Genomic DNA, 288,358 nt, shown 5'->3' on the forward strand with positions numbered 1-288,358 from the left:
GGGTGAACTTAAACATCAAATACTGAGAGGGGATCTAATTAGAGCAGTAATTCGCAAGCAGAGAAGAAAATGGAAGAAACCATGCACCATTTCACTGGAAATGGATGCGAAGAGGCGGCTGGGTGTGCCGGGCCTGTAACTTGTGCTTCTCACAAGACTCCCTCCCAGCAAGGCCTGCGGCTTCCCTGGGGCTGTAAGGAGGTGGTGGCGTCCCCGTCCCTGGGGGCGTTCAAGGCGAGGCTGCGCGCGGTGCTTGTGGACACGGTGCGGGGTGACCCTGCTGGCGGGGGGCGGCTGCGCCACACGACCTCGGAGCGCCCCCCCCCGTCCCCAGCCCTAACGGCCCCGGGCCGGCCTCCGCCCCGCCCCTCGCGCCTGTGACGACAGCGGCGCGCGCCGCGGTGGCGGGAGTTGGCGCGAAGCTTGGCGGGGTTCCGGGGTGCGGGGGGGGCGGCGGCGGCCATGGAGGCGGAGGCGTCCCGCTGAGGAGGCAGCGCGCCGCCAGCAGCATGGTGAGGCGGGCCGGGGGCTGACCGGCCATGGCCGCGGCCACGGGCACGGCCCGGCCCGGCCCGGCGCCGGTTGGGTTTGGGTGCGGGAGCGTTGCGCAGATGGCGCGCGGCGGCCGGTGGGCGCCTGCCCGGGCGCGCGCGGCTGCAGCCGTTGCGGCCGTTGGAGCCGTTGGAGCCGTTGGCAAGCGCCGTCCCCCCCCCCCCCCCCCCTCTCCTGAGGGGAGCAGCTCGTCCCCGGGTGTCCGTGGCCGTCCTGCTGCCCCCATCCCAAAACATGGAGGGGAAGCGAGGCGCAGGCCGTGCGCTCAGCCCCGGGGGGAGGCAGCTGCCCCTGCTGCAGCCCCGGCCCCGCTCAGTCAGCGGACAGGGCAGTGGTTGTGCAGAAAGGGGGCAGAAATAACTTGGAGGTTGGAACTCGATGATAAACAGCGGAGGGTGCAGCCCTGCACAGGGCGTGGAGGGATTGTAAAATATAAACTTCTGTGTGCGTGTCTGCTTTCCAAAACGTGCGTGCTTTGCACAGTGCTGCTCACGAACGCGGCCATTACAGGATGGTATCCCCCTCGTCGCCTCTCACTCTGACACGTTTGCCTCTGCTCTGGTGGAGTCTGTGCAGATGTGGTGCTGCCTTACCGAAAAATGCAGTTCAAAGCCAGTTTACTTTACCTTTGGTTTTGGCCCCTACACAAAGAGTTTAACTTATTATAAACATCGCACACTCAACGTTCAGCCATGATGGGCAGGACCATATCAGCCTGCCAGCACTAAGAGTCCTAAAGCTAACAAGCGGTGGTATTTTAGTCATCAGCCACAAACCACCCAAGTTCTGTGGGAGGGTGAGGCATTTGCTGACTCCCCTGCTCCCCTGCCAACACCTTGTTAGAGAACAGCTTGCTGGAAGACTTGTTTCCTCCTTCCTGACCCCCGGGTATAAAGGCACCCTCTCCCTGTGCAGTATCTTTTTGGATGTTAACCATCTCTCAATGTCTGGCACTTTCCTAGAAGAGAGGAAGGTAGCAATCATTTTGGAAACGTATGAGTTGCCTCAGTCCATTCCCCCTTTTTTTTAATTAGTGCTGAAAAGAGGCAGCACAACTATCACTGCTGCTGCTGTGGAGACAGAGGCAAAAATACAGAGATGGCAGTAGCCTCGTCCCCAGCTTGGTGACGTGCAGTGACAGCCCAGGCTTCCTGGGATTTACTATCGGACTCTTTAAAACAGGCTTTTTTCATGTACTGCCAAACACAAGTGGCCTTTGTCGGGTTGGTTCTGCAGCATCTTCTCAGCTGTGCTGAGCGGATGCGTGCGGAATTACACAACAAACTGATCTGTGTTTGAGTGGATTTATTTTTTACCCAGATTAGTTGCGTGACCCAGTTCCCATGCAAAGATCTATACTGGTACAGCTGAGGGGAACGAGTGACTGGGAGCAGGGGCTCCTTGAGCTGCCTTTAGCTGAGAAAAGCAGTCATATGGAGGGCTCTAGCATCAGCTGGAATGTACTCAGAACTGTGATACTGCTCTGAAAATACTGCATGGTACCTGTGCTTCAGCAGCGTGGTTTAGTGGGAGGTGTCCCTGCCCATAGAACTAGGTGATCTTTAAGGTCCCTTCCAACCCAAACCATTCTCTGATTCAGTTACTACTCTTATCTTTAATTTAGTATGATTAAACAAGCAGGTATTACTTGTTTAACTCAAGTGATACTGCAAATTTGATTTCAGCCAGAGCAATTTTTCTGGATGTGCCAGGTATCAGAGGTGGTATTTGCACAAAACTTGTACTGAAATATGAAATAGGCAGACAGTAAATACATCCGAATGACTCTTTAGATGGAAGGCTCTTACAGACACCCTTTGGAGTAGCTGAAGTTGTGCTACTTCCTATAGAGCTAGGTAGGTTGATAAAATTCAATTTTCTATCTCATAGTGTAGTTTTGAGATGCAAACTTAGTTATGGTATTTTGGAAAATATTCTGCTTTACTGGACACTTGTCTTCTAAAAACACTGCCTATTATGGTTAATGGGTTTTACGGTCTTCAGATTGTTCCATCATCTAGGTGTTGGTCTTGGGTCTAAGGTGCTTTTGAAATGCAGGAAAAAAATGTGACTGAAAGCCAATATGGAATGCTTATGACTTTTATAAACCATTTTTTTTTTTTAATTAGGTACTTACTGAAGTCTGAAAGGTCACCCTGACAAGCTCTTTGAGCCTTTCTACTACCTAACAAATAGGTTTCATTCTACTAGCCTTATTTCTCCTCAGTAAAACTGATGTATAACAATCTTCCAAGAGAAAACTTGCAGCCTACCATGATTAATTTCTGTTGTCTACTGTTACTGCATAAGATTGAGGATTTGAAACAATAGTCAGAGCTGGCAAGACCTAGCCTGCATAGCCGTTACTGAGGTCATACCGCTGTGCAGATAGCTTGGCAGGAAGCAGTGCACCTGAACACAGCTTTTCAGGCTGTTCAGACGCTATGCATGAGCTCCCTCCCTAATTTAGTGAGAGTGATCAGAAATAGCGCCTTATCTGGGGCTGTGGCTAGGTCTCTGCGACATTTGGTGTCAAAATGTGGATTGGAATCCCTGATTCATTAGCCATGGTTTAAAAGATGCCTCTAAACTGAAGTGCTTGGTAGTAATTTCATCATGTTTATTTTCAGATCTGACTGGTACAGACCAGAGTAAAAAACTCTTGACCCTCCCTCTTACTTGGGTACAACTGCTCAAAGTTACACTTAGCGTTGCTGTTACTGGAGCTTCTGTGAGGAGCCAGACCAATACAGCCCCAGCTCTTTAATTCCAGTCCCATGGGCAAAGGGGATCGCCTGGGACAGCCACGCTGGTGTATGTGTCTCCACAGATACATACATTGCTTCGTTTCTGCAATTGGTTGTGCAATTAATTGATTATTCATCTGGAATCACTTAATAAATAGCACAAAAAAATCTTTTTTTTTTGAATCTCACATAAAAGCATCTGTGAAAGATAACTTTCATGTTGTACTGTGACGTACTTGTCTCCCAAGCAATTCTGAATTCACAATCTGTTACCGTCCAGCAGTGTCTAACAAGGTTACCTTTTCTTCTGAAGAGTAGGCTGGCCGAAGAAGATTGGAGAATATATAACTCTGAAGATTGAAGAAGATTGTCCATAGTTGCTGAATTTCCTTTGTAGCTCAGGGCTGTGTAGTTTAGTCACTCCTAAGTAGATTGTCACCAGAGGAAATGAAAATTTATTACCCATACAGAATCTTTTACTCAAAAATGGTGGTTTCTGTGCTGTTATATTTACTGTATTTTTGAAAAAAACAACAATAACTAAACACAAACACATAACGATAAAAAAAGTGTTGCAATTTCTTGAGAACTGGGGTGTAATTTGCAGCAAGAGAATAGACTCTGCAGTGTTAGCACAGGGGGGCGATTGTGGAGTCTAGATGCTGTATCACAACAGTATTTTCAAGGAATAAGTAGCACTTTGACGGTGATTTCTTGGTGGTTAGAAGATACTGTTTGAGTAAAACAAAAAAACAATGAGATTTGATGAGGCAGAAAAGAATAATCTACATGGTATAATTTGGGCTTCAGCAGTTGAGGAACTGGGATTAAAATAATGGAAGTAGCTGGGTCTTTGGCCAATTGACAGGGCAATTTCATATATTTTTTTTATTAAATCTGTGTTTCATAACCCAAGATACAGTGCTATATAACCCAAGATTTCAGTGCATAAAATAAAAATCTACTATTACTGCATATAATGCTAGCAGAGCAGCTCACTTACTAGCTCAGAGATTTTAGTTAAATGACTGGAATGAATAGTTACTGTTGATTTAAAATTAATTGTTCTCCAAATATTTTAAGCTTAAAGTAACATTATCATAAAAAAAATGGAAATAAAACTATTTTAAGATCAGTTTAATTTGCAGTGTTGCAGTAAGTATTTAAATTATGTTACTATGTAAAAGATCTAATGAGAATTGTTGCCTGTGTAACCTTATGACTAGGAAGTCAGTAATGATGATTGAGTGATCTAGTCCATGAGTCTATTTTGTAACTTTTTACATAGGTGCTTTCGTCAGACATTTTGAATACAGGTATCTGCAGTTACAATTTCAGAGATGTATAATGCTGCGTTTATTTTGTAGGAGTACATGTAAAATAGCTAAGTGATGAAAATTTATACCTCCAGGCATGAATTTCATAGACAGAAGCGTGTGTAGTCTTACTGCTTCTCAGTCTGCCAGTTTTCAGTTGCTGAATCAATAAGATTTTATGCAGGTAAAATGTAAACAGACCATTTTTTTCCCAGGAAATAATACTTCTGAGTCTAGAATATTGTTTTAAGCTAAATATACTAAATAAATTAATGTGTCCCATACTTTGTTCATGCTTTCAAGTCATGTATTCCATCGGTTTTAACCCTATAAGCTTTGATAATCCAAATCCAAACCATTACAGGCCTGATAAGAGAAAAGGAGCCTGATACACACATAATCATCAGTCATGGTGTTATGGAGATTTTATATAACATTTTCTTAACAATTTACTGCTTTACCCCTAGATCCTATAAGGAAGCACGACCTCCCTGTGTGATAGCTCTCACTCTGATGGGGAGTAGCTGCCAGCTGGGTAGAGTATGGCCCTGAGCCACTCCCCTTACCTGCCATATATTTAGGCCATACCAGATACTTTCAGTCTTTCTTTACAATGGCAGCTACCCCTGGAGGTAGTGGTACTACAAAGGTACCATTTTTGTATCTGTTTTTTAATGGAACTGTAATGTGAGGTTTTTAAACAGATAACAGATTGGTGTTTGTGTGTAGGCTAGTGCATGATGTAATTGAAGCTTCAGGTACTAATCTTACTTATTTAGGAAGTTTTTTATAGTTGTACTCTGGTAAGATAAAATAAAATTACAAAACTGACCTTTCTGGAGCTCTTTGTATTATATTCTTAATGTATTTTTTCTCAATTTATTTCTTGTTAGCTAAGTCTAGTGAGACCAGATGTACTGACCTAAATTTATCAAAAGCTGGAGGATACAGTGTGTCCAACTAATTGACTGCTTTCTAGATCTTGGTGCTTTTTTCTGCTTTACATTGTATGCTGCTTCCTACCTGAGTTGGTCAATTCAACAATAAAAATGCTTTGGGCTAGGTTTGTGATAACTAATTAAGAAAAAAAATCTAGTTAGAAATCTGTTTAAAGTTACTTTATGCCATTGCTAATGGAAGTTTTCAATTGTGTATTGCTGAAGAATTTGGTAGAAAGGGAAAACAAACTTTTTTCGTGATTCAGACACAGGAGAAAGGTTGTGCAGTGCCTGAGCAGCTGTTCTTGACAAGTTGGTATTCGTTTTCTTAATTTTAAACAAAACTTGTGGATCAACAAATGTTGTAACAGGAGTTGCTGAGAGAGTATCTTTCTTTTAAATGCACCGCTGTTTTGCGGTGAAACTTCTAAGAGTTAGTTGTATTTAAAAACTTAATGAAGTAATTTTCTTTTTAATAGGATATCCGGAAATTCTTTGGCGTTGTACCCCCTGGGAAGCGACAAGAATGCGAGAATGTGAAAAAGAGTGACAAAATAAAAAATGGGGAAGGAGACTCGAGTGGGAAAAAGAGGGGAAAAGAGACTAAGGTTAGTTTTTTGCTTTTCTTATTTGTAAAGTGCTTGGTTTCTCTGATATGCAATTGTTTGTATCTTGTTTTTAAAGTCACGATTCTTCTCAGGTACTTAAAAAACAATATGCTATGTCAGTTTTTTATTGGTATGGCTATAAACTGTCACTTAATGCTTGCTTCTAGCAGCAAAACTTTGTAGGTGATGAAGAGAATGACTGATCTTCAAAATATCTGGGTTGTAGGAAAAAGGAAAGGTAGGTAGAAGCTAAACTGGTTACGTGCTAATATAGGAACAATCTGATGCATTTGAAGTTATCTTAGCTATGGTCCATAGTTCTCTAAGCAGCTCTTTTATTTTTTGATTAAGATTGATGCTTATGCACAGTAGATATATCACGAAGTCAGGTAAATGTCTGTGGGAAGGTGCTCTCTTTTTTTTTTTTTTTTAATGTCTGTGAGAGAGGCATTAACATTACCTTTCTTGGAGGGGGCACTTATGCAAACTTGTTGCAAAGACCAAATATTGTAAAATGACAAGTTAAATGAGGAAATGAGAATGGGCTCTAGATTCACTGTACTTTTCATGTTAGTCACCTGAACTGTTATAAAACAGAAAGGAGTGGTTATAGAGGGCTTTCAAATCACTTAGAGGGAGGAAAGATTGCTAATAGGATTGTTTAATCTGAAGTATCTAAATTAAGAAGTAAGGTGGTGTTCTAAAAAATAAAGAAGTATAGCGTGTGTGCATGTAATTTCAGTGTTTCAATGTCAATATAGAGGACCTTTCAATGGAATGGAAAGACATAGCAATTACACGGTGATCTATTATTTTTACTTTGCACTTTTCCAATTATATCAAGAATTTAACAAGCTTCAGGTTAGAATTGGATGCAAATTATGAAGCATATACAGTTATGTTTATCTAGGATTAAATATTTCAAAGCATTGACAGCCGTGACTACCAAAACAGCATGACCAATATATATATATATTTTTTTTACTTTGCCAAGCACAAACCTTCCTTTCTGTGCAGCTTGTGATTTTTCAAAATACCTAAAACTATTTTTTTTTAAATAATAAAAATAAATCCCTAAGATGGATTAATAGCAACTACTGTCAGATAAAACATGTTTGTCCACTGTGACAATTGGTGCAGTGTGTTTGGTAGTTGCACTGTGTAACCTGTGAGAGAAGGTGCAAGCAACTAGGACGCTGAATAGGAAGTCAGTCTAGCTTCAACTGTTGTGTATGGTGCTTTTTTTCCCCCTTCTCTTTTTCAATCAGCTATTACCCTGAAGTTTTGTCAAATTCTGGTTGTTATGGCTGAGCTGTATCCAGAATAGAACCAAGAGTGTACTGGCTGAATTCCTTAGAAGTAACATATTGACCTGTACTACCTTTGTTTCTGGTGGGACTGTGCAATTTCTCTTTTGTATTAAGACTCGGAACTGTTTGAAAATCTGTTTGATTTACTTTAATTGGCGTTAAACCTGATTTCAAAATAATCTACTGTTTACTTTGATCACATTGAGCTTTGCTAGTGAAGTTTGTTCATTGTTTCTTCTCCCTGGCACCACTTATCCCATCTGTGAGTTAGAAAGAGGCTGCTCATAAGTGTAATAAAATAATTTCTACTAGGATTTGTTTGAAACTTATAAATTTAACTGAGTAAAAGTTGGAAGGACTCATTTACTGGTTGAACTAATGGACTGTTACTCTTAGGTGAAGAATTCACCCAGTGAAGATGTTCCCAAACAAAAGCAGACAAACAAGAAAAAAAGAATAATCTATGATTCAGGTAATGTTCATAGTGGTTTCAGAATGTTCCTTTGTGTCTTTGCATAAATGTTCAAGGTGGATTAGGTAAATTTTACATCTGAAAGAAAGCCATGCTTGATTTATTTGTTGTTGTCTTTGGTAAATACAGTTAAAAACACTTTATATGCTACTCTTCTAGGAGAGGAGGAGATCTTTGAATGCACTGGTGACTTTTATTACTTCATAGTAATTATTGTTGGATAGTTAAAATGGTTCTTAATAGTGCAGTGTGCGCCATATGCGTAATATACAGTGCACACTATATACCAGATAACAGTTACTTTTTTAAACAGAAGCTTCGTTAAAAGTTAAATAAAAACTAGTCCAGACAGCCAATTCTATCAAAATTCCAAAACATTTTTGATTACAAAGATGTATATAAAATGTGAAGAGTTTTAGGGTTGCAGCTGTGTTAGGGATAAATAACATCAACTTTGGGAGGATGATTGTGTACTGTACTGTCACAATTACAGAGAATGCATGAGCAGCATAATATAGGAGACTATTTTAAAAGAGTAACATTTCGATATGTGCCTTTCTCTATTAGAAACCTTGTAAATGTTAATACTATAGTTGTAAATTCACCATGTGGAACACCCAGAATATTGTTTAGAGCATATATCAAACGTTCTAAAACACTGTTTGGAATATAATACTAAGGAAAACACTTTTTATAGTGCTTGTATTTAAAAAACAAACAAACAAAAAGACCACTTACCTGTCAAGTTAGTTAAAATAATCTAGGCATTTGAAGCTTTTAAATTATTCTCAGTTGTTCGGTGATTTAGTTTTTCTTTGCTTGGATTCTAAGTTTTGAATAGCTGTGAAGCTGAAAAGATAGCAGGAGTTTGTACAATTCTTGACTTCTGCTGAAGCCTTTAGCTTGAATTTTTAGTGACTTAACAGAAGATTGCTTCTTTTCTATAAGAAAAAGAATGACAGACATCTGTCAGATTGATGCTATTATAAACAGGAGAAATTGTTCAAATCTTCAGATAAACTGTTTTTAAAACAGTTCATTTTGCTATGGGGAATTGTAGGAGAAATATTTCTGCATTTAGAGCTGGAGTACAAAAGTAATAGATAATTCAACTGCTACCTTTGAAATATGTGTACACCTTCACTTTAGTGCTGTTATCGTCTGGAGATTTTGTTACTTCTAGCCCATTAGCAGTTGGAAAAGAAAAAGAGAAATGCTGCTCTAAGTAGATAATGATGGAGAAGCCCTTTAGGGACTGAAGTCAACTGATGACATATATAAATATATATGTGTATAAATTTTGTATTGTATATTGTAATTACAATATATATTAGGGTTTAGCATTGAAAAAGGTAGACACTGAAGAATAGCCATCCGTTAAACATGGTATTTTTCTCAGCTTCTTCAGCTAGTCCTGCATACTCATTTGGATGTTGGCATATATAATCTTCAGTGAGATAAGTTTGTCCTCTTGACAGCTTTTGGGATGTAGAGAATGTTGAGGAGAGTGGCAGTCTACCAGTGTTCTCCTGAAAAATCAGGGAGTAGAACCTCAATGATACACTCCCCCCATGGCAGCAGGGTTGGAATTCGATGATCTTTAAGGTCCCTTTCAACCCAAACCATTCAATGATTCTGCTCTAGCCTGATGTTAGCTTTTGCAATAGATGTTGTGGAATACACCAACATAATATACTGCCATATAAGTTTAATCATGCTAATGAATCTGTATTGAAAGTTTGTTGTTGTGGGTGTGGGTTTTTTTTCTTTTTAAAATAATCTGATGTGGTAATCTGCTAATTGTACAAATTTTTGGAAAGGCTTTTGCATAGATGTAGCAGTTCTTAAACGTGTAACTGTATTTCATTTTACTTAAAACAAACAAACAAAAAACCCAACAAAACTACTGGCTAGACTGAGTTCTCTACAAATTTTGATTTAGCGATGTACATGCTAGAATAAATGATGGCTTGAATATTAGCTGATGGAGAAAAATGAAGCTGTGCTTTGACCTTCTACATAATATTTTTTTTTTCTCAGCTGATTGTATGTAAACACGTTAACTGATGTTATAAGATTTGTTACTTAAAGTATGTATTGTATGTGGAGGAAATCTACATTTGTGTTGTGGTCAAAATACAGATTCAGAAGAGGAGGTGCAGTCAGTGAAAAAGTCCAAGAAGCCATCAGAGAAAAAAGCAGCCACTTCAAAACTTGGTAAAGTTCTAAAGCAGCATCCTGTTGTTTATGTTTCAGAGACAGGTAATGGAAGTGCGTCATATGTTCAGCTGTAGTGGGGTGGATTGTGTTACGGATGGGATGCATTGTTTGACTGATGTACTTTTAAATACATCTGTAAGACCTAATATGGAGGACAAAATTAGATTCTCCCTAAGCTAAAGCACTTTAGAAGTTAGCCTCCAATATTGTAAAGAGCAGGGTAAAACTGAGGTGATGCTGGGTAGTGGCTTAGTTGATTTAATTAGGCATATAACTTCTCTGTTTGAGTATTTCATAGATCTAGGGGAAGCAGTTAAGTACAGGATATCTTTTTAATATAATTAAGCTACTCACTAGCACATCTTGTGAAGTGGTTACCATATGTAGGTCTGAAAACCTGGATTTTTTTTAACTTGGTATATGATTTTTCCATATCTTTAACCTTTGCCTTTAACCAATATATTGGTGACCGAAAAAAAATAAATCTTTTTTTTTGTGTTTTATTCCCTTAACAACATAAGACTTTTTTAACATTATTTGCCTATTAGCCTTTTAGGAAGAACAGTAATTGGGAGAAACAACGGTAATGAACTTGTATGTACCATACTTTTCAGTCTTGCATTTCAGCTTCCTAAATTATGATTTTTGCTTTTTGTGGAAAGGAGTGGATATAATTAATCATTCTTGATCATTTTTGGGTCTTCTGTAGTCTTATGAAAAGAATTATGAAAGTGATTAACTGCTGTATTCTAAGCAGTTTTGCCTAGAATTAGTCTCGTCTTTAGAAGCCGTGTAGTTCAACCAAAACCACAATCTTAATTCAAGCCATAAACACACTTCAATGGAACAGATGAGATCAAATTCTATCAGTTTGAATATTATTGTGCATTAATTTGTTGTGGTGATTATTTGCATGGTTGTTCTTAGTATCACTTTTCACTGTTGCTTTTTGTGCAATCCCTTATATGTGTGCTCTTGAGGAGAATCTTGTTAGATTGCAAACTTGAAGGAGACAGTCATCTGCTGTTAAGGAAGATTTATCCTGCAGAATCCTCATTGAAGAGGTTTCCAAAACAAAGTACTGATAGTGATTTTTTTTTTCCTTCAGGTTTTCCTGGTTCTATCATGAAGCAGTTTTGCTTATAATTTTTTACTTCATATCATGCATTTTCCTCTATTAAATTGGAGATGTTATGAAAAGTTTTATTGGTATTAGTACTGGTTGACCAGTAAACATCAGTTTATGCAGACTTGTGTCTCACGTGTGAATTGAGCATTTTTAGGTTAACACTATATGCAGGCAGAAAGAATTCACTTAACTAAGATTCTGACAGTGGGATGAATTATATTCATGGCTTACTGAATAGCATAGATTGGAAACATCTCAAATTTGACTTAAGTTCACTTTATAAGATAGAAAACAGTTTTCTGCTTTTTTGTTTCGCTGTTTTGAGCTGAGAGCTACCCGAGTAAAATGTTGTCTTGTTAGGTTTGTTCTTTTCAGACAGATTTGCTTTTAAAAAATTATAATTTATTATATTTTTGTTTTTTTTTTTTGAACTGGGTCTATTGTAACTTCATGTTAATGTGTTGTATTGCAGATAAACTTAGGTATTGTGATACCAAACACCAGTTACTGTATTCAGCCTGTGTAACACCAGCTGTAGAATCTCCTCAGAGTTGCCCACTGGGTGGGCACATTTTGGTCACAGAGATGTTTCTTACATTTGTGATGCATCTGTCCACTTCTTACTGCTTTACTTTACTTTCTTACTTTATCCAGACTGAGTTTAGCTGAGGCTTTAACTATCAGGTCTTACATATTTGTCTCATAGTGTAGTTCTTTACTAGCTGCAGTACTTGGCTGGTATATATTCTTAGAAACTGTGATCAGATTTAAGGCCTATGCAGACATGAAACTAAACCTTGTATAAAACAAGTTTCTATAAGTGTTTGATTGCCAATTCTTCTGTTATCACTCTGAGTTTTAGAACACGTAACTTGGAAAATCGGACACTGTCCCTGGGTTTGGTATCTCTTTTAGTAAGAGAATTGCTGAATGTAAACATTGCCTCCCTAATCCTTCCTTTCATTTTTAAAACAAAAAAAGTACTGTTTGCTGCTGTGACCAATTAGAGGCATGACTCAGCTGGCTTCCTCCCCAGCCTTTTTGTTCCTCCAGGCTCTCTTCAGAATCATGGTTTCTAAGACGGATTGTAATGATTTTATTTGTCCTAGATATTTAACCTGGCACTTAACTGTAGCATGTCACATATTGGGATGAGCCCAATTTGCTAAACTATCCTGAACACTTTATCTATCTTATATGTCCACATCTGTTTCTCAGAACTTAATTTCTTCTAACAGTTTTGCCAACAACTCTTTCCTAATTAATTATAAATGATATTTAATAGCACTGACGCCAGACTAGATGAAAGATCAGATTCCTGAGGAATAAACGGTACCTATTTTAGCTTTATTATGCAATTCTAGGTGGTGTAATCAAGCTTTTCTTCATAAGGATACCATGGGAATGCTGGTCAAGGTTATTAGTAAAATCCCTGAAAACCACTGCTCAAGGTTACTGTTATCTAAAGTGTCTTAAGTACACACAACTGACTTACAGTCTGTGACTAAAACAATGTCTTTATGATCTTGAGATTTAACACTTGACTTTCGTTTATATTTAATCTGTATAAATTGTTTCTACAGCATAGTGGAGTTGGGGAGTGAGCGTGACACTACTATTAACTTGGGATAAACACATTTTATAAGAATAGGAATATAGATAAGATACTAATGACACTGTAGAAATCTGTCCTCTTCTTGTTTTTAGTGTTACGCAGCTGAAAACTGACATCAAGTATAGTGTTGTTGGACTTGCCCCAAAGTCAATATCATTCTCCAGGGCTACGTCCTCAGAAGCGTTTGGAAAAGTCTTTTGACATCTAGTAGTCAGTCAGAGCTTGGTAGTCAATTGTTACAACCTATTTTTGAGTCTTGTTTGAAAACTTCTGTGATTACTTGAACTTTTTTCAGCTCTCCTGTGTGGCTTTGTGGGATACAGTTTTCTTGAAGATTGTTGTGCTAATTACTTTTTGGTTTGTTTAAGAGTGGATTCATTAGTTTGTAAAGTATGTGGTTTTTATACAAAAAAAGACAAAGTAAAGCAAGAGTAGTTTCTCTCCGTGGTTCTGTAAGAAATACTTTGTTATTGAAACATTTAATTTAAAGACTTATCTTTACTGATGTCCAGAGTAGAGGCTGTTTTAACAGGTAACAAGGGAAAAAGAAAAGCCTGCCTTGTGATAGAACAGTCTGTCAGGTTGGGAAAAATCCAAATGTTTGTTGTACTTGTTAAACAGTCAAACAAAGTGTTATTTTAATAAAGAATGGAACCTTGAGTTTTGTTTGTGGAAGATGACCTGCTGTTGTGATGCATTGAGCCTCATCTGGTTTCATCATAAGTGACTATTTGGCAGGAACTGGGACTTGAATTGCTTTTAGTGAACACTTGGTCTTTCATGTATGTTGTGTCACAGTGATTGTCTATGTAGGAATTGCCTTAACAGTCTGCATATTGCAAAATATAACTTCAAAAGAAATTGGCCTTGTTCTAGGTGGTAGGCTAACTTATTTATAAAGCTAGGAGAAGTGAAGGTGGTAGAAAGTGTGTAGGATTGTAGGTTATTGGAAAGTTGTTCCTTGAGGGTTTAGAATACAAGGCAGGAAGAATAGCTTCTGAATGTGCAGGCTGAATATCACCACTTACAATATAGAGAATATCAAAAGGAAAAATCAGGAAGAGTTGGATAAGTGCTAGTGACCAAAACAGCCCTCAAATCCAAAAACTGGTTCAAGTTAGCAGCAGATTGTCAGTGAATGAACACGTCTCGCATTGAACCATCTAATAGGGGTCATTGTCACTTTTACTTTCTGATCAATATTAGCATAGTTTATGCTTACAGAATCTGCTATGCTCGTGGAAAACAGCTCTTCATGCAGAAGCTTTCCTTTAAAATGCTTAATGAAAGGTCAGTTGAGAGTATGCAGTTGAACCTCGAGGGAGCTTGTCTTAAAATGCACTTTGAGGAAGGAGAGTTTTCAGTTCTGGCAGAAATGCTATGAAGAAGCAATGACTGGCGTTGCAGAGGGCAATGTTAGAGGGTACTTAAGAGCAAGCCCTATAGAAACTTAATTCATTAGGTGCCTAGGCGCTCTCTTTACTCCTGATAACTTGTCTCTGTGCCTCATTTCTCTTTGCATAAATTTAGGAATACCAGCAGTACATTGTAAGGATCCTGTAATAACTGCACTCAGAAGTCGTGAAAACATCATCTATTCAACCAATTCATGTCTATTTTCCTTTTCACCTCTAGCATGACTCATGAATCCAGTTGCAGATTAGGCAGGTTATTTTTCACTTAATAGAATACTTCAGATTGCAATGGTTTTAGACCTGTAAGTAAAAACAAATCGTTTTTCTTCAGGCTGTGTGTCATGTACGGGACAGCACACTTTTAAGCTAGAACCTAGGATCATAATACAGGTAGTATTTGGGAGTAAAATTTCATATATATGGACTCTTGCAGGTTATCTCTGTTTATAAAGTACCTATGCCATTTAAAAAAAAAAACTTTTTTTACTACATCACTGATTAGTACACTGTTACTGTAGGTGCTGAAGTGGCATGGATGCAGGTAACTTGTTTGCAGGTACCTTTGCTTTTTATTTTCCACTTTGAGCGGTTATGGTACAGAGTTTACTTTTTTTTTTTTGGTATAGATATCACATGGCACACCTATCGTGTTAAAACTTTCCTTTGGATCTTCTGGTAGAACAATTTAATAGGGGTTTTTTTCAGTTTCTTTGTAGTGGATATGTATTTGTTGTTCCTTTGCAGCGATTATTAGTGTGCTGAGTGCTAATAAGGTTTTCTGGAGTTATGCTGTTAGGCATTAAAGTTGCAGTTTTTCTGTGGATAAAGTTATTTTTAAGGACTATTGTTTTTTAAAAAGGCAAACTAGCAGAATTCCTTTCAGAATTCATAGTATCTCTTAGAATGGGTGTACAGATCTATGCTTTACTTATTCCCATTGGATTGGAATAAGTTCAACATGAAATCAGTTGAAATCAGAAAACAACCGAGCCTGTTTTATTCAGACTAGTAATAAAAGGGAACTTTCTTGACCTCAAATGCAGATCCTTTAAAAAAAAAAAAATAAAAAAATCCACATAGTTCTTAAGATGTAGTTATTGTTAAAAACAGTCTGGACTTGCAATTTAGAATAGAAGAACGCTTCTTACACAGTGACCTTTTACCTTTCCTAAGCTGTGATTTCACATGAAATAGGTTTTTAAAATAAAATTTTAATAACACTGTCATGTTTTTGAAGAAGCTTTCTAGTGAAAGCTTAGTTTTGCGTTTAAAATATAGTATTATAGTTCAATTTTCTTATATTATCTTAAAAATCTCAGTATAAAGGTTTCTGATGACTTGTTCATTTTTGAGTTAAAGCCTTTGACATTTTTCTGAAAGCTCTTTTAAAGAGGAATGATGCTCTGTCATGACTGCGCTTATCAAGCAGCCAGTTAGCGATCTGCTCAACAGATCATGTGTAAAGACTTAAATCTCTGAAATAGTGCATCAGTAGCCCATTACATTTGCAAATAGATCTTTTTTTTCAAAACAAAACAAAACAAAAACATACAACTCTATCCACTTGAGTAACCCTCAACCAAAGTAAAAATACTGTATTTGTTGGTTTGTGTTCTCTGTTAAAACTGGTACCAGCATATGAGCTGCCTTGTTTTGCTTATTACTCATAAGTTGCCTGAAGCTTTTTCTATAGTTCATATTGACTGCCCTATTTTAAATAAATTAACTTAAATATGAATGTAATGTTTTGATGTCACTTAACAAGTTCATTTTTCAGAGTAGGGGCTTGTCAATAGTGGCTTCAGAATGGCGGCTTTATTAGTACCTTTATTAGCTGCAGATATTGCTGCTTTGCTCTGACTATTCCTTTCTTCTTGGTGGAGATGTCCCTTTTCTTCCTTTCAGGTATTTTTACTGAGCTACTTAAGTAGTGAGTTTGACTTTACTCAATTATTTTGCTGGATTAGTTTAAAAGTGTTTAGTGTTTTTTTGCTAGACTGTTTAATTTTGTCTAAAGTAGATCAGTCTGACCTGAGTGGCTAAGTATGTCGAGCTGCCCGAGCTGCATCTGGGAGAAAAATAAAAAATAATAATAATAATAAAAAAAAAAATCAACAAACATTTATACTTGCCAGGATTTTTTCAAGGTTCCTTTCCCACTTTTTTTTTTTTTTTTTTTTGACAGTGCTGAATATTCCTGTCACGCAGCTAACTTTGGACAATGAAGCAGAAGAGGAAGTTTTGTTGCGTGGTGGGGACTTGTATCTGCTTTTGGGGAATAAAGCTGCTATTATGCTAAAACTAACCAGTTCAAGTGAATGAACTGGAATAAACTCTGTAATAAACTGGAATTTTATATGGCAGGTGTGATCACTTAATTTGAAAACTTGCAATAATTGGTGATTTTGCAGATCATTTATGATGATTGTTTATTTCAGCTTAAATACATTCAGCCTTCTGATATATTGTAGTGCCAAGTGTCTTTCTAAAGATTTAAAAAAAAAAACACACACACACACAAAATAAACATGCATATTTGACTAAGAATTTGATTTGGCACATGCTAGACGAAAGACTTCATATAGCTATGTTGTTTGGCACTGAAGGCCCTATGGTGTTCAGTTACAATTAGACATGGAAGTTACTGTATTAAAGTTTGGGGATCCCAAACCTCTTTCCCGTAGTGAAAAATGTGACAGACAAATTCTTGAAGTTATCTCTGATAATTGGAAAAGCCAAAGAGGTGTAAGCTGATCTCAGAGGAGTAAAACTTGTATGGTTCTAGTAGGCTTTGTATTTTTATAACAGGATACGACCTTGACATGTGGATATAGGCAGAGTGCTAACAATTGTGGTTTAAAGTGCATGTTTGTAGTACATCTAAAATCAATGAGCTTGTTGAGAAATGACATTGAAAACCTAAATGACTGCACAGGCCAGTTTTTAAAAGGTAGGTTGCAACTACTGTGTTTTTAGAGCAGGAAGACAATAGGGAAAAACCACGCTTAACCAGTTTTACATAGCATCTGTTTAATTAATTTTGGGAAGAGTTACGCTTGATGAGCTTGAATACAGTTGTTGGCTTTTCTCTTTAGGAGGGGTGGTGATTATCTTGCAGTTCTTTAAGACTTACTTTAACCAAAAGATGAATACAAAACATGTAGAACTTACAAGTATTGGGACTGTTAAGTACTGATAAATGCATACTGACATAATGAAAGCCTGATGCAATGACTTCTCTTTGTACAAACTATTTCCTCCACCTTAATTCCAGTTTGGGCAGTAGTACCTACTGCAAATTAGGGCAGGAGCTGCCTGAAATACTTATGTAAATGTATGACACTAAAAATTATCAATGTCCGGGATGTTGTTGTCTTGTGCAAGTAGTATAGGGTTAATAACTTTTGAATAGGATACAGTCCTCTAGCTCCATGTAGAAGTCCTTTATATGGTGGTCTGCAAACATTTACTGGTTTAGTATATATTTATCCTGATAAGTACTAGTTACTGTTAACATCTGGGTGCACTGCTTATGTTTGCAGGTGGTTGTAGAACATCCTGGTGAGAGGTTGTCTCTGCCTGGAAATATTTTGCATTCTAAACAGGATAGGAACCAGGGAATTATACACTATACTGATGAAGAGCTCAAGAGTACAGCAGGATCAAATGCAAATGAATAAACACACAGTTCAGAAGGCCATAGGGTACCATCCTATGCTGCTTGTTTCCGTTGTCACTATCTTTTCAGATTGGCTGAGTCCATTCTTGCATCTGAGTCTTCTTAAGTGAGCTGAATTTAATGAAATGTGTAGAACATCCTAGATAATTTTTGCTGGAGTAGGGTTAGGGATCAGTCGCATGTGTTGCTCTGTAATCAACAGCTGAGAGCCAGTTGAGGAAGTACAGGGATAGGAAAGAGGAAGAGCAGAAGAGCAATAACAAACAGTTGCAGGTGGGCTGCAGGCATTAGTTTATTAACCTAGTTGTGCTGCTACTAGAGCAGCCTATAAAACAGAACCAGATGTGCTCTAGTGTTACAGAATAGTTCTCAAACCCGTCAGGATTTAACAGTTGTATGTTGCTAGGGAAGCTTGTTCTTGGAAATTACCTGGCGTAATGGGGCCCTGCTTCATGTGTAATGCTTGCATCCAAAATAATTGAAAGCAATCTCCTGGCTGTCACGCCTGTCTGTTCCATTAATCACAGGAATATCGTGCTCTTTTGTCACATCTACTTAATTTCCAGAAACCTTGACTAGAAGACGTGCTGTTGGCTTGCATTAGCAAGTCTTCAGAGCTGGTTGGGCGAGGGTGGGGGGAATGACAACACCCTGGGTGTGTATTTTCTGGGTACTTGTTCTTTGTATAGCGCACACAGAATACGTGGATGTAAACAGCAAATAGTATTCTGAGAATAGTCGTGTTCTGTTATACAAAGGTTTTGTAAAGTAAAAGTTGTCTAGTTGATGATAAAACTGATTCTCATTCCTTAACCTTGTATGGAGGCAGGGACTTGACAACAACAACCCACCACCACCCTATCTCAACTGTTCATTTAGCAATTGCTCTTTACCATGGTTATAAAAGTGCAGTTGAACTACAATTGACTTTTTTATAAGCCAAAATCTAAACTTTTGTCCTTGCTTTCCCACAAATTGTGTAGGAGGGGAATGTCTTTCTCCCCCTTTTGCAGGCCGCAAGTGGTTTACAGGTGCTGTGTTGCAAAACATAGATCTGAACAGACCAGTAGCTGTTCTGGGACTCCCCTGCTATTTTCAAAGCTGCAGATTAAGTCATCTTCATCCTTGTAGTGGAACCAAAGAGTGTACAACTGATTGATCAAGCGTGCTACTCACTTCTGGGGCAGTAGGCATGTGTGAGCAGTTTGCTTCAAGGAAGAAGTGTTAAGGTAAAGGGTTACTGTAAGAGTTGAATTTCTTATGTATTTGAAGTAGGGGGGAATGCCTGGAGATCATGCAAACTTGCGGTGTGCCTTGTGGATTTCATGAACCTGGGATGAAACTAGCCTGAGCATCTGTCTGCTAAAGCATCTGTTGAAACCCACTTAACAGGATCAGGATGAATTTTGTTTCCTAATGACCACTTCTGTGTTTTCATCCTGTCTTTCAGTATTTACATTTGTAGATGACTGTCCCAAAGTGCTCTTGTTCTTCTTGAGCTACTACTTGCAGACCATAAATGCTTCTAATTCTGTTGTTTCTAGGAAGGACGTAATTAAAGCAAATATCTAACCATTGATAATATTTAGTACTGGCATCATAAATGACTCAAATCCACATCCTTTTTAATTAAAAACTTAATTATATTTACTCTACATCTCTCTACTTGAGAGAAAGCAATATCCTGGTTTTTTATTATTTAAATGGTTACAAGTGAATAAGGAAAAAAAATCAATATTGCGTGCAGACCATGTGATAACAATGATAAATAGAGATTCTTTCCTAGCATCGTAGCAGTCCTTCATTTAAGAAAATTGCATGAGTGGTCAACAGAACAGAATCTCTCTTTTTTTCCCCAGACAAATATAATTATCTCTGCATTAACTATTGATTTTTAGCAATAGGTGCATTTTACTCCTGCAAACGTATTTTCTCATTTAAATGGGAAAAAGCAAAAGAAGCAGAATATTCTGAAATTAGGTTTGAGATAAGCAGTCTTATATTCAGATCTCAAACTATTACAAATTAGGAGCCTAAAGCATCTAGTGTCTAAATCTCCCAGATATGTAACAGTTAAATTAAGCTAAATGGCAGTAAAAGATTTACCTCTGCCTAAGGAAAGTACATAATTTGCCTAAGAATCGTAAAGCTTTTAGCTTCTTGGTAAAATTTGCTGCTGCTTCTGCCATTTGAGGGACCTGGGCTTGAGTTTTATCTTTCACATGTCTTTGTGAATCAAATTGGCTAAAATGCCTTTTTCTGGTAGATAACTTTTTTTTTTTTTTTTGGGGAGGGTGGGGTGGGGGGAGGGGGGAGTGTGTGTGTGTCTTGATTTCAAATGCTGAGAGAATTTCTTCCCTTACAATCATATCTCTGCTTTATTTTTCCTTGTCTGAACTTCCTCTCACAGGAATTGTCAGGATCCCCATTTATATTAGCTGCTGCTTAGTAAGTGATGAGTAGCAGACAGTTCCAGCTGATGCCTAAAATGCCCTTGTTGCTGCTATCTACTGAGAAAAGATTACACAAGAAAAAATTCCCTCTATTGCTTGTCTAATATATTAAGAAATTATAGATCCAATAGACATACAACATAAGCTAAACTTAGGGAAGTGATTAAGAAAAATGTATGTATGAAAAAGGAAATATGGGGGCTTAAGTTAGTGACTGGAAAATGAACGTATGTTTGTGATAGTAATGTGAATTGAAGTTTAATTATAAAACGTGTTCAAAACATTCTTTGTGTCTGATATGTTGAGGGGGTTGGTCAAAACATCCACATTTTGAGAAATGTAAAACCAGACTTCAGTTAGAAGCATGCAAATAAGACTGCCTCTGCTTCTGTTCCTTCCAAGTCTTTGTGCTTTATTCCTTTTGTATCTTCTGCTAATTTTAGGACTTCTCTTGCAGTTTGCTTCTTAGCCCTTTCACACTTTTGAAATCTGGAGATTTCACGAAGAAAGTGCTTTTATTACTGATCATAAAGTTTGTCCAGCAATGTTTCATTTTTTTGTGTGTTCAGTGATCTGTGGGCTCACACTACACATTGTGTAAGCCATTTCCCCCATCTAGTGTGTTTAATGGTGGTTATTTGGTGTTTTAATTTTTTGTTTTTCTTAATTGAAAAATCTGTTCTGTATGCTGAACTCTTGTCTGATTCTACTTTCCTGTGAAATGGCTGCATTTCTTTGAGATGCTTCTGACTGTACTGGAAGGAGGGTGTGTTTTAGTACAGAGGCGTAGAGGATAGAAAATGTCTTGCAGAATCTTACTAAAAGGGGCAAAGCAGAAACATTTTGACGCCGTTATTTTACTAACACGTTCATAAGGTATGAGCAGTACTTTACGAATAACTGAGTAACTGCTGTCCTGTAAACGGATGCAAGAAGCTACCATGTGGGCTCTTTGTAAATACAATGTTGTAATATTTTTTCCCTGCTTGATAGTACAATGTTGAGGGATTAAGAGTATGTAAGTGTACAAAGCATGCATTATCTGTTCTATTAATGAATACTACAAAGTAATAAAATATATGTGAAATGCAAAACTATACTTTTTATTTGAAGGTTGTGCTATGCATTTGGATGCTGTGTTGGTAAAGGAGAGAGTTCAAATTTCAGTGATGTAGATTTCTGTTACATCCTTACATAAGGATGCCCTTTCTTACATAAGAAGGGAAGGCATTCTTTGCAAACCTTTCTAAATGAGAGGTAGTGCATTTATACAAGTAGCAGACTTCTGTCTCTCTATTTTAGCACTCAATTTATTCAGACCTAGCTGTGCTATTAAGATGCTAAATATTATGTTATGGAACTTTACTTTTTTTTTTTTTCTTATTCTTTCTTTCTCCAAATCAACTTCTAAACACCTGTACTGTTTTATTAAGGTCTATGTTAATGGAATCTGCCCAAAATATTTCTCTTGACATAAGAAGACATAAGAACTAAGAATAATAAGAACCATCTACTGGAATTAATAAAATATTATTCATGTTTAGATGATGATGATGACTTTGTCAATAAGAGAATTTCCCTGAAACCAAAGGAGAATGGGGCATCAGCCATCAGTTGCCCAGGATCAACGACAGTGAAAAAGGAAGATGTAAAACCACGAGCTAAACCCAAGCCATTATCTCCAGTGAAGCTGACTCCCACCTCAGCTCTCGATTACTTTGGGACAAGTAGTGTCCAGCGATCAGAAAAGAAACTGGTAGCAAGTAAAAGGAAGGAAGTGAGTACTGATGAGGTTCCTTTAGGTTACTTGTGTGTTTGATAGCAGAACAATAGCCAACTTAATAACTTTAAGAAGTTTCTTAGCTGCTTGTCCTATTGAATGTTACTTTTTCATAACCCTCAGGTGTAAGGTCAGTTTTGAGCGTATGTAACGAGCATATTAAATCCTCAAAGACTATTGCAGAGTAAAACTTCCATGTTTGAGAAGGAAGTACAAAATCAAAAGTAGTATTTTCTTTATTACTTTTTCCCATATGATTTTCCTTAGAATTTTTACACAGTCTTTTGGGAGGAGTGAGTGGATGGGGTAGCTTATAGCTCGGGGGGAGGAGTTGTGCAGAGGGTAGAGGTAGCATGTTGTTTTCCAAAGCTTTATGGCATATATATTCATGGAATAACAGAGCACCAAATAAAGCATGGAGGAAGTTCAAAATTCACAGTGTAGCTTTTGTCTCTGTCAAGCTGGCCAGCTGTGGTAGCATCAGAGGTGTGGAGCATTTTTTGAAAAAACATCTAGATGATGTGGCTTTGTTTTGAATAGTAAAATCTCTTGAAAATAACCCTGGTTAATAGTGTATAGGTTAAAGAGCTAGGAATAAAATGCTGCATGTCTAATTACCTGTCCTTTTCTAGAAGTACACAAAATGAGTTGCACAGGTTAAATTATTACAGTTTACACAGTATTGGAGAAACTGAACTGATGCTTTTTTTTCTTTCCCCTCTTAAATATAGCCCTCACAAAGCAGGGACAGCACAGTGGACGATGAAGCCATTGCTAGGCAACTGCAGCTTGAAGAAGATTCAGAGGTAACAGCTGTATACATTTGTTGCTGCATTCCAGAAGCAATTTGTTTAACTTAAAATTGTTTTTAAGAAATAAAGATGGACTTTCCATTTATGCTATATATAAATAAATATGCTCATGTAATCTGTATACGTGAACTCTTCCACATGTGTGCAAACACAGTCGCACAGTTATTTTTACGGACGTTATTTCAGCAAGGTAAATAGAACCATGTCTCACCTAACTTATTTTCCATCTGTGCAGACTATCTCTACCTATGCAGTTGATGTTATTGAGAATAGTTTTGCTTTTCACTTTTTGCTTCTTCATGTTTTTTTCCTATTCCCTCAGATTAAAAACTAAAAACTATTATCACCTGTTGTCATCTAAGTTTTAGTTGAGAAAAATGTGAATGACCCATACCTCATTTGTGGTGAGGCACTATCAGATTGCCCAGAGAATCTGTGGATGCCTCATCCGTCGCTGGGGGTGTTTGAGGCCAGGCTGGATGAGGCCCTGGGCAACCTGATCTGGTGGGAGGTGTTCCTGCCCAGGGCAGGGGGTTGGAACTGGGTGATCTTTAAGGTCCCTTCCAACCCAAGCCACTGTAATTCTGTGATATGTGTGCATCTCACGTACCTGTTTGAATAGGTGCTAATGTGGGAGACAGGTATACTTGTCATACATGTTTCCTTCACTCTGGGAAAATCGATTCATTTCCAATTGGTAATATTGAGCATCCTTTGAAATAAACATCACAGGTGCAAAATATGGTCTTATCCTTGACCTCCCCAGAGGTCAATGTTTATTGACAACAATGCATGTTGTATTAAGGAAGAGAAAAGGTTTTCCCCCAAAAGGCTGTGTTGGGTAGAAGAGTTTACTTGAACATCAGTCGTCACTGTATATGCTGCAGCATTATGTTAGGTGAAACACACATGAAAACAAACCTGACTTTGTTTTGTACAATTTAATAAGTAACTTTCTTAGACTCTATATGCAGTATTTGTTCTTGATGGCTCTTTCTGTCAAAGAAAATCAATTAAGTAAATATCAATATTAAAAGCTTACAATGTATTTTAATTAAATTCCATGAAGTGAGCAAAATAAGAACAGAGCTAAGGGCAGTAGTTAACTTCTCCAAAATTGCCGCATTATTTTTTTAATATAATTTTAGTAGTAAACAAAGAGGAAAACTCATTATTGAGACATCATAATACTTAACAGCCTTTGTTCCTACTTTTCTATTGGGACCATTGTCAAAAGTTATTTGGAAGCTAACAGGTTGCCTTTCAATGCAAGCTGGTGGTTGTGAGATGCTGTCTTCAAGTTTTGATCACTCTTTTTAAAATGGAAAGGATGCACAGCAATAAAATTATGAAGGGACAGAAATTGTCTTTAAAAACAGATTGTTTAGGCCTATTAATGTTTCTAGTGCAACAGAGCCAAACTCTGCTCTTTGCATGAGTTCTCTGTCATTTTTGGAGAGAAAAAGTCATTCTGCAGTGTTGCCTTCAGAAGTTTATTTGCATCTGGTAAGATTTTTTTTTTTCCAGATATGTGCTGTCTTATTTTAGATAACTGGTTTGTCTTGAACAGTAAATAGTTTTAAAATATAGTAGTGTTAAAACTTGTCAGACATGAATCTAAAACTTTTTATTTTCCCTTATTACAGCTGGAGAGACAGTTGCATGAAGATGAAGAATTTGCGAAGACTTTGGCCATGTTGGATGAAACACCACAGAAGAAAAAGGTTGAATTCTTTATTTTCTAGAAACTGCATTGGCAATTGTGTTATGTAGACACCTGATCTGTGTCTAAAGTCACGAGACTTCCATACAGATGCCTTAAAAACAGCAAGAAGGTGTTTTCATGAAAAGAACATGCTCAATTTTTTATAGTTTCCTCTTGGATTTTTCTCACACAGTAAATTGTTTCATTTCTAATAATACTACAGACATTACTTTATTTCTGTGCAATTTATCTTGAAATGTAAATATAAGTTATAGTTCTAATTACCCACTGACAATTATGTTGAAGTTATATCGAAGCTGTTTTGTTGTCTTTGTTTTCACCGTTGCTCATCATCTTATCAAATATGTACTTGAATACAAATACTTAGGTAAATCAGTTATGAAAAGATTTTTAAATTTTACAAGGCTCTAGATCATAATATTATAGTTTCTAAGAATGCAGCTTTTGTGATGATGGCATTTATATAACCAGAATCCACTATACTGGGTCAAATGTCCCCCATTATTTAGTTGCAGTAAATGAAAGCATATACCTAAAGACGCATAAGAATGGTTTGAGTACTAGAATGCTTCTCCTTTAAACTTCCACATTCTCCAGCCATTCCCAGGTCACTAACTTAATCCAGGCTTGATTTTTATGTATTTAGGAGCTCACAAGATTCTTTTTACAGTGGGCAGTCACCCACAATATACTGAGATTTGCTGTTGAACCAATTGCAAATCTGAGGGAATGTATGTACAACAGAGCATCAGAGGAATTGGCAGTTGGAACAGTGTGGCTGTGGTGGAATGGAGCATATCCTGTAGGTTACTTTTTGCTTGAAGTTCCACATTCATCTTGACTCATCTCAAATGAGTGGACTGCCTGTCTCTGTAATACCTGAAGTGAGGTGCTGCAGACTGATGCCTTAGATCAGTTATGGCTCCTCTGTTTCAGGAGGACCAGATCAAGTGAAGTTAGTCAAAGGCACAAGTTGGTGAAAAATGAAGGAGAATACTTTCTTTTGTCAGAGCAAGCAGGGGTTTTAGGTTTTTAACTCTAACCTCAGTGGTGTGAGTTCCCCCAGTTTCCATAGCTTGTGCTGTAAGGCACAAGACTACGTCTGGCACAGTGAAATATTTGTTAGGTTGTACATCAAAGCTTTTATAATTTAGGATTGCTAATTTGAATAGAGCAAACATTAGTACTTCTAGATTATTCAGTAAACTGGTTAGAATTGATCCTTAATGTAACCTGGAAGTTTGTCTGGTGTTTGAAATTATGTGCATGGCTGAGCGTAGGATTTGCTCACCTGCCCACCTTTGATAGAGTTTGTATTCTGACTTGTGGTAGGGATCAGTGTGTGTCTCTTTTTTTTGTGGGTGTATCATTGAGCCTGATGTACTTATTTATGGACTGGAATACTTAACAGAAGGGAAACCTAACAGATCTGGACTTAAGGGTAACATGGGACATGGCATGTCTGACTTTGGCATTGTTTGTTCACTTAGGCTCGGAGGGATTCAGAAGAGCAGACAGTACTGAGCATCAAGAGCAGTCCTAACATGACAGAGGGATGCAAGCAATCTCAGAGAGGTAGGACACTAATATTACAGATCTGATGAAATGTTCTCAATTTTCAATTAGATACATTCTTATGTGTGTGCTCTTCTCTACTGTTTAAAGTGAAAGCAACAAACTCTGCAGGTGAAGCAAAACAAACTAAATCTGAAAACTCAAAAGGGTCCCATTTACCCCCACAATCAACTGATAGTAAACTAGCAGAAAAGTCAACTGATAAGACCTTGCCTTTGAAGCCTACCTCTAAGCTTGTGGCTCTGAAACGAAAAGAAGAGATTGCTGAAAAGGAAAGAGGCACTCAAAGTTCAGTATCAAAAGAAAAACCTCAGGGAAAAGAAGAGAAGAAAACACCAAAGAAGGAGAAAATTTCTCCCAAGAAGGCTGAGGTAGGAGCTATTCATAGATATTTAGTTAGCTTGGTAGAGTTCACAGGAAAATGGTTTTCAGTTGTTACTGTTTATGTATCACTGTTGTCACTTGGTACTTTGTTCTAGGTACTTCTAAGTGACTTTCAGATCTTACCAGAATTCAAGTTCCTAGCAATTGTAGAAATGTAGGAAAGAAATTAGCTGGAAAAATATAAATTGAATACATCAAGGAACTGAGAGTTCATTAATGCTCACTAAGGTGTGCATGTGTACTGAAAAATGAATTCACTAGCCTTTCACATTTAACTTCTCTGAAAATTTGCAGAATGCAGGAATTCTGCTACTTGACTAGCGAGTAAAACTTCTTATGTGAGCTTAGGTGACCTTGTGAATGCTATACTACTGTTAAAAATCAATACCACTATCATTCTTTTTTTCCTCTCCCATTTCCAATTTCATGTTTCTGAAGTATATTTATTATATTCCTACATAATACATTAACAATAACTTAGTGTATTCTTAACTGTCTGATTCAGTCACTATAATTAGTGAACGTATTCTAGCTGTTACTGGCCACTTAAAAATGTACTTTTAAATTTTAAATGCAAAATAGCACATTTATTTGACATTTAAATAACAGTTGTAATTGGGAGGGAGTGCCTGCAACTGTTCCTGATGAGCTTTAAACAGATTTTTACAAATAAAAAGCTTAGATTTCTTAAGTAGAAATACTAAAAGGAGATTTTACGGAAATGTAGATCTTACCAATACCTGATCATCATTCAGGAATCAAATAGGATGTGAATTTAAAGCAACAATTTTATTAATAAAGTGACTGTGTATATGCAGAATGCAGATAAATGTACTGAGGATATGTACCATATATATGGTACATTGGTACATATATACCACTACATATGTATATGTACAATATATATACCACGTATTTATCTATTTTTCCTTTTGCCCAAGTCTGTAAGTCCTGAGGACTCTGAAAAGAAGCGAAACAATTATCAAGCCTACCGAAGCTTCCTTAATCGCGAGGGTCCAAAAGCTCTGGGTTCCAAAGAGATACCTCAAGTAAGTTTGGCTACAGCAGAATTTCTGCGTGTAGCAGTGGTGTACATCATAGACTTCCCTCCAGTTCTTAAAAGTGATCTAGCAAGTATTAACTAAACTATTTAAAAACTGGCGTGTATATATATCTTTTTTTTTTTTTTTTTTTTTTTTTTTTTTTTTTTTTTTTTTTCAAATAGAAAGTATATATTGGGGAAAAAAGCTAAACTGGAGTGCAGAACAGTGACTATATGAAAGGAAATATACTGAGAAATGAAACTCTGTACCTGGTTTATAAAGCCATTATGATGGAAAATAGTTACTGGTCTTTAAGTTTGAAGTCAGTAAGTTTGTCAGTCCTTTAACGCTGTGCTTTAAGCACAGCATGTTAGTCATAGGTACGATAGGGACAGGTAAACTGTGAAGTTTCATTGGCAGCTACTCCTTTTAATAGTTTTTGAACTTCTACTGCTACTATCTACATTCAGGCAGGTTAGGCTCATTTTTAAAGTTGCATTGAGCACTTGACATGGTAGAAGTTTAAAAAGGTTTGTGGTGAAAGGAGTAGGTGTAGAATTGCATCAGTTAATGGCATTTTCTACAATGTTATCGTTCTCAGGGAGCTGAAAACTGCTTGGAAGGCCTGACATTCGTAATTACAGGAGTTCTGGAGTCTATTGAAAGAGATGAGGCCAAATCTCTGATTGAACGTTATGGAGGAAAAGTAACTGGGAATGTCAGCAAGAAGACAAACTACCTGGTTATGGGACGAGACTGTGGCCAATCTAAATGTGAAAAGGTGAGTAGTGTTGTGCCTGAGCTAAGCAGAAGTGAAAATGTGAATCTTGTATGTTACTGTATTGATTTCCAGTTTCTCCTCTTAAAGGGAGTGCTGTCAGACATGGGATCTGATTTTTGGGTGGTTCTAAGGGGGACAGAAGTTGGACTCAATGATTCTTGTGGGTCCCTTCCAAGTTGGGATTTTCTGTGATTCTATATATACATACAGAGATTAACAGCAACACAACCAAAACAGCTTTTTGTTGCTCTTATTTTGTGTTCCTAAACATAACCTTCACTGGAAAGGACTTTGAAGTGAATTATGTAGATCTCATTTACCTCTTAATTCTTATTTCCCTAGGCATCTGCTTTAGGGACAAAAATTATTGATGAAGATGGCCTATTTGATCTTGTTCGAACAATGCCAGGCAAGAAGTCCAAATACGAGCTGGCAGCTGAATCAGAGGTTTGTGCGTTTGTTATAAACTTAGTTGTGTGTCACGTGTTGTTCCCCAAATTGCAGGGAGCTTTGATCCCTTTTGTTCCGTGGACAGCAATCCTATGATTGTCAGTTTGACCTACTAGGTTAAAAGTATTGGAAATGAAAAAATTTACTCAGGCTTTAAGGGTTCTGCTTTAGAGAGGTAAGGTTTAATCTAATCAGACATTTTACATTTTTAGGTATCTGACTGAGGGGGTAATCGTATCTTCTTAGATTAGGCTTCAGTTTTAAACACTGAGCCTTTGTTTATTCTTTGATATGTGGTACCTGGAAAGGCCAATTAAAAACTCCTACTGTAAATATGGGACAGCTACTTGTAAACCATGTATATAGATAATGGATTTAATCTTTATGTGGTACTTACTGTAAAAAAACAATAATAAAGTTTTTATGCACAATTAAATCTAGCCTGTAATGGCTGATAAAATGTTATTAAAAATTCAGTTAGCTCTAGCATGCTTGATGTTCAGTATAGATACTGCTTTGTTGTTTCTGATGCTGCTGTGGTTTGTGTGTAGATATGGTTGGTACCTTCAGGAAAAGCAACTCAGCCTGTACTAGCTAATTACTTAATTCCCTTTTGAATCGCTTTGGGTTGAATACTTTCAGCTTATTTTTAAATGACAACTGTGATTCTCTTTAGCCAGTGTGTGTTTGGAGAGCACTTTATGGAACATGGGTTGTTCTGTTCCTGTTCCCTTCAACCTGTCACTGGGATTAAGTTGTGTTGTTTTCTTTTTTTGGTGCTCAAGCTTGGAAGTGTTGCTTTGAGAGCTGCACTTCTGCTTCATGCGTGTCTGATGGCCCATTCTTTACACCTTGTCAGTCATCTGTTTTGGATTAGTTTGTTTAATGACATGTCAGGCTCAGTGAGTAAGGAGATGGCTGGAACTTTTATTCTTCTTGGACTGCTCAGAATGTTTCCTGCCTCTTCTGTGGGCTGTGCTACAGAACCAGGTGACATCATGTTTAACAGTGGCTTATTTTTCAAAGAACACTCTTTGATCTCCTCTTGGAAGTTTTTTTTTTTTTTTTTTTTTTTTTTAAATCAATACAGAAGATTTGTTACTTTTTTAAGCACTCTTGTGCATATGTGCAAACATAGCATGTTTGTTTAATGTATTTTTTTTTTTTCTGGAAATTTTTCTTTTAATTTTCTTATCTTTTGTTTTCCTAAGGCAAAGAAAACAGAGTCGAGACATAAAAAGACACCACAGAAAACTGAAGCTGGCAGAAAGAGTTTTAGCCCCCTCAAAAGGGAAGCTGATACTAAAAGAAGAAATTCTACTCCTGAGAAGGGAGCTACCTTCAAATCTGCTAAGAAAGAAACTGCTGCTGTTCGAAAGCTTACAGACTTTAAACAGCAAGCAGTGGAGAAGAAAGAAGTCCCAGAACCTAAGGGGAACTTGGTCTCTGAGATTAATGAAAACGGAACCGAGAGATTGCTATGGGTGGATAAATACAAGCCCACATCTCTCAAGGCAATCATTGGACAGCAGGGTGAGCAAAGCTGTGCCAACAAACTTCTCCGATGGCTCCGAAACTGGCACAAGAACACCTCAGAAGATGGACAAGGTGACCAGCGCGGTTAACTTCTCTGCTCTTCCATGCCAGTCACGTTGCTTGGTTCTGTGTGCTGACACAGGTCCTTTGAGAGAGGGGAGCAACTCCAGAAATCAGGAATGAGTCTAAAGTCAAGTGCATTTTTTAGCAGCAGTTGAACCAGAGGGTTTTGTTGAAGCAGTTGTTCACTTATCCCCTCCATTTTCCCCCCAAAAACAGAACAGCAAACTGAAGATAGTTTTTTCAGAATCGTGATGTTTTCTTAAATGTGACTATTACCAAAATAGACTAAAAGAAGCTGGCAGTGTGTATACATATATATACACGTACACGCACTATGTGTGTGTATAAATGTAAAATACATATAATATGCCCTCACTCTGAATTATTTTTCACCATGAGAAGTGCTGGCCAGTGCTGACCTGTGTACACATGGTGAAAAAGTGGGACAGCAGTACGTCTGCAGGGCTGTCCTCATACGTGGGGGAAGAGATGAATTGTTAAGGCCCTGGTTCTTTGTCAAGTAGCCACTGTCATGCATAGTGCATAATCCTGTAGACAGTTTTTTGTGATAAAATAGCATATAAGCTTCACTGCAACCATAATAGGTAGTGGTTTTTTTTTGTTCTTTTATGATGTGGGTGTGAGGAAATGGCTGGAATAGTTGTATTCCAGTAATATTTCTCAGTTTAGAATCTCTGCAAGTTTTACCTAATAGGGCTTGAACTGCTTTTCCCCATATGCTTAGGATGCAGATGTGCATGTATTTTTTTTTGACACTCATATCAATCCGTAAATGCGGAACTCCAGTAATAGTTGATGTCCCTAAAGATTTACATGACATGTGCAGATTATTTGGTAATATATATGTAGATAAAAGCTGGAATCTTCTTTTATAGCAAAGGCCAGCAAACTTGGAGGCAAAGATGATGGTATTAGCTCTAAGGCAGCATTACTTTCTGGTCCACCTGGAGTTGGTAAAACCACTACAGCTGCTTTAGTTTGTAAGGTAAGTCCACATTCAGAGTTGTTCCCGAGAGTATTTGTTTTGATTCTGATTTGTGTTGATTCCTTAGCTGGATATGTGCAGGTGGCTATCCCCTAAATTACCGAGTTCTGCTCCCAGCCTAGCTCTACCTGGTCATGAGGGCCACGAGAGTGAGCAGGGGGCTGGAGCACCTCTCCTCTGAGGGCAGGCTGAGGGAGTTAGGGTTCTTCAGACTGGAGAAGACAAGGCTCCGGGGAGACCTTACAGCTGCCTTCCACTACCAAAAGTGCACCTACAGGAAAGTTCTGGAAGGACTGTCTCTGAGGGGGTGTGTGTAGGGATAAGATACAGAGTAATGGCCTTAAACTAAAAAGGGGTAGGCTTAGAGTAGATAAAAGGAAGACATTCTTTACTTTGAGTTTCCTTAATTGTGTTTTTTTTTAATATATCTAACAAAGAGATATTTCCCAGACTGATTCAAATTCAAATGTCTCTTTAGGATGACAGAAGTTGACCGGGCTGGTGTCTGTTGCTAAATCTGAATTTAGGAATTTGTGAACTTAGTGTTACACTGTGCTCAACTGTTTCATGAGAGTCAGCAGGGGGTTCCATACTGTAAAAACACTCTTAAAGCTAAGCACTACTACTGACTTTGTAGATCATTTTGTTCTTAAGTGACTCGCAAGAACTCTCGTAAAATATGGTATTAAGAATTTCTCTGGCTAATGCTGCACCTGGAGCTGGGTGTGCTGACTTGGGCTCATTTCTACACTAGCATGGTATTTTTTGCCTTTAGTTTGCAACTTAGCATGCTCACAGCTGCCTTGGGTCTCCCTGCAGAGCATTTCACTGTGCTCCCCAGACACAACTGACAAAACTGGGTTATCCAGGCCCCAGGAACAAAGCTGTGTGCAGCATGCTGCTGCGGCACGGCGTGCCCCTGGCAGGAGAGTTTGCTGATAAAGGAGCAGCTGGGTTGAGGTCTTGAAGGGAGTGACAGCCAGCCCAGCCCTGCTGTGCAGTGATCGGGCTGCTGGGGGAGCCATGTATTTTCTAGCTGTTAAATAGTTAAGTTTTTATTTCCATCAGCTTTGAGGCATGCAGCATGTTTCTTCTCCTGACTCTGAACACAAGATCTCAGTATGTATCTGGAGATAGTACAGAGCTTAGTCAGCCTCTGCTCATAGTTCTGTTAATCTTTCACAGCTAAATCTGTGCCTCTGACTTCTTTATGCAAAAAAAAAATAAATTAAAAAATCGTGTTCTTTTGGGCACATCTCTTCCCTGTCCTGTTGTAAGTATTTTTGGAGTGTGAGAGAATAGTAGTACAAAGGGAGAAAGAAATCAAAGCCACAAATTAGATCTGGAAATGCTGTTAGAAGAGCTTTCTTCTTCGACTCTCAAAATACTGTTTCTAATTGAGTATGCTTACACTCTTCTCACTGATCTGTGTTCTCATTTTTGTGTGTCTGAACTAGGAACTGGGGTATAGCTACGTGGAGCTGAATGCCAGTGACACTCGGAGTAAGAACAGTCTAAAGGAAGTAGTTGCTGAATCACTTAATAACACCAGCATCAAAGACTTCTGTTCTGGTATGTCTGTTTGAAGGAGGATTCTTGTGCTAAGTGTCTGGTTACGGGAGGGACAGAGCTTCCTTCCTGCACAGCAGTGTTAGGAAGAGCATCAGAGAATCAGTTATTAACAGTAGCCCAAACTACTAAGGAGCTCTGCAGTTGCTCTTGTGATGCATGGGGTTTAATTCTTGGAAGATACGCAATGCCAGCTCTGTTCTGTGAACATAAATTCTGTATCAGCAAGTGGTAGAACAAGAACAAAAGGTTCATCAACACTTCCGTTGTGTGGGTTGGGCTCACATCAGTATAAAGTGTGGGGTAAAACTCTGAGCAAGCCCCTATTTTATTCCCGTGGGAATAAAATATTGCAATCTTATTCTTTTGTCCATGTTCATTTTCAGGCACATCCTCATCAGTTAGCGGGAAACACGTATTGATCATGGATGAAGTGGATGGTATGGCAGGCAATGAAGACAGAGGAGGGATTCAGGTGAAACTGCTACAGTTACTGGCTATGCCATTGCTGAGAGTGCACACTGTATTTCATGCAAATCTACTGTCCTTAGCCTGTGGTCTGTAGAGTCTCCAGAGTACAGTTCTCCAGAGTACCTATTTTAGAAGTCTGTCCTTCAGACTTTAGAAGTCTGAAAGAACTATGGAGTGGTAGAGGTGGAGAAAAGACATGGTTTGGTTTGCTTTTAAAAACAGAAGGGGGGAAAAACCCACCCTCTATTAACAAACTCAAGAGTGTGCACTGCAGATGTTTATTTCTGGACAGGTGAATTTGTCCCATGGGCTCTGCAACTGGTACTTGTTCTCTTCAGCAACTCAGTTTTAGCTTCTGAAGATTTCCTGTGGTCACATGCAGTACTTTGACAATAAAGGGCATACAGACCTTTAGCTCAAATACAGGTATTTATGTTGCAAGAATCTGAAATTGATTTTCACCTTCATTAGAGCAAACAAAGTTTGCTTTGGTCAGTCTACTAATGCTTAAGCCTTAGGGCTGAGCTCTTTGGGCTTCCTTATTGTTTGTGGCAAGGTGTGTTTGAAAAGCAGAGTCCTCCCTCTGGGCATGCACAGGCTGGGTCAAACTGATCTTTGGATGAACTGATCTGGTCCTTCTGGTGGACAGCTGTACTCTGGACTATTTATCTTTGTTGCTTCTTGAAAAATGGTCAAAACATGATTGCTGGTAGTGGAAGCAGATTGATGCACCAGTACTGCTGCAGCTGAATAGAATAACAAGCAGATAAAGTAGGAAAAAGGGGGCAAAGTTTTCAGTGTGGAAATCACAGTAGCAAGTATTTTATAGGCTTGAACGTGACAAGGATTTGATTTAAGGCAGGGACTGATGCTGCTTGGTATGACACCTTAATCATTCTTCTGAGGTACCTGATGCGATTGTTGTGTTTAAATTGCAGGAGTTGATTGGTTTGATTAAACACACAAAAATACCCATCATCTGCATGTGTAATGATCGAAACCATCCTAAAATTCGTTCCTTGGTCCACTACTGTTTTGATCTTCGTTTTCAGAGACCTCGTCTAGAGCAGATTAAGGTAAGAAGGCTCTGTGGGCTACACTGAATTACCATCAGCAACTTCTGTCTCCATGTGGCAGAAGTCTTACAGAATTGAAAACATTGCTTGAAACTTAATGGATTACCTCACTGAGTATCTGCTTTACCAGCAGAGTTGTCTCTTTCTTTGGGAAGAAAGGCTCAAGGATTCCAAAGCCTTTCAGATTTAGAAGCCTATCTTAAATATATCCAAAGACTCTTTTTAGATATCTTTTTTTTTTTTTTTTTTTTTAACATTTTATGGTTTTTATACCAATGAGAAGGGCTGACTTATGTTTTAGAAGAAAATTACTTAAATTATACTTGGTTCAAAAAGGGAAAAAAAATGCAACTCTCTGTGTCAATGTGTTCTGTAGTGGAAAGGAATTAATGGGAATTTTCTGGTGACAATTTCTCAGAGAACTGTATGTGTTACAGGGTGCCATGATGTCTATTGCATTTAAAGAAGGCTTAAAAATTCCACCACCTGCTATGCATGAGATAATCCTGGCAGCAAATCAAGACATCAGACAGGTCAGTGCCAGTTCAGCATTAGCATCAGTTCAGAGAAGTATGAAGTCCGTGACTTCAGTGTGGTATTTGAATGGTGCTATTATTTTCAGGTATAGGGATCCTGTTGTTTTTTTTTCTGCTCAAGTCTTAGTCTTTCCTTTAAGTGCTTCTATGCTACCAAATTATCACTCTTGTTCTCTAGGTTTTACATAATCTTAATATGTGGTGTGCGAAAGATAAATCATTGACTTATGATGAGGCCAAAACAGATGCCAGCAGAGCTAAGAAGGATATCAAACTGGTAAGTGTAAAATACTGGACTGGCTTTTATTGTGACATTTTGATACAAATACTGGGCTTTATAAGCATCTTCTGAAATAAAGCACTAATAGCCTAGATGCAAGGAGCTGAGTAATGTTTTTGAGAAAATGTCAAGCTTGCCACAGATAGTCAAAGAGCAGTAAATCCAGGACAGAGTATGTTTTTTGATATACTGGTCTTCTAAGAAAGATGCAGTTACAAAGCTCATACTTTGCACTTTGATTCTTTTATTTAGGAGAAAATTCTCATAATGTCAGAAGTAAAACTCACTTCTCCAAACTAGCAAAGTGCTATTCATAAAGTACATTTAAAAGTAGAATAAAGAATATTGAGCTTGTGCTGCTGAGTCCAGATATTGTTGGGTGCAATCACTGTAGTAATTCTGTGCTGTGTCTTGGTGTTTGTTTGACTTGCAACCCAGTGACTTCTTGAAATATTTACTTAGGGTCCTTTTGACGTTGTCCGGAAGGTTTTTGCTGCTGGAGAGGAGGCTTCCCGTATGTCTCTCATAGACAAATCTGACCTTTTCTTCCATGACTATTCCCTAGCACCTCTTTTTGTCCAAGAGAACTATGTACATGTGAAACCAGCAGCTGCTGGGTGAGTTACTCTATACCTTCAATTGACAGTTTCATGCTGGGGTGTGAAATTAGACTAAAACCTATATGGATGTTTCTGCTATGTTATAAAATCAACTATTTTTTCTCTTCAGGGGAGATCTGAAAAAGCACTTGATGCTCTTGAGTAGGGCAGCTGATAGTATATGTGACGGTGATCTAGTGGACAGACAGATTCGTAGCAAGCAAAACTGGAACCTTCTACCAACACAGGTGAGTGTTCAACGCTCATTTTATGTGGTTTACAGTATGGGTGTGCAATATAGAAGGCTGATCCCTCAAAACTGAGGTCTCAGTGTAATTTTGAAGTTCATGCTTCATGTAGTATTCTTCTGTTCTGCTGGGCAGTAGAGCAGCTTCCACATAAGTACGAGGTTGAACCCATGCTGTCTCATGAAATGAAGTCTCTGAAACACTGAAACTCGAACCTTCTTTATCAAGTGTGAGGATGTGTGGCATGTGTGAGTTCTGACATGCTGTTACAAGCCTACTGGGTTTTGTTTCCTATTCCAGCCTTTTACCAGGCCAGTATTTCTCCTATAGCACAGAGGACTGAAGTTTCTTCGCTGTACCTCTTCCAGTGATCACAGAAACGTTGACAAGATTTGTGTTAAAGGATCATGTCTGGCACCAAAGAATGTACCATAGATAAGCTGGCAGGGACCTCGGGAGGTCACTGAGTGCGTGCCCACCCTGCTTAGTGCAGGTCCAAGTGACAAGTTGCTTATGTAGCCTTGTACTAGGGATCTCTAAGTAGCTGTGTTCTTTTGAAATGTCTCCTTCACCATGTCTGTCTGCTGGAGATGATAATACTTATTTCACTTATTTGTGTGAGGTCAGCTGTCTGCGTGACTGTACTTGGAACTGGACAGGAGAAACGAGCCATTTTAAATAAAAGCTTTTAAAAACCCAGACCACTTCGCAGCTATTTTAGAACATAACAAATAGGGTGGTACAAGAGATGAAGCTGTAACCTGAAAGTGGTAGAATGTAGATGAGAAACAAGGAAAGTTCTCTTAAAACACGCTATTTAGAGTGAGGAGCTTTCTGTGTTCGCTTACTTACTTCCAATGAAACAAGTGGAGCAGTATGTCTTGGTGTCAGCGAGACTAAATTCATTGTGGTTTAAGTTTGGCACATATTACATTTTTTTTCCCAGGCTATTTATTCGAGTGTTCTCCCCGGGGAGCTGATGAGAGGTTACATGTCCCAGTTTCCTGTCTTTCCCAGCTGGCTGGGGAAATTTTCATCAACAGGCAAACATGAGCGTATTGTCCAAGAACTGGCAATGCACATGAGTCTCAGGTAGTACTGACTCTTCTGGTTTATATCAGTAGGGATATCTGGGGGCACTTTTAATATAGTTAACTGACTTTGTTGGAGGCTGTTTTTTTTCCCTTCTTTTGTTTTAAGTTGGGTTGTGTTATCCCTGCCCATGGCAGGGGGGTTAGAAGTAGATAATCTTTAAGATCTTTCTCAACCTGAGCCATTTTGTGATTCCCCAGACTTTCTTGGGGGCTGAGTTCCTTGTATCAGGTTATTCCTAATCCAGGTATGACAAAAGAAATGGTACAACTCAGCTTGCAGTTAACTCTTAAGGCAGCTGATTCACCATTTGGTGAGAGCCCACCTACAGGTTGGTTGTGTTTAGAAGCGAGCTGTGAGCTGCTGTAGAGATTGACTTCTCTTTCAATTTGACCAAGAACGCAGATGTGCAAGAGGACAGTAAACATGGAGTACCTGTCTTATCTGCGGGATGCACTTGTCCAGCCTTTGAAAGACTTTGGAGCAGATGGCGTACAACAAGCTATAACCTTCATGGACTCTTACTGCCTGATGAAAGAAGATGTTGAAAATATCATGGAAATAAGCATGTGGGGAGGCAAACCCAGTCCTTTTTCAAAGCTGGATTCCAAGGTAAAAAAAATTACTAGTAAATTGTTTTCTTTATCTTAAGTATTTTAAAAGGAAACTTTACGATGATAGTCATGGTATGGTATGCTGTTGAAAGGCTGACGCTGGGGAAGATTTAAAAAAAAAAAAAAAAACAAACATCTTAGTAACTATAATTTGAGACTGTGGAAGCCCTTTGCAGCTCAGCTGTCAAACATGCTACTAAGGGTTCAGGGACGTGTCCTAAAAGATAAAGGCTGTGCTTCATTCAGCAGTCCTTCATGTTGCCTCTGAGGTAGAGGATCACTGGGAGTCTGCTGTGTCAGAGGCATGGTGGAGTGGAACAGAGAAGGGAAAGGGAAAGCAGGATCATGCCGGAGCTTTCTACATGCAGGCTCTGGACTGCTAGCTCTGTCAGCTTCTCGCACTGCTCTTGAATGCTTTCCTGTTTCCTTTTGAGACTTTTTGTTTGTATCCTTTTGTAAAAACAATCAACAAATGAACCAAAAACCACAACCTTCTGGTCACATCACCCCCAAAGGAAAGGCGAGGTAGACTCTTGGCTAGAGTTGGTTAGCTAAGCTGATGCTCAGTGTCTCCTTCCCACCACCTTTCACAGGTCAAAGCCGCTTTTACGCGTGCCTACAACAAAGAGGCACATCTGACTCCGTATTCCCTGAATTCTGTGAAGGCATCTAAAAGGCAGTCAACATCCATGGCAACCTCTGAACTGAGTGAGGACCTGAATGTGGATGAGACCCAGTCTGATGAGGATGAGCAAGACAGTGTTGAAAGCGATGCAATGATTAAGGTGACTTAGTATCCTCTGCTAAACTGCATGCTAAACTTTTTCTTAGTTAACTAAAATGTCTATAATGTGATTCCTGGAAGGGGAGGGGGGAGATGGGCAAACCTCCGCCCTATTTTCCCCCATTGATTGCGTTTTTGACACATGCTTTTTGTCAGGTTACAGTTGAATTTTAAACTGCCCGCTTATTCTGTTTGTAGCAAAAGAAGGCGAAGTCTTCCAAGCCTCCAAAAAGAGAGAAAAACGAAGAACCAACAAAAAAAGAAGGGAAAAGGAAGGAGAAAACAAGACATTAAACACAGTCTTGCTCTGGATGTGGCTTTGCTTATCTAACTTCTGTCAGGAACACGAACGCTCCACTGATGTAGCTGGGAAGGTAGAACCAGCGCGTTGAAAATGCTCCTCTTATAGAGGTGATGTAGCTACTTATTCTCACACTATGCAGTGCTGTACTTACTCTTAACGTGCTACGTTACAAGCTATAAATATTCCTGTAAAAGAAGCACCAGGGTGCCTGAACGTGATACAGATGCGATGCTTAGTTACCTGGTGGTTTTGCTACGTCTTCGTAGGACTCCCATTTTTTTTTTATAAATCCCCTGTTATTATGTGGTGAAATCTTGTAAATAGTACATGATGCAAAAAATCTGATTTGCATATTTGTACATTATAGGAATTAAGCAGTATATAAGATTACAATAAAAGGTGTTTCACGCAAGTTTTTTAAATTTTGCTTAAGTTCCTGGAATGTTTGTCTCTTTCCTTTCCTTTTGAGGTTCTGGCTTCTCTACGTATGTCAGGATGTGGTTGTTTTTTTTTCCTTAGCTTTACTTTTGCTCAGTTAGAGACGCAGAAAAGCAGTGAGGGATTTAAGCACTGCCTCTTCAAAGTTTGGAACTAAATGTTATATCTTTAATCAAAGCTAGAACAGAATACCTAACTACTAAGACCTGTTTAATAGACACCATTAAATAGAAATTAGTGATTAAAAACTCACTTGATCTTGGATAAGAGAACACTTAAGTTGTCTGCCTCTCCCATCACAAGGTGCCCCTTGCCTTTGGTGCAGACGAAATTTAAGTTTTGCTTGGTAAGATTTTAATTTAATCAATGGGGTTTATTACTATAATAAATCAAAGTACAAAATTTATCAAAAGCTAAATATTTACAGATTATCACAAAATAGAAGTGATACGGTTGTTGTTAAATCCCAGTGGAGAAAACATGTGATGCAGTGATAGAGTTCCTTGCAGCTTGCTGAGCAAGACAGGCTGTTCTGAAAACAAACAAACAGTTAGTCAGACCCCACAGTGAAGACTCTGATAGCAAACTACATGATTTTCTGTGAGCAAATAGTATAAAAATAAGGTCAGTATTGTGAATTTATATATATACAGGCACCATAGCACTTCCCATTACTTTGTCTTTTATAAGTTTTCATATAAGGCATCTGCACCAATGCATCAGCCTTCAACTGTTCGAGTTAAATGAGGAACTTTGTTCATACATCTTCAGTTACCAGTTCAAAACCGAACTGCTGGATCCAGGTGTGAGGTACAGACACTGGGTCTCAGTCTTTGAAATAAGCGTGTCAAGCCAATACTATGTTGCTGTTATCCTGTGATAGCTTCTGTGTTAAATACGTTTGGAACTTACTGTGCAGATTGTTTCTCTATTATGGAAACCCTACAGCATAAGATCACGTAACCTGCATTTCAGCTCTGTTCCTTCTAGTTAGCTCTTCCCTGTTCCCATCCTCCTAAAATCTGCTGGCTGATCAGTAGAAGGATTTGCTGAGATCTCCAAATTGCTCCCTGTGCCACTAAAACACAGCTGGGGTCCAGGAACGCATCAAACCGGACTGCTGCAGATGATAACTTGGTCATAAAGGTAAACCAGTTCCAAAGCCTCACGGGGGAATGATGTAGCAGCTAGGTTACTTGCAGTCCCAAAAACTACTGGGCTGTGTGCACTTGAGTGCAAATATGTGATAAATCTGCACTTGAGTGATCTGAGGGATAGAGGCCTAGGCTTTAAGTTAAATTCTTGGAATCCTGAGCTTTCCTTGCTGGGAGAGACTTGAAATGTCTTCTAGAATAAGCCCCATTAAACAAAAACAAGCAAGCAAAAGAACCCAAACACAATACACCATGAACACAGTCTCTTGTACATACCTGAACTTACTGGTCCGTGTCTTCTTGTTTGAGGTACTGTGTGCAGTCACTGATTTTCTTAAGATGAACAATGTTAATTCTTTCAGAACACATTGGACATATATTTTCACTCTGTAACATGCTGTTTTAAAAGAAGGGTGACAGATCAAATGGTAGGTCTAACGCTAGAGAACCTGTAACCTTCAGTATGTAAAAATAAAGGCTAGAGCAACACGTGCTTCTGTCTAGGTGGAGAAAAGTATTTTGTTTTTGAACATTTGAGGAAGGTTGCTGTTTACAGGGGCATGAGGAAAATGTGGCCGTTAAGAGCACAAAGAAAGCATTGGGGCTAGAACGTAGTTTCTGGAGAAGCAGTTCCTGACTGCAGAACAAGCTACCCAAGCCCATTCCCACACAGGTGGGTGTTAGGGACCAGTGGTGGGAGCAGTGTTAGCATGTGCAGATTCTTGTTTTGGTGGCTGCTGCTGTGCCTGGTTCACTTGAAAGTAATGTTCTGGCAGTATGTTTGATGAAATGCTCAGGTAAGGGTTTTTACCACCCTCAGAGGCTTACTTGTTTTTAAGTACCAAAGGAAACTTTGCTGCTAAACTATGAACAAACTAAGCTTGGAATCCACCAACAGAAAAAATGAAATAAGAAATCCCAACTTACTTCTTGAATTCTGAATAGAGGGCAGGGAAGTCACAGTGGGGGCAGACTGTCCAGTCATCTTGTACCATGTGCCGGCCCTGCACACAAAGGCAATGAGTTATTAAAGGGTGTGTACTGTCCTAGCAGGCTGGGGGCTGAGGCAGTGATCTATTACTGCAAGAAAGTCTCAGCAACAGCATCCTAAAGGTCTTGAATTTAAAAACACCACCACCACCCCACCATAATGCTGTTACTTATTGCATAAATTCTGTGACTAGAAAAAGAGCTCTGAAGGAGACAGCTTTTTCATTACTATTTGTATTTCCTTTTTTTTTTTTTTCCAAAAAATAAGTACTAAATTACCTCTTTAAAATTATTTTAGTTTGGCAATTTTGTAATGCTATTTACAAATCTGTGTGGAGAGGGCTGTTTATACATTTACTGAGGTGTTTTTTTGGTGTTACATGATATTCAAAAAATGTCCCCAAGCCCCATCACCTGAGCCTGAGGGATGCATTTGACCTGAAGCAGGGATTATTTCCTTTTTTTGGTATGGTTTCCAATTTGCTCTTGATGCAGAGAATTCTTATATAGGTTGGTCAACATTATAACATGCAACAGTGCCTTGAACTGTATTCAGCAATTTATGCTCTAATACAATATGCGACAGTAAACTCTGATGCTTTCAAAAGATACTAGAAAATTCTGCAGTCCTCATGATGCTACAACTAGCTGTGATGTAATTGAGCTATAGCGAAGAGACAGCCTAATTACGTGAAATGTACATGAACGGGTACTTTGTTTTTTGGCTTACAAAGATGTATTTAAAAACTTTTTTTTTCCCTTAAGATAGTACTTCTGAAATATTCTGGTAATCCAATAGTTTTTAAAAAAGCTATTATTAATATCTTTTGTAAGACTGATTCTTTAGTTTTAATAAAGAATGTTTACTTAAGCAGGCATGGAATGCTGGAGTTAATCTGTGATTGCTCTGTAAATCTAGTATGACAAATCACTTCAACCTTGTAAAAACAGTGTTTGTAATGATGCTGGTAACAGTGAGAGGCATAGCGCTGCCGCTGCGAAATGCGCTCCATGCCTCTTCAATGTACTGTAAAGAATTCTGAAACAAAAATATTAGGGCTTCTCATTCTTGTAATCAGTAGTACTGAAAAACCAAACCAATAATAAAGTTTGGGGCACTTGCAGGGTTTTGTTTAAATTCTGGGTGGTCCTAACAATAGAGTTCTGAGGAGCCTGTCCCTTTCCCTTTTATAAAAGCAGTCCTGGCAGCTTGAAGTTCAGGGGAGGAGAGCTTCACAAGCACTTGCCCAAAGACCAAAGGGGAACTTTCACATCCACCAGTAATGCTCTGCCACACATGAGCTGCACCCAACTCTGCAGGTGATGGGTGTTCAGGGCAGTCCTGGCACACAAGCTGCTGTCTCAGGGAGGTGAAGCCTCCCAGAACCACTCTAATATTAACTGTCAGCCCCTAGGGGCCAGCACCAGGTAGGTGGTAGCCAAGGCCGCTGCTGGGTGTTCCTTCAGTGACAGCTGAAGGCAAGCATGAGCTTCACTTGTTAACAGCTTGGAAAACAAACAAACAAACAAACCTTATGTTGAAACTACAAACACAGTGAAGGTTCTATTTTTAAGTACTAGAAGAATTTAAAAAAGCTTTGCGCTCAGCATCGCAGCCAGCACTCACGGTGGCAATGCAGTAAGGCAGGCTGTTCTTGCACCCGGGACACAGGAGTTCACACTCAGGGAGCTGGAAGGCGCAGTGCGGACAGGCTGTCGTTGGCTCTTCTGCCTCGGTTGTGTCAGGACGCCTAGAAGTAAGGCACCAGTGGGAATAAAAATGCAAGCTCTGAACTCAAATAAAGATGTTTTACAATGCTTTTGATACTTAGCAAGTGTTTTTCCTTTTAGCTAGCTGCATGGCTTCCAGTTGCTATTTTGTGTTCTACCAGATAATTTCCTGCAATTATCGCCTGAGGTTCATCACCATTATATAAAGTCATAATTGGGTCTCTTTTTTGTCTTTTTTGTCTAATTGTAAACAAGGTAGCTTTTTTTTTTTTTTTTCTTTTAAAGCCCTAGCCTATCTTGATACTTTGATAGCTTTCTTTCAGAATTCCTTGTCACAAAGTAACAAGAATTAAAACTGCCATCCTGCTGGGCGAATACCGCATCACAAGCTTATTTTCATCAACTGCTTGGCCAGACATCCTGCACCTCATTAAGGGGAGGTGGAAGAAAAGGGTGTGTTTTTTTTTTTTGTTTTTTTTTCCAGGGCTTTTACATGGCCTATTAATGTTTAATGTTCTTGGGCATATTTATAGATAAATAATTTAGATTTACTTTCAGCATTTTTTTCATTTTACCAATGAATGGGGTACATTTTTCTAATGCTTAGCCTAGCAATTTTTGAGACGAGGTGGCTTCCCATGCTATCCTGACAGTTTGTAGGAAGACTGATTTCACATATACTTAACATGAGCATGTACGTGCCTTGCAGTGGCCTATTCTTCTGTTTCCGTTTATACCTGAGGCATGGATAAGCATGATAGACTAAGGACAAGTCAACACAACTTTTAAAATCGATGTCCTATTTTTAGAAGCTTCCTGGAATTTTCTAGAAATATCAAAGAAATATCAACCAGCAGTAGGGATGGACCTTGCGTGAATTTAAAACAAAATGGTTAAAAGACACTAAGCAGGATAGGATAAATGGTTCTCACAGGACACTGCTCTGTTCAGCATGCTCATAAAATATGATGTTGATGCCAGCTCATAAATAATATTGAGACTTAATATCAGCCAGCATCAAAGAATTCCAGAAGAACTTTGAGACCAAATGACAAGAGAATATAAGGGGTGGGGGGAGCCAGGGCAACCCTTTAGACCATAGGCTTTAGGAAAAAAAATAACATTGCAAATAAAACCTTGATATTAGGTACATCTGAAAACACATATTAACACTGCTCACCTGACCATTGCTTCAATTTTCTTTTTGTATTTCGGATCTATTTTATTTCGATACTCAGGTCTCATCAACATGGCAGCAAAATTGAAGGCTGAGTTCTTCAGTCCTGCTCTGTGACACTCAATTACTGTTGAAGTCAAAATTGGTACGATGTCTGCAACAGAATGAAATAATACCAAATATTTATTTACCAATATTAATGTTGAAAGCCTTTGAGCTACTAGGGCTTAACATGTATTGATGAAAAATGACAGTGTTTATCTCCTGCCTCACAGTGCAGTTGCACAAATCTGCAATTCCCATAACCAAAAATGTTTTCACCTCTCACTGCCTTGCACTTCTGAAGCCTAGCCTGGCAGCAGGACGGTTTTGATTAGAAGAATTTCTCACAAATCTGGTCAATGCTATTTAAAGACATAATTTTTAATGAAGTATTTGGAAATGGTGGCTGTAGAAAGATAAAACAAACTGGGATTACAGCTGACCTGTGACACAGCGAAGGGCCTGTGTGCACATGCAAAGACATGTACTCACTGTCAGTACTGTGGGCATATGTGACAGGAGTCTGCACACAGCAGTTTCAGAGAAAATTTGTCTTTAAGAAAGCTCGAGATAACAAAAACTGGTATTTTACAAAAACAAGGCTGATTAAAACCTTGTGATAAAGTCACAGAATGGATCAGTTCATTACATACGATCCTGAGACTTGTACATTACTCAGTTAACTTGGTGTTGCAGTCACAGTGGTTTCAGGAGGCTGTCAATGAGGGGTGAGGAAGCCGTGTGTTGAAGGGCTGTGCTGTGGAGGAGGGCAGGGCACACTGACTGCTCTTTGTCGCCTGTGCAGTAAGATTGCAGGAGGACGATGCAGCTCTGACACAGTGGCTAACGAACTCCTCTACGCTGCCAGTACTTACGTGACGGGAACTTGCTGATGTTGTTGGCTACACGTATGAGCATGCGCGCTCCCTTCATGTGATCTCCGCGTTTCACATGAGCCTGGAACACAACAAACAGCAAATTAACTGCAGCCTCCAGAGAGCATGCATCCATACCTACACTTCAATAAAGCAGACACTGTGCAACAGATGTGCAAACTCAGTTTTTAAGTTCAGTACCTTTACTAAAATATAGCTGTGTAGAATCATAAGGTTTGTAGCCATCTCAGAAGGAATTTTAATCTTCTGGGTCTTTAATTCTGAATACATACTGAAAAGAACATCATGTGCATTTCGGTAGTTTCCTTAAAAACAAACAATACCAAACAGTAAATTTAACTTTTCATAACAATTTCTTTACTAATATCATAAAAAGAAGCTAGGCAGAAAGCTATATTGACTCTTAGAGCAAAACCTTTGCATGACAATTTCTTTGGAAAGTCAGAAGCAGCTGCTTGTCACAGTATCCTAAACGGTATCAGCCAGGGAGTTAAATAACAAAAACATTACTCTTGCAGAAGATGTCTAACAGCAGCAAAATACACGTGTAAATGACAATTTTGCATAATAAAACTTAAAAAATGGAAGATGCTGTATCCCATACATTGCTCCCACAATAGAGAAAAGGTTCTATGAGGGTATCAGAGCACTGAGACCTGTTACCTTTTTCTGTTCTTCAGTGTCAGGTATTTAAAATTTGTTGCTTAAATTTTAATGTAAAGAACTTCTACTTTATCATTTCCTCTGACATCTCCTTCCCTCTGCAACCAAACAAGCCCCAAACCTTTCAGAAATGATTTACATTGAGTGTTACTTCACTAGATTACACTGCTTCAAGGTTACTGCCCCAGATTTTCCAGAAACCACAGGATTCCATTGACTTATCAACACAGCTGAATTAGTTGTTTCAGCAATGGTTTTTCTCTACATCTCTACAAAGCAATTTGTTTTGTTTCGTTACAGACTGCCACTGAATCAAGCTGCTGTATTGATGTGACAGCTGAGTATCACTCCCGAATTGGTTGCTGGAAAACAGCATTAATTTTTCACGCTGTGTTACTGACTCTCAGTATAGCATGGCCAGTCTTAAAACCAGGTGAACATAAAATGGCACACCCAAAGGGAAACACCCAACAGTACAGGCTTATGTTTAAGTCTTAATGGATTTTTAAGGAAAAGAATAAACGACATTAGTGAAAATTTCAAAACCAAACTCGCTGAAATCTCCTGAAGGAAGAGGGGAAAATCTAAACCTGTGCTTCTGCAGAGGAAGCAGTTACTGCAAGACAGGTAACTTTACTGAGAAAAATGCACTGCTTATGTACACACTGCTGCAGAACACATCGATACTGGCAGGGAATATGCCATACAACACAGGGTACTGCATTTTAGGAATATATTTTCAGATTCAAAGCAGCTAGTGAATTGAATAATTAACCCCCTGAGCCTTTACATTTCTTGCTTACATAATTAGCACAAATGAATTATTTACTGCTATGATGAATTGGAAAATTGTGCTTTTCAAGGGCATAAGAGATTTCCCCCCCAGCTTAGCCCCATGCTAAGGAGCAGTCCATAAATGTTAATTTCCATGGGCATAACTGTCCTCTTGTTCCTGAGGCTGCTACTTTTCCTTTAGAGATATCTTTCTTAACTTATATGAAATGAAAAGTGAGCAGTGTTACGGTAGGGCTGTCGCCATGGTTACAGAGAAACGCAGCTAATGGAGGAGACAGAAATAAAGGCTAGAAACAAAATTAGCTAGTTTATTTTTTTCTGTTTCTAACTTCAGGGGAAAACATGGCTTAAGTAAACAGGTATCTGATCCTTCAGCAGAAAACATCTCCTGTACACATCTCCCACTGAAAAAAATCAAGAGCTTAAACGTACAAAGACTAAAGGATCAGTAAACTGCTTGCATGTAGTTTAACTGCAGTTCTAACGTCTGTGCTATACAGATAAGCAGAGTTGCAGCTAGACTCCATTAATAAATTTACTTGAATATAAGGAATGCAGCTATCTTCCATAATTTTCTGTTTTCCAAGCATGTAATATGCAGTTACGAGTCCCAGTCTTTTCACAAAGGCTACTTCAAAATCAAAACTAAACTTGAATATAATTAAAACCTTGTATTTACGGAACAGATTTGTTCTAAGGCTATGCAGGATATATTATACAGTGCAATCCTGTATCAATAATGGTACCTGCAGTACTGGAAGGCTGTAGCATCAGATACGTTGTGAAATCAGGAAGAGAAAGGCTTACCTGAGCACTGCTCCTCCCTGGCAATTATGATAGCAGTCCTGGCAGCTTCTCGGTACTGCTTCAGTGCCATGTACAGGCGGAATAGGTACTTGGCATCCTTAAGTAAATGATACAAAAGCAATTAATACTGACTAAACACATACTGTGGTGTTGCCCTTCTTGACCTGCCTATCCCACCACCACGCTTTCCAAAGGCCGTGGACAAGCTGCCCTGTTTGTGAAGTGCTGTCCACACCACCAGGCTTTAGCCATGCTGCATTCTTTCCCCCGGGAGCTCTGGCTGCTTGGCCAGGGCCAGATGAACGCCCTCTGAGGGCCCCGGGGTTAGCTGCCCCCCCTGTGGGTGGAAAGCTAACAACTTCCGACCCAAAGTCATCTACGGCAATAGAAGAGAACCAAAGGACTCCAAAATCTTCCTCGAGATGCTTCAAGTTGTGTTGTGGCTCTAGATGCAGATAGTGCTTAGCGTGAATAAGGATGACTACAGCTGGTCATTAAAGTGTGTATTGCACCAGGACAATAGGGCAGACACCCAAGACAGATAGAAGAGTTGAAAATTACGGGGACAATCAGCTAACGAAGTGCATAAACCTTCTGATTTGCTACACTACATACTGTTAATATAACAGGACTCAAGAATGGCAAATGCATCAAAGGATTCAACCAAGAACTGGCAATCCAACATCAAAAAAAGTAGTGAAATCTTTTCAAACCAAAACTTTAAAAAACAAGATGGCAGTATGGGTATCCAAAGTTCTAGCACACTCATCAAGAGAACTGCACTTCCATGAGTACTTTGAGAAAACCCTCAAAACCCTTTTGTTATTCCTAAAAATACGGCCAAGATACAAACTGCAAGGTAACATAGCCTTGCTTATGATGAAAAGGAACAATTATTAAAAAAAATAATAATAAACTGGCCTAGGACCACTATTTTATATCAGTGATTTCAAAAATGGAATAAAAAAAAAAGTGCATAACACTCTTTGAAATAGTCAAGATTAATTGAATCTGCAGTACTGTACATAATGGTATGTTCCCAATTTAAATATAGGCAAATCAGAAAAAAAAAACAAGACACTGGTAGCTTTATGGACAGCTTAGCAAAACCAAACCAAACAAACAAACAAAAAAAAAGAAGCCAAACACAACTAATTCTGTGATATTATTAGTAAAAACCAAACACTTTCAAAGTATATATTTATGTTAAAATAATACAAAAAAATCTTTAGAAATAATTGGATTAATCAACATTGTGCTGTTCTCTGAAACACTGTGTAGCTTTTGTATGCAAGCCTCAAACACACAAAAAAGAAGAAATTCAAAGGAAGAGAAATACGAAAGGTATAAATAAATTTCCTGATAAAGAAGACAACTGCAAAGGTTAACTTCTTACTTGAGAGTCAGGGAAAAAAAAAAGAAAAAAAAAAAAAAACAAGAAAAAAATCACTGAAATAAAAGCAAGAGAGAAAGACTAGTATACAGGAAGAAAAAGGGAAAATCAAAATTTTTTTTAACTCTCCATATGAGGCAAAATGTTAAGTGACTGAAAGTAAACTAATGATGGAATGGAATTTTAAGTAACACTCAATCCAAAGTTAGAACATTAGAAGTACCTTAATTTAACAATTTTGAAACAGTTGTTTGGACAATAAAGTAAACACAACTCTGTCTATTAGTGAATATTATTTATCCTGAGTTCCCTGAGTTGAGCCAAAAGAAAAATATTAAGAGTGGTAGATCAGGATGTAATTTTCCCCAGCTCCTGACACCTCCTAATGCTGACACAGACAGCTGCTACACCAAGGGTAGCAGAAGGCTGCACTTCCCTGTCCAGGTTGCACCTCTCCCTGTTCTCCTGCCCAGGAAGAAGGATCCTGTCCCAGGGAAGACCAGCCACCCAATGGTATTTGCCATACCCCTATCTGTCTTTTCATTAAATAAAATATTTCAATAACTCACACAGCAGCTGTATGTAGAAGAAAATATAAAAGTAGAAGGTGTTTAAGAAGAAGTGAGTCTTACATTCTACTTTCATATCATAACCTTAGTCGTTTTAAAAGCAATAAATAGAGGAAGGAATAATCACTTGTCAACACATTTCCTAAAATCTTCAGAAAAAAAGAATTATTGCAATCTATCTGATCTTAATTTTAGATAGGTAAAATTTTAATTTAGTTTTGCTTTTCAAACCACTTGTACTTAGAAAATATGCACACATAAAACAGCAGAAGCTTGCTAGTTAATGTTTCCTGAAAAAGACAACAGGGGACACACGAAAAATTAAGAATTTCTGCAAGTTAATAAATACAACAGTCAACATAATAACACATTAAAAGAAAGAGTTCATTATTAGACAGTAGTGTAGCAAAATTATGCTAGCTATAACAATTTTGCTAATATGGTACTTCATTAAAATCCCATAAGGTTGTTGGGTGAGAAAAGCAACCAGGCTGCTCTGAGCCATTACCTGGTTTGAAGATGAATGCCGAAAGGATTAGCAAGTTTCTGCTGCATGGCTATTTTAAATTCACTCTCACTTTCAGCTTTACAAAAATACTACCACATAAAAGCTGCTATTCTCTAAAACCAACCCCAAGTGCTTGGTAGGGCTCCGTAGCATAATAAGGATAAGGGTGAATTGCTTTCTAAGTCGATTTTTTAAACAAATAGGTATGAGTCAATAAAGTAAAATTATGTTACTCACTGAGAGAGACTATGGCAGATTGGATTATAGCATTCAGAAGAACAAGAAAGAGCTTTTAAACACAGAAAAGAAAGCTCTACATTGAATTTTAAAACAATGTTAAATATGGCAATTACAGCATTCACACGACTGCTGGATGTCTTGTAAAATCTTAAAAACCTCTTCACTATGGAGATTATGCTTTAGCTCGCTTCCTTTACCCCATCCTAGGCACTACGTGTTTCAGCCAGATGGCTGGGCTGCTGCTCACAGAAGACAGACAGGATGCTACAGTTTCTATCCACCCTACTTTCAGCATAAATATGAAGTTACTTCTGCTTACACAGATGCTGCTCAGATTTTTCACACTTTTTTTCTAATGGCTTCATTCTCTTCTGGTCTCTTGCAGTTGGATTCCATTTGCTTCATTACGTTTTGCTTCTCTCAAAACTATATTATTGTTCAACTTTCAAACCATAGATGAATAATAAAAGGTAAATAAAAATAGATCCTATAGACACAGGATTTTTTTCCTTAATTTTAATTTTATCAAAGCCAGGTTGACTCAGCCATCAACCATCTAGTTGTGTCTAAAAATCTAACATATCAAATCCCCAGTCTCTTGACACTACACGGAGAGCAGAGAGACAGAATTTTTAATCTCACTAAAGAATCAAAAACCACATCTGTAACAGTAGGGGTGAAACAGACTTACTGCCAAGACCACATCATCTCCATCATTACCAAACCTTACCCCTCAGTAAGGCAGAATTCACTTTCTTCTATAATTTTGTATCTGACTATATTTACTGTGAGTTTGAGCTCGAGAGCTTAAGTTCCTTGACAGAGGAATAAATTGCAGACTGCAGTGCCTGCACCTGAGGTCTGGCTTTCACAGCAGAAAACCTTGGGTGCAGTGCCATTTGGCTCACTGATTACACACCAGCAGTCACCCTGCGAAAGAGCTGTTTGTCATTGTAACCTCAATGCTGATGTTCTGATGTCTAACACTGTATTTACAGTGGATGTTTTAATCTTCCTTGAAAAAAAAAATCACAAACTGAGTATGGTCAAAGTTTACTTCTTGCGTTTCAAGCATAAATCTAACATACGTTCTGCTTACGCTGTGAATTATCCTTTTCTATTATTACCAAAGCAATATTGGCTACTAATACACAAAAATCTGTCAGCAAATACCTTTCAACTCCCACATGACTATCTACACATAAGAGATGTGAATGCTTTGCAATTAACAAAGGAGCAGGAATACTGGAAGTAAGGGCAATGGTCATTTCTAAATTTTATCGCGTGACTTTAAAAGAAGCCTCATAGCTGCCTCTTAGCACACAGAGCACCTCCTAAACTGTATACAAGAAAAAAAAAGTGGTTCTAAGGATCCAAGGAAGATTTCCTATGAATGACAACATAAAAATCAACATCCACAGTATTTTATTTTCCTGTTGTTAATCAAATTTCCACACTAGTAAGGTCTGACACCAAAAACCTTCAAATGTACTTCCTGTTATTTCATTTTCCTTTTTATCATAACTATGTATTCCCCAACACAGAGCAGAAACTCCGTTTTAGTTCACAGAACTGCAGCCTCTATTTGAAGATAAAATTAACTTGATGAATAATCAATCTGAACTTTAACCTAAATCCTCCTACATAATAAGAAATCCAATGAGATTTTTTTCAAAAAAGGGTTTCATTGTCATATGGGCATTCACACAAAGCAGGCACATTTTCAGGTGATCTCAGTGGCACATCTTCCCTTCGATTCCCACTTTAAAACTGAACTGCTTTGCGTTAAGCTCTTTTTGAGAACACGGTCATTGATCACTTAAGAAACAACAGAGAGCTGAATAATTCTGAAAATCTATCCACAACTTTTGTCTTAAGTTGATGTGTAAATGGTTTTTGTCCTTCATTCACTAACTACTACCTTACTTTCTTCCACTGCAACAGCAGTAGGACCAGTCCCCCATTCTGCTAGAAAATAACACAATGCCATAGCTTGTTGAGACACACATGCTGACTGACCATCTGGGAAAGGCAGCTGCCAGTTGGCTAGCTGCTATGACCAAGCAGCTAAGTTTGTCTCTTTTCCTCAGTGTGAGCATTAATTTGGACCTATTCTGCGAAGCTTAGAGAAAGATGCTTGTACCTAAGATAGTTACTTGCTTTCTTATCTTTCTGAAGATGGAGTTACTGGGTGAAATGGATCAAAGAATGATCGTATGTGTATTGCTCCTTAATAAGAGTAAGCTGAAAAGCAATCTGTAGCTACCAAAAAAATAGGACAAAATAAACTCAAAAGACCTTACATTACAGCAACAGGATGCAACAGCAGTGATAGAAATCCAATACCTTAGGCATGCCATCACTCTCTCCCATAAGATAATCTATCAGCTGATTTGTTAGGGCTTCATCTTTTGCCTGTCCCACCTATTAAATAAAGACAGAAGAAATTATCATGAAATATAATTATGACATATCATGAAATATTATTATGACATGAAAGAGAAAGGAAAAAATACTTATACACAAGGAGACTTTTCATTAAAAACTGAAACTAGATATATTGACACTAAGAAAATGCAACAACACTGAAAGTAAACCTCTTGAAAATACGATTTTTTTGTTGTTGTTGTAACAAAGTTACTTACTGTTTCAATTGCCATTTCTATAGACAAGTTATCTTCTGTATTTGGACTTTTTATAAAGTGCTTTAATGCCTAGAATGAAATAGAAAAAAAGAGTTAAAACTGAGATACATGAAGTTAACATTTTCCTCACTTTTATTAAGTTGCTTCTTTCTGTCTTTTGACAGAAAAGTGGCACACTGGATGCTTATCTTGATTGTATTTTACAGCCATCAGGATAACCACATATGCTATATAGGTAGTACCAGCTCATACTCCTGCAAGTAAGAGTACTTACATGTAGTAAGCATTATCTGACAGACCTGTGTGTCAGGAGTATCAATTGAAATACTTCCTTCTTTTAAAATAATGGTTTAAGTTTGGATATGCAACACTCTTTGATAACCTATTTTTTCAGTGACCAAATCTTCACTGATTAAGCAAATAAACTAAGTAAATTCTACTTATACATTCACGCCATTTAGAGATTCACAGAGAATAGTGTGTTGCTGATTCACCTGGAGCCTCTGCTGTTTGAAAAATGTATGTGCATGACACTGTATAATTCATAGAATCCAATAATAAATATAGAGAGCTTACTCTGATACAAAAAGGTGTAAAAAAATCTAAGTCGTTAAGGCAGATAAAAAGTCTACCATGAACTTCTCTAATCTGGAAGTCCTGTACTTTGGACAGTTTCTATGACCATTTAACTCTCATTGGCTTATCTTTTAAGTACTGACCCGCGCATACTGGCCACAAAGCAAGAAAAATTTTCCTGCTTGAAAATGTTTCTTTTCTCCTTCAAAATACAGTGCAATGCTCTGATAATCTTCATTGCTAGTATTCTCAGAACCTGCAACACAAAGAAAGCAAGGATAGCAGAGCATTTTTATTAAGTAAGACAAAAGCCTACCAAAGAATTAAATTCCTATTTTACAAAGAAAAACAATGCCAACTAGACTCAAATTCTTACACATTTGTTTTTCTACTTAATCAAAGACTAAATATCAGACACCAGGAGCTAATAACGCAGTGTAACAATTGTTTCCATAGGTTTTACGCTGTAATGGGATTTCTGTTTTTTATTTAATGAACATAATAAAATGGCATTACTATGACCCAGGAATTATTATTTTTTTTCATCATGTCTTGGCAACAATAAAACAGAACAAGTAATTATGAGATTATCACTCGGATTATTTTCACAGTTTAAGAATATGAGGGTTTATCTGTATTGCAGAGTAAAAGACTATCAGGAGCAATCTAACCATGCAGTACCAGGGAATACTACCAAGTCCTCTAACCAAATTTCCATTTTATTGTACACATCTGAAACAGAGACAGACACTTCTTCAGAGTAAGTTTTAAAGAGTTTTTCCACCCACTTAAATTAAAATTTGGAAAACCCTATTCTGGATAGGAGAGAAGGAAGAAAGAATAAGGAATAATAGGACAATACTGTCTACCTTGAAAGCCAAACTCACTGTAGTCAATCTTTTATAGTTACCATAGCAAGAATAGATTTTTAAAGGAAGAGATTAATCAATAACATGAGATAATTTCATAGAAACTTAAGTATTTATGTGAAACTGTGTCCACAAAGAAGCCTGCCTGACAGTGGAGAAAAACAGAAAATGTGTTGCAAATCAACAAGCTAGCCACTAACTGACTTGATAACCTGAGGTAACAATGAGCTTCTCAGCAAGTCCTCCTTTTGCCTCCCACTGAGACAACAGCAGGCCAAGAAGGGCCTTAAGGGGAAACAAAAAAAGGACAAGTAACATAAACGTGTTAAAAAAAAAAAAAAAAGAAGAACCATGACAAAAGGAAAAGAGGGGATAAAAATCAATTTTACTAGTAAAAATCTAAGTTTCAGACTAATAGTACTAAATACATCAAGGTCAAAGAAAACGATTCCACGACTGACACAGGAAAACAGTCTAGACAAATGCTTTACCTCTGTAGATAAACAGAAAAAGCTCTAACACAGTCAAGAATTTAAGAACAACCTATGCTGGGGATCATGGGAGACACCCAAGCTGAAAGTGAACCCTAGCTTATAGGTCTGGATTAGACACAGGGTGACAAATCCGAACATGGTGACTGAAAATAGACCAGAAATGGAAACCAGATTTCACAGCCCTTGTCTTATCATTTCAAATTGGTCTAAAGCAAGGAAAAGAATAGCACAACACATTGCAAGCAAACAATTGAACTGGAATACTTACTGATGATATCAGCATAAATCTCCATCTTGTTGTGCTGTTGAGCTAATGTGAAAGCCTCATTATTGCACTTGGACATGACCAGGAACTGGATGGCAGAGCCATAGTCACCAAGCTTCAGGAAGAATCTAGTCAAAACGAACAAACGAATACTTCAGTTAAGTAACATAACGAATAATACTCCAAATGTTTTAAGAAACATACTGTATTTTGTGGAATGTATATGGGTGGAATGTATATACTGAGAACAGTTTTAGTCTCAGACAACAACATGGAAGAAAGAAACATTGTTAATAGCTCTCAAAGGGGACTGATTTTTTAATCTATATCATGTATTATTACCTGGCCACCATCTTTGCTCCATCAAGAGACTGTGTTTCTCTCACAATATTAACGGCCTTTTCAGGATTATTAAGGTGATCCAAGTACAGTCGGATTACGCTGTCCCACTGTTTTGCATTTTCATAAGCCATCACAGCTTCCTTGTAACTGTAAAAGCAACGGTTTCAGTTTTTCTAACTTTAAGTAACTCTTTACAGCACGGTATGAAAGAAAGAGTATTTTACTTCTAAGAGGTTATTCTATGTCATCTTCTTTTCAGTTTGCATTTAATAGTCTTGTTCTGCATTTACCAATATTTTTTTTCTTTATTTATTTTCTTCTTTCTCTCTTACTTTATTTTCTCTTGGGAGATGGAAGGTTGAGACAACAGAAGAATTTCTGCCACAACAGTATTTTTGACCTATTCTGCCAGCATCCCTTTGGGTATATCTTAGAAGTAGTTAATCTGTTCCATCAGTGAACATTATATGTTTCATCGGTTCCATATTAAATCACTTGGGACTGAGCGAACAATAAAATCCAAACAGATAGCTAACTGCAGAATTTCAAAAATCATACTTTATTCCGCTCTGTAAACAAGTTCAAGAAATTTCTCATTCTCACACTATGCAATTGACATAAATAGTATTTTCTAGTCTTATCGATCCAAGCATTTAGTTTTGGTGGTCTCACATTATAAGCTGTCATTATTCTGAAGCACATTTACTTAGAAACAATGACAAGCAGAAAACTACTTTTTGTGATTAAATATAACCTATTTGGGGCTTTATCATTCAGCCAATAGTTTCACTTTATTCAGTATTTTGCAAGGGCAGTTAAGATGTAACAGTAATTTGTTTCTAGAATGAATTTTTTTTCATGATCACTCACACTTTGAATGACCTTAAAAATCACAGCTTTATGAAAGGAGCTGTTAGAAACAAATTAGACTTCAATGCTCTACTAACTGAAATGCTGCATTAGGTGCAGTACCTTAAAACCTTTAATAATTTTTGGTAAAAAGACAGTAATGCTTGGATGGGAGAAAAGAACAAAACAACAATTAAAATACATCTTTGATACTAGTGGTAGGTCCTTAGAATATGGTAAAATTTTAATGTAACAGTTAAACTTACAGATTTCAGAATCCCTTTTCACAAGGATGTTTTATGCAAAGTTTGAAGTCTTTTATAGAAAGAGCAATGTATTCCATAAACACTAATAATATATTTTATAAATGCAGATAAGCATGCAGACACACCTGCCATCAGCTTCTTTGGCCTTTGCATATTGTAGATGAATCTTTGGAGATGAAACATAAGAAAGAAGCTCACCAACCTTTGCCCTAGATAGACAAGAGAGTAGTCATTTAAGAAATATTTTTGATTTCAAATTTTCTCCAGTAAAACACGAATATTTATATTGATATTGAAAAGGAGTTAGAAAAAGCAGTAATTGAACATAATGTATAAGCTTTGAAGGCACTTTAATATTTTCAGAAGTCTGCACTTGATAGAAATGGAACTGGAAATTACAGACTGCTTCATAGGCATACAGGCCTTAAGTAGCACAGTATCTTCTTTGTTTGAGATGTTTGAGCATAAGAAGTGCCAGACTGACCATTTTTGTCTCTGTTATTCTCCAACTCATCTACAGAAGCAGAACAGTTTTAAAACTGTACCTACAGGAGGGGTATTTCTGATCTTTTAATGTGCTCTTGATATTAAAAATGCATAAAACTTAATTTGGTAAAAACTAAGGCCTTAAGTCTCTCCAAAAATTGTGCTTATCCACTGTAGGTTTGACGATAACTCAATTCATTTAAGACGTTAATATTATTGAACATTATGTTAGCTCCTACAGTTCATGATACTGACTACATTTGAACCACAAACTTAGAATTGTTTCCAACCATCTGAATATTCAGTCTCAGCTATGTATTTTACAACCAAAGAAATTTAATGAACTGAACAGTAACTACAAGAATAAAATGATTAAATCCAGAGTGCACACGCGTGCACACACACACACACACACACACAAACGACTTAAAACCACACGTAACTAATTTAAACATATCACACAACCAGAAGAAACAGGAAGACTACCCTTCTTTTCCATTAAGACTATAATTAAACCAGCATAAGCTTTTGAGAAGATCTGGTGAACACTGTTCTTGTTCAAGCTTGGAGGAGGGAACCATAAAAATCAATGAAATATAAGACATTATGCAGTATTAACGTATTTGTTCTTTCCTAAAGAGCACACAGCACTTCCTCTGTCTCAAGAAATGTAACACTTCCCTGGAACCTGTACGTACCAGTTTTTACACCGGATGTATACTGATGCTGCCTTGTCATAATATTGTCCCTTTTCATACAGCTGAGCAGCTTCTGAAAATTGCTGTAATATTGAAAATCATTATAATATCATTTGTAAGTTCTGATTACAGGTAAATATCTTAATGTATTCACAAATTCAACCTTAGCTTTATTAGTTCATCTGCATACCTTCATACTCTCCAGAATAGTTCCACAGTCTCTTTTTAGTAACCTACTGGGATGCTTGATGGCCTGGTTTACCCCTCGACGGATATCTCCCGTTCGAATGGACATTTGAGCTATTCCAGCGAGGCAAGCTTCATCATGTTCCTGGTACTAGCAATCAAATAAAAAGCAGTAACTATATGTTATACATCAGAAACCTCAGCTCACAAAAGCCATAGCAACAAAGCACCGAATCAAATTAACAAAATATTACATGGCCTCAGTTAAATCAACTTTTGTCTAGCAATTCTTGCTTAATTTCAACTACTATTTACTTATTAAGAAGAATTCCACTTAGTTTTCTTCTTAACCTTTGGTCTTAAATTTTTACATTTTACTTAAAAAATCTGTCCAGGCCAAGCCTATAGAGAATGTTTTTACAGTTGGCTCAGCACCACTCCCCTCTTTCCCCAAAACCAACAGTAAAAACAGAAAAAGAAAGAAATATTACACTTGCAGTATCTCTTCATTTTTTTTAAAGGTGGTAATTTCATGTCTTGAATTCAGAAAACAATTGCTATTTTCCCTATTACATTTCCCTATTATCACTTGATCTGTTTCATAACAGACATTTTGTAAATATCAGGGAAAATAATGCCAGAATAAGGGATAATCTATTGAACATGATGTTTATTTTCTAATGCAATCCTTGTCTTCCTTTATGCAGATAACAACTCAGTAAAGAAGAACAGAAGGAATAATTAGGACTTTTGTTTTACCAATGAAAATCCTGGCAATATTACTCATGGCATTTGCATGTCTATTATGAAACTGCTCAGATGATAAAAACCTAAGTCTAGTTGTGCCATGTTAATACAATGGCAGTATTAAAGTAGAGAAAGCATCATTCTGTGTATTAAAAATAACAGAAGTGCAAAGACTAGTATCCCAAAGCGGTAGTTGTACAGATTTAGAGCTGAATACAAAAACCTAGTAAATCTGAAACACGACAACTAAATGTTTAGTATGATAGTACACATGCTATCATTACTGAAAAGGAATTACCTTATTGTCTCTAGTAATTCCCTTCTCATAATGCACCAGAGCGTTAATATAATCACCCCTAAAAGAAAATTGAAAGTTATATGGAACAACAGTTTTAACAGGAAGTGATAATTCCCTTCCCACTGTAACAGATCTTTGAGACAGGTTATGCATCAATCTGCCTTGCTTTAGACACAAAGATCACATACAAGGATGCAAGGCATACAAAAGATGGAAGGCACACAGTATGTGATTGTGTTTTCCTCACACTTTATTAAGCAATTAGTCAAAAGGGCCATCCGTTTCTCAATTCCTTTACACTGAGACCAATAAAATTCCCCAAAAGACAGGCAAAGAGTACCCAAGTGTGCAATATACCTCAATAATTTAATCTCTACTTCCACACATTTTGCTGGAAAATAAACCAATCTTCTAAAATTATTTAGTATTTTTTCATCATAAAAATTAAAGCTTTTTTTTCTTTCTTCAGTATATTCAGTTTTCTTAAGTACAACACAAGTTACAGATGGTCACATAGCTTCAGCTGCCCATTCCCTCCTTTCTGTGACCAGCAAGCGTCCTCCCACAGTTCTAGGGGCATTATAGAGATGCCTATATATTAGTAGAGTTCCAGAAACTCTACTAATATATAGGAATTTTCCCCTTGGTTTTGATGTTAAACCAAGTGTTTAATCTGCAAAGAATTAGCTATAAAATAGACTTAAATATCTGGCAAATGGATGATACATTCTCTCTTCCAGAGACTGTCAGGCTTGAAATTTGACACTCCTCTATCTAAAATGTGTGAGAAGATGAAGGTTCTTAGGTCTTGAAGGAAAGACAGACTAAAGTTTTAAATGCAAGGCTTTCACCCAACATAAGAAGTGTCAAATGCTGTGAATTTTCTCTATTTCCAAACACTGACCTGCAACAAAGAACTACTAGCAGATTATATAATACAGTTGACCTACCAGTTGAAAAGAACGCAGATATACTGTAATTAATCAACAATAATTTGCTAACCTACATCTCTATCATGATGTATTCACACAAAAGCAGTCTTCCAGGTACTATAGCTGTGAGAACTGACAGGCTCCCTTTTCAGCAATAACGTAAGCTAAAATATCTCAATTCCATTGTTTTTCTAATTAGCACGAGCACTGGTTTAATATTTTTATACAGCAGCATTTTAGGAGAACTTACGTGAATTCAAGCTGCATTGCATACTCCTTTGATATGAATGGGATTTGGTCTGGGGCCAACCGCTTAGCCAGCTGAAGCGCGCTGTCCCAGTGTTGCAAGTCTTTTCGCATCTATTAAAAAGAGCAACATTTTCTGATGCAGATATCAAATTCTGAATTGTAATATGAAATTTATACTTGTACAATTATAAGACCATAATATTTATAATACTTACAATATTATATAAATACAATTATAGAGCTAGTGTTCTAGAAGGAAGCAGACAATGTGAGAGAGCTACATACATCCTAAAAGAATGTCAGGTGGCCACACAAGAGCAAGAAGAAAACTATAAAAGGGAAAAATTATCAGAAAGTAAAATATTCCAACATTAAGGTGAACATTGCAGAAAAAAAAAATCACACATCTTGAATACCTCAAGTGCAGCAGTAGGACGGGAGGATGCCAGATATAAATCCTGAGCCAGATTAAAATGACCAGTAAACATGGCAAGGTGTCCTGCTAAAAGGTTGTGGTCTTCTATTCCCTGTAAAAAGACACAATAGGTGCTACAGTATGTGAAAAGACAAAAAAAAAAAAAAAAAAAAAGGTCATAAGCAACATAATCTATTATACACAGTAAAACAATACATCTGGACATTCGACAATTATACGTATCAGATTCTACAAATCAGAAAAAGCCCTCACTTTCTTTTTGTAGCTCAAGGCCAGTATTGCAATCACTGTCTAAAATCAGCATTTTGCAGAAGCATATTCTTAAGGTACAATTTCACGTACACTTTTAGAAATCTAACTTCAATCTGCCTAGGAAATATTAGTGGCCTTAAACATTTTCTCACAAATAACAAAGGGAAAGAGTTTGTCTGACACATGGACATATCCTGCTGCTCTCACGCAAATGTGGGAAAGAATGTTGTGCATCCCAGTAGAATGCTGCAACCACTTGAAGAGCAAACTGGCAACAGTTCTGCAGTTTGAATGTTTTTTTTCCTCTTTGACTACTAACTCCCTTGAAAATAATTCACCTTTTATTTAAAAAGAAACAAAATTTCCACAAAAAGAATAAGAATTCAGCAATTCTTAAGAATTAATGCATAATGTTTCCCATTAAAAGTGACTTTACATTTTACCTTTATCTGTTCTAGTGACATCACCATCCCAGCATTACCAAATGTCCGATAAACACGTATTGCAAAATCCACCTCCATATGATGTAAGCAGGCTTTGGCCAGTTCATTCCAACCAGATGGGTCATTCAGAAGCCTGCATATCTCCCAGGCTTCAGAAAACCTTCAGAAAACAAAAGTAACTTAAAACTAATATTACTTGTATCTAAAATTCCTTCTCAACACATTTTATTCCTAATACTATGGCAGGGAAAAACCAAGAAGTCTCTACTTCATGGAGAGACAATTACCAGAAATAAAGGAGAACTACAAATATATAACTTACTGCACTGTATTCTCCTATTTCTACCACACTTTTTCAGGAAATCACTTGCTTTTCCTATTCTGGCATTCTTTCCATTATACTGATTTTTCTTTGTTTCATTACATCGTGAGGTGAGTGGGCAAGAATCACTTTTAGCTGGTGTTGGAAGAGCCACTGTCATACAACCACAGATCAGTTTTGAAAAAATTACTTTTACTTGACAGTGGAAAAACAAATAAAGCAGCAGTTTGTCACTTACTTCGGTCTGCATAGACAACTACAAGGCCTGAGGGATCAATATAATTTATCAATACTCAGTATGACATTTTTAGATCACTAGGATACATTGTATAGAGCTATAAGCACAGAAGAAAACATTTTACACAATATAATTAAAACACAGATGTACCTTTTCAACATTAACGTTTGAGTAAGCATTTCTGCCAGCTCATTAGGTCCAAAGTCTTTCAAATTTCCAAGGAAACTGTGAGTACTGAGATAGATATTGTTTGTTTTCCCACTCTGAGTCTGACAAGTTAGTTCTCCATTATACAGCAGCAAAGGTTTATGGGAAAAGGGGACATCAGTGCCACCTGCCAATATAACCTTGGATCCTAGATTTTAGGATCAGGAAGAAAAGAAGATTTCATTTTAAAAAATCCCTACTTGGTGAAAAACATGATAAGCAGTCAGTGTAGATATGCTGTGTATTAACTCAAGATCTCTAATTCTCAAAGTCATGATCTACTGTACAAGTGTATGCTTTTTCAGCATAGTAAAAATACATAATTTAATCTTCTAAATTATTACAGTAATTTTCCAAATGTTTGTTGATAAATTTATTGGTGTTTGTCAAAAATACAGGAACTGCTATGATTACAGTAAGTGAATACGAGTTTTGTCATCTCGATCCAAAGAGTTTCTCATGAATATTTCAAAATTCAGTTAAAGCACAACATGTACATTTCAGACAAAAGATTATAGTAGCATAAAGCCTGAAGGGTTAAGACCAACTTTACAGAGAAACCTACACAGCAACTATTTTTCTGTTAATCAGTTCCACTTCAAAACTTGTGTAATACTGTTCATTTTCATATGCAGTTATGAAAATATTTAACAGAAAAGAAAAAAATAGAACTTGCTTTGCTTTATTAACTGAAATAGTTAGTAAGATTTTAAAAGAATTTACAGTACCTTGAATGGCATCTTTATGAAAGACGTAAGTATACGCTTTATCATCATCATAAGCAACAAAAACACCTTTATCCATTGGCCAGTTTTCCCACAGGATTCCTTTAATAGTCGGTGAGAAATTTGGAATCTCATATAATCTATCACTTACCTACAAATAATGCAAAAGTCAAATTACTAGGAAGCAAGACTAATGACACAAGGTAAATTTTCATCATAATAATGAATAAAAATAAAGAAATAAAAGTAGTGCAGAAATATGAAACTCATATTACAAAGAAGTTTTCTTATGAGCAGCGACTCTGAATAACAAATAAAAATTGTTTAATTCATAAAGGAAGTAAATGGAGAAAATACATGTTATAAGCATGATATTTATTTTCCTTAGAAGAAGGGTATTAAGACAGGCAGTGAAACTGAAAGGTAGTACTTGTTACCTGGCTAAATTATCTGTATTTGAATACACAAATGCATTCATTTCTGATAACTACTGACAAGGAAATTAGTATAATTAAATTGTCCTGATCTACTGTGACATTTGTATTTCCTTACATTACCATTAGGTTATCTTCAAGCCTTTCTGGCAATTTCTTCTTCCAACATACAGTGTGTGTAATAGAGAACAAAAAAACTTAAGTCACTCCAGCATGTAAGAGCTTACTTGTAAATACAATGGCATGGGTATCCCACACTAACTTACTGGGCAGTAGACAAAGCCATCACTTTTTTCATCTATGAAAGCCAGTCTGGTTCCATTGGGATCAGGAAAAATTTTTCTCACACCAACAGGATGACGATATTCATTCACATATTGCCAGTCTTCAATGTAGAAATAATGAATAACTCCAGTCTAGTAAGCAATAACAGAAACAGCTAATAATGACACTAATAAATAGCAAGTAGATTATTAACTTGATTGTAGTTTTTCCCTTCCTAGAATTCTGAGCATGGAGAGTGTTTAAATAAAAGTATTTCCACCTTTTTTTTTTTTTTTTTTTTGTTTTTTTGGCTTTCTCCTTCACAGATGTTATTGGGCAGGATAGGAAAACTTGAGGCTTTTTAGGAGGCAGGAAGGACAAAAAAAAAAAAAAAAGGAGGCGACGACCTTATTAAAAAGCAGCCCTTTGCACCAAACACTAGTAAAAGCAAGACTTAACCCTCCTGCCAAAGTATCTCATATAAATTCAATAGTAAAGGAAGTTGGATGCAATTTTGACTGCTTTTGCATAGAAGATAATCCACATTAAATTTCTCAGAAGCATAATTTCTTGCTAAAAATATAATGAGTAATAATCCAAATCATTTGGTAGAAACATATTCTGTTTTAAAAGACACTTAAAAACAGAAATAATACTCACATCTGTGCCATATATGAGGAAGTCACCAGTTAAAGCATGGCATAGAATTCGGCATTTATCATCATCTGCTGGGAAGAGACGAGTTTCCCGTTCTTCCTGAGCATCCAAGCCTTCACTTTCTATCTAAATGTAAAGAATAAAATGAACTTAAACACTACACTGTTAACAACAATGTATCAAAGTTTTACCTGTATCAAACTGTATGCAAATGAGATGAAAACAACTTTTCCTGTCCACGGGAAATAATTCAAAAGAAAACATTTTCTCTCACATGTTCTAGAGTAGTTTATATTTCTAAAGTCTCTAGAAACTCAGTTTTATATTTTAATTAGCCAGAAAAAAAATATCTGAAGAGTTTTTATTTTTATTTTCTTTAACAGAAGATTACACCATTTTCTCTCAAGTTTAAAACTTGTTTAACTTAAATCTAGTCATTAGTTCAGCACTCCAAATTGCCAGAGCTCTTACCATATGCAATTGGACTTTACCCTCAAAGAGAGCAGCAGCATAATCAGAATTAAGATGCATGTTTGCAACTGTACCCAGGTACTCCACATCTTTAAGCTTTTTCACATCTACAGATTTCAAACAGAAAAGAAACAGATATAAGCATTTTGATTTTAATAATGTAAATTATAATGTAAATTTGCAGCTGAGTAACCACATGTGAAGAACTCACAAATAAGCAGAGGGACAAGTCATACATACAGAGACTTTCTTCCTAGCAGTCAGAAAACTAGTTAGAAAGTACAAGAGAATCTCTTCCTATGCAACTGTGACTAATATTGTTACAGTCTTGATTAATCTGTTGTTATTCAAAAAAGGTTCTGGTTAGAGAGGCATGAAAACTATAGACACCACTGTCCAAAATCTGATTATAGCGTAACAAATTTCACCTTACACCATACAAACAACACGAACATTTACCAATTACACAATACTGCACTTACAAAAAAAAAAAAAAAAAAAAAAAAGACACACAATGCAGTAGCTTAAAATAAGAGAATGAAATCTATGCTTACTGTTCTCTCCAAGTGCATAAAACCAAGCCCGATTGTTCATTCCTACAGCCAAATGATAGACACCAATAGCAACAAAACTGGGCTCTACTTCAACAGAGACAGTGACTGGTAGCTCCTGTAAGAAAAAGAGTATCAATTTCCATCCGCTATTAATTCTTACTTTACTTTTACCTAAAAAAAGTTTAAAAGGAAGAGGCTAGCATACTCCCTCCACGTGGTTGGCTATAGTAACTTCAAGAAGAGAAGTGAGGTATGCGATCCGTGTACTGCAAGCATCTCCCAGGATTGGAAGCTTTGTCAAGAAAACATGAAGGGATGCTCTTCGTGTAGATACTGCCAACAACTGTCCATCATCTGTCCAAGCCAGCTGTTCTACACCTAAAATATTTACAAGTTTTTGCAAAAAATCATTTATTGGACTACCGAAATGAAACCAAGAAACAATTACTTCACTTTAAAATGTGACAATGACAGGAATTCCTACCTACGAATATGTGTACTAATGTATTACAACCTAACCAATTAATATAATTCCAAGATTAACTAGAATCACTCAAACCAAAACCACAATTTACTAATTTAGCATCTTCCTAAGAGTGAGTGAGTGAGTATATATAATAATAACTGCAATATCTGCTGATACTTCAACAGGAGATGATAGCAGTAACTTGTTACTCAAGAACTTATAACATTCTGGAAGCTACTTGCACAAATCAGGATGAGAACACATTAGGCATCATCCCTTAGTCCAAGAGATGCAGAAAAGCACCAAAAAACTCAATCATCCCAAAAATATGGAAATAAGCAGAAAACGGTTAAGTATATTATTTTAGTAATCTGAATAGAACATAATATTCAAAAACAACAACAACAACAAAAAAAAACAACCACAACCAAACCTGAAAAACTGACAGCCTGTAATTAATCAAGTATTCTTAGAGCTGTACTTCTCTATACTGTAAAACTTGTTAGTAATAACTGCATTTTCCCATTTTGCCATGAGTCTCCAAATGTATACTAATTGAGAAAGAAGGACTTTATGGTAATTTCTATATTTATACAGTTTTTCAGCAACAATACTTTTTATTAATGCATGAATGTAAACAGAGTCACCATCAAAATTCTGTTTTACCCGACTGTAAAAATTTAATTCCTCAAGCAGAGGACTATTGAACATACCTTTGTTTTCATCATCCAAGTTTATTATAGCATACATCTCTCTCAGGTCTGACAGATCATGGATTTTAATGCTGAAACAAAAATAAACAGTCATTCTCACTACTACAATTTTCAGTCATCATAAACTGGAATAAACACAATCCAGCCCTATCAAGACAGTCTAATTGAGAAAAATTAGAGCATGAATGTAAAGTGCCTTCTATTTCCTAAAGAGCAATACACACAGTCTCTTCCTTTCTCTCTCGTTATCCAACACTCTAAATAGATATTGCTGCAACTGTACAAAATGATTTGTTCACAGAACTAAAATCTGAGGAAAAGGCACAACTCATCCAGTTTGGAAGGCCTCCAGGGTGGGAAAGAAACAGATGAAGTTACAAGAGATGAACCCTATTTGTTATGTATAAAACCATCCCTTACCAATTGTCTCCACATGATGCAGCTTTGTTCAATGACTGTGATATAGCAATGCTGGTTAGATTATCCTTATGATTATGAGCTTGAAAGATTTCTTGACCTATTTCACGAATGTGTGTAGAAATGACTACAAAACACCCTCGTGAGAAACCAATCATAATGTAGCCATCACCATACCTGTTAAAAAATTACCAGAAGAGACATATTTATGTAGCATGAAAAGCTGTCAATGCCTCTCTTTAATGGGAAAAATAATAAAAGTATGGGAATTTATATATATAGTGTAGTACAATACAGTATAGTACAGATTAAGGTGAAAAAAAAAACCACAAATATCTTAAAGGAGAAAAACAAAATTTTCATGCAAGCGTGCTCAGCATTTAATCTTAAATCTTCTTTATTCTCTCTTCTAAATTCTTTAATGCCCTTCTACTTTCAGCAAGCAGAATACATGACAATGATGTGAGGAGAAGCAATTTGAGTATCATCATTTGAATAAGCATGCCAGAAGATGGAAAATTCCATTTCAAGGTTATGGCTGACTCTGTCACTTCAAAGCTATGCTAAAAACAATAATGGCAGTCATTTTGCCCTTAAGGCATGCTGCTACAAACACGGTGAAAGTACCAAAGCTACAGTGTGTATCTGTGAATAGATGGCTTGTTTACTTTTTATAGTGGCAAGTACCAATAATCAGGTTAAACCAGAAATAGTTACTTGTTTGAATTAACCCTGACATGCTGTATCTGATCTGCTTAATTGAAAAAAAAAAAAAAAAATCACAAAGGAAACCGTCTGCCTCCTAGCAGACCGTTAGATCTATCTTGTTAGATACGTGGCCATAAATTAAGAAATGTGCAGATACAAATTTTCTTACAGAGTTTAAGTGTTAGCAGTAAGTGTCAATAACACATTGACTGAACAAAGACTGTGTCAAAGATATAGAAACAAGATGGCTACTTCTGGGTACAGAAGGGAAACTTCTAGTTAGGGGTTTCTTCAAATGAATATTAACCAATTAGATTACCGAGCAAGGAGGCTACAAGAACTTTACTTAAGTTTGTAAACCCAGAAAAAAAGCCAAAAGATTCAACTCCACTCCCAGCTCTTTCATCACTTACTTACCCAAATGGAGAGCAACCTATAAAGCCCTCAATTTTATCTACTGTCAGGACAGCAACAGTATTATTGTTCTAAAACAGAGCATACCAATGACGAATACATTTTGACAACACTGCTTTCGTAGCCAGTGAACTGTTAAACAAAAGGATTACAAAATGTAGATTCATACATCCAAGAGAAGTCCAGTGTAAGCAAGGGATATACACTTTCATTTCCAGCATTTATCAGAACTACTGGGAAAATCTTCAACTTGCTAATATGAGAATGCTGCATTAAGGAAGTCTGCTCACCATCTGTAGGTTACAATACTGCCATAAGACTGCTGAAATTTCAGATCAATCGGGTTATCAGGATCATTCAAATTAAAAAGAAAGAGAGTCTTCTTGCCGACCACTACACTTACCTGCCAATGAATGAAAAGAAAAAATTAACTCAGCAAGAATGGCATCACTTTAAAATAAAGCCCTACATTCTCCCTAAAAGATGAGATTCAGCACTTAAGGGAATCCATAAGAGCCCCATGGATTTGAATCCTGAGCCTTAATCAACAATGGAAGAGATTTTCAGGATATTCCCCTTCTGAGACAGCAGTTCACAGATCTAAATAAAAGCCCAGCAGAGCACACATCTCAAATTCAACATTTGTCCCTGCAGAAGCATTATGCGAACCCATTTCCTCAGGGGAAAAGGCAGCAGGCCACACGGATCCTGTTGGACTACTCTCAGTTGAACAACAACGTGTTTTTCAATCTACAGAGTTTCTATCTGGAAGGTTGTAGTGATGGCTATCACAACACTGCTATTTCAAGTAACTTGCTGAGATTTCAAACACAAGAACACCAATTCGAACACACACACACACACAAAAAACACAAACCAAAACAAACCAAAAACACAAGAAACAGCCTGATCAGTTTGTATTAAACATGCATATTTACAGTTTGATATCAGTCTAGGTAAGCACATTTATTTTGATGAAAAACACAAGAGTTGTTAGACTTCATAGTCAAAAGCAGGATGATGGAACTTTTTTTCTTTTAATACTTTTGTTACCATAACGTGTGTGATTGTCAGGCAAGAGTAAAGCACTCATTTTATAAAAAGAAAGGAGGAGGAGATTGTTTCACCTTTTTCTTTAACAAAGATACTTTGAAGGGCTGTTTACAAGTTCATTTTACATTTCCTTCTGTTCCAGCCCTCCTTGTCTAAAAAGAAGAGGATGGTTTATTTGTAATATAAGTGCTGAAAGACTGAAATACAAACCTGTACTTTGACATAGCAGGTATTTTAAAGCTGAGCATGTGCTGACCTAGAAATCTATCAATTCAGAAATACAACTCAAATTCAGACCTGCATTTCCTAAATTTATCTCGAATTTTCAAGTATGTTTTGTGTCTCTTAAGACAATTTGCTTATAATTCCATTGCAGCTGAATGACGAACTATTTAAGAAATACTATTTCTTAAACTTTTCTAAGAAATTATAGGAATTATTTAATTACAGAATCACAGAATCATCTAGGTTGGAAGAGACCTCCAAGATCACCTAGTCCAACCTCTGACCTAATACTAACAAATCCTCCACTAAACCACATCACTAATTAACATTTCAATGCATGTTAACACACTACTTATTTTGATCCAACTTGCTTTTTTTTTTTCCAGGGTGATTAAGCAACAGACTGGAATTGATCATTATCAAGCCATGCCCCTGCAAGAACAGACACCTAGACAATAAATGGTATGTGGTTTAAACTGCTGCACACCATTCAAGCACAAACCAAGAACTACAGAATTACAGAACGTTCTCTGATGTTTTACAGCAAATTTGAGTGCTGAAACAAACAAACAAAAAAGAGAAGCCTAGCCTACTGCACATCCTGAGAAGCAGCAGAGGAAATCAATGGTGCCAAAGCCCTCAGTTCCTGCATTTTCAAAACATCTGTTAATTAAAATTACCCTAGGAAGCAGAGAACACTGCAGTGCATGCAAAGAGAAAAAAAAAAACTACAGACCCTTGTCAATGTAATACAGGGGAAATTCTTTCCTGACCCTTATACTGCATAGACTATATCTGATTTTGAAAATTGAATTATCTGCCTATAGTTAAGTGTATGGATCTGGACTAACTGTAACACAGTACCACTTTGCTATCCACAGATTTTGGTTTTAGTACGTAACTGCTGATCATTTACTAGCATGCTCTGCTAACCCTTATCATTACCCCATTTTTCGGTACTTCACCACTGACTGATCTAATGGACCTTGATTCACTTCAAGGAAGACAACGAAGACAAAAAAATAAATGCAGCCATCTAGACAGAAGCAGAATCATGCTCACAAGGAAGATTGATACCAGGCTTCTAGTCTCACCAATGCTGAGGTTTGCACAAGACAAAAGCTCAAAGAGCACTGGGTCTGTTCCCAAGACAGATCTGCCGTCTGCTGAAAAACTGGCCTCTTAAAGGAGGCATTCTCTGCAGGTTTGACATTCTTGTACTGTTTCCATCTACATTTTGCATATACTGGTGTGTATATTGTGTTTCTTTAAGTCCCTGCACACATCTCCATCTATTATATTTACTACTACTGCAAAACTGCTGTCTGTCTTTTTTATGAACACATCCTTAGTGAACAAAGGGGTATAGCTTTACTTTAATGGAAGGAGGTTTTGGGGGGAAGAAAAAAAATAATAGCTAAAAACAAAATGAAAGCTTTAACATCAAATTATCAAATTTTAAGTCAAGGAAAAAAAAATCCTGGCCCACACTTATTGCCAGCAGATCAACACTTTTTGCAGGATTTTGTATTAGCTTCTTACTGTGCTTTCCCTGGTTGATACTCTTTCATCAGTCTTCATAACTGAGAACTGCATATCACTGGGTTCTGAGTTCACTGAGGTCTGCAAGAAAGAAGTTCAGAGTGAAAAATCAGTACTAAATGCAGCAAATACCAATGATAAACAATTGCATTATTCCTGCCCCGTACATTTTAGTGTTAAGGATAGATAGAGCTGTCATTGCATTTAGTAACACAAAAAAAAAGAAAAAAGTTGGAAAAAAAACGAAGTCAGTTTGGATTATAATGACGTTAGAATTTCTGCAGAGATTCTAATATCATAAATCATGCTGCATAACACAGAGGCTCAAATAATCCTCATATAGGATGAGGGCTTTAGATAAGCCCTCATCCTATATGAGTTTTCCCAAAGCCTCTATCCTTGCAAACAGAGGGACTGAAAAGGCATAGACTCCCATAGGTCCTAGTTCCTTTATGCCGTAGCTCTCCCAAGAACCAGGAGTATCAATGTATGTCGTAAAATCAAATGTGGGTTATAAATACTACCTGTCTGATAGTATCCCCTTCCTGATTGCTTATAGTAATCATTTTATCTTCACCGCCTAGAGCCAGAAGGTTTTCAGTGCTCCAACAACCACAAGTAATCCGCTTAGTGTGCTTACCTGAAAAAGAAAGAAACCTACACTATACAAATGGACACAAGCACAGAAAACATCTGGAACGGAAATACATTCTATTTGGCCACTCAAATTATCAGAATGTGAAGCAACTTAGCAAAGAAATTACAAACTCAATACACAATTTTTTATGTACTTTCTAAGCCCAGATGGAAGTCTTTTGGCCTAATAGGAACTTGCACAGTCCCCATTCTTCCATTTCTTTGCATCAAGTTTCTATCCTTAATTTTATTGTCCACAGGTGTCCTAAGCAGATAAGAAAAGTAACTTAGCAACAACAATAACCACATAAATCCCTTGCAAGTTGTAAAGGAAGAAAGACAGCACAGGTTTCTCATGAGGCAGCATCACATATGTGTATACTTTTTTTTAATGTACTGAACTATAAAACCACCAATATAAAAAATGGAAGGTGCACGTTGAGTATAAGCACATTTTTGTTTTGCATACTCACAAACAGAACAAAAAATAAAAGCAAGCACAGTGGCAAAATTCCACCATTTCAAATGTGCAAGCCTAATTTCAAAACAATGCATACCAAGAACAGGAATCTTGCGAGAAGTCTGGCGGTTATATATAAGCAAGTTTCCCTTCGTGGTTCCAATGGCAAGTAAAGTTCCAACTCGAGACCATAATAAGAAAGACATTGCATCCCTAAAATAAACAAAATAATCACTTTGTGTAGCAGCTTCCTTTCACATGCTTACATACAAAAGCATTTTGCATACTTGGTTTGAAGTTTTATGAAACCATACAGACCAAAGCAGAACTTCTAAATGAAGCAAATGTTCTCTACAACAAGTATCAGAGTTATTTAAGTGTCCAAAAATAGTGAAAGTAATAAAAAGTGTTATTAAGTAATGGAATAAGACCTGTACAAGTGAAACTGTGCCTGCAAACCCAGTGGTTTTGATGGATTCATGGGTAATTTGACCAAATAATCAGCTTTAAGAAGCACTCTAAGATATAATGTAGGTAAGTGCTATTTTCCAGTTGCTTTCTGCATTGTTTTTTTTTGTACTTAATTCAATTCCAGTGAATTCAGTCAATTCCAAATGAGTAGATCTATTTCTCTGATTACTAGTCAATGTAATATAAAAGCTTTGAAAGAGCTTTTTTAACTTCAATTTTCTGATAAAGCAGAGATAGCTTTAGTGTATATTTATGGGCCCACAGAAAAGTACTACATAGGACATTTTAAAAACGCAAAACAATTTTAATCAGAATTTTCTAATTAGTACAGCTATTTCCATCAATGCCTCTCACATCATCTTCACTCTTACTGCAAGAACACGATACCAATTTCAAACAAATTTCTTTTATTAATGACATTTGAATACATACTTGTCTTGCATGTGAGGGGTTTTGCTTGTGATTTTTTAATTTCAAAAAGAGGAAGATACCAAAAAAGCCCAACTACCACATGGTTTATATGACTTAGTGCTTGTTCTGCTTACATCCTTTTTTAATATACTCATATATGGTACCAGATTTTAATATGTAGAAGTATCTCTTAATCCAATATTCCTTTTGAAATTTCAAACTCCAAGTTTGAAAGTAAATACCAGTGGAAAGATGGGATGTTTCCATATTCTACACTCAGAGTTTTCAACCTAAATCTGAAGAAAAAAATAGCCTCTAAAAACCCAACATCTTCCCCCATCTCCATTTTTCCAGCTGACCTTTTTTTTTTTTTATTTAGTGGATGAAACACTCACATTTTAATATCTTTGACTATTTTTTACAGTAAAAGAAAATACAAAAAAAAGGGTTAAGTCAGAAGATTTTGTCTCCATTTAGATTAATAAAACAGAGGCAGTTCCCAATCAGCTGTTTCTCTGCTCAGGTGAGTGCCCTAATAACCACAAGACAGATTCATTTCCACTCTCTTTCCTACGCACAGTGAATGTTTATGTAGAGTAGAACAGTTTAGTGGAATAGATTCAAAAATCTACAAGTTTAATTGTTAAACCAAACTTATTTGTTAACCTAATGCTTGATTGTTATATAAGCCTCAGAACTGTTTTAAGTCAGTGACCCTATTCAAAAAGAGAGGGATCTGAACCTGTACCTTCAGTACCCCTCTCATCCTGACACAGTCTCTTTTGTGAATGCCCTTTCAGTCCCCTCAAAACTTCAAGGGAAACAAATACCAACAGCACTAAAAATCACCTCTCTTTTAAGTTCCTGTTTACTTGGGTGAAGTACTTTGGAGAATGCTTGTGCAGATACCAAAAGATGTCACCCATCTTTGCTGCTACAAAACAGTGGAAACACTGAAGAGAAACTCTCTTGGGACTTTGGCCTTGTTGACAACTAAAAAAAGAAATGAACGCCACCAACCGATAACCACTTCAAAACCATGAAATCATACCAGAAAGAATCCAGCAACAAACTGTAGGATATTAGCTTAAGAGTAAACATGCTATGAGGATTCCAGTAAAAAGATGATCTTTGCAATATATCCTCCAAATCAACAAGCCTTTTAAAGAAGCTCTTTAAAAAGAATAGAAAAAAGAAATTCCAAAGCTGAGAAATGGGACAGGATGGTAACTCCTATTTTCCAACTGTACATGTCTAACTTAGTTATCTCCTAGCCCTTCTGTACTCTTAGCCTACAAACAGTAAGGTTCCCTTCAGAGGGTAACTCAAGCACCTGGGTACCCAATTTCCAAGGTTATCTTTTTTCTCTCTACTGGAAGCCTGAAGTTGGACTTCAAAGCTAGAGAATGTAAGTGCTTTCACACCAAATGAATGGGCCCATGGTTCACATGTCAGTATGCATTCCAGTTTCCAGAAAAACACACATTAATTAACAGGCTTCTCAAATAGCTGCATAACTATAAGATTTTACAAGTTAAATGCAACACATACTCAACACTTAGGCAAAAAACAAAGATTACAAAGCATGAGTATGATGTCTTGATGGCAATTCAACCAAGTTAGAGACCAAACTCCTTTATTCTACCTTCACATCAGTTTCTTAGCTGACATAAAAGAGAGCATAAAGAGCAGCAGCACACAGTGGTCTGTCTTTAAATACACTTTAAAAACAAAACAAAACAAGACTTTCTTACCTCATGCCACTGTCTAATTGGCTTGTTTTGTTTGTGTTGGCATCCCAGAGATAAATGGCACTAGATTTGTCTGTAATTATTGCTAAAGTATCTCCATCTTTATCCCAGTCCAGAGTAACACAGTTACTGAAGAAAAATAAAGTAGAGTTTCACTAATAACATTAAAATATGTTTGAAAATATACAGAAAGAGCCAGAATTAACCAGTTGAAGTCCCTGTCCTTCCCTTTCCCTCCCTGTAAAAACTCATGAAAAGCTGTGGATTTATCTGGAAAATTTATTTTTATAGCAACCGTGCTCTTACCCAAACCTCATCAAAATGACAGAGGCTGAAAGGAAGGTCAGTAACTAAAAGAACTGCTACTTACATTATAATACTTGAAATACTGACATCTAAATCTTCAAGTGACAATTAAAACCTCCTGTATGGTTCTATTTTTCCAGAGGCTATTCAGGGTTTGAATTGTTTTTCTCCTAGATCAACAAGTATAATGATCTTGGATAAGAAAGCTATGCAGAAGCATACATTTCTTTTGGCATTTTTTGGACAGAATGAGCATTTATCACAATTGCTGGGCAATGCTGTGCAGAATGAGTACAAGCAAAAATACACTGAAACATACGACATCTTTCCTCAGTAAGACTATGATACAAAGTACCACAAAATGCTCAGTAGTATAGTCACAATTAGCATAACATGAATGTTCTGTTTATGACCTTACTATATTCTTTCTTACTGTCATGATACATATTTTCTAACATTTGTAATGAATTAGATTGAGTTTCCTATTAATAAGAAGTGTTTGGGGTTTGAAGATGTATTTTTCTGACTAACCGTGACAGCTTACTATGAATTCAGCTTTTACTGGCTCATGTTCCATACATGCTCATCAGTTTGTCTTCTTTTCCAGGCACAAACACCAGAGCCAGTATCTATGCCTATACATCTCTTACCGTATAAGCACCTCACCAGAAGAATAGCACTTCTAAAGAAAACAATTTGAAGAAAACAATTTCAATCCATTTTAGTACCTACCCTGGTAAGGTAATTTCATTTATCTTCTGACCGTGACGATCAAAAATGCTCACCGTGCGATCACCTCTAAAAAATATTAACACATGGAATAATTCCCTTTCTTCATCTGCAAATAATGGGTTAAAACTTTCTCCACATTGAGGTTTTATAATTGCAGTAACAGGAGTATCATGTATTTACATTTGTAAGGAGTTGACAGATACCTTGCTTTGGTTTAGAACTATTTAACAGTGTTTTTTCCTCTACTCTCAATGATTTCTATGCAATAAATGCAACAAATATTTATAATCTTACCCTGTTACAGCAAGGAAATTTCCCAAAGTTTTCTGCCAAGCAAACTGCACAGAGGAACCAGACCATGATTTTTCTATTAGACTGAAGACTTGCTGGGGAACAAAGAGAGGGAAATTGCACATCTTATCACCACAAGCATAAAACAACATCAGAACTTTCTACGTGAAGAAAATCAACAACAACTTCTGGATGATTCTATTGTACTATTCTATTGTACCAAAACACCAAAGAAAAGTATTTTGGTTTGTGCTGGAAAAGTTGAAGTTTCTGGTGCTGGGTGTTTGCATGGAGAGCTATTGGGACTCTCACCACAATTACCATTTTTTCCACTTGGTGTTACTGGAATCAAAAGATTGCTTGAGACTCCCCCCTTCACATCTGCAGACTGGAATATCTAATTCTTTAAATTTCATGCATAAGTGCTGGACCAAATAGCGTCTTCAGTGCTTAAAACAGAGCTCAACATCAACTCTTTTGAAAGATGTGTAAGTATCTTGATCTCCCTAAATCGTTGGGTCTTAAAAGTTGGGGCTATGAAGTAAAAACTTTAAAAACTGTAAAAACTTTATTTCTCACTGAGTTTATTAACTTTCTTTTAACTCTCACACTACGCTCATACTTTTTCCATAACTAGGGTGTAGGATAAACCCAACAACTTTAAAGACTTTTTCCCCTCCCACATCATCAGCTAAACACCACTGTCTGGCGTCCCACAAAGGGCAGGAAAGCTTTTTTTTTTTTTTTTTTTTTTTTTTTCCCAAAAGGTCTCTACACATTCTTCTGAGGCATTCCTTACACAGAATTTGCGTTTGAGCGAACAAAACGAGCAACACCACAAGCGCCGCGCGCCACGAGCACAGAGACCACCCGACAACAGCGTTCAGCTTTGAGGAGAGTTTAATGAAAGACGCACATTTTTAACCAACATTTAACCAACGACGACTAACGCGGGAGCACAGACGGGCTCCAGCGGGAGGCCCCAGGGCCGCCGGTAACGGCTCGGAGCCGCCGGGGGCTGCCATGAGGGGCGCGGCGCCCGCCCGCTCCCTCCCCCCCCCGCCTCCCGCCTCCCGCCTCAGGCCCCAGCCGAGCGCGCTCCCCCTCCCCGCCTCACCTTCATCGCGCCCACCGCTCGCCGCGCAGCGGCACCGTGCGCATGCGCCGCCCCCCCCCCCCAGCCGAGCAGGGAGCCGGACCCCCCTCACCCCGCCCGGCGTCCGCGTTGCCGTGGAGACGGGGAAGGCGGGAGAAGGCCGGAGCCAATCAAGGGCGGCGGGCGGGGCCACGTGCCGCCCCGGAGCCAATGGGAAAGCGAGGCCTGCGGAGGCGGTGGCTGCCATAGAGTCGTGCGTTACGCACAGTGCGTTACGGGGCGGCGTAGGGGGCGCAGACTGCGCAAGTGCTGGCAGGCCACGACGGCCGTTTGTAAAATCACAATTATTAACATAATAGTTACCCTCCAAAAATACAGAAAAAAAGGCACTGCCCGCCCAAACTGAGTTTAAGTTCAGCTGTATTCAGTTTCAAACAGTGCAGGTTTCGTCACAAAGTTTGGCGATTTCCTTTAAACCAATAAATAGTTGGTCGAGAGCACTGACACACGTCGACTTATAATTACAAACGTACAAAGACTTTGGGTGTCGGGCGCTTCGATTTGGGAAACATTCAGCGAGCTCACATCTCCACATCCTCCATTACAAGCGACCGCCTACTGGTGTCAAAACGGGGGGAGCAAGGCACAGAAAAGCAAATACAGAAAGACTGTCAGAAACATTCAGCCCCTCCAAAGCAACTGTGCGACATAGCAGAGGAGACAGAAAAGGCAAATCATAAAGCCTCTGAAAAAAGTTAACTGTTAAATAAGGTGGCTGATATGATATAATCCCGCCAGGAGCACACAGCTCTCCTCTAAGATGCTGAACATGCTTAAGTGGTGCTCGTCGAGCATCTTGTAGGACTGGGCTGTTTACATTTTGAAATCATCTTATTGGGAAGAAAAAAAAAAAGACAGACAACAGTTTCATTTCATCTTATAAAATCGTACTTCTCAAATTAGTGCAAAGCCTCATGTAAAATACAATTAAAGAGAATCAAAGTAGACTCTTAGTCTAGATGCAATGGAATGCTTTGAAAATTCCAAAGTGCTCTTATTAAACTGGTTAACTTCTAATTACACTTTAGAATTTTTTCAACTAATAACTCATGCTTACAGCTTTTTCCTTAAAAACAATAACAATGTAAATATAAGAACCAAAGTAGAGAAAAAGGTATGATGTTCTCCATCTTACGGAAAACCTTTAAAAAAAAGTACACTGGATACCAAAAATCTGCAGATATTATTAAATAGCAGATTTCTGTTAGCATAATAAGACAATATTTAAAATAAGGCTTTGGTTAAATAAAAAGTTTTCTAAACTAGGAATGATGATAAAAGTGCAAAAGATTCACCAAATACACAACTTCATTTTTAAGGCAAGCATTACACCTGCCATTTACAATGGTTTGCATTGGTTTGTCAGCCTGCATTGTAATAGTTCAGATACCTATAGCAAAACATGTTTATTATAGGCAAATTAAATATATGGGGCCCAATCCTGGAACTTGTTTCACCCAGAGATAGACTCAATGATATCAGTGGAGCCATATCCATTAATAGCATCACTCCTCTGAATTTTAGAGGGATCAAGGCCCTAAATAACATTTCATTATCCCAGTGAGTTCACAATGAGTTTGCTCATTTCTTAGTATTTCCTCAATGCAAGTCCTCCTCTGGCAACATCTTGGTTGCAGCTGATTTCCTTGCAGCTCTTCTAATGTACAGGTAACAAAGACGATTCTTTAAAAGTGCTTAATATTGGTCCATAAGAACAGCAGGTAGGTGTACATCAGCTGGAGCCCGAACATTGCTCTTGTAGATATCCTGCACCTGGTGTTTACTGGTGCACTTTTAGTTGGCTAGAGGAAATACGAAATTCTCCTACAGAGGAGACTGTCACCTTCACAGAGAAAATAATTTATAGCTTTACAGTCACAACACATGCTCCAGCTCTTCCTAAGCACAATGGTGCAACCTGTAAACAAAAACAAAACAAAACAAAACAAACAAAAAAAAACATCCATGAGAGAAATGTAGTCAGGTTTAAGTATTTAAAGCAGTCAGCATTAAGTATTTATTTCCAGCTGCCTCAATACTGGTGTCTAATGCTGTTCTAGATGATCTAGAACATTCATCCTGTAACTGGACTCCAGAAGGGCCTCTGTCTCCTACAGATTCCCTGTTGTATCCTCCAGCCTTCTGTGGATGTCTCAGACACTCCTGGTATCTTAAATGCCAGAAAATACCTAATGACAGCTTGCCTAGGCTCCTCTCACAGTAAGGCAAATTCCTGGAGCTATAAAAAAAGTAAAAGTAACCAAGCTTTGAATTGACAGTAATGGTTTCTGATCATGAATTGAAGATATCTTTTTTTAAGATATGTAAAAAGATATGGGAAAAGGCTTTCTGGAAGTTGCACACACTGTACATAGCATTCATATCAGGAAGGGAGTATTTATGAAAAGACGACTTGAAGAAACTGATAAGCTTCTGAGAGATGTTAGAGCTAAAACTAATCTACATTTATCATTTATCCTCAGCATAAACAGAATCCTTTATGACAATTTCGGGAACATGTCAATACATTTTCTTACAGTAGCTGAAGTTGTCAAAGAAAATAGCTATATTATTCCCAAAGAAACAAGGGTGGTTTATTAAATTTTAACAATTTTCTGTTCAAAGAAAACCAACTTGAACTTGCAGATGAGAGAGAGAGACTGACTTAAAACAGACTAACAAGAAAGTGCTTTTTAGAAAAGGAGTATTTGTTTTCTCCTTGCAAAACAAAGCATGGTTGAAATAACAGCAAAGTAATTAGTAGTGTCAGACCTAACCAGAAACTATACCTGTGTCCATTCATTTGTCTGGGGATCATAAGATTCCACTGTATTAAGGTACGTCTGACCATCATATCCTCCAACAGCATACAACTTGTCACCAAGAAGACATACTCCCACTGCATCTCTGCTAATGCTCATAGAGGCCACGGCAGTCCACACATCTGTTTTTGGATCATACCTAAAAGATAATTGGTGTAATGTCTAAAACTGTTGCCAAAATTTAATGAAAAAAGTACTGGAATCGACACACTTAACATACTAGACAACGGGTATTATTAGGAGATCACAGACTTGGGTGTTAATATTTCAAAGGCCTTTTTTTTCCCCAGACACTCTCTTTTAAGGTGTTTCCTTAGTCATCCGTTAACAGTCAGTACTAGCTACCTACTAGTACTATCTAGATTCTTATATAGTGCTGCTTTCTGTACAGTAATATACACATACGCATACAGACGCTCTTACTATATTTTTTATTACACTGATAAATATACCACTCTGGAAACAGTTCTGCTGCTGTACTACAGTACAGCAAGTGCTTGCATTATGTAGTAACTACTAAATTTCAAAGCACAGGCTGTTTGAATTGAACATGGTTCTAAAGAGAGTTAACTTGGCAAGGAAGATTACCATTCCAAAGAGCAAAGCTGTATAAAAATGCAAAATTCTTAAGACAATTTACAGTACTGATTGAATAATAACTCCATATCATCAGAATCATCAGTAAAAACAGATAGCTTAATGAAAAAAACGTCATTCTAGAATAATATCAATATTCTTTAGAAGTTAGTAATTAGATAGGAGGGTCCATGCTATTCTTATATCAAAAAACACATTGTAACCGGACTGAAGGAGATGTTGTAATATTACAGATGCTTACAGCATAACTGATCCCAGGCTCTGAAGGGCTCTAAGGAACTACACAAGGAAAATACTTATTTGCAAGAACACCATCTTAAGACCATACTTATTAGAAGCAAGTGGTCTCGATTTGTTTGCATGAAGAACATGGATGTAATGAGTGGTAACAATTTCATCTTTTGTTCCATATTCAAAGTATTGCAGACATGCATGTTTTATGTGAGCATAATTGTAACACAAAAACACCACCCAAAGCGTATGCTGCAAATAGAAGTTTAACATAGCGAAAGAAGGTGATTCATGAGCTACATATATAATTTATTTTTTAATTTAAGCTAGTTTATAATTCGTCTATAAATCAATGTATTTCTCTAGGAAAAGTGACTTTTATTGCAGAATGTAGTGGTAAACAACTATTTGGAAGCTTAATGCCATTTTTTGAAACAAGAATTTCTTAGAGGAGCTATTCCCATGAGGTTCATTTTCCTCCATCTTCACCTCACTGTTAAAAAACAAGGACAACATGCATTACAAGATTATTCCTAATTATTAAAGTAATATGTTATGTAACTGTTTCAGAGAATACTGATGCAGAAGAATACATGAACCTATTGCTTTCTCTTGGGCCAATTAATTATTTATACTCCTCTAAAAATTTGGTATTAGCTAAGAGATAGTTTCCAATCTGCAAACCTTTCTGGAGCCTTTTTCAACAACTTTCACATTTCAAGTGGTATGGACCATATTGTGTGTTTTGGGGTCTATTGGAACACAACGTTTGAAAATTACTGTATTTTCTTTTTCTCTAAGAGGGCAAATCAGATAAGGAAATCTATTAAATGGAGATGAGTAACAAAGAATCATTCTTGTTAAGTGCTGGGAGATAACAAGGAAAAAGAAATAAAATTTGAAGAAAAGAGGATTAAAGCATATTTCAGAAATATTTGAAATGACAGTGAAGACTTAATGCATTGCATTATGAAGAATTTACTGTCATTTTTACTTTTTTTTTTTTTTTTTTTTTTAATGGATCACACGTGATTCTGCCACTTGTAATACAGCAATTCCACAATAACTTTACATAAGGACATACCAACTTTGGAATAACTGAATTACAAGCATTCCAGTGTCACCAGGGGATACAAGGAAGAATATATTTAAGGATACACAAACTTGGATTAATTATTCATTTTCAAGTTCTAATATGAAGTGGTACAGGTTTCTTTTGTGAAAGAGCAACTATGCCATTTTAAAACATCTTCAATTGCAAATTGTTCTCAATAATCAATCATCATCCATTTACTTTAAATAATCTGTCCTGGCAACATTTTGAATCAGATTATGACTACACAGTATGTTTTCATATACAGGCTTTCCTCTGCTCACCTTAAAAATATGGCTATTTTATTGGGTTTCTACTTACAGCTCTTTCTCTAAACCTTTCTATAGACTGGCATTTTTAGGACTACTAGCAGGACACACCTTCATCAGGTTATTACCTTTCTACGCAGTCTGACAGCCTGGATGTTAAATTTGATGCTGGGGCATCATGACCACCTATTGCGTACAAGAACCCATTCCAAGTGGTTACACCTACACCACCTCTTCTTTTTGACATTTGAGCACAGAGAGTCCATTTGTTTGTATGAGGATCAAAACATTCTACCGACTTAAGACAAGAACTTCCATCTCGACCACCAACTGCATAAAGCCTAAAAAGTAAAAAGAAAAATAAACGGTATTAATAAGTATCGTCTGAACAAGACACAAATTACACAAGCTTCCAGTGATGTATGAAGGCCTTCCAAATTTATTAAAAAGTTTAGAAGGAGACTTTGAACTTTCATTAGAACATTCTAACACAGATTGTACGTTTTTCACTCCAATCTTTTAGTATTGTGATTAGTATACAATAATGATCATTTACAGAAAATGGATTATATCTATAACGCAGCATTTGTTTTCCAACCTGTACCCATAGCTAAGATTTTCAAAATGTGTGACTTGACAAAGGTGCATTTTTAGCAGGGTCACAGGGAAAATCCAGTAATAGATGCATGCATGTGAGAACTGCCTCTCGAAGTATTTTTCTCAATCTGAACTTTAGTTTATGAATGGCAGCACTATGTTAAGTCCCTTATACCCACTAGGTGGCCTATTTTGCTCAGTTCTTACATAAGGGTTTCTAGCATTTGATATAAAACAAAGGATTTTTTTTTTTTTTTTTGAAAATAACGATGGAAGGAAAAGTTGGGTTTTAGGAGTAATGCATCACTAATGAATCTTTAAAACTAATCAAATGCATTTAAAGAGTTTATGCAACATTTATGAGCAACATAGGCTTAAAAGCAGAAATGCCAAGCAATGCTATTTTGAAAGGTAAGAATGCAGAAGATTGCAGAATGCAATCTAAAAAGGAAGCAACACATCAGAAGTGAATTCTGGTTTGAGAGATCAGCTGAAGCATCATTAATGAAATCCCTTCATGGTCTAAGGCAGATTAATACAGCTCAATAATCATATAAACATTAAGTACTGTGCTTAGTGGTGGACTTGGCAGTGTTAGGTGATGGCTGGACTAGATGATCTTAAAGGTCTTTTCCAACCTAAACGATTCTAAGGCTTCACATGATGATAGTCTTACAGTTACTATGAAGCACTACTTAAGATGTCCTCAGTTTGGGAAACACTTTGTGTTTGTTTGTTTCGAGTAGATTGACCAACAAACTTAAATATAAACCTCTTGTAAATATGGTTGACCTACTAGTTCTCCATAAAAAAGTTAATACTCTTTAAATAATGTATTTCCATGGAAGGGCTCGTGTTTAATAACACAAATTGTTTAACATAAGGAATGTACTGAAGTATATTTAAAAAATCATATTGCAGTTCCAAAAAACTTGTGACTAAAAATCAATCAGCTATGCAACACAGCATTTAAATGAAGCCCCCTGCTCTCTCTCCCCCAAAAACATAAAACATGACAGAATTTTGATCACTTCTGCAGTGATTTCACAATCAGAATATGGAGAATAAATTAATTTCTCTTCATGAAGATTTCGAGCAAGTCATCTGAAATATATCAAGTTACAGACACATATTACTGGAATATGTAGAAGTTACTGCTCCCTCAGCTCAAGGCAAATAAATTTGCATGTGCTTTCAAGCCGTTTAGCTATAGGCATCTAGTGTTGCTGCCTATGTTAAGAGTCTAGGCTATGTTCTAAAATAATAGAGAAATGTGAGACTAATTCTGGTGTTGTTTACCACACCTGGGACTCTCTGCTGAATATATAGGAAGCTTCAGACCTAACTTAGGCATCTGAGACTGCAGTTCCAAGGCAGCCCAAGGCACTTTGCTTGCTGGTTGTTCAAGTTCTTCCCTCCTTCCTGCACCCAGGTGAGCATTTCCACTCATTTCTGGACTTGTTCCAGATCTCACAGGACCCTTTGCAGGTTCATTTCAGCTGTACTAATTTAGCAGGTGACTAACCTTCCAAAAAAAAAAAAAATAGTGAAAAGCTTTTTGCTAGCTCACGATACTCAAACAGCTCAAGGGAGACGTGTCAGATAGGACATAAGCAGGAAGTCAAAATTTCTTGTCAAGAGTGTAAATATTCTGATATAACCACAGTAAGTAAGCTAGGTTGACTTGGTATTCTGTAGCCACACTGGCAAATACGTGATTTAGATAAACCGTCTAAAAGGCTGGTGGAAAACTGGATGGACTGCTCGGCACAAGGGGCTGTGATCAGCAGCATGAAGTAACCAGCTGGCAGCTGGTTACCAGTGTTGTTCCTCCCAGGCTGATATTGTGGCTTGATACTGCTTAATGTCTTCATTAATTATCTGTAAGATGTAACGGAAATCAGCCTTGGGAAGTTTGCTGATAATATCAAATTAAGGGGAGTAGCTGATATGCTGGAGGGCCTGGCTATTATTCAGAGCGACTTATACAGGCTTGAAAACTGGGCTGACTGAATTTGCCTTCGTTGAACTTTGTAAGAGTGCAAAGTCCCGTACCTGGAATGGCCTATTTCCATGCAATAGTACGGGCTGGGAGCTGACTGGAGAGAGACCAGCGTAGCAAAAATAGACTTGGAGGTCTTGGCAGACAACAAATTGAACTGAAATTAACAGTATGCCCTTGAAGTAATTACAGTTGATTTCCTTTACTCAGTACATATAAGACTGCTTCTGAATACTGTGTCCATCTTTGGGCTCTTGGTAAGAGAAAGATCTTGCCATACTGGAGCAAGTCCAGCTGATGCTCACTAAGATGATAAGGGAGCTGGAACACATGACGTATGAGAATCGGGCAGTCTTAAAAAGAGACAGCTAAGGAGGTGTCTTCAAACACCTAATGGGAGGTTATATAGAAAGCAGTTATCAGAGATACACAGTGAAAGAAGAGAAAAGTCAAAACACAGGAAATTCCAATGATATCATAGAAGATGTTCAGTGCAACGGCGGTCAAGTATTGGAACAGGCTGCCAAGAGCGTGTTATAGTCATTTAGGATGTCCTGTAATTACATTAAAATAATGAGATAGAAATTGGAAGTTGCCTTCACATACTTTCCATTTAATATTGCTACACCAACAGTACTCCTTGGAGTTGACATACTAGCTACAAAGTTCCACTGACGAGCCTGTGGATCCCATCTTTCTACTGTGTTCAGGTAGCTCCAGCCATCGTGTCCTCCTACAGCGTACATGGGACCTTCCAACACAGCTACTCCTGAAAAGACAAATATGAAAAGCTGGAGAAAAATACCTCATTTTCCTAGCAACAGCCCAGCATGCACCAAAAAAATATTTTAAAACAAACAAACAAACAAAAATATTCCTTTTGGAAGACAATGCTGGATATAATTTGAAGAAGAAAGGAAGCTCAATAACAAGTTGGCATGAAACAGACAGCCCTCCCCCCTTCAACTTTAATTTCTGAATGATTTTCAATCAATACTGAAGAAACAGATAACCTTTTTAAAAAAAAGCCTTCGGTCTTTACAGAAAGCTACATACCAAGACCATGACGATGAGTGGACATTGGTGGCATTACACTCCAAGTTTTCGTTCTAGGGTTGTAGCACTCCACAGTATTCAATGTTTTCAGTCCGTCTCTGCCACCAACAACATACAATTTATCATCTAAGACTGCAACTCCAAACTGTAGTCTTCGGCCGTTCATGTTTGCAACAGGAGTCCACATGTTGGTACGAAGTTCATACTTTTCAATGCTTGTAGCTCCTAAATGACAACATCCTCAAGTTATAAAAAAGCTTAATCTGAGTTAAGGTAGCTTTTATTCTAGCTGATCCTACAAGAAAGCAAAAAATCCTACAGCATGTTTTTAATTCTATGTATATGAATAGTCTTTTTTGACTTCCTCAAGAAGTCCTTCCTTCTGACTACAATTACAGAGTACTGGAGGTTATATAAGAAAAAAAAAATCAAGTAGCTTTTGACGGAGGTATCTATTAGTCAATTATTATTATTAGTCAAAATTATTATTAGTCAATAAGCCTATTTTTTTTTTGTTTTTATTCAAGTGCAAGTCATCTTTGTGCATTTTCTGTCATTTTATCCCTTTTCCAAATTACTTCCCACACAAGTAAATAAGGATATAGTTTATACTCAATTCAACATTTAACTACTCTGGAATCCAATATTCTCCTGACAATTTCAATTCAATCATAACTCTAGCTTCCATAATGTTTACAGTATCTTCAATGCTACCTGTTTTTCTAAGCCAATAGTGGTTTTTATGATGTTTGTGCTCTATACTGCAAAATCTTTGATTTTTAGAATTAACACGTTATAAAAACATCTAACAAACATTTCTTAAAAACAAAACAAACTCCCCAGCTCATCAACTAATCATTATATAAACCAAGACCTTTTGTTGCATCCATTCCTCCAACTGCAAACAACACTCCCACTGTAGATTTTCTAGGTTTGGTGCGAGGACTTTGCAACATAGGTCGTCTCTCTGGCAACAGATGGTACTTCATTGCTTCCATAATGAGTTTTTGACACTCTATGTCATCCCTAAAGAGTGCATTATTTTCCATATCTGCCAGAAACTGCAAATATGAAAGAAAATTAAACAAGCTGAATTGTTATAAACTACATGGAGAATAAAAACAAGATTAGAAGAAAACATTTTATCCAAAAATGTCCATTGCTGGATTTAAAATAAATGTATATTCAAAAAGGTCGTATAAATAGGACTAGGGTAAAGATAAACAAAATAGTCACATTTGATGCTAAAACACTGGGTATGAAAAACAGGAAAACCATCTGATCTTAATGGATGACTTAAGCTTAATGGTCCAAAGAAGAAAACAAAATCTCCCCATGTTTCAGTGCCGCTGAAAGTATGTTCAAAGAAATGGATCAGACTCCAAGTATGCATGTCAGTTTAACCTCACTCTGATTTCCAAACCCACCCATTCGAGATGCCAATAAAAGCTATTTCAGGAGCAGGCTGAATATTTTAATATATATAATCTATTAGTAACTCTCTAAGTGACCTACAGTATGATATCAATTATTATAAACCTTTTATAGCTCTAACCTAAATAAAAACTAATAGAAGTTCTGAACTTTGAAGATTCTGGAGCCTTTGGTATTCCACGTTTGTCAGGCTGCAGGAAAAGTGTATCAGTAAGTTATAAGTCCCAGCTGTAATTATTAGAAGTCTAGACAACTGGTGTTCTTCTGAGCTGCAAGACATGAGTAACAGAAGAAAAAAAACAGGGAAAACACCCCTCTGGGACTCTGGCAGTTGTCAGAACAGCAAGATAAATGCCTCTCACTCCCCATCACAAAATCCAAACACTGTAAATACGAGAAATACAAAGTCCACAAGCCACGATGAAATGTTGTTGTTGAGCTGTTGACAGGTATAAAAATGCTGTGAAAGCAGGAATCATGAGCACTAAAGGAACTCATGATGAAATAGTTGTGCATACAGTGGTGTGCGTATCCCTGGCTTAAAACTGCCTTAGGACTGTCAGGTGGCAAATGACATCCATGGTTCCAAGAAGAGATACAGACAGTTACAGGCTGGTAAACCTGACATTTCTCTGTCAGGCAAATCAACAGAAACTATGACAGAAAGCAGGATTTACATACACAGAATAAAAACAAAACTAAACTAAACTTTCAAAGTCACTAGAGACTTTTAAGGAAACTAAGCCCAACTTTTTCAATATTTCTCTAATTAGCTAATGCTCTATTTGTAATAGCAAATTAAAATTTCTCATATAAATTATCCAAAGGAACTTAATTTTCATTCCTTAATTTCAGTCCTTCCCTCTCTTGGTTCTTCCCTTGACACAAAGCACTACTTACCACTTCTATCACTTCAGAGGGCCACTTTGTGACTATAAAATAGTGCTCCAAAATCCATTTTTACTTGTCAGTATGCAATGCCATGGAATTTTATGTAGTTTAAAATATACATATATTATCAGTGAATTAATACTGTCCTAAATTGAACACTGTCATATTTGCATGCACTGAAAATTATGGCTTGTACACATCATTGCCAATTCAGATCCCTGATAAATTTATCTGATGGACAAAGAGCATTTAATATTTAAAGCAACACTATGTCTGTATGCATGAGTTTTGTGCACAGCCTACCTTTCCCCCAGTTTTCACACCTCCTCCAACCTACAGAGAAGTTTTCTCATAGCACAAAGTCTCACTCTCTGAAAGCTGCTTCATCTCAGTTTAAAATAAAAAAAAAAAAAAAAAAAAAACAATCTAACATTGTTTTGGTACCCAGAAAATCTGCACACTCTTTAAACCAAACTTACTATACTAGAATTTTCTATAAACATTCTTCACTTAAAAGTACTCGCAGTTGTCTTACTTAAGTGCTAAGTAAGTTGTCTTACTTAAGTGAAATCTTCTTATTATTTCCAAGCTTTATGTAGCTCCTTGTACTAAAAGCATTTATAACTGAGCATGTGTTAGCATGAACCTCTAGTAACTGGAAACCTGATGATGAGAAGTGTAGCACAGCTACTTGAGTACTACGAGTTCCTGAATGAAAGGAAGCTGAACTCATCTTGTAGCTCAGCAACTGGTAAATCATCTTTTTCATGTATTTATCAGAGATGAAACACTTGCTACCTTACAACTTACGAAAATGACACATATTCATCTTTAGCCTCCTACAAGTATTTAGGACGCTGCATTAACCAAAGAAATAACAATGTTATATACAAAGAGATGCATAAAAACATGAATGAAAAAAAAAAAAAGACAATTTTTTTGGCTTACATTGCTGCAGTTTCAAAGTATTTCCTGTAGCTTTTTTTTGTCGTTAAGTATACAAATCTAGTATTCTTCACATCTCTCCTTGCAACATTATTGATTTCAGCAAGTTGTTCAATTTCCTAATTTAATTTCTTTCAAACAGCTTTAACTCTTCAACCGTAACACTGGAAACCTTTTCATTATGTTAGGCTCGCTGTCAGATTGCCTAACGTCATGTGATCATGAAGCAAAACATGATCCTGAAAACTCATTAAGACTCTTTTGTGCACTTCAACCCAATTTATTCAACACACTAATTGTTGCCTTATTAAAATCACAGCTGTAGCACTTTACCTTGTTAAAGTAATAAATAAAAAGGCAATGGGGAAATATTATATTAAAAATATAAGTATGTATTTGGATAACACATGAATAATTAAGGATAAAATAATTAATGAAATATGATATTGGCTTTTGTGTTTCATTCTGCTATTTTTCTAATCACTTATTGACTGGACATAATTTGATTTCAGTACATACCTCTGGGGTAAAATGCTTTACTTTCAATTTGTAAAGATGTTTCAATTGCAGTTAATTAAACGAAAGGAACACAGAAGTGGTTACAGACTTTATACATAATAATCAATTAATTAAATGCGCAAAAATAGAATGATTTCCTCCAGGTCAACTGGCTTGCACTGTATTATGTTTCTAGAAGAAGTGAGTTGCAAGGTCAAGGCTGCACTTGAGAAAATCCTGCCAATGCATATATAATAATCAGTACGGAAACACTAATACTAAAATGCTTCCTTGTGAATCTTACCAGTCAGCAAGATACTGAATTAGGGACAACACAAAATGTTTTGTATCTATCACTGTGAATCAAGTAATCTCATTTTTTGTTGTATTAATGACTTTACTTATAAACATTTCATAAAAAATGATCTCTTCTTATTTAAGAGATAATTCCCAGGAAAAATGCACAGCAAAGTCCTTTGACTTATTTATAAGAAGCGTTAAATATTACTAAAGAAAGGACAGCAAGGAGGGCTAACAAAAGGAAAAAAATCAATTTATGTGCCTGCTAACAGATAACAACTACAGTGCTACACATGACACTAACAAGAGGAGTCATTCCCACGAGACTAGGAAAACTGTCATTTACAACTGTTCAAACAAACCAAACTCAAGACTTCCTCAACAGTATGTGTAAATGTTCAAGAAAAATAAAAAGTACCATCTGGGAAAAAAAAATGTACCCAAAGATGTATTACCAAGGGTAAATAGAAAAAATAGTTTATTCAAATTGTATCTCCTGTATCTCAAGGCCAATTATAACTATCATGCCTATACAACATATTAAGTCCTTATACGCAGCTCTAAAAAAAATAAATCACTAAAGAATTTAGAAGTTTTTGTGTTTTGTCACTATCACTATACAGATGCTGTAGGCATGCCACATCATACTCTAGGAAGGATATAAGCTAGGCAGAAATTGAGCAATTTACTTGTGGAGCAAGCAGAGGCAGTCTAATGTAAGCCAGGAGTTTACTGAGATCCTTCCTTCTCTGGTCCAAATCATGTCGAACCCATGTAAGTAGTGCATTCAATATAGTTTCTTCATTAGGAATATTCATGTCATCACTTGCTAAAAGCTTTGCAATTTCAGTGGCTGGCAATAGCAGAAATTCCTGGTTTCTAATTACTTCCATGAAATTTTCCTGAAAAATAAAAAGAAAAGTATTTTGAATACAGCTGACAGCTTCCTTTGAAGGCAGTTTTTTTTTTTTTATTATTATTTAATTAATTATTGTTTATTTTTATAATTTATTAAGGAGTTTATTTAACTCCTACTATATCTTCCTCACTTGACCGTCCTTCATGCTACCTCTCAGCTGTGCCAGTAAATGCCACTGGAGGTGCTCTGGGAGAAAAAAATATGCACGGAGTTATTTTGACTAATGATCATTTCCCAGGCTCTACCACCTGGTCCCACAAACAAATGTGCTGAAACAACTGAGGGCAAAGTGCACGGACAGAAATAAGCACTGGTTGTAGAGGTAATTATCATGACACTGCACACTGATGAAATACTTTCTGAAGTACATGGTAAAAAAATAAAAGGTGTAGTTTGTTTCTGTTGTCTGTGTAGAACACAACGTGAGATGCTCTGTGAAGCAAAGAGCATAACATGCTGCAACACCTACTGGGTATGCTTTTACCTGTTTTCATTATTGCTAGATTAAACTATGGTGATTCAAGTTTTCAGAGGAAATAAAGAACACTGACAATTTCATTGTTCATTTTCAATTGGACATTTGAAGTTTATTCAACTATTTTTCAGGTTTTATACAGCTGATCTGATAGACTGAGGGGGAGAAAAACATACAAAGAATCCACAATATTGTACAGTCTGATTTATTAACAATATTTACTTTGATAGGAGTATTCAATTTTTTAAACTTATGTCATTTCCAGCAACAGATTCTTACTTCAAAGGAAGAAAGTTCACAATATAGAGCACTTCTCGTAGTGATATCCCATTACCACAGAACAAAAGGACTTGCAGAATATTCTATATGGATTCTCACAGGCTTAGACAGACACAGCAGAAAAATATAGAAATACAATCAACATTAAGAGCATACAGTGAGAAACCTGAATGTTTTTTTGGAATGCAAGAGAAAAGGGTGAGATGATCTATATTCTTTCCCTGTACACCTTTACAAGGCAGAACAGGAAAGGAAAGTAGAAGCAGTTTATAAATCACAACATGTTCTTATACTTTGATAGCTCAAAACCCAATTAACTCATACTCCAAACTGAGAGTAGATTCATTACAATAAAACAGCATTACAATCAATTTAGTGAATGGGTTGTTAATTGCTAGATAGCTAAACAACTGCATTCTGGTTTTGCTACCTATGCTTATAAAATATGAGGAGGATAAAACGCGTTAGATCCACAGATGGGGAAGTCTAACTGGACCAAATACCAAAATCACCCTTCTTTAGTGTCTTGTTTATTGACTTAGAAAGAAATGCACACTAATGAAAAACCTCTGCATTAGAAGCTGGGAAAAAAATAGCATCTTTAGGGTGAAAAATTGGGATCAAGTTGTGAACATAAGCAGGACCAGCACTGCAAAACAGGTATAAATTTAGCAACAAAATGGAAAAAAAAAACAACACACAGCACAGTTTGGCATTGCATATGCCAAAGGACACCATGACAACAAAGCAAAAAAAGGTTATTGCTTAATCTAATCATTAAATTCAAAGTGGAGTGCCTCAGTATTCCAAAAATACTAATGAGCTGAACAATATTGAGCAAAAGGAAAAAAATAGTAAGGATTAAAACAATCCATCTTATTTGAAAGCTACACACATAATTACGCTAGAAGATAGAAGAGGAAAGATTAAAGTGGCTCCACTACATGGGTAACTCTGGAGTTGATTTAAGAATAGGAAACATTAGAAAAATAACTGGAAGTGTTAATCTGTGCACATAATAACTGTGTATTCCTGGACAGAATTTGGAAAGGAAACTTTGAGATTTAGTATCTGAAAAGCTTTCCTAGTAGAGAGATCCAACTGGCTATGCAAACAAAATGCTTCTGTATGAAAATTGTTAACAGGTTACAAGGGAGACAGAATTCTGTTTTCCTTTTCAATTAACTCCGTGTATTACAAAATTGAAGTTAAAAAAATGAATAAATACAGATATTAAAAATGGTGAAAGGAGCATACAAATACTCTGTAGCACTACCCACACACACTTTTATTTATTTTACTCTGGGAGTAAATTGAAGCTGAAAAATCATCAAATTTTTTTCCGGTTTAGACACGCCATTCACAGAAATTCAGATTCCACTGAGGTCATTTCTTTCATGGCTGCTTTTTGGTTGAATCTGAGTAGAGCGTATGCAAGCTGGAGCTGTCCTTCCAGTTTTGCTGAATTTACTGCAAAATCTACAGCAGTATACATGCTGAATGTAAAGCAGTGCCAAAAAGAAAAGCCAACACTTACTACCTTAAACTTCCCATATTGTCTATCCGGGTCACAGGAAGAGGAAGGGGAAAGCACCTGCATGGAAAGTTTCCTTTGTCTCTGAAGGCAATGACAAGCTGATCTTGTATAAGACAGTTAACAATCTTCTTTAGAAAGCTTTTTTCCAACTGGATTTTATCACTTCAACAGCTGTTGTGTGTAAAAAGCCTGTTTTTCCTTCTTGTTGCTTGTAGACAATTGCTTTCTGATGGGAACAAATTCAACTTCCTCTTGCTCCCATTCTATTTTTAAAGCAGACTCCTTGTGAGCACAGTATCAAAGCATTCCACTGGGAATACAGCCACAATCTTTGGCCTATGTCTGTTTTGCTTTTTTTTTTTTTTTTTTTTTTAAAGGATCAAAATCTGACAATTCCTCTTCTTCTACAGACAGAGATTCTGAAGACAAAAAGGAGGAGCCAGTGTGTCATCTCCTAGCATTCTTAACCTCCTCATTAGCCTTTGCTTTCCTTCTTCTTATGGGAACTCTCTGTGGAAGAAGAGGATATTTCAGAGAACAAATGGTCTGCAGTGTTGGTTGGAAACTTTATCAAATGAGTAGCCTGAATTTTATGTACTGGCTAAAACAGGGACACAGTGGCACTGTTCATCCAGACCATAACCTTAAATTCACCCTTCAGCAGCTGCAGAGTGAATAATACTGATATTCTTAACCAGAGGTCTGTCTTGGTACAGAGCAAAAAAATATTAGGAGCACATGAAGGAGGTCATGGTATTTATTTTAAAGTGATACTTAATCCCCACAGTTGAATCCAGTTAGATAGTTAGGCTCCCTCTGTACTGTATCAGAAGGATTAAAATCTCAGAGTGCATCAAAGTACCCCACAGGCTGAGACGAACTGTACACAGGAGTCCCACAGGAAGCTCTAACCACAGGGATCTGTTTGAACTCCAAACTTGGGCAAAACTGAAAAACAAGAGGTGCTTGACTCACAGGATCTGAAGGAGAATCTAATTTTGTCATCTAATGGCTGCTTTGGTCAGCTGAGGTATGCATTAACCAAGAACTGAGCTATCTGACCTCCTGGTAAAGTGTTAGAGGCAGACACAGAGAGGATGGCAGCTACTTTTCTTTTAGACAGCTTTGACTGCTCTGTTTAGCAATAAACCAACCTAACTGTTCTTGGCATGCCCTTGGTTTGTTTAGAGTACAACTATTGCAGCTTTGCACCTCTCTCAGTTTTGGGATTCTGAAACAGGCTGGGCAGCATGCAGAAAACTATTTAGTCTCACCAAGGCAATACTGATCTTTTGTGCTAGTCAGAACTGTACTCAGGGAACTTAAAAGACAGAAATACCCCAAGTTTTCACAGGTGAAAACAAGTGTACAACTATTTGCAAAATCACTGAGCAGGGTACTACAATTTCAGGTGCAAGAATATAAAATCCTCGTTTTAGGCATTGACACAAATTTTGGGTCTGGCCTTCAGTAGACAAAAAAGTGTTGAAATTTCTTGCCTTTTCATATCCAGGAGATTTCTGATTAAATGCAACATGATTTTTCACTATGCTTTAATGTGTGGAGAGGTGAGAAACAAAGATTACAAAGCTGTCTACGGATGGATTGTCTTAAGCACTATCACATTTAATGTTTAAAGTATTTTTTTTTTTTTTAATTTGTAATTAAGAAAGTACAAATTTGGCTACCGATGAAATTACTGACACTTACCTAAGAACAGCTCTCTCTCTACTCACCACAGATATTTCATGTTATGAAAATAACATTGGCTATCGTTTTCTCATCTGAAAATATTAACTTCCCTTTTGTGTGAAAGAGGAGTGAATGGTTTTCATCCAAGGTACATTATCAACTATTTCAAACAAATTCAAACAAATAAGAAGACAAAACAGCTGTTTCTCTGACCTGAGGACAGCTAAAATTCATCAGCAGGCATTATGCTAGAGGGCATGAAAAATGCACAGAAGGCACTCTGTTTGAAAAGGCATTATGAATTAATGTGAACAGATATACTACTGCCTAGCCTAATAAAATTTCTAGATTTATAACTGTATGACCCCAATGCTATGTAAAAACTATAACAAAACAGGATAATCTTTGTACAAAAGATACCTTGATCTAAACACATCTCATGATCCCATCAACTGTATTTTAAACCTGATGCATAAAAATCAAATACAGAATTGCTCTTTAAAGAGCATTACACCCACAACTGATCACTTCAGTTTATTTCATATTTCACTTAATGCACCCTGAGGATTTTTCAAGCTTTGCTTAGCTTGCAGTGTCAAAAAAATGACCTGTTTTGGTGATAACCTTGAAAAGTTCTCTCTTCTGAATAAACAGCTTAACTGTCTACAGAGTACCCAATAAAATAACGCAACACTGAAACCCTTTTAGCGTAACATACATCTATACCCTCTGATATGAAGAGATGCAGCATTCAAATCCATCTTACTCGTTTATATTTTTAATCACATTGTAGGGTGCAATTAAAAACATGCCACAAAATCATGCTAATGTTTTCCAGTGACACTAATGAATATTATTTAGACAGAGCAGGTCTATTAACAGAGGGAAGCCTACTGGGATAACTCACTGATTGGTCCTTCAGTTTAACCAAATGCTCATCTCATCTGAATTTCTGGTCTTCATGTAAAGAAATATTTTAATTAAGCTGGTGAGATGCTAATCAAAATAATGCATGTGTCATCAAAACTGTTAAAACTGAGAAGTTGCTTTAATTGAAGAAAAACGGGTATATGACAATTTCATTTTGTAAAAGGGAAAGAAAATCTCACCAAATAAAACATATATAAATTAAAATACAACCATTTTGTATTATTCATTACCTCCTACTTCAAAAAGGAGCACAATTACATGGAAAAGCCAGAAGTATATAACTACTCAGTATAATCCCTCATTATTGCAGCATATAATTATTTCACTGTTTTAACAAGCAGAATTTACAGGTACTACCAGTGTGCTTAACCCTTATGCTCTAACACTTCTTAATGGAAAGAGCACTGAGTGGCCAACACTTAGTACTGCTGAACATTTGCTTCTTTCAAACAGCTTTTAAACAAATGAAATTACTTGGGGATTTATTTTAATTGACAATTCAATTGGACTATATATTTCTATGCAGTTTCCATAGCAACATTCATTTCAAGCTAAAGAAGCTGCTTCTCTATTACTCATTATTACAAAAATTCAATTTCATGTCTCCATTGGAACTAAACAACATTAAAAGAGGACTTGGGAAGAATCCATCTAGCACAACTAATTAGTTTTGAAAATGGCTTTTTAAAATCCACCTAATTTAAATTTCATCCACATCAAAGCCTTAAAAGCAACAATTTTGCCACTGAAGTAAACAACGGCCAGAAAGCATAGAACTATTTTCCTGGAGTCTGAGCAAAAGAAAGATGCTGTAAGAGAGAAGTTCATAGACTCTTCTCCCATAAAAAGCCAAAAAAATGCCAAAGTAGTATAACTACAATCCCTAATAGTGATCTTAACGATACAGTAGTCTAACATTTATTAACTTTCTGAGCTTTGCAGTTGACTAATAAAGGTTGTGAGGGCCATCGAAATAACACAGACTTATTCTGAAAAAGAACAAACAGGTCAAAGGAGGAACTCTCTCTTTGTGCTTTTCGTGTCACTGTTTCTCTCTATGTTAACCCTAATAGTCCTCAAAGCCATAAAACACATTTATCTTTGCTGTTTCATCTAACTATCTAATTGAAGTCTTCTCGTTTTCATTTGAGCAATAATCAAGGTCAAGAATGGAACCATGTAAGTTACAATCTGTGCAATATTTATTGACTTCTTTTCGTAAATTTCTATGTGCACATAATTTTAAAAGATTAGAGATCCACTTACTGAGGAAGAACAATGATATCATTGGAAAAGGGATGGCTACTTTAAACTGTAATAAATACTAAACTAAATTTACTTTAAGACAAAAAGAAACAAAAAAGGCAACAGCACTTTCTAAAACTGCACAAATTCAGAAAGCAGAAGGAAAGCCGTGGGCTTCTAATAGTAATTGCTGGACAAAAAATTAAACCTCTTGGTTTATCTAAACATAATGACACTGCAACCCCAAACTACACAGGCAAATTAAGTGCTATCTCCATTCCCACATCACTAATGCATTATCTCCATGACCTCATTCAGGTCCCAGGAGCTTACACAGGCAAAATTTCATCAAGAAGAGAGAAAAATACCTCACAAAACTCTGCAAATATCAGATGACTCTCTGGCTTAACTCAGAGATAAGTATCCTGCCTTCTGCTGATAACATTACTAAAATATGCTATGTGAGAAGGAAAAGAACATTTACATTAAAATAAAAGCATGATTATTGAAAAGATGAAATTTAATTAAGTTGGCAGGTCATTCTCTCTCTAAATGAACTCTGCAAATATCACTGGCAAATTTGCATTTGGCCACATATAGCCTAAGATCAAATTGTTTGATGTCATGCTGATATTCTATTACTAAGAAATCAAGTATAATACAGAATCTATTTTGGTGAATACTTACATTTATACCCCAGGTGTAACCTAGAACCTGACTACTCCAGCTCATTATGAATTTTTTTTGATTTATTGATCTGTTATTTTGGACTAGATGACGGTAGCTAGCCCCCTGTTTAAGGGTGTAGTTTTTGACTGACAGAAATACGAACTAGCCTTTGAATGATTTTATTGAACATGTATCACACAATTCCACTGCCATTACAAGGAAACATTATGCATGCCTGCTTTCTTCCAACTCTAAACCAGCAACTTTACAGTTATTCTGTCATTTCTCATCATGGTAACATATGTGCATTCTTGTTTGGAAAATGGTCAAGGCTTTCTGTAGGAAAAACATTGCTATTTTACTCAGACAAACATTTTGTATTTTCCTTATTAAAATAACTGGATGATTCTTAAAAGAACAACATACCATAGTGTAATTGTGAGCCACTTTGTGCAAGTCAGTGCAACCCTGTGCATCAGCAAACGACCGGATTCCAAGGCAATTGGATGGGTGAAGCTGCTTCATGAGGAATTTACAGCATGCTTCCACAACCTGAGAGAGCTGAAGAAGGCAAGCTGTAGACAACAGGCACTCAATATTATCTTCTTTTAATTCAAGGCGACCTATCAACATTAAAAAGCAGATGATACAATTTTGCTTTTATGATTTGTAAAATTCCCCCAAACTCAGATGCAACAGAATTATTTACAGATTGTGTAACAGAACATAAGGCTTGGCAAATATCACCTTCAACTTTAGATAACCAGCTTTTCCAAATCAGCACCTATAATGATACAAGTAAAGGGAATCCTAATGAAATCAGGATTTCATTTTTTCATCATTCATAATACATTTGAAATATTGAATTAATCTTTTAACTATCTGCATATAGTATTATCAGAAAAACTACATCTAACCAGGTTGCCTCAGGTAACAGCAATGGGTTTTTTAATGTAAATGCGGAATTAAATTATGTGAATGATAATTCCAAAGAGCATTTGAAATCTAGTAATGGAATATAATGCTCACAGGAGGACAATTCATTACATCAAATTGCCATTTTCGTTCTAATTACCTGTATATGCATATTGAACCAGAGCCCACAATGCATTTGGCTCCACACCTTCCATCTTGATTTCCTCCTGTCTTGCTTCCCGTACATCATTGGTAAACATTGCTGCAAAGTAGTCCGAAACAGATGAGAGAACCAATCTGAGCACATCATGCGGGAGAAAAGGAGAAAGACAAAGAGAGGAAAAGAAAAAAGCTTAGTCAACCTGATGTTTGTTAATTTAAGAGTCATTACTTCACAACTTGAAAAAATGTTGTACTGAGAAAAACATTTTTAAATTGACAAACTGCTCCACACTCCAGTTCCCCTCTATGAATAACGAAGTACTGTGACTGAGTCTATATTTGCTGCTGAAGTAAACAAATTACTCTTTCAAAGCTCAGTGACTTTTGATAGTCTACGTGGCAACAACCCACAAAACCACATAAAATTGGAAATCGAATATAAACAAACATAATGGAAATTGAAAAAAAGTTGAGATCCATTTGTATTATGTCGGTTAAGTTTTCAAATGTGAAAGAATGACTTGCTAGTCCTTTTTCAAAGTGCTTTAAAACACTTTTACTCTTGGTGCACACATACACATTCATCTACTAATGCTGATGACAGGACTACACCGTCAACATGGAGATGGTACAGCCAACAAAACCCCATATAAGGAGGAAAATATGCTGTGCAGAACAAACTAATTAACAAAGTAATCTCTTTTGTGGATATGTACTGAGCATTTTATTAATTCTGATTATTTAAAGATACAGAGTAAGTAAATGTGGTAATCTGCTCAACTGTTTTTATTATTATTATTATTTTATATATATATATATATATTTCATGTTTTATTCTCAGTGCCACTCCATGCGTGTAAGAATGAAGATGTCTCAGTATGTGTTCACAGGGCTAGGGTTAAAGAACGAGATCCACTGAAGACAGAATATTCAATCCATGGTTCTGCTGTATGAAACCTACCAGAACTATTGAGGAAGCCTGCTGTTCTTGTTCCCAAAATACCTCCAGGAACAGCCTTGTAGGTTGGATCAATGTTTGTGCTGCAGCAGCACGCTATTGTCTCGCTCACGTAGAATTCAAATCTAAATACACTTGCATAGTTACTCAGCCACAGAAACATCAAACTCAAGAATCAAGCCTAAAGCAAATATGCTACACAGCTCATCTGCATATATTCAATAAATCCGATACTTCAGGAAACATCAGTTTATCCTGAGTCATTACATTGGCTTGTTAAGATGATAGAGATCTGGGACCTCAAAAGAAAATAAAATTCACTTAAAATTTTAGCACCAGAGGAATAAACCTCAAATGTATTAACAGCAAGGATTTGCAGGTATACTTACGAAGTCATGAATTATAAAAAAACAAAACCTGCCTCTTAATTAACTACAAAATTAACTGCAAAGAACTGTCTCTTAGTTAATTAACTGCATAGTAATAAATACTGACTGCTCTCAACTACTTTTTTCCCCTGCACGTCTTTTGAACAATAACCATTTGGACAGGTCTACAGTCAGGTAATTGTTTTTTTCTACTTGCTAAGTCAGTAGTGTTCTGCAAGAGTGTACATGGAAAAAAGTCTTTTTAAAATCTTGTATATTTGAAAAAGTTCTGTAATGAGAAATAAGGTTCTGTTATTTTAAAGAATACACGGTTCTTGAAATACAACATTTATTCTGTATCTCATTTGTGGAGAAAAATTAGAACAGAATCTCTAAACGCATCACTTCTAAGCGTTTTAACCTCACGTTTAATGACATCTACAAATAAATGGGAATATTGCCTCCTAACGATCTGCAGAAGTTCAGTGAAATTAGAGTAAATTCATACAAACAACATGGGAGAGTTTCTACAACCGCCTTTTGATTTAACAAGATTAGATCTGTGTGTGCAAAATAGAAGTTCTTACCACAAAGGAAAGTGTGTAGATGGACAGATTTAAATAATCCAAGTATCCCTGCAATTCCAATTAAAAAAAAGGAAAGAAAAAATAAAAAAGCAAACAAAATATTCAAACTCTGGCAATATCGTCTTGAACTTCTATGTAGAATAGAACATGAAAAAGAAAGGTCTGTGCCATGGGAAACAGAACCCAACACCAAATATTGAATTATTTTTTTTTAAACTAACAGTGCAACTGTTTTAGTTAGCTGCACCATTATATACAAAATGGTTGGACTGTACTTATCTTAGCAACAGCTGTCGAAGAAATGCCAAGCAATAACCCAAAGCTCTGGACAAACACCTCCTACTAGCTGCGGTGGTATCAGCAAAATTCTCCCTGTCATTTCCAGTCTTGAAGTCCTCCAGAATAAATTATTTAAAATTCAAAATGTAATCCATTTCATATTTTTGCTAACTTTGTTCAGATTGACCAGAAGGTATATATGCTTCACAGTGTCATGTGCTTTCCAGAGAGTGACATGTATATGCCAAAACACCAGGTCCAGTGCAGGAGTAGATTAAAACAAGCAATGTGCCGAAGCATATATTACATGGATAAGTTTCAATTTTAGCCAACAAGCATGATCACAATAAAAAGTCTTAGAAGAGGTACCCACATAGTTCTCTAAATATAACTTTTTCAAAAAAGAAAGAGGATTGAAAGATACAGTGACAACACATCAAGGTGACACTGCGCTAGCATAAAAGGAAACACTGGCAGACTCCCAGTCATCTGGCATTATTTTGCCCCATGTTTTTCTCAGAAGTCAATAAAAATCAATTACTACTTTACTCATGTCATTTGACACCCACTTGTTCATTGATTTCTTAATCTTATTACTAGTAACTGATTTTTCTTTCAATTTTTTGGATTGTCTGAAGATAAACCACATTCCTACACACAGATCATACCATGTGAAGCAGTTATACCTTCATGTATAACTGAACCGTCCACAGAAGGGTTTCCTCACTCTCATTTGCTAAAAAAGCTCTGAAATAGCTACGTGACAAGTACAATTTTTCAGAAGGAAATCTGTGCAATGACTATAGAAATGGCACTTATAAATAATACCCACAGTCTCCCTGACAGCTTGAGCCATCATCTGCAAATGTGAACTTCGTAAGTACGTAACACAGAGAGATTCTCTATTATTTATAAATCATTACATTTGAAATATTTGACCAAATCAAGCATTCACTGGGAACTACTGACGGTACAAAATGCTGCCTTTCCTCATTTAGAAACCAAAGTTATGTTTTTTGTATTCTTAGTTTGCAGTCTTTTTTCTATCAGTAAGATTTCTTTCCTAAGTGGCCCAACTATAATAACAGAGAGCAGTTGTGGTGGTGTTCAGCTGCCCACCTGGGTAAAACCACGACACCCACAAGGATCCCTGAGCCCTACTGATCAGTCTCTCATGCAGAGAAAAAAATACGCTAATGCCAAAATTTTTCATCTGGAAAATCAAAGGTGTGTGAAGAGTTAATCTCTCTGGAGAAACATTCAGTGGCTACGCACTAAACACTGGCAAAATCTGCATGTTTTAGTATGTTCTCCTGTTCTTATGGGAGGTTCTAGCGTTACTGATTTCTTCAATTTCTGTGGTTTGTACTGATCCAAAACCAGGAAGAGGCACCATGACAGCTTAATTCACTTTGAAGAGCTAGGCTAACTTCATTGTTATTTACTAAGAGCCAATAAAATGTGTGTACTTCTTGCTGCAATGGCCATAAGGTGCCTCATCTAGACAGTTTTCTAGGCCTTCAAAGCAATTATTAGGTAAAATGCTGACAAGCTGCCAAACCTGGCACTTGATAGATTCAGTATCTCCCAACCTGATTCACCTGTCGGAATTAAATGAAGCTTCCTAACATCTTCAAGATAAAAGGGCCAGTTCCGAGGCGCCTCCTGGTTTCTGGCTGCCTAGCGGCTGAGAATAGGCCTAGGGAACTCGACAGCTCGACCTCCTGCAAGGAAGCCCCACGTTGCTTCAGCTACTCGATAACAAAACAAGTCAGTAATAAAAGGTTTACGTGAAAGTGGTACCATCCCATACAACCATTGTGTATATTGAAATTAAATTTGTTTAAAATACCTAAATACATACGTAGCATGCAGAATTTGATGTTGAAATGACATCCAATTATACCTTTCTTCCAGGGAAATCAAACCTTTCAAAATTATTTTGCCACTTCTGACATAAAGCAACGGTTACAATAACTCCTTTTGTAAAATCTTTCAGAATAATCACAGTTAGTAGCAACAGATACCTTTTTGGCATAAAGCTAGCACAGAAGAGCTGCTTTTAGATATATTTTGATTTTTCAGAAACACACCGTGCGTTCAACTTTTATAAACATTCAATTACAACAATAATAAAACTGCAGTGAAGAATTTAGGAAGTAAGGTAATACGGTGTGTGAAATTAAGGAAGTATTATTAAGCCATATGGAAAAGAAGTACAAAGATAAATAAACCTCAAGATACAAAAATGTCTGCAGACCAGGATTTGTACTCTTCCAAACAAGTTTACTAGCCACTAGAGTATATAAGCTTCCATTTCCCTTCCTTCCTTCAGTCCCATGCCTTTTATATTTTCATCTGTCAGTGTCAACAGGAAGGAAAAAAATAAAAAGGCTCTGACAGATTTTCAGCCTGCTGGTTAAAGAATGTGATGCAGTGCAGGCTTTAAATCCCCTCCGGCCAGAGATCTCCCATTCCTTAAGTGAGTTCTGACCATCAAGTTATTACTAAACTTTTACTGTGGGTATTGCAGTTAGATGAATGTAATAAACAGAAACGTAGTAAATGACCTTGATGTCTGAAATCACTGTGGACACATGAAAACCATCTGATACAAAAAACTAGACTCCATTTCTCACATTTAGAAGAGTCCAGCAACAGTTCTATACAGAAGTTAAGGGAGGTTAGGGAGTAGAAGTATAATGTATTTTTTGCCTTGTAGAGAACTGTTCCCTTTTCTACCTACTTTTTGATCTCTTAAATAAGTTCTGAGCTATAATTTCAGCACAGAACGAGAAGATAAACAGCCTTACAAGAACAGGAAATGCCATATTCAGAAAGATTATAGCTATGTGTGATACTCTTACCTGTAGCAGACTCAGAGCCCTAATTTTTTGAATAGACTCAAATGAAAACATCTCAGAATTTACAGCAATGTACTACCTGTGCTTTTTACTATTGCAGACACCAAACTCACTGCTCTTTTCTCTAAGCATATACTTACTTCATATAATTCAGAACATTCAGGTATCATCAAATGTAGAAACAGAGAACTAAGAAAAAAGATACAACTATTCAAAATAGCAGGTTCAAAACAGAAAATCTGCAAACTGCTCTATACATGAGTGATTAATAATAATGAAAAATATTCTTCATAATTCTATGTGAGCACATACTGAGAAAAACTTTTTTTTTTAATTAAAAAGCTGTTCAGTGTAAACAAACTTTGTTTTCTTACATGCCTTAGTGTGCTAAGCCTTTAATCTAGTATCTATTTAATAAATAGTTAGTTATTAAATCATAAGATAAAATAATCACGACTGTTCTGAAATATAGTGAGAATTCCAGCCTGCAGACAATGTTAAAGAAGTCAGAACTTGGACAGGTTGATGCAGGCAGTACAAATCCTACAGATTTTTTTTCTTACAACACAGGCTACCACAAACACATCAAGCCAATCTTCTCACTGATTTTTTTTTTTTTTGTAAATTTTTGAACCAAATGTGACATTTCCATCTTTATATTTTGTGCTATGGAAAAATGTACCAAGATGAAGACTGTAGTTATTGCTGTTTCCCTGGGAAAACAACTCAAAAGAGTCAGAGAAAGAACTTACTGTTGCAAAAGGCAAAGCTTCTTTGTAGGCTGCTCCAACATTAAGAAAGTGAACTAAGGATAAACATAAGCCTCCCACCTCCTGCTACAAGCACACAGTGTGCTTCTTTGGCCTTAACTTTTGTGCATATTTAAAACACAATACTCCAACTACAGCAAGATGCTTTTCCTCCTGAAGAGGAGAACAGAGCAAGTAACAGGTGGCAGCATGAGCCTAATGCACTACAGAAATAGATGCAGTAGCAGAAACCGAGGGAGCAAAGTCAGTTCTATAAATAAATGAGGAACAGGTAAAAAAACATATTAAAGAACTTTTTAGCATACAGAATGTCGTGTTTATCTTGTTGAATCAAAATCTTCCAGTCCTTACAAGATAGTTGCAGCTGTCCTCTGCACCCTTTCCACACTTTTTAATCATTAAATAAACCCAACCCCAGAACTACATACTGCAAAGGTGCCATAAGGAAGTAAAATTATTTCTGTACTATTATCATCACTATTTTTTCTGTTTACAGCAGTTTACAGCAAGCAGTAAAAAAGCTCTTTGACTTCTCAATTACTTCAGTGGGTGCAAGTCCAGTGGGGGTACGTGCATTCCCTGTTTTCATCTGATTTACTCTTTGCATAGGAACCGTGAAGTTTTGTGATTAATTTGATCAAGCTGAGCACTGATCTTATGCAACTCTGTAGCCATAGGGAAAGTCAAATCAGCTTGCTCAACCACACTTCCCTTGTCTCTCCAAAAATACTCATCATTCGAAGAAGTGTTTACAAAGGAATTGAGGTCAGGGGTTGGGTGGAGAGCAGGACCACCCATTTTAACAGTAATTGCAGTAAGATTTGCTTTACCCCTGATTTTCCCATGTTGATTACAGTCTTGACTGTTTAAAAATGAGGTTTCATAAAACGAAGGCTCACTCTGAGAGCTACAGCAAGTTATACTGTAACTACCTCCCTGCTCCCCGAGTTGGTTCCCATCTCCATGCTGTCCTTCCTTCGGTTGCATCAGCACAACAGTGTGGCTGATTTCTGAATAAAAGCAAAAATCCGGCTTTTTAAAGAAAAATACCAAACCCAAACCAGAAACCTCTCCCAGACTTTATTAACAGCATTAAACTGTGGTTTCACTGCAGGGGTAGAAATCAGCAATGGAAAACAGGAATGCTTTAGGCTACTATTTCTGCTACAGAACTAATCTTACGAAAACACAGCTTAATTACACCTAGGTTCCTACTCAAACTATTAATCCTGTGCATTAAATATTGTAACATGCTTCAGTTATTCATACTTCTGTTTCATAATCTTTGGTATTCTCCTAGCATTTAAATGGCATTCTGTATTATCTGTTAATTACGCAGATGACAGATAAGGGAATGTTTGATCAAATTCAGCCTTTTAACACTTACTGTCAGTGCTCAGTAATCTGCTATCAAAGGACTTGTTACTACAGGAGACAAAAAACTTCACATGGACAAGGGACTGTCCTTGTTGCTAATTATGACTCCAACAGCTTATAATTAAGTTGAAAGAAAAACTTAAGTCTAAGAATATGTATTTACTCCATTCAATGGTACAAAAACTACTGCTGCTGTTAATGGTCTTAGGGTGCAATTGGGACTTTTTTGGGGGTCTTACTTTGTTATGCAAATACCTTACTACATGCTTGGAGACAGAAAGCGTAACATGAAAATATCCCAAACATTTTTGGTGCTCTATCACATACAACAGACAGAAAATAACTTTTAGTTTCCAAATAAATGTTAAAAAAACATAAGCATGTCAAAAGTATTCCAAACTGTTTAGGATGTTTGGAAGTTTTATAAATAAAGAACAAAACACACACTTTGACACCACATTTGTAAACTGATAAAAGGTTACTCCAAATTATAACAAACTTACCTGTGAGCAGGAATTCTCCGATCACCAGCAACTAACACCACATCACATAGCTGTTTGTGTCTAAGATAATTCTCCATCTTTTTAAAAGTTTGTTCAGCGTGATTGAGAGCCTGAAAAAATTCATCTGATGTACAGGGCTCCATAGTTTGACAAGATGATAAGGTATGGCTGCTGTTGGAGGTTCTGCCAAAGACAATAAGAGAAATCTTAGTCCACACAACATTCAGGTGCATCAATTCTCCATGCAGATGATAAAATGAAAACTACATCCATGCTCCCTTCCAATTTTATTTCTGTTCATATTCATACTTTCTTTCTCCAAACCCTTATGAAAACAGATACAATAATTTGGTGCTGTACTTTGCAACTACCGGGCATGTAGCGATCAGTCCAGTAATCACATCTATCATTGTCAGACAGGAGGAAGAACAGGCATCTACCAAGACCCCGCAAAGTGAAAAAATGATGGAAAAGTATTCAATAAGGAATCACACCTCTCCCTGCCACCCCATCATGCACATATGTTAAGATCTTACTTCACACTTAGCTTAGGATGCCTAGAGCAAAACTTGGCATATATGGAGCCAGAAAAGGAGTGTGGATGCAAGGGGAAAAAAAAAAAAACACATGAAGAAACACATCAATATACTACCACTCCTGCTGCATGAAGCCTTAAGTATTTGAAATGAGATTCAGCAGAAAGAAGACAGTGGAGGGGGAGGGGGAGAAATCAAGGGTGGATGGGGAGAAAAATCATTCCTGTCCATACACACAGCAGTTCGCAAGAAAAGAGGAAGGAAAATGTAAATAGAATGCATGGGTCTAGGACGTAAAGGAACTGGATCCTAACTATGCAGACTGAGGGAAGCATGCCTTTTCTTGATCACAGTTCTTTCACTGACTGCTTCTCACTTTGCACTGTGAAGGCAACTTAAAAAAAATACTCTAGACCTACTATAATATTTAGAAAGACATGAACTCGTGAGAGTTCATCCCTACATCCCGAGCCCTGTTCTCACAAAGCTCAATGCTTAGCTTGGGATACTCATTTGAAGAGGGGTCCTCACATACCAAAGCCTAAATTTTCAGCAGAAAGATGTTCTGTAAATTTTCAGGGGTGTGCGTATGTGTGCAGATAGCTAAATAGGCCAAGTAATCTGACACTGAGACTCAGATCTAGTAATGGATCAGAAATGAGATACCTGCCTACCTACTTCCCTTGAAGGACTTTATCTTAAACATGCTCTGAAGTTGTGGTTAGGCATTTATTGCAGCTGTGTCAAGTTCTCCTCACCCCCCATGAGTCACTTGTTCTGCTCCACCACCGGCCCTCTGACATGCTGGAACAAGTCTTCTTTGTGGCCATGTGTGAAACTGAATCAAGGAACTCATAGACCTGAAAAATTAATGAGGGTAGGAAAAAACCCTACCTTTCTCCCATATCAGTTCCTTGACCTGACTCACTCTGTAACCACGCAAAACATGATGTTGTCAAACTGGGTGGTGTTTCACAGTGAAGGAGCCAGTACTCAGGGAAAGCAACTCTTTTGTTGCACTGTATTTTAAATCTGATTCCTCAACTTACCCCATTAAAAACGATCTCAAAGGAAAAAGAAAATCTACCAGGTATCAGGGATCTGACTTATATTACACCCTCATAAAAGAGCTGTGCAGATACGACTGAAGAAACCGGTGTGGAGAAGGAAAAAACGTTCTCAGCCAGCACTGTCCTGGCTGATACCCTCAGCAGAGCTACTGCCAGTGCCCAAGGCACACGCATGCACCCTCTGTGCAAGGCTCACTGACAGTGCTGCTTTTGGTCAACATGGAAAAGGAACCACAACAGTGTCTGTTTAATACGAGCCCAAGATAAAGCACATAGGACACAGCAGAGCCAGGCCCAGTTTGTTCCCCTACCTGAAGAAGTTCAGCACCACACCTGCCCTCTCTTCTAGCCAGTAACTTATAGAACACTTTCCATAGGGAAATGAAAAGGAAAGGGAAAGAAAGATTAAGTTTAATGCTCTATAAAGAGAACACGGAAGAGACACCTGAATAGTTGAGGTGCTTGCACAAAAGGGGGGATATGAGCTATTTATGCCTATTGCCCAATCGCCGCCTATGAAAAATTCAAATCTCCCCCTCTTTTCCCCAAACTCTCTTACAAATCTGTGTCCCAGCTCAGTTCACCACAGCCTCAGCCAGGACAGCTGCAAGAAGAGACACATGGCAGGCCCTGTTTTTCTCCCTCCCAGCACCGAAATGCCTCTCCAAATTCTTGCCTGACACCCTTCGTTCCTAGAAAGGAAACCTGGGTACCTAACACTGACTGTGGTCTCCGTGCTCTGAGCAAACATCCAGCCGAAGAGGACCTGCACCTCAGAGCATCACGGCAGTCCTGCTCCTTTTGGATTTGGATCCCCCCCCCCTTTTTTTTTTTTTTGGAACCTTTTGGATCTCTCAACTCAGATTCATCTTTAAGTACAGCACAACAAACTTCCCCATGTAAGATAGTTACATGTATCGAAGAACACTTTGTACACAGTCCTCCAAGATTTAAAATATATTTCTACCACATTAAAGTGAAATTATCATTATTTCTGTATTTTTATTATGGGTATTTCAATGTTAGAGTGGTTTTCTTTTTGTAGTTTTCAACTTCAATTCCACTTTTTTAGTGTTTCTTTTCATTCCCTATTTATGCCAAATGATCCTACCTGACACTAACCAACTGATAACTTTATTAAGTATTTAAATATAATAATTCATTAGGATGATCATAAAAACTTAAGTTACTCTAAGGGCAAGCTCTTTCCCTTGCTAGCTACACATTTTAATATCTTGGTGACAAACATTATTATTATTATAAAAATTAATATGCTAAAGATGCTGGGTTTCTTTGACTTCTCTGTCTCACAAAGGATTTGTGTATGAGCATGCCTCTTTACAATCAAAGCTATGTACAAACCATGCTACAAAACCATTCACTTTCAAAGGATTTTATTTCTTGAAGTAGGATGTTTGGAACAAGGAGCTGTGCCCAGTAAAACAGCTCATCGCAAAGCAACGAAGCAATTAACTGAGCTGGTAGCAAAACAGGCACAAATGAGTTTCAGAAGTAAGAGCATAGATGATGATGGCTGGAGAGCTGAATTCACACCTCTCCTTCTGCTGTTTTTTGAGGTTTCATCGCTGTAGCTTACACAAAGCCACAGCACAGTTTGCAATGTAAAAAAAACAAAACAAAACACATAGCAGCCTTCTTCTTTCCTCCCACTTTTACTAAATCTCTCTTCTACACAAGACTTGTGTATCTCAGTTTCTGGAGGAGAAGCACAATCTGCTCCTATTAAGAGGATTTGCATCTTTCTTTTGAAGTATTATTATTTTAAAGGAAGAGTTACAGTAGTTATTGCATACCAGTTACGTGTTAGTTAAAACTTAAGAATTCCAGTAAGCATTAACCTTGGTTACAACAAAGTTTCCAAAACTTTTTTTGCCAAGCATGTTACCTCCTGCTCTACATTCTAAATTATTTTTCTGATGGTATCTTTTAGGTTTGGTATCTCCACATTTGTTTTTGAAATCAAAACCAAACAAGAAAGACTTCGATATGACCGGGAAAAAATAAATACACATCTCAAACTATTCATTTTGGAACATAGGGGCAGGAGTGAACTATGAATTTGAGATTAATTTTAAAATCTTTTTCTGAAAAATGTGTAAAATGGTCTGAAAAACACTGTCTGAAAATTATATGCAAATTTAGTTTTCTCATCACTAAGATGCTTCCAGTGAACACCTCTTTGTGTTTCAGAGAATAAGGCAACAGCCCTCAACATTTTAAATCTTAATACACAAAGAACATAACCTTTCAATTATGACATTTAAACAAACAGAACATTGACAAGCCAATATGGATACCTCAAAGTGCAGACGCATTGAGAAAAGGAAGCTTAATGACATTTCAAAGAAGACTAACAATAATAATTTTGTTTACACACCTCAAAATGGTTCAAATCATAAAAGAGGTGTAGAGATAAGTAATCTTTACCGTTGCATTAAGATGGTTTCCTGGAGTTTTTACATAAAACTTGTCAAAATATTGTTAACATTTACATTTTTTAATCAGTTCTGTTACTTACACTGCTTCCTCCAGGCTAGCTGACATTTTATTGCATGTGGAGACACAAAATAATAATCTGCCAGCTTCCATTATTTACTATGATGCTTTACAGAGTCAAATATTTCCTTCTTCAAAGTTAGGAGGACAAGAATCTCGGCTGATGACATTTCTGTGCTTGTATCTACAGCAAACCAATTCCAATGCTTTAATGTGTGCCTGGGTGAAATGAGCCAAACACCACATTGCAGACTAGGTTTGCTCTCGGTGTTCTCAGCTTGTTACCCATGGTGCCTTCAGGGGCTGAGGACTGCTTCTAAGGCACCCACTAAAAGCAGAGAAAAACAAATCTATTGCTAATAGGCTTTAGGTTGCTATACAGCGATCTGCACCCCATGGGAGAATTTTACAACGTCTACAAATCCAAAACGATGACCCTCACCTCAGGAATGCAGGAGAGCTACAAACAGCAGCAAGAGAGGAAATCAGAGAGATGAAATGCAGCAAACTATCCTTGAAGATCATACTGGTCACGACACGTAAGAGCATGATGTGAACAGCTTTACAGCCAGCTAGCCCTGATCCCTGAACGTGAATGATCTGTTTGCATCCCAGATAACTGTGATTTCAGCCTTTGTCAGAAATTGGGAACCAAACTGGAATTCACTTACCCTTACGCCATCAAGCTCTGTACTAATGACTACAAAGTTCTACATCCTCTCTCCTCAAAACGAATCCTATAATGATCCAAAGCTTGCAGAATGCCACAGACCTGATCAAAATGCTCTTCTACCTGTGCCGTATGACACAGCAAAGAAAGGTACGCACAGAGCAGCGAAGCTGCAGCTGTCACCGCAGGCTTTCACGGCTCAGAACTGGGCAAGAAGTTCAGAGGAGTGAAGCAGCAAGATAACTCCGTAGCTTCCACAAGAAGTTTTTAGTCTCTTTTTTAAAGGATTTTTTTTCATGCATGCAATTTGTTTCTAATGGAGGAAACACGGGGCTTTCACAAAGGAATAAAAAACCCTCTGAAAACTACATACATGGGAGAGTTCTGTCTTCTTTACTCAAGAACAGCAGGCAAGCAGCTGTATTTGATAATAATGGAAAAGAAGACCACCTTATCATGTTCTTAGCAGAGGAAAACAACAGTTGTTGGGCAGACGTATGTAGGTTATACATTCTTAATGAAGGGAATGAATAAGATATGCTGTCAGTACGATCTCCCCTGGAGAACAAAAACACAGACAACAATACCAAGTCCTTATATTACCATTAGTAACATATTAGATTGTACCAACACTGAACTCAAAAATTACCTACAATACTTATTTTAAATCACGTAAGTAAAACCCTAGCAAGAATTACAAGACAAAGAAATTCCAAACAACTCCAGATCCTGTATGTGACTAGATACATAATTAAAAGCCACTTCACATTGACTAATTTCAAATCCTAAATGCATTGAAGTCTGCTGCTCTGTCTGCAAAAAAAACAACCCAAACCCATAAATAAAATAGTAGTACTATAAAGACTTCTCCCACCCCCTCAATATGTATCTGCAGTTTTTCAATTCTACAAAGTGACAAGTTACTTTTGTCATATGTAAATTCTTCTCCTACAATTATAACCAAATCTGTACTAATTTCGAGCTACACGTTTCTCTCTTTGAATTACATGTTTTTTGCTGCATTGATTACTTTGCTACGGTGAGAACATCCTATTTGGTGTAACACAGTACATAAAAATTTCACACCACTAACAGATGTGATACAGAGATGTTACATCTATATCGTATATATTATCTAGTCACACAGCTATTTAAAAATACATACCTGAATATCACCTAAACTAAGAACTCTTCAGAGGCACGTTATTTATAGCTCTGTAGTTGTTGCAGCACGATGAGGCTGCTGTTACGAAGAATCAGTAGGCATTACCTCCTTTCCCTGTAATTTTAGTACTTTTGCAGTAAGTGCCAAAAACAAATACGCTGCGTTGACTCCTAAGCATTTTTACCCTTCTTCTTTTCCTCCAGTCTTTAAAGGTTGCATAAACCACAAATAGTTAGTGTTTATGTTCTGCACTGCTTTGCCCTTGCACTAAATGAATTCTTCTCCTGGGGAATGGAAAACAGTAAAACTGCTTTAACTAGATTGATCTGTCCCTAACATGCTTTATTAAACACTGTACCCTTTAAACAGACATGCTTTCCAAAACGCTTTATCATTGCACAGTTATCTTATAATCAAGAAAGCAAATACCATAAAATTTACTCGAAATGATAAGCTAACTACTATGCACTACATGCAGGATAAAAGAGGAAAAATACTTTCTGTGAAGAATGGCTGACTTAAGCACCAAAAGGAGGTAAAAGAAATAAACTAATACTTAACAAGAAAGATGTTACCTTACCTAATTTTCCACCAGCTGTTAAACACCTTTCACATTTAATAACAAACTGTAAGGTTTCATCTTTAGCAACAATATACAAGAGAAGAACGCCAAAACATCTTTATAGACACAATAAAACCATTATTTTTTCTTTTAAGCTAGGTACAGTTTAAGGCACCTGAGCAGACAACTGCAATCGTTTTAAAGCAACCTTCTGGTATTACTTTACAGCACAACCCGTCTGACTTTCAATAGATTATTTCTTTCTTCAAGTTGTACATGCACAAGCAAAAATTACATTTTTTGTCTTACAACCTAAATATTCTTTACTGTTTCATCTCCCTCATCTATAGAAATACATGGAAACATCAGATAGGAGTGACAAGTAGCTTTAATTTTCATGGTTTTCTCCAAACTGAGACTGATTCTCAGCATAGCTAGACAGTCAGTATCACTTCAAAACAATTTTAAAAGCATCCTGTAACATCATCATCGGACATCACCTTATTCATAGCAGCAAGTTTTAGGCATAACATTTAAACCAGCGGTGAGTGCATGCACATCTTCGCACTTTATTTATCTACATTGACTAAATAAGATTACCTTCTAAAAAGGTCAGAGTAAACACACCAAGACCTGTTTATAAATCATTTTCTGTTTCGGATGCACAGCAACTGCTAGGTTTCTGAAGCATTTCAATCTAGGATAAAGGCTAGCCTACACATGCATGCCATCTGTAAACACGAAATGAAAACACATTGCTCACAATAGGAAAGTAATAATTAACCTGCACGAACTGCTGTCCGATTCATTTTCTTCTTCACTTGCTCTATCATCTGTTTCTTGTCTGTCAAGCCAACGCGCACCTCCACAATCTTCTGCAGAGAATTCAAATGCAGGGATTTCTGAGGTGGATGCCATTGGCCAAGGAGGTGAATTCTGGAAATCCTGTTGGCTAGACCTTCTGTAACCAACTGCTGTTAAAGGTAGGTTACCCGCATCTAAAAACTTTGTGCCACCAGTTGTTACATTTGGTCCTCTGCTCCAGAAGTCTCCCTGGTGGCTTTCAATTGCGGGATTAGGGGCTGACGCCTGATGACCAAACCACCTCCATCTGATTTTTAAAATCTGCTTCACGTCAAACTCTTTACGAGAGCCAGACATCCTTAGTGAGAGCCAGTGATCGTCTAGGCAACAGGGTAAGAAGCAGCACACATAAAAGAAGATTTGTGCACCCAACCAAGACAAGAGAAACACATGCTCTGCCCGTCTGTGGCAGGCAGAGATCCTACAGGAGAAGGAGGGGGAAAGGATTGCATTCACACCGAAGCGGCTTCCTTAACCGTCTGTCATTTCAGTACCAACAAAAGGCAACGGAGAATGAAAAATCTCATGGTAAAAAGAGAAGGTGAAACAGTCATCTCAATCAGGAAAAATGCTAATCAGTTTACCCTAAAAGCTCCGAGGCTGTTTCTGTTGCTCTCCTCTGACCATTAGCTTTCAAACACACCAAACAGTGTTCATTAAAGCCCTTTCAAGAGCTGAATACCACCCCCTCCTCCTAAACCACAAATGCACGTAATTCCTGTACTGCATCTTACAATCTCTGCTTCTCACGCTGTTAACTCTTGCTACTACAGGGAGCTGGGGGGGAAATGCACAAAGCAATCAAAATTCTTCCTGCACTGCTGAAGAATAAATGCACAGAAAAGACTAAGACCAGCCCAAAATAACTGACTGTACTGAGGAGAAACTGAACTGGGTGTTGAATGGGAAGAAACTGAATAATTTTCTCCTGTTACGGGACATGCACTAACTTAAAATACAAAATAAATACAAAAAATACTGTATAAGAACAGCCTGGAAGGCTCAAGGGACTGGTACTGGGTTATAGAGCCTTTCATCTTGCTGTGCTTTGATTCAAATTTACGTTTGCAGTAACCAAAAATTTCTCACATTCTGCATTTGAAGTGAGCGAATGGTTGCCATTCACTTGCACATCACTGAAAGCAGAAGCAACCAAAGCCAACTGGTCACTGTCCAAGACACCAGAAACACCCCCTGCAAAATGGCCAGCAGAAGGCTTTTGCTTCTTTCTCATCACATGGAGTCAGCTGCTTCAGATCAGGGTAAAGATGCTGTGACAGGAGGGAAAAAGGCATACGTGTACTTCTGGGACAGAATTCCCACTAGATGGGCTGAGTATGTAACGTATCAAACTATCCAAATGTGTCTTTATTTGAACGAGGAAATACCAAGTCAAAGGGACAAAATACACAGTGACCAATTTGTATTTTCTCTGAAAAACCAGCCTGTTCCTCTATGACATATGGAGCCAGATAGGTCTAAAATGCTGGGACTTGTTGCAATCACACGCTAACAATTTCAGAATGCCAAAGACACTGGATTTCATCAGCCCTTAATGAACAGAACTACATTGTTGATCTTCACAGTTCAGCTAGTCTGTTCAGCTCTCCAGGGTACAAATTCAACAAGTTTATAGGACCTGCTTCTTTTCCACCTACTCTTACCATCAGAAGTGGAAGTTACTACCTCTCAGATGGGCATTACCAGCTACAATATATGCTTCTCTCATCTTGTGATTAGGATTTGTGTAGGGTTCTTTAGGCCAGCCTATATGCAGAGCCCATGTGAATGTAAATAGTGCCCAATTTCACCACCCAAAAAGCAAATGCTCTGCTTCGTCAGGAGAAAAACATGCTATTTTCTTGGGAGCAGCTATGCTGAAAGGGCTAGTTTTAACCTCAAAAGCTCACCCACCATTACTCAGAACATAGTTATTTATGAAACTGCTGCTCACAAAAGCTATCAAAGCTCATTTCTATAGAAACAGCGTTCCAGCTGTTCTCTACAAGAGATGCTGAATTTCAAAGTTTCTACCTTGCTAACATCTTGGTCTACCAGAAGATATGTACCGTGGCCTTTGTAGCATGCCCAGAAAACAGTTAAGGGTAACCTGCGAGGTGAGATGAGAAAGCACATAAATATATGATGTTGTAGTCATCTTTGCTGGGGATTTCATTTAAGCACAGCCAAGTGTGGAAATATTTTAGAAGGATAATGATTTAACATATTAGCATAAATCTGCACACATGTTGAACTGAAAAGACATGAAATGCAGTCCCTATCCATCCTGTACAGCTATGCAATTTTCAAAAGCTTAAGTACAGTGTTCAAACACCATCTTTTGTGCCAGTTAAAGTTGGGTGAAACCACAGCATCCTTCAAGAAGCATTAACAAAATGGCATTTTTTTTTTTAATTTATCCTCTCCTTACGGTTTGTGTTGGTGTTTGGTGTTCCCCAAAGGTGGATAAGCAGGGTAAGCGACTGGTGTATTTATTAATGTTCACCACAGTTGTAGGCTTTTAATTATCTGTTTGACTATAAAAAGTGAATTTTAAATACCTTTACTTCTGCTGGTATGGTAAATCCATTATACATAAGGACTGACCTGAATTTTCTTTCTTGTATAACAGACTCATTTGGAATTCAAACTGTCCCAGTAAAAGTCTACTACAGCAATGGCAGATTTGCCAATTCTGGTGCTTTTTCAGCACTTTCTTATGACTCACTGGGAAATGCAGCCTAATTATTGTTTTTTTCCAGCTGTGCAGCTATGGGCTCAAACAGGGAATAGAAAAAACAGAATGTGCAGTAGTTTTAAAAAATGAAAAAAGACCTTTTCTATTTTCTTTCATTTTTCTAGATTATACAAACTCCCGTTCCTCTATAAACTCTCTCAATTTACAGTTTCAAAGTACATTTTTATATATATATAAATATTTTTCTGTTTCATATAAATTAGATACAAGCTTGTATACAAAGAAGGACAAAATGAGGCAAGTGGCACTTAATTTTTCAGGGTGAATTGGTAAGATTGCTCAGAAATAACTGAGGTCCTCTTCTTGTTCTCCAACAATTTTTCTTATTGTGACTAACACGATAGATTTTATAAGGTCCCCCTGCTGGCAGTTAACAGACTTCTGAGGAGATCTCAAATGAGCTGGTAGGACCGCTGCTTACTTGGACCACTCAAACCTCACCTCTGAAATCTTTTCTGGTTATGGGTGCTCACAGATCCGAACACTCACACCCAGCCTTTGTCCCCCCCATCATAAATCTTTCTAACGCACTCAAGCATTACGTAGAAAACTGCTAAAAAAAAAAAAACAAACTTGTATGGTAGCATCTTAATTCAACACAGCATACACAGACTTTGCAAAGATTCTAAAACATTTTTTTCATTTACTAAGGCAAAATATGTTAAAATATGTTAAACTCCCAATAGTGCCAATAAGTAACACCAAGAACATGGCATGGCAGCTTTATGAATTGCTCATTTCAATATTTCCAGAACAGTTTATCTACACAGAGATAGAGAAAGCAGAAAAAAAAAATCAGCAAAATTAGCTTTACTGACATTCTTTGATTTGCATATGATCTGTTTATTCCCACAAATGTTAAAGGAAAATTGCAACCCAGCAAACAGTTAAAATTTATGCAACATTTTTATTCCTAATGTACTTCTGTACCTTCTGTATAATTTCCAAATATTCAGACACACCTAAGTGCATCACTGGGCTATGCAGAAAAATCATTGTTTAACTTATTAGATCTAAAAACTTTTATTCATTACAAGTTTTCCTTTTTTTTACTAGGAAGTCAGATAAATTCTCAAATAAGCAAATACGTCTACTGAATACATTTTTGAGGTAGTTTTAAGATTTGAAGTTCAACATTGCTTTTCATGGCACCATTTTTACTGTCACTGCTACAGTGTGGCTTCAAAAACCTATTGCCATCCAACTTCAAGGCAACTCAGATACAATATTTTTCAAGGTATTTATTCTGTCAAATTAATTTAAAACTACCAATTTTTAAATTGGAGATCTATGGAAATAAAGGTTAAGTTAGTCTTTATACTAAAGGTCTAGATATTAATGATCCTTTTAAGTGCCAATTAAGAACGAATATGTCAAAATAATTAAGTCCTTGTTTTGACTGCAGGAGAGTTGTTTCTCTCCTGAAAAAAACACTTCTTAACAAAAGCATTACACAGAAAAAGATAAATTTGAGACATAACTAGACTCATTAAGAGGTAATGAGGTACTATATTATTGCCAATGTTTAAGATCCTAGATACTTGTTCTGAAGCATAAGAATGGTTCGTTGACTATAAGATGTTCATCAATTAATCAAATGCATACTTACAGCATTAAAAGACATTCAAAATGTAACACATTTTAAAAAGGGATTTTAAACTTTAGAATATCTGGAGGCATTAAAATAACTGTCCAAAGAAAACTGCCATAGACAAACCATGGATTTGCAATTCCACTTGTAAGTATAATTATGTTAAAAGAGGTGTTAAATGTTTCCTTTTTCTGTGTTGCAGTCCAAAAATTATAGAAATTGCTCAACAAAGACTTCAGAAAGATAGCTACACTTACGCTCTGTGATTCTATAAAGCACTAATTACTTCCTATACCAAAGTTTTTGTAAGTGCAAACACTTCTGATTTATGTTTACATGAAAAGTCCCTTTAAAGCAGCAACAGTGTAATTCTTACAGGAAAAAAAGAGAAAACTACTACAGCTACTGACTGGATGTATGTAAAGCCATTGTTCTGACTTGCAGAAATGAGCTGCTGCCAAATTCAGGGCACTGCGTGGCAACTTTCTGCCACTTAGCACTACACATCCCCCTCGAGAGGTACAAGCCATATGTTTAGAAACACTGCCTTCACAGCACACAGCTTCACATGAGCATGAAAAGACCTGCACAGAGCAACAGCTTGTTTTGCAGTTTTATTGAATTAGAAATGTTGTGACCCAAGACGTTTATATTTCTTTAACCTTAAAACATTAAGCATGGGTTTCTGTCTAAGTGATACCCAAGCACTATCAAGAACTGCACCATTTGCAAGTAACACTAATGCAGAGCTATTCCTGAGTAACACCACAGCAAGCACCCTGAAGTTTACTCACTCTCGAGTTTGCACTCCAAGTACATCAGGTGTTTTTTTCAGTTAAAATTCAGCTATAACACAAGGTGGACAACACTAGGATATGTCAATCCCCAAGCTCATAAAAGTTTTCTCAACCAAAAGATACAAAGTCACACAAAGATTAAGAGAAGCAAAGGAGTTGGTATGCTCCAGGAATACTGATACAGCTGATTGTAATGAAAACAAGGTAAAATCTGTCTGGAAACAGTAACACTCCAGCACAAATCATCTCCTCTAGAAACCTCACTGCTATGGACAAGTTCTGCAAAATGCTTTTCTCCAGCTATTTCATACAATCATAGAATATCCCAAGCTGGAAGGGACCCACAAGGATCATTGAGTCCTACTCCTGCCTCCACAGAGGATGACCCAAAAATCAAACCAATATTTCTGATAGCACTGTCCAAGCACTTAAAACTCCGGCAGGCTCGGTGCTGTGCCCACTGCCCTGGGGAGCCTGTCCCAGTGCCCGGCCACCTCTGGGTGCAGAACCTTTCCCTAACCCCCAGCCTGACCCTCCCCTGTCCCAGCTCCATGCCGTTCCCTCGGGTCCTGTCGCTGTCCCCAGAGAGCAGAGCTCAGCACCTGCCCCTCCGCTCCCCTCGTGAGGGAGCTGCAGGCCGCCATGAGGCCTCCCCTCAGCCTGCTCTGCTCGGGGCTGAGCACACCAAGGGACCACAGCTGCTCCTCATACGTCTTGCCCTCCAGGCCCTTCAGTACCGTGTTTTGTAGTGAAGTTACAAAATATTGTAACTACTAGCTTCCCTTGGTCAGCCAGGTGGGCAACCTTGTCATAAAGGAAATCAAGTCAGTTAAGCAGGATTTTCCCCTCACAAAATTGCTAACAAGTCCTGCCAAAAGGAAAGCCTATCTTTAGCACCAGGTTAGGAAGGTATTGCCTAAAAAAGCTACAAAAGGCCATATACTACACATTAAAAGAACAAGGGATACCCAAACAAAATCACATGGTGATAGTTTCCTGTTATCAAGATAATACAAACACAGCCAAGGTCACCTGTGACAATAAATCTGCAGGCCAACTGAAGGTAGGGAAACTAATTTGCAGGCAAACTGAGGAAGGTATTTTTACATTTTTTCCAAGACATCAGCAGCTTTATTTCACCACAAAATCTTGAGTTTCCCTCAGAAACCCACAGACAAATCAGTAAAGAACACCACTACCAGTGTTGTCAATAACGGAGTGGATGCTTGTTCAGCAAAATATTACAGGTGCTCCCAGTTTGGCGTTAGGCCCCATGTAGTGAACTACCAGATTTTAACACAGTAAGAAGAAAGTATGTTTGCATGTCATCAGGTAATAGAAGATAACACTCCGTGACAGACTATATAAACTTCAAGAAGTACTACATAGATGTCTGTGGGCAAAAAGTGTATTTAAATGTCAAGGTACACAATGCCACAGTTGCTGAAGTGAGGCATTTCAAGACAGAGATGTAAACATCCTAAACAAATGATTTAACACCAAAAGACACCTCAGGAGATTCACTGGATCTTTCTCAGTGAGGACTTCTGCTTAATTAGTAGCTTCAGTTAACAAGCCCCTACTCCCCCATGAGACGACAGGCTGCAAAAGGGATATAAGGTATATTCTTCTGAAATAAACAGTGTGACCTCATTTGGATTTTTTTTTGTGTACAACTGTAACTCAAAAATAGTATGGCAGAGTACGAGGTTCACAGAATGCCAGCACAAATTATCAAAGTATAAAAGAAACATCTTACTAAAAGATAGAATGCCTATGGGAATCTTATAAGTGGCTATAAGAATCATATTAATGTCTCACTAACACAAAAAACAGAACTCTTATTTAATTTTAAGAATTAGTGTTACATTTGTTATGTATTGGTACACAAGACGTGAAATTTTAGGAACCTAATTGTGCCTAACATTACAGATGTCAAACAGAACCTTGCAATGTGTCTTACCTCTGTATTAAAAGCTGTAGTACTCAAAAGTCAATTAATCTGCAGTTTTTCTACATTATAAAAGTTGAACTACATTTAAAAATGGGATAAAACTCTCCTAAGGAAAAGAAAGCCTTTGAAATTCCACCACTGTCTAATTCTAGTATTTTCTTAAGCACTCTGAATTTACTTTTCCAATGTAGGCAAAGCCAAACGGTAGCCAACTGTTTGTTGGGGATACGAAGGTCAAAGGCAGCCTTGGCTGCAGTGACCGTGAGATGGTAGAGTTCAGGGTGGTATCAGTTCCTGAGAGGAGGGAGTAGGGCAAAACCCAAGATCATAAACATGGACTTCAGGACAGCAGAGAGCCTACTCAGGGATCTGCTGGAAAAAGTCCCAGGGCCTTTATCCTGTGGAGGTAAGAGGGAGCCCCCCTCCTCATACTGACTTTACAGGACCAGCTGCTGTGACAATTAAAGACTTGTTTCTATTAACAACACCTTGAATGTAATCACAGAAGTAACATGAAAGCGACAATCTATCAAATGAGCATCCTAATTCTGTTTGTGTACTCCCATGGAAAAGTGCCTTTATGGCATAAGAGCCTTAAAAATAACAGCTGGATAGAAATAAATCATTTTGGTAAGCTCAAGGCTGGGTAGATAGAAAAAAAAACATTTTGATCTACTGCCACTTTGTGGTTATGATCCTTACAAGTACAGAAGATGTGTGCCAAGCATAGTAACTAGGTGTACAGGAAGTGAGGAATTCAACCCATGAATTCCACAAAACTCACGGCGTACAAGTGTTGTTCCAGAACAGGATGTTCTCATCTCTGCTGATGAATGAAGTATTCATTCATCTCTTATACAATAGAAACAAATGTAACAAATGCCTTACTTCTTAAACAAATACTTTAGGAGTATTCTTTCTTAGAACATTACCATGAGGATACCGTTTGTGCACGCGTTCTCCCCCTTCCAGTATGGTATGAGACTTCCTAGGCTAACTCCAAATATATGAGATTTAACTCAATACAGCAGCACAGTGCAAAACAGCAGCTCTCCAATTCAGCTTGTGAATGATGATTGCTCTTTATACAATTCACTGAGCACGGATGAAGAGATGACTACACAAGAAATGCCGCAGAAAGAAATTATCTCAATTCCTTATGAAATATGTGTATTACAGCGAAGATTTTTAAAAGAGCATTTAAATGTTATTCCAATTAAGGGCTAGTGAGGTGCATCAACACCAATCACTACTAAAAAACCTGTTTAGCTGCAGTAGACACACTAGTAGCTGGCAGATGTATGTTACTAGAAAGCATTATTTTGGAGAATAGAAAACCCAACCCTTTAATCTTATTTTGCCATAATGAGTGAGATTTACAACAGTAACTGCACATTTGAAATAAAGCAGCAAAATGTGAAATCAATACCAGAGTGCAGTATTCTTAATCAAATAGTCCTAGACTTTTAAATTGGATCATATATGCATTTGTTTATAAATACACAATAAAATGCCTTGTATTACTTGCTTTAATTACAAGCATCATATCTTGACAATAGGGTTTTCACGTTACAATAAGCTTCACAAAGTCATAAAATCAGCATGATTAAATTAGAGATGCTAATTAAAGGTTTCCATTGATTTTACCAGTGATTTGGCTCAAGGAAGTATTATTAGGAAAAAAAATGCAGAACAAATCGTGGTACACTTAATTATCCCCTTCACTCTAAAACAAAACTAGTCTTCCGCCTTGAGTCAAAGTTGCTTAAAATAATATGTATCTGAGGCACATAAGGGTAAATATCCTTTAATTCTCTATTTGGATGCTATTTAATTTCAGATTAAATCATTATGTCAAATCACCACATATTCCTAAATATAACCACTGATCCTACATCCAATTGAAGGAAGACACATTTGAAGAACAACAGTGGAATTTAACATCAATAGAAGTAATTCTTTTATTCTGATCTGAAAGAAACCCCACTTTTTTAATTTTGTGGCCAGAAAGCAAATCCTATACTATAAGTAAATACAGTAAGTAAAGAGAAAACGTTAATTGCTGGATAGTGTTTATCAAATATACATTTACTTGAATCAATGGCAGTAAATTAATTGATCTGAGAATTTTAAAACTAGCCCAGACTGATTTCTTTTGCTCTTCATTCTCTTTCTGCAGTTTTGTGCAAAAGTACCTCCACTTATATTTATTTTACAGTTTTATTTAGTTAGGTTCCCCACTTTTATTTATTTTACAAGCTCTTCTAACATTAACTCCTGCTTCTCCTAACTTGGTCTCCTCACCCACAGGCACACAGATCGCTCCCAACCCGACACCAGACAGGCAGGACGAGCAAATCCTTTGCCATATCAGACCCAGATGCAGACAGGCTTATCAGCTGGCAAGTCAGGTAGTATTACTTACTTAGACTTCCCTACCTACCCAATATTTTCAATACCTTTCAGAAATTTAAGCATGTGAAAAGCTCGGTTCTGTCAGAGTTTGCCTGAAACTGGCAAATAGACACCGAAGGTATTAGGGAGGAATTGATAAACCAAAAGCCATAAATCCAGCTTGTCTCGGGAACTTGCAGACTCACAACCTTCCTTTTTACCTTGGAATGGCTACATATCACCTAAGCCTAAGATTTAGAAGCAGAGTGGAACAGAAATCACTGTGTCTGACATTGTTGAAACACAACAATGAGCTCCTACCTTTCCACAGCTGCATAAAACTAAAATGACCTTGAGAAAGAAAGCAACGATGGTAGAAGTCTAGGCCATCCATTAAACCTTTTAATCATTAAAGCACTTGCCGAGTCAACTGTTCAGCTATCCCAAGAGGCACACTGACCCATCATCTTAGCTGCCTCACCCCTGCTTTACAGAATTCCTAATATATTTCCTATTCTGCACAGAAAATGAGAACAAGGCAAGAGCAACATAAATTAACTGTGAGGAGGAACACAGGATACTAATCCAAACTGCAGGAGTACAAGAACCTTTGGTATTCCTAGAGACATTAATCCACTATCTAGGTGGTGTGGTCAAAAAAGTGACAACTCTTGAACTCAGTAGGCTAAACTGTCAGTAGGAAAAGGCATAATTGACAGAAAGCTTTCATTATTTGCATACTGGATGTTTTTTTCTTTATCAGCTCCACCTAAATCTTAAGAAAAATATGAAACTAACATATTGTACTACTGCATGTAGCTGTTATTAGCTTGAGATAGTTTGCAATCATTTGCCCATCTATCGTCCCCATTAGCTCAAAGTTCTAAAAATTCCTTATCTAGCTTACAGTATTTACATATAAAGTGTTCTCACTTACTGAGTTTATACGTTTCCAGAAAATAATGTTTGAATATTTACAGAAATTATCACAGTCTGTTTTAAGTGCACTTGGTCTTCAGTCTAAAAGCCAATTTATTATGCAAAGGTGCAACTTAGATTTTTTTTCATTAACAAATACAAATTTATCAGGAAGTGAGAGCAGTGAAGTTGTTACTTATCACTTGATCTGCCTACATTTTTATGAATGCATAGATTAATTTCAGTTAATTACTTTTATTTGTTTGGAAAATACTTCCAAGCCTAAAATGCTAGTTCTCGGCGAAGAGCATGCCAAGCCTTATCAAGTTATGATAACATCATTAACTGCTCTACTTTCATAATGTTTTAATTATAGTCTGCATACATAAGCTCGTGATTATATTTACATCCAAAATAGCATTTCTCTCACTGCATGTAGAAAAGCAAGCTTTAAAACTTGGTTTTATCTTTGGCAATGGCTGAGTGATCATTTAATATTCAAAAGCAGTTGTTTTTAGACTATCAGAATATATTTTAGAATATCTACCCGCCAAATGCATTTTACTTACATTGTATGCAATGAATACTCACTGCAGAATATTTCTCTGGAATGGCAACCATCAGGCTAATAGCTTATTTGCACAAACACCAATGTAAATTGTCTACTCTGACAACAAATAAGAACTTGCATGCAAACAAACCAATCACCAGAACCACTGAAAAAAGTTGACGTTCACATGAGCTTCTCTCATTTCTCCTCACTGCATACATGCTACTTGTTACTTCGGTAATTCAGCCATGTTTCTACCTGTATTCTTTACAGCTCAGGTTAGTAAACCTCTCTGAACTCTATTTTTCTCTTACTGTACATTGTACCTAGCCCGCAGACTATGAATATTTCATCTGTTCTATTGGTACTCTTTACCTTTTGACAAGTTCTGTTGGCTCTGAAATTGAGGCTACAATGGTGTGCATTTAAAAAAAAAAAAAAAAAAAAAAAAAGAATGATATTGTTTCCCCTCAAGTCAACTCAAATCTATACTAGACAGATTATGTTATCATCTTCATCATGCCCATATAACCCATACCAAAACGTCATCAGCATTTTCTCTTAGAACTTCTTAAGATAGGAGAGAAAGAAGGGGAGGCAGAAGATACAAAACAGAAGATATGCCAGAAAAAATACACCAGAAAATAATCTAGGAGAGACAAGGTAGCTCCCTTTTTACAATTTTATTTTGAATAACTGATTGCTTGACAGCTTAGCATACTTTGAAATAAGATTTTGATAGCAGGACAATACAAAGAATGAAGGAGGTGTTCTGATTCTTCTTTTCTCTCCTTCTCTTTCTTCATTGCTCTTTCCTTTTTATGAACATTACATATACAGCAAGTGGGTTCAAGAATGCCAGGAGAAAACAGGAGTCCTTAGAAACTGAAACAGCTAATAGTTTGATGGGCTGCAAGATCTCCATATTCCAAGCCATTATAGAAAAGCATTTCCTGGAGCTGAGAACATAGCTGCCAATAAGCAACATAGAGCATAAAAGGGTTACCAAACCATAAGCAGATTACAGTACAATGCCCTTTCATTTATTCTGAAAACACCGTGTGAAACATATGGAAGCAAGAATAGGAAATCCATTTTGCTCCATCTAAGTCCAGCTTTTAAAATATATCACCTATTAATTAAACTGATGAAAAGAGAAAAATGAAAAGAGGTAACTTCAGGGAAACTAGCAGGAAGCAAATAGAGCAGAAATAGTTTTAAAATCAAAACATTTCACTCAACTGAAAATGTACAGCTATAAATTTGAACTATTTTTTTTATATTTCATGCCTGGATTGTCATGGCCCTTTTCTATTATTTTTTTTTACTAACTGCTATTAATATGATATTTCAGAAGAAGAAATATGTACCTCAGGTATTAAAGAAAGTTTGTCCTGTAGAGCCCTTTGTCTTAAAGGTTTAAATGCTAATCAGAACTGAGGTTGGTCCTTCTCCCCAGTAAAACCAAGTATGTGTAAGAATGAGAAACACCTTACACAATTTCAAGGTATTTCTCACAGGCTCAAAAGGCTGTAATCACACAAAACACTTCGACAAATTGCAGCTTTTTGAAACTGTAAGGGGTGACACTTCTCCAAGTTAAAAACGTATGTACCCCTTAAATAGGAAAGCACTTAGAATATAGCTAAAAGGATGTCCAGAAAAATCAATACACTCTGCAGAAACAAAAAAATCCACCACTACAGCACAGAATGTTTCACAAACTAAAAGTAGAATGGTGATTTAAGTGACAATTTCTTGAATTGTAAACCATTGAAAATTTCAAGCAAGTTTGTTAATTTCTTATTAAAGTTTTCAATATTGAGTCAATACAAAGTACACTGATTATTTTGACAGAGTATTACCTAAGGCAGTAAGACAAGTCTATTGGGATGTATTTTAGAAGAGAAGGAGACATTCTTGTGCCTTAAATTTCTGTTTTACAAGTACTTCCTGTACTTATTATGTACTTATATATGTACTCATACTGTATTTCATGAACAGTTTTCCACTAATTTTGAAAGTCTTATGGATGTTCCTGGAAGAATCCAAGTTACTGTTCAAAAATTCTTCAAAATGAATCCTGTTGTCAAGTAAGACATCGAAATTTCAACATCGATTGTACTTACAGCTGAAGAGGTAATTAATTGGCAAAGTGTCAATCTCTGAACAGATTGAAATCAATTCCTTTATCAGCTTTATAGAAATTAGTCCTCTGGGAAAATGCCAGCATAGTCCATAAAACAATTATTCTTCAGCATCCCTGCTTGACAGTTATTCTACCTTGCAGTAAGACAGGAAGGTGTATTTCTTCCTTCTTCTTCCCTCTTTTTGAGTACATTTTGGCATTTCCTTTGAATTCTTTTCAACTTCCACAATCACTAAAGAAAAAGGTGCAGGTCAAGTCTAAAAATTCTGAAAATCTGGATGAGGCTGGCTATTTTTGATAAGTGAAGCTGCCATATTTTGAACTACTGCAAAATAGTGAAAACAAAAAGTCTGTTCTCAAAGTAATTTTAGTTCTCAAAGTAATTTTTTAAAACCTTAGCGGTTTCAATCATTTTTAAAGCTGTGAAAATTCTCTAAGTCATCTACAGTAGAAGATACAAGCAAGAATATAAATTGACTGGGGGAAGGGAACAGAAGAAGAGGAAAAAAAACGAAATGGGATAAAAAGACCGACTGGAATTCAATCCTCTCAATATTTTCTGTCTGTTGTTTGTGATATTGCACTGCTAATGAGTGGATCACTGGCAAGGCTGAAGTAGTGACAGCCCAGACCCAGATTAATATTCAGGCACAGGGGAATGCTTAAGGAGGGGGTGCTGAGACACTCAGTAAAACCAGGGTAGACCAGAAAGGTAGAGCATTTCTGGTAAGACCAGAAATTAAATAAAGCCTGCTATTTCCCAGAAAATATGGCAGCCAGCCTGAAGGAAGACCAATTGACACTTGTTCAAGCCAGGTTCATTCTGATCTTCATAACCCCGTGCTTTTAACTTATCAGACCCGAATAAAGGCAGAGGAAGACGGAGCTTAAGCATGTGTCCCTCATTTTCCACTTGAGCACCAAGTCTGCAGCAACAGGTACTGAAAGCATCCTTCCACTCTACAATACTGAAACATTTGATATGGATGACAGCAATGGGGAGCGAGAAACAGGTTCTTGTTTTGGTGTTATTTGAGCCTGCATTGACACAAAATGCACAGTAGATTAATATAACACCTAATTCTCTCCTGCTGTTGGTATTGATGATTGCCATAGGTCGTGCAAGCATTTTGACTGCCCATTACTTGCCACTATCTGTACCACATTGGCAATGCTAAATTTGGAATATGCTACTTAAATGTTTAACAAGCATTTTCTTCTTCAGGACCTAAAGAAATAGGAAATAGAAAAGGCAATGGACTCAAAATGTCCAAACCTCATGATGTCTTAACTCAAAAGTGTGATGGCAAAACATGCAAAATGCTCAAAGAAAAATAAGACCTTGCAATAACTACTCCCAGAATTCTCAAGTATTTTGTCACCACCCTTGACAAAAGTTGCCTTGGGAGTTGTGTACTTCTCAACTAGAATCGTCTCAGCAAGCAGCCACAAAAGATACTGTATCTGGTGCTCAGCAATCACTCTGAGCTCAATTAACTTGAAGCAGAACTTTCTGTTATTACAGTGTGTAGAACTGCAACATTCCTCAAGACTGTTTGCTTCTGGAAAGCTACGTAAAGTTTGCAGTTCCCCAAAATGCACTATGCTGTGCCAAAGAGACTGTCAAGAACCAGGTAAGTAGAAGTATACACAACAGAACAAATTAAAGCATCTACTGCCAAAAATGGTATGTATATTGTAAATTGCTAGTGACTTGAGAGATGATGAAATAAACAGTGAGAAAAAACACCTCTCTTCTGCATTTGTATCGTGACATGAACAAATTCTAGACAACAGAGAGGTACACAGTTATTTCAAAAAAGTTGCATTACCAACATTCCCAGAACAGGAATATCTCACAGCCAAGAAAGCATATTTTTCTCATTTCTGTACAGCCTAGTATCTCTAAATTAATGGCACTGCTTTTCTTACCCTCTATTTTATACCACTATTTTTTCAGCAGTATTTTACTCCACAGAGTTCATATAATGCCAGGTTCTTGCATGTATTCATGCATTCAACATTATTTTACCCCTTTGCATTGTGTAAATGTCAAAGCTATTCCCTTTGAAAATGACTTTGGCTTAGAAAAGTTTTACTACTTTCCTTCTAAAAAATGAAAGAAAGCAAAAGCCAGTTAGTACTACTGGCATAATGAGGTTTGACTGAGAAGTTGGTAGGCTTCTATCATAAGCATTTATCTAAAGAAATATTTTCTCTTACAAAGTCAGTATCAAATTTGCCTGGTTTTCCTACAATGATTAAAAGATTAGAGGTTAGAGGTTTCTCATGCATTTGTAAAGATTAAAACTGAACTTCATAGTAAATATAACAGTCTTCCATAAAGCATGCTTTGATAAAAGAGGTAACTTTGAGAAGTGGTAAGTGATGAAACCAGTAAAATAAGGTAAGAAAGACATTCCAAACACTAGGATCTGCAGTCCATAAAAGCAACATCAATTCCTGTTGGTGTACACACACCAGAAGGAAGCCCTCACAAACTGTGTAACACAAAAATCAGTGAAGGTGTAACCTGGAAATTACATTTGTGGGCTCAAATTGTATTCATTGTAGCATCACACTGTTGGAATCGAGTAAGTACAATAATTACTTACAACACCAGAATGATCTCTAGGTGTTCACAGAATCATGTAGTTCCATTTGTCTTCCTCTTTCCAAAAATATGAGGTAGGCAGAAGAAAATCTAGAGTGAGAAAAATAACAGTGCAAAAAGATCAGAACCAGGCATTGAAAAAAATCTTGAAAGCAGATTGCTCAGTCTATTCAGATACAACTCCCTTCCATTTGTCCTGCGATTCCTAAGCTGAAAGAAGGAAGGAGATGGAAGGGTGTTCCTGCACAACCCTCACCTCAGCTCCTTCCACAACTGCAAGTTACAAAGTTACATACATGACAACAAATACTGCAAAGAAAGAGGGGAAACACATATGAAATCTGAATAGATAAACTCTCCAGAAACACCACATTACAAGACAGTATTTTTTTCTTTTAAACAGTGCGTTTTCACTATCTTTGTCTAGCCATAATTGCACAAAGGACAGAGAATTGAAGAACTGCTCTGACAGATGAACCACTTAAGCTAAGAAGTATTGCCAAAGAGTAACATCAACTACATCAGTGAATAAAGCCTTGTATCACCACTAAACATCCTTCAACAAATGGAGAAGCTTTATACAAAGTCTCAAACCCTTACCATTGGAGTGGTTCTCAGCCCTTTTCTATTTGCAGGCCACCAAATTTTTTTTTGGTCAAAGAAAGAAAGACTTCTACTTAAAGAACCTGCCCTGCTGAGACAGTATGTGTCTACTTTGGGAACCAAACAAGTTGACTACAGTCACTGTAAGAAAGAAAACATAGTGCTGGAAGGCACTTGCATGCATGCATAAAGGGAATATCTAATATCCTGTCCTTTCATGTTCTCATCTTTTCTACTAGCTGCAGGAACCTTCCACCAAAGGTGGAAAAAGTCATACTATCACCTTCTGTTTTGTAAAGGAAATGTAAAATCATACTGCGGTGCCCTAAAATCTGCAATAACTTTCATTATTGGGTCACATTATGTTTAGGTAATCTTCCTTACCATACCCTGAAACACTGAAATACATCTAGAAAAAACACAGAACATCAGAATAACCGGGGACTGATCTTTGTTAAAAGCACTGGTGATGCAGAAGTCCAGATAACTGGAACGGGTTCATGAATATGAATCACCAGCTCACAACAACTTGCAGTTAGCTTGACCATAATGGTTTAATGCAAGATCTTTACATCTCTGTGGCAAGTTTTGCTCGTTCCATCTTCATACTCATTGCATTTCCGTGAAACAGAGTGCTTTAAAATCCACTGCCACGGGGTACAGACACACGCTGGCTTCACCCAGGGGCCACGCTCGAGGCATGACTCCATGGAGCCGAAGCGTGGCAGGGGACAAGGCTGCCTGACACAGGCTGGGGCCGTTATGGGCAGCTTCGCCCCATCCTGCCTCACGCTCCTCAGCATTGTTCAGCGAGTGGAAAACAGGAAAAGCGCCCGGTGGGAAGGCGATCTCCACAACCAGGAACGCAGCCGTGAAGTTCGGGTTCTGTGGTGGCTTTTGTTTTGGTGTTTAAACCTCCAGCCACACGCAGCTGCTGAAGTTGCGAAGCAAAAAAATCTCCACAGGACACGAACCGCGACCGTTTCTGGCAAAATTAATGAGCCGGTCACGAGAACACGTCTTGTGAGTTGTTTTTAAACAGGACGCCCCCCACATACACACTATATATATATATGTATAAATGGTGTTTCTCTCTCTGTAAAGCCCACACTGACACGATGACGAGTTCAGTGCTTTTCTTCCCATCCACGCTAGCAAGAAAACCCCAGCGACAGCTTCCCCGAAGCCGAGACCGGCCTCCAGCCTGTGCAACGCCACAACAAGTTGTTGAGCACCAGCAGCAGACCCCAAACCAGACCCCAAACCGCCCCCTGCCCGCTACCACACCGCTCCCCATCCGCAGGGGGGTGCCCTCGGTGCCCCCCCTCCGCCCCTGGGCGGCAGCCTTCCTCCTCCTCCTCCTCCTCCTCCTCCTCCTCCTCCTCCTCCTCCTCCTCCTCCTCCTCCTCCTCCTCTTTCTTCTCCCCCCCCCCGCCGCCGCCGCCAAGCCCCCGCCGTCCTCTCACCTCTCTCGGTCCGGGATGTGTGTGTGTGGGGTAGCTTGGCAGCGGCCGCGAAAATAAAAATAAAAATAAAAATAAAAAAAATAATGATAAAAAAAAAAAAATCCCGAGGGAGGCCCCGGCACCCCCCCTCCTTCTCCCCGCCCCGCCCCGTCCCGGCGGCGGGCAGCGCCCCCGCGGTGCCGGGGATGGCGGCGGGCCCGGGGCGAGCGCTCCCGCCGCTAGCGGGTCGCTAACGGGTCCCCATCGGCCCCGGCCCGGCCCCGGCCCCCGGGCCGGCCGCGCACACCGGGGGAGGGCAGGGGCGGCCCCGCCGCCGGCTCCTCCTCCTGCCGCCGAAGGCCCTGGCGGCGGGGGTGTGCGTGGCCTGCTGTGGGGTTTCTGCTGGTTAGCCCCATGGCAGGCCCCGTCCTGCGCCGGGGGTAGCCCTGTCTGTCTGCAAACCGCAAGGCTGAGCGCTGCTGTCACTCCCCTCCCTCCATTCAGTTGGAATAAATGATCAGGGACACGGCAATTAACCTCCTCTTGGTGCTGTGGCAACCCGTTCTCACCCTTTTAATGGACACACGTACCTTGGCCTTTCCCAGATCCTTCATATTGCTTTACCTCTGCCATCCAAAGCTAGAATCCTTCGCCCGTGTGACGAGTCAGCTTTTCTTCCTACTGATAAAACCGATCTAAGGTAGTGCGAGATCATAGCTGAGGCGTGGTGGTACAAGTTTGACTCTGCGATGATCTACATAGGGCATTCTTTGCCTAATTACTAAGCATAGGAAGCTTACCTTGTGTGGTTTGCCTGCCTGTGCTCTTCCTGGCTGACTTTAAAAGATTTACCCACTTTTAACTAAATTTGACTGCGGAGTACAGTTTTCAAAGGCACTAATTGTTTCACGCTGTGGACAAATTATTAGCTATGTGGAGAAAAGTGTGTCCCCGAGAAGGAAAACCCACACATTTCACTTCAGGTGGCCAGTCAGTCCAGGCAGGTACTAGTTTACACACAAATGGCCATCTCAGGCTAAATGTCTGTAAGGTATCCCTGTGAGGTGTGGGGTCAGGTCATTACGAGGTTCTCCTGAACTCAGAGACTGAGCTAAAACATGCCAGAAAAGAAGTCTGAATGTATTCGAAAGGGATAGACACACATACTGCTTGCCAAAATCCTCGTGCAGTCTCCTCCTAAGAGAGTTCTTCATTCCTTCTGGGCAGAAAGGGTGGATAAACATGATGCACCCTTGAAAACAGGAAAGGACAAGTAGCTAACATGGCAGATATTTAAGGGGCAGCACAGTCTCTCACAAAGTAGGGCCAATTTGATAACACAACAAATACAAATTGTGCAGTGGGTGTATTTTATGTTTTAAATTCATACCTATGAATTTCTGTATCTTTAATACTTATGTTGCACCATACCATCAAAAAAATAAATAAATAAAAAATTTTGCTTTCATCATATTGTTTTCATTGCATAAAATTGCCACATTTAAAATAGTGTATTAAATTTATATTCATTAAAGCTCTTCGTATAGGATGAATACTGTATTGACTTCCACCTGGCTTACTCATCTTGTGAGCCAGCTAGATGCCAAGAAGGGCATTTCAGGTTTGTAGGACATTTCTTATTTTAACTTCAGTGGCACTGTTTCAGTTTGGTAGTACTCAGTACTAAATGGGTTGTGGGAAAAATCTGTGTCAGAAGAGAGATTTCTGAATTAATTAAATCCTTCATACTATAGGTACTGTGTATTTGAGTAAAATTGTTTGCTTTTACTTATGCATTATTCAGAGTACTTTTATATGGAACACTTCGGAAATGCTCTTTGCAGTCTCATCTGTAGAAAGAATTTCTGGAGTATCATGGTGGACTTCACTTTTCTAATTGGAAAGTTTAGCTGTAAAATTATGACTACTATGTATAGAAATAGCAATGGCTCTTCCCAGTCTTCCTGTGATATAAAGATTAGTAACGTACACACTGAAGATACAGTACAGATTGGCACATCCATTGTCTTTTGAGAATATAGCAGAGTGGTACTATGAACATCTCACACTCAGTTCCTTGTACTTAAAACATTGCTTATTTACTAGATTATAATTTTAATGATCAAATTAATAGTTTATGCAAGCCTTAAAGATACTGTATTACGTCAAATTATAACACGCACACATGCCAGCCCCAGGGCATAGGTATATAAATAAAACAATAAAATCTCCATATCTGACTCATCTGGCTCTGACTGATTTTTATAATGAGGTTCTGACTCACTTTTTAAAGAATCTTCTTGGCCAAATGAGAATAAAATTCCTTCACAAAGATGATTACATTATTGTTCAAAAGGTATATGAAAGTGGCCATTAGGGGGTGATGTTCCTAAAACAAAATTGCCCCAAATGAATAAAATACTTTTTGTGCATTTTTCTCACATTTTCATCCTGGTACATTAGTTTTATCTTCATTTTATTCATTTGAATGCCAATGTAAGAACAGAAGTTACCTCTCTTCAACTTAACGTAGCATGAAGTGAAAAGAAAAGTCGTATGAGAAAAAGGAAATGGGTAGATGTTATTTTGCATAAAGCCTGCACTAAGTTAAAAGCTAAACCAGGAAGTCACCACCACTATGCTAGATGGGCGCACTTCAGTGGCATGTGCTTGATTTTGAGAAAATCAGAACTCTTCAGATTAGTACTGGGAGTACTTACCATGTTTATTTTATGCTTACCTGAATTTTTCAAAATCCATGAAGGTGAGTGATCAGCTTTTAAAAGAGCCTTTATTTATTCTAAACTCTATAGTTGAAAAGTTGACATGTGCTTTCCTGAAAGTGGTGGTTATGATATGGACTCATATGGACTTATATGGACTTTGTAAAACATAGAGATTGTTTTCTTTAGATTTTTAACCAGAGAGTTAATTATATGTGTTAATTTGGAAGGAGTTTGCCATTCATTTATGTACATAGCAAAAACGTTGTAACTATTTCCATGCAACTGTACTTTTACTATCTTCAGCATGAAGGTAGTATTTAAAATGCTTATGTTCTTCCATAGCAGCTACTCATGTCTTAAAAAATAACTTTTTTGAAATCCCTGTATTTAAATGCCTATAAATCTTTGTACAGTTACTTTCTGGTGTGAGATAGTGTTTATGCAAGAGATATGCAGTTGTAGCATGATAAAAATATTGGAGCCGAATAGGTGAATTTAGTGAAGCAAATCTTTTAACCCAAATCCCAGATACATATTGGTGGCCCTAAAGGTCAATGCTGTATTTAGGATGAATGCAAAATCTACATGTATAAGTAATGCATTCAGTGCTTTCTTAAAAATTCATAAATAAATTAATATTAAAACAGTTTTGTCACAGCTGTTCCTAAGTAAGCTTTTGTATAAGATAAATCTAATAAAAAAAAATAATCTCCTTGCCAAATGGTGTGTTCCTAGACATCACTGAATTATTTATGAAGCATAATTTTCTGCAAACAAATTAGTATCAAAGCATGCCCAGGTTACTTCCATCTACATTTTTATTTTCATTCACCAAAAAATGTAATTGTGACACTAACTAGATAATTTATAGATATTTATAGATTATAAACCAACACACTTGATAAGATGTCATAAGTTTCAAATGTTATAGAAACAATCATACAGTTTAAGATGTTGGAATAACTAATGTTTTACTTCCACTCAGAAGCAACCAAAGTACTTGCTATCACAGACCACACAAATAAGCAATGGCATGAATATTACCAGAAGAAAACATTGATATTACTGTCAAACATGAAAGAGTAATTGCATTTTTCCATTATATTTGCCCCAGATTATCCTTGGAGTTGCTTTATGCTGCAATAACATGATCCTTGCAAGTCTGATGTTGATGTATGGTCTTAATCACATTATGTCTAAAGTAAATTGTATACGAGCAGAACAGAGCACAGAATTATATTTGGAAAATCATGATCATTGTCGTATTTTGGATGTTCTAAAAACTATAGGACTGTATTACAATGTCTGAATTATGTGAGGAAGTAAACATGCTGAGCAATTTAATTTGAAATTCCAAGGAATTGGATTTTCTGGTTCACTGAAAATCTTCTGTTGGGAACTGGTTTTAATTCATATGCTGTAGCAAGCCTAAAATGTACAAAATTCCATTGCTGTAGCTGTTTCAGATTTCTGTCTACCACATGAGGCTGTGGACATTACTTCCCCACACAAATTTGCTGTCAGAAATCATCTCTGAGATGTGAAACATAGCCACTGCACCTTCTGATACAGGTGTTTCCTAAATAAGTGGTTGAGACCTAATCCTATTTTCTAAAATCACATTAAATCTGTGGGTGCTTCAGGTTTTTAGTATAACATAAGTGAATCTTAGATTTTTTTATTATTATTATTATTATTTTTTTTTACAGCAATTTTGGGGAAATTGAATTTGCAGAAAAATAAGACAAAAAAAATTATCATAAAGAACACAGTTCAGCATTGCCAAAAGTGAAAAGTTTCTTTTAAATCTGTAAAGCAACCAGCCAGTTTTGGTCTCTGAAACTTTAAACTATGGTGCTTTAGAACAGGAACTTGTTGTCTTGGAGCCTGAGGCTCTCAGTCCCAGTCCTGTACAGTTTGGTAGGCTGTATCTTCTATAATCTCAGTTACGCATTCCCAAAGTTGTATAGAAGGCTTTGTATCTGCCACATTATGGGATTGCTACCATTTCTGTAAGAAAGTGATAAAAAATGTAATTTTAGACACTGCTGAATTGACTCAAAACAGGGCATCACAGATCAAATACAAAAAAAAAAAAAAAAAAAAAAAAAAAAAAGTTAAGCTAATCCAAAAGTGAAATACTTATGATTTTCTGAATGGAAACAAGTTATTTGTTTTTCTTTTAAATTCGATTTTTTTTTTTTCTGTGAATAATTTCATTTTAATTGAATTGGGTTTTCTATAGAAAACAAACAAACAAACCCAACTTGTAAATAGAGGTTTAGTAAAGGAATTTCATAGTCATAGCACTTAACATTAAGCATGTGAGTTACAGATTTTTGAATATAAAGCAGCTTCCTAGAGATGCTTTGCATGGTTTTGTCTCAGTGATCCTCATAATTCGTAAGGTTTTCTGCATTCATTTTTCTCAAAACCCTTTCCACATTTCCAGTGGTGCTTACATTTGGGAAGGGATGTTTCCTAATCCTGTACTGAACAGCAAAACTCTGGTACAGCTGTCTGTCTGCCACGTAATCCACTGGGAAAATCCCACCTATTTGCAGCCTGGCTTACTGTTCAGCAATGCATATTCTTCCCTGGAAAGCCCACAGTCCTGTGAGATGAGAGAATGTGAGGTTTAATGGTACTGAATGGCTTTCTCAGTAAAGATATTTTGAGAGGAGAGTAATACCCTCCCTTACAGGACAGCATTAAAGGTTTTCCATTTGTTTAACATGCCTTTTACATACCTACAACCAACGCTAGGCAGCTCTTGAGCCTGTTTGCTCATGTGGAGCATGTAATGCAAAACGGAGTGACCATTGATAGACCACTGTCACAGCACAATCACTGGATTCACAAGTGCCAGTACAAATTCCTTGGTGAAAGGGGCACAGCAGGGAATTGCCATTAGCTGACCCTGAAAGCTGCAGCAGTGGTTTTAGACTAGTTGCCCAGATGCACCATGCCTTGCCAGGAGGGTAGAGTAAGCAGTTTTCTTCTGATGCTGGCTCATCTCCACGAAGGATCGCTGCCCAAAACACCTCCTTCAGCTGGAAGAATTGGGTCTCAAGAGCCTGCTCTGCTCCAGGTTGTGATGGTCAGATCAAAAACACTTGCGGGAAAATCTTGTGACTTTCTTAAGGGGAAGATCACAGCCTAGCTTTTCTCTTACCTACACATGCTATATTTTACATTTCAATGTATTACGTTTTATGAGTTTATGATATTCTAACGTGGTGTTAATAAAGCAAAAGTAACTGACTGTGGTGCTGGATTTCAGATTTTATTTCCGTATTCTGCCCAAAATCCCCCACTGAACTGTTTCTGAGGCAAGTCCGCTACGATGTGAGCACAGATGGCTGTTGAAACTGTCAGATTGCGGCTGAGTACTGGAGCAATCAAAGGCTGCGTTCCTGCCTCTACATAAGGATTTATGAACATATTATCCCAATTACTCATAATGAGTGGTAGATGCAAAATTTCCTTTTCAGAGATGCAAAGGTAACACCAGAATTGGAAGCTCAGCCAGAAAAATATGGGATAGCGCCACGTCGACACATGAGCCTGATTATTTGTGCTCATAAATACAGATTTCATGTTGGAGCCCCAGAAGTTTTTTACTCTTAAATTACTTTCATGCTGAAAAAATAGTTCAAGGTTAAATCAAGTAAAAATACATGATTCATACAATAAAGCCTTACTCTAATGTGGAGGACAGCTAAAATAGCACTCGTTAATAATGAATACTATTTGGTTTTTGTCATTTGCTAGAATTGCATTAATGTGCTCCAGCTGCAGTAATTTGATACTGAAACTCAACTAACAGTAAAATTGGTTATAATTAAGTTTCACGATTGAGTATCAGAGAGCAGGAAGGGTGTGGTTGGACAGACCAGCAGCATTTCTCTGTAGTTTCACTGTAAGGTTTCAATGTCACTGACAAGAAAGTTTTCATCCTCATTATAGCTTTTTTTTGCAGCATGATCACCCCGGTGTATGGCAACTGCACAATTCCAGGGCTGTGTTACCCTTTTCAAACATGAGCAGTTTCATCTTCTCTTTAAGTACAATGAAATCTGAACAACTCTGAAACAGGAATGAGACTAGAGATGACCACAAACGCAAGTTGGTACTGGAAGATATTCCATGTAGTTCAGCAATAAAATCCAGCATGTAGGCTAGAGGAATATTCTCTGCTTTCTTTCTCTCAGTTCATGATGCATTCACTATGCTGCTGTAATTCTCAAGAAAGAAAGTGCATCTCATTGTATGATGGTTAAAGGGTATGTTACATGATACATAAACACTCATACTTGTCTATGTCCTTTGAGATGGTTTTGCTGATATGATACTCTTTGTTTTTCAGCTAACACTATCGTTGTATCGTGCATGGATACCTGTTCATTAAGTAACACCACTTTTCCACTTTGCACTTTTAACAATTCTTGCAAAAGATCACTGAAACAAAGAAGAGAAAACCAGACTATCTTGCTGAAGACCATTGTAAATCATTCCAGTTTCCAAAATAATCCATGTATTTGCCAATCATCTAGTAGGGAACAACAATCACATACTAAATACTTGGAATGTGAATCCAACAGAGATGTGGATGTTGATCATCAAGGATCAGGAGTGATAACTAAAAAAAGTAAGTAGGAAAAGCAAAATACTTCATTTGGAAGTAGTTAATTACAACATGCATGGTGGGTTTTTTTGGTGTTTTTTTTTTTTTTTTTTTTTTTTTTTTTTTTTTTTTTTTTTGGTATTCGAAAGACAATGATAACACGGTGCTGGTTCTCTATGGGCTTTTTAAGTTCTATGAACATTTTTTTTTGTCCTTAATAGCTTTTTTTTTTTTTTTTTTTTTTTTTTTTTGCATTGCTACAAAATGCAGAGTTTATGCCAGATTCTCAGCAGAAAAACATAGGTAGCAAAATGCCAATTTGTTCTCTTTGAGGATCTTATGTAAAACCATGTGTGTGAGGGAGGGTTCATTATCTTCAGGGGGATCTGTATTGATCTGCAAGCAGGGTGCTGTGAGAAAAGAGTGCCTTATCCAGCAGCCACCTGGAATGTTTCTGTTGCAAATCTGACCTCTGTCATCTGTTTTTTATGAGCACTCTTATATCTCTCTTTGTTCTTTAACTCTTGCTGGGTTTTCCAAAATATTTCATTTATTTATAAAGAGTTGTATTTTTTGATGAGTTTTCTTGAAGAATTTGCTTTTAAAAGTCATTGTGGAACTCTGCTTGTTGATGGCTGATATGATGAAAGCAAGTATCTGAAGAACTAAATCAAAGATGCTAACAGTCTAGGTGGCAGCTACACAAGAAATAAAAGAAATAAGATAACATTTTTTCTGCTTATTGCCTGTGGTATCCGCAACTGTTTAGCATCAAAATGACTTTACCTGTTCTATGGAAGGCAGTACTGAGTAAGGACTGGCCCAGCAATATGAAAAAGAGTTCAGCAACCACCACAGCTTTTCAGAGCAGTAGCAGCATATTCCTTCTGTGCCTTATGCACTTGTCTCTGGAAATCTGGGGGAGAGGATGCTTCTGAATTTTGCTTTCCTAACATTGTCAGCAACAGGGGCAAGAGGCCAAGCCCTGAGCATAAGAAATGCAATTCTTTCCAAACTGCATCACTTTAGTAAAAAGTAGCTGTGTTTCCAAGCGTGGAAAATGCCAAAGCAAAAAGTATGTGGACAATCTCTGTTCTCATTTATACCTATATGACTAACACAACTGACACAGTCTCACCCACATGTATTTGTTAACATTCTGTGAGTCTCACAGCTTGTGGTTTGAAATGGAACAAAACCCTTCTGCAAGTGATAGCACAGAGGCTAGATGTGCACTTCAGATGTCTAGCATCATACAGCTTTTCCTGTTGTTGTTTTTCTTCATAGCACAATTTTTATCTGTGTTAGACAACAGCTGACAATGCAACAAAAATCTTAAAAGCTTTGAAGCTGGTAGTAAAGCAAAAAAAAAAAAAAAAAAAAAAGGCTATAATTTGCTAAGGAAAAATATTTTGTGTAGATAATCAATACTCCTCAGATCTGTTCAGAATGATTTTACATTTTGTCCTTTTGTCCATTTTTATCATAGTCAGTAATGTAAAAAATTACTATTTGTTTTCACAAACGAGACAGAAAAAATATTTATCACTCCTTCTAAGAGTTGTCTTTTTTTGTCTGTCATTATATAACAGTTTTTGTTTTAATTTGTAGTTCCAAAAGAAAAAGGCTCATTGGAAGAACAGTCAGAAGATATTATTTATTTTTACAAATATTTTAATTTCACTATGCTTCATGCAAATGAAGAAGTAGAGGATAGTATCTTCTATATGCTGGAAATCCGCATCACCAACTCTACAGTCAGAGGAAGAAATGCAGCTGAGGAATACCTAAATCACTCCTGTCTAGTGGCCATGATTGACGACCAAAATGACTGCATAAATATTTCACTGCAGCTGGAGTCTTACGTGGAATGTAAGTTACAAAGGAGAGTCAGAAGGGAAATCAAACTCGGAAACAATTTGAATGTTTGAGAAAATCTCCAGTAGGCAGTTCTCTGCTCTCAGAAACCACTTGAAAGTATTTCACAGCAAAACAATGCAATTTTAATCATCCCATCGAAAAAGACCATCTTTAATAGTCATCTGACAGTTATAGTCAACTGTTTTGCTTTGCTTTTATTTTCCCTAGAAGCTAGAAAGCAAAACAAGTGTCTGTACATTTGGTTTGCTTTTTTTTTTCTTTTTTTTTTTTTCCTCCACTTAATAATGACAGACTTACCAAATGCATGTTTGAAAAAATCTAGAATTACTTTTTTTTTTTTTTTTCCTCTTCCCTCCCCCCTAATGGCATACCCTGCTATCTTGGAGGTAAATTAAACAATTTCAGTTAACTTCGCGGCTAGAAGGACCAGAAGACAGGTTTGACTTTTCCTAATGTCCAGCTGCAATATCCTATGTTCAGCCTGACTTAAAAGAGAAATATTCAACTGAGCTAGGCTTAGTTTTCCCAGAGGACAAACCGTCAGCTTTTCAAGTTTCACTTTGTGCTGCAGGAGATTGCCTGATCACAATCAGGGCTTCCAGTACATATATGCAACACTTCCCATCAGGGAATTGGTGAATTACATGTATATTACATTCATTTAGTTTTATATGGCAAATACATTTTATGCTGTAACTTTGATGGAAAAGAATAAGTGGTTTTGAGTTGGCTAAGGCAGTGTAAAATAATTCCAGGGAAAATCCTCTTTAAGAGAGGGCAGATTATGTCTTGGTTTTTGTTTGTTTGTTTATTTGTTTGTTTTTAATAAGTAGGCCTTTCTATGATACTAGTATAGTTTTTAACTTTTTCAGACATGGAGAGACAGATACAAATGAAAATGAAACTAAATTCTGGTTGGAAAACTCAGTTGCAAACAACAAAGAAGGCTGAAAGAGAAAGGCACAACCTTATGTTTTGTTTAAATTTTCATCTGTGGGGATAGGCATAGTTAAAGAAAATATCAAGACAAATTATTCTGATTTTTTTTTTTCTTTTCTGTCAGTGTTTTCCTGCTTTATTTAATCTCTCCTACTTTTTCTGGACAGATCCAATGTGCATGGTGAAGATCATTTGGCTCAGTATGATTCTAGTCATTATTGTGTTTACTATTTCAATTGTCATCTACAAAATTGTTTATGAAAATGGACAAAACTGTAAGTAACAAAAAGTTAATCTACATGAATTTAAATTTCTACACAATGAAATATCTACTATAAGGAAGCTGTTGATTATTAATGTGGTTCAGACAACAGTATTTTAATTGTAATATGATAGGAGTTTCTTAGAGAGGAACTGGAATACTCAGATGATTGATGCTATCCCCTTTCACCTTGGAATTGTGGATGCAAATCCAGCTTGTTGGTGGTAAATGAAGTATGTTTTTTTTTTTTTTGACAGATGCTTGGTGGCCTATGATCTTTAGTCCAATGAACTTCTGGTTTCAGAGTCATTTCAGTAGATAAAGTGATTATAGTTGAGCCTTGATGAAGATCTTAAGCAGAAATGCCAATGACAATAGAAATAGATAGAAATACCCTTTCCTTCCTGAAGATGATTCATCTAGGTCATGGTCAAGCAAAGTCAGGGGTTAGATATGAGAGAGACACTCAGCTGTCTGTCCCAAAAACTGGTCATCTGAATTCACAGTGGGGGTGCAATACCACACAGGTCAACCAAGCAGTGCTTTCTTAGTCCTAGAGCTGAATTAAGCTCAGATAACATTTCTTTTCTGTGCTGTTATTTTAGCAAATAAAATATTGTTGTGATTTCTGAAACAGCACTGTTTGACTACTCCAAGTGATAAAAAAGTAACTTTGCTATGGAAGAACTTGTCCTTACTTCAGAGACTGAAACAATTGTTTGTGCATAATGCATTCACCACCCAAAACAGGCTCTTCCTATGCAATTCACTTGGAATAGAGGCTGAAATCAGGGTTTGCAGTATTTCTTCTAGCAATATTCAATGGGGAAAGCAACAATAAACGTGTAGGAGTACCATAAGCATGAGACTGTTGAGCAACCGAGATAAAGTCCTCTGTGCAAAAACAGTGTAGAAAATTGACCTTGTCAGCTGCTGGTCTTCATTTTTCATCAGAAGTCAGAGGTAGGTGGTACAGGGAGCAAACTCCCTTTCATCAATGTGAAACGAGTGTTACTTAACCTGCTACCTGGGGTAATAGCTTTCAGATGCTTTTCGCAGCAATTTCCTGAGACTTTCTGCCCGTTTCAGCCCTGAGTGGGTAGAAAGCCTCTGGAGAACCAGCATTTAGTTGCTATTACCAGACAGCTGTCCATTCCCCTTGTAGTCCAGAGCTGCAGAACAAAGACCTTCATCACAGGGGTAATGAAAAAATGATAAGCCACATCCATTCCCGTGATCATCCTAATTGTATCCACAAGTAGTTTAGTAATGAAAGAGCAATAAAAGTTTAGATTTAGTCATGACTGAACAGAAGGCAGAAGGATGCCTACACTCAAGATGTTTCTGTGATTTTTAAAAATGTAAATATTTTATGCATTTATTTTTAATCAATTAAGCGAAACAGTTGCTTAAAATGACATGTCTGTTGCACCCCCTCCAAATAAGAAAAGAAACTCCTTATCAGAGTATCTTGATTGAATAGCATGATCTTTTACTTATTGATAGAACAAAAGTCTGAGTCCTATTTTGTGTACATAAGAATCACACAAACTGTAAAATAGGTCTTTATAAGTGGGCCATTAACTACTCTAGTTTGAAGGACTTTCACTTGCAATTTGAAAGCTTCCATAAATGTCACGAGTGAGATTTTCTATGCTTTGAGTCATAACATCTCATTTTAATGCAGAACCATTAGTAGTGATGAGTAATGATTTTACTGCCTTTATCCTTAAACATAGTTTTTCTATTAAATGCAAGCTTTTCAGAATTGTTGTGGACACAAGCAGGGAGGAAAAGATGCCCTTTTTGGGCTTCTGATTTCTGATTTACTTCTAGAATATGTTTACTGTTCATAGAGGAATAGTATTTTCATTACTTAAATTTACTATATATAACATCATATACAACAGCAGTATCTTAGTGGCAAAAAGATAAGCACATAAAAATTAGATTTAAGGGTTTTATTTCTTGTATGTATATATTAATAAAAAGTCTACATGCTGCTTTTTTTTTTTTTTTTTCCTATGGTGCCTAAAGAATCTGACAGAATATAATGTGCCTAAACTATGTGCCTAAAACAGCTGCTTAGAATTTTTACAGTCATAATTCAGTTAGTAGTTTTCCTCTCTATTTCTGAGCACTAGTGAAAGCTGGTAAGAAATATGGAACTATTCATTTCCTCTCGAGACCTTCCAAGACTTTCTGCTAGGCAGACTCTGAGACTCTCTGAAACATTAATGAAGTTATTTCCAAGAGTGCATAAAATAAAATATCCAAATAAACTTTGAGGAGGTTACAACTGATCCATGTCAAGGAAGCTAAATTAGAAATTAGTCCTTTTGCCTTTACTCTTCCACTCTTGTCTTACAGCCAGTTCTAGAGCTTCTTTTGACATTAACTGTTAGAGCACATACTTAAGGCTTCAGCATATTAGCTCTCACCTGGGTATTCATAAAAACATCATGACCTAAATAATGCTAATTTAATGAATTTTTTAGAGATGATTTTTTTTTTCCTGGCATTCTCAAAAGAAAAAAACCTCAGTTCTGTTGTGTAAAAGTGGGGCAAGTCTGCTGTCAGAAGCTGAGTCTTGAGCTGCTGTCACTGTAGCAGAGTGCCATGGAGAGAGCAGCAGGATGATGGAAAGCACTGGGTGCTGAGGGCAGTCAGAGGTGTTCAACCCAGCTCTATCTTCTCTCAGTGGTGTAGAGCTTGTTCTGGTACTGTGCTCCCAAAGATAAACACTACACACTTGCAAAGAAGCTGTCGGCTTCCTAGGGAGCCAGTACACTTCATCTTTGCTATTCCACAGTCAGAAGCATGACTCCAAACCTGTACCAGAGCATGCATGTTTGCTTTTTTTATAATCTTCGAAAGTCTGCTTGAGTTACATGCTATAGAGAAGGAAAGAATAATTTGAAAAGGGCAAAAATGGAGCCATAAAATGCCATTTGGGAAAATATAAAACATCTGACCCCAGGTTTTCCTCCTGACCTTACTTCAAAACCTTCCTGTTTCTTCAGGGAAAGTGTTAAACGATTTAGGCATAAGGGCTGTACCAGCTTTCCTTCTAATGAGTGCTGTATGTATTTCTATAGCTGAGGATATCTCATTTTGTTTAAAACAGATTGTAAACACAGAGGAGCAGCAGCAGTTTATACTATTCAAAGCAAAAAAGATTCCAGACATGCAACAACAACCATTTCTCCTACTAAAATTCATCTTTTTCCTGGTAAGTAATATACAAGTAAAATAAAAACCTAACAAATTTGTGAAGCCTGGGGAGTTCAAGAAAGTCCTTTTAAGACTTTCCTGTCAAAGGATGCTTCAGTTTTGTTTCAGCATTACCTTGATCCTACACAAATTTGATCTGGCTTATGTTATGGATACATATTTCTATCGGAAATAAATTTTTCTCACAGTGAAACTCCACAAAGACTTATATAAGTGGGAATGCTTCTCTCAGTCTTCCAAATGTTTTCCATTAAGGACTTTGCTGTTGTTTTCTTTTACCTTCTTTTACTTTTTGGTGACCTTGTGTTCCACATTTGAATTCTGGCAGGTGAGTGCTTTGTGTGTGTAAGAGAAGTGTACAAAGCTGTACATACATTTATGTATGCTCTATGTGTTTTTGGCTTGACAAAATCTGCTAGCAAAGAATGGAATGGACAGTTGTAGGAGGACTCAGGGAATGGCTCAGCTGGCATTTAGTAGGATATTGCTAGAAAAAAATCCCAACAAAGTACAATTTAATAGTTTCAGGTAGGTATTAAAATGCGATCTTTTGAGAGTATAATGTGGCTAGCCCAGATAAATTAAGAGGCATGACTAAACTCCAAGTTTTGGTTGCAGAAATTAGAATTTGATCATAAATGTTTGTGTGAGGGGAAATCATCAGATACAGCTCTGAATGTTACTGATATTGCCGGAAAAGTCATATGCTTCAATAAATGCCATGGGTTCTGGTTTCACAAAGGGAGCTCTGGCTTTTTAAATATTAACATGAACATGAAGAATAATAGCTTTGAATGGAAAAAACAAAAGAAACAAACAAACAAAAAACCACAAAACACCACCAACAAAAATCTCCCTCCAAAACAAGAATATCTACAAAGCCAGCAAATGAAATAAATGGTTTTAAATTTGTCTAGGTTTGGTTACCTTGCTTTTTGTCTTGTCAATTCCTTGAGAATTAGAGGAGGCTTGATAATTTCCATCTACTATTCAATAACTCACAGCATTTCAATTTTACCTAGAAAAGAGTGAGTAGCTAGCTCCCCGTCTGTCTGAACTCTCCTGGGAGTACAATTTATGCTACTCAGTTTTAGAGTGCTGGCTACCTCTAAGATTTTATTTAAGGTCTAAGATATTTATGAGCTCATTATTTTCATCCCCCAGGAAAGGAATTATCTCTCTGCCACCTTTTGTCTTTAGTAGCTTCACTAATACCATAACTATTTTATCAGCATGTTCACAATGACATCTTTAATGTTGTATATCCAAAGGCATTTTTGATGATGAAGTTTTATGGAAATTCAAATCTAGTTTTACTATGCTGAAGAGAACAGGAATCACATATTGGTCTGTTGTTCTTACTTCTGTGTTCCTCCTGCTTCAACCTATCAGTTTAACCCAGAAAGATGCTTAGTTGTAACTGCAATAATGGACCTTATTCTAATCTGATATTCATTGATTTCACACATCATTGGTCCAATCAATCCAGTCAATTTCCTGATTTATACTAATAGAATTAAAAGTAGAATCAAGACCATATGAAAAATGTTTACTTTTTTTTTTTTTTTTTTTTTTTTTTTTTCCAGTTCCTAAGTTTAAGATTTGCTACTGTGATAGTAGATTATAAATAGCAATTACTTATTCAACAACCATTGGTAGTATTGTAATTATCATTAGTGTACAGCTTGGAATCTCTGAACATGACATTGAGGTGCACTGAAGACAATACAGCCATTCTGGAAACACTGCAATGAGGATAAATAACTGTATATGTAAGTCAGTGTGACAGTATCTCATATAGATGAAAAGATATACAAGGTATTTCCCAAAGGTTAGTCAAAGTTCAGAAAGTTTGAGGAGAGGAAAAGAAGGAAGCCTGCACTTTGAGAATAAGAATGTTTTCCTACATAGGCTCAGTAAATTAGTGGCGCAATATCACTGTGGTCCCACAAATAGATAATTTACAGCATGTATGCTGCTCTTGTGAAACTGTGAGTGTCTCTGCATCCACAAATTACCATCATCCAGTCCAGTGGCCTTTCTTCCAAGGAGGAGAGGAGGAGAAATCTACAGTAAATTCTCTAGGGTAGGATTAAAATTACAACCTTCCAACTTTAGAAATTCACGGTACTATGAATGATTAGGCACATACAGTGGAAATAGAGAAGCTTTAAAGCATTCTGGTCATAAACGTTGACTGTATCATGTCTGTGCAGTTACGCTAAAAAAAAAAAAAGTGTGTGAGAGCATGTACAGAGCTGTACAGTGCATGTTTTCTAGACTTTAGATCTGTTTCTGCCATTACATTTATGTAAAATAGCCCTTTGAGTGGTTTGGATTGACAAAACACAGTTGCCCTTTAGTGCAGCCACAAGAGAAGGGAAAGAGAACAAGATGCTTTTTCATCAGTGCAAGAAATATGTCTTCTTTAAGCAGCTGACCTGTATTTCCAGACACAGAGGATTTTCATATCAAATAGGACTTGCTAGTGTAGTTTGTGGAAAATAAACCAAAGGTGAAAAATCTACTCCTTGCTTTGTGTTCATCACAGAGAATGTCAGGGAGATTTCCACATCAGAGGCTTTTATTGCAAGACTTTCTTTTCTCAAACTGAAGAGCCAGTTGAAGAGATTTTGGAACAACTTAATAAATTAATAATAGCAATTATAAGGACTAGATAGTATTCCCCAAAGTGATTTAAAAGAGCTTTGATAGAAATTGCTAAACTGTCACATAGCTCACTGCTTAAATCGCCTTGGTTCCAGTGAAATGGAAGGTAGCTCTATTTACATTGCTCTTTTCCTTAACCCACTTTCCCTAAACCACTTAAATACCCTTTCCACTACTAGGAACTGATTAAGTATAGCTATTCTTATATGAGTGTATCCTAAAAAAAATAACTCCTGGGAACATGGCACATGCTGGGAGCAGGCCAGCGTCTATGAACTATACATTACACTGTTCAAAAAAAAAGAAAAATATTGCACAAGAAAAATAAAGTGCATAAATGAGTGCTTTTGGTAGCTATGAGTGAATCTGCCTAGCAGACCTTTTCATACTGGAAGTTTCATTAATGTAAGTATGTGGGTTATAAGATGCAGTGTGAATTTATATCGCTACAAGTTTACCACTATAAATTCCCATCTAGACCTTATTTCTGTAGCATAAAAATTACTTTCCTTATTTATTTTTGTCCTGTTTTGAAAGCAGCATAAGGTCTGTTGGAAAGAAAAACCCTGTTCCCACTCCTATTCTAGAATGGGACTGTGCAGACATGCAATCGTATTGTTAATATCATCATATTACTACTCTATAGTCTATGTGAGCAACCTTAGTTCTGACATAATGCCTTCTATATTGCTGAAATTGTGTATTACTTCTCTTGTTTTCAGTAATACTCCATTGGCTCAAAGTAATCATTTGGTTCATTACATTTTGGGATACAAATACAAGATTCCCTGACTCGTCTGGCTCACAGTAATGCAAAGTTAATTCTGATGTATTTGAGTATGTTTTCTTCTGATTATCTTATGATGCTCTTGGCTTTCAACTGTATCAAATTAATATTCATATTGCATTTGCTGGAACAGATTTTGAACATATCCTATTCATGGTATCGAGTATTCTGTAGACTGTATTTGTTGAAGCACTAACATATTTAATTAAGATTTCAATAGACTGTGAATTACAAGATGAATTTTGTATGTTCATATCTATGCTACTTACCTGGAATCTTAGACTTACTTATACCTTTTTTCTAATGAAAATGAATGTAGCCCAGAGTCAGCAAATATGCAGAGCACCTGGCTACTCTGTGGCCTGCTGAGTTCTCTGTTAGCAAAGACCTGAATTGGGGTTTTGGCCTTGACCCCCAGCAGCAATGGTTGTCTTCCCACAGACCAGCAGCCATTCCTGATACAGCAGCAGACACCCATCCCCATGGGTCGGGCTGGGACACATGGTCAGCAGTTGATACGGCTTTTGCTACTGCGAAGGTGTTTTGTGTTTCTCCTAGAGGAAAGGTTAAATTTGAGTATCTGGTTTGACTCAATTGGTTCAGGCTAAGAGAAATGCAGAAGTAGAAAAATAGCTTAGATGCTGGAAGCAAAGGGAAATAGCTACAGTTCTCAGATACAGAAATTTTGGACTTTCCAGTAACATGAAAAGTGGGGTAGCTTGGTTAAAACACATGCTTTAAATTGCTAAAAGACCTGCAGCCACTAAGCAATTGGGTGGTAACTTCATGACTCATCCTGAAAGAAGAATGTTATGGGATCACGGTGACAACCAAGACTCAGAGAATAAAACCTCAGGGTTTCTGGCCTGCTGTTGTTTTCTGGACTGTTTAGACTTTGTGACATCCATAGCATCTGATATAAGTGCGCTTGACAACTATAATTTGCACATAAGAAACAATAAGACAAATTTCCCCTCAGTCATTTGAGTTCCTATATTGTTTTCTATGCTACCCTATTAAAATAATAGTTCCTGACCTAGAAGATTAGAAGTGGGCCAAATTCTGCCATATCTTGATGTACTGCTACAGCTTCAGGTTAGTTGACAGGTTGGAAATAGGCCCAGTCCCTGTCTCAGCAGTGTCAGGGCTGGCATCTCAATGAATGCAGACTCAGTCCTCCTTGTGTTCTGTGGCACCTGCTCTTTTTAGCAAAGAGGACAGGCAGGACGCATCCTCTACAGCACCAAATATGTGCAGAGCCAAGAAAGGAGAAATTTGTTTAATCTCGGCTAAATGAACCATCACATATTTTATTCTGATCCTTTGTAGTTAGTTCTTGACATAGCTGTATAGTTGTCTCTGCCTCTGCAACGTAGATGAATAATGCTGAGAACAGCAAAGCTTGTCACGGTGTTCAGTATTCAACACAGACGTACGTGTTTCTAAGATGCAATGTTTCCAGAGAAAAATGTGAAGCCTAATTACCACTTTGGGTCTTTTGCTGTTTCAGAAGGGAGAATAAAATCTATGGGAGACAGGTAATTTTAAGGAGCTTTTTATAGCCCCTGTATGCTTTCAGTAGAGCACTGATACATGAGGGGCAATTTCTCTGCTCCGTTTGCATGCATGCAGAGCAGCCTTACACATGGGCTCCAAAGGGAATATCAGCCTTCGTTCCCATTCTCTTCAGGTTCAGCCTGAGGGTGGAATATGACCCACTGCTATTTTTAAACCTACCCAAGTTTTGTTTTAACTTTGTCTTTCATACTCAGCTGCTTAATCACCAAGATCCAAACCCCATTTGTTAACTGCATTTGTAAAGGAGAGAAGCCAAGTTGATATTGAAAGTGGGGAAAGGATACGGCTAAATATAAATGGCACGGTTCTTCCTCTTGTTATGAACTCAGGAGAAATCTATCTGTAGGTTAACAGAAGTTATGGATGGTCAGGGACAGGGTGGATCTGGAGTTGAAATGCTGTGTGTTCTACTGTAGTTCTTTGAAAAATGCATTGCATCAAAATGTCATTAGCCTGGCATCTCTACTTCTATGTTTCCTAACGTGTATCTCAGCAGGACACCATGTCTGCGTGTCAGCGTGCTAACGGCATCGCCATATCTCTGCCTGTTTCTGAAGTGCATGCTCTCATCTCTGTTAAGTGCTGTACAACCCCCAGTTACTCTCCCTGTGTGTATGGCAAGTTATCTGAGGCACACCGTCTGGGCCATCCTTATGTGAGAATGAATTGGGAAGTTCACACTCTGAATTTCACTTGGTTCTGCTTAACTGGCCACCTGTAGCTTTTTGTGTTCTGGAGACCCTTAGTTATCCCCATATTTGCATGCTTTTGCATTTTCACTGCTAGTAGACTTTTTGAGAGCAATTTAGTGGCCTACCCTCAAGCTGTTTTCCATGAAGTCTTAGGATCAATGTATTGTAGTCTGGCTAGTGCCAAGAGGAAGTGAAAGACCAGAACGTGGTTAGTACTTGCAGGACTCCCTGATGTGTATCTGCACCTATAGGCACTGAAATCCCATTGAAAACTGGCTGTGCACCTCTGTCTCGCATTCAGATATCTCTCAGTGATCTTCAAACCTGCATATTCAAAGCGTAACCCTCTGCAGATCTATTTGTTTTTTAGCAGTGTGGATAAAAATATTTTACCTTTTCCTAGTGAAGACCAACAAACAACAGGTTCCACTTACCACACAGGCCAGGAAGATACTGCCCATAATTCCTGAACAAGAACATGGTCATCTGAGTGCATCAGCTGTAGAAGGTAAGTAAATACCTTGCAACTGTCAGATTTTTGTTTGTTTGTTTGTTTGTTTAGCCTCATATTTTCAGAATTAGGGACAAGCAATATCTGCTCAAAATAAATTACGACTTCTTCTAGCCAAACATATGAGATGACAAACTGGAAAATGTGTTTTGTGAGAGCTAGATGGCAAGAAAACAAAATCAATTTTCCTTCTGGTACCAAGAGTGACCTATAAACTAATCTGTTAGCCTTTTACACCCTGTGTGCCCCTGAAGGCAGTCCTGCTAATTCTGACACTATTTTTCTGGTGCAGAACAGCAAGTCCTAGACTTCAGCATTGTGCTGACATTTGTTTCTGACAAGAGCAGAAGAAAGAAGCAATTTTCAGATGATCTCTGAAGAGAATCATGTGTTTGAAATAAATAGTTGACTGGTAAAATTCACAAAATAAAAGAAAATAATTGCTCTGTTATTACACCAGCCAGAATAAGTGACAAGAAGTTGGCTTCAGCTTGGAACTAAAACTAGTACGCCACTTCTAGCTTTCTTCAGCCATACTGTACTCCAGTCATTGTTTCAGGAAGTCCAGATGTAATGAAACAAGTTGGAAGAGAAATGTACAGTAAGAGATACCTCTTCCTGGCAATACTTGTAATGCCTTGAAGCAGATTACTCAAATAAGTGAAAAAAACACAATAATTTTTCAGTTGCATACTTGGGGTTATGGCTATTTGCATAGATTCATATTATTGCACATGGTGAGTTTTTTAGGCTGAAAACACAAGAAGTCCTTCTCTACATATATTTAAACTGGATGGAGTTTTATTGAAAATGCAGTATCATATCATATTATCCTTTTAATATGTTAAAAAGTTGATGTATGGTTTGGTTTTTGTGCCTCACATGGACCCATAAACAGTGAGGATGTGTGTTGACAGCAGAGCTAAAGAAGCAATTTGGAACAGTGTTGTTGGCAAAAGGTGAGGTACTTTCACAATAAATTAATAATTGAGCTAGGCTATTGTTTGGCTTCTGAGAGAGACGAGCTGTGTTACGGGACAGCATATTGTCATAATTAAAAATGCTGACAGCTTTTTAATGGCACCCACTCATAGATCTTACGAGGACTTGCAAAGATGGAAAGTTGGCATTGTTACCATCCTAAAACAAGGCTATCAGGAGGCAGAGAAAGATAACTTGACTTGGGAAGTCAGTGACATAGGCAACAGCAGTTCTCAGATCATCTATGTTCATCTGTTTGCCGTTTGGATGTCATGAGCTTTCTCAGAGCCCCATCAACCTCTCTGTAGGACACCTTCCTTTCTTCAGGGACTTCTCCCATCCACTTCAGTACAAGCCCTCTTCTTTTTCTGATAGGTGTGAAATATCTTGCAGGTAGTATCTTCCTGGCCCCCCCGTCTGCCATGTACCTGCCCACCTTAATTGTTCCCTGTGAAGACAGGCAGCGTTTACTCTTGGGTTAGAAATAGGCATTTCTGAGGTTGCAATGGCATGTATTACTGAGGGGTTGGGTACTCAGTAGTGTTCACTGCCTCATTTATCCTGTATAATGGTTGACCAGTAGCAAACTGTGTCTGTCCAGGATATTGGCTTCACCAAAACTCATCTTTTAGAAGCAGGAAGCAAAATGCTGTGGTCCACTCCCATGCAAATTTAACTTCAGTGTTCCTGGAAATGGGAGTAACCATTCAGACTGACCTGCTAGTACTCCTTTGGCTGTTATTGTATTGCATGTTATGTATTAAAGGGTAAAAAGGAGAGATGGAGCAGCTTTGCGGATTTTTTGATTGCTTTGTGAGGTAATATCTGCGATTCAGGACACTTTGGGATGAAGTAATCCATTTGCTTAAACTCTGGGCCTGTCAGTGAAAGATGAGGTGTCCTGAGAAACCCCAAATATCTTGTGCCAGTGCTGTGCTGCACTGAAGCAGGCTTGTTTTCCTGGGCATAACACAATCTTCTGTCAGAACCGCTGCTGGCAGTGAGGTGAAATGGATGTGATGCTTGGGATTAATGCTTGATAGTATTTTAATGTTACGTAACATTGTGTGGAAAGATTATTAAAGGGTGGGGCTGGAGAAGGACTAACTTGTGCCTGGAGAGACAAGAACTTAGATCTAGATCTTGCCTTTCATTGCAACTGGGTTTTGAATAATATTTCTCACAGGAATACTGTCTCAAAGCTAAATACTTTGCAGAACCAACAGAGGCACTTTCTGTTTAGTCTTGCTTCATTTCCTGCAAAGAAACACTTCCCCCTTCCTCCAAAAGGGTCAGATTCAGCTCCTTGCTACCCGTGCTTGTGGGTGGCTAAGCAGATGACAGCGCTGCAGGGACAGCCTACAGGACAGCTTGCTGGCTGGAGGACCTTTGGGTTATTTCATCTGTGGAAGGAGGCTGCGATCTACTTGAGCCATGAGTGCTAGGGTCATCTGTATTAAGTCAGCCCAGGCTGTCAGCTGAGTTCTCTTGGCTTGACCAGGACATCTCTTCCTCTTCTTTGTAGAGGAGCACATTTGAAAATGCTTTGGCTGTTGAGGTGGGCTTCAGGCAAGCCACTTGTCTTTGAGTCATGCTTTTCCTGATTTCCAGGTAGCCTCATTTGTGCTCGTTGAAAACATTAACCACAGCCCAGCACAGAATGTTTATCTGATTCTTCTGAGGTTAGCTATGCAGCGGTGCAGTAGGTGTAACAGCAGCTACGAGAGGGAGGAAGAGGAAGGCTCGCTCTTCTCACCATGAGCTGGAGAACCTGCTGGTGGCCTCAGCAACATCCCTTAGCCTGGGGCTCATAGGCAACACATTGCCTGAACGACTCCAAAGCATTGTTTGTAGCCACAGAAAATTAGCAAGTTAAAATCCAGACTAGACAGGAGAGCAAAGCATAAGGCACATTACTCTCTCATTGGCCATTGTGCTATAAAGTATTTGTCTTGCAAATAGATGGAGGCAGATAAAGAGTTGATGACACATTGCTGCTTTCTGCTGAGTTTTTTGTTTTATGTCAGGAAATAGTCTTCATTTTGTTTGTTAAGGATTCAGAAATAAACAATCCTTATTTTTAACAAACAACATTGCATTCTGTAAGTTTTTAAGGTGAGAAATACGAGGGGACTTTTTGTAGTTTCCTGTACCTCAGTATCTCTGAGAGTTCTGAAATGAACTTTTAATATGATTGATTTTTCAATCAGAAGTAGCCTATAGTTAGCCACAAACTAGACTTTACTGCTTTTAAACCTAGTAGGAGAAGACCTAATCCAAAATGTAGTGAAGGCAGGAGTGGGTCTCTCTGTTAGCATCATTAAACTTCGTTCATGACAAGCATATATTACATAAAGTAACTAAAAATAAGGGTGATCTTCTCCTGAATGCCTAAAAAACAAAATGAAGACTGGCAGTATGATAGTAACCAACGAACAGCAAGTAATGGTGCGTGCATTTCTGTGCACACATACACCAACAGGCACACAAATAAAAATTCACCATCTTCTGTACCCATACAGCTTTGGCAAAGGAGAATCTTTTCAGTAGAGGTCACTTGAATATCTCTGTGTATTTTCAGGGAAAATATGATTATTACATGTGAGTGCTAAACTTCAGAATCCCTCTCTGTTTCTGCCATCTTTCATTAAACAGCCACATTAGCAACTGTCCTGGAAAAAATGAATGAGCCAAATCTCTCAGCTGCTTTAAGACAGTTCTCTGTTTATGCACGACAGCTGTAGATGTTTTTCCTTAGTGCTGTCAAGCGGTGACATAAGAATTACTGCAGATTTCAGGGCTGCTTTTATTTGGTTAGAAAGCATGAACATTTTATTCAGGGCAAATATTTGCGTGAGGAGGTAGTGCTGTTCAGGGGACAGCCTGCTAGAATAAAGCTCTGGAGACCCAACTTTTTTTTGTCTCTGCCCATGACTCCTCATTACTAATTGCACCATGGTAATCACAGTTTATCCCAGCTAAAACAAAGAGACTGTGTTGTGCTTTTAACTTATGAAGCACTACTTGCATCAAACAGTACTTTTAACTTATAGAGCTCTACTTACATCAACTATTATTTTTAGCAGCTCTAAAATGCTGTGAGATGTATATCTGGGTCTGCTGCTTTATTTATTTATTTATATTTCTGAAGCGTCAGCAGCGAATATCCTCCTTGTGATAAATGGAAAGACAGAAACTTGAAGCTGCACTGCTAGCAAGAAATCTGGAAGAGCAGATCAGAAGAATAAATACTGAATTTATGTATGAAAGCTAGGCGACCAGCTCCCTTTCCCTGAAGAAAATAGCATGGCAAACCATAGGAAGGCTAACATTTCTGAATGCACTGGGTTCAATGGCACTTCCCTCAAACAGTGGACGCAAAGAATTATTGCAGTAAGGAATAAAAGTGGGCAAGTGTCAAATCACTATTCCCATTAAAACAACCCTATGTCTTTATGCCTTTAATGTTGTTTTAAAACAGACTATCCAAAGGGCATTCAGCAAGATGATTTTGCTGATGGTTAGCCCTGAAATCACTGTTAAGTAGGAAAGGTTTTGGTTAAACTTATCCTTTGAGGCTGAAGCAAGCACGTCCCAAGGAGCAACTTCTCTCCAGTTCTGCCCTTGGTGGTGGTCTGTCCTTCCCCTGTGGTGGGGCCGTGTGGAGTCCAGGCAGACTGGTGCAGGACTTGCTGGGCTTTTCTGTACCACAGATGCACTTCAGCCTTACAGTGATCAGGGCAGAGTAATAACCACATGTGTTATGGCATGAAGAGTACCTGTGAGCCCTCCCCTACAGTATTTCTGTCCTTTGTCCTTCCAGGCAGCATTGTGTTCTCCAAATCAAAAGGAGCATTAAGAGATTTCATGGGTGACTAAGGACAGAACAGAGTTCTGCCTTATTGGGGGACCTTAGAGACAGACACAGAACTGACAGCTTTGGGATGAAGTGCTGCCATGTTATAAGGAAATAAAGGAAAGAAAAGAAGGAAGAATAAATAAGAGCAAGAGAGAAAGAAAAAGAAGGAAGAGAAAGAAAAAGGAAAATAAAGAAAGAACAGAGGAATAGGAAGGAAGGAAGGAAGGAAGGAAGGAAGGAAGGAAGGAAGGAAGGAAGGAAGGAAGGAAAAGAAAGAAAAGAAAGAAAGAAAGGAGAAGCAAAAAAAAAAAAAAAAGGAAAAGGGAAAGAAAAAAGAGAAAAGAAAAAAAAAAGAAAAAGAAAGGAAGAAAGGGAAAGAAAGAAGGGAGAGGGAAAACTCCATGTCTTACAGCCTACAGTGGTGGACTTGTTGTTGTTGTTGTTGTGGTAGTAAAAACTGTCCAGTGTCACGCTCTGAGCTGCTGTTGGATCAAATTCCCACAAATTGGTCACTGTTACCTCAAACACTTTATTTACTACATCAGTCTTTTTGACAGTCAGTTCCCCAAGGACAAGATGAAATAACCTTAATGTCCTCCCTCCCATTAATTCTCTTAATAAAAGTGGTTGAGGTGTCAAAGGCTGCATAAAAGCTAATGAAAGTTCCACATCAGCAATTGCCAACAATTTTTAGTGCGCTTCCCTTTGCCATCGGCATCTCCATCTCTCTTTGTGAAGAGCTTTCAGATCCTCGAATACGTAAGGTGCTTCACGGCTCTGTACTTCTTCCTGAGTGGCAGTGTAGCTGTACAGTTAAACAAGACAAGTTGGCCTCTCAGTGAATGCATAATTTAAGGCACAATCTTATCTTCAGGTGAAATGGATTATAAAATTGGAGCATAAGGTAGATGACAGGTAACTGACAGGGACGATGCACTGGGGAAGAACGTGTATGGCTGAAAGGATGAGAACCTCTTTCGCAGAAAATAGAATTGATGCCTCCCTTTCCTCTCTTGCAGTCTAAAAGCACACAGACACACCACCTCCCGTGTGGGCTGGTCGGCACAAGAGCTCAGTAAGTAACTGTGTGTATGAGCCTTATTCCTATCCAGCTACGTTCAAAGTCTCCTTACTGCTGTCATTTTCTAAGGATGCCCTCCACTTGCAATGTAGAAAGTTAGTAGTACAACGTCTGCTCTAATACCATGCTAATAGCCAATTCAGTGCTGGTCCACCTAGGGAATTACCTGGGTTTGGGCTCAGACCCCTTCTGCTGTCCTGAAGAGGCCTCAAATACCATCAGTACAGGATCTAGTAGCATAAACAGAAAGGGCAACTAAAAATATTTTTGCTTTTCCTTACGTGATCATGGCATTACAAAAATGTTTTCCTATTTCAAAGAACGCCTCTGTGGTGTGTCTTCAAGCGAGACACCCACACAAACAGCAGAAGATAGTAATTATGCAGGGGAAACAGTGGCACCGACAGTTCAAAGCATTCTAGCAAAGGCACACAGCAAGTGTGCGCAGGAGCAAGAGCAAGATTAGTTAGGGTGTTTTTGTAAATCATATGTCTGTAAAGAACAGTAGCTGCAATTTCAGATTTGTGGGATCCTCCCAGTTATCCTGTTGATGCTTTTTTCTGGAAAACATCACGTTGGTTCTCTGAAGTGATAGATAGATGCGCTGTGGTCAATGTCACAATAACATTGGGTGTGAAGGTGCTGAAGGCAGAAGTTCCAGCCAGCCACATCTGGATTTGACAGTTGGCCATTTTTATAAGCTGTCATTTTTTACGCTTTCATGAATTTCTGTAGATAACTATGAATAAAGGGGTTTTGCATGCAGCTTTAAATTCTTTTGAGGACTGCATGCAGTCCCTCAATTATATATTTATTTTTAAAATATCACAAAAGATAATTCCTCCACTGTTCCTGCTTCCATAATAGATTCAAGTCTTAATCACACATTGAATCTAAAACTCCCCTTAGTTGGGAAACAGCTCACAGAATCAGATGGCTGAGTACGTTCCAGGGTACTTGGCACGATTATTGGTCTCTGCTTAAAATGCATACCAGGATTCGTTTCATTCCAAACCAGACACTCAGAGGGTTTTGAAGGGAAGCACTCCCGCCTGCTTGCAGAACTGGACTGTAATGGGTGCTGCACAGGCTGTTTAAAACCTCTGTTCCATTAGCTGGCATCAATTTTTGATGCATTGTATCCTGCCTACACTTGTCATTTTCTAGCTCGCTTTGGCAGCTGCTGCCTCCAGTATGATTTCACAGCCAAAGAAACACTTCTTATCCCAGTTCTTATGATGTAAAGGAGAAGGGAAACAGATGTTGTTATTCGGCCCTCAGCTACACGAACTACCAGAATGGGTGAAAGCTGCATTTGCTTTTTTACTCAGTGGGAGAATAAGGACTAAAGAAATGCTGTACTTTTTTCCCCCCAGAATTGTATAGTTCATTATTTCCAAATTTATCCTGCTGTAAATGAGTGTACTACATGAAATGAATGAAATTGGGCACAGGTTTGCAAATTCTTCCTTACAGCTGGTGGTTTGGATTGTTCTATTTTATTTTTTATTTTTAACTTTCATTAAGATAATTTAGCTTATCTTGGTTGAGCTGCAGTAAGACCTTTTAATACCCCAAATTTACTTCTGAACTCTCTGCTGCAGATAGATCAGTTCACAAAGAGACATCCAGGAGCTGACACAGTGTAAGAGTGTGGAAAGGAGGCAGGTGTCACACAAAACTCCTCTCCCCTCATCCAGCTGCTGGGAGGGAAGAAAAGAGACTGAAGCCTGCTCAGTTATTTCAAAGAAAGAGATTGGTCACAGCCTACCTTTACAGGAGAGTTCCTGAGAACTCTGTGGAGATGGAGACACTGCAGAAATCAGCTGGAGACACTTCAGGGACATCCTTCCTGGCTCACTTTAGCTGGGTGCACATGGCCAGTGCTTTAGAGGGGTGCGTGCTGCCAAGCTTCCCCGAAAGCAAGGTGCAATGTTTCTTGCTCAGGTTCCTTTACCACAGTCTTGTGGGGCAGGTACCTACAGCACCACCCTATTGGCAGGTATCATTTGCAGGCCTTTAGCTCCAAACTGGGGTACATCCTGTTTTTTCTACTATTTAATTATTATTATTTTTTTTTTTTCCTTCCATGGGAGAAGAAAATTAGTTATTGTAAAAGTTAAAAGAAGCATAGACTTGTGAATTACATTGCAATGACATTTAAAGTAAAGTAGAAAATACTGCTGCCTAACCTTCTCTTATTTCTGATAGCCATGTTTTCTCTTGTTTCAGGTGGCGCCACACGACGTACAGTTCCAACTGCATGAAAGGAGAAACATAATACACCACAGGAGAAAGCATATCCATTTCCAGTCTGGGGAGCTCTGTTATCCCGTCTTCTCATAAGAATGCCAACTGTGCAGTTTAGTTGAGAAGCTTCATTTTATCTATCAGGACTACCTGGTATTAAGAAAATATGAATAATGGACAAACACATTTTGCTGTAGAATCAACTTCAGTAGGAAATTATAGATTTCCCATCTATTTTCTGTTCATTCAGGATTTAATGCTTAATCATAAGGCTGTGAGATAATCCTCGCAATAATTTATTTTTCCAGCTGGGAAGAAATTTATCTTCTCCATAGGATAAAATCCTGACTGAAGGTAGAAATGAACCTATATTTTCATGAAATGAACACAGTTTTCAGCCTTTTTAATGCTCTAGGTGACTAAGATGCTTAAGAGAGAATTTCTGGCTGGTGAGGAAAGTGGCCAAAGGAATAGAGAAGGAGGGAATTCTGCAGTATGTTTTAATTTCTGCAGTAAACCAGAATGACACTCATAAATTCTGCAACATCTTGGTGGATAAAGAAGAAAAATGTGGAAAAAAATTATACATTTGGCTTCGATCCACTAAATCACTATTGTTATTATTTTTTTTATAACTCATTAAGGCACCAAATGGGTTTTATACTCTTTGATAAATTGAGTTTCCATCTTTTGTATTAGCTTAGGTCATTAGTATTCAGACTCATTATCTCCTGGAACTTTTCCTTACTTTCCATTTATCGCTGCTCCTCTGAGTGTAGTGGAGCTGTTTGGGCTGAGCAGGGTCCCAAACTCATTCGGTGCTAACCCATTATTTGTGGGTACAATCTGACCATAAATTACTAGGCAGAGACAGAAATTGCAGAGCTAGGACTTCAGACTCCCTTGTGCTAAATCCATCAGGATGAACAGATTGTAAACTGCCCATTGCAAATATGATATGCAGCAATTTAGCATCATGTTAATACTTCATAACCTCCATCCCTTACATTTATATAGCTTTTCCCTCCTGAAGCTTTCTGAAATTGCTTATCCAGTCATTACACTGCACCAAGCAGTTCAGATGTAATAGGAATAGTTGTGAACATTAGCTTCTGAGTGATTTGAAACCATATGGAATGTTTAAAATTTAGTTGGATAAATTGAAAGCATTTGTTTCTACTGTTTGCTACCATCTTTTATAAAAAAACAAACAAACAGACAAGGAAAATGCTGTCTTTCTTGATTTGGGGGCTTTTGAGGCTTTATTACTTGCCTATGGTAATAACGTAAGGCTTTTCAGAAATGGCTTTTTAATGCATCCTATAAAATAAACCTCTCACACTATTTATTATTATTTTTTTTCATACCTTACTGTAAAACCACACCTTACAGATGGAAGCAAAATACCTATCTCAAACCACTGTAGAATTGCTAAGGCCATTTCAGCCAGTGTGTAAATGCTTCAGATGATGGCACTATCTATCACTCGTTCCCTTCAGTAATCCAGGGATCTCGGTAGCAGGGACAGCCTTGCTCCTTGTGACCCCGATTTAATTTCCTTTCTCCCGTAATTTAATTCTATTTCTCTTGTTGCTTGTAACTCCCCCTTTTCTTTTCCTTGGATGGCTGAACTGTAACTATAACCCCCAGTCATCCCCCAGCTTCCCAGGTATTTGGTCTCACTACCTTGGAAATTTGCATCTTCTGAGTTACCTCTGCAAAACACCAACAACAAGTAGAACCAAGAGGCTCTTACAAGCCTTTAATCTCTGTTGAGTAGAGCTTACCATGTCCTGCAAGCAAGATCCAAGCCACAGGGAAGCACGGCCTCTCAGCCTCTCACGGGGCAGCTCCTCCAGCACCAGCCTGGTGCCCCTCTGCTGAGCTCACCCCAGTTCACTGACATGTTTCTTGTACTGGGGAGTCCCAAGCCAGATGCAGTGCTGGAGTCGTGGTCTCCTGCATGCCCAGGTGGATAATCGACTCTCTCATCCACCTGGCAGTGCTCCTTTTACTGCAGCTGAGGAGGCTGTCGGCCTGCTTTCTGCCCGGGCATGCTGCTCGCTCATGCCTGAATTGCTCCTCACCATGGCCCTGAGGTCCTTTGTAGCAGAGCTCTCCCTGGTCAGTCAGTCTCATAGTGATAAGATGGTTCCTTCACACCACTGATGAAGAAGCATGATGCTGGGATATATGTATACAAGTCCCCTTCATTTCCCCTCCCTGTCAGCAAGGTCCTGCTGTTAAGTCTCCTTTTTACAAGGGTTTGTCTTCTCATTACTTTTTAACTCCTGCATTATTGTACTGTCGTGTAAGAAATATTCTTTCACTCCCTGGGTAAAATATCTGAAATGCAGAACAAATGGCAGGTGCTTGCTCCTGAGTCTGCTAGAGCAGACTCAAGAGTCTGTAAGAGAAGCCGTGAAAACGAGATTTAAGTTGGGAGACTTGTAAGTTCTTAGCAGGCCTGTGCTCAGAGACTGTTGGGTACAGGTAATAAAGGGAGAATGAGCTCTGCAGACCTAGTGTGATCAATTTTGCTGTCTCCTTTCCTCTCAGTTTTATCTCTTTGAATGTTCTTATCTTTGCCTCACTTTCTTCAACTTCATGCAGATTTGTCTTTTACTTCAGAAGTGCTGTTATTCCAGTTCTGCTGGAACTAATCAGATGTCATCTCTTGTTTATTTTGAACAATGCTGAAAATTTCTTTGAAAAAGTCTTTTCTTTAATCCAACCTTGAAAATTGTTCCTATTTCCAGAGAGTATGTTGTTGCTGTTTTTTTTTTATTCCTTTGAAAAATCATCTTGCCTCTCCTATCTGTTTAAGACAGCTCAACTCTTGACATTTTATTTTCTGTTTTCTTAATTCCAAAGCTGCACGCCATCACCAATGCACTTCTAGAAATACTGTCTGCTGTGAATGCTGGGGCAGGTATCCAAGCCTGGAAAATGCACAGGTTGCACAATAAAAGCAGCTGTTTGTGTCCTCATAGTCTCAGCAACAAAGGTTGACCCAAGCCAGAAAAAAAGGCCAGAGGGCTTTCCAGTCAGACTGCAGGAATCTCAAAGTAGGTCAGGCTGGCTAATGGTGTCATGTTAAGCCTTGCTCTGAGATGGTTTTTAAAAGAACTTGGGAAAGTCATTTTCCACTCTTTACACTCTTTTGAGTCGAACTGAAAGGACAGGGCTGTCATTCGAGATAGAAGTGGAACATCTCAAAGATAATCCTATGAGCAGGGTGACTGCTTGTATGCTAAAAACCACTACTGCGATTCAGAAAAAAAGGTGAAAATCTCTATTTGTCACTCAAAATGCTGTGGGGTTTCAGACTCATTGAAGTTGTTATGCATCCTAACTGGTGGGAGACACTGGAAACATCCTTAAAAAACACCTCATCTTGTGATGGCTGTAATTTTGTATTGTCTGCTTAGGGCACATCTTAGAGAAAGATCTTCATGGCTTCAATGGATGATCCAAGCAACATGAAAGAAACGGGAGAGACAGTTCTTTTGTGTAGCTGTCTGAGGCAGTGGATGCAGGAGTGTAGGAGCAAATCATAGGGAAGAGATGTTTACACATGAATAGACTACACCCTGAAACGCAGCAAACAAATTACAGCTTGCTTTGTTTGGAAAAAAAATAGCAAGTATCTTTAATATATAAATACAGTAAGTGACCTGTCTTATAGTTTACTTCGCTGGTGACGTATGATGGCGGATTATCTGTGAGTCTGTAGGTGTGCAGACACTGCTTTACATTTCACCTTGACACATTTCTCAACTTTCCATGCTCAAAAGCCTGCCTCAGCCAAAGCTCTCTTCTCTGCACACAAAGAGGTACTCAAAAGTGAGAAAAACATTATGAAAAAGAGATCTGCTCGAGATTACAGGGAATTTCACAATTGAAGTTATTTTTTTAAGATAAGTACCTAAAACCTAGTAGTTTGACAAATGCCAGAGCACACTCAGTGCACTGACCTGGAAAAAGGTGTTGATGAAAGAAGGAACAGTCAGTCTCCCTTAAAAGTTTAAGGCTTGCATCTGTCTTTGCCAGACTCTCAATAAAATCACTCATTCCAAATGTAAATCACAAAATCAGAAAGACTTCACTGAGTGCATCCTCCCATCACATTATTCATAACATTATTTTTTAGCACACAGCCCCAGTTCAATATCTCAAATGATTTATTTGATTGATGGAAAAATACAAACCAGTGTAAACAAAATATTCTGGTTACATCTACACAGTACTTTTCTACTGAAATATTGTTTGCCTAAAACTGATTTAGATTTCGCATTCAGTTTTCCTGGGATAAATCTGAGATCAGATGGAGTATCCCTGTGCTCCCGTTTGTCCCTGTTTCTCTTCCTACACTGTATGGATGTGAATACTCAATTCTACACGTTATTTTTTTATAACTTCTTTTACTTTAAGGAAGGTACCTTACTCAATACATACATAATTTAAGCAAGACAGACCTCTCCTAAGGAATATGTCAGACAAGCAATCTTTGTCTTAAGAATGTGCCTCAATGATTTCAAACACAATCCCCTGAAGCTTCTAATACTGTATTGTTCAGCCTCTGCTAAAAAGCACCACTGTTAGTTATCACATTTTTTCTGACAGGTTTAACACTATATATTCTGCACCACATTTCAGAGAAAAAAAAATCCATAAGAAAAAAGTTGCTAAAATCATATACGTCAGAAAACATGAACTTGGCATAGAAGCAATACAAAAGAGCTATTGCTATGTTCTTTGGATGATTCCCTGGGCAGTAATACCACACGTACAGGTACCTGATGGATGTAAAGCTCTGTTCCAATGTGGGCAGAAAGGCTTCTTGACAACAAGTTATGATCAAATTAAAGCAAAAATAACTCTAAAGTGTAATGATTGATAGTTGAAAGCACTAGACTTTCTTATCAGTCTTTGTTTGAAAAACAAACAAGGTTTTAACCACATATATTATTCTGCTTGCCAGTGTAGAACGACAGAAAGAAAGCTTTAAACAAACAGGACTTTTTACAAGCCACTGAATATTTAAACTGCTGTCCAGATCCACAGCTGAAAACTGCTCATGGCCAAGTGCATGGAGAAAGCACATACTCTTCTGAAATCCACACTAAGGAGTTCTTCTGGGCCAAGCGTATATAGAGGAATGACTCCTGGTCAAGTAGTACTCATGCATGTGCGCATCTCTTCCAGTAGCCAAAAAGGACTACTACAGAGAAGCACATTTATTTTCCAAGTGTAGAAGCACTGGGTAAGAAAAAAAAATGTTTCATTTGAAAATATGCTTTCAGAAATAAAGCCATTTCAGATGGAAGTGGCAAAGATATAATGGCTAGTGGGCTACCTTTCAGCTAGCGAGTCTGCTTGCCAGTTACAATTTTTAGTGTTTTTTTTTTTTTTTTTTTGTTTTTTTTTTTTACCACGTTGTAGTACTGTTAGCTGTTCAATATGACATAAATACCAGTGAATGCCAAGCTTTCTTTGCCTTTTCAGCTGCCAAGGGGCTTGCTTATTTTGGTTCCCAGTACTTTTATTAAACATTCCGTGCAAGTGGATTTGAAGACTGTACCCTTTCTATTTGCCCAGAAAGAAATCTCTGATTTCTAAAATTACAGGGTGGAAGAAAATACATTTTGAATAACAAACTGTATTGCAGTGATAGTGAAAATTTCATCTTTAAATACCAAAAGATTGGAAAGTCACAGTGCATGTGACTGCAGAACAGGGATCACAACAGCATGTGATATAGACAGACCTTTCTGTCACTGCTTATGGACCCCCAGAAGTTACCATATGCAAAGCAGATACATGTTTTTTCATTTCTAGCAGACAGGAAAGTATTTCCTCATGTTCTATTCCATTATTTTTACAATGTATGAACTATGCTTCTATGATTAAACATATTCAGATGTCAGCTACAATTAAAAACATTTAAATGCAATTTGTGAGTGTATCAAGAGGAAAAAAAATACAAAAATAGCTGTGAGAAATGTATTAAACAATGAAAATCGAAAACAGGCTACATAAAATACTGGGAGGTTCTTCCTGTCTTCAAGATAAGCTAGGCTAAACAGACTCTGAGATTCACAGCTCAGGATTTTAAGATAAGGGTATGGACAAATTATCACGGTTGTTAGTGTTATTCTGAAATGTCATTCCTGCTGCTCAGTTATATTTTGTCTAGCCACTGCCTCAGAGAAAAGGTGATTGTTCTGACATATGACCTCCCCACCCAAAGCAATTGTCTCTTCACGACTTCATTTTTTATGCCCAAAACTGTATTTCTGACTTGCTGGTGTTATTAACTCAATTTTATAAAAAGGTTCAAAATGTTTCAACACCAAGTTAAAACCCAAAGGGGAATTCTAGTTACACATCTGAGATGAGATTATTTTGGGGGTGTTTCATGAACAAACAAAAGAAGAGAAGTTTTCTGTTCCTTGCATATTTGAAAAATTGCTTTGCCTGCAATGTTGTTCAGCCAGTTGGAATTAAGAGATAGACATAAATGAATATGAAATTATGGGTCAGCAAATATAGAGCTTTACCCGTACTCTAACTGGCTCAGACAATTTGTTTTCAGGATAACTCTGTATGCATAGCCTCCAGAATTTTAATTCAGCAAAATTAATGCCTGTTACCGTACAACTCCTTTAACACAAAGTGTTATGTAAGTGGTACTGATTTTTACAAGGTTATTATTTACTGTTGTAAATAATATTTAATGACTGCAACACCGTGATAATTTGTTCTTATTGGCTAAAATTAAATACTGAAACCAACTTTTGAAATATACATTTTTAACTGGCAGTTAGGGAGCAAAGAATAAAAATGGTCATTTGGGCTGAAATGTTTAAAAAAGCTCTACATTCTAATTTGCTTCACCCTGTCTACAACTGAAAGGGTAAACATTTAGAAACTGTTTTTATGTCAATACTAACATCAACTAACTATTGATTCTGTTTAAATTAATGCAAAGGATATACTCTAACGGAAAAGAAATTACTTTTCTAAATACTTCTAGAGTCAAAAAGTCTGAAAGAGTATTAAAAAGTTGCTCAATATTGTATGTGCAAAACCGCGTTTAGTGTCTTCAGAGGACTCTAAGTAGCCAGAAGTCTTTCATACCATCTCTCCTATCTGCATACATTAAAGGGATTAGGTCTGTGGTTTATCTTAAGCCCAGTGGTCACAACTGCTGGGAAACTGTCACTCTTGTGCTTTCAGACAACTGGTCTTGATATGTGAAATTTGCAGAACTGGAAGCAGTAGCTGGAAAGCATCCTGGATATAAGTAGTACTGTTGCAACCCTAACGGGGAGAGAAAACACATGGTTTATCAGTATAGCTATCATGCATTTCAGGAATTGCATTGTACTTTTTTAACAAACACAGCCTTTTTTAGATCTGCATCACGCTATATTAGCATATGTATTCACACAAGATTTTACAATCCATAGATAACAAAATGCATTACAAGAGTTTACAGAGAATAAGCATAGCCTACATAAAAATCTGATTTCCCTTCAGTTTGGCGTCTTGGAGAGTTTTGTTTGTAATGTGAGTAGAATAAAATGCCACTGTGTTCAGAAGTAGGTTTGACTCTTGTAATACAAATCAGCCAGGCTTCCCATCAAGAGAACTAATTTTGAATCTGGTGTAGGAGGAAGTGTCACTGAAATTAACAGTTTGAATTATTCTAAGAGTTTAAAAACATTGTACTATTTATGGAATTTCTAATACTCTGTGAACCTCGGCTGTACATATTTGTTTACAAATCATGAGGTTTAAGAATTACAAAATAGCTTATTCCACAATTATGGACATTCCCAGACATTGCAATTCCATACAAAGATGTGTCAGCTGCAACAGCAAATTTATGCCGTAACAAAAGGAACTGTACAGAAATCTTTACAGCTCTATTCAACTTTCCATTATTTTCCTTAAAGCTACTGTTAATCCAGTGAAAAAAAATGCTTATTTTAAACCTTTTCTTTATTTTTAAGGGATCATGGCTGCTAAATACATAATTACAATTTGTAGTCACTACTGTATGTATATGTCTATTTAAAGATGTGATCTCATCAGCTAAGTTAAAAGGATTAATGCTGCAGATAGTACACATTTAGTACACGTAGTACTTTATGAACATATTACTTCCTCTTGACCTCTTCTCTCCTCAGTAAAACTGAGGCACGTTTTGCTCATTGTGCTTTTCTGATGAAAAATAGATCGTGATGTTTAATAGAAGAAATCACTCATGAACATTTTGATGTTGATGCATGGTTGTCCATGTGCTGACCAAGCCAGCAGCTAGACTGTGAATCTTTGTTGAAATCTAAATGCCTGTGGACAGGAAACATCGTAGCATTCCCTCAACCCGAACTTTAAAGAAAAACATAGGCAGAAACTATCTGTGAGTAAGAAATACTTGTAGGATTTGAAATAGGTAACAGAATAAGTAAGAATAGACTTAGCCCAGGCAACTTGTGCATAGATTAAAAAAGGTCTAAGCAGCACATTGTTAATTGCCTGTTGTGCTCTGACCAATGCAGCAGTAACACTTAGGAGCTGGCCAGTCTCACTTCAGTCACAGGTGGTAAGAATCCTCTCCAAATGCAGTATCACTGCTACAGTATTTGTGGGAGAGGCTGAACACAAAAAACAAGAGGTTTATGAACTGGCACTGAGCAGCCAGAATGATATCGCCATTACTTTTTATAAAGTTCTTTCTTCAGACATAAATGTGACCATTTCATTTCAAACTCATCTTCCTACAGTATTTCCTAATGTGGGAAAGGTGAAGGCTTACCTCTAACAGCACACTGTTGATGAGGGGATTGAGAACTTCTGCCTTCATACTGCTCTGTAAACCGGAAAATAGAATGAAATGCCAGGAAAAAAGAGACATTTAACAGAAATATATTGGCATCTGAGCAGTGGTTTTATGAATTCTAGACAGGCCTTGTTTCACCTTGGTTCTTATTCAAGCTGTTTATCACAGTATTCCTGATAACTGCGTCCACATTTCATACACACTTCAGTAGACCCCATGTATTTCTATCACCGAGTACAATGAACTAAGGCAGACCCAGGGTTTTACTTTTTCATTAATTCATGTACCACACAGTTTCAAGTGGCTTGTTTTTTTATGGATATGAAATTGATGTGATTACATTGTCTGCCCATTTGTCTACCTGTGCCCTTTTCAACCCCCTCAAAGTTTTTTAACCCCTGGTTGATTTCCAAGGAAGCAAGGAGAAATACACATTGGAAAGATAATTATGTTCTTAGAAGTTTAAGGAAAAGGCAGATGTAAAAGGCCCAGATTAGTTCCCCTTCAGAAGGAAAAACACGTGAAACAGATCTTCAACTAGAGGCAGTGTATATTGAGCTAGACAACACAGGCTCATCAGTGAAACTATGTGCAACTAGCTCAGCAAGCACAGCATTTTTCTCAACCACCAGACAGGAATAAAAATGGGTACAATGGGTAGTGATGTTACTAGAGGCTACAGAAATCAAAGCCCCGGAAAACAGATTCATCAACTCTTCTGCTTTTTAAAATGGCAAATTTTATTTTTTTTTCTACTCACTATTCTTTGTATTGTGTTTTTCAGAACAATATTAATCTCAAGCGAGTTGTTTTCTTCTAATACTCAGTGGTGGACTTCTTCAGAACAAAGGGAATACAATACCCATTAATTTAACTGAAGGATGTTCCCTTAGAGCATTGTAGCTTTCACATTACAGATTTAAAGAAACACGATACATCCGGATCTTAGCTCAGAGATGGCAGAACAAAGTGAAGATGGTTAGAAAAAAAAAGTGCAGTTTTCCTGTTACTTACTAGAAAACTCATTACAGAATGTTTTGTTCATTGTCAATAAAGTCCAGAAACAGACAGAGAGCAGTATCAAATACTATGGACTGTATACATAGTAAGTTTAAGTTTGAAAGAACTCTTGCATAGCTAGCAAAACTGCTATTTCTTACTTCTGCATTACTGCTCACTCTTAGAAACACTGACAATGTTATAGACTATGGGCAGAGCCAGCATTCTAACTAACACCTGAATTACACGGATATAGCTAATAGCTGCAGCAATGTGTTTTAAAAAACACTATTTTCTGTTCTACACTATTTCTGTTTTACACGAGTCAATGCACTTTGCAAGATACTGGAATATGTTTGTGAAACCAAGTGCTGCTGGCAGCTTAAGGTGGAAACTGAACCAGTGGGACATGCAGGAAGAAGCAGCTTTGTGAAGACTTGTGTGTGATTAGTGCTCCTTGCTAACCTGCCTGATCACGATGAGCAGAAGTCCCACATCTTCTTCCAGAAGCTAACAGGGATAGGACAGCACATAAAAGACCATCAGGCAGCCCAACTCAAACTTTCTTCTAGAGAATATATTTGCACTGAGAACAGTATTTATGCTCAGTTTCTACACACAAATGTTCACAAGAGCAGTCTGGTCCTAAAATCTGAGTACAGAGTTTATAAGACCAAAACCTAGTGCGATGCTTATGAAAGCTTTAGTTTTCATTTTCCTGAGTTGTGCCAGCTTAATATTTCATGTGCAATTTACTTTTATGTGTCTGTGCATGTATTTATTGCAAGTGTCACATAAAAATATGCTAAAACACAATCCCAAATTGCAAAATAAGCAGATTCTTTCAGAGTAACGGGAAAAAATGTAAATTATTCAGAATAAAAGCAATCCAATAAGGCATCTTCTCTACAAATAACTCTGAAAAAAACTTCTTCAGAGATGTGTTGGAAGAGCTCATGGGAGAACTGAAGAAATTTCCTTTGATGTATATTCACCCTCTACTGGAGTAATCAGGAGAGCCAGAACTCTTTTCTGACATTATGAATAATTTCAGCAACAGCACAATTTTTGCCTCTGGATCCTGCCAGAATATTCAGACGTCAGTCATTTTTGAAACTCCTTCTGCACTACAGGCCCTGAAAAGGCCTTCACTGCTCACCTACATAGTATCTCCCCATTTGTCTTCAGATTAATGTCCTCAGGCTAGTAAAAGGAAAGGGAATAGGAATGGGAAATAAATCACATTTCTGGCAAAGATGTTCACAGATAAGTGGATGTTCCCAAATGGCCCATCTTGGGATATAAATCAGTGTGTTTTTTTTTTTTTTTAAGAAAGAAGACCAAAGAGATTTTCTAATCTCTTAAACCTTTTGCAAAAACAATGGCCCTGGGCCAGGAAATTTAGCAAAGGCTAAGAAGACAGCTCATGAAACCATCTTAAGGTGCTGGAAGTATTATCCGTTAGTGACTTTTTCACAAATGCATTCAAAAGGGATAGGCTAAGTAGAATAAAATGTCATCAATTGGTGGGACTTCAAATGTGGGGCCCTTTCAATAAGAGTAAATGAATGCTGAGAGGTGATGAGGAAAAATGGGAGAACGGTGTCTAGAAAGACGAATTTCAGAAGGCTGGGGACACACTGCAGTCTATCTATGCAGACTTTCTCTACAGCACGGAATCTGCTGTGAGAATGCTCTGTGTTCATGATCTGAAGGAAGAAATGCCCTTTTTGCTGGTATGTCATATAAAGCCACAGGATTTGGATAATAATTTCTGTTTTAAGAAGTGAACTATGTTAATAAAAGCCCAAATGGTACAGAAAATGCTGTTATCTTACCCCAGCTGCTGTTAAAGAATCAGAAAACTTCTTCGATAAAGATGAAACTTCATTGCACATGGCACTTGTAACACTGGTTTAAAAAAAGAGAGACAAATATAAAATTACATCCTTGTCCTGGCAGTGGATAAAAAGTCAGGCACCAACTTCACCTCAGAAGCCAACAATGTTCTTAAGGCAATTTTGATTCTAGTAATATTAAAAATATCTCGGCGTAAATTTTACTCATGGTAAAAGTTTTATATTCCCCCATGGAAAAATGTCCTGACTACACTACAGGACGATGTCATGTTGACCCAAACACTAGTGGTTTGTTGTTGTTGTTGTTGTTGTTTTTCATGACTTTTTTTTTTATTCTAAACCTTTACTTTAATTATTACTTTGCTGATAATTGCAACACAGTTCCTAGAAATGCTGTTGGAAAAAAATCAAACTTTAATGAGAATAGCGAGAAGTTTCTTATCTGAGCACAGAAAACATCTATTCTGTACCAAAAGAGGAAGTATCCTTGTGGTTACAGCACAAGAGAACAAGGAGATCTAGTTCTATTTCTAGGTCTTTCACTGTTTTGCTAGATATTCACAAGTGAATTGTATTGAACCTCATCCTGCAAGGTGCATCAGACTTTTGCTCTAATTCTGCAAAACACTCATTCAAGTACTTTGCTTCGGACTGAAGTGTTTCCATGGACTTTGCTAGGGTTACTGCCATTCTTAAAGATAAACATTTGCTTACATGCTTTACTTACTTAGGACTCAATTTCTTACAACATCTTATGGTGAAATCTTTATGAAGTAAGCAAAACCCACTGAAACCAGTAAAATTGCTTACTACAGAGAGCTTTAGAACTGAATTCTGAGTCTCACTGGGTAAACTGGCTTCTTAAATTTATGTATGTTATGTTGTGTATTACTACAAAGTTACTGACAAGAGTGGTCTTACTGTTTAGAACCACAGATTGATTTTTGTTTATTTTTGGCAGATAAGCACCAGATAATGAAACTCTACTGGCAGATAATAAGGCTGCATTATGCACTCTAAAGGCAAATTCTGTATATGCTAGTACAATATATTTTCCAGAGGTGACAGGAAACACATCCCAAATGAGCATATACATTCACTTGCTAGGAAAGCAACAACTTTTAGCATTTGAACAGGTCAAAACAGGTTTTTGTAAACATGCTAGCCACGTCGAAAAGTTATAGGTAGCCTACCTGACTTGATTATATGAGAAAATACAGCACCAGGACCCCTAAAGACAATGTTGTTTGCTAACTCATGAACCTACTGTGACTTCACATGCCAAAAACACAACAGAACTTCCTGAGTTTCAAGCAAATGTCAAATGTTCATATATGAAATATATAACACTCACTTTGTCAGTACTTTTGCTTGATCTTGAGCTGTTTTTTCTACTTCCTGTCCATGTAGAATTAATTCTGCTACTTTATGAAGCTGTTCAATACAACGAGCCGTTACCTCAGCCAGACTTTCAATGGACAGCATGTAGATTTCCTTAAATTAAATTAATAACAGGGAACAATATCATCAATATTAACAACATGCATAAATGTACATATATATATATATAAATATAAACTAATTTGTAAAACAGAATTCTCCCCGCACTGCCCTCAAACAGAAATATGGACCACATGCACCATAAAGTTATCCTCACAAATGATACTGGAAAATGAAATACCCACTGGTAATAAAATACAGATGTTACGCTGAGCCTGGAAAATTAATAAGAAAAAATCTACTATTTATTTGTATGGGAGCTTTGTCAGACCCTCAGATTTTTGAAAATAGAGCTTTTAAGTCTATTCCTAACAAAGATCCCTTAACTGTAGAGTAAGTCATAATTGCTTCCATATGGAGCCAAAAGCACTGAGTCATTCCTCAGATGAATTTCCAGATTAGAAGTGGATAAATCTCCCAATAAAAAAAAGTGTTTTTTATCAGATATGATAAAAAATTCTACCTAGCACTTTGGCAACACAACTTTCACAAGCTGGTGCCAGTTGGAAATTTACTATCACGTAAAAATCTTTAATATATAAAATGTAACTCCATTTCCTTATTTGGACTTTTTTTGTGCGTAAGGAAACGTGGCAGGTAATTAAAATTAATTCAGAAAAACTTGACAAAGATCCAAACCACATTTAATATTGCTGTAATTTCACATAAAATATTCAATGACAATTAACCGTATCAATAGGAGGGGTTGTCTAAATGGACAAAATACATTTAGCCTTCAGTGCTATCTTCCATCAAGAGAATTAATACTTGTGAATTGCCAAAGTAATATTTGCTTTGTCTGTTTGTGAGTTGAACTATGCAAGAGTTTAAATAAAGTTGCAGAAATTTTCCCATGTATTGTCATCGGGAGAAAGAGATGCTAAGGAATGTTGACATATGACCTTCGAAGTCCTAAAGATATTACACCACAGAATCCATCAGTTCACTGTATGTTGTGTATAAACATGTGTACACACAAAAATGTAGATGGGGAAAAAGAAGGGATAAGCAGAGTTCCTGATGTTTTGATATTTACTCACAGGAAAAGACTAACTAAAAATATTTATGGAAGTTAATTTCCTATTGGGTTTACATTGAGTAGTTTTATATTAATTTTTCTCAATAACTCCATGAGTTTAACAAATAAGCACAACATATAATACCAACACATGAAGATAAAGAAGTAATATTATCTAACAATGTATGAAAATTTGCTTAATTAAACTTATCCTCCAAAAGGTATTTTACCTCCACAGTTTTGTTCTTATGTACTTCTGCTTTATCATTGTCAATTTTATCTTCTCCTTTTTCAGTCTTTTCTTCATCAGGTTCTCCAGGTTTTTCGTTTATCTTCTCTTCTATTTCTACTGAGGTGGAAAAACTGGCTTCATCCAGCCACTCGTGAGCTTTTTTCCTAGCCTGCCAAACAAAAAACCCAACCCCGAAGTACAGTTCAAATGGGGAATATAAAATGATATTCCAAAATGTTAATTAATAGTACATTTAATTACTTGCTTTTTTTTCATTCAGAAGTTTTAAATATATCATGCCTTTGGGTGGCATTTAGTTAAGTGTATATTAAAGAAACTGTAGGGAGAGGTATTTCTGACTGCATAAAGAGGGATCAACCAGGGATAAGTCCTGTCCAGGTATGACGTTCTTCAACTAATATACCAAGTTGTTAATACCAAAGTTACAAGGATTTCAGCTGTATGAGGTAGCACTCAAAGGAATGTACATGGAAATAACTTTCCCAAATTAAAAATTAAAAGGGTGGTATACTGGAAAGCAAAAAATATTGGAGAGGTAAGAAAGTTGTCTTAAATGTTTAAAGGAAAACTAATTAGAAAATCACTGTATTTTCACCTGCCTTCCCAGGCAAGAAAGTAGATTAAAGTGGAAAAACCTTTAAATTGTGTACAGCTTCAGAGACATGGTTATGGTTAGTAGGAAATTTATTGTTTCTCTTTTTTAATGTAAAGTTGAATTAAAACATGCTAAAACCTAAGCCTAATCTGGTTATCTGTAGTCTATCTATGCTAGGGAGATAAATATTCATCTGAGCCAAAGATCAACAGGTTAATCACCTTTAAGAGTGCCTGATAATAAAATAAAAATGTGACTAGCAATGTTTTTGCCATCTAACTTTTAAATGATTAAAGCTAGATGAGATAAATTCAAGTCCTCCCTTCTGGCTGAAAAGATCTGGAGAAGTCCCTTGGAAATACTATGCACAAGAAAAAGTAATTCTGAACATGAATGCTGTCACTATTCTTAACACGTAAGACCAGATCTGCTGAGCTCTGTTCTGCTGAGACACCCCGGTTCAAGACTTTCTAATATGGCCAAGTGTAGTAGCTAGACACTGCAACTGGATTGCCTTCCTAATTTCAGCTCTCCTATGACAACTTCTCTATATTTATCCTTTTAGTCCCACCCTCCTGTACTGTGTTTTCTGAACCGTCTGATCTGAGCTAGCTTCTGCTCTGTGTCAGACCAGAACAGGCACTAACCTTGTTGAGTTTGTCAGGAGTAGCAGCCACGTGTAATTCAAATAGCAGCTCAGTAAGCATGCTCACAAACTCTTCTCCCATGTCTGCTGCAAGAGAAAACACAACATTTTTGTTAGGGTGCTAGCGCTACAGAACTTTACACAATCAAATACATCTAGTCACATAGCTTCCAAACCACTCCAGCACTTGAAAACCAGTGATGGTGAAGTAAAAGAGGGGGAGATGTATGCTCAGAGAAGAGAAGAGTAAAGGCAGTATAGATAACTATACAACTAAATGTCCTAGCTTGACACTTTGACCATTCTTTCCACTTCATTCTGAACTCCACTAAGTTTCACTGAGACAAAAAGGTGAGAAGTTGCATGATCCCTAGTTATCTGACAAAAATACATGACCCACTAAATAACCAAAGAAGAGATACTAACCTCTTCTTTCATGACAAAGAAAAAAACTGCAGCAGAGCCAGATCCTCATATAATTTCAGAGGAAACACGTTCTCTATTGTTCTGTCTGCAAACCACATCTAAGAAGCATGTATTCTTTTGATTTGAAGATTGAACTTTGCTTAAATAAAGAATGTTTTCTGTTCTGTTTGGAGTAATGAGCCTTAAATCTGCGCTTTTATTACACAAGGTCAAGGTAAATACCACTAGTATTTGATCTTCACCTTCATTATATACATTCCTTTGAGTATCTGCAGATGCCATATTCTAACATGCTCTAAGCTCCTAAAAGTTTCTAATCTGGTTGTTCTGTTCATCTGCATTGAATTAGTTTGGAATCTTCATTAACATTTCCTGATGGAATATGCAAAATCCATTTTTTTTTAGCTTGCTGATGCTAAAAAGTTAAAGTCCCCATACTGAGGCGAATAAAAGTTTCAAAAATGAATTTCATGTCTTGCTATGTTCTCACTTTGTGTCTTGGATACACTGAATTCACTTGTTCTTAATACAATGCCAAACTGTTTTTTTAAACTACAGCACACTGAAAACTGTTAGGCAGTTCACTGGATCACTGCAGTGTTAGCAAAATTGTTGATAAATGGCATATTCAATTCAATGCTCAGTTTGGTTACTTTCTCCCTTAACCTCATGTGCTTGCACACAAAATCTTTGATGTTAATGGCTTTCAAAATGTAGGAAAAGCTATTTTTTTTCTGGTATCCTCCTCTCAGTATTTCATAATCAACTGAAAGGAAAAGAAGCTGCACTGAAAATTACATGAAAGAATTGCACAATCAAAGCAAGAGAAAAACACCAGAGAGAAGGCTATGCATTTGGCTTTCTCCTACTTGCATCAGAAAATAGCCTTTCCCTTTCTTTTCATACTGATTTTCCACATATAGGACTGAGCCTAGCAAAGAGACACAAAAACCTCCAACCCCAGTTTCAAAGTTGTCAAAAACAAAGCCTAGCCCCAAACCTTTCCCAAAGCAGTCCTCCAAAGACAACTGCAGTAATATCACCTTGCATAGGACTGAAAGTGTTTACTGTAGAAATGGAAAGCAGCACTAACACCTCTGAACGACATCCTGGGAGCCTAAGGTAAGAATGGAATCTGAGAGTTTACATAAAACAAGCAGCCACCCTTTTCAAATATTTGAATGTAAAGTATTGGTTTTCCTGTCAGCTAGTCTCTTGTTCTGCTCAGTATATACAGCATTGACAAATGTCACCACATAAATAACATGACCTTGATCAAAAGAAACTGGCACCAAATTAGACAACAGGTGGTGATTAACTTCTTTGTTAAATTTTATCTATCCAGTGAACAGTATTTACATCTTCAAACACCATTAATCTCTGGCTTCTGTAAGGGGATGGCTTCATCATACAAAGAAAAAAAAAACATGCACCTTTTATCAACATAAGAAGCACAAATTAAAATCCTATGGAAGGTGAGTTCATTATAGCTATAAACTAGTTAGCAAGCAGGACTAAAACTCAAAATTCTTCCATAGGCTTTAACATAGCCTGCTACCTCTTGCTAGATGAGCCAGCTGAAGTGAAATTATACATTCCTATAATAAAAATATGCCATTAAAAGAACATATGGCTTGCTGGCTTGACTTTGTAAGTATAAAACTTACGAATGTACTTAACAGGACCTTAGTTAGCCTGGGCTAAGAACATAACCTAGAATGAAGCCTTCTCTTTAGAACAAGACATGAGCTGCACTTAACCCTGATCAGCCAACCTGTTGTTAAACTGTACTGTCTTTCATCGGTGCTGGATGCCAAATTATATTTAAAATTTCCCCTAACATTAAACACATATTCTTAGTGTAAATTAAAAGATTGAGTGTGCTCCCTGAAGGATACATATTGACGCACTCCAAAAAGCTAAACTGAATTGTAAAATATGACCAGAACATGAAGTGCAGTCAATAGAGTATCACTGGAACATAACCTGAATTATGTAAAGGCTGGAAAAGTCCAAACGAAATACGAAACAGTTTACTAAAACTGTGCTCCATCAGAGGAAACAGACATGCAAATTCCATGCAGCATTATATGTAAAGGTGCTGGGTATTGTTTTTATCTGAAAATGGCATACAACTGTCACGTATGGGACTATTACTAGAATTCTGTAAGTTTTATGAGGTTTTATTCATCTGCTCTTCTTACTAAAAACACTGAAGTTCCTGTGCATTAACAATTCAGGAAAAGGTCTGTTTTCCATGACTCAGGAGGTTTTATGAAGCTCCTAAGAAGCCTTCACTCACTCTGACAGATCTTAATGAAGACAACATATTTTTGTGACTAGGACACTGCCTAGAGGAGACGTGTAAAAGCACTACATGGTGTTGAGAGCACTCTCTCTACAGTACAGGCAGTGTTGCATGTACTACTGGCAATGGGAGAGGCTGAAGAAAGGCCACAAGTCCCCACTTAGTAGTCTGACCACATTCTGTCAGCTCCATCCTAACAGAAAGCTACTTTGAAAGGTGATTAACTTTTCTATTATTTTTGTGTCCTCTAGTGGAACTAAAACTTATCCAACTTAGTACTAATATATGAAATTTATCTGTAGTTCAAGTACTAATAAATCTTGAGTTCGACTGCACTAAAGGATGTGAGTCATTTTGAATCGCAGCCTGAAGTAACACCCATTTAACTGTAATGTGGAGAGATCTTGTGCGTGGTTATTATTTCTGTTGTCACACAGAGGAGGATATGTTTCACTGTTGACTGACTTACTTTTGCAGGGGAACACCTGCAGCAAACTCTCACTTTGTCCTTTTTTTTTTTTTAAGGTGCTCATTGTCTTGGTTCCAGCACATTTAGAAGGCCGGTTAATGTTTCAAGAAGTGTTCAGCAGCTGTGCTTCACTGAAAAAAACTGAATTTCTAACTACCAGAGGAAACATCACTTTGTGCAAGAAGCAGAGATTTTTCTGGAGGCTGGTTTCAAAGAAAAGCTATTTTCCATATAAATTAAGGTACAACACACATCTCATGAATCCTCAATCTTTAGCAGGTAAAACACTTTCTCCACTTCTATTTGTCACAAACCCACAGAAAGAAGTGGAGTTTTCAAGAGTAACAAGGGAAAACACAGCACAAAACTCTACCATACTAAGACTTTACACTGAACACTTGCTATTCATTCCCCTGAGAAGCAATAAGCTACCTGTGAGAGACATCAGGCATACTGAGCAAGCACTGCTTGAAAGAACACAGTCTGATGAGGAAATACTTTCCAGTTGGAATACATGGATGTTAACACAATTTCTCTAACTTTTCCGAAGGTTAGAAAAATCAAACCTCAGCATCTTGCAGAATATAGGCAAAGCACTCCTGAGAAGATCAAAAGGATGTGAAGAAAGATCTTTCAAAGTAAGGTTCTGAATACTATGTTTAATGGCTTGAGACAGTGTTCAGTCGAGTGTTCAGTGTTCAGTCTTCTTTTTATTTGCTAGAAGAGGTTTGGCATGGATCTCACAGGCCCAGATGTATAAATTATGGTAACTTTTCCTGACCCGAGCCCACTCAGGGGAATGCCAAAAGTCATAATTGCTTTAAGACACCCATTTTCCTGCTAACCAGAGGATCCATGTATTTTGTGAGCTATTTTATGGACTACCACACTGGTCCCACCCTCTTTAATGCTGCGCACTGTGATAGTTAAGGCATGTTCTGCTATATTGACTTCTTTCTAACACTCCATATGCAACACCTTGCCAAGCAATACCTAGAAGGCAGCACTGCCACTATGTTTCAAAGTGCCTTTTGTTCAAAGACTAAAGATTTTTCAAGTCCCTTAGTAACACTCTAATCTTTTCCCTATCTATCAAGAGAAGGTGCAAGTTAGGATGAAATTACTAAACAGAAAAGCATTGTTAAATATTCCTAAATTTTCCAATTATACAACTTTAGAAACAGACCGTAGCAAAACCTCAATCATCCAGAAAGTAATTTTCCCTTTTCATTTTTGTTTTGTTTTCACTGATGACATAGCAAAATAGTATAACGCGTCTTGTATTTTCTCTATCTCATACTTCAATTACAATATAAATCTAAAGTTAAGCATTCTTTCAAGTTACAGAACTTCAAATGTAAGCATTTTAGTGAGTTTCTTACAAGGAATATTAAGATAACAGAAATTACAGTTTGGATTTTAATTTTTTAAATTGCTATATACAGAAGTAACACAAGTTAAGTCTCTGTATTTCTGATTACCTTTCTGTGCCTGCACGACTTCATCATCTGATTCCTTTGGAACGAAAATCTCTTTTATAGCAATTAAATCATTTTTCACAGTCTCCAACTGCTCTCCATCAAGTGTTTCCAAATATGACTGAATCTGTAAAAGAAGGGACATAAAGCAGTCCAAAATGAAACAGACTTTGTTAAAAGGCTAATTTTGAGCCTGATACCAAAACAGGCTAAGAATGGAAACTTCCACTAATTCCATTTCCAAATTACGTAGATTTGTCTTTAGTTCTCATCAACATTTGATTAAGTATCACAAAAATTACACCAGCCTTGTAAGATCACCAGGTCTCTACCTTCTCCAAGAATGTTTATTTTGAATTATAAATCTGCAAACTGTAATAAACAGTTGGGATTGTTTGGATGAAGACAGCATGCAAGAAGAGCAGACACAATTCATGCTTAGCTTAACATTCGTGGGAGCCTAATTTTCCTCCTTCAGAATCCCACCAAAATTTATTGACAGTGTACTGATCTGCCCTTTCCAAAGAATGTATCGAGACATCTTTTGAGCTAACTGTGAGTTGCAGATTATCTGCAAGTCCCTGCATATGTAATAGGGTGGCATGCCCAAGAGGGATGGAAACAGCTTATTTAAATCACTGTTTGCACTACAGTTGTTGTGTTAGTCTCATGATCCCACTCTTTACCTATGGAAGCCAAAAGAAATGTCTTCTGTCTCCTTGTTACAAAATTTTACTTAAGGTTTGTTTAAAGGTGTTTATTTATTTTTATTTTTTATCTTGCTTCACAGAAGTGCAGACTGACTCAGTGAGAGACACAAAATGCTTCTCTGGTACTCCACCTTGGCATGTCCAGTTCATATGCTCAGAGTAAATACAAAATAAAGCTGGGAGACCCACCTCAAGATGAGATGGACTACCTAGGGTTTTTGTGTCCCTCTCAATAGCATTGCCCATTTCATATGATAACTGTGATTTTTTAAAATAGAAGTTAATAAATATATATATTTTTAAATCCCTACTGTCAGAAGGACCAAGGACATCAGCAATGCCTTCAGTTTCTGTTGCATTCTTCTTGTGGGCCCATCAGAGTGTGGCTTTTAGGCAGTTATTATGGTCCCAAGCTTATAAGTACTGGGAGCGTGTGGTATGAGTGTGCATGGTATGGTGTGTACTGTGCAATTTCAATACATTCTCTAAACTTTTTGGAATATATATCAGGTAATTGGACTTGTAGACCCAGACAGTTGCATTCAGTCGTATGTGCTTATATCTTCTAGATAGCTGACAAAGTAGGACTTTCAACAAGTAATCTATGGGTTATCTAAGACATAACATGCAGCACTATCAGAAACCTCAAAGTTACAACTTGCACAAGTCTTACCATGCAGTACTTCACAGTAAAAGAAAAATAGTGTTGACAGACACAGCCTGAACTTGTTCTCTCTGTATTTCTTTTCTGTGTTGTATTTTTTTTTTCTTTTTCTTGCAAAAGCAGACTATTGAACCTTATCTGTAGGCTTAGAATTTATAATTTTGCTTTTAGACATAATTGCAGAAAACAAAAAAACATAGAGAGTAAGTACCTATCTGCTATTAAAGCGAGCTCCTATTACTATTGAGAGCAAATAAAACCTTAAAAAATTAAGTTGGTTATTTTTTATTAAAAATAACCCAGAGGGCAAGGAGTGTTAATTACCAAAATAAAATGAAAGAAAATGTATTTTAAGAAATTTATTCAGAAAAATGTTTCATTATGAAACCACTGATGCAAATTTACAAAAGTTCTAGTAATATACTGTTGCTGTTCTACTGTTCTAAAAGCAGTGTCAGTAATTCGACAGCTGAAATTAAAAAATGTAAAAAATCACATAGGTATCAGCAGCTTTAGCATGTTCTTTGGAGAGACAGCACTTGTATACTTTCAGTATACTTCCTGGGGTAGTCTTCTGTAAGTTTAGAAACCAACACAAAAAGAAGACAGGATTTGAATAAGTAATCTGGAATTAATTTTAATTCACTAGCTTCCAAGTATAGTAGGTCTGAAATGCCTGAGTATAAGTATCAGTGCCTGATACAAACCAAAAGACTTGAACCTCCTTGCAAATTCTGAAAAGACATCTTCACAGTGTTACAAGCTGCAAGATATACACTATACATGATCTTAACAAAAATAACTTTCAGTTGTGAAGTTGTTTCTTTTGACCTAATCTTTGAGTTAAATTCTAAATGTACTGAGATGAATTTCCCGAAGCCACAGACTTCCCATGGGACCAATCCAGCTTTCTCTGAAGCTGATGGAACACTATTGTTCATTTTCACATGCAACTTCATAGCAAAATTAATGTAAAGAACAATTTTTTACCAGCCATTGTGACTTATCCAGTCTGCATACTGTACCTGGGTTTCACTTTCATTTGACAAGATTTCCAGAGCTTCAAGATGAGACAAACCCTGGAACTCATCAAAAAGCAGTCCATAATGTGCTGTCCTTTCAACTGTAACTTGCTGGGCCCGTCTCTGTTTCTCTTTTTCTTTAGCTTCTCGTAACAGCTGCAAAAATATACATCATTCCTGTTGTTTTATTGGTGGTGCTGCAGGTATGACATTTTATTCCCTTCTGTTTCTGCTTGTTTAGAAAATAGTAATAAAATTTGGGACAATATAATACCTACAGAGCTGAAATACCTAACTTTTTTTTTTTTTTTTGATAAACTTCTCTACTAAAATATTTAAGTAGTATTCTGAGCATGTTTTTCCCAATGGTAATCACTAACCTTTTTTCTTTCTTTTTTTTTTTTTAAACAATAAACAAACAAATAATCTTGCTTATGTTTTCAGAAGTAATATCAGCTATGAATACTATCTCATAAATCTAGCCACCAATTGCAATGGAAGAAAAATAAAAAGGACTGTTTCATACAGAGCATTAAAGCCTCATGCAATCCATTCCACAGGCCACAAAATGGGAAGAATATTATTTTCAGGACCTACCTACCTACCTGCATAAGTAATGCACCTACATAAATATTTCCTACATACATAAAATATTTTTAGTAGATACTGAATTCAGTTTTATGTGACAGCAGGACTGACAAAAGAGATCTGACTAATTAGGTATGTCTTTTCAAAGAGTGAGGCAGAAGTATATGTCATATATTTGGGGATATTTCGGAATAGTTTTCTTATACAGCAGAATTTCCAGGAAGGCCAGGCCGCTTGCATGAATTTGCCACCATAAATTCTGGTAAATTCACCTCAACTGCATCTTAAATCACAAACAAACCTTTGAATACAGGCAAACTCACACCACTTACACCATTCCATCATTCAAAAAATTTCTATGATATTGTCTTCAGTTATTCATTTTTTACATATCTCTTATGGTTACAGATTTTTTAAAGTCTCCATCCTCAAAATCACACATAAAGTTTTATGTACAAATCACCTAAAAGGAAGCACTATGTTATGAGACCCCTGAGAACCGATTTATACAACTTTCTGCATCTGATGTTATGGGTGGATTCACACATACTGTTAGGTAGGTATTGTCAGAGGCTCATTTTAACCCTGTGTGCCTGACTATGTGTATAGTTGGAGGAATGGCTCAGACTGCTTACAGGCCAACTCAGAGCCCAAGCCCAGTTTAGTCACCACAGGTAGAGAAAAGCAGCAAATTACAAAGCACTGGGCATGGCTAGGGCACTGGAAGTTGATCATTTTTAATGTTAAATTTTGTTGCTTCTGAAAGATCTATCCTACATCGTATCAGGCTTATTTTAAGCATTCTTTAAGATTGATTTTGAGTAATTTGCGATCCCACTTGTCTCCTTAATTTTGATGTGTATAAAATCATTTTATATGTTGAAACTATAAAAAGAAGTCAAATGCATGCCTCGGTTAAGTCAACAACAAAGTTCCATTGTTTTACATGTCTACAGACAGCATTTCATATATGGTATCAAATACGCCTGTATAAACAGCCTTATGTTTAAATACATGAATCCTACAATCTGCACTAATTTTCCCAGATAGATCAAATTTTTCAGTCTCTATAAAAAGCAGGAGCCACTTTCATTACTGCAGATCTAATGCTATTACCCTGTTGAAGTGCTTTGGGATGCCTTCCACGAAACACACTCTACAAGCTTAAGCCTTAGTACAACAGCCAACGTTACTGAATTGGCCACACACTCAGAACCACACTGCGGTGCAGACTTCAGCTACGATGCTGAGACTGCAGTATGCTATGCCTGCATGCATTTCCACTTTATCAACAGCGACTTTTTAAAATAAGAGTGCTGCTGCAACAGACATATGTAATATGTGTAATTCCAATAACATTCTGTACAAGAGTTAGTTGCTTTTGGCCTACCACAACAGCAATAGTCTGCATCAATTTACAAGGACTGATACTAAAGATGAAACATCTCATCAAAGGAGAGATCCTTTACTGCTTTCTACTGGGTGGTAAGTGTAGTAAAATTAAAACTTTTTTTTTTTTTTCCCCACGTATATTGATTTCCACAGCTTCCCTCCCCTCAGTGCCTGGAGAACTAAAATAATTTTGTACTGGCAGCACTTATATGTCTGTTCTATTATCACCGTATCTCTGAACGTTTAAAGATACAAGTCCTGACTTGACTCCTCTCTGAGGGTACATTTAGTTTAAAAGGACATAAGATATAACTTTTCTCAGCTTTAACTCCTAATGAAACATACGTCATATTCCTGCATTACTCATTTCCAGGGAAATTAGTATAGGGATGTTTGTGCCGGAGGACATCTATCTACAGCTGTTACAAAACCACTAACAATTTGATTGTTCTCCAGAGTATAATAATTTATTACCACATATATTACCTCATCAAAATCAGCTATTCCTCACATAATTAAGCAGAAAGGATGATTTTACATCATCTTTTGTGGTTCTGTGAAGAAAAAGAAACTGTAGCAAACACAAAGCATAATACTTATTTTTGTAAGCCTAGCCAATATCTACTGCAATAAATAAAGCCTCTCCCTGAGGCACATGAAATTCTGCAAAAAGAATCTGAAACCACACTGACAGAGCCGTATTAAAATAAATCCAACCTGAGAGAGAGAAACTGTTCTTTCCATCAGTGTTTTTGTTCTCTTAAATCCAGGATCACTTTCTGCAAGGACATTCATGGTTGTCTTTCCAATGAATTCCAAAGCATCTAAGCCTCCAGATAATACACTTTTCCCCTGTATAAAATAACGAAACATGGTTATTTCCTTTCTAGTTTATGCCAATATGAACCATAAAGAGTATTACTTTTGCTGATACCATCTTTGAACATTCAGCTCCCTAGATTTTCTCTGCTTTATCTAACATTAAGATTTATATGCTCATAAAATTATGCTACCTTGTTCTGAATACATTTTCAAAATGAAAAAAATTAACCATACAAATATTTGCAGTTAATTGAAAGACTCACGTGAGAAGAAACGTAACACCTGTTGCCAATGAAAATTTTAAGAGCAATACCACTTTTGTTTTATCTTAAGTAGCAGCTAGTCAGTAGAAACATATTTTAGGTAAGAAAAATATGGAGCCAAAGTCTATAATGAAAAGGATGAGGCTGCCTTATCTAACTTGATTTCTAAAATTTTGACGTGATAATTCTGTCTATAGAAATGCAGTTGTTTTTCCTGTGTCTTCATACTAGAATTATTCATCACTCAAAATTTTTCAGCTACACTGAAGAATTTTCATTGGCTAATGATTTCACTTTCACTGGAAGAAACCTGAAACAGACTTAAAACAGAACTGTTTGTACAAAGACCTACAACCCAACAAACTCCACTTGTTAAATGTCACCTGCAGTGAAATTACACCTAAAAATGATGAAAAATACCTAGAGGAGAGGCCTGCTAAAATGACTCACTGTGTTCTGTACAGCGTTAGTAATAGCTGACAACATCCCACGGGATCCAGATGAAGGAGAAGAAGGAATATTCTCAGAAGAGCTTTGGTCCAGAGAATCCTCTGCTTCTAACAACAACAAAAAAAGAGCAAGCTACAGTTTTCTTTCACCCCTACGAGTCAAAAATTACAGTAAACTGGATCTTGTGATCAAAATATTAAAATTAGTGAATTGTATTAATCTGGCAGTGTCAACTTGAACTTACGTATAATTGATGTTTCAGCTGCAGGATGCTCTGCTGCTTCTGAAGATGCTGAACTTGCATTATGAATTCCCAGGGTAGTTCCTGCTTTTTCCTTTACTGCTGTTATCCCATGACCTGCAGCAAGAACATACTTTAGATTATGTGATTTGAAAACTTATTCCAAACAGTGTGTAGTATCCTTATGTTCCACGAATGATCACCAAAAAACCTGATAATCAGGGTAAGTATTAAACCTACCTCACTTGCTTAACTTATTTTCTAGGTTAATGATTCACTTGTTCTACTACGTCCAGTACATTAGCTGACTAGAAAAAATAAAGTTAAAATATAATACAAATGACACTGGATCAAAAATGTTGTAAAACTTGTTTCAGTGGCACAAATAAGTTTAATTTAGTTCCCTACTTTTCAAAATGCTGAATATTCTATTAGAAAGTTTAAAGAGAACCTGATAATCCTCATAATGCCGTAGGGTTTGGCATTATTTCATTTTCAGAGGTCCAGAACAATTAACCTTATCTGCCTTTTGATGAACTGTGAATGACTGCAGCGTTGAGGTGAGAAATCTGTTCTTCAGTATTCTTCACTAAGTACTTTAGGAATATTGACCCAAGTTCTCAAAGATATTTCATGACTTATGTTTCTCAGTTACTCATTTAAAGTCAAATTTGAAGTTATATCCTCAAAACTGATGTTTAAATACACTTTTTAAAGTCTGTAGGTGTTAGAGGACAAAGAATTATTCTTCCACTGGTGGACAATCTCCTGCAGAGACTGTGCCCTCTGTGCAGATGCACATGTAGTGACTACTTAACTCTGTTCTACTAAAATGGCATAGTTTTATGTAAAGAACATATGTATGTCATTAGTGTTTTTATCTGAATCATTTTGGCATGCTTTTTTACACAGAATTTTCTAGAGCAGATTACATGGACTGCTAATATCCCACTATAGGATAAAGTGAGATTGGCTGGTGGTCAGCAAAAGGAGGCAGTAGCTTCCTCATCTGCATCAGCTATAGTTGAAAAATGCTGCCTTAAAAAAAGACTACCCTGAAATGATCTGCCTATTCTGCTTCTGGATATAACCCTACGCAGTCATGCTCATGATGTGCTTATCTCATCACAAACGATCCAGCTAGCACACCTGCCTTAGCTGGAAGCTTCTGCACATCAGCTGACTGCAGTCAGTAACCAACGAGCCAGGCAAGCCCTCCTGTTTATTCCATAACACAATGAAATGGCTTCAGTGCCCCTATTTTCCCAGGTCTTGCATGGTACACAGCTACTGCATCGCTTGTAAAGTCAATCATTTCCAGCAGTAGGGCAACAGAGTACTTTAGTTACCTGTCCTAACTACTTAGAAGTATTAATGATGATCCAGCACTTCTTTGCCTCTCTACCTTAAACTGAATGGTAACTACATAAATAATTTCAGTAAAGCCATTAATACAGATGCTTAGGCACACACTTAGACATCTAAGGAAGGAAGTCAAGTGTAACAATTCATCACATGTTGCCCAAACTTTCTTACAATTGCATGCACTTCCTATTATAAAAGTTCAAAACATCTTTTTGGGCTAATTACAGCAAAACAGCCTATCATTTGCCAGTGGTCAGGCAGCTGGACTGGATCTTTGAATGTCTCTTCCAACTGAACTATTTTATAATCTATATAAATATTCATATATGTATATACACACGTATAGATGTATGTGTATATACAGTCATACAGATATGCTTCTTGAAAATCTGATTAAAAAGATGCATCAAAACTATTTGGAAAGGAGTAGAAAGAAGGAAAGCTTAAATTTATGATTCTGGGATTTCCAGATGGGTTGTGTATCAGGTGCTCTACAGATTCGATAATAAATATACTCCAGAAACCATATGTGAAGCAGCACTACTGAAAGATGACATACAAGAAAATTGGAGTATCTGCAGGAAAACACAAAGTAAAGAACAGATGTTCCCTAAGGAACAGACCAGCAGAAACAAGTGATTTTCCATATGAGAGTATAAATTATATGGAGCCCTGATGTTTTACACTGAAACAGAGAAACAAGGCACATAAATGCTCTTACCTGTCTAAAGAAAATACGGCCTTTGCCTATTTCATCTCATGTCTTACAACCACGTAGAGAATGCTAGGCTATCTGCCACAGCAATATAAATCATTGTTGAATAATGTGCCCCTTGTAAGGTCTGCTTCAGTGCACATACCGGAGAATGGAGTACTACTTTGTCTAATCCCAACCTCCTGCACATTTTAATTGGCTCAGTGAAAATATCTGCATGAATAGATTCTTCAGTCACTTATTTACTCATCAGTTTCCTGAGACTCACTTAAATAATTATTAATTGTGCTTTAAAGATACTTGTAAAGTATCTTTAAATACCAAGTAAAAGATACTTGGTGTCACATTCCTTTCCATTTCCCCTGCTCACATTTTGTTAATTGAGAAAAAGCATTCCATTCTTTCCATTGACATAAACTGCTTAAAGATTTTGACTTGATAACAAAATATTGTCCTTTAATCATATAAAAATTTAGCTATGACTATTAGGCTAAAATTTCCTTTAAAGTGTTTGTGAAAAAGTTAATGATTTTCAGATTAGTTCTTCATTTTTTTTTCTCTCTATAAATATACATTGGTTTTCTTTTTTTTTTTTTTTTTTTAACATTCTGTGATTTGGCTGTCATGGATTTGCAGATGAGCTTACACCTCCAAGAAGATTTGCATTCACATAGGAGCTGTACTACTATTTACAGTCTTAGGCAGCATTTTCAAGGCTGGGGTTACATGCACAAGAATGACAAGAAAATATTTCAGGTCAGCCGGGAGTGTTTTTGCTGAAGGAAGATGCATAGCATGTATCTTTCACTGCAACAACAAAACATCAGAATATCACAAGTGAAACAATGCAGCACTGTTAGATAGACATACTTGCACAAATGCTGCACAGCTACATGCTGCGCTGGAAATGAAAATAATAATTTTTGATTTCCAAAAGCACAGAAATAAAAGTGGTTGTGGGAGATAAGGCCACATTTTAGATAACATCGCACTGTTTTTCTTACACTGGGTGTGGTACCAACTGAACTGATACCGTCAACTTAGGAGCACCTCAGATGCCCCCACTTAGTCATCTGAACAGCAGAGGTGAAAGAGCTATGGGTGCTTGCTTAAGAAGAAAACCACACGCTTCATTAAGTTTGTTTTTCTGTGCTGTTGGTTTTGTTTTTCTTGCCTACATGCTGACTGTTTTTTTTTTTTGTTTGTTTTTTTCTCGTTGTATTGGCTGGTAATTTCAGCAGAATATTGTTGTTTAGCTTCCTGGGTGGAATCTTTCATTTGAAAAGGCAGCTTTTGTGAGCACTGCCTAAAATCATGGCCTACCTTTGAGCTCGCCTGATCTGCCCAAGGCCGAATCGCAGCGATCACAAATGCTTTAGTCAGACACATCCCACCTCACTTCAGACACTCTCATCTTCCGCCTCCCGGCTGAGCAGCTTTGGGTTCCCTGCAGAGCTGCAAGAGGCAGACAAACCTCTCTGGAGGGTGGTTCCGCACATCTGAAACCTCAGCCATTCCTGCAAGAAACTCCATGCCTTGTCAATCTCGCACTCCCAGGCAACTGGACTCCATTCTTCCGTGGTACAGGTAGGGAGGATGAGTTTGCAATTTTGTTTCTGGCTACCTCAGTCTGTAACCTTTATAGTACCACTGGGGGTGTCCCTGATGAACTACTGATAGAAATTTAACCTACTAAAATGAACGAAGCTTCTCCCAGTTCAAGCTGAAGATTAAGGCCTTCAGTTAGCATCTGAAACTGACAGGGAAACTGAGGAACCTGAACACTGTTGGAAGGCATCACCCCACTGTATGCATATAGGTATGTGGAAAAGGCAGCTGGACTCTGCTCATATGCATTAAAGAAGTGGGAGCACACTGTGCTCACTTTCCGGCTTCACAACTGGCACTCCATTCACTTCAGGGCTTTAGCAAAATTACTTTCCCTGCAGCTAAAACAAATACACTGCCTAGATTCTTACCATACTTATACCATCCAGTCTGTAAATCAGAAATAATTCCAATTAAGCCCATAAATGAGACTAGTTTCAGATCTCTTTACCTGAATTGATAAAATGCTTTAATAAAGTAGCAATAGGCATAAAGGCTTGTACAACACTTTATTGGTTCTCAACCTCTGGTACATCATAAGCCCACATTAAAAGACAAAGAAAGCAAATGGGACTACAGTCCCCAAAAGCATGTCCACAGTTCCTCCCATTTGTTACTTGCACTCAGGATTCTTAAAAAGGAAGATCTGTAAAAGGGGTTTGCTGCTACTGCAGCTGTAATGTGCCATCTACAAAATAGCTGAGTGACCACCATGTGGTTTCAGGCACAAAAATAGTTTTCCTTGAATCAATTGAAAAATTGAATTATGCAATGAAAAAAAAAAAAACGTCTTCGGAAGAGATTAACTGTCCTTTTTTATGACCGCAGAAAAGGAAGGCATAACATTAAGCCTTTGTTTTTTATGTAACTCTTTATTTCATAACAGGGGAATAGAATCTGTAGAGAATGGAAGTGATATTCACATCATTCCAATGCTTCAGTTTGACATTATCTGAAGCGTTTGCATTTCTGCTCAGCACAGACTTAAATTTAAGCTATGCAATGCTGACTAATACACATATCCAAGTTCAGGAACAAAGTGACATTTCCTTCCCTCATACACAAGACAGGAAAACAAAATTTTCAGCATATGGGGAAAACTATGGGTGTCGGGTATTTCTGTGTGTGGTTCTACTTGGTGATGAGCTAGATGAGAAATGTACATAAACACAAAACTACCAAGAAAACAGAATATAATTAAAGCAACGCATGAAAGAGGTGCATTATGCAGCTTTATAATACGAGTTTCAGACCATGTGAATTAACTAGCTGGGCTCTATTTTTATTATTTCTGTTGAATTAGAGGTAATGATACATGACAGCCTAATCAAGGGCACTGGAGTTTCAAAGAACAAAACACGCAAACTTGTGTGGATTGAAGCGTATGCGTACAACATGACACCGAATCATAGAACAGGCTGATCTACAACAGGCTTTCCTTGGAAATGCAGCCTGTTGAGTGCTCTAACTTCTGCAAATACATGAAAGGCATAATTCATCCACATAAAAGAATCTACCATGTGAAAGACAAGGCTTGTAGGAAGATAACAGCTTTCATTAAACCAGCAGATTCACTTAGTTGGAAAAAACAAACAAACAAACAGGTAAGTTTTCAACCATTCAAGCTGTTCTTTAAAAAAAAAAAAAAAGTCACAAGCTTCAAAAACAGACTGAGAATACATTTTGCCCCAGTTAAGCCTTGGGGCTCAGGGTTTGATGTCACTGCTAGGCTGACCTAATGGCTTCCTGGTGCTGGTGAGGGAGCTCCTGCTCCTGTCTGTTCTTCTGCTTGCCCTGGCACTTACCTCATTCCATAGCAAATTGGTTCAAGGAACTAAAGAGGCAGAAAATTGATTTTTCTTTCCTCTGGGGTTATTTGTATGCCGATTTAGCTTCCTGAACCGGATTACCAGGTGCTCAGAAAAGCATGAGTGCTGGCACATGGACAAAGAAGAACATGCAAGGAGAACAGAGGTGCAGGACTGCACATTTCAGTGGCTGCCAGCCATCAGATGGGCTTAGCTTGCAGGAGGGACCCCATGGTAGAGTTTTGTCAGCACTGTTACTAAAACACTGGACTGTATAATTGCTGATTTAGGAAACAATTTAATTTAAAAGAAAGAGGGTAAAAAGATGACAATAACTACAAGTTCTATCTCCAGATCACACTGAGCTTACTTCTCCCTTTCTATCATCCCAGCAACTATTTCAGTGGATCTGCTCCACTGTGGTTTCACAAAGGGGAAAGCCAAACTTCTTACAAACTTCTTCTTTCTTCAAGAAGAAAACAACCCCCTTCACCTCAGTAACAAGGCAGATTCAATAACTTTCTTAGCGTGACACCTAGTGTCAGACACTGAGCATGGTTCAGGCAGTGCTTGCTGCTTCTCCCAAAGGCACTGTGTTATCAGTTGTGTGGAGGAGCATCACATCAGCCTTTCACAGGCAGAAATGCCAGGGAAAGGGGCTTTGATCCAAAAAACGTCAGTCACTTTAAAGACAACAGACATTTTGTCCTGAAGACAAAACTATCACCAAAGCAATCAATAGCGACACATGAAGTTAGTTACAGAGAGATAAGATAAAATTATACGGAAACTATTGCTGGAAACTAAAATCAGCAATGCTAAACATATAGACATGCAATAAAAATGCTAATCTGTTTGGAAGCTCTAAATCAGGGTTTGATGAATAATGCAACTAGGATCCTTGAACAACCGTTTCAGCTTAGACTTAAAGAGAAAGGAAAGTATTTGGTAAAAGCTGAATGTATTTGGTTAGGCCTTTAATATGTTTTCTAGTCCATCACAGATTGTTTCTGCTATTTTTACATTGTATAATTCTGGAAAAAAAAAGGAACAGTAAATATTTATCGTGTTTCACAAGACAAGCAGCTGTGCTATACAGAAACAATGACAGAGACAGAAAAATCACATACTGAAGGTGTTGCTGATAAGTCTAATTCCAGAAAAGCAGCTTTACTTATACCATTATACCATGCACTAAAGCAATAAGCAATGTTAAATGGACTGCATCATGGCAAATCCATTTTCTGATGTAGAACAGGAGATGAAGCTGCTCTGATATTAGTTGAATTGCTCAGATATTAAATAGAGTAACTTTGAGGGGAATAATAAATATTTAATAAAAAGAAGGAAGCTTACAGAAATTCCCAATAGCTTTTTTCCTCTGTTTCTTACTGAATCAGATATATGGCATACCCAGCCCAACACCCTGTCTATTACAGTAGCAGGCAGAAAATACTTTACAGGATCAAGCATGAATTTCCATAACATACTACTTGGAAATAAGCCCTCCATATCAGGAATATACACTATTACTTGCTGTATTGATTTCCTAGAGCAAATCTAAGATTATGTATGTAGCGTTTTAAGTTATCTTGGTTTATGTGAACAGTATTAAAATGTTTGATTTAGCAACCCAAGCAATAAATTCAAATGCTATTAATTAAGACTTAGTATCCACATCAGCCTTAGAATATCTTATAAGGAAAACCAGAGAGACCTAGTATATCTGACTATAGGATAGTTGAATGTCAGTTGTTTTCTGCTTCATTCAATGCCTATTTTATTTAATAAATTCATACAGAAAAGCTAGATCCACAGTTATTAGATCAGAATATGGGAACTCAATCTTACCCTGACTCCAGGGTCAGAAAGTTTCTCTAAGTTGTAAATTCCAGAAAAAACAGCAGAAGTGCTGCTGTACATATAGACATTGGTTTTTACACTCTTTCCCAACTGCAATAATTGACAGCTAAAAATTTTGTTTTTGTTTTGTTTTCTGCTTGTGGATGCTCCTTTGCAACTTGAACTGTTCCAACCGCGCTCATTTTAAAATAACATCAATGCTGCAAATATATACATGGTGATCATACGCCTATTTTAAATAGACGTCACACAGTCTTATCAAGTCAGACTGCCTAGACAGCAAAATTGTTTGCATATTTATACTCACTGAAAATCAGCAACAATGCTGATAGAGTCAGGTGGTATTTAATGTCAATGAAGCATGAGATTTAAATGTATATGAACCAATATTTATACAGCCTATAAAAAAAGATCATATCATAAAATAGCCCATGGAAATTCACAGATATACAATGCTGGCAGCAGCTTTCATAGACAGAAGCAGCAAACAGCTGTAAATAGTATGTCTTGTTTACTTATTAGGCAATAAGAAGGGATGGAAGAGATATAATGCACATTATTGTTTGTCTCCCAACAATACTGTTTTCCAACAGTATTCATCACTTTCAGGCAAGCTTGTGTCAGTTTTGCAAGAAAATATCCATGCTGCTCCACAGAAAAAAGTATACGCTTTGTGATATTAACTGATTGCTCTGTGAAGCCGAGACTGCTAAGAAACAGAAGACAGTAAGTGGGATTGCCACTGAAAGCCTGCAAAAACAATGTCTGTTTGGTAGTAAATAGTATTAGAACTTACAAGGAATGTTAGAATTTCCATCTGATATACTACTACTTACTGCAAAACCTGATCAGATTATAAATGGGGCTATCTCATAGGCGAAAGTGAATCACCTAAAAGAGCTGTTTTCCAAGAAACCCGTTACTGCAGCTATAAAAATGAACTGAACTAATCCATCACCATTACAATTTCAACTGATCAACTGCGGAATTACTTTTATGCACATAACTTGACCTCTTTTGTTATTTACACTAGGCCAAATTCTTTTCAGAATGCCGTTGTAGCTATACTGTTATGTTGAGAATGTGTGAGAGGCAAGGCCCATAGAAATCTGTGACAGCAGCATCTTTTATTACACCTACTAATGCTGCTGGGAACAAAATAAGCAAGGTTTTCAACACACAGGCTCTTCTACAAGTCTGAAAGAGAAGCACTGAACTTTATGGTTTAATAGAAACTGCCAACACTTACGCAGTTCCACAGCTAGTTATGCTGTCCTTGTCCCCATCTGTATGTTCTCGTCATTTCCCTCACACTAGCAGTAGCATTTAGGTGATTAAAATGTGAACCAGATTATGGAATTTACAAATTAATCCAGGTGAAGAACCCGCTCTCACTTCATTGGTACTTTCAAAATCAGTCCCAGAATCCAGCTCTATGCACTGCTACACAAAGGCTATCGTTAGCACAGGAGAAGGAAAAATACATTGGTAGTGCAGGGCAGGCCTGCCCCTTTCAGCAGGAGCCTTTATTTACATCAGTTTAAAGACATCTTAGAAACCCATTCGAAGTTTATTAGACATGTTAACTGGCGGACTGTCTGACGGAAAAGATAATTATGAACTCCTGAGTGTGGGTGTTACTGAAAGAAGAGATGATAGGGAAGTTCCCTCCTTCTCTGAGGGATAGACAGAAATAATTTGTTGCCCATTAAACAAAAAAGGATCAGGAGGAGAATTATTTAACCTTATATGGGATCACAAACCCCATAACTCCATTAAATTCATTATTTTTAGTAACTAGCGATCAATTTTAATTCCGAAGTTCATCCTTTGAAGGTATTTTGTGGATCCTTGATGAGAGCTCATTAGCTAACAGCTTAGTAGCTGTTTTATGAGAAACAATTTCCTGCTGCTAACTATCTATTGCATGCTTCACTTCTTGTCTATGTGAGTTTTTAATGGGTATAATGATTAAGTTTTACCTGAAGTCTTCATGAGTATATCTTGGGCTGACATACTGTTGGAAATGAGCATATAGGGAGAGGGAATACAGGGTCTATGTTTTGATGTGCTGTTTCACTCCCTGAACTCTGGTGTGATAAGATTACCAGCTTCACTGTGTGTCAGTGAAAGCCAGAGTAATTTATGAGAAATGAATTCATATTGTGCAGTTAGAAGTCATAATGCATATACCACAAACATGCATGTGCGTGATTTGGGGATGGAAGGCTTTGGCTTCAAAACCCACAACTGGTAGTCACTGCATCATACTATGCACCCTTTCTGTGAGGCAGACACAATAATAAGTCACTCACTTTACAAACTAACCTATTACATTGTCCATAATTTGACCTGGAGAAGTATTTACATGCCCTGACAGTTTAGGAAAGTCCTTCATCCTATTAAAAAAAAAAATAAATAAATCATGGCACACTATCAGCTTGCCAAGCTTATCACGAGAAAACTGCCTACAAATCTTATTAATCAAGACAAGCAGTTTTGCCTTTAGAAGTTATTTTTAAGATACGACATTAACATGTCTAACAGCATATTAAAATTATTTCCATATCGCTTACTGACTAAGCACTTACCCACTGTGGCAGAAGCTGATGACAGGAGAGACTTGCCCCAGGTACCCCAAGCTCCCCACCTACTTGCTTTAGATGAGGAGTCTGTGGCCTACAAGAACAAATATATTACTTTACTGTTTAAAAGTCATGTTATCACAGTGATACCTTCTGAAGAATGATTCTTTAGATTCAAAATATACAGAGAAATAGCCCTGAATGACTACTGACAAAAACTTTGCTGCTAGCTCCTCTAACAGATGCTCAATTTTTTTTTAGCAAAGTAGTCCATGCATAAAGGTATCATTCTTATTACATTGCAGGACTGTTTCTATTCCTTCCTCACCTTTTCTTCCCTCCAGGAAGAGACCATAGTCATCAAGCTCACTCCAAATCTGTGACACTGATAATTTGGCTATTTCAATACAAAGTCAGGCTAACTCAGAGTCTTCTGTGGTGGGTTAAACCAATCCCGCAGGCTTTGAGCTGAAAGGTCGTGTAATGGGTTCTGCAGGATCTGCTGTTGTACGGTACCTTCTAGCTAAGGAACTGAAACATTTGACTGGGAATAATTGACTGTGCAGTGAACATGCGTCTACAACTGCAGTAAGAAATAAGAGTGTCTGTACCAAGGATTAGTTAAGAATTTGGTGTCACAGTGAAGTGTCATTCTAGCTTATTTCACATATACCGTCCCTGGACAGACATGCACTTCTCTAGTTCTATTACAATGCCCAATTTATATTGCCTCCATGTTCAGAGTTTGATCACCAGAAGCCAAATTTTAAAGTCTTTTTAATTCCTGAAAGAGCAACAGATTCTTAATGGGATCCTAATCACTTACAGACAGTGCTAGGTTGGGTATTATGTGAAATCTAAATCTCTGTGCACAATAGGAAGCTTAATTCAAAGCACCTATTCCTGAAAGCACACAAAACTAGAGATGTCTTATGGACGTCCTAATATTTCTTCAGGCACCTAACCTTATAAAGCCATGCAAATGTATTATGGTTATTCTTTGGGACAGGCAGGCATCCATCTCCTTTTTTTTGTTCCATAGGGAGACAGAGCTAGAGGCTTCTCTGCCTCAGTCTCCTCATAGGTGTAAACCAGTAGGTGTGCACAGGGAATTCCTAACAACTGTGTTCAATCAAAACACAGCCAGAAGAGGTGCCGCCCACCTTTTTCCATTAATGTGTGGAATTGAGCAAGTATCACTACTCCATATTTAAATCATACTAAGAAACTGTTGTCTCAACTGCATGTAACTTATTGCCTCTGCACAGTTAACTCATGAACAAAAGCTGAAGTATCCCAAGCAGCTCTGCACTGTATACATCCCCTGTAACCTCTTGGAGGCAGGGCCCTGTTACTGGTAGAGAGACTAAACAAATGCATTTGAACCTTTTCCAATTTGTGGATACCTGAAAATGTTCCAGCAGGGATATAAATAGAGAAATTCAACTGTTCCTAGTTTCCAAAGGCTTGGTGCTGCAGTCTAACTGATTTTATTCCCATGCAGGTTCTCTGTACGTAACTCCTTAGTTTTTTCTAAAATGCAGTATACAAATTTTACAAAACTCTGTTCTTACAGAGCAGGGAGGGAAGGAAATTTATGGAAATGAAAATATTACTCACTGGACTGCTTTGTTCAGGTGGTGTTTCTTCAGATTCAGGTTCTGCATCAAGGCTTACAGTCTCAATGCACTCAGTGGGCATATCTTCAGCCAGCTCTCCACTGGAAGGCAGATTTTCAGCTATTTTTTCAGTCAAAGGATTTTCATTAATAAATATGTCTCCTTTCTGTCCATTACTGGCACTCTGAGCAGCCTGTCCATGTTCCTCGTGTGAAGATGTAGGCAAGATCTCAGCCTCCACAAGGTCTGGTACCGACTTGTGAGGCAATACATCATTGCTTGGCATTTCCACTACTTCAGGCTTTTCTTCAGGTGGGATGCCATCACCTAAGTCTTCAGACATTTTCAATTCTGAATACAGAAAACAAGGTAGTCTTTTTAGATGAATAATCATAAAATACGGACTGTTTCCCAAAAGCTACTGCTGAAAAACAACGTAGCCTTGATGTAAGGTCTCCTGAAGCACGGAGCCCTGTGGTACATACAGCATGTTGACCCTGACACAATTATACCTTGAATACTTGATTCACCTTGCAGGACTGCACTTTAATACAAAGAGCAGCATTTTTCTTTTGTTTTCCAAAATACTTCTTGTTGAGGGAGAAAGCACGTTCATTTGCCTGGAGAAGTCAACTATAAGAGCTTCCACATGGTTAATTCCTATGTTCGTTATTAGATGTACAGATAGGATACTGGAAAATGTGATAATCTGAGCTGCAATGGCTCTAGAACATAATGGCCAAGCAGCTCTTGCTCTTATTTTCATCACCTCCACTTACACATGTTCCTATCATCTTCTGAATGATAGAGAGGAAGATGCCAAGGAGCTGAAAAAAGCACCAGTAAAAGCTTCAGTAATATTAATATATTGGAGATGGGTCATAATTTGAAGACACAACAGGCCAGGGTCCCTACAGCAAATTCACAGATAGGAAACATTTGCTGCTCACATAGAGTCTGTACTGCTTGTCTCAAAAGCTTACTGTTTGGGGAGCACAACATCTCTCACCTATTCCTATAATGTCAGGCATCAGTTCTGTGTGATTAAAGTTCAATTCTGAAGCCAAGGCAAGCTTGCATGACGTACAGTTATTGATGGATTTCCAAGCATTTTCCACAACATTGTAGTCATTGCATGAAGGACCCACACAGAGAAAGAAATGGCCATGGAGTAAGCTCTGCAGCTGATTAGGAAGCTTCACTGGCAGAGTCCAAGAGCACTGGACTTTAGTAGCGATTACTACTATTTACTTGTTGACAATAACGGTATGCCTGGCACTGTACTTGAAAGACAAACCTTGACAGAGGGCTGTCATTGCAAGGTCTTGTCTACATGCAGACCTGAGTGGCAGAAAATAAACTCAAGCAACCTTGTCTGCTGATGCTGTCTTTTCACTGACTCCCATTTGAACTAAAAACAGTCCACAACTTCATAACCATTGGCACGACTGAGGTTCTAAAAGAGACTGGCAAACAAGAAAGGAGGGTGAAAAGCAGAATATAACTGGGATTAGTAAGACACCTGCCTGTCAAGCATGTACTTCTACTAGTACCTTTTATTAAAGTCTATACAACCATGTACATCTGTGGCCTTAGCAGCCTGTTTATCTAATTTGAATTAGAGCAGCTGTTTGAACAGTACCAAGAATAGTGTTTAGGATCAGTGAATGAGAGGCATAAATAAACAAATACTTGATGCCACTTACATTACTTTAGCTTACGCTGTAACTTAATTATCTTTAGCAAACATGCATTTACAAGTCAGAATATTTACATTTGCTGCAAACATTTGAAGTTTCCTATTACAAATACAGCAAATACCATAAAATAATGTAGGCAAATATTGCTAGAATTTTACAGTACTCTGTGTGATGGGTAATATCACCTCAAGAAAATGCTTCTATTTGTGTCAGTTATGAGGATCCTCTACTAAACCCAGTAAAACCTGTAGATACACATATCACGGTTTCGCATTGGGATTGGATCTGGATGATCAAATACCCAACAACACCACAAATTTTAAAGGCTCACATGTGCACACAGATAGTGGGAAGACTGGTTCATCTCTGGGGACTGCCGCGGTCCCTGCAGTCCTCTGCTGAGCCTGCCTTTGGGGACCTCAACACCTAACAGCAAACTCCTAAAATCAGTCAGAAACCAAGAAGTCATCCACTTGTGCTTGACCCTAGGGCATGGCGTCGCTGCGGGCTGTACTGACAGGACATGACCATGACAGCTCTGTCATCTCCCCTTTGGGATCCAGACGAAGGCATCGAGGCCAGCTCTAGGCGACCACCAGCCTGGCGACCACCAGCACCTCTGAGGTGCGGCGGCCGCCTGTGGAGTTTCATCCCGCCCCAAAAGCGACTGGCACCACCTCACTCAGGAATAACTCGATAACTTCTTTTTTGTCTGTTTTTGCCCCCCAGGGGCAATCCCCACGACGCCACACTCCCCGCCGGGTCGCTTTTCCCCCATGGGCAGGGCGAGGCAGGAGCAGCCGCTCCCTCAAACCCACAGCTTCCCCCTTCTTCTTCCTCTTTTTTTTTTTTTTTTTTTTTTCTTCTCCTGGTTTAATCCCCTCCGGGCTTCAGTTGTGAGTGAGGAGCCTGCGGGAAAGTGTCAGGAAACCAAAACAACCCAAGAAATCGCCGTGCTCCTTACCGCTCAGCAGTCCCCTTGCCGGCGCGCCCCCTGCTCCTTCCCCGCCCCGCCACGTCGGCAGCAGCGGGGGGAGGAGGAAGCGATGGCCGGGCGGCCACGGGCCGGCTCTGCTGTGCCGTGCTGTGGCATGCCGGGCCGCTGGGAGGAGGGAGGGCTCTTCCCTCAGTCCTTCTCCCTCATGTCCCTCCAAAGCAGCTGCCTGTTGCGCCCAGGGCTGGAGGCTATGCCGGCAGCACTGCCCCGCCGCAGGCAGAGTCACCCCAGCCACCATTACCAACCCCGTACAGCCCCACTTGTCTCAGGAGGCAGAAAGGGGCTGAAATATGCGGCTGTAGGATTGCACTGCTGGGAGTTAGCCTTTCAGGTGACACCCTGAACCTTGGCTGCATATCTAGGAAATGCAGCCGAAAGTAGCTGGGAGGTGCGTACGCAAACTTCCAGTAAGTGCCTGCGGTGCTGCCCGCAGCCCTGTGAGGAGCCGTGGTTCGGCTCTTGGCAAACAGCTTGCGGTTCTGGTCACTGTCGGATCCTTCACGCCTGTTCCTCTTTTTGCTGCTTCGTTTTCAGGCAAAGCATACCCTCTTACAGTTCCAGGATTTGTTGCCGCATCGTTTCTGTCACCAGACTTCCTTTGTTGAAAAAAAAAAAAAAATTGCTGTCGGCACAGGAAGCATAACAAAACTTCTTATGAATCACTGAGGAGAGCTGCTGTAGGAGGTCATGAAGTAAAACCTCAGTTCTCAGAAGTGTGCCTCACAAATGAGGATAAAGCTCCGTGACTTAGCAAGACAATCTGAAGTATCCCATTAAGGTAGGTGATAGCAGAACACATGCTCGTATTTCTAAACAATAAGCTTATTTTTAGGTGTTACAATGAGAATGTAAGTATCAGGGCATGCTGGAAGTTCTGGTGTCTTTTAGGTTGATTAATGTGTAGATGTATTCATTAGGATTCACATGTTCTTTTTAAGGGAGCTTGTGATAGAGTAAAGGCATTGTCTTTGTAGGAATCATAATAGATGAAGCTCAATAGTTGGGGGTTTGTTTTTCCTTGTCGTGACTGGTAATTTTGACTATAAAATAGATCTTACAGTAATTAATCAGTATTTCAATAGGAAGTTGCTACTCAAGGATGAAAGAACATTGTAAATGTGTGTGTATGTCTGTCTGTGAGGTAGGACATTGTATGAGTTTCACGAGTTCCTAATTGGCTTCACTGAATTTAGCACTTGTGTTTACTAGTTTTCTTTCTCTTTCACTTTTCAGTAATTCATTTTGCTTGTATTTTCTGACTGCAGAAATGTTGCAAATGGTTTTGTAACAGAAAAATTAGTACAGAAAATGAGCAATAAACAGAGATAGAACACTTCTACTCACCTTGGATTTCACTGAAGTCTGTTATCACTCTGAGTGCAATCATCTTCCTAATAGGTGCTTGGTAGGCTTCAGAAGAAAAAAAAAATATTGCCTTTTAGTAAATAGTTAAATATATTTAAAAAAATGGAAGGAAACAACTTCATTATATGACTTAATTTGGCTACTTTTATCAAGACATTTGGGGAATATATTCATCTTCAAGTGATTGCACTAGAGTGGTAAGTGAGGACTAGTGGCATGCAATTTATGTTAAAATACTTCTTCTGCTTTTTAACATATGCTTAATCTTTATAGTATGTACGCAGAACAGGAGGACTCACACTATGCCAGCAGCCAGTATACTGTCATTTAATGAAGGAGATAGAGCCTGTTGTTGGTGACTAATTTATGGCTGTTTTTTACATTAACTAAATGTGCATCTGATTCTGTATTCAACAGAATAATGCCTGTGTTACATTCAGCTGGTTAAATATTCTAAAACAAGAGTGAACATTTGATAGAAGCGAGGGCTTACCACAAGATTTTACCTCTTCAGTCAGGAACAGACAATAGTGTGGCTTGTGTGTAACAATGGTACAAAGTGTCACTTGCAAACTAGATGTGAATTCTCTTGTTTATATTGACAGAAACAAAGTATCGTAGAGTACCACCATAAGGCTTATCAGCACGACAGTAGAGAGTATGAATTGCCCATGTTCTGTTTTGTGCTGTCTCTCCCATCTTTCCCTTTCTTTTTTGGATAACTTGTTTTCACGTGTAGCTGCGAAATGAAGTATGATGTATAGAATAAGCTTTAAAGTGAAAAAGTAATTTTTAAGATTATTTCCTCTGATTCCAGACTGACTGAAATGTTAATACACGATAGTGTTATAAATGAAGTCTCAACTCAATCTGAATTTAGTAATATTTATAAAAGGCAAGTAAACAGTGCTGGGTGCGCGAGGAGTCTATGCTCTACCAACACACACACACAAACATCGAACCTTCTAAATATACAGAACATTGCTTTTACATACTAAACCTGAGTACGGCTTTACATATGTACAATCAGAAAAGGTAATGTCCATGACTGGGGGAGCATAGTTGGCCTGGCTGAAGTGCTACCATATCTTCCATGACTTATAGCAGTCTTCATTTTCCATTCCTTTTCTTGATTACAAACTCCGGAGAGTTCCATGGCTACTCATGCGAACAATATGTCTTGCTTTAAGTTGTTAAGCAACTCGGCCTTCAGGCCTTATGTATCCTATTCTTCCCAGATCGAAGGGAAACAGATCTGGCTCCATTTCAAGGCCAATATGGCCTGGGTCAAAAGGCACGTCCGGGTCACCAGAGGGCGTAGCAGCAAAGGCCTTCGATGGCTGTAGCAGCAGAGAGGCTGATGGCATAGCAGTGGAATCAGTAAAGGAGCCCGCAGCTCCCTCACTGTCTGGCAAGCCACACGTTTCTGACTGTGGTCCCACAGGGCTCTTTAAGGCCTCAGAGATTGCTTGCCAGGTGCTGAGCAGTCCCACCACAACCTTGTCGTTTTTAGTAGCAGAGTCCCACACCTTGACCTCAATTTGGTCCCATGTTTCAGGATCATAAACTGTCTGATTGTTAATAAGGAGAATAAGCTGTAAGGTTACCAGGACAGTTTGTTTCTAAGGACATATGGTTCCCCATAATGTGCAGCTGCTTACCAGCGAGGGGCAGCTGTGTGCACAGCTCCGCTTCTCTCAGCTTGAGCTTCTCTCCAGCTCTGGTGTGCCATTTCCAGTGACTTTCTGTGCGAGCTTCTCTGAGCGGTTTGCTGAGTCTGGCCATACCTATCTTCATGAGGCGATCAATGTGCCTGTTCTTGTCCTGGTCCCTGTTCTGCTAGCCTGTTCTTTTTCATTCCTTCTTTCTACTTCCTTATTGATGCCATAACTTCATTATATCGTGCTGCCTTTTCGTCTTGAAGACAGGCTCCCCTCTTCTACCCTTCTCCCCACAGCAGTCCTTTTCAAAAACAACTTTTAATTGGTCAAACAACTTTGCATATAACAACAACAGCAAACACCCAGAAACTTCCATGCCTTAACAGCTGGAGAAGAAGGAACCCGAGACTGCATGGAATCTCCTGAATCACCCTTCTTTGTTCCCTCTAAGCTCTTTTACATTCCTGATGGCCTCATCAATAAGAGTCTGATGTTATCATCAACCACGGGGCTTGCTGACCCCCATGGCCACACTCCCACATCTCCCCCTTCTTTATTAATATCAACCATTTTCTTGACACGAATTATTACTCCATATATCACAATAGTATGCTAATCCAGAAAAATAGATTAGTTCCATTGGAGTTAGTTCCATATTCAGACCTCAGCTAAGATGGACTTTCTCACCAGTGTTGTACAGAAATAAAGAGAGAGTGGTTTATGTCTTTGCCAGGACAATAACCCCAGTGTTTGGCATTCAATACTGAAGGTGCTGTCTGTTTTAATTCAAAAATAAAATAAAAACAAATATCACCTTACCCAGTGTTCTTATCGTGTCTGCTGTTTAACCCAATCAAAACACTGCTGTGGAACAGGAGAGAGATATGGTTCCTGTTTTTTTGCCTGCTTATCCTATCATAAAGCATGAAAATACACCATCAAATAATAATTAAATAATGAAGGAATGTCGTAATTAAATAATTATTTAATAAAATTTAATACACTTATTTAAATAATAAAATTCAGTAAACAATTCAGGAACTCCTCTCCTGAATGATAATAGGTTTATAATAATTGCTTTCCGAGTCAAAGGGAGAGGCAGAAAGTATGAACCTTAAAAAAGTTGGTCTTTGATGGCTGTTGGATAGACGCTTAATGATACGATATGTTTTTCTTGTTGTTGTTACAGGATAAGAACGAAGAGGGATGGATAAATATTGAGCATTGGCAAGGAACCATAAACCAATATGACAAAGAAAATGAGATATCTCCAGCACTTTTTTGTTTATGAGTGTCTGTTTGTATTAACTTTTTGGAACAATATCAGCCTGTCTGTGGAAGATGAACTCTTTACACCTGTATCTAATAATTTTCCAGAAGGTGGTTCTGACAAAACCATCATGAGCCTTCCACTGTTGCATGAACATCATCAGCAGTCCAAAGTTGATTACAATTGGGTTGTAATAGAAAACACTACAGAAAGCCTGTCATTGTCACAAATCACAAATGGCAATGTAAAAAAATTAATAACTTTATTGTCTGATTTCAGAAAAGGCTCCAGGCTACAAAATCTGACACTGACGAATGTGTCAGTGGACTGGAATATTTTTCTTGAACTTCTTCAGACTATATGGCAATCATCCATTGAATATTTCAATATCAACAATTTTACGCAATTGTCGGACATTAAAAAATATAACTTCAGGTATTCGGGTACTTCCATGAAAGCACTGGCACTGAAGAACATTTTAGTCACAGACCTGTACTTTTCACAGAATGACCTGTACCAGATATTTGCAGACATGAACATTGAAGCCTTGACAGTAGAAGGATCAGAGATGATACATATGCTATGTCCTTCATTTGACAGTCCCTTTAGATACATAAATTTTATAAACAATGATTTAACCGATCTGCTTTTTCAAAACTGTGATACATTAATTCAACTGGAGATATTTATCTTACAGAAGAATAAATTTGAGAGCCTTTCCAAGGTGAGCTCCATGACCAAGTACATGAAATCACTGAGGTATCTGGACGTGAGCAGCAACTTGCTGCGTAACGATGGAGCCGAGGAGCACTGCCAATGGACCAAGTCTCTGAAGGAGCTGGACCTGTCCTCAAACCAGCTGACAGAGTCCGTCTTCGGGTGCTTGCCGGTCAATGTCAAGAAACTGGACCTACACAACAACCAGATCCCCAGCGTCCCCCAGGGGATTGCTGAGCTGAAGTCCTTGAAAGAGCTGAACCTGGCGTCGAACAGGCTGGCCGACCTGCCGGGGTGCGGTGGCTTTTCGGCCCTGGAGATCCTGAATATGGAGATGAACTCGATCCTCACCCCTTCCGCCGACTTCTTTGAGAGCTGCCAGAGGGTGCGGGAGCTGGAAGCCGGGCACAATCCGTTCAAGTGCTCCTGTGAACTGCAGGCCTTCATGCGTCTTGAGAGGCAGTCTGGGGGGAAGCTGTCCGGCTGGCCGGAGGCATACGTGTGCGAGTACCCCGAGGAGCTGAAGGGAACGCAGCTGAAGGACTTCCACTTGACGGAGCTGGCTTGCAACACGACCCTGTTGCTTGTGACGGCTCTGCTGCTGACGCTGGTGCTGGTGGGAGTGGTGGCCTTTGTGTGCATCTACCTGGACGTGCCGTGGTACGTGCGCATGCTGTGGCAGTGGACGCAGACGAAGCGCAGAGCTTGGCACGAGTGCCCCGAGGAGCGGGAAAGCGTCCTGCAGTTCCACGCCTTCGTTTCCTACAGCGAGCGCGATTCCGTGTGGGTGAAGAACGAGCTGATCCCGAACCTGGAGAAGGGGGAGGGCAGCGTCCAGCTGTGCCAGCACGAGAGAAACTTTGTTCCCGGCAAGAGCATTGTGGAGAATATCATTAACTGCATAGACAAGAGCTACAAGTCAATCTTTGTGTTGTCTCCCAACTTTGTGCAGAGCGAGTGGTGTCACTACGAGCTGTACTTTGCCCATCACAAGTTGTTCAGCGAGAACTGCAACAGCTTGATCCTGATTTTGCTGGAGCCTATCCCTCCGTATATTATCCCTGCGAGGTACCACAAGCTGAAGGCTCTCATGGCAAAGAGAACGTACCTGGAGTGGCCAAAGGAGAGGAGCAAGCGTGCCCTTTTCTGGGCTAACCTGAGGGCAGCTATTAATATTAACCTGCCAGTGGCTGAGGGGCAAAGGTGTGGAGAAAGAGATTAAGAACTTTTCTAATGCAGTTTCTTCTTCTTTTATTTTTTTTTTTAATGAAACAATAAATATTTTATGATTTCTATTTGTTGTCAGTATATTTCACTTTGTGTTATAGAATACTATTTCTACAGAATTGTCTATGCTGCCTTACTAGAGGAAAAATTTAGCCCAGTTCACTAGAAGTCACTTGAGATTGACACCAAGATATAACCTGAACGTGTTTATTGAAACTGTGCTTGAAATATTGTAGTAAATATTTCTCAGTGGAATAAAATCTGGAGCACTTGGTATAGTCCTGTAGAAGAGGGACTGAATTGTTGGTGACTTCAGATAACTACATTAATCATAAGGCTTAGACATGCTGGTCATAGGACCTCTGTGAAAATTAGGTTGCAAGAAAGAAAATTGCATATCCTGAGGTATCTAGAAGTCCAGAGTTTGAGATGGTTCCTGGGTTAAGTTTCAGATTGAAAAACATAAAGCACGGGACCCAGATACAGAACTCTGTGAATATCCCGTGCAAGGAAACAGGCGTGGCTGTGACAGAACAGGACTTACTGGGGAAGGAAGGGGGATTTTATCCTTCAAGAATAAAAAGAAGGATGAGCTACTTTGCCTTTTGGTGTCTGTAGACTGGCAGTGCTCTGAATGATGGGATTGAGCATACCCTCTCTGAGCTCCCAGACGACACCAAGTTGGGTGGCAGCGTCGATCTGCCTGAGGATAGGGGGCTCTGCGAGGAACTTGGACAGGCTGGGCCCATGGGACATGTCCAGTTGCGTGAGACTGCATCTCAAGCAGCGTGTTTGTTTTTGGGCCCCTCACTACAAGAATTACATGGAGACGCTTCAGTCCCCATCCCTGGAAGTACTTAAGAGGTGTGTGGACATGGTGTTTAGGGACATGATGGGACTCCGTGGTCAGGTTGATGATTGGACTTGGTGATCTTGAAGGTCTTTTCCAACCTAGATGATTCTATGATTTCATGATTCTAAGAAGCTGTCAATTTCAGCTGAAATAGCATCTTTTGCAGTGCAGCTATGAGTTTCTGATCAGAAAGGCAATAACCAGTTAGAGGCTGAAAAGATTTGCCAAGTCTTGCAACAAATGGTCAAGCCTCTATTCATGAAGTCAGAAGGATAAGCTACGTTTACATTATGTGCCAAATAATTGACCAAACAGCTACATGTGCTGTGAATTACTGCATCCAGTTTCTCAGATTCCCTAGCAGAGATTTCTCAAGAGATATATCAGGATATTCAAAATAATTAGTTTAGCCTCTGTCATACTCCGAACACTTTATATAAAACCAGTTTTAGTCCAAGGAGGATTTTTTCCCATACGTGGGGCCATGTGTTAGCCTCACATCCCTTGTCAGCCTCTTTTCTGGCACTTGTGCATGTGCATTCTGGAAGGTAGCTCCCATGCGTCAAAAAAGGGTGTATGTAAATATATTCTGATGTCAGATACCATATCAGCATATTCCTGGCCTTTGACTAGTCATCTCAGTGACTAGCAGGAATGCTATTTCACATACAGAACAATATCAACATACAAAACTGATACTGTGGGTGTTAACCACCCTCCAAAACCTAGAAAATGTGCAGAATGCAGTGAAAAGCACATGCATATATATATATATATATATATATGTATTTATGTAGTGTGTAGCATAAAGGAAACCAAACTACGACAGAATGGAAGTCACAATGCACACAGGGGTTGCCCTGCTGAGAGCTGTATTTGATTTCCATGCTTCAATCCTGGTGTCTGTCTTTGCCCAAGCAAAATAGGTTTAGGCATTAAATGTGGTAAATCTCTGCTCGGTTTAACTTGTGGTGGCATTTAGCATTCATTTTGCCTGCTTGACCCATGGGAGTAAGTTGTGACAATGACAGAGCTGCCATTGAAGTTAAGGTCCTCTGTATGACCAGATACTGACCTAGCCACTTGCAATTTCTGGTAACTGTTAATTTTTTGTAAGTGCTTGGATGAGTCTAACTGCTCTGGCTGTTTTAACTCAATGTTTTGCACATGTAAGTTCCCTTTAGCAGTTCCTATTGGGGAAATGCTTTGATCCTTCAGGACAGCACTGATCCTAAATAGCTTCTGATATTCAGCTGAGTGTGGTTGCAGTTCCTCCCTAGGTAAGTAAACACAATATAGAGGCAGATGTGTGAGATATACATGGAGGAAGGGCTGTTTGTGAAAGTAAGTGCTCATTGGTAGAATAAGCTACAAAAACCAACAAAAAAAAAAAAAAAAAAAAAAAGGAAAAAAGAAAAAACTTCACCAAAGCCAGAAACGAACCACCCCAAAATACAGCAGTATAATCTTAACAAATGGAACAAGGTATCTGCATGAGTATAGATATGTTCAGGACAGAAAGGATGGTCTTTACCTGCTACATTCAGGATGTGTGAACAGGTACACACTGCTTTTTAGTTTTTGCTATCATGCAAAATGGCTTAATCAGTAAACTGAAACCTCCCTCAAACAAACCTTTGCTGAATGGGTTAGTAAAAATAACATTGTGCAATGCCCCTAATTAATTAATTAATTAACTGATTAATTAATTAATTAATTAATTAAGAAAGGTATTTAGGAGTGTCAGTTTTATTTTCAGTAGTTCCAAATTTTCTTTATTGTACAATTGTACAAAATTGTATTTTATGCAGCACAAAACTGCATTTTGAATGTACTTCAACATCTCCTAAAGAAGGGTGGTAAGGAAATTAAACATATTATAAATAAAGGTGTGGGTACTTTTTCATTTGACAATCCTATGTGCGCTGGAGTCAGTTCTGAAGAAAGCTGATGGTATATTTGATTTTGTCAACACAGCAAAGATTTTTCCATAGTTATACTGGAAGGAAAACTGCCATTGTTCTGTCAACAAGTGCCTTAGACTATTCATTTTGATGGATTAATGTTCTCAGTGGGAACCTCTCCTTTAACATGAAGAAAAAACAATATCAGCTGACAATCAGATGGAACCATTCATGATCTCCAGCCTTGTCTATGGTCACAGGTGTCTCAATCTGTAATGAGTTACTCAGATCACTGCATTGAGGAAAGCAGAATGGTTTGCTGTCAGCAGGTTTTAGCAAGACTATCTTCCTCATCAATCTCAAATTGAAAGCCAGAAATCTTCTTCCAGCAAAGCAAAAATATTACATTCTTCTTTGCAAAATTGGAAAGGCAAAAGAAAAATTTTAGAGGAATATAATGCAAGGTTCAGATATACCTGGCACAACTAGTTGTCATACTTCATACTGACATAAATTGTCATACTTCTCCTCTTTCTGTAGCTAAATACATTCTTGCCTTCAAGCCTCCTCCAAGGTGCTGTTTCGTGGTGGGGAGTAAGCTTTTGATGGAGTCCAGAGTCATCCAAGATGCCCCAGTTTGCTCATACCCGAGGGATTCATTACATACGTCATGAATTTAATCTTAAAATTTATTAAGATAAACGAACCTTTGTTCATTTATTTATCTTGGCGTCTTTCTTCCTTTCTGATTAATCTTACTGAAGCATGTTGTGTTAGTTTGGAGGCTCATGGGAATGAGATGTTGGTTTTGGTTATTTACATGTGCCTCTGAAGTGCACTGACTCTCTGCTCTGTTGATTTGTTCACTAGGCTCGTGCTCCTGCTCAAAATTTTAATTGAATGACTGCTTTATTGGATTCCTTCATTCCCAGATTGCCCTCTATGGCTTTAGTCTTCATGGCTGCTCTGCAGCTTTCATATAGAAAATACTATCTCTAGATTATTATTTTTTTCCAGTTTTCTGAATTAAAGTACAATGTGAGTTTTCCCTGATTTAACCATCCAAGCCATATCTAGTGTAAAGATGACTGACCTGTAAATGTTTTGAATTGCATCAGTTTGCCCCATTACTAGATTTGGATCTAGTATTAGTTAATTAGATTAATTAATGTGCTACATTAACTAATCTGCTTGTTGGGGAAACTAACTCAGGAGGGTAGATCTCTGCAAGAGATTTTGATACAAAGAGAAGTTGGCTGTGAAAGTTCTGCTTCCTGTTTTCTGTGCGTGCAAAAGAGGAGATGCAGTTGATGAACTTCCAGAACATCTGTGTAACCATCAGAAACAGACGTGAAATTAGAAATGCAGAATTATTTAAATATTCTTGCTTTTGGGGAACATCTTGTACTGCAGATAGGTTCCTAAACCATACAGTTAGGTAAATATTGCAGAAGTAAATGTACTTTGAGTTTGAACTGCTAAAAATTTCCTTTCATTGTGCTGTTAATACCTGCATTGCAGGGAAATGTTATTCTTTATTGGAATTATGTAGTTTACAGATGGAAAACTGTTCTTTCTACTTCCTGGCACAGTAGTTAAGGAATTAACATCTTGTATAAGATTCTCTAGCTTGAAGATTACATGTGCTTGAAAATCTGTCTTGAGGTTGTTAACTGAGTATGCCGAAGCCTTATGCTGGTTCTTCACTTGGAGGAGAATTCAATGCTCAAAAGGTGGGTAATATTTTCTACTTTATTTACATTCAAAATTTTTTGTTATGGCTGTTTTGGAGTCCATCAGATCTCAGGTGTTGTCTTTCTTCACCAGGGGAAGATATTCTTGCATTTTAAAATTTCAGTGGAAATGCTCATTTGTATGTTGAATTTCAACACAGAAGAAAGGAAAAAAAAAAAAAAAGGCAATTTTCATTCTCAACCAACTCTGATTTAATACTGTCATACAATAGTGTTGGATGGGTTACTGCTGATCCTTAATATTGCTTCACTGTATAGATCTACTCTATTCTTTGAGTTTGGCACACTTCACTGCTCTACAGGGTGGATTGTCCCTTGCACTGTACAGCATGGTGTGTATAGTAAACTAAAATTCATCTGGCAATCGAGCATGGACCAGAGAATGTATTATTATTATTATTATTTTATTTTTTTGTTCCATCAGGAAAAAAAGTCTTGTTTTGTTCCTGACTTCCCATCTCCCCAAATTTTATTTGATTCAAGAGGGTTTTCTTGGAATAATATCTGAAGAACAGGGTCAGCTACTCTTTAAAGTAATCTTGGTTCTTCTTGCGAGTGATACTGTACTTTGACCAACCATCTCAGCTTCATTTAGGATCTGTTCTGTGCTTGGATTGCCTAGTACAACTTTCTGAAAGATAGAATTTGACTTCTCAGTTTGATTCTCCAGAACTAATTTTATACTTTAATTATTCATGCTTTTATTGCTCTTATATGCTAATATAAGCATATAAGATTCATTCTTATATTGCTCTATATGTTAATTACACATATTTTTGTTTTATTTATTTGGAAAAAAAAATTGATTAAGCTTGGCAGAAGATTTAGAAGGGAAAGGAAAGAGTTTTGATATCAGGCAATCAAATCAGTAGGGACTAACGTATTATCACCCAGAAATGACAGAAAATAGGCTTTTATTTTTTATTACCAAAAGATTACACAGAGGAAGAATCCCTCCCCCTCCTCCCCTTCCCAAATACCCCAACTTCACAACCAGCAGAGGAAAAAAAATGGGTCTCTTTGTCTTCTAAAAGAATTGGTGAGTCATTCATACATCCGGCTGCCTGTCTGTGGTGTCTATGTTGTCTTGTCTAGATAACACAATAGTACTGCCCAAAGCATGTTTTTTCATGGTAGAGCAGGTGCTGTTCTGAGTCTATGTAGGCTGTTGATAGGCTCAAACATTTAGTCATTCTGCTTTTTGATCTCTGGAACTGGATTCCTCACTCCTCACCATTTCTGGGGAGGTTCTTTGTCAAGTTGGCAACTATGGGATACTTTGGAAAATGGAGGAAATGTCTTAGGACACCTAGAATATCTTGGAGTCTTTGAAGTGTTAAGTATTTTCTTTCAGCTATTGAGTACTGCTCCTTCATATGGATTCTCCAGTTATGCTGTGGTTTTCCTGTTAGCATGCTTTTGTACATACTGGCATTACAATAGTAACGAGACAGTAAAACTGGTCCTCAAGCTCCTTGTCTTACTTGAAAAATGGACACCTATGTCTTTGTACTTCCTTGATCTGCGAACTTGGAGGGGTTGCATGGCCATATCCTATCTCATCATGGTGTAAAGAATATCCTTTAGCTCTTGAGGGAAAAGGTTTCTTTTGCACCGGTTCCTGTGAGGGTCCATGGGCCTTTTGGAGTTCTGTCACCAGATGTGTCTGGACATGGGACGTAGGGAAAAAGCAGATGGGAGGTTTGTTGTGTTCTCTTTTACTCCTAAATGCATTGATGTCTGTGTCATTTTTTTAAGATGATTGAGAAATTTGAATTCCTTAACATCTTTGCATTTTTTAAAACATTCCTCTTATTGTATTCTTCCCATTATATACAAATTATTTTCTACATAACTGACAAAATCAATAACTGGAGTTTTGGGCGGGGATTGGTAATAACTTAGAGAAAGTAAGTAAAAATATATATTTATTACATATTTTTTGTATTGAATTTTATTTTAATAATAAACAACAAATTCAACAATTCATCAAATTCAGAAAATTCCATGTGTTTTCTTTTCACAGGGCTGGACTTCTCACTGAGACATATTGAACAAAAAACAAAGATATGCTTCTGTGTTTCTCTAAAGAACCAAGATAATTCTAGAAGGCATAATGGGATCCCTTACAAGTATCTATGTCTTTCCTTGTGTCTTTACACTCACACTTTGGAATAATGTCCAGCCAACTGTGGAAAACAAATTCATTGCAAACTATTCAAGCCTTTTGCTAACTGATGTTCCAAAAAACATTCCACTCCATACTCATGTATTAGATTTATCACATAATAGGATCTCTGAACTTAGTAACTCTGAATTTATTTCTCTTTCTGACCTTCAGGTATTAAATCTTTCTCATAATCTAATTACAGAGCTTGACTTTAATGTCTTCATTTTTAATCAAGATTTAGAATACTTAGATCTATCTCATAATAACATTTGGAAAGTTTATTGTCAAACACTTGCATGTCTTAGACATTTAGATCTTTCTTTCAATAATTTTACTGTCTTGCCCATCTGTCAGGAATTTGGGACCATGTTTCATTTGGAATATCTAGGATTAAGTGCCATGATGATACGAAGGTCAGACTTCAGATACATCACACATTTACAGCTGAACACTGTCTTCCTTACCTTGGAAAACTTTTCTCTGTACGAGCCTCAAAGTCTAACAGCCTTAAATACAAAGAGCCTTCACATTGTTTTTTCAGCAAACCAAAACTTCAATTTTTCCCTCTTGTATGATGGGATGAGCACTTCAGAAAACTTAAAAATAGTTAATATAAGATATACCTTGAACTACAAAGATTTCCCCTCTCCTACTTTAAAGCTTCTGAAGAAAATCAAGACAACAGCTCTGATGCTTGACACTGTGGACTTAGAATGGCCTATCATTTTGCAAATTTTCCTGCTTATTTGGTATTCACCTGTGGAGCATCTGACTGTGAGAAATTTGATTTTTCGGGGACCAATAGGAGGGTTGACTGCATATAAATTTGTACCCTTCTTAAGCTCTCTGGAACAAGTAATGTCTTTGGGTGTCTCCATGAAAGCGCTAACTTTAGAGCATGTTCGTAATAAGGTTTATTATTTCAACCAGGAGATTCTATACAGAGAGTTTTCAGAGATGAATATTGCCAATTTGACAATATGTGATGCATATATGCCACACATGCTTTGTCCGCAGAGAGCAAGCTCATTTCAATATTTAAATTTTTCTCGCAATGCCCTGACAGATGAATTGTTCCAGAATTGTAGTACTCTGGCAGAGTTGAAGTTACTTATTTTGAAGAGGAATAAATTTGAGAGCCTTTCCAAGGTGAGCTCCATGACCAAGTACATGAAATCACTGAGGTATCTGGACGTGAGCAGCAACTTGCTGCGTAACGATGGAGCCGAGGAGCACTGCCAATGGACCAAGTCTCTGAAGGAGCTGGACCTGTCCTCAAACCAGCTGACAGAGTCCGTCTTCGGGTGCTTGCCGGTCAATGTCAAGAAACTGGACCTACACAACAACCAGATCCCCAGCGTCCCCCAGGGGATTGCTGAGCTGAAGTCCTTGAAAGAGCTGAACCTGGCGTCGAACAGGCTGGCCGACCTGCCGGGGTGCGGTGGCTTTTCGGCCCTGGAGATCCTGAATATGGAGATGAACTCGATCCTCACCCCTTCCGCCGACTTCTTTGAGAGCTGCCAGAGGGTGCGGGAGCTGGAAGCCGGGCACAATCCGTTCAAGTGCTCCTGTGAACTGCAGGCCTTCATGCGTCTTGAGAGGCAGTCTGGGGGGAAGCTGTCCGGCTGGCCGGAGGCATACGTGTGCGAGTACCCCGAGGAGCTGAAGGGAACGCAGCTGAAGGACTTCCACTTGACGGAGCTGGCTTGCAACACGACCCTGTTGCTTGTGACGGCTCTGCTGCTGACGCTGGTGCTGGTGGGAGTGGTGGCCTTTGTGTGCATCTACCTGGACGTGCCGTGGTACGTGCGCATGCTGTGGCAGTGGACGCAGACGAAGCGCAGAGCTTGGCACGAGTGCCCCGAGGAGCGGGAAAGCGTCCTGCAGTTCCACGCCTTCGTTTCCTACAGCGAGCGCGATTCCGTGTGGGTGAAGAACGAGCTGATCCCGAACCTGGAGAAGGGGGAGGGCAGCGTCCAGCTGTGCCAGCACGAGAGAAACTTTGTTCCCGGCAAGAGCATTGTGGAGAATATCATTAACTGCATAGACAAGAGCTACAAGTCAATCTTTGTGTTGTCTCCCAACTTTGTGCAGAGCGAGTGGTGTCACTACGAGCTGTACTTTGCCCATCACAAGTTGTTCAGCGAGAACTGCAACAGCTTGATCCTGATTTTGCTGGAGCCTATCCCTCCGTATATTATCCCTGCGAGGTACCACAAGCTGAAGGCTCTCATGGCAAAGAGAACGTACCTGGAGTGGCCAAAGGAGAGGAGCAAGCGTGCCCTTTTCTGGGCTAACCTGAGGGCAGCTATTAATATTAACCTACCAATGTCATTTGAAGCAAATGAGGAGGACGATGATGTTACTTCTACTGATAGTATAACTCAGCCTCTGATTAAGTGACTTGACTGTCCTGCATTAAGTTGTGTTAAAGAATGTTCCATATTTTGAGTTTGTAGCAAAATGTAGTTGTGAAGCATATGGAAATTACTACTGCTTATTTTAACTGTGAAAGTAGTCAGAAGTTTCCTCTTATTTCCCCATCATCGACTAGAGGAAGAGAGAGGATTTTTCCTAGTAATTTCACTTTTTTTTTTTTCCTAGTATTTTTTTTTTTTTTTTTCCAAGCTTGTGTTGCCTTTGCTTTGGATGTTTCCCATTGATTCTAGCCATATTTGAAAGTAACAAAAGTTCAATGTCATTGGGATTGTAAAGTCATGTACTTAGTCTTTGTTCTGGCAGGGATGTTTTGGAGTTAAGATGTTAGGGGTCTTCTTCCTTAGGTTTAATTAAATAATACAAACAGGAACAAAACTCTTGTTTAAGTCAATTTCTGTATTCTAGCATAACAGATGCCAAGGGTACAGTATTCCTACACCTTCAGACCTCCCTGCAACTTATTCCAAGCCTGTTTTCACTTCTGGGAAATCTTTCCCTTGATCACAGACAGAGACTGCCCTGGGTAAAAGCTGGAAGTTGGAGCCATTAATCCGTGTTTAATATCCTTCTTACTTTGTTGTACCATACATTGCCGCTTGCATAGATTTACCCATCAAGCAATCATTTAATAAAATTTGCTATTGGTTATTTTCAAAATAATAGCTAATATCTGAATTTATGGGTTTTATTGTGTTATACTATTACTGTTTCTGCTGTGCTCATATCAAGCTGTATTGGGCTGCTTGTTTTCAGAAGTATAGCTATATATAAGTACTTCAGTAATATATTCTCTTATTATGAACTCTTTCAACTGTAAGGGTTAAAAAAAAAAATGTCTCAATCTGTGACAATTTCATTAAAAAAATTATCTCAGTTACACCACTGTAATTCTTCTGTTAAATTATAAAATGTATTTTATTACTATCTCTCTGGATCAGCTAGTAAGTAACCTACTTCGCAGAGTAGTTTTGTAGGTATTCAGAATGTGTACCATGTGATAATATTGCAGAAAAGCCCCTCTTACTGAAAATAGGAAGCAGAACTTGCATAACCGTTGTGAAAGAGTTGCATTACCAGGGCTGTCACTGAATTAGGTCATCTATTAAGTATTTAAACTCAGGAGGCTGATGTTTTGAGGTAAATCCCCTTTTATCTCTAGAGTTTCACTGAACTCTGTTATCCTGCCCTTTCATCACCAGGCACTGAGAGTCACCTTTCAGGATAAAAAGTGTGTGCTTCACTGGGAAATAACCTCTCTGCTAAAATCAATCTAATTAAACTAATGATACTTGCTGATAGGAGGCATCTAATTATTTGCTGTACTTGGATTTAATTTGATAAACTAATAGATGTCTCATTCTTTTTTTTTAAATCTGTTATTATACTTCCTTGTGTCGTGTCACTGGTGGCGAGGAGCTGTGTAATTATACACACCACCTGATGGAAATGAGAAGCCTTCTGACCGCAACCGTGAGTGGCATATGAAGTGAGTAAGCCTGTAGGAGGATGTGATCCCTAACACAGGCTGCTAACCACCCAGAACTTTGGTGGGAGCCGGTGGATGTGGCGTGCTTGACAAGCAGGCTATTTACAAGCAGGGGAGATGCTCAAATGGGAGCTTAGGGCTCTGCAGGAGGTCATGTCAGCAAGGCTTCGCCCTGCCCTCTGAGTCACTTGTGCTTCATGGAAACCTCACTCAGCAGCCAGGGAACAGGCACTGGAAACGAATGGCAGAGCTCATGTGTCAGTCGGCCTGTGATGGCAGGCTGCAGGGCGTTTTCCACAACAGCTCTGATGTTCAGCCTGGAGCTGCAGCCAGAAGGCACAGCTGGAGTTGCTGCATTTCCTTCTTAGCAAGTTTCCCCTGACTGTACAACATCATTCCTGGTGTAGAATATTTGCTTCCTCAATAACACTGCTGTCTGCTATTAAGCAGTTGTCTACCTAAACTTTAGTGTCTGCTTTATAATAGCTATGGCCAAAGTATGCCTATAATTTAAGGTTTGAAATGCTCTACAGCTCTCAGATACTTAAGGAATCATTCAGGAATATAGGCCGATGCATTAAGCTGGTGAAGGGCTTGATAGCTGCTACCTCTCCAGGGCTCCTCTGAGCTTTGCAGCTGAGAACGCTACAAGAAAACTTTCTCCTCCCTAATAGCAGGCTTCTTCCTCTCCCCTCCAAACCTTTAAAGTCTAAGGATATGACTAGCATTCATATTTAGTGGAAATCTTGCAAAGAGCACACATTGCCCTGTCCACACAATGAGAAAAGAAGTAAGATTTCTCAAATCAGACTTTCCGGTCTCCATAAATGTAATGCAGTCAGCAAGCTGGTTTTTTTTTTTTTTTTAACATACTAAATAATGCGTGTGGTATTCTGGGCCTGTGAAGATTGCCTCGTATTTTAGACTGTTCTGAAACTGAAGTTATAAGTAAAAGTGAAAGAAATTATTTGTTTTCTCAGGTTTGCTAAGTATATTGTTTCAAGTTATTAACCCTGTGAGTTCCCTTTTTCCTCTGTCCTTCCTACCTCACAAATCTTTCATACTCTTACCAAGAATTTTAGTTATTTGCACACAGTAGCATACCCTGTATCCATGTAAAATAGACTTTGGGGTTTTTTTATTCTTTAATTTAGCATTTGATGGAGTTTCTCATCACTTCTCTGTTGGAACTATTTTCCCCCTTCCCTAAAGCTCTTGTTTCTGTTCAGTGAATTCATAAAGTTTTTTTTTTGTTTTTTTTTGACCAAATGTAGAAAATTAGGTTCTACATAAACCTTCATAGGTTTCATTAAGCAAGGCGTGTTCATAGAGTTGTTTCTTGGAGAGTTTTCAAAACTTACAGGATATGAATAGCTGGTTAAAATCTTGAAATATTGTCACACTAACGTCTGTATTCATTAAGAATTTGAGAACTGCTGTCACTGCAATCACAGGCCTGAAAGCACACAAGAAAGCAACATCATGTATTGACTTTGTTCATGTTTTGCCAAACCAGAATTTTAACTGTAGAGAATACATTAAATGTGTTTCTATGGCTAAAAATCATTGTAAAGACACAAAATCAATCTCGAATTTTTGAGTAGGTTTCTGTGTGATAGGATCAGACTCTGTGATGGAAGGTGAGACAGATGTAGCAGCTTCATTTCTTACATGTGCGTGGAGAAATATTTTCTTAAAGTACAATGTCTTCATCGTAAATTTTGCTATTTTCCTCAGATAAAGGGTGACACCCAGTGGCCGATTAAATTATCACGGACCATTTCCTAAAACAAAGCTCACACTAGAATACGTACAACACATTTTTCCACTTCAAGCTAAAAATACACACAACATTTTTCGCTAGCAAAACTGAAACAAATGATCATGTTGGTCCAGAAAACTCAGGAGCCCCTTGAGATGTGTGTGGAATACATCAGACAAGAGGGTATTTCCCCTGGTCGGGAGATGATCTTCCTGGTTGCAGCTCTCCTGCTGAGTCAGTGGTGGTGATTCAGTCCCGTGCTCCATAGCTTGCTCCTAATAAGTAGGGTGTAGAGAGCATATATTCATCGGGTTTATTCAGAGCAGATCACAAACTCTGCCCGGCCCTCTGATCAAATTGCAGGTGAGGTGTGAAAGCTCCCAAATCATGATTACCTCATACTTCTTTGTGATAACACACTCCTTGAATATCTGATCCTATTGACTCAGGATTTATTTTCCATTGTCTAATTGAAGCAGTTTTGGGGAGCAATAAATACCATCCTTTCTGTACTTTTGGATAACCATTCGCTCTAATCAAATATCATTAGATGTCTCAATTTTTCTTTTTCTGGTGGCAAAATATAAATTATTGAAAGAACAGAGATGAGAAAGTTAAGGGACGCAATGACACTTAGAGAAGGACAAAAAAACTAAATAACTTCAGAGAAAATGGAACAGTTATATTAAAAATCCCTAGTTGCTAGGAAAACACATTTTTGTAGAGACAGATTCAGCTATACATTTGTTTAGCATCCAGAGACTTGGAGCTGAGATAGGCTCCTACAGCAAAGTACACCAGAAGGTATGAGCCTGGCGTCTCATGGCCTACCGGATCTTTATGAGGATGGGTCAAAACTTCTAGCTGGTGTTTGACATCCACCAGAGTTTCTAAAAAGACACAGACTGCCCTCAGTTTTGTGCCAGAAGTGATCTCACAGCTCACAAGAAGGTTACAATCCACTCCTGGCATCCTCCAGCCTGTAGTCCCATAGCCCCCCTGGGAAAAAAAAGCCTGGTGGCCTAGGCCAGGCCTGCGCTTGGCTCTGCTTTTGCTGAGGTGAAACACATGGGACCAGAAGCAGAAAGCCCCAAGTTTAGTCAGTTTTTCCTTTTTGAACATCTTCAGAGACTTTAAGCTCTGGGATGTTTTATATTTAGTGTTTGTGATTCTGTCAGCTAAATGGCACAAAATCCAAAGCATCTGTCACAGGAGTAATAGAAACTTGTCAGACAAAGTCACATCTGTGCAGAGTAAAGTCTTAATTAGCTTGCTTGAGAGTCACAGTCATTGTTCTGGTCTATACCACTGTATATACTTCCATTGCATTGGTAGGTCAAAGGCTCTCCAGTAGTATGACAGAATCTCTTTATCTCTAGCCAGTAAAACAAATGACACATGGTCTCCATATAAAATAACATACCCTACTGCCCTCTGGTTTTGTCCTGTTTTAGCAACACCAACAAAATGTGTGATGCAAGGAAAATATCAGAGATCTGAGGCATTGTTGGGAAGAAACTGCCTCTTTCTAAAGGAAAAAAAAAAAAAAAAAAAAAAAGGTTTTAAAGCTGATTAACATTATATTATGATTTTTTAATGCTGTCACAAAACTGAAAACGTCAATCCCTTTTATTACTTGAGACAACACTGAGAATATTTCATTTTTTGAGTACTCAATTTTGTCATGTGAAAATAGAGTTCACCAATTAACTGGGAAAACAAACAAACAAACAAACACCACAACCAAAACCAAACCAAACCAATGTCAACAAACAAACAAACAAAAAAACATACCTAACTTTGCTGTCCACTGTCACCTAGGAGCTGCTGTGGTGGCCCATAACCCTGTTTTAGTGGTCCACTTCTCAGTTGCCCATCATACACTCATACCCCTGAGGGAGGAAGCCAGTTCTCTTCACACAAAATAGGAGCCCATTCTTCTAGAGCAGGCACATGCATGTCATCACCCCTGTCCTACCCTGGGAAGCCCTTCCAGAGCCATGCTCTTTCATAGTGATGAAAATTCAATTCTGCTCATCGTAAATTTGTCAGACAAAAACCCATACTTCTTTTACATATTTATTTAGAAGCCTCTTATCCAGTGCAGGGCTCCAACTTGGGGTATGTGTGCCTTGATTTCCCTTTCTACCCCCTCCAAGACTACCTGATGGCTGGAAGTATCTCCTGAAAGATTTTAACCAAATATGTAACCTGCATGCTTGCTAAAATCATTAGCTGCTGTGTTAGTTTTGACTAGAAGAAGAAAGCATCTGTTTCTGCTTTTAGATTGCTTGGCACACATTAATATCTTGGACAAGTTCCTGGCTTCTTCTCTGTCACCTTTGCACTGTTTCAGCGATGCGTAAACCTCAAAGCAAGCTTAAGAAGCATTCTTAAGTCTCCCCTGAGGCTGGAGATCATGACGTGGCGCTGGTCCAGAGCTGCAGATCCCAGCTGCCCTCTGATCCCCAGACACGTCAGAGAGCCAGTGGGTTTCCTGGGGGCCTGGGCAGCCCCACAGAGAGCAGCTGATGACAAACCTTCCTACTCATGGGCTGAGCAGGCGTGTCTTGAAGCCATTCCTGCAGCCTCTCACAGTGTCTTGCTGGGTGTACCCCACGAGGTAGACAGTGGTGTTGAAACCAAACGAGCCCTGCAGATAACCTCACTGAGAGGCCCTTGGGGAAGGTGCTCTAAGGCAGTCTGCTACAGCAAGAGCTGTGTCCTTCTTCTTAAAGGCACGTGCATAAGGGATGAGCACTGCTCAGTGCTGCCCATAGAGAATTTATTTATTTTTTCAAATCTGCATCCACAGCTTCCAAAATTTCTCCCTCTCCCTTCAAATGGCTGCTTTAACACCTAGATTCACAATGTGGGGGCCTTTCGCATGTGCTGAAGAAAACCATCATGCTTTGGTCCTGTCTGCACATTATTTGCAAACATCTGTCCCCTGTGTGCCCCCTTCTGGCACCTTGGCCCATAAAGGGGTCTGCAAGGAAGAAGGGCTGAAGGTGGCCTTTGCAAGGCACTGACATTGAGCGGGTCCAACCCACCTCAGTGTGGTAATCACCTCATCCTTCTTAATGGCAGGCTCCTTGGATTAGAAATTAATGTGTTTAAACACATTTTACAGACTCTCATAGGGTGGGATTTTCTTGGGGGGAAGGGTAGGTTCTTGTTATTTTTATTCAGTACCGATTTTACACACTTCCTTTGACACATTAATGAACGTTGTGCATGTGTAACTATCTGTTGTGGTATAGTAGATGATGACATGACCAGAAATAATATTCTGATGGCTTTATTAACAAGTATAATACATATGTATTTTATACTAAATATAGTATGAGGACTGTACAGTACAAATTTATGTTCACAGTTTGACATGACAAAATGTCATTACTGAATTCCCATCGGACTACCAAAGTAGAAACAGTGAAAGTACATTAAACATTCACATCTTTAGTAAGAAAGATTACCAAAATGTCTCCATATTTGCAAGTTATAGTAATGTACACTAGAAACCTTTAATTACCCATTCAGTCTTATTAGCTTATAAAATATATTACATTTTATTAAAAAATTCTGCATAGTTTATACATGTATTAAAGTAAATATAACACCCCTGCTATATTTGCAGGTGAGAGATGCTAAGCCGAAAGATTATTTTGACCCTCTAACATTTAAAGTACATAAATAGCAGAAAAGTACTAATATCTGTAAAATACAATGAAAACTGGTGTAGCCCTCTGAAGATATGTAAAATGGATTTGTATTCACCTATATTTTGCTAACCTTGACAGAGACGACAACGTATTTGGACAAAATGTGGCATTAGAAATACCACTGCAGCATGGCAGCGTACATTTAAATAAAACCACACTGTAACACCTGCTTAGCTTTATACGATTGTCATAGAAACTAGTAACCCATTATAATCAAATGGTTTCAACAGGAACTTTTTAGTAGAACAGTATTATTTGTTTCCTACTGCACAGTGCAACACCGCTAGTGAAAGATGTTTTTTGAAATACACACCATCTGTAGGATTATTTTTTTTTTAATCTTTTCTAAACCGGCTTCTCTTTAGGTCATAGATGGAAAGACCGGCTGCTAAAAAGTATTTAGTTGTATATATTAAAAATTTTCATGGTACCCATCAAATCAAAATTTGCTAAAATGAGTCAACGAGTCACTCAAGATGTAAACGCATGTTTTTCAGCAAAAAGACGAAATCCTATTTGCCTGTGACTTTTTTGACATTCCACAAAGACACCATAGACCCAAGTGAAAAATTGTACAAACAAGGCATTTACATGAAAAAATCTCAAATATTTCTATTTAATATTTAATTTTTTGTTGTCCTAAATCACAAGGCACATAGCTAAAGACATTTCAAAGTTCTATTGCATCTCCACTGTATTTGTCCCCACCATTACCATAAATATTTTCTGGAAAAAAGGTACATAGGCTAATGAATGAACATAGTAAATAAAATAGATTAAGTTCTGCAAAGTGACTCTCAGGTAAAAAGAAGTTCAGCCTTTAAGGTATCTGATTTTATATTTCTAGTTTAAAATAATAAAATAAACCCACAACACATTAAAGAAAACATCTTGCGAAAGCCTTAAAAGAGAAATCAAGCATTGGAAAGAAATGTTGCTTAAGCATCCCAAATTTTAGGCATTTGCATTTGTTAAGCTAAAAATGGGATCAATTGCCATTAACCCGCTTACAGATTAATAGGATCTCACCTACTTTTTCCCCCTAAAATCGTTGAGAACTGTTTTTATCCCAGGATAAAAGCTATTAAGTGGCTGTAGACCTGTGCTTGATGCTACAGAAGTTCCAGGCAGCCCCCTCAGTCAGCAACAGGTCTACAATTATCAATTACCATCAAAATCTTGAGCCAAATGAAGGAGGCAATTTCTGACTCCTCACGATGTTGCTACCACTGAAAATAAGGAATGAAAATCCAACGATAACCATCATTCTAAAACAGCTGCTCGAGAGCAGCAAGCTTATCAATGTTAGTAACAAACCAGCCAAGCAAACAGGGACCGATTGATTTTCCAGGTTTTTCAGTTCTGGAGCTAAACCGATCAGGGTGAGTCCAAGTGAAGTCCTGAGGATTTGGGGTGAGGTAACAGAGCGTATGGATCTTCTTCATAAAAGCTGTACACAACCAGCCCCAGCCCAGCACTGTGAACTCCCATTCTGCCCATTCCAGAGCACAGATGAAGGACTCTATTCCTTAAATAAAATTGCTGGTTTTGTATATTCCCGTATGTAAGATTTGTTACACAATTTGAACAATACTTTGCATTTTACAGCAATCACCATGAGTACGTTTCTCCCCTTTTTCTCTACTGTAACAGGCATGTGTCAGCTGAACACCTGGTAAACCCTGTCAGCAAGGGATGGCTCCTCACACTCAGTCTCACGTGTCTGCAATATTTCAGCTTGGTGTTGGACTCCACAGGATATAGAAGCAGAGTGTTCCTCTCCATTGGTCTTAATGTACCCACCTGCAGATGGACACTCCACCTGTCTCCTCCTGGAGGATTTTATCAACTTCCTCCTCCCCACAACCCTCCATTTCCCAGTGGGTATTTCCAAGAGGAAGGAACATCTGACTTCATCATGTTTACAGTGCAGGGAATGGTGTTTACCTTACACAGGGGAAAGAACAAAAACTCCATGGTGTGCTAGAGTCTAGACAAACACATCCTGTTTCCTTGTAGTGCCATGATCTGCCAGCTAAAAAGACAGAAACCTTCCTTTCAGTGGTGTTCCACATACCAGAACATTCCTAGGGGCAGCTGTAGGTTGTTTGAATTCAGCTTATTCTACTTGTATTCTACCTATGGAGGTGTGTTTGCTAACTGACCTGGGAGTGAGGCGTTGCTGATGTGACATTTTAATGCAATTTAATGACATATCCACAGGGAAGCTTAGTCTACCTAGCATGGAGAGACTACTGGAGTCACAGACCAGAATTGTCAAGTGGATGGTTTGGTATACGTTTTTATCCAAAACAAGATACATGACTCAATTTATCATCAGAAGTGCTTCGTATTTGATGCCATCTTGTCATAAAAATATTGTGAATTAATATTTTAAAATACTGTAGCGTATTAAAGTGGAACTCGCAACAATACAGTTCGGAGCATTTTTGACATGACAATTTCTATTTTCTGAGGTACAGCAGAAAGCAAAAAATATTTAAAGGAAATGTAGGGGAGTGATAACGGAGGGATAGCCTATATCCCTGAAATGAGGTGTGGTAGGTTTCTATGAGTATCTTTTAATGCCATGTTATAGGAGAGTACCGTACGTGTTCCATCCATACAGGTGCACAGAAAACAGACATACAGTGTCACGCAAGGTCTTCATTTAACAAATTTAAAATCCACCAGGGCTTTATGCAGTAAGGACAGGACTGTACACTACACTATAATACAGAGGACAGATGACATTGGTTTAGATACAGAATATTATGTGAAGACCAATTCCTGCTAATTTTTCTTCTTGACTGGGGTGAGTGGTACTACGACTCATTCTTTCTGTCAAGTATATTGCTTAGATTTATTCCTATGGTGTAATTCACTGTTTGGGTAGAGGGGATTTCTAAATCAGGTGTCTTTCTAAAACTGCTGTGTTAACCATACTGCAAAGATCAATAAGGTTGGGAAATCCGTTCATTGCATTGTTGAGCATAAATGAGAGTGTATCCCTTAGAGGGCATATAAATAAAGTCTCTGGCAAGGACTAGCATTTTGGATATTCAGTAACATTTACTACTTTATCAGTATATGCTGGGCTGATTATACGAAGAAACCAACAAAAGCCGTTTGCTTACAAATTCCCTTATTCACAATGGAATACATTAAACATACTCTCTGAAGAAAGGGTTTGCTTAGCATCCCCAGGAGAAAGAAGAGAAAAAGTGTTCACATTCTTTAGGTCTGACCCGTGGCAAGGACATAGAAGGGTTAGATAACATCTATTACTGACCATATGTAAGCTTTTAATGGTATAAACTCAGAGATTCAGACCAGCTGAACCCAAATTAAAATGTATGTGTAAAAAAAAAGAGTTGACAGGAGTCAGGGACAGAAGACACTCAGACTAGCATGTGACGTTTTCTGTGAAGAGCAAGATGGTCCGAACGTGAAAAGCTACGGTCACAGTCTGGGCACTGAAAAGGTTTGATTCCTGTATGCTTGCGGAAATGCCGCGTTAGTTCATCAGAACGAGCAAACTTCCACGTGCATCCCTCCCAAGTGCATTTGTATGGTTTTTCACCTGGAAAAAGAAACACAGAAGTGGGGATTTAAGATACAAACGCATCAGTTATTTGACAGAATTATCCTCTTGCCTTGTCAAATGTCAGCACGTACTTGCATGCTTATTCAAAAAGCCTCCCACCAGCACTGGTCTGCAGAGTATTCTGCGCTGGAAATCGTGCAAAGTTAACAGATCAAAAATTGTTTCCTGCCACAACTTATTTTTGTTATTGTCTCTCTGTTCCTCCCTCTGCCATATCAGCACTTGTTTTGCCTCATCAAGCCCAGAAGTGTGAAAGTTTAAGCATTTGTTCAAGTATTTTCAAAAACAGGACCTCATAGGGTAGATTAGTTGAGGAAAGGATTGGTGCTATCTTTCAATACAGTTGGTAGAAATCTTGTTACCTCTTAAAGTTTCTGTAGTATGCATGACAGGCACCTCTGTCACAAGCAGCTCAACTTAAAATCTTATTTTTTCCCCAATAACTATTTCTAATATGTGATCCTCACTCTCTTTCACACCAATTTGCAGCCAAACAGGTGCAGGAAGGGCTGACTTGTGTCGAGATGTAAGACAGACATAAACTGGGCTCCCTTTCACCTAAAAGCGTCTTGTTTGCAAAGATCTTGGATGTACATTCAACTTGTCAAGATGAACATTTCTGTGGAGAACAGAGATGGGGACACTGGAGCACTCAGAAAAGAGTACTATTGGAGCAGTGGTTAGCATGTCCCCATGAAGCAGACCTGTTTGTCTTTGGCACACAGTCCAGACTTTTGTAAACCGGCTACTCCCATGGAAGTCTCACTCAAATTTAACAGTGATGTAAGAGGTATGGTAGGGCAATTTGAACTGATTTGGTGTTTACAGGGTGTGCGGAGTGAGTAATCTGCAAGCAACTGGACAGAAAATGAGCAAAGAGCCAGTGAATGTAAAGCATACAGCATGATCCTGCTCTGGCTTACAGTCTCGCGGGTTTTTCCTGCTACATCCTCTCTTTCGCTCAGCCCATAATTATATTCAGAACACTGCCAGATCTAATCTATGTTATTTTGTTGTTTACACCTGTGGTAATCTGGCAATTAGTACAAACTAAAAGCTTAATCTACTCTTTTACCAGAGGCTTGATGAAAGAAAAGCATAGCAGTGCTCAAACCTGTATGGGTTCTTCTGTGAGCTTTCAGGTGGGAGCTTTTAGTGTAGACCTTGTTGCAGCCTTCATAATCACACCGATGTATTCTGCGTTTTCTTTGCGTGTCTGGTGATTCCACAGGTAAAGGTCTCTTTCCAGGCTGAACTATAACTGAAGGGTGATTCCTGTGAAGTTAAGTTCAATGTTAAAAATGAAAAACATTTAGCACAGCAAACCTCAGCTAATATGATTCATAACAGAGTCCTTTATTCACTACCACGCTGTCTCTTGGCAGGAAGAACAACATTACATGCATGTCGAAAAATTCAAGAGGGTTTAGCAAATTTCATGTATTCTAGCAGTAATATTTGTGTATGCTTACTCACTTTTCAGCATGATGTAGCCATCTTTACTACCAACTAGCTTTTCAAAAACTTACAAAGATAAAAACCCTTCAAATTCCTGTTTTTCAGTGAAACACAATTTTTCAAACTATGACTTCATAGTGAACTTCTGTTGTATTTATTTGCAGCTTTTCTTCTGCCTTAAAATGCTGTTAATTTGCTTGTAATTGGAAATGGCTATTCCATACTATTACAGAAATTGTATCTTTAGGCTTTCAAAGCAGAACTCAATCTTTATTGTTCCAGCCACTCCTTTAGAGAGTAATTAAGAATTTCCTGTTTGGTGCTGGCAGGAGGGTGCGGCCTCCCTATACCACTGACGTCAATTCCTAAAAGTAGAGTTTAGCCTGTGCAACACACCCACAGGATGTCTAAAGCTGGCTCTCCACCTTCATAAACATCATTTTTTTGCTTTGAAGCCCACAGGTACAGTGCAGGTAGGACATGTATTAACTGCACACAGACTTCCAGAACAAATAAAAACATAAACATTCACATCTCTGAAAATACACTGAGCTTCTCAAAAGCTGTCATTCACTACAGGTATTTATGTTTGAACAACAACGTGAGTGCACCATTGGGCAGAACCTTGGTTCTTTCTTCCATGTCACTGTTAGAAGAGGAAGTATGTTTGTCAGAAATGTAGGTGGCGTTATGAATCTTGCAACCTGCATTTTTCAGCTGTTCAGCAGGTCCACATTGGTTCTTTTTTATTTATTTTTAAGCTTGTAACTGAAACTTAGTATATAATGTACAGATATTAGTATTCCTTGTTCTAAGACCAGCCCCTGCATCTGATAGATATAAGCCTTCTGGAACCCCAGTCGTTTCTCAGTGGCTGTATTTCAAGTTTCTTTACAAGCTGATTTACATTTAATTATCACTAGGTTTATATGAAGAGTTACTTTAACCAAGTTCCTTTAGGGCCTAATATTCAGAAATGCTGAATGACTGCTTCTCACAGCAAGACCATGGACATGTGCTAAAGGTCCTTTGGTGAAAAAAAAAAAGGGAAAAAGAAACAACACTCATGAGGCACAGCAAATAAAAGTTTGCGCATGGTTTAACAAGAAAAATAGTTTCTATTAGCCTCCACAGCAGCAGGATGGAAATTAGTGAAGTGAGAAAAGTTTCACTCTAGTATTCATTCTGTTATTACAGAGTTACCAGCTTGAAACTGGGAGCCACACTCTCTTTCTTGGGTGTTTCTGTGACTGTTGAGTGATGCACTCTTCAAGCACACATTAAATCTAGCTAAAAATACCATAATGGCAGAAAACCCAAGGCAATGATTTTAGATGCAGATGTACATACTCTTAAATAAGAGACAGACTTTTAGCTTCTAGAGAAATGCTTCTCTAAAGTAATGCTCAGTGTTACTGCTGTAGCATACTACTCTTTCTGGAGAAGCTCTGGCTTAGGCCAGCAAGCAAACTTGGTTTAAATATCGATGTGTGGAGGCTACTCTTGGACACTGTGACAGCTGGAAAAATGGAGAAAGAGGATACTGACTGTATGCCATTTGTGATTGTTCATGATGTAAGAGTGCATACACAAAATGCTGCATATTTGTCTCATTTTCCATTTGGAGGAAAGGAGGCTGATAAGGCTACAGAACGTTATCAATATTCAGACAGGGGACAGCAGTTTTAAAAAAATGGTTAAGACGGTGTCAAAAATCAGAGGTAAGAGTCAATAATAAATGCACAGCCTTCTTCCGTCCCTTCTTACACAAGATACAAACTCATGCAAGGCTAACCATGTAGGCATCAATCTGTAATAGTTAAGAGTATCTTCCAAAAATCATGTTGTAATTTCAGCATCTTTTTCTACTTCTTTACCGGCAGACCACACTATATGGCTAGCATGAGTTAGATTTGGACACTTATGCACGCATGAGAATATAATGTTAACAAGGCTTCTTATACGTGTCAGAGATTTTTTACCTGAAGTTTCATTTTAGAAATCACTGCATAGGTACATCAATTATCAGACATTCTAGGAAGTCCAACAATCCCTACAGAAATGCCACCAATATTATATACATAATGCATCTGCCAAAAACTAATTCAAAAACAGCCGTTTAAAAGTGAGACTGAACATACTCCCCTTTAATGTAACTTCCCTGTGTGTCTGAATGTGTGTCAAAACTTTGGGCAGTTGGAACCTATGAAACACAACAAAAAAAAACGTGTAACTAGAGCTCATAATGCTGAGAGAGAGGATGATGAAGCTGTGAGACAACAGGGAGTTTTGTAAAGGTTTAATTCTCTCATCTTGTAACTTTGTGATTTGCCTATTTTTTTAAATGATGAAAGGTAGAAATTGCCATAAACAAACTGCTCGCTGCAGATACAGCAGAATTTGAACTCCAAAGGGCTGGCTTTAGGAATGAACATGAACAGCAGCTCTACAGGACATCTAGGAAGCAATTTAAGGAAGCAACGTGAGGACTGGGTCTCCACGAACACAATGCCTCTGCATGGGCAAATGGATGAGATGCTTTGGGAACAGACCGCTCCGATGTAACAATGCTGCTCGTATCTTACAGCAAATTTTACATTCTTTGCTCGGCGGATGGGTTTCCTGTGGAAACTGGACTCACTGGGAAATAGTTAATGCAAATCACTAATGCAGGTGACAAGCCTACAGAAGTCTCAGCCCTGGAGGAAGGGTGTGGTATCAGCAAGGAACAGCACTTACTGGTCTGCTCTTCTTAAAGACACCTAACAAAGAACAGAAGCGTAGTGTTTGATACCCCTGACCTCGCAGAAGTTGGTTCCAAGTAGATACAGACCTAGCTACTGCGTGTGTTGGGTCCACTGTGGAAGACAAGTCACCACCTAGTAACCACAGAAGTTTCCTATTTCATTGTAATAGAAAACACAAGCTTGCTTTTAAATAAGCAGCATCCTGCTTAGGAAAGCTTGCTGGCAACCAGTTAGCTGTCATTTCACTCAAAAAGGCAGAAATGGTGCAAGTACCAAATTAAATGCCAATCGGAGTTAATTGCAAAGAACCTGCAGCTTGAAACCCACACCTAAGGTGCTGTGAGACTTGAAAATGAGGTGGGGTGCCTGGAAGAAGCTTGTCTGGGGTGCAGCCAGCTCTGGAACAGCAGCATGCCTTCCCTCTGAAGGACATGCAGAAGACTGCCAGTTCCATGCTTTCTCTGGTTGGAATTAGGTGATCTTTAAGGTCCCTTCCAACCCAAACCATTCTCTGATTCACCCGGTGTTCCTGCACTCACACAGTTTTTGGCAGTCTGGCTCGAAGTCCTTCTTCCCCACTCAGAGGAAGGAAGGGAAGAAATGGATTCAGAGGTCATGTACCACGAAACTAGCTCAGTTCCCAACTTCACGTCCTGCCAGAGCCACACCACCAGCCTGTGTGTCCACCCAGAGCAGTGACTGCTGAAGGATGAGCTGGACTCTGGACAATTCCTTAGCTTTGGTAAGTTGACTAAATTTTTTGCAGGAAAGTAGTAAATGGAAATGTGGCCATGGTTCCTCAGGTAATTCCTGATAAATTTTTAACCTTTCCCATCAAAAAATTTCTGCCCCAGACCAGCTTCTTCTTTCTAGCCCTTGCTCTGCCTTTTGCAAATAGGACTGCTTTAAACCTGATCAGATCTGTGATCCAGTTCCCGGACTGGTCCCAGTAACAGCTCTAACAGCACAAAATGTGTTGGTACTTGGGTGCAAACAAGTGGCTGGAGAGGAGACAGAGCTTCCGGAACTACTTAAGCTGCCAAAAAAAACCATTTGTGGAACAATGGCCTCAGGTAAACATGGAACTTCACTGGGTGTACAAAGAACTTGTAGGCCTGAGGGGTTTCTTTCCACTGGGTAGCCAATTTTTTTTTAAAGACAAAAAGGTACTCCAAGAAAAGAAAGTGGAAAGAGTATTTTTAAAGAAAGGTATTTTAGGTCATATAAATACAGAAATCAGTATGGAATGTCTTCAATGTATTTTTCTAACTTGATGCTGGTTTTACTTAAAGATATATCTCTGACTTATTGGCAGTCCTATAAGTCAGTATAATCCAGTAGGATTGGAAGCAGCATTACTCCAGAAATGCATTATATAAATATGACAGATCTATATGGTTGCTATGTAGAAACATGTTATCTACTCCTGTCAAAGAAGAAAAAAAAGTTGCATCACATCTCACTGTGGCAGCTGGGGGGGAAGGATGTTTTTCTGTATTTTACCACATGTCAAACACAGTGACTCTCTCTCACTCTTCCAAATTAGCAACTACTGCAGTGAACTGCATTTTGTTCCCCTGCTGATGTTGGGACTACCGTTAGCTACTTACTCTTGAAGCATTACTTGCTGGGGAGACAATGAGGTCATTGGAGGCGACATTCGTTCAGGATAGAAGTCAGTCTTCGATGGTTCGCTTCCTGGTTCTACTTTAATTGTTTTCTTCAGTGTAGGCTTCTCGAAAGACTCAATGACAGGCACTGTATGGGGAAGGGTCAGAGGAGGAAGGCAACATGTCAAAAATATAGGCAGCTACATAAATAAAGGATATACATAAAAATCTATAGTTAAAGCAAAAGAACCCCTTCCCAAGCTTTATATTTAGTGCACCAATTTATACACAAATATAAAATCTTCTATCTAGGCTATCTGCTGATGAACTATGATTCAAAAATTTCATTTCACATTTCCATCAATTCAAATCTCAGTAGGTCTACTAAGATAAACACCTTTATGCAGGTATAAAATAGAACAGAATGGTAAGTTTGGTAAAATATTTACATAGTAAATTCTTTGCATATTTTAGAAGAACAGAAATTATGTCTCCACTTCCTCAAATGTGAAAAATGCATGAAGAGGTGCCTGGATATACAGTTATTTTCCCAGGATGAGAGGGCATAAAAAAGAAACTGACCACACGAACCTTGCATGCTACTTGGACTTTCCATCTCATCTGTAAGAACTGTGGACACCATGATGGGCTGCTGGAGATGGGGAGCATACATAAAAGGAACCGGCTGGACCACAACAGGCTGGATAACTGGGAGAATTCCAGGGCTTCTCAGTCCATGGCGTGAAAGAGCAGCAGCCATTACAGGTGGGATTGTTATGGGCATAGATAAAGGCTGTACTCCCGGGGGAGATGGCGTGAATTTACTGATAGGTGAGCTGGGTGAGGACAGAGTCAATCCGGGGGAAGTTCTCCTGTGCACAGTCTGAAATTTCAAGGGGGAAGGAGAACTTCCAGTGGAAGGCGGTGAGCTTCGCTTGTTCACCGTAAGGTCTACTGGCTCCATCTGGATTCCATTCGATAGTCCGTCAGCGTTTGAGTAGAATTTATTGTGCAACATGCTCGGTGTAGAATAAATGACGCTGTATTTGTTTGGCTTCATTTGGTCCATGTAATTGGACGGGTATGACTGTCAGAAGGAGCAGAAAAAATAAAGAAGATCAAATAATGAATAAATGTGCATAAAACTACAGCTGAAAAGGAATGACAGCTAATAAAACTGAGGCAAAATGAAAAAGATTCAAGAAAACATTTTAATGTTATTTTCTAAACAAAAGTGAAATAAAGCCTAAGACTTCATGCAGAGGAAGTTACTCACGTACTGATTCACTGTTTCAGAAGCAATGCAAGACAGATGGTGAAAAACAAATCCTCAAAGCTTATTCAATGTTTTTTCTCCCTTAAAAACTGCTTTTCATATACTAAGATGCACATTACTTAACTGACTCAGTAGATACATGGTGCTATGCCCAGTACTTAAGTATAAAATGAGGAACACAAAGTCATATGATGGATCCCAATCAACTGCTTAAGTAACTGGAAAACAATACCTCACAATTGCCACAAGAACAAGGAATCAAGTATTTGCAGCCTGTGAGTGATAAAAAAAATTTACAATTGAGCTATATAAGCTATGGGAGATAAACTCAAGAGTGCAACAGGTAAATTCTAAACCTCTACCTTCTTTTTCTCTTCAGGCTAAAAAAAAAGCAGCTAACTAGTCAGTCTGATTTTGGAAAACTAGTACAAGGCATAAGTATTTGGAGTGTTGGAAGAAGATTCCTGTTAGTGGGAGACAGCAGTTCTCAATACAGGATCATATAAAACCTGAAGTTAATCTTAACCTACACGATGATGTCCACATTTCAGTAAAAATATTTTTTTGTAAACCATGAGGTATTAATAATCAATTCTGTAACATTTCAGAATGTTTCTTCTAGGACTAAAACTTCTAGCATTGAGTCTTCCTTCAAAATGCCACCTTATGTCTTCCCTGTAAAGGACATTTATCTGATTGTAAATGTTGATGATAGCCAGAAGTATTATTGCAAAATGACACAAACATTATTTTCTTAATTTTTTTTTGAAACAGTGAGTTTAGAAAATGTTATGTTTTCCTGATGTGATGAGAAACAACAAAACTGAGTCTACAAAATACTCTTAACTAATGTTATTTTCAAATAAAGCTGCATATAAAAATTGTGTTTAATATTCAAACAGTAAGTATCACATTAAAAACTCTGAAACGTTATTTAATTAACCTTTTTATGACTTAAAAGGTCGACTTATAAAAATGTTCATCTTTTATGGCAACTGGTTCCTCACAACTCTATAAAAATGCCATTATTGCATGCATTGTGGGGTAAAACAAGTTCTGTGGGTACGCCACCATTGCTGAGCCTATCAGTAATTCATTTATTTGAATTCCAAGTGAGGAAGGCCTCTGAATACTGATAGAGTTTAATACTTCATATCAGTTACATGAAAATAACAAACTCCTGTGATCTGTAAAGTTCTCTGTGTACCACAGCACGCATGAATTCATGCATAGCAGAGCCTTACGGATCTTGCACAAGTGCACTGAACCCTACAACTTAGAAAGACTGCAAGAATACTAGAAAGCAAAAAGACCTCACCGTTTATATCTTAGGGAATGCTTTTGGTCATTGAGTCAAAGAATGAAGCATCTCCAAGCTGTACCCAGTTCTGCAAGTAACACTAAGTGTGTGCTGAAAAGCTACCAGACCATTAAAATGTTGCACCGAGACCTATAAACTGGAAAAGTTAAGTAACATATATTTACACAAGCAAGAAGTTGCTTCTAAGAGTTGGGGAGAAAAAAAATATTTTAAAAACTTGATTATGTTAGGGATTCGGTATTACCTCTCATGACTTGAATTATTTTTCATAAAAGGTTTACATTGTTGTCATTAATCTAGCACAGATTTAGCATCAGCTATTTCTCATGGCAGTTTGGGGAAGCTGGATCATTTTTCTAAACTTTTCTTCAAGACTGTAATTGTCATGTTTTATCCAAACAGCAGATAAAGTTGTGAAAGAAAAATGTGGTGCAACAAATGATTTTCTTTATGACAAGAGAGAGAGATTTTTCTGAAGCAGCAGAAAGATGCCTCCTTATGCCTCTCACAGTTCAAAGAGTAGCAGAAAAAAAGAGGGAATTTCTTGAATTTATTTGTGCACCTAAATATTCACAGTATGTGAGGCTTTCCAAATCTGTGTTGGATATAGAAAGGGTGAAAAAGACGAGAAGGATGCTTGAACAACTAAAAGTAGGGTATCTGCTATCAATCAGAGCCCACATGGGATTCATTTTTGTTGAAACCCTGTTAACCTGGAGTAAGTCACACTCGGATCTATCTCACTGGCCTTCACCCTGTAAGAAGACTTCACAGTGTCCTTCTGTAAATTGGGAGCATTAAGAATAGCAAACAAAATAGCCTGACTGGCACTGCTTGGCCTTCAAAATGCCACCAACTGCAGTAACCAGGAGCGTATTTCATAGCCTGCATGAGCAGTCTTTTCTCACCAATCCTAGACCTTCCCCTGGGGACTGCAGCCTGTTCCATCCTGACCAGATCTCTTCCAGATTTGCAGCCATACTAAGGATCTTATGTTGAAAATACTAAATGCTCAGCATGCTGTTGGAACAATGTAAAACTGGATATTATTGCTCTGCCCAAAATATTTAAGCTGGTAAGACTTTACTTGGATTTTCGTTGTGGGAATTAAGAGTGCACGTGGGAGTTCAGTCTGATTTGGATAAAAAAAGTAAAAACAAAACACAAAGAACCCACAAATTCTCACTTTCCTTTAAGTTCTGCTTTGATGAAACATCCCTGTGCAGAACAGAACAGTGTAACCCCACAGTAGCTCACTACTAAAATGCAGGGTTGTATTTCAAGTTATATTCCTTTACAGTCTCCATCCAGATCTTTTTTTTATGTTTGATATGATACTATCCCTCTTGGACCTTATTAAGCAATTCATTTCCCTTTCCTTGCTGTTCAAGGAACTTCTGATATTCGAGTTATCATTCGAAAGTACCATATGGTTGATACATTTAAATCAGTAATTCCAAAACGAGGAAGAATCACCATGCTTTTCTTCTTGACAAGCTATCAAAGAAGACCAGCCAAGAGTGTCAAAAGCACTTATCAGCCCCCAGAAGACTGCTGCTTTCACAAGGGGACATTGCGAAGCACTGATCTGATAGAATTTGCTCAACTCGGTTAAACTGCCACAGTGAAACGTACTGCTTGTTGTACAGGATAACACATTTTGAAGAAAGTCATCGAGTCTTTTTCAAACTACATGACCTCATGAATTTAACCATAGTCTAGCCAGACTTTTACAAAACCAGAAACAGATGAAGAACTTGCTTACTGATTTTACAACATGTGTAAGTATATATCATGGAAGAGAATGAACCGGATTTAGTCCAGAATAGCTAATAAATCAAAAGGCATGCTAGTAGACGAGTTAAGACCTCAATCCCTCATGTAGCACATTGCACTTTGCCTTAAAAAGGGATGAAACAATCTTTTTTTTTGGTTTTGTTTTTGTTTTAACTGATGGAGGGGCAGAGAAAATTGTTTATTTCAATTCAAAGAAAGATGGTCACACAAAGAAAAGGAACTTCTTTCACTAAATGGTCACTGGTGTTTGTCCAAATGTTTAAAAGGTCCTCACAGAAAACATTTAGGTAGGATTCAGATGACTCTGACACTAGTTCACTAAGAATTATCATAAAATGTGTTTAATAATTCAATAATTCAATTCAATAAATAGTACAAGTTGTTGGTAGAGTGATGAAATGCCGTGGGTGCGAGCTGCAGTCATCTGAGAAGTATAGTTAATCCTTTCAGCCACACGCCCTGAAATACAGTGGAGTCAAGACTATAATTTGTTTCCCTCTCCCACCCCAACTAATGGGAATTTTTAAAGACAGACTTTATGCCTACAGTGTATGCTTGGGTAAAATAACCAATCATTCTGAAAGGGCTTCATTTAGTCTGATCTCTAATGATACTATTCGAATGACAGATACCATACAAATCCTGATTTTGAAACTGAGTTATGCCAGCCCATGTTAAACTGAATCCTATGCTCAGCACCTCTAAAAAATGACACTAATAGTTTGTCTTTCCTTCTACCTCCTCAGAAGGAAGATCAACAGCACTAATGTACTTGGCTATGGCTGCTAGCCTTTCCTATGTTTTCTCCATGCCATGTCTTTAAATGCTGTTCCTGCTGGGCAGCCTTGGCAGGAGGGCTCCAGGGATGCTACATGACCAAGAAGTGCTCCACATAGCCTCTAGGAGCTAGTCGGAGTGATAGCACTGAGTTAAGAGGATGCCCAAGCTGACTCCAGAGGTCCAACCACTCCTCTGATGTGTAAGCAGCATGCAGCATAGAATACACAACATCTGGAACTACAGTCCTGAAGTGCTTCATGTTGGAAACATGCCCTTGTTCTTCCCACTGCATGTTCTCTCTCACCCACAGTTGTTAAGGGGCGATGGCTCGCTCTCCTGGTCAGCCTTCTGAGGGACTGACTGTGCCCAGGGTGCTGGGACAGGGTCTCCTGCCTCTCACGTGCATCATCCCAAACCACTGCAGAGCCTTTTCTGGGAGATGAAGGCAGATGTGTACAACAGACAGCTCATGGTGTCTCTGTAGTGATTTTCTATTACTCATGTATTAACATTTTTATTGTACAGGTGGCCCACTTTCTGCCTTTGATAGATACCATAAAACATCCTTAGATAATCATGGATAATCACAACTCATCTCAATGAGGACATGCAATAACTGTGATTGAAGTCACAGACAGACTGATCAATACTAAGGTTCTTTCTTGACCCAAATATTGGAATTTGTCAATATGCTTACACCCTTAATAATAGGCCAATTTCTTTTCTATCTTTGCTCAGAAGTAAATATGGAAGTCAAACTTTAATTTTAAAATGCATATAAAGCTTAACACTCAAAAAGTGTCCTTAGTAGCACCAAAGAAATCAGAGTGCTCATGGATGTATTTAATTTAATGCAATTATTCTACATTTTAAATAGAACAGAAAGCAAACTTTTCACTGAGAGATGCCAGTCAGAGCATGAGTTTAATGAGTTTAATGCACCCTAATTTATGCACACTGACTTCATGCTTTTAATTGATCAGCCTTTCTAAGGGTGTGGTTTCATGTCACACTTAATCTGATCTTATTGCAGGCTACTGCTGGAAGGGGAGGTGTCCTGCTCCCTCCTCCTTTCCCCTCCCCTTACTCTAGCATCAAGCAGCTGCAGAGTGAATCAGATTAGTTGCCTGATCTGACAAAAAAAAAGGGTGGGGTATTTTTGGCAGGTTAGCAATTCAGTGGTCTGATCCAAAGAATCCAAGTTATTCTGTGTCCACACAGTAGCCTCATGTCATACAAAGAAGACAGTGGGAGCAAAAAGCTGAAAAAGAGGAATAAAAAAAACAATCTTTCCTTTCAGTGGCAGCAGCCTGAAGTTGAATAGGTGAAGTATAGGGAAACTGCTTCCTAACCTTGTATTTCCCTGGCACCCTAAATCATCACAGCTCAGTGTTCCCTTCCCAGCCACATGTTCCTGTTGCTCTTGCTTATCAAACACTTTGCAGAGGTGACCCTATATACCAAGCTGATGGAAAATTAACCCAATTGAAAAGTCAAGTCTCCATTTCTTTTTCTCCAGTCCTCCTTCACTGTTTCTCATCTGATTACATGGTAAGATAATTAATTCAGCATACCCAGGAAAAAAGCCTTACTTTTTTTGTCAAGATTAATTTTCTGCTGGTTAGAGCACTGAGTTAGCCCTAGGCACATGCGGTTAAGACCAGAATAGAAAGAGAAGAGGGGATGGGGAGAAACTGTTCATTTAGTTCAAAGGTGTAACACTGAAACCACAGGCTCTTGCCAATTCACTGTGAAGTCTAGTGGCTTAATTTCAACCTACTTCCATCATGAAGTCAGCAGCATGACCTAAAGAGACTGTATTTGCAGTGTGTGGGTGTAGAGTTCTTCGATGTTCTCTCTTCTGCTCTGCGGATGGCACACCAGCAGAAGTAATGCCACAGGTCATTCATGGACAACAAATTCATGAAGTACAGAAAGTCTTCCTACACTATGAGTCTTATTGCCCTAATATGAAAATACAGATTCACAACCTTTCCTAGACTAGTCCAAAGCTTAAGAGAAATCTTGGTATAAATTTATAGATGGAACAGTGTCATTACAATGGCTGAAATATTTTAAAAAGTCTTACCACTGAAATAGGGTCCATGGCTTCTTGCTTGATAGGGACTGGGTCAAACATTAGCATCTTTTTTATTCACCTGTTCTGATGCCTGCGATGTCCCGGCCTACACAAGAAAGACAATGTGTTAGAAAGCTGCAGGAAAGCCCCAATTCAACTTTCTGAACTGTAGAGAACTTACTATTTGCCAGGTACATGTCTGTATTTATCCATCTCTAACACAGTTTCTTAAATATTTGACAGAGCTTCATTTAAAAAAAAAAAAAAAAAAAAAAAAAAGCTATCTTAAGTTTATTCTTTCCCATTCGCCACTGAAATAAAGGGACATCTGCTCACTTTAATGAAAGTTGCTGTGAATTTTTATTGTTCATGTCCATGTATCAACTTTCATTAGCTGTCAGTGTGCAAATACAACACAGTCTAGACCATACATTTCTCATCATGATTTTAACTTCAGAATAATCTTGTATAGCTGACCATAAAGTGAACTGATTCTGGAAAGAATCTCTTTCCTATAAGTCCTAATAGAAAAGCCAAAACCTTCATGTGCAATGACACTGAAATCAACGCAGAAGAAAGACGATGAAAAATCTGGACTAATTTAGAGAAGTACACTCAATGTGCTGCAATAACTTAACATGAAAGAATACTTAAGTTATTTTCTGGAGAGAATACGTTTGCTGACAGTTCAACAATAATTTCTGCTAACTATGCAAAGGAAAAGCACTCCAGAAAATCTGGCTGTATTCTGTGCAGCTTCAGTTGTTTTTTCTACAATGTTCAACCTCACTTTTCCAATTTTAGCTTATCTTGAACTGCCTGATAAAAAAAATATTTAGCATAAAGCACGTCATCACTTAACTATTGTATTACACATCTTTGGTCAGTTTGGAAAGATACTGTGCAGGCAAAGAACAGATATCTCTGTTGGAGTGGGCCATAAAGCAAAGTAAAAAAGTAAAACCAAGCGAAGCAAAGTAATGTTGTTCTCAGTGACATTTAGATTTTGATAAGCTTTTATATACTAGTTGAGATGGTATATATTATATGATTGATGTTCAGCGAGGATACTTTGATCATGTACAGTACCTTGCACTGCCCTGCAAGGAAGTGGTCTGACATCTCTAAGATGTTGACAAAAAAATCTTACGTTTACTTTTGACCAGTAGATGGCACTGGAAATAAACGAATACAGCCAGAAGACACCCTCTAGACAATTTCACCCCAAGGAAGTAGGCTAAAGGCTCAACAGATTTGGAGTTCTGTCCAGAAGATTTCCCCAGAAAAAAATTCCCCATAAATTTATACGAAATGTTAAGCTATACCTGTTTCAAGTTAAAGCTAACGAGCCTATGCTAATGAACAATCTTGCAATGAACTGCCACGTGATTGTAAATAAGGAATTGGTAAATGCTTCCAGAGAAAGATGGCATGAGCTGTTACAAGTCAAGTTAATTATTCAGGTATATGAATGCAGTTTCAAGCATTACAGAAAAATATTACAACAGTGTTCCTGTTGAATAACAGAAACAAATTAGGATCACAAGTAAATTAATGCATCTTCATAGCATTTCTTAGAAAAATCACAGGCCTGATAAAAGCAAACTGAAGAAAAAAAGTTAAATAGAACAGCTCAATGCAATTTTGATTTTAAACATAAAATGTAGTTTTAGTTTAGAAGCAGTTTTGTAGAGATGACTCTACTTACTAGAAATCATGATAATTTTGTTAACACTTTAATCATGCTCACAAGAAGGTTGTCAACCATACTTATTTTCTTTGAATGGTTATCTTCTTCAGGTTTTTAGTGTTTCCCAGAGAGAACTAACATTTCAGAGGACTGTTACCTCAGCAATATATCCACATATCTATGCACTGAGTACACACATGTATCTATGCATCACTTACACATATCCACTGACATATATATGCATTGTGGGAACACAAAAAAAGAGGTATTTTTAAACATAAAGAATATTTACAGAAAAACGTACCATTTCAGACTTCATACATAAGAATTTGGTACAACTTACTTTCAGATTTGCAGAAACTTTCAGTTTTTACTTTGAATGTGCATAGATAGTGACACATCAAGTTGTACTTCAGTGTAGAGAGGAAGGAAGGAAGGAAAGGAAGAAAGAAGAGAAGAGAAGAGAAGAGAAGAGAAGAGAAGAGAAGAGAAGAGAAGAGAAGAGAAGAGAAGAGAAGAGAAGAGAAGAGAAGAGAAGAGAAGAGAAGAGAAGAGAAGAGAAGAGAAGAGAAGAGAAGAGAAGAGAAGAGATTTGTTCTAAGAAACCAGTCATGTTCCCAGGCTACTCATTTTGTAGTTTTAAAACTGGATTTTCTTCAATTTAAGAATTAGTCCTTCACTCCTTTTGCTCCAAGTGCACAAAAGACTTTTGTTTCACATTTCACTTTATGCTACATATCTGAGTGTTTCTTGAGAGGTCTCAAAATTACTGTGCAGTGCCATTGACAACAGAAAGTGTACTGCACCAAGTAAAAGTGAAAAGTAATTCTCAATCTTTCTCAGATGCAGTCATCTAAGAACAGAAGAAAACATTACGTTTATTGCTGCATCACAGTGCAGAAATTGAGTACTCCTTCATCGTGTGTTACTCAAGAGATAGCTTTTCTTTCCCAGTTTGATAGTAAGTAGAAAAATTTTCAAGATGGGAAAATCAATGAATGTATAACACTTGGTCTTGTTGGTCCAGACTAGAGTGTTTGATGCTTATTTTGTGGAAATTGATAGAGCTGCTAGAGAGTCAGTATAAACCAGCTTTGGGTCTGTCATTTAAAATTTAGGTCAGAGTGACACTTTCCTAAGACTGCAAGCAAACTCATAAAACCATGCTCTTTGTGTCTAGAAATAGTGCTCCAAAGAGATTGCTTGGCCCATATTCACAAGGAAATATGTCTACATACACACTAATAAACACACAAATACACCATGCTACTTTAAGTAAGAAATTACAGTAGTTTTTCTTAGTTTATTTGTAAAATTATGCCTACCAAATCAAAATCTTACTATGTCTTCCCTCTAAACATGTGAGAAGGGGCCAACAGGGAAAGTAAACAATCTTATTTGTTTCTATTACAGAGGAATGAAAAAAACAGTTGGGTTCTACTTTACACACTGATTTCATAATATGCTTGTTTGAAAGCCCACAAATTGTTTAGTAAATAAAACTAATTTCTGGAAAGTTAAAATACTGTTCCTATTTTCTCAGGTACCCTTAAAATAACACTGAAGAAACAACAATATATTTACATTAAACATATTAAAAAGTAAGGGCTTTTAGTGTTTACCTAGTAGATAACTTATTATTTTTTTTTTTCACGTGGGCTAAAAGAATTTAAAATGCATGTAATCTGAAACTAAATAATTAACTGCAATCCGGTAGGCAAACGTTCCACCTTTTTTTTTTTTTTTTTTTTTTTTCTCTCCTTCTCTTTTTCTGCTAACAAGCCACCCAGTTTTACTTTCTTGCCTCCTCCCATTCACTCCACCCTGTGGATCTCTGCCAAGTCAGTCCAACTTGTCCAAACAGGACATGGCTTTTGATAAGATTTTGCTCACGCCCTGTACTTCAGAAAGACAAATGAAGCAATTGGGTTTTGTATGCAAATAAGGACAGGTGCAAGGTAAAGTCCAGGCAAAGTTCCTCAGTATTTCCATGTGTGAAGTCCAGTGAAAAGAGCAAATGAGAAAAATCACAAAATCTGCCCTTACAACCCAATTAAGAACCAAAGTATCCCCTCCAGAAGGAAAGTTCATGTCCCTGTCAAGATTGGAGAGTTCTTGAGATTAACTTCTGTATGGGTATGGTTTGCTGTTTCAGAGACATAATTAGTAAATGAGAGCTTAAAGTCACTTAGCCTGCATTCTGGCAGTAAGGATTTGTATAGATTATTTGCAGTGGCCAAAAGGAGCAAAACAGTTGAAGAACACACCCAGCCTGCACATCTGCACCACACACCAGCTGCTGAAAGGCAATCGTGCTCCTGCCATGGCTCTGTACCTCACCTTCAAGGTCCGCCAACCCCACAGCCCTGTTAGGAAAGGGTGGGGTGGACGTCCAGTTCTGGCTCTGCACATCCAACAACTACAGATCCTCTCGGCAGCACAGAGCCTTTGCTCCAGACCTGGGAGCGCAGGCAGTGACCTGAAAGATAGCACAGCTGTGGATAGCAGGGTGGGGGCCATAAATCCTCCCTCTCTTCACTCTGCATAAAACTATGCGCCAGTGTTTGCTTTCTCAATCTTTCTGCCTGGGGAAGCAAGGAATGCTGCCCTGTGGTACAGTGAGGCTTTGTCTAGAAGCATCAAGGTATTATTGTTACTGTTGGTATAATTACAGAATAATGTAATGGTATCTGCTAAATTAGCACTGCCTGAGCGGCCTCCCCAAAGACAGGGCAGCGCTGCTGGTATCTGGCAGCCACCGTGTTTCTTGTGGCTGCAGCTCTTCAGCCCAAGCCCTTTGGGACTTACGCTGTTGCCCCGAAAGTGGTACTTCTTCTGCGAGCCTCAAGTCAAACTTCCCCTATTATTAAGGAGAAGTGATAACATCAGAAGACTCTCCACTGATGAAATCCAAAGGGAGGGGAGGCTTCCTGGGCCGGGCTGAGAAGCCTCCTTCAGTGGAACCTTGGAAGATAGTCTGACAGAGGAAAAAACAGCGTCTGACAGCAGGAGTCCCTGGAAAGGGTTGAGAAAGGGTTTTCCACAGCTCCTAGCAAGATGTGTTTGCACTGACAGTACCGGCTGCTCATCAAGACCTGTGTCAGCAAAAAAAAAGTATTTCTGAAGTTCCATTAACTTTAATGGGAAGTAAGCGAGTGCTGAACTGCGCCGGGCCCCAGAATAGCAGCAGGCAAAGAAACTCCCCAGCTCAGCAGAGCACAGCTCTCAGATCCAGCCCCAGACAGCATGAGCAGGGGAAGGAGCGAAGGCCTCGAGATGGAGCTGGGGGAAGGGAACGGAGCAGCCACCCCACAAAGAACAGCAGGGGGAAAATCATGAAGAAGCAGTACACCAAGAAAACATGCTGCAGGTCAGCAGCCCCCTGCATTTGCTTATTCACTGGATTTCCTCTGGGAAATGGCAGTAAGTGTTCAAAAATTTAGGATACCGTGTAAAAAGAAAGCGGCACCTGGACAAAAACTTTCAGCTGAATGCTTTACTTGTTAGGTGTAAAGGAATATTAAGATAAATGGCAATATTTTGTTTCGATTTCATTAAGTTGTGTCACTTAACAATAAAAGCTCTCCAAAAATGCCATGCACCCTAGTGCAGGGGCGTGACCAGATGGCCTCAAGTGCTCCCCTCCAAACCTCATTACTCTAAGATTAATATGCCTCTTTAACTAGATGCTTCAATGAAATCAAAATAACTAGTTTTTTAAAACCCACTGCAATTAAACATTCTAATTTTTATGTGACAGCACATTTTATTCTTTCCTTTCACATGGCAAAGAATTTCAAACTATTTTGGCTTTTTATTGACACGAACATCTTTTACCTTCCCTCCAGTGCAAGCAGGCTGAAAAATCTGGTATTTTGTGCAGCTTGTACATTCTAACTTTGCTGATATCACTTTGACCTAGAACTGTTTTGTCATAATCATTTATCAGCTGTGTAGCAGACTAATCAGTATTTCAATTAGATTTGATAATTACTGTTGCAGGCTGTTTGAAGCCACATGTCGGGAAATGGACTTCTTGAACATAAAAATTTCGGGAAAAAAAAAGTTTTTGCAGTGCTTACTAAAAAAAATGCCTCTTTTGCCAAAGAAAAATGGAGTCCAGTTCAACCTTCAGTTCTACATCTACTGAACCCAAGGGAAAGAGAAAGAAAAGCTCTTGAGGCACCTCCATTAGACAATATTCTCCCTTATCAGGGCAGACTACTGTCTGGTTTCCTGTCTCAACTCAAGCTACTGCTTCGAAGGAGAAACAGTCTAGTAAGGATAAAAGATCAGACTTCTGAAAACAAGTGAAGTATGTGGAATGGTATGATAATCTTTCCCTTCCAAACTGAACTTTGTTTTCTGTTGTGTTTTTTCTTAATTTTGAAGATAATTTTAAAGGACAAATATTAATCCTGTCTTTTTATATTACTAGGGAAGAATGACAGAAGGTACTGCTGTGTAACATAAAGGACTCTACTATTTCATGAACCTTGAGAGAGATTGAAAATTTTTGATAGTATGGGAGAGAAGAAAGAAATTCTAATCCTAAGGAAAGTGTACATTTATGAACAATAGCTTAAACGACTAATTTGAGCGAGGATTTGAATATAGGGCAAATGTTGATGAACTTCTGTGTATCTACAGCAGTGAAAAAAACAAGAGGGAAAAGAGCTGGATAGCGCAGTGGGTACAAGTGAGACAGTGATCAAAGAAACTCAGACTCTTTAAAAGCGGAAATTCTGTCGTGCCTTCATGGATCAAGTTTGTTGGTAACATACTGACTGCATGATAGGCAGACTTGACCACACACTTGTGTTTTTTTTTTTTTTCCATTCTGACTTAGTTTACTACTAAAAAAATACTAGAGCTTTATCATTCAGTATGGCTGATGAACACTTGCACTTCTTTCCCCTGGGAGATATCTACTGTGGCTACAAAGCCCTCAAAGGAGGGCTCAGCATCAAGTCAACACTTAATAGGGAAGGGTTAAATCTCTGCTAAAACCAGCTCTGCCAAACTTCATATTCTGGATTGGAAGCAACTAGCCTTGGAATGAAAACACAAAGCTTCAATGCTGACAGCATAAAGAACTTTAAAAGACCTCCTGTTAGCAGTGCTAATTAATATTAAAAAGTTGGCTTACAAAACTATTATAATTTTAATCTCAGTCTCAGATTTTGTAAGACTTCTGAATACAAAAAGGTGTGAACCACAAAATGTACTGCATTTATTATACGCTAGTTTCCAATATCAAACTACAGTTAAATGCAACATTTTTCCTTTGTCACAGGGAAAAAAAAGATGGTATGTTTGAAATCCTGTGCAAATTGACTAAATTAAGTAAAAATAGTTATGTAAAAATAAGTGGCAGTAACAAATGTGAAAATAATCAGTAAACAACTTACCAAAACTGTGCGGCCAAATACTTCTTGTTATCTGGAATTCTGAATAGACAAGAAACAAGTTCATGTAAGGATGCGCATATTATTTAGTAAGTATTTTTTTCACATACAATTAAACCCTGAAAGAGGAAGTTCATAGCATGTATTTCAGATACTTCTTAAAAGACACAATAGCATTTAAAACATCTGCAGTGATCACAAACAAGTGATCCTTAGCATCCTAAAGAGCAACTGCAGGGATTAAAAGGCTACTTTAAAAAATGAAGTAAAAAAAGTAGCAAAATAGAAGAGTTAAAGTATTTCGGTGCGAACAGGAAACATGCATATTCCAGCACAGAAATGACAGAGAGGAATAAACAGTCCATCTTGCATTTTCATCCAGGGGCCTGATTCAAAAGCCCAGTGAAGTTAATGCAAGTCTTTCTCTTGATTTCAATGAGCTTTGGCTTGGGTCCTTTAGCTCTTCATCAGTCAGACCCAAAGCAACAGCAAGATTTATATCTCTTTTTGGACTTCCTCTTGATGTTTCTCCATGTTTGCCTGTAACAGGCTGTGGGAAGAAGACAAATCTTAAAACGGGACTAAAAAGATTACTTTTGCGCCTTCAGAAATGCAAAACATAGGACAGCTACACCTATTTATTCCCAAGAAAAGATAGCCAGCAGTCTCATTTTCTGTATTACATCCATGAGACAGAGAATCTTCTAGTTTGGATGATGAGAAAATGTTTATTCCTTTCATGAACTGGAACTACGAGGTGCTTGCGGTGGGCCATCCAGGTTGGGTAAGGGCAGAAGCCAAAGCTCCCTCTGCAAGGTGCATCTGCAAGATGTGGGCTCTCTTCTTGTGCTCTTTTTACACCAGCGTAACTCCGCAGCTTTAATGGAGCTGTTCCAGCCCGGCTGGTGTTGCAAGCCAGAGGAGAAAACTGGATCCCAGTTCTCTGGAGACTTGAGTACCCGTTCTCGGCAAAGGGAGCAAAGCTCTTCAGGTCACCCCCATAAGCACATTGGGAGTCGCGGGCGCGCGTTAAAGGTTAACTTGGAAATCTCATGATGACATAACACAGGCATCTTAAGCAATCGTGAGTGTGTAGAGACATGATAACTCACTGGGTGGGGATTGGGAGTTGAGGGGCAGTGACAAGGGGCCTGGACGAGGCTACCGATCTACCAGAAAACAGCCTGAAACAGGAAAGAGCACCACATATGCCACTTGGAATGTGTGACGCAAACCCCAGCCTTGAAACAAAGAACAGGAAACAGCTCTGCTGGCTGCGCTGGGGAGAAAGCACAGAGAAACATTTAGGCGGCCCTCCCTGACCCTATATTCATGAGCAGCTGGAGTCTTTTAAAACAACAACAGTGGGTGGAGGTGTTTGTTCATTGGGTGTGAAGAAAAACACTGTCCTTATGCTGGGGACCTGCCCTATTTACAAACAGGCACCCTTAACAACACGAGGGAGCACGAGATTTTTTAGACACCACGGGTCATGACGATTAACCGAAGCCTTTCCCTGGGATCGATTGATTTATTACAGGACTGACAGAACGCCAGTAGCTGAACAGAAGCAGAGCTTCATTTCTCCAAGCAGTCACAGCTCCTAGCCCAGAAGCGAGGACCTACACGAGCAGGACCAAGGGAATCAGCCGGCCACAGGAGGAGCTGTAGAGGAAGGGGCTGCTGCAGGCAGCATCTCGCTTGGTTGGGCCAGCATGCTCCATGGCTGAGGACCTGCACAGCTCAGCGCACCTACTGCATCTGTCCAAAGCACCGCACGCGTGGCTGTCGGCATCCCTCAGCCACATGCAGAGACTTTGCCTCGGGACCCGACTTTCTGTGGATAACACTTTTATTTGCAAAGCGCCCAAATACCCAGCCAGATAAACGAACTCCTTCCTCAAGGTGGAGGCAGAGGAAAGGTGCATTTTGCCTAGATGTCATATACTAGGGTAACTTCAACACTTGCTTTCCTTCAAAGCTGTGGTTTCATTGCACTCTCTTCCCTTACATGCTTTGCATCGGTTATTTATACACCAGGGGTGGGACAGCTAACGCTATCCAATGTGAGAACATGTTACAGCAAATTATGTGGACTGGCACTACAGCAGCACTAACAACTGCTGCAGGCTCCCCATGGCTGGTGTTTAAGAGTGCGCTGGCCAGCAGAGCATCTGCACAGCGATGTGTGGGTGCAGGCTTTATGCTGATGATATCAGCTCCTTACTGTCTTCATACCCAGCATCTGGAACTAAGCAACTTGGTGGCTGTACAGCTCCTGTCTCTACTACCTTAGAGCCTTTGGCTGATCTCGCTCATGTTTACATCATTTTTTATCTGAAGGCTTTTGCTTTCGGCTGACCAGGTATCGACCGCATGGCTCAAATCCTTGCAGCACATCAGGGCTGTCTCACGGCTCTGTTACCGAGAGCAAATTTTGTCCAGTTTCTCATGGAAGGCACAGACCACTTTGTATCTTCTCCCTTCTCACACACACCCCGCCCTTGCCCCCGTCCCTCTTGTGGTCTGTACCACGCTGTGTGCAGGGGAAAAAAAAGGTATTTTGCCTGCTTGGACAGAAATAAAAAAGGCCACTCACACCAGCTTCAAGTTTTTATATTTATACTAGGCAAAAAGCTCTTAAAAATACAAGAGGAAAGTTAGTTTGAAGTAAATCTCTTCTGGGTCAGGCAGGATTATCAAATCCAGATGTAGCTCCTCTCACACAAGAAGTTCCTCATGCAATTACCAAGAGTGTGCATCTTAAAAGTATTATATGGGAAAAAATCATTACTGAGCAGCCATGTAAGCCTTTGTTTTCAATACAGGTAATGAGCATTCAGGGATATTAGTTTAAATAAAGTAAGCCTTCAAAGCTCTCGTATCCGGCACCCAAATTCAGCCTTTCATAACAATAAAGCCTTCAGAGTTCAGCTCTACAAACAGTGGCACTTCCTGCATTTTCAAAGGCTAGGAAGCAAATAAAGCACAGCGGACAATACAGGTACAGTGAGTGAGGTATCAGGGGAGGACACGAGGCAAGTCCCTATTTTTTTTCCCCTCCCTGCCCTCCTGAGCAGCCCCCAGCCCCTCTCCCCGCACCGGGCTGTCCTGTGCCAGGGCTGCCCCCGGCCGCGCGAGAGGCGCATCTGACAAAAGTCCAAAGTAAACGCTCCCATCCGCGTTTAGGCTTAAAGAATTAATTATTATTATTATTATTATTATTATTATTATTAACAAACGAACGGCGTCCAGAAAAAGGGAAGCAAATTGCGGTCGTTGCTCCTACCGCCGTACCCAGCTGCGGCGCGGCTGAACTTCACCTCGACCCCTGCCAGCTCGGAGGGGGGGGGCGGATAATATGGTTTTGGGGGGCACGACCACCCCCTGGCTTAACCTGGAGCTCGGCCGGACCCTTCCCAAAACCCGAACCCACCCGGGAACATCTCCCCGGGCCGCTGCCCGTCCCCCCGTCCCCAAAAAGCCCCCGCACCCCGCACCGGGATGGTGGCGGCGGGGGCGTCCCAGCGGGGTCGGGGCAGGTGCGCGGAGCCCCCCGGATCCCCCCCATCCCCACAGCAGCTCGGGGAAACTTTCCGGGGGGCTGCCGCACACACACACACACCCACACACACTTACGCTGGGCAGGAGGTGCGGAGGGCGCCGTGGGGGCGCTGGGCGGCGAGGCTGGAGGCTGGAGGCGCCGTGGCTCCGGCTCTGTGTGTGTGTGTGCGGGGTGTGTGTGCGAGGAGGGGCGGCCCCGCTGCCTGCCTCCCTCCCTCCCTCCCTGCCTGCCTCCCGCCTTCCCCCCGGGCTGCTGGCACCGGGCCGCGCTGTCACATGACGCCGCCGCCTCTCTCGCCCTGCCCGGCTCGCCGGGAGGGTCACGGAGGGGAGCGCGGCCGGGCGGGGACGGAGGGAGGGAGGCGGGAGGGCGGCTCCCCGCCCGCGGGGTGGAGGCTCCGCCGAGGGGCCGGGGCGAGCGGCGGCGCACACAAACAGGCGGGCACGCCGTGACTCCCCGCCGCCCGGCCCTGCCTCCCGGGGGCAGCCGGCCTCGCGCAGACACTCATTACCCGCCAGCAGCCCCGGGAGGGGAGGGCAGGGGCGGGGAGCGGGACAACCACCGCCGACAAACCTGCCCGGCCGGCCGCTCCGCCCCTCCCCTCCCCTCCCCGGCAGCGCGCCCCTTCCCTTCCCTCCCTCCCTCCGCGCCCACCCCGGCCGACCTGCGGCGGCACGGCCCGGGGGGAAGGAAGGGAGGAGGGAAGGAGGGAGGGAGGGAGGGAGGGAGGGAGGGAGGTGCTCGCTCGCTCTGGGGCGCTGCCGCCGCCGAGTTGGCTTGGCCGGCGGGGGCTGGGAGGAGGGAGCGGGGCGAGGCGAGGCCGGGCGGCCGGCGTGGGGCAGAGGTGTGGGGCCGCCTCCGCCCCGGCTTGGCGGCTCGCCCGCTGCCGGCCGCCTGAGGCCCGGGCCGGGGAGCGCCGCGTGGCCTCCCGCGGGGAGCGGCGCCTCACGCCCCGCGCACAGGGGGCCGGGGCCCGCCGGGGGGCAGCGGCCTGAGGCGGCCCCGGCTCGGCCCCCCGCCGGAGGCAGGAGGCGGCCCCGGGCGGCGCTCGCTGCTGGAGGCTGGGGTTTTGCACGGACGGTCCGCGGAACAGGAGCCGCTTGTCTCCCTGTGGACCGAGGGGTTTCACTCGGAGCGGTGTTTGCTGGAATAAAGTGAAGTAAAATCCCGGCCTGCCGTCTCGGCTCTGTTGCTCAGGCAAAGGTTCTGCCCCTAACACTCTACGTGTTGTACATAAGGTGTTATATACTCATTGCGCCACGTAAAATCTTACCCTCTTCTGACTGATAAATGGTACCTGACACGTCAACCAAAAGGCAACCGCTGCGCTTGGCAAGGCTCCGTCCCGCAGTGCGAACCGTGGACGGATGAGAAGCTTTTTAAGGGTGGAGAAGTCGCCCTGTGGGACCCGTGATTACACGTTTGGTCCTGTGGGTAAAACCAGTGGTGGCTGCTGGGCATCTCCAGCCCCCCCCTGCGATCAGCCTGTATTCAAGTCCCTGACTGGGACCCCAACCTAACTCACCTCTGGTGGTTGTTATTTCTGTTCTCTTTGATTATTACCGAGTCAATAAAGCTGTAAAAGCAAAACACAGAAGGAAGGGAGGACAGGGAGAAATGCTTTCAAGATGCACGCTCCGCTGTGCACAGCCACATGTTCAGTTTACATCTTTGGTTCTAGGATGTTTTAATGTGTCCCCTGACATAGCCCAATAGGCTTTATAAAGCACACTAAGACACCAGTCTGAAACCCCGAAGGGTATGACTCAATGACACAACAATAAATTGTAGTATCTCCTGGATAATTACACTGTATCATGTCACAACAAGGTATTGTTGAAGTATTATCATGTAGCTCATAAAGTGTGATTTTTTTATTATAAGCCTATAAAATAAACAGAATTGTTGTGTTAGAACATACAGACAGACACAAAACATTTTGTTAGGGCTGTGAAAAGGAGCTGCTGTAATTTTCTTGCACAAACATGCTCAAGATAAAGTAGTTACGTCCCAGCTTTGCACTCTCTTATTCTGGGAGCTAGCACAGGTTACACAGCTAGATAGAGCTCTGAAGTCAGGGGGCAGAGTTGTTTTGGTGTCCAATTCTGAAACAGGCAAAAATATTTCGTAGTAGCAAGCATGCTCCTCCTGGTAAAATCACTGGATTTTCCTGTTAACTATTACCTTGTTCTGGCCTCAGATGAACCAAGTTTAATCCAGTGCAATTTTACTGTGTTCTGTGAAGTCGCTCTGGATTTGTATTAACAAACAAGAGAGAGGGGGTTGTGAGCGATGCTTTTGTGGTGCAAAACAGGACTGTGCACCTGTCAGCATTTCGTTATCTTCCTGTGTTTGGTTTTTGTACCTAAGCAATTCAAAAATTTGAAGAGATGTTCCAGTTCTGAAAGGAGCAGAATCTCATTGATTTTAATAGGAATTGAAAAGCCAGGAGGGGGAAGCTGGGTGTGTGGAGAGTCCTTGCCATCTGGTTAGCAGACCCAGCAGTTTTAACCAGGTCTGGAAGTGTTTCTGGATCAAAGGACTGGCGGATGGCAGCCCTTAACATCTTCCAGCACAACACCTCCTCCATCTCTGCTTTGCCCATCATCCCAGCAGCATTTCAGATGTTGCCGTGCTGAATGACTTCTCTCTCAGGAGGAAGACCAGTGGCACGCAAGTCCCTCGTATGACAGGAATAAAAGATATTGCTTGGGTCTTCTTTGCTTTGCTTTGTAGCACATGGCACAAACCCTTGTCACGAGATGGAAGATTCACTCTCAGAAGTGTGGCAGAGAGCGTGGCACATTCAGGTTTCTGGTATAAGCAGACAGGAGGTGGTACTTAGAGTGGGCGGAGGTGAAGGTGTGCATCATTGACATGAAGAAATCAGTATTAAAATGTTAAATTAAAAGGTATAAGATGTCCAGATGTCTATAAGAGGACCAAATCCAGCCATGCACAAATGAACACTTGCTACTATCAGCTACATTACCTCTGTGAGAAATGTGACTTAAACTGTAAACAAATTTACATCTTTTAAGGGTAAATCTTTTTATTCTGCTTCCCCTGAAACAGTTTAAAATAAAAGAAGTGTACTTTATTTGATGTACTTTTTGAGTACTTTTTCAATCCTTAATTCATCTTTGGGTTATGGGATGAACTTGGGGTGGATTGCTGGTCCCAAGCAATGCAAGTGTTACTCTGGCATTTATTCTGAGTCGGTCTGTGTTACAAAATGTGCTATCTAGTCAATGAGTGGTATTTATGCAGATAAATTGTCCTTAGCCCACAGATACAGGACAAGGCCTATACACATTTGATGTATTCAGGTACATTTGTATAAACCTACTGTGTTCTGCAGTTTCAGGTCAGATATTTACCTCTACATCTGGTACTCACTAAACTAGCTCTGGGTGGAATGAGAGAGAGGTCATCATATATCCAGCAAAATTCATTGTTTTTCTTAAATGCAGTTCACTTCTTAGAAGAACCATAAATTTCACACTTAAAATGGTATACTAATATTTCTTGTACACTGAATGTTTAACCTCAGCAGCACAGCACTGATATGGCTCTGTGTTGTAATTCCAAGTTTTCAGAAATGTGGAAGTTGAGACAGTAGGAGTTTAAATGATTTAGAAGCTTAGGTATGTCTACACTGCAGTCACAGACATACCTGAGCTGGTTTTAAACAAGCCAGCTTGGGAGCTGGGTGCAATCCAGCTGCGGCAGCGTGGAACTCAGAGCTGGCTGGAAAACGTGCCCAAAAAGCTGGGTAAATACCTGAGTGGTTAGGCTGGCCTGAGCTCCACGGCTAGACTACTACCGGTGCCCAAGCTAGCTAATTTAGAGCTTGCCCGGCTGTGTTTATACCATACCGCCGTCACATCAGTTGTGACTGCAGAACAGCCATACCCTCCTGTGAATTGTGTGACTCAGCCCTGTCCCTTGGCTGACGATGCTCGTGCAGTTCTGGGAGCTGTGTGGGTAGTGTCAACCCGCTGGTCCCCACGAAAGGCTTTTGTAGATACTCAGAGCTTCACAGTGCAAGGCAAGGCACACTTTCACTGTGTGGAAGCTTCTCATGTTGGCGTGGAAGCCCCTCATCTTGTAGCCACTTGGCCACGTGAGTGGCATGTGAGTCAACCCGTGCGTTTGCATAATTGGGACCTTACTGTTTGCTTAAAGGAAGGGCAAGATGGTGGCGAGCAGCCAGGCTCCCTGGGTCTGTCGTGCAGGTGCGTGAGGGAGGAAACCACCCGAGGAGCTTGGTCAGAGCTGGTGGTAAGGCGGATGGGGCCTAGGGAGGAGGCAGACGCCTGAGCCCCTCCCAGCCTTCCTCCTCCTGGTGCTGATGGCTGGTGCTGCTGCCTGCCCCATCCGAGGTTCCTCCTCCCTGCCTGCCCCTTCCCATCGCCTGAGGACCAAGGCAATTGCTGTTGTTGCTCACCCCTAAAATGAATTCTCACCTTGTGCAGAAACAAATTTTAGCCACCACAACACAGGGTTCTTTTGTGTTCGCTGCCTCACACAAGGAAGGGATGGACGGCTGCTCCTTCTTGTTAAAGCCACCCAGTCACACATGGCTGCCTTTAATAAAAAAACTGCCCTGTAAGGGTCAGCCCTCAAGTCCAGGCAGCAATCAAAATTACAGAGATGAGGTTTGGGGGTGGGGAGAGAAGGGGGATTTAATTTCTTTATACATGTTGATATTTTTGAGAACAAGCATGGTTTTGTTGCAGTTGTAACTTTTACTGAAGGCTGCTGGGGTTGCATTTCATTATTTGATGTGTAGAAAGATTGTCGTAGCAAGTATTGATGTCCAAGATGTAGATGAGGGAGACTTGAGATTTCCATAGCAGAAAGAATTGTGACAATTATGGTAGTAATAGTAGATATATATGTGTAAAAATGGTTGGGTCTGGAGACCAAATTCTCATCAAATTTATTCCTAATGTGAGCTCAGAGGAGCGTGGATATTGATGTAATTGAGATCACAGTCTTACCATCTGTGTAGATCCTCTGTCTCTTACTTCTTACTCGTCTTGAGCTTTACTACTGTGCGTTTATAGCAATTAGATTTTCCTGAAGACTGTGTCTGGAATTTCTCCTCAGTGTATAAAACAGGAAACGGGGAGATGATGTGATTTGCTCACACGAAATATATGCAGTCAGAGGTTTGGTCATAAAAGTTCTGTTCTGTTGCTTATCAGACTCTGTCCACTATTCTTTCTCAACAGAAAGCAATGGAAAACATGTGGACAGAAGTGAGTTGCTCTGTTCAGCTTAATTCACTGTACATATGATGTAAACCAGTCTGTGTGTGTAGTACTCTGCATTCTGTAATATGCTGTGAATGTCTTGAATCAATGGGAAGCCCAGAGAAGTAATGCTTCTTGTTGCTACTCTCAAAAAATCTTTTTGTGTTCCAGTTAGACAGAAAGTCGAATCATTGATGAATGTTGGCTTTGCTTGGACAGAAAGTAATTCAGAGCTACCAGTTTATGTCTGTTGAAGGTCCTTAACACGTAAAAGTCATTTTGACTTTGCTCAGTCGAGCAACTCAGGATGCAATGCCAGATCAGGATAATCTGATCGAGTGAGATGTCGCTGCTCGTATAAGGGGGTTGGGCGAGATGATCTTTATAGGTCCCTTCCAACCCAAACCATTCTATGATTCTGTTTTCCTAACAGAACAATATATCTTGGATCTTCCTGGAGAGAGAGAGTTAAGGCTATCTAACTGTAGTAGCCTATAGTTAAAGCTAATATACCTATAGTCACTAGTTATTATCTATTTGCTTGACTGATGGGAAAACAGATAAATTCTAAGATGTTCTGTTATTTTTTTTGTTTGACTAAAACATTTCTTTTCCTATGTTGCCATTATTATTATTATTACTATTATTATTATTATTATTATTATTATTATTATTATGGCTTCAGCTTTACATAACTTGAGTAGGACACAAGTTGACCTTTGGAGGTCTCACATCCAGAGATCATAGTTTTTAGGTGTCCTTCTGCCAGACTGAAGGAATTGGGTCTAATTTGGGTGTTTGAAACATGTCTTTAAAAAAAAAAAAAAGGAAAAAGCTAACATTCATTTTTGCATTTTTGCTCTCCTTTCACATTTGGGGAGTTTGTTTACTTGTTTGGTTTAGGACATACAGTCAGAAATTAAGAGTCAAATTCAGGTCTGACATAACTCCATCGACTTACTGGAATTTCCACAGTCATGAATGACTCATAATGCCCAATATTCAAAAACAGCCTCCAAAAGCATGCAATTTTGGGAAACAATTTTTTTTTTTTCTTCAAAAGCTGGTGTTGCATGAAAACTATATGCTGGCAGAATTTGAAAAGTTAATGTAGGACTGAAAAATGTTGTCTCTCTTTTACTCTAGTATTGTTAAATATTTACTGAAAAAATTGTGCTTTTCCCTGCAGATCTGTGAGGTTCTGAAGTGTCTTACTAGACACAGCATGGAATTTAATTCCTTTGTCAGAAGAAATGTACTAAAGTTAGCATGATATTGGTTCATTCCCTTGCTGTTTGAAAAAAACTTTGCAGAATCTGTCCAGTCTGGACTAGTTTAACCCCTGGAATACTCTAGCTGCCATCTTCAGCTAATTTTTTTTATGCCTTAACTCTAGCTGCCATCTTCAGCTAATTTTTTTTATGCCTTATATGTTGGTATATTAAAAAAAAAAAAAAAAAAAAAAATCAGTAAAGGCTGTGACTTATGAATGTACAGAGGCAAACCAATCTGCCTCACTCATATACCTGGTAAGGAAAGGCTGATGGAATGGAACTTTTTCCCTCTGGTGAGGAGATGGCTTCAGGGAGACCTAGCAGCAGCCCCCCAACTACTCTGAGGAGGTTACTGAGAAGCTGAAACTGAAGCTGAGGAGCAGTGTGAGAACAAGAGACAGTGGTCATAAGAACACTGAATGTTTCCAGCTGAAATAAGAAAAAAGCCTTTCACTGCGAGGCTTTGGAACAGGTTGTCCAGAGAGTCTCTTGAATCTTTTCAAGAGGTTTTTAGGCCACGACTGGACAAACCCTAGACAAATCTGTTCTGTATTCAGAGCTGAGACTGCTCTGTGCAGCAGACCAGACTAAACAACCTCCTGAGGTCCCTTCCAACCTGACTGATACTGTGATTCTGTGATTCTATGCTGAGTAACACTTTTAGGGGAAGATAAAGATCATTGGGTACTTCAAAGTCAGGCTGTGCATGGCAGCCGGTACCTTTAAAATGTACTTGTTAAAGCTGAATGAAAATGAATTGCAAGTTAAAATTACTGTACTGCAGACATTAAGAACAAAGTAAAGAAATAGCCAGTGGCTACCGTATTTCATACCTGTATACTCCATACACACATAATATATACTCCAGCAAGAATGGTATGTTGAAAACGGTATGTATGAAAAGCAAAAAAGTGTTAGGGAAAATACAGCAGCACATGCTTTCAAAATTTATTTATTTATTTATTTATTTATTTTTGTCTCATCTTAACATTGTCTAAAGTTTTGAACATCATTGCTATTTTCCTTTCCTACTTCCAAGTTACCTTTGTAAGCTATGTTATTTAGAATTTCATTGTATAAACAAAAAGTAATATTCGGGGTGGTATCAGCTGTAGTGTGAAATACACTAATCATTTGCCTACTACACAGACACCTAGTAATATCATTATTGATCTACCTTAATGAAAAGTGATTTGACAGAAAATTTAAATTACATACTCAGCACTACAGTTTCTGTAGTGAGGAATGTGTATTTTTCTATCTGCAGAACAAAATTCTAAGCTCAGATATATATGAGAGAACACTCATGTATGACTACTGCTTTGACCACAAGTGCCTTACATTTCGTCCTGCAGTACGAAGCATAGATGAAATTTCACTATTATAATATGGGCAAATACTTTGAGACAGTACAGGCAGCAGAAACTTGAGATGAGGATTATCTTGTAGGTCTGGTTTTTCATCCTGTCTAGGGTGTGTTACCTTAATAAGTAAGCCAAATAATTACTTATTTACAGATTCAGCAAATGGTAAGGTCACACTGGCATTTCTGAGCAAGGAACCACACTAGAGACAACTAGTTGGTTAAAGTAGACTGAATTTCTTTGAAATACTCTGAAAGTAGTTAGAATTCAAGCCCAGTCTGTGGGACTGTTAAAGAAAAGGTACTGAGATAGCAAGGGACACGGCATTCAGAACATCACAAGGCATGGGGTACTGTATGAGTAGCTTGCCTGCAGTTGATTTTATTGTACAGGATTTCACTGGGAAATATTGAGTGATATTAAAATGACGTGAAAGCAAAGAAGCTATTTCACAATATGTGCAAGTCTTCCAGTTGTGCTCATAGTTTTTTTCAATACAATAAGAAAAACATTTGTACAGTGTGTTTCGCCAAACAACTTCATCATTTTTCATGAATCAGATAACACAGGCATTTTAATATCACTCAGCATTCCTCAATGAAATCCTGAAAACTAACATAATTACTAGCAGGTAAACCTTTCCCAGCCTAAACTTTAAGGGAAGACTAAATGTTTCTGTTCCTTCTTGTGCCTCCCTATCTACCTATAACAGTTAATGTCAGTGTTATATTTTCAAAAATGGCCAGGTCCTTTTTAAATCCTCAGCTTTTCAATGAGCATCTTGAGACACTTTTGAAGGAATCACATTGTCAAAAAGGGAGGGTGAGGGGGTGTCAGTACATTCTAGATAATGTTTTCTCAGACTGTTGGTATTTCTCAGATGGGGTAAACTGGCCTTTTTGATTTTAATTTTGCTGCTGATGACTGAAGAAGGAAATAGAAATGAAATGTCTGTGTATTTATCTACCTACTGTGAGCAGTGGAGTCATGGCCACCTACTTGCCTTATCAGCACTGGATCATGTAATATCCCTCATTATATTTACATAAACCCAGTGTTTTTAAAATGCAAATTCAATTTCTCTGACCTGATTTACATAATTTGGGAAAACTACTAACTAAAGTGGGCTAACAGTACACTAACTTCAAATGTACTAAATAATATTAGAGGCTCAATTTCAACTACAGTACTGCACACATAGCTTGCAAATATTTCAATCATTAAAGAATATCTAAATAGCCTTTTTTTTTTTTTTGATTAAACACTGCACATGTTAAAAGCTCCAATATCAGTATACTTGGTATGCAAGGAGCTTTGAGACATAAAACTGGGGTGGCAGGTATGGGCAAATAAACAGGAATGGTGAAACAGGGCTTCTGTTCACAATATCTGCCTACCTATGTTGCCATGTTATGTTAATTAATTCTTAGACATTTCCAGTCCCAAATGACTATACCCTGTGTCTCTCTTGTTGAGCACTCTCCAGCAGCAGCTGTACTACTTGTAAAAGGAGCATTTGTAATAGTTGTCAAAAAAGATGAGATTACTGCTGACACTAGTTTAAATAAAAAACAGGTGGGCATTTTATATACCTGCAAAGCAGTTAATCTCTAATTCTTCTGTCTTTTCCTTCAAACTGTGATGAAAACCATTGCATACTTGGCTAAGGGAATTTTTCTTCACTGCACTTTTGTGAAATAGGGAATCGTCATCACCATTTAACTCAGGGAAAACTGAGGCAGTACTAGCAAGAGAGGGAGAAAACTATAGTGTCTACATCAGAAAGTTCTCTGTGGACTTTCAAATGTCTATCTTGGTTTTGAAATACAGACTTAGACTTTTATGTTTCAGCAGGTCAAGAGTTGAAGCTGGCTTTCTTGAAGTACTGGGAAACTGCACATAAATCAGTGAACCATCCTTCCCCTTCTTACATGAAGGTGTTTATTTGGAATCCAGTTATATTTGCTGAAGCAATAGGGAATTGTTAGGTTTTGAGGCTAATGAGCTTTTTGTAAGTCATTTTCAGAATTATGAAGATGGTGGTGGCCAAAACAAATGTATTTTGGTGTTGACAAGTTGGTTTAGAAACTTCTTTTCCCCTGCCACGTGATAGAGAAATATTCATGAGTAATAGAAAAATGCCTGAGGACACAGAGCATACCACCATGGTTAGGTAATTTTGCTCAGAGTTTGCTCTGAGCGAGCTGGTGACTTTTGAACCTCAGGTCTCAGGCACGGGGAGCTGTACCAGCAGACTGCTGCCACAAATGCTGACTAGCTGGTACCTGGGGTGCCTGAGCACACTGGCACTGCTTCAGGCCTGGTACCTGGGGTGCCTGAGCACACTGGCACTCTGCTTTTCTGTGCTGGGTCTAGGCTGGGATGGAGTTACCCTTCCCTGCAGTGCCCCACACAGTGTTGTGCTAGGCTCTTGTAGCTAGACCAGCACTGGTATCACACCAGTGTTGTGACTATTGCTGAGCAGTGCTGGCACAGCACCAAGACTCCCTCCAAACCACCCAGAGCCAGCAGGCTGGGGGTGGGCAAGAGGTGGGAAGGGGAAACCACCAGGACAGCTGATCTAAACCGACCAAAGGGGTATTCCACGCCATGTGGTGTCACACTCAGCAACAAAAGGTGGAGAAGGGGAAGGAGAGGAGTGGCTTTCATTATGTAGACATCTGTCCTCCCAAACAACCTCTACGCGTATTGAGGCCCTGCTTCCTGGGACACAGCCAAACATCGCTCGTTGATGGGAAGTAGACAATAATTGTATTTCCTCTCTGTGCTTCTGCATGGCTTTTGCTTGTTTTTCCCTCTTCCTTTTCCTTTCAATTAAATTATCCTTAACTCAACCCAGGAGCCTTTTTTTCTTTCCATCACACTTTCTTCTGCCCCTCTTCCTCTGAGGAAGGGGGAGTGAGAGAGCAGTTGTGGTGGAGTTAGCTGCCCAGCTGGATCAACCCACCACATTCTGGGCCTGGAGTTAGCTTCTTATAAGCTGGGTCAGTTTCTCGTCACATCCCTGTCCTGAACAGTCCAGAAAAATAAGGACTGAAATCATGAAAGCCGATGGGACACAAATACCTAAGTTACTTCAGCAGTTTTTAAACCCTATTTCAGCTTCTATTCCTGCTATCTCAGATGTGCCACTGGCCTTCCCAAAACTGTGGAATGCCTGCCTGAATGCATTGCCACCTCCTGACATCTGAACAAAATGTGCTGTTATCCTTTCATTACTTTTTAACGAGTGTCCGATGACTAGTTTCACACAATCATTCCCACATGCGTCAGACATGTTCAGTCCTTATGGGTCTGAGGAAGACACACAGGCTCCCAGATCTGGAGAGAGGTACGGAGGGTGCCCTTCTCTCTGAGTGTTCTCACCAAATGCTCTCTTCTGCCTATGGTCCATAGAGGAGGATGTGACTGTCCCTCCTGACATCCTTGCCCTTGCCTCTGCAAAGCTCAGTTATATAACTTCATGAGGCTGAATTCCAGTATCTATAGTAACGTTTAAACAGAAATAAAACAGTTACCAAAACAGGAAAAAGTTACTGAAAATTGTCCAGAAATGAGATCTTACCTCTCCTGGGTCACACGTACAGCACAAAAAAAGGGGTTTCTGTATTCATATAAACTGTAGATGAGATCCTTACCCGTATTGTCTCCTTTCACAGTATGCAAGAGAGATGGAAAAGAGGAAAAGGTCTTCAGAGAGGAGCGAACTGAGTTGGAACAGGAGCTGAGGAGGACAGCAGAGTGGCTGCTTTCCAAAGATGCTTTCAGAAACTTGGTAAGAGGGTTTTACTAGGAAATGGAGTAGAAAGAGCCATGGGCATGTTAATGACTGCAATTTAAAGTGCATTGGCGCTGGAGGCACTGCTCCTCATGTGCTAGGTGAAGAGATTGCAATATCTGGATTACATAGGACGGAGAAGACCAAGATTAGGAGAATGTGAAGGTTGCTTTACAGTCAAAATTACTCTCCTCTGTCTACACTGAAGGTGTGCTCTCTTCAGGCTCCTTTGAATCCCTTTACGAAGAGCAAAGCTACTCCTATTGCAATCAGTTCTCAACAGAGCTCCCTCAGCAAAACTTCTGTTGAGACATGGTCTAAGTAGATTCCAGTCAGTAGAGAAGTTCGTGAACAGTTGGTTCATGAATTTGGTGAACAGTTATTTAGAGATACCATCACAGAAATTCAGTGAGACACAGCACCACAGAACAGCTGTAGGTATTCTGAAGCTTGATTTAAAGTCCATTGTGTCTGTTGCCATCTCTCTTCTTTTTTAAGCATTTGCAGGGAACACCAGGAGAGGATATCACATTGTGCAGGCTTCTAATAAAAGGCCTGAACAAACTGCTGCTGGTCAGCCAGGTATTCCATCAATAGTTGGAAATGGAGAGTTTTGGGTTTGTGGATCCTCTGATATTTCATAGGAAATACATATTGCTCTTGGATAACCCCAATGGTTTTCACTCATAATGCCATTTGCAACATTTTGTTTTATTCTGCCATGTCTGAATGCTTGATTTTTGAAAAGGAAATATATAATTGTAGAATCATATTCTGATTAAAAATGATATCTCTTTTTGGAATGTGCTTATTGCAGGTAAGGAGTATAAGTTCAGAAGACGGAAATCTCAAATCAGATTTTTTTACTTTTTGGGTCTCACAGATGATAATAAAAAGTGTCAGTTATACAATGAAAATAGAAAAGATGATAAGAGATTTATTTTTAAAGTTATGACAGGGAAAATAACATTCAAATTCAAAAGCAGTTGAATTTTATTGCTTTGGGGAAAATAATTATGTAATAAAGAATGCAAATGAACATTTTTTCTCAAAAAGGGCTGTATGCTTCCTGCAAAATTTGCCACTAAATCTGAAGTCTTTAAACTCTTAATTTTCTCCTGAAGAGATTTGTTGCAAACAGCAGTCCTTTGGAGTCGAAAGTTCTAGAAAAAAAAACACCAACAACAACCACAACAAAAAACAAACAAACAAACAAACAAAAAAAACACTTGAGAAAGTTAGAGTTTCTTATATTTATGCAGACTCCATCAACATAGAGAAGTCCTCAGTGACACACTTTTTTCCACAGTACTCCAGAAACTAAAACTTTGTTAACAAGCTAGCATTTAGTTACAAGAGCAATTAATAAAGTGATCAGTTTAAACTCTTTTAGCAGTTATGATCAGGGCTGGGGACAAGAGTAAGAGGTGAACGGAAAAAGGATCAGATGTGGAATATTTCAAGCACAAAGGTCATAAATCTGACTTCGAGTGTACAAAAACCCAAAACTAACAACAGTGTTTTTGGCAGGTAGTAGTAAAGAATTGGGAGGATCCAAAATTCTAGAGTGGAAAGTAAACATACGCACCCACTGGACAAAATTCACCCGTGTGTAAACAGCCAACAAAAGTCCATTTCCCATGTAAATCCCACTTACACCCTAAGTTGGACTAATGTTTAGGAGTTATTTTGAAGGCATACTGCATACAGAAGAATATCACTCTTCGTTAATTAATAAGCATCTTGCATTCTGCCAAGACTTATGTATGCACCTAACTTAATATACTGCAGATTCTCTGCTGTTAATGACTGATAATGTGTAAACTTGAAATGCTTGCTGTAAAGGTTAGGTAAAATTGGGACCTAAGCAAAGAAATGTAGGACATGAACAATAAATCATAAGATCTATTCTTTGAGTATGCATCAATAGTAATGGAGTAGTTAGCATACACATAGGGCTTTATATATTAAAAGCACAGTATGAGCAATGGTCCAGACACAAGAAGCCAATATTCATGTCAATAGTTCCAAGGAAATGCAAGGGGCTGCTTTGGTAGGGCTGCAGAATAGATCCCACTCACCAGATTTCACATCTCACAGAATAGCTTCTGTTATTATTCCCTTTAGTTTTACACATGAAATAGAATGATGGTGTAAGAGCCAGATATTTGCTTTTTTATTGTTAATAAACATTTTAACAAAGCTAAGAGAAAACACCTTAAGCAGTCAAACAAGTCTTTATTGTGTAGCTACGTAGTCAGGTATTAGTAAGGTAAGCTGGTGTTATAGCTTTCTCACTTAAAAATTCATGCTAAACAGTGATACAGTATACAGCTGGGGAGCCTAATAAAGAGGGAAATGCCTACCAGATCTCTTTTTGTTCGTTAAAGATCCCATTAAAGGAAACCATGAGCCAGTAAGTTCACCGGAAGGCTATTGAGCCTCCAGTGGAATGCGTTATGCAGAATGGATCTCTCTTGGGTGGCTGCCATTGTTTTAAGCTTTGTGGTAGGCATCGCTTGAGCATTGCCCTGTAGCCAAGAAAGGATCATTTGCTTTAAGAAGATGCTACATCATCTTTGTATATTCTTTGTGATAGCTTCTCCGCCTAAATAGTGGACTACTAATTGGGCTGCTTTGCAGAAATAAGGAGAAATCAAGATTTGAAAGCATGGTAAAGTCTGTCCACCCCATCAGCACCCAGATTTTTCAGGCTGAGCTGATTTCTTTGCAAGTACCTCCCACCCCAGCATGTCTTTGTTGTTGTTTCTTTATAATTTGATTTATTGCTTGAATTTCGATCAGTTTTGCAGACTAGAGCTCTATAGGTAGGTAAGAAAACAACACCAAAACAGTATTTCAGTTTTAAAGATGATTTACATATCCCAGTGGGTAAGGTAACACAAAGTACACAAAAGATGAGTGGGAGAAAAGCGGAAAGTGAAAGGAATGGAAATACTGATAGTCTGCCTCCTTGCTTTCAGCAAAATCTTCAGTTATTAATTCTAAAATAATTAGACACAAATCTTGAAAAAGCATTGATTTGGTGAGTACAGACAAAACACCCTGCAAACTTCAGTTAAATTGCAGCAATAAGTTATTTGCCCCCACATATACTTGGGTGTGCCTGGTGGTAACTTTAATTGTGAGAAAGCAAAGCAAAGCAAAGAAGGTCCCTTTTCATGCCAGTGATTCACACACTGAAGATCCTTGAAAACTCTTGTTTCTCAAACAGGGTATGTGTGGAATTCCTGCCATCTATGTGCAACTAATTCAGATGGAGATCTTAAAATTGGCTTCCTTCAATCGAGTTTTGTTATGCACTTGGCATGCTTTCGCACCCAAACCTCCCATCTGCAGCCTGCACCTGCATTGCTCAATATTTAACTCAAAGAACTCTGAACTTCCTGGACCACTAAGGTGTCTTTTGGTTTGTGGCTTGTTGGCCAGAGCTGTTGCTTACCATAAGAAAGAGATTTAGATGCAGTAAATAACGTAGGTTTCCAGTTTCCTCAGTTTTGTTTCTGTATTTTGAAAAAGAGCTCCTTTCTGGCATGCTGCAGCTTTTCCACAGCGTGAGGCACAGGACGCACAGAGCGGGGTATAACCTTTACAATCTGAGCTTAAAATGCAATCGTTTTGCATTCGAATGCTTTCTTTTTCTGCACAGTAGCAGAGCGCAGGATATACTGCCACCTCCACCACAAACAAACCCACTATTTTCTGCTCTTAGTTACGAAATTGTTTGGAAACGAGCAAAGCTTTCCCTTTGTCTTATGACTCTTTCTGATAAGCTGGCAGCAGGAATTCAGACTCCCATGCGGCCTCTGGTCCGACACAGCTGAGCTGCTCGGCGGCATGCCCCCCCGGCGGCCAGGGAGTTCAGCAGCTCGATGGACTGGAGTCGTGGCAGGTATTTGTCCAGCGATTTTACAGCTACATTGCACCACTAATTATTTACTCTAGTTTTATAGCCATACCTCTCCCTTCCTGGTCTTGTGGGTCTCCTCTGTGCTGCGAAGGATCCATAAAATGGGAAATCAATAAAGAAATGAAATCCCTCCAGGGTTCTGCTCGATGTGCACGCAGATTTCTGGTGAGCCATGCACATTATTAGTAACACCAGATGCTTAATTATCAAGAATTAGTTTCTAGAAATTATAAAATTGTGCGAGTGAATGTGCAAACACTCACAGATACATGCGTGCATGTATAAATATATACACACAGATATATGTTCACAGTGGCCTGGGTAATCTATGAACTTGAAGGGTCACTGGCCTGACTTCTATGGACGGGCGATGATACCTGTGAAGGCTGTAAGTCTGCTCTACTCTATAAAATGTTTCTGGAGCTGGCAAGTCTTCCACAATTGTGACCAGAGGAAAGATTGCTTTTGTTCATATCCCTTCTTCCTGGGGAAAAACAAACCAACAAACAAAAAACACAGCAACAACTGATGAACCAACCAAAAAAATCCCATCCTTTCCTGGTACAGCTGTGTCCACTGGAGTTTTACTGCCTGCAGAGCAGTGAACGATCACTCTCAACCACTCTGGATGCTGCACTTGGCTCATTTCTTCCAGCAGGCTTGAAGGGGGTAAGGGAAACAAACAGGCAACCCAGTTCTGGAGAATTCTTTCTGTGTGACCACTTTTTATTGCTAGTCAAAGGCAAGGCCCTGCAAACAATTAACAACCCATGTAAAACTGTTATTGAGATGTTTGCTGGCAACAAGCAGGAGGACATTTGTTGAAAGAGGCATAGTTTAATGGTCTCAGCAAAGGACTGTGATTGATGATCCCCCATGTTCTTCCTGTGACTTTGACAGTGATGGCCAGTACCTCTTTTGTCAGGTCATGGGTATATTCTTTATGAGCTTCTATTTGCCTTCTCTGAAATGGGCTAGAAACAGTTTTACTTCACTTATAAGAGCCAGAAATAATTACTTGCTATTCTCAATATACTGTCAAGGCATTAAAACATCAATGAAGGTCTCATGTACTTTTAGTTTTCTGAGCGTTGGTCTTAGGTAGTTTCCTAGAAGTGCTCTGCATTCAGTAGAGAGACATCTCCAGATGGTGAGACCTCTCCCTGCATTAGAAGGAGAAAAATTTTCCTTCTGGAAAGAATTTCCCCTTTCCAGTCATTATAGAGGGAATCTGGATGATTCAGTGAGGCTAACTTTTAGATGGCTGAGGTGAGGTGAGATGAATGCCATCCTGGTTGCTGCATTAAGGGCTGTTTATGCTCCTTGCGAAGAAGACAGAGTTTGTGTTTCACATCTCTAATCTCTGAAATGAAAAGATTTGCATGAATGAGAGGGATGAGTATTTCACAAGGGAACAACCGGAAAAGCAAGACTCTAGCCCAAATGCGAAATGGTTTAGGTAAAATCTTCCAGCATAGTGGAGGCATCACCGTGAGTTACAATGACAGGGCCACAGGGCTACTTGGAGCTTTAGGAACAGAACACAGGCTCACCAAGTGTTTCAACAACTCAGGTGGCTGGCTAGTGTAGACAAGATACGAGGCAAGAAAAATAATAATTATAGATATTATCATCAGTATGGAGCAAGGCCAGTGCAATAGCTCAATGGCAAATACACTGTGTGATTGGGAAGCTGAACCGAGGAAGAGAGTTTTAGGCTGTCTGTCCAAGTGGACCAGCAGAGAGTCAGTACTCAAAAGTGATCTCAACTGCAGGAGGCAAAATGCCAGCCACATTACTAATGCAGTCTCCTTCGCCAGCTGATCTCTTTGGCAGCGTTGGTGTCAGCAAAGCAAAACAAAGCTTAATGAGATTGCAGAAGGAACGGCAAGCGACGTTGGCAAGCTGCAGGTGGGCAAGGTTTCTTTTCCGTATGCAATAGCCACAGTTTTCCAGATCATGTGTGCTCACGGGGATGCAGATGAACCAGAAAGCAGGCACTGGGTGGGATCATCAGAGAAGATGGTCTTTGACAAAAACAGGCCAAAGTCAAAAAGCCAGGCTTGGAAAGCTCCAGGATCCACAGCTCATGTTAACAAACTGTCCTCTTGCTGGGAGCCAGGATTTCCAAATCCTGGCTGCTTGAAGGCTGTCCTCTGAGCTTGCAGATCTCTGAGCGCTTGTGCTAGGTGCATGACAGCTTGCAGCGGGGCTGCATCCCTGGGTACTGCCTGGGGAAGAGGATGAAACCACATGAGCTTCCCTGTGCTTTTTGACCCCAGGTGCTTTTGGCAGTGACTACCATTGGCCATTCATATGTAGCCATAGAGACCCAACATGTTATTTTTTGGGAAAAAAGTAAACCTGAGTAGGCACTGCCTCAGAGCTCCTGATTTAAATCAAAGTGTGATATTGGGGATGGGATACTTCCCATCATCTGTTGCAATCCTTGAAACATTGGTTATGCCTGATCTTCTGTGGGTGGCTGATCCCCAGAAAGCCTATGGGGTATATACCATCCAAAGAGGATGAATATCTGTCAGGTAGGACTATACAGCTCAGATGGACCTTCTGGATCATCAAGTCTGTGTCTCTCCTGTTGCAGACAGTTGTGTCACACAGTCCCTTCCACAACTGAGTTCCATGGTAAAACCAGTTAGGTTTCTATTCCCACTTATCCTACTGTCTGTTTCAGAACCCTGTTTCTTTGCTGATTAAACATGTAAATTATGGCATAAATGTATTCATTCCAGTGTCTATCAAATGACAGCATTTTCAGCGTAGCTGAAAGTTATTTTAGCTTTCTGGTGTTTATCCTATTGGCCTTTATTCACTAGGTTAAACAAATAAGGCTATTGTACTCTTATGTATGGTAGCCTATCCATTCTTTGGATGATCCAAGTCATTTGCACTGTCTTTGCATCCTGAATTCACTCCTCTTGAACAATGGGTGATCAGAATTGTATATAAAATATTTCAGATGAAGGAGCAGCAGTGCTTTGTACATTGCCATAAATATTGTTCTATTGCTAATGGAAACATTTTGGCTGAAATATCTCAGGACCACATTATTTAACTCACAATTACATTTGCATCTAAAAGGCATCCTATGATCCTGGTATCCGCAGTCTTCTCTTCTGTGTTTCCAGTTGATAACTTCTGCCACACTACAGAAATTCTTGTTGCCAGTCCCTAGATGCAGAACTTAATGTTATTTCATTTCATGTAATTTTTAACCTATAGTGACACTTTGTTCATAGGTGAGTTTGTAAAGCATTTCAGGAAATGTCTGTGCTTGATATCAATGCAAAGAATTAATTAATTCATTATTATTATTTCACATAAAACAAAGAGAAAATTGGATGTAGCAGAATTTATGATGCCTAATTTATGAGAGCATTAGCATTCAGGTGGGCAAAAAAATATTACTAACAATGTTGTTTACTTAAGGGAGATCTTTAGTTGGATTCTAAATCCTTGTCTCAGGTGTGCAAAACTTTGTTAGATTTAATTGCACTTCATTGTTTGTCTCATTGCAGCAAGCATTAACTGCATTTTCATTCTGAATGCATTAAATAACTTTTTCCCAGATAATACTGCACATTTTTGTGCAAGCATAGTTCAGCAATAGGGCAGTTTAAGCAAAGCTAGTTTAATTAATAGACCTTCACAATTCAAGTACAACAAAGTTGCAGAAAATTGGCTGAAGTTCTCCAGCCTGTAGATCTGGAAGGGCCAAACATTGCTTTTAGTAAAGGATATTGTGCTGAGCTGTGCAAAAAGTGGTTTTATGTTGTTTGTGCTGTTGGAATCACTACCATTTCTCCTATTCTTTTCTATGACAAAACCCCTATCTGAGAATAAATACAGAAGGGCAAAGTTCAGTGAGAACATTTTATTTTAAGGCTGGGTTTTCTGACTTGAAATGCTGGATTTCTCATCTCCTGTGGTTGCATTAATGACAATCTTTTTTTTTCTAGACATCTGTGTGTATTTGTGTGCATGTGTACTTTGTATATATAACATTCATGAAGATGCAAAAATATCATATATAATGCGAGAAAGGCTTATTCATTGTCTTTCTGTTCCTGGCAGTTCTCAAGAGATGGAAAACAATGCTTACTTTTTTTTTTTTTTCTTTTCTTCTTCTTTTTTTTTTTTTCCTCTCTCTTTTTCCTCTATTACAGGCCTACAGAGATGGCGCCTCTGGGAACTTCAAAATTGTTTTTACTACTTTGACGAAAATGTAATGTGATTCAGCAGCACCTTATCTGTTGTATTTTCTCTGCTTGAAGCAAAATGTTATAGAAGTACTTTTTTGTAAGTGTAGCTGAACTTTGGTACCACATGCCATCTGGCTTTAAAAATTATTCCTAGGAATCTGACCAATCCTACTTCTTTAAAAATAAAAGGTAGCAGGTCATTTTGGTTCTAACACTATTTGGAAAACATCATAAAAATTGATGGCATGAAATGTTAACCAGATCAAAACAATACCACGGTCTCCAGAAACATTTCAGGCTCTGAGTGAGTTTGATTTTTGCAAGGGAAGGACACAGTGTGAGTAAATAGGGAACTTTTTTTTTTTTTTTCCCAGCTCTTAGTGTGGGGAATGACAAGTGAAGACAATGACTGAAGCCTTGGTCCTGAAGTCCCTGGTGTCAGCATGTGTCTTTCCTTCGATTACAGTGGGCTTCAGCTGGTATTTTTATCTTCTTGGGATCTTGGGATCTGTTATATGCAAAAATTAGAAAGTTTGAGGTCTGAACCTGCTCATAAAACATTAAATGTCTGATATAGAGGTTGCTATAAAAACTTTCAAATAATAATAATAATGGTTTGGATTTTCAAAGGCAGGGAAGGGTGGTGGCTGTCCACAGGGAGCTGTGTCCACTAAAAGCCAGAAGAAAAGTAACTTTTTTTTTTTTTTTTTTCTGGCAATCCTTTTCGCTGTGAGCAGAGCACATATATAAATTAAGATATATCATGTGTAGCATGCTAACAGTTAAAGTCATAAACATCAGCTGGTTCAGCTCACAGGAGAATAAGGAAACTGTGGGTAAAATATAATTATGTAATTTGATAAAAGTTGAAATCCTATCAGGTTAAGAAGGAGGACGTATGAGTACATATAGCTGAAGTATATTTCCTTCCAGAAATTCTTATCTTCTCAAAGGCAAGATGTGAGTTAATAGAAACTGTATCTCTTGCCTCTAAGCCTTTTTGGTTGGTGAGTATCTGATGTGTGATGCTGAAGAGGATTATGAAGTTTTTAAAAAGAGGAAATGGGATCAGAAGGCAGAGTAAAGCAGGGGCTGGCTTGACATGCCAACTCACACACCACTGCTCTAAAAGTGTGCAGTTTTAAATTAAAAATTAGAAATAGGATCCTTATAGTTGAAAATTATGCTGTAGTTTGAAAAGAAATCATGAGAAATGTTTTTCTTTTTTTTTTACTGCAGTAGTGGCACATCCAGTTTCTCCTACCTTGAGCTAACCTGTACTGCTTCAGCAGGAAAGCTTTGGTGACCGTATCTGAAAACCATCACTCCACACCCTCAGATAAGCAATAAGCAATCCCCAATCCTGCAAGCTAATCCATATGGATGAACTCTGGTGTCCTTGTGGAGCCTCAAGGTCAAAGTCTAAGGAAAAGAGCAGTAAGGGAAGTGCCTCCAGGATAAGGACAGCAGGTTGCCCAAAGTAGCAAAAGAAACTATAATGTTTAAACCAAAAATGAAATTTGCATGTTAGACATTTTTATTGAGCGATTTTATTGAGTTCAAAACAAAGTCATCTCTGCATTTACCCTCCTCTTTTTATGATATTCTTTGAAGTTTATTTTCTGTTTAAACACAGTTGCTTACTTCCCAGAAATCTTTCCTCTTTCTATAAGTAGATTCATGAAGCAGAAATTATGTCTACATATTGCACAAACTCCACACCCTTTGTGTTTTATTGCACTGCCGGTAGTTTGGTCTCGTTCAGATGTTTGCTTTCAAGGAGATATAGGGCTCTGATTGTGATAGTAATTTATTACCTGTTTTATTGTTGCCATTTGTCCTATAATTTTAAAGGTAACCTGAAATGATTCTCTAAGGAAAGTCAGTCCTTAGACCTGTGCCCCCACCCCTCAGAGATACTCAGTAATCTCAAGCTGTCTATACCCAAAAGATAGAATCAGTAAGGTTGGAAGAGACCTCCAGGATCATCTGGTCCAACCATCCCCTTACTACCAATGTCACCCACTAAACCATGTCCCTAAGCGCCAGGTCCAACCTTTCACAGAATCACAGAATCAGTAAGGTTGGAAGAGACCTCCAAGTACATATAATATAATATTGGATCTGAGCTGAGTGCTGAATGTGAACAGTGGACTGAAAAAAAAAAAAAAAGAAAAAAAAAAAAAGAGTTTCACCTTAATTTTTTCAAGCCTGTCGAAGAATTTGGTTAATGTTTTAACTGAGAAGACACTTCCCAGTGTTTGTGGTGTGGGTAATGTCAAGTCACTGTGCAGTTCAACATGAGCAATCATGCATGTATCCACAAATGGCTGGACCATGGAAGACAAAATGTGCTGTAGATGCCAGTGTAATGCCCTGGAGATCAACTTTCACTTCCCAGGACTATCCCATCAATTTCCTATGTGACTTTGGAATAAATGCTTGAAAAAATGAAAGTGTGTTTGGAGCACAGGCCTGGGCCTGCTCTCATGCCTGAGGTCTGTCTGTGCCAATGCTCAGGTTTGTCATTACATCTCCTTAGCCTGCTGCAGCGAGGCCATGGAGGTAGAGCTGGCTAGCCAACAGGTCCTAAAAGCACATCCCAGGGTAGTTAGTGAGATATTAGCTTAGAGTTAATGAGATATTAATTAAGAGTTAATGTGGTCAAGTAGCAGTCAAGCTGCTATCAAGACAGCATGGTCGTGCTATACAAGCTGCAGGCTGGTAGTAGGGGTGCATGAAGCAAGCAGCAGGGAATATAGCCCCAATTGAGTATGATCTCTGGCTGAACCCCTCCTGTGTCTACTCTACTTTCTTCTTTAATTTCCTTTTTCTCTGCCATTTTTTACCCCACAATACAAGCAAGCTTTAGTTTCTCCCACCTTAAAAAAAATCTCCGCCTTTGATCTCAATCACTTCTGTAAATACCACTCCTGCTTCTCTTTTTTCATCTCTAAGCTCAGCAAATGTATAATTTTTAAGCACTGCTAGGATTTCTTATATGTGGAAAGAGGAATGTGAGAGAACCCATTTGGTCCAGTTTTATGCTCATTGCATAAATGCAATCTCTGATGAATTTCAGATCCAGCCCTGCAGTTTTTCAAGCTCTTTACCCTGCCAGGCATCCCTGACACATAGCCTGGGTTCCCTTCCTCTATGGCCCTGCCCTGCCCCAGACCAGTTCTGCAGCATAACCATCAGCTCTCTGTGTGGATCTCACTGGAATCTGTTCTTGCATGTGTGTGAAGCTTTTGCCGATTCTGCTCGTGGCATTTCTAAGACCTGACCTTTCTCACCCACCCACAGGACTAAAATGCTCATTCTGGCTTCTGTTATCACATGCCAGAGTTGCAAGCAACACCAATTTAGCAACACTGCACCTGTGACTCTGTGTGCAGTTTTCACACATGCTACATGATAAGTAGGTTATTAAATACATATCAATAGTAAAAAAAACCACAAAACTCCACTGGTTTTAGGCATGATAATTTTGCAGAATTTCTGCAATGCCCTTAGAAGGGCAGTGCCAAGGTGGTTTTTGCATGTTTTGTTTTATTTTTTTAGTGCACTTCCATTTTTTAAATATCTTTATGGATCCATGCAGCACCTAAGGGAGTTACTTTAAGTGGTAAGTACATGAGAAATGAGAGAGAGAGGGGTAACAGGGAGCAGTTTGTGTTAACAGCCCATGTGGATCTTGTTCATCAAGAAGACGTTGTGCACGAACAGGTTTGTGTTTGGTCTCACTAAGAATGAACAGAGTTCTTTCAGGTTTGTTTCTTACCAGCTTTTGCATTCTTCTCAGGCGCTGCTTGTACAGCAGGTGGTCACTTAGCATTGCCACTTGTTTTTCTTTCTGTCTTTCTGTAGTACAGAACAAGCAAGGATGTGTGGTTTCCTTCTTTATCAAGAATAGCAAAGTTGGAAGAATAATATTCCACATGGAGCTCCATTTGTGGAGGGCTGGAGTAAGGATGCTACAGTTTTGGTTTAGAAGGAGTACAGCATTTACACACACATACATATATATTTATAGGAGGGTCTTTAAAATATTAAGAGATGTCATGGGTACTGGTTTAAGTCAGTTCCACTTGGGCCTGTTACCCCAGGCTTGTGTCATGTATACACAGACATGTCAATGTGTCAGCTATCTGAAGTACCAGATACCTGCTCACAGGTGGAAGCAATCATGCTGCTGTTTCAGAAAGAAGTGCAAGTCAGCTCTATTCCCAGAGCTCCATAGCTGATTAGGATGGGAGTGTTCCCATTCCAGTAAGTCTACTTGAAAAACAAGATTTATTAGGACAGATGCATTGCACAGTGACATATCTCCATGGCTTTCATACTAGAACTGGCTTTTTATCTCCTACCTGCCAGAAGTGTTGAACAGAGCTATGCAACAATGTCAGTGTCTTTCCCTTTTCTTAACACTTCTTTCCTCTCTTGTCAGTCAGCTGATCCTCCCACTGTTTTTCTTCCGATTTCCATCCTTGTGTTTTCCTCTCACTCCAGGTACCCTATTTCCCCAGACTTTGCAGACATCTGGATCTCAATTTCACCATAGAACTTCAGAATCATCTTGGCTGAGGTTGAACCTCCTCGGAAGCTGGACAAGTTGGGATCTGAATGTTGTGAATTGGATAACTCATTTTCAATGGAGTTGAGCTGGAACTGAGATGTTGGGCCTGGATCTGAATTTATAATCAAATCTGAACACCGTTTTGAAAAGATGGAAACATTGGATCCAGATCCAAAGTCCTAATCCCTGGATTTAACTGCAGTAGTATCAGAAATTATAGATCCCCACAGCAGAGAAATGTGAAACTCAGGCCTACTGTTTTGGCTGTGGCCTATTTCACAGTTTTATTGAGGAAGGAATGAATGTTTCATAGTTTGAATTTATATTCCTTTCTAATACATATTAATAATGCTTTACCTCTCTGTCCTTCTGCCAGTGTTCTGCAAACGTATCAGATTAGGTTTCAGTTTTCTGCAGGCTTGCTCTTTAAACATTGATACTAGGCGTGCTGCATTGCTATATAAGTCGTCGTGCTTGTCATGCCCACTGCACAAGTAATTGGATTGCATACTCAGTGTTGAGCTCCTTGGTACCACAGCTTCAGGTCTGATTTTTCATGTGCCTCATTCCTGAACAGCCAGCATTAGATGTGGGTTTTCCTGTACACATCTTCCAAGTGATTTAGGATCTGGTTTGATTCCCACTGAAGTCAAGGGAAAAAGCTCCTATGATTTATGTAGGATCAGAGTCACTGCATCACAGAATCATGGAATGGCTGAATTGGCAGGGCCCTCTGGAGGCCCCTGCTCCAGCAGGAACACCCACACCAGGGTGCCCAGCACCACATCCACATGGCTTCTGGAGATCTCCAAAGATCGGACCCTAACTATAATTACAGTGGTCTCCCTAGAAGAGTTGCTCACTAAATGATTTTCCAATTACAATAAGGAGCAAAACACTCCATTTATTTCTCTGTAAATGAGCAAGTCATACTTTGGGGAAAATACACGTATGTTACCTAGAATGGGAAAACATGACAGAAAAGTGTGTAAGGCTTTTTCATGTCCCAGATATCTTTTGAAAACAATGTTTAACAGGCAAATCTCTACCATGGAGCACATGGTTGGGTCTCTGGTGGGAAGATATGCTAGGCTGGGGTCATGGCCTGTCTGTGGCACGGGAGTGACAGCAGTGATCTCTGAATGGAAAAGAAAGGAAATCAGGTCCTGGAAAGACTAGAAAGAGGGAAAACATGAACAGCTGAAGCTCAAAAATGTCCAGATATCCTTGAGCCTGAGCTCAACTATGTGAATAAAAATCAAATCCTGACTGAATTTTTGACCTTATCCAGAAAAATCTCTGGGGACCACCAGACACTGATGAAGAACATTTTAGCCTTGCTGCATGCATAGCAGACCCTGCTGAAATTGAAATCCTGGAGCTCTTTATATATACATATATATATGTATTTGAAGATTGAAACTACACTGTGGATTAATTAACCTTTCTGCTTTCCAGAAAGCTACCTGGAATTTAGCCACCCTGTTCTCATTTGACATTTATCTAAAGAAATGTGAGAATTATGAGGCTGCATTTTGTTTAAAAGTGCCGATTTATCATGGCACAGTTCAATTTAACAATCAAGAAACTCCTTGGAATGACTGACATCCTATTTTGTAAGGATTTCCTGATGTAAGACTTGACTAGCTTGACTTCATTTGAGTGTTAGGGAAACAGGTTGCTCCTTAGCTAAAACTAAGCATGCTAGATTTCACTCTTGATTTGGCAGGGAAAGCCAAGATATAGACAATATTATTTATAATGAAAGAACTTAGCTAGCCAGCACTGCTTTCTCAAAGGCTTTGTGAAAATTTATGTGAACTACCATGCAAACAGCAGTAAGAGAAATGACGGTGGATCTGTTTGCATAATTGGAATTATAATCAAGTAAATGAGATGACTTTCCATTCCGTTTGCCCACTAAGCCCTCCCTCATCAGGAGCAGTCACCACAGATATCTGCGAGGCAGTTGGTTAAGGCACATTATGCAAAGAGCTTTTGGTGGTCAGGTGCCAACAGAAATCACCAATTTTGGGAGAAATGCTGATTAGGGAGGCTTAAAATTAGGAAGGAAGTGAAAGTGAAATTAAAAGTGTTGAGAGACAGTAGCAAAAGATGATGAAGTAATCATTTTAATTTGTCACATATTTAGAACTTATGTGATAATATTTCACCATTAAAGGGATTCACAGTTTTCCTATGGAAAAGACCTGTCTTTTCCTGGCTGTAGGTATTTTGTGCAGGATCCTTTCACAACAATGCCACTTTACAAATGCCTTGAGTGCTCTAAGACCAAAGCTGTCCCTGGTCCTCCCAGTACTGTAAGCACAATATGGAGAGGCCCTCCTGTCCAATTCACCTCGAAATGTCCTCCCCAGTTTCCTCATCAGCTGAACTACTCCAAGTACAATGTGGAGCTAAACCAAACGAGAAATGTTTTTGTGCATTTTCCTGCATCTCTGCCACCTTGCCACTCTGGGAAGTTACTTTGGCTGATTAGAACTCCTCTCAGCTTAGGTTTATTCCTGAAAGTATGATATACACAGTCCTGCAATCACCTTTGTGTTTTTGCTGTTGTTGTCTTTTCTATGTTTCTAACAGTGCTTAGTAACACTCATGTTGTGGGTATTGTATTTTACGGCATTTGAATTCTCCTTTAAGTTGAACTTTTCATTAACCTCACCAGACAACAAAGGTACTCTTTCACGTGTGCACATCCAACTTACCTACAGACACAAAAATCTCTCTCAGCAGTACTTCTCCCTAAATCCAAAAGCCTTTGCTATTTAAGAGTGTTGTTCATTTGTTGGGAAGTCCTGTTACTATATCTGTTGCCATTGTGTAGTTCATAAAACAGAGTTGCCTTGACTCTGGTATTTGACTGCACTAAGTTGCAGAGAGAGACAGACTAGAAAAGGAGTTCCTGTGTGTGTTGTGCATGGGAGAATGGGCAGAATAAATGCTTGAAAGTGGCATATCCAATGGATAAGCACAGCACTGAAATTAGGTGGTTTGAAAAGCTGTGTGGGTGGCTGTCTGCTATGCCTCCTTTGCAGGAGTAGCAGCGATCCAGCTGCACAAATAGTTTGTCTGTTCAGAGCCTGGGGATTTTGTTCCTCTGCTTTGCCTAATTTTTTTTTATGTGTTCAAAACAAAGCAATTATATGAGATTGTATTGCTTGAAAAAGATGAAAATGCTATAGCAGACCCTCCTTTGCTATAACAGCTTACAGCTCCAGTTTCATGTGTATAGATATAAGCTAAATGCCCATCTGCATGCACATGCAACCAAGACCGAAAGTCAGAGATTCAGGAACTTCACGGAAATTCCTAGAAAATTTGACCTGCTCATAAGAATGTTTTATTCTGCATCAAGTTGCAATGAATAAAATTTTGTTTACCTGCTAGCTTGCTCTCCTAATAGAGCTTATTTAGATTCTTAGGTAGGTTTTGATATAAATCAGAATATATGTTAAAAGATTCTATAACTGTGTGAAAATATGAAACTTTGACTAGACGTGCAGTAATGTATAAATTTTTGACTACCTTGATGTCACAGAGCTGAAGAGTATGAACTGAATTAGAACATCTATGGAGAAATAGTCCTGATAATGAGAAGATTTCTAGTACATGAAAATTTATACATCCTTGTTCTCATGGATGAGTATTCAGAGAAGGATACGGGGGTTAGTTAAGACATTTAACAATGATGGTTGATCTCCTACTAGTTTTGATACAGTTAATTCTTTTTACATGATTAAAAACAGTAAATAGGGAGAGTATAAAAGAAACCTTCAGTCCTGGAGACAGGGTGAAGGGGGAAAACAAAAACAAAACAAAACAAAAAACCTACCAGCTGCAGTTCCTGAAATCTGTTGAGGTTAATGACATTTAAAGAAGATCCCAGTAAAGCAAATGAAGATTATCACAGAAAAACAAGAGAAGATCTGAAAAAGGAGGTGGTAGTATGTAGATCTGACACTGAATCACCAGGAAAATGGGTTTAGCTTGAAGACATCAAGATGAAAAAAACCTTCAGGCCAATAGCTTTAAGAGTTCAGAGGTGTGAATGAGTCAGGTTTTATAGGGAGAGGTAGCGTCTCTTGAACAGTGTGTGATATTGCAAACTTGGGATGGAGTCATAAAGGCAATAGAGAAAAGTAGGAATGATATCAGGGGAAAGAGGGATGTAACATATGCTGTAAGAGTACGGTAACTAGGGCTGGGAAACAACAGCAAACAGCCAACATAATCTTTTCTGAGAACCAAAGGGAACTGAAGGATGCACTGAACTGGCAGTGGACCAACAGCTGAGGAAATGGTGGAAGAAGGAAGGGTTGAATTCGTGGAAAATTAGTTTTCTTTCTCTGGGAAAGAGGTTGTTTTGATTTTGACAGTCTCATTTGAAGAGAAAGAGGAATTTGCCATCTGTGGAGACACCACTTCCAGAAAATCTTAACCTTTTCATGACTGACTGTGTAGGGCTGCAGCTGCCTCATGCAGTAACTATGTGGTGGCCCCAAAGGGTCTAATTTTTCACTGCCATCAGTTTGAAACATCAAAGTTCTTTACAAATTTATAATACAGTTTTGTTTGTTCTTCTAATAGGACATTTAGAGGTATTATACCACTAGAAGTACAAACATCCTTTCTTGGTCATAACTTAACCTCCATAAATTTTATATGCTTGCACCCAAGAACATAATGCATGATGTCACAGTTTTACATAGTCATTGAGTACTGATTGCTGGAAAACAAATCTTATTACTTCTTCTTTGCACATTAAAGTAAGAAACCTATTTATGTTTTTCTGTTCATCAGTATTTGGGGTACTCACATAATCTAGTGATGAAGGACTTGAAGTACCTGTCTAGAGAGTATGGGTAGGTATTATTTGTGCCATGTTGTCAGGTGTATGGTACAGCAAACTGATAGTTAAATCTGAATTACAGTAAATCATCTTAGAGCTGCACAGGAAAATATAAGCCATCAAGAAGGGATAATTCTAAAAACAAAGCAGAAGTTGTTTGTAAGGGTGGTCTGGAAAGAAACAGGGCAATAAAATTTGTGGATGTCTTTTTATTAAAAAACAAACAAACAACCAAACAACAACAACAACAACAAACTAAAGGAATGTGTAAAAAATGAAGAATTTCCTTTATTGTAATGAAAGGAAAAACTTGGCTTAGGAAAAATGAAGGCGTATCAATGAAGAAAAAACATAATTCTCAAAGATACCAATTCATGGAATAACAGCTGAGCTAATCATGAGGGAACTGATACAAAACTTTGAAATGGAAATTTCCCTCTGGAAAATGATGCTCCACTGGGCGCAAAATGTATTTCGTGAATTTGAATGCTGAAAACAACTGGCTTTTTAGTGGGAATGTTTCAAGAAAATTCAAAATTGAAATGGGAGATTCCATTTTGATAATCTCATCTTGTTTACTTTTGGTTCTTCTCTATCACTTTTCCTGAATGGTATTCTTTGTCCAGTTAGCTTTTTCAATTTGTGTGTGTATGTATGTGCACATGTATATCAATGTCATAATCTTTTACCAGTATAAACATTTTTTTATTAATCTAGATACTTTGGATATCTTCTGCAAAATGTATTATCTACATTTTTCATCTCAAATTGGGTTGAAAACTGACTCCGGAGTATTGGAATTTCCTGTGACCTAAACAACCTCCATTTCCTGAGGAGCTGTGCTTCCAGCTGATGATTTGGCTGGGTGATACCTCACCAAGCTCTTTTTTTTTTTTTTTTTTTAGATAATAGTTGCTTTATTTTCTCAAGATTTTCTTTAATTCTTTATTGCAACTTTCCCTTGAGAGTTACAACAATATGAAAGTCCCCATCATGTGTTAACCGCTGCTCCCTCAACTGAAGTATGACAAGTGGCCATGAACTCACAGGATCACAGAATAATTTGTGTTGGGCCTCTGGAGACTGTGTGGTCCAAAGCCTCTGCTCCGAGTACGTCGGCTGGAGCAGCTCGCTAAGGCTGCGAACTGTCGGGTGTCAAATATCTACAAGGCTGGAGTGGAGACTCCACAGCCTCTCTGGGCTTTGGAGCTTGGTCACCCACATAGCAAAAATACTTTCCTTGAATCCAGTTGAAATTTCCCATGTTCCAGATGGTGCCTGTTGCTTCTTGTCCTGTCTCTGTCCCTTCCCATGATACCATGACATAACTGCAGTGAGCACTTACCATGTGATGCATCTACTAGATGCATCTATGTATTATTTATGTTTATATTATATATTTATATATTATATAAGACATATTTATGTGTATATTTATATTTATATGTTTAAAGCGATATGTAGATATATAAGCTATAACTTTATATTTATTATGCATTTATATTTTTATGCATGATTATATTTAGATGCATCTATTTCTATTAAGCCAACAGCATACATATTGTAAGTTACTGCATTGCAGCCTGCACAGTAGCTACAGTTCAGAGATGTGCTGACAGGTGTGGAACAGCAGTTTATGAAATGCAATAATATGATCACAAACACTTGTCTGGTCAAATCATCACCCCTGCTGTTATCTCTTACAAGATGATCAAAGGTAAACTTTTATCGGTGGTTCAAATCCATTGATTTTTACCCAGTATAGATGAAAGATTTTAGGGGGTGCCATGTGATTTGCAAACACCATATATCTGCCCCTACCCAAATAGCACAGTGTTTTAGTGTTTGGAGTCTGGGCTTTTGCAAGCAGCTGTAAACTTAAGCAAAAAATATTTTTAAATGGTCAGTGGTTTTTACTGGTATTCTTCATATTTTTCATCTCAGGGGGTTGGCTTGGTATCTCAAGAACAGTGCATATGACCTGAGAAAAATTTGCATGCACTGTAGAGATTCTCACAAGTTATTCCTGCCCTAATAAAATGGCGTACTGTCAGAACTGGGTCATCTTGTGATTTGTTAGATTATGAAGCACTGGGATTAGAAAAGGAGTGTGGCAATTTTGTGCCGACCAGCAGAAGGCTTTGGCAGGCCTGGGAGGTGGTTGTGGAGCCCCCCAGAAGAGCGGTGGTGTGATGGCAATGTAGACAGGTGCCAGTGAGCAAGGCCTGAGGCAGGTGGGAAGCGCTGTCCCTAGCGAGCTGAGTCAGCGCCCAGGAGCTAATTGTGCAAGAGGAATGGCACTTTTAAGGTGTTTACACTCTCTTATCACACCAGCCAGTGTAAATAACACATTTGTCAGCAATATGGCTGCAACCAAAAAGCTTTGCAAATGCAGCGTAAGGCTTGCCTGGACCTCCTCTAGTGAGGTAAATTATGCTCTTTGGGTCCCTGGAAGTCCTTTGGAAAACGACAGAAGAGCTCTCACTATTCAGCTGTGGCCATGCAGTTGCTTCACTGTGTTTCAGCTCATTTAGATCAGCATGACTCCGCTAGCTTCAGGGAGCCTGTGTGGATTTACATCTAGTTCAAAGTACCTGAATGCTCTGTGATAAGGAGTGCAGTAGCTATGCAATACACACTTTTATATAGGCTATAATATGTTATAATCAGTTTTATAGAGCAGAAAGCTTTTCTTACTGTATGACCATTCAGATTACATACTTATATTTACGTAATATAGTTTTTTAAGATTCTGTTTCTGGCCAATAACAGCAACAGGTCATATCTTTAGCTACCAGGAGCAAACAGAAAAATAACAGTAGGAAAAGAGAGGTGAGGAGGAGATTTGTGATTTGCAGTGTTTTAACTTTTAATATGAGATATTTTAACTTCCCACTCCATTCCCCCACAGGAATCTGGAAAAGAAAAGAAAAATGTATGTATGTATGTATGTATGTATGTATTTATTTATTTCCAACCAGAGAGGAGTTAGCAAGATGAATATAGACACCTAGGTTTACAGCATCATAATTATATACAGAATTATGTACAGAGTTATATGCCAAAGTAATGCAATTAGATTCCTCAAATCAGTAAATTAGAGTTCAGAAACTTAAGCTTGAATATAAAGTCATAGAATTCATGTGAGGTCACTGAAGTTACAAAGAGCTTTACATTTACTTTTTGTCATTATTTTGCATGTTTTAAAAAAATAATTGAAATAGCAATTGAAGATACTAAATTGCCTGTAACAGTAAAACTATCCCACTACATAAATCTACAATACACCCATTTTCTGAATGCAGTGTGCTGTTCTCAGAAAGGATTTAGTAACATTATGCAAGATATAGTGAAGGTCCACAAATACCACATAGATTTTATATCAGGAGTTCTTAGACCAAGATCCCTGAACCTTGGGACAGACACCTGAGGGAGTAAAAAATGGCAATGAATAAAGGCAATGGGAGGGAGAAGGTATGCGGTTGCTTACTGTTTCTTGCAGTACATGAATTTGGGGACATCAAATGAAATCACTCAGGGGGAAGATCAAGGAAATAACCAGAGATGATACTTCAAGCAACATGTTAAAACAGAATTCATTGGCACTGGGTACTGTGGATACTATAAGCTTCTATGGTTTCAAAAAGAAATTAATTTGAGAAAGATGTTTAAGCATCGAGCACAGTGAGAGCTCTGAAAGGATGGAGTAAGCCAAAGCAAAACTTAAACAATTAAATATATTCAATAGAGAACATTGACATCTTTTTCAATAGAGTGCTTTTTTTTTTTTTTTTTTTTTTTTTTTTTTTTTTTTTTTTTAACTTGAGTTCCTTGGAGCTGTGTCTATCCTGCATATCTGTTCAACACTTTTGAGTTTATACTCTGTAAAGTGACATTTATTTTTGTGGTGCTTTCTAAATGGTAAGTACTATTGATTAATCTCCCCACTTGTGCCTGACTGGTACAACCTGTCTGCTTTTCCTGAGGAAAATGCCTCAAGTAAATAGGTATCCGCAGCAGAATTAATAGCAGATCTGAAGGGGCTGTTACCACTGCTGTGCTTGTTAACCTTGCATGTCGTGCTGACATCCCAGCACACAGAGCTGACTTAAAGTAAGATGTGTTACTGTGGCTTGTTGAAACAGATGAACCATTATGCCAAATGCAAATATCTTTTCAAATTTTTCTCTAATGAAAGTATGAGGGTGGAGCTACAAACCTTATCACACAAATGTAACTTTCAACAGAAAGTATCAGTTTTATACAAATTAAGCTTCCACCCATGCCACAGAAGCATTTTGAATGCTGGGTGCAGACTGGCTGCTGAGGTGCCTGTGGTGGTTTGGGTGGAAGACACGGCAGCATCTCTTGGGACGCGCTGACACAGATAAGTAAAGCTGTAACATAACACGCACACAAGCCCTCTCCTGTAGATCAGAAAGAGTAGGGAAATACTGTTTTAATGTCAGGAACCTCCAGCCGCTGTAACTGCAATGAGCAAGCTGAGGCATAGGGGTCCAGCTGCATCTTCTGCAGCAGAAGAGGTCTTCACCAGTGTTTTTAGAGGATGCCTGCCAAAATAATGGAGTTCAAATTAAAACCTGCTTGTGCTGGTGTTACCTTAACATACTGATGCTGTATCTAGCTTGTTAATACTCTAAAAACCAACAGAAATTCTCTCCCTAAGCAGACAAATACCCTTCTATTTCATTTTAAAGTGGCAGCTAATAACTCGTGGCTGTCAATAAAGAGATGCATCACTGGGAGATGGTGTGTTGCATCCTTGAAGGTAAATAATTTACTGAAATATTGGCTTTAGGCAGATAACTTTATAAATTGCTGTCGTTATTTCTTCAGTACAGTATATGGAAATCAACTGTGGTTCATAATGTGCGATGGCATTATTGTTTGCATTACCCACATAAATCTTCCAGCATCTGTGTATTTCATAAGGGAACAAACATTTCTGTCTATTACATGAATGTGACTATTGTAATAAACTCATGTTATGACAGACTGTAATTACTTGAAGCAGTCTCCCCAAAGCCTACAGCCAGGGCGTTGCCCTCAGACAAGAGCTCTCTGAACAGGCCAGAAAGGACTGGCAGATCAGGCTGCAGGGTAACATCTATTTTCTGTAGCTCCTGCCTTGCTGCCGTGGCCAGAGACTAGCAGCCGAACACCCCAGGGCTAAACACACAGGGTTGTGCCGCTGCCTGTGGAGAGGGCCAGGGAGGAGCCGCCGGGCCCTGGGGCCAGCCTGGAGGCCTGGGCGAGGTGCAACGCCCTTGGGTGGCTGCGGCACACGCCCAGCCCTGCCCTTGGCGGGCAGGGTCATTGCTCCCCACAGCCCTGAGAACACCGAGCAGAAGCTATGGAAGTCAAACGTTTCTAAAATCTCTCCCTGGAGCATTGCTGAAGTTGGCTGAGGGGCTCTCTGAACCACCAGCGTTGAAGCTCAGTGCACAAAAACGCTTTGTGGAGGCCAGCATAAGTCTGTGTGTGATAGCACTTCAAAATTTGAGCAAATCGAACAGGGAAGGCACTTCAGTCTCAGATAAAACCTTAGAGGGGCTACTGTGGCATGCAAATGCTGATCATAAAGGATAGCTGCATAATTAAAGCCCAGCAGTGTAGTTTTATGGTAGCTAGATTTCAATCTGATAGCAGTTTCTCCCCCCGCTTCCAGATTATAAATTGGACCAGGAATACTCCTGCTCCTACCTGCTGGGCTCCTGAAAAACATCTGCCCCTGTGACACTGTCTGCAAAAGCACCTGACAGAAAAGCAGTACAGTGCCACAGAATTAAGTGAATTTAAAAATGCTTAATCGATAGCTCTCAAAGAACATGATTTTACAGGTTTTGTCATGCAAAGAAGCAATTTGCAATCATGGCAAGCATTTCTTTTGCCTTCAAATTCTGTGAATTTCTGCCTAGTTCCTGGCCCTGCAGTTTATCCATCTGGAAACTTCTCCAGCTGCGATGGCATGGTTATTAGTGCTGGATCTGTGTGTGACTGGATCTCCCAGAAGTACACGTTTGATTCAGATCGGGTGTGGTGTGTGATCACATTTCTTTGTAATCACCCACAGCAAACTTCTGTTGCCTCTGTGTGCTGGTGCAAACCTGCGGGGTGTCAGGCAGCTGGGGTGATGGGTCAGGCATAAAGCCTGCAGGTAGTGGTTAGAGTTAAGCCACCAGAGCTGTTTTGTACAATCTGAATTGGCAAAGTGACTTTATATTAGATGGGTGTTTTGCACAAATGGCTCTGGTATTTTTGCTTGGGAAGCTTCAAATCATGATTTACATAGCTTTTACCATAGCAGGCATAAGGGCAGAGGCTGTATTTCTTAGATCCCTGCTTTCAGGACCAGAGCAGACGCATTGCCTGGTCCTGCTGTGGCAATGCCATAGGGGAGCAGGCCACCCGCCAGCCCAGCCCAGTGTGGGAAATACTCCAGCAGCAACACAGTCGCTGGATGCTGTGAGTGAAGCATCACAGAGAATGGAGAAAGAAGAAAATTTCTTCTTTGCTTATTCTTATTGTCTTTAGTCCGTTTTTATTTAGTGGAACCTCATCTTCTGAATATCATTTTGTCAACTCCTTCCCCCATACCACTCCCAGCATAACAAAGAAGGAAAATAAAACAACCTCCCCCTGAGGCTGTTGATTCTCTAACTGAAGAAAAGAGGCCCTACATCTTATATGTGTTTCATGTAAATTACATTCTGCTGGTGTTTAGCCAAGTGACACTGACACAGGAACAAGGAACGGGAATGGGTCTAGCAGGAAGATGTGGGAAGAAGAAAGGGGATGCATGATGAACAAAAGTGAGCCTGTCCCTGGTGAAAGCTGGGGACTGGATTTTGTGGAACAGTTTGAGCAGGAGCTGCTTTAGCCCCTGGACTTCATTTTTTATTTGTCGTGAAGCCGCACCTGTGACACCCTCCCTCAGGTGGCTGAGGAGGCTCCTGGGGTTCAGAGCTTCGTTGGGTCTTGAAGAAACCCTGCCACTGGCATGTGCAGGCAAGCCCAAGGAAAGCACCCTATGCAGACTACATAGCTGTATGGTACATGCTGCCCTCCCATAAAGAAAAAACACTTCTAAGGTTGCAGAGGGGCCTGGAACTTTGAGGTGTGTCAGCTAAAAAGCCAGGCTTCGAGGTGCTCCGTCTGGCGTGCAGGGGCTGGGAGGAGCAGCCTGGCTCAGAGGGGTTGGGAGCACGGGCGGGCGGGCATGCAGCCACCAGACCTGCCGCAGGTGGGGTGCTGCTTCAGCAGGGAGCAGGGCTGAGCAAATCCACCCTCTTTTTCTCCTATCTGCTTATTCCTCTTCATTATCCTAATGTACCACTTACTCCATTGGTATGCGCAATACCAGCTACTCCTTTCCACTTTTTGCTCTAAGGTGCTTTTTAAGGTCTATCGTCAAATTGCAATTAAAAAAAACAACAACAACAACAACAACAAAAAAAAAACCAAAACAACAAAAACAATCCCATCAAAAGAAGAAACTTTGTAAAAGCGCTGGGGGGGGGTGCTATGTTTTTGAACTAATAGGATGGAACATCGTTACTCTATTTCTGTCTCAGCCAAGGGGACAGTGATATTGCTCAGATATGAGTCTTTAAGCAATACTTTATAGAAAATATATATGAGATATAAAGAACATTATTAAATATGTAACAAAATGAAGACTATCACATTTTTCTATTGTTTTTTTTTTTTTTTATTTTTCATTTTTTCTGAGAGACATTTGACAGGAGGGTTCAGATTTGCAAGCATATTTGCTTTCTTTTGAGGTTGTCATGGATCTGCTAAATAAGGATTACTGAGTTTTACTGTCAATGTATATGTATGAGAGACACTCTGGATATCGACATATATTTATGTGCCAATACACATATGTATACGCAAGACATTCATTATGTAGTTTCATTATGAAATTCAGATATTAATTGTACAATTCATTATGCAACTGTACAATGACATGTATTCAGTATACATGTGTATATACATATGGAAGAGAAATTTTTGATATTGCCAAAATGAACATTTCAGACAAAAAGGAACAATTTTTTTTCTAAGTCAGACCTAGCCACGATCAGTGATATTAAAGAATGCTCTGCCTGTTTAAAGCCGGCTTTTTGAGGTCAGAAGAGACATAAAAAACATAACTGAAATTCTCTTGCAGCTGAAATATAATTAAATCCACAATTGCTACTGGCGTCACATCTTCTAAACAAAGTGAAATCTGTGTTCTGTCATAGCACACCAAAGTGGAACTGTAAAGAGAACCAAATTTCTTCTGTTTCAAAGGAAAAGCTGAGTCATGTGTGTGTTCACTCAGGAAGGGCCCTAGCTGGGAATGAGCTGAGGCAAATGCAAGCCAGAGAGGTTCCCTACTGCTGAAAGGCTTCTCAGAGACAGAGGCGTGAGTGTTAGGAAGTGCAGTTGAGCTGGGTTGAATATAGATGAGCTTCTAGACATTTGCTTTGCTGGTCTGACTGATGACACCATCCACATGTCACCTTCAAGCAGAGACCGTCCCTCGGGTGAGGATGCTGCAAGAAACGTGTTCTCCAAACTTGTAGCACTTTCAGATGTTTAAGTTCCTCATGGGGAACAGAGCTGTGGAGGAGAAGAGGCACCAGATGCATTGGAGGGCAGTTAGGGTGAGGGGCTGTTACTCCTCTGTGGGTGTGAGCTCTGCCTTGCTCCAGGCTGAGCAGAGCTAAGGGAGAGGCTTGTAGGAGACATGGGGACAAAGAAAGGAGAGATCCCTGTTGTGAGGAAGGTTGTGGGATCACGAGCACCATGGACTAC

The 288,358-nt window shown here is 38.6% G+C and overlaps 7 protein-coding genes across 12 annotated transcripts; 3 read left to right on the top strand and 4 right to left on the bottom strand.

The window, feature by feature from the left end:
• The first annotated feature begins 411 nt into the window (after positions 1 to 411).
• Positions 412 to 39,595, top strand: RFC1 (replication factor C subunit 1). 3 transcript variants are annotated; one of them, XM_032187376.1, is made up of 25 exons: positions 412 to 512; positions 6,033 to 6,161; positions 7,868 to 7,943; positions 10,086 to 10,205; positions 21,999 to 22,231; positions 22,966 to 23,040; positions 24,693 to 24,770; positions 26,263 to 26,347; positions 26,438 to 26,718; positions 27,673 to 27,780; positions 28,376 to 28,555; positions 28,898 to 29,002; positions 30,217 to 30,613; positions 31,501 to 31,610; positions 33,068 to 33,182; positions 33,566 to 33,654; positions 34,589 to 34,726; positions 35,164 to 35,259; positions 35,441 to 35,539; positions 36,005 to 36,159; positions 36,272 to 36,389; positions 37,336 to 37,481; positions 37,880 to 38,093; positions 38,689 to 38,880; positions 39,078 to 39,595. In XM_032187376.1, the coding sequence occupies exons 1-25, from the start codon at positions 510 to 512 to the stop codon at positions 39,171 to 39,173; spliced, it is 3,438 nt and encodes a 1,145-aa protein (XP_032043267.1). In that variant the 5' UTR covers positions 412 to 509; the 3' UTR covers positions 39,174 to 39,595. The 3 variants fall into 3 exon arrangements, with proteins under 3 accessions (XP_032043267.1, XP_032043269.1, XP_032043270.1); XM_032187378.1 differs by having other exon boundaries at positions 10,086 to 10,160; XM_032187379.1 differs by lacking the exon at positions 10,086 to 10,205.
• A 498-nt stretch (positions 39,596 to 40,093) lies between these two features.
• On the bottom strand, positions 40,094 to 77,222 carry WDR19 (WD repeat domain 19). 2 transcript variants are annotated; one of them, XM_032187374.1, is made up of 38 exons: positions 77,205 to 77,222; positions 76,091 to 76,182; positions 75,797 to 75,862; positions 74,762 to 74,887; positions 73,857 to 74,000; positions 72,223 to 72,338; positions 71,554 to 71,669; positions 71,030 to 71,110; positions 68,500 to 68,612; positions 67,091 to 67,264; positions 66,671 to 66,741; positions 65,697 to 65,869; positions 65,492 to 65,606; positions 64,938 to 65,044; positions 64,470 to 64,592; positions 63,812 to 63,961; positions 63,115 to 63,262; positions 62,330 to 62,534; positions 61,620 to 61,779; positions 60,905 to 61,015; positions 60,490 to 60,599; positions 59,308 to 59,365; positions 58,267 to 58,413; positions 58,077 to 58,159; positions 57,018 to 57,101; positions 55,778 to 55,924; positions 55,439 to 55,563; positions 53,951 to 54,063; positions 53,232 to 53,300; positions 52,933 to 53,010; positions 47,877 to 47,973; positions 45,792 to 45,916; positions 45,591 to 45,672; positions 44,677 to 44,827; positions 43,393 to 43,516; positions 41,703 to 41,779; positions 41,052 to 41,172; positions 40,094 to 40,153 (listed from the first exon to the last, which is right to left on the bottom strand). In XM_032187374.1, exons 1-37 carry the CDS (start codon positions 77,208 to 77,210, stop codon positions 41,058 to 41,060), a joined length of 4,182 nt encoding a protein of 1,393 aa, XP_032043265.1. In that variant the 5' UTR covers positions 77,211 to 77,222; the 3' UTR covers positions 40,094 to 40,153; positions 41,052 to 41,057. The 2 variants fall into 2 exon arrangements, with proteins under 2 accessions (XP_032043265.1, XP_032043266.1); XM_032187375.1 differs by lacking the exon at positions 73,857 to 74,000.
• A 364-nt stretch (positions 77,223 to 77,586) lies between these two features.
• On the bottom strand, positions 77,587 to 131,769 carry KLHL5 (kelch like family member 5). Of its 3 annotated transcripts, XM_032187239.1 has the most exons (12): positions 131,686 to 131,769; positions 129,618 to 129,706; positions 106,508 to 106,690; positions 98,800 to 98,936; positions 98,151 to 98,347; positions 90,668 to 90,880; positions 86,785 to 86,971; positions 85,911 to 86,135; positions 85,461 to 85,623; positions 82,384 to 82,596; positions 80,033 to 80,204; positions 77,587 to 79,161 (listed from the first exon to the last, which is right to left on the bottom strand). In XM_032187239.1, the coding sequence occupies exons 3-12, from the start codon at positions 106,648 to 106,650 to the stop codon at positions 79,105 to 79,107; spliced, it is 1,707 nt and encodes a 568-aa protein (XP_032043130.1). In that variant the 5' UTR covers positions 106,651 to 106,690; positions 129,618 to 129,706; positions 131,686 to 131,769; the 3' UTR covers positions 77,587 to 79,104. The 3 variants fall into 3 exon arrangements, with proteins under 3 accessions (XP_032043130.1, XP_032043129.1, XP_032043131.1); XM_032187238.1 differs by lacking the exons at positions 129,618 to 129,706; positions 131,686 to 131,769 and adding an exon at positions 113,812 to 114,551; XM_032187240.1 differs by lacking the exons at positions 129,618 to 129,706; positions 131,686 to 131,769 and adding an exon at positions 112,466 to 112,486.
• A 34,798-nt stretch (positions 131,770 to 166,567) lies between these two features.
• Positions 166,568 to 200,576, bottom strand: FAM114A1 (family with sequence similarity 114 member A1). Its single transcript, XM_032187041.1, has 14 exons — positions 200,524 to 200,576; positions 197,861 to 198,210; positions 196,247 to 196,334; positions 186,300 to 186,413; positions 186,056 to 186,162; positions 185,238 to 185,372; positions 182,544 to 182,696; positions 180,148 to 180,271; positions 175,465 to 175,550; positions 174,200 to 174,370; positions 172,806 to 172,945; positions 171,431 to 171,503; positions 168,570 to 168,623; positions 166,568 to 167,068 (listed from the first exon to the last, which is right to left on the bottom strand). The coding sequence occupies exons 2-14, from the start codon at positions 198,200 to 198,202 to the stop codon at positions 166,967 to 166,969; spliced, it is 1,689 nt and encodes a 562-aa protein (XP_032042932.1). The 5' UTR covers positions 198,203 to 198,210; positions 200,524 to 200,576; the 3' UTR covers positions 166,568 to 166,966.
• A 547-nt stretch (positions 200,577 to 201,123) lies between these two features.
• LOC116488885 (toll-like receptor 1) lies at positions 201,124 to 206,791 on the top strand. The gene is made up of 2 exons (XM_032186863.1): positions 201,124 to 201,334; positions 204,772 to 206,791. Exon 2 carries the CDS (start codon positions 204,830 to 204,832, stop codon positions 206,789 to 206,791), a length of 1,962 nt encoding a protein of 653 aa, XP_032042754.1. The 5' UTR covers positions 201,124 to 201,334; positions 204,772 to 204,829.
• A 6,632-nt stretch (positions 206,792 to 213,423) lies between these two features.
• Positions 213,424 to 215,880, top strand: LOC116488958 (toll-like receptor 1). Its single transcript, XM_032186965.1, has one exon. It carries the CDS (start codon positions 213,424 to 213,426, stop codon positions 215,878 to 215,880), a length of 2,457 nt encoding a protein of 818 aa, XP_032042856.1.
• Positions 215,881 to 222,449: 6,569 nt separating this feature from the next.
• Positions 222,450 to 250,387, bottom strand: KLF3 (Kruppel like factor 3). The gene is made up of 7 exons (XM_032187442.1): positions 250,303 to 250,387; positions 246,667 to 246,705; positions 239,575 to 239,671; positions 232,903 to 233,398; positions 232,312 to 232,459; positions 227,611 to 227,771; positions 222,450 to 226,472 (listed from the first exon to the last, which is right to left on the bottom strand). The coding sequence occupies exons 3-7, from the start codon at positions 239,629 to 239,631 to the stop codon at positions 226,291 to 226,293; spliced, it is 1,044 nt and encodes a 347-aa protein (XP_032043333.1). The 5' UTR covers positions 239,632 to 239,671; positions 246,667 to 246,705; positions 250,303 to 250,387; the 3' UTR covers positions 222,450 to 226,290.
• Positions 250,388 to 288,358: the final 37,971 nt, after the last annotated feature.

The sequence above is a fragment of the Aythya fuligula genome, chromosome 4 (genome assembly GCF_009819795.1).
Source record: "Aythya fuligula isolate bAytFul2 chromosome 4, bAytFul2.pri, whole genome shotgun sequence".
Lineage (NCBI taxonomy): Eukaryota > Metazoa > Chordata > Aves > Anseriformes > Anatidae > Aythya > Aythya fuligula.

Coding starts and splice junctions, on each gene's coding strand:
- RFC1 (XM_032187376.1), top strand. Junction 33,183..33,565: donor CATCAAAGACTTCTGTTCTG/GTATGTCTGTTT, acceptor GTTCATTTTCAG/GCACATCCTCATCAGTTAGC. Junction 34,727..35,163: donor CTCGTCTAGAGCAGATTAAG/GTAAGAAGGCTC, acceptor TATGTGTTACAG/GGTGCCATGATGTCTATTGC.
- WDR19 (XM_032187374.1), bottom strand. Junction 61,016..61,619: donor TGTCACTAGAACAGATAAAG/GTAAAATGTAAA, acceptor GTCTTTTTACAG/GGAATAGAAGACCACAACCT. Junction 41,780..43,392: donor TGCCTTACTGCATTGCCACC/GTGAGTGCTGGC, acceptor CTTTGTGTGCAG/GGCCGGCACATGGTACAAGA.
- KLHL5 (XM_032187238.1), bottom strand. CDS start 114,188: ATGTCTGGCTCTCGTAAAGAGTTTGACGTGAAGCAGATTTTAAAAATC. Junction 80,205..82,383: donor CTGTCAGACTGCGTAGAAAG/GTAATAACCTGA, acceptor ATTATCTTTTAG/GTATGATCCAAAAACAGATG. Junction 79,162..80,032: donor AGACAAATGAATGGACACAG/GTATAGTTTCTG, acceptor TTTTGTTTACAG/GTTGCACCATTGTGCTTAGG.
- FAM114A1 (XM_032187041.1), bottom strand. CDS start 198,202: ATGTCTGAAGACTTAGGTGATGGCATCCCACCTGAAGAAAAGCCTGAA. Junction 174,371..175,464: donor CTCCTGACAAACTCAACAAG/GTTAGTGCCTGT, acceptor TTTGTTTGGCAG/GCTAGGAAAAAAGCTCACGA. Junction 171,504..172,805: donor CAAGCAAAAGTACTGACAAA/GTGAGTGTTATA, acceptor TTTTTAAACCAG/TGTTACAAGTGCCATGTGCA.
- LOC116488885 (XM_032186863.1), top strand. CDS start 204,830: ATGACAAAGAAAATGAGATATCTCCAGCACTTTTTTGTTTATGAGTGT.
- LOC116488958 (XM_032186965.1), top strand. CDS start 213,424: ATGGGATCCCTTACAAGTATCTATGTCTTTCCTTGTGTCTTTACACTC.
- KLF3 (XM_032187442.1), bottom strand. CDS start 239,631: ATGCTAATGTTTGACCCAGTCCCTATCAAGCAAGAAGCCATGGACCCT. Junction 232,460..232,902: donor AAGTCCAAGTAGCATGCAAG/GTTCGTGTGGTC, acceptor TTCCCCATACAG/TGCCTGTCATTGAGTCTTTC. Junction 226,473..227,610: donor TCACAGAAGAACCCATACAG/GTTTGAGCACTG, acceptor TTCTTTTTCCAG/GTGAAAAACCATACAAATGC.